At 35.4% G+C, this 245,000-nt stretch overlaps 6 protein-coding genes across 13 annotated transcripts in view; 3 read left to right on the forward strand and 3 right to left on the reverse strand.

Moving 5' to 3' along the window:
• Positions 1-58,324: 58,324 nt before the first annotated feature.
• Positions 58,325-108,912, reverse strand: LOC149772671 (uncharacterized). The gene is made up of 6 exons (XM_089947502.1): positions 108,488-108,912; positions 100,548-101,467; positions 100,068-100,133; positions 99,412-99,453; positions 95,897-98,778; positions 58,325-62,941 (listed from the first exon to the last, which is right to left on the reverse strand). Exons 2-6 carry the CDS (start codon positions 101,254-101,256, stop codon positions 61,106-61,108), a joined length of 5,535 nt encoding a protein of 1,844 aa, XP_089803628.1. The 5' UTR covers positions 101,257-101,467; positions 108,488-108,912; the 3' UTR covers positions 58,325-61,105.
• Positions 62,941-87,548, reverse strand: LOC149772672 (uncharacterized). 5 transcript variants are annotated; one of them, XM_089947503.1, is made up of 8 exons: positions 87,462-87,535; positions 83,542-83,765; positions 72,967-73,048; positions 66,754-66,882; positions 65,710-66,465; positions 65,254-65,319; positions 64,784-64,825; positions 62,941-64,005 (listed from the first exon to the last, which is right to left on the reverse strand). In XM_089947503.1, the coding sequence occupies exons 5-8, from the start codon at positions 66,461-66,463 to the stop codon at positions 62,942-62,944; spliced, it is 1,926 nt and encodes a 641-aa protein (XP_089803629.1). In that variant the 5' UTR covers positions 66,464-66,465; positions 66,754-66,882; positions 72,967-73,048; positions 83,542-83,765; positions 87,462-87,535; the 3' UTR covers position 62,941. The 5 variants fall into 5 exon arrangements, with proteins under 5 accessions (XP_089803629.1, XP_089803630.1, XP_089803631.1 ...); XM_089947504.1 differs by lacking the exon at positions 87,462-87,535 and adding an exon at positions 85,440-85,486; XM_089947505.1 differs by lacking the exon at positions 72,967-73,048.
• A 4,284-nt stretch (positions 108,913-113,196) lies between the features above and the next one.
• LOC149772673 (uncharacterized protein C19orf47-like) lies at positions 113,197-114,644 on the forward strand. The gene has a single exon (XM_089947508.1). It carries the CDS (start codon positions 113,197-113,199, stop codon positions 114,346-114,348), a length of 1,152 nt encoding a protein of 383 aa, XP_089803634.1. The 3' UTR covers positions 114,349-114,644.
• An 8,065-nt stretch (positions 114,645-122,709) lies between these two features.
• LOC149772674 (uncharacterized) lies at positions 122,710-156,727 on the forward strand. Its single transcript, XM_089947509.1, has 5 exons — positions 122,710-123,203; positions 127,332-127,520; positions 137,774-137,994; positions 144,337-144,444; positions 146,612-156,727. The coding sequence occupies exons 2-5, from the start codon at positions 127,337-127,339 to the stop codon at positions 148,994-148,996; spliced, it is 2,898 nt and encodes a 965-aa protein (XP_089803635.1). The 5' UTR covers positions 122,710-123,203; positions 127,332-127,336; the 3' UTR covers positions 148,997-156,727.
• Positions 156,728-164,900: 8,173 nt separating this feature from the next.
• LOC149772675 (alpha-ketoglutarate dehydrogenase component 4-like) lies at positions 164,901-191,919 on the reverse strand. 3 transcript variants are annotated; one of them, XM_089947512.1, is made up of 5 exons: positions 191,800-191,919; positions 179,283-179,334; positions 174,623-174,813; positions 170,126-170,197; positions 164,901-166,007 (listed from the first exon to the last, which is right to left on the reverse strand). In XM_089947512.1, exons 1-5 carry the CDS (start codon positions 191,824-191,826, stop codon positions 165,990-165,992), a joined length of 360 nt encoding a protein of 119 aa, XP_089803638.1. In that variant the 5' UTR covers positions 191,827-191,919; the 3' UTR covers positions 164,901-165,989. The 3 variants fall into 3 exon arrangements, with proteins under 3 accessions (XP_089803638.1, XP_089803637.1, XP_089803636.1); XM_089947511.1 differs by having other exon boundaries at positions 179,277-179,334; XM_089947510.1 differs by lacking the exon at positions 191,800-191,919 and having other exon boundaries at positions 170,126-170,202; positions 179,277-179,367.
• A 13,079-nt stretch (positions 191,920-204,998) lies between these two features.
• Positions 204,999-245,000, forward strand: part of LOC149772676 (katanin p60 ATPase-containing subunit A-like 2) — a 107,269-nt gene continuing 67,267 nt past the window's right edge. For both annotated transcript variants that reach the window (XM_089947499.1, XM_089947501.1), the window contains exons 1-3: positions 204,999-205,097; positions 226,336-226,406; positions 232,565-232,731. In XM_089947499.1, the coding sequence (XP_089803625.1) occupies positions 205,044-205,097; positions 226,336-226,406; positions 232,565-232,731 (292 nt within the window). In that variant the 5' untranslated portion in view covers positions 204,999-205,043. The remainder of the gene's footprint in view (positions 205,098-226,335; positions 226,407-232,564; positions 232,732-245,000) is intronic.

Here is a 245,000-nt window from a genome sequence, read left to right on the forward strand (position 1 = left end):
TTATTATTATTATTATTATTATTATTATTCAATAGATTTCAAAAGATGGCATTAAGGCACATTGGTTGTTTTTCTTTGCCACGTATTACAATTATCTGAGATTTTGATTTAGTACTCGACTATGGAGCAGCAACATCCGAGTAGAGTATGTCAAATGATCGACATCTCCATCAAACGACGAATGATTGTGGCAATAAAAGTGACCAGTGTACCCGACAGATTACAACACGGCTAAGAGCCTTCAGGTATACAAAAGTCCATAGGACTAACTGAATCTGCGTATTGCCACGTAAAGGATTTGTATTATCGTGTACTTCTCAATGTCACCATAATCCTTGGAATAGTATACGGTCGTTATGAAGAAAAATATTTTCTAACTTTAATGTTCATTAAAATGGGGCTTTATACAAGTCGTCATCTGATAGCGAGAAATCAATTCAATGAAATTGTTGTTATTATTATTATTATTATTGAGGAAATGCGCTTTACCTTATAGTGTTTTGAGTATATTGTTTCACGACTGTCTGTACAATTTGTTGCATTCTTTCAAATATTCCTGACCGCTCCGGTTGCCTTGTGGTTAGAGTGTCCGCCTCAGATGCGGGAGGTCGCGGGACGTTCGCGGAGTCATGCCAAAGACTTTATAAAAAAAAATGGTATTTACAGGTGCCTGGCTTGGCGCTCAGCATCTATTTTTCTATATATTAGTGTTATGACTGGTGTCAGGATAATGGTACTGGGTGCTACATGTCTGCGGCATGATGCCCCAGTGCTAGGCATCACTAGAAACTGTCACACTAAAAATTGTTAAGCCTGAGTTAAAAATCCAAATCACACACACACAGAGAAATATTACTCAATCATGCCTGTTGAACTCGTTAAAAAGAAAAACGCGATATACGATACTTGCCAGTATATTCCTTTCGTTTCGTTTTATTTATTTTCAAAATACCACTTTGAATTGAATTTATGAAGCGTTTGCAAAACTTATTCCACCAGCAAAATCGCACTTTGCAAAATAGCTTAAACAGCTGACATATTACAAAAATCCTTGCGATGAATAGGTAGACTACACACAACTGACTAATTCTTTTCGAACATCTTATATACAATGCATATGTTATTTATGCTTTGGAGATATCCTAACATATATTATTTCATCATCAGCTGATGTAAAAAGTCAGAAACAACTCTGTTCTGAAAGGAAGCCGATTGTCCACAAAATAAAGCAAAAGTATCAAAGATATATAGTCATTTAAACATGCACTGAGCGACTGAAAACTTATTCTTAATTTGTTCCTTTTCATCGACGTTTGTAGTAGTATTCTCTTTTATATATTTAATTACTGACTTGCATCCCGAGATGCACTTCGTCTGCACTATACGATACTTATTTGGTTCTCGTTATCGTCTCTTGAATGTCTCATAAAATCAAAATTTATATCAGACATTTCTCTGGATTCGCTCAGAAATATATGAAACATTTATTTCTGCACTGATTACCTTCCAGTGGTCGTTTTTAAAGGGCTACATCATGAAAATGTAAGCTTTCACGACGTGTGATTGTATTATTAAATCAGTTTTCTTACCAATACCCAACACTAAAATTCCGGTAGAAGTAATATTTATTCCGTATTTTTATCAAAAAACATATCTGCAGCTATTACGTTTTGCAAATTTGATCACTGATTAAAAGCTTTTATTAATTTTCAAAGATGGAACAATTGCGTGCATGTAGTGCTACCAAATCTGTTTGCAAATTGTACTGTCTGAAAAGATGAATAAACTGATGAAACTGACTAACAAAGAAAAGTAATACCCATGAAAGCATTTTAATTTATTTTCAACATCAATATATCTTCAAGATGTTTAAAAAGGTGCGTAATAGATTCTTATAGCTCAATGATTGCTTTCTTATGTGTTTTTAATTGTTGAAAATACCATGGCCGTGTCTTTGATGTAGCGCTAAATGCTTTGTCATTACTCGCTCTACGTGAGGAAGTATAGCTTGGCATTTACTTCTATATGTACTGTTCCTAAATCCTGCCGTCACTTTCTTATCGCATGTAAATTATCAAAATGCATGTTTGTTTTTTTATTTTCTCGTAAACCACAAAATAATTTTTAACCATTGAATAATTATCTGCCTTTCCTAGTTGGGCTTGTTTAAGGTGGATATGCTTATATGAAAGCGGTTCGGAAAGCCTTCCGCAATCTAGATATTTCAGTATGTAAATGGCTGAGTACCTTACTTCAATAAACAGGCTTTTGAACTGAGATAAGCTAGTTAAATATAAATCGTCCATTCTTTCAGTAAAAAAAGTAACTCTAATCAATGGTTGTACAGCAAGTACACGTAGCCATATCCTACACAATAGTTCTAGATGTATTTATAACGTGTCCGTATAGACAGATTCTACCAAATAGAAATCGTCACCCAGACAGATTTCGGTATCTTCGAACCATTATTTGCTTCTCCGTTTCTTTTACTTACCAGGGAAATGGCAAGTACTTCTTGTAATATGTGATAACGATTCCGGAGGCGGCCGACCTTAATTTGTCTTGGTACAGACATTTCTCTAATGACAACTAGGTCTGGCATTCCACAACAATTGCAATATTGGTTCAGCAAATATGAAAACATAACTGCAGAGCAATTAAGTAATTTCTTATCGAAAGTAGGCAAGAGATTTTCAAGACAGCATGCTGCTGGTTCCATTAACATCTAAGCTTAGGCTAGCGATAAAAACTACATATTTATCATGAATAGTTCGTGATATTAACAGAGATCTCATGTGATTGCACAAAACACAAATATTTAAAAAATTCGATATTGCGAGCCAGCGTACACCTTAGCGTACTGTAATATGTAGGATCATCATGTAGTAAATATATATATATATATATATATATATATATATATATATATATATATATATATATATAAGAATGAATGCAAAATGAAATCTTAACTCGAAGAATTACTTTCAAATGCACATATTTGAGTATGCACATTTACGAAGAGTTACATGCAAAATTACGACTATTTTCCAAACATTTACGGTGTGATAGGAGAAACGGTAGTGGTGCGCTGTGGCAACTGAGGAGGCTCGCTAGTGTCCCATGAAGTTGTTAAATACCAGTTTGGATAATAAACAAAATACTCGTACTTTTATACACCTCCCAACATTCTAAACCTCTCGTACATGTAAGAAGGAAAATAATTTAATTGTCAAAAATTATATATTTTATTAAAATAATTTAACTTTTCTGCGTGTGTACAGATTTCCGTCATTGGACAACATTACAGTGTTTGTGTATTAGAGAGATACCAAGATAATTCCAAGCTAAACATCACAAGGGTTGGCAAGAAACAATGGATAAGTGCGCATGTCCATTCTCATGGCATGCATACATATGATGCGATCAACTATCTCTCTTTTTATATAGTGCTCAAGACTCGTGTCTAAAGACACTTATACGTTTTCGAGAATAATATGAAACAAAATTGTATTAACGAAGACGGAAAAGATAGCAAAAATCCTTAAGCATGAATTATAATTTATCACCACCAGCCAGCACCTACTGAAGATGCTTTCAAACTTAAAGTGACACTATTCAGTCCTTTGATATCTAAAAAGAAAACATTGTCCCAATTTTCTTCTTTCCAAACTATTGGAGAATTAAACGATTTATCCAGATAAATTAGTATGCCGTCAAAATTTATTTGCATTCAGTCTAATATGATATGCATAATAATAAGGCTCAATCAGTCTATTGATCTTTATTTATTAATGCATTCTAAATCTGATGGATAAATAATGGGCTTTATCGGTGGACAAATTATTCTTTAAGGTCTTAATTAAAATTTGGTTCCTGTTAAAAACGAATGGTCTGTACTTTGTCTCTAAGAGTTAAATATAATCATACATAATAAATAACAGCCATAGAGTGAAATGTTAGACAGTTCTGGATTCGCTCTATATATTTTTAAAAGCCATGCAGTACCGGAAACGTCTATTGCAAAATGACAAACAATCCGAAGAAAAAAACGGTAACCGCCCTGACGTAATACCCAAATGCTGAACAAATGCGGAGGAAATAAATGTCACAAGTTAGTAGTGAAGTTCATTATTATTAATATCTTTATCTACCTATATGTTTATCTAACACTAGCTGGCAGATGAATGCATTTGTGTTTAGATAAACTATTTCATATACCTTGCGTAATTTATGCAGCATAGATAATATCCTGCAACTATTTTTGCAAGTTTAAGTTGTTCTAGGTGCTCGATATCTGGTGCGTTTTGATGCACGAGTTGCATACGCCAGGCTTAGCACGAACTTTGCATATAAAGAGCTAAGTTGTACAACAAAGCATTTCGTGCTGCAGAATTGCAAGAGGTAGAAACTCTACAGACTATGTTTACATTTATTTTTAAATAGTGTAGAGATAAACAATGAGCAAACTACTAGTATACGTTCACATTTATTGATGTTTTTTATCTTGCAGTTTTAATACATTAACAGCATAAATCTGGAATCCTTAATGATGATAGTTTGAATCTCTAAAAGGTATCGTTGCACGTGTATCACGTGGAATATTTCATACCTCGGTCTAACTCAGATGGATTGCAATATATTTTGTACGTATCACTAATATTTATAGTGAGTTAACGTCACTCACTTATGTAATTAATGTCACGGATTTTACGAACTTGTAATACATTATTCATATAACAATGTAACAATAGTTATCGACAAGTCAGCACCTAGTTAAACTTAATAGTTTATTCGTAGGTAGCTTACTAGCTTGGTTGTCTGGGTACCAAGATGTCGCCTGTGTAAACCTGGACATTGTCGTTGTTGTACTAGAGAAGCAAGACATATTATTCAGTCCTGTGTGGGTAACTAGAAGTGTGTTTCATTCCTGTGTGAATGCTGGTGTAAATCCTGTGTGAGCAGATATATTTCAATCCTGTGTGGGCAAACATTTGTTCCCTGTATTGGTACACGTACTTTTCTTGTATTGGTTTGCAAAGTTTAGTCCTATGAGGACCAGCATTGTTCTCTGTATGTGAAAATACATCTGTCATGTGTAGACAACCATTGCAAGACCGTCCTATGTAGACATGTTATATTCCCAATGTGCGCAAAGACTAGGATTTGGGGCAAGTTAAACTCTTATAAATAAAGAACACTTTGACATATTTTCTTGGAACACAGCTATGTGAATTCATACATACTTTGCTATAGACTAAATAATATTCTACATAACATATGTTTGTCTGCAGTTGTTTACTGCCCTCGTACACATTGTGAGTGTATGAGTTAGATTTTTAACGTAGCTTTAACAATTGTAGACATATCTCTGCAATGTCTGCAGTGTGACAGTTTATTGTGATGTCAGATATTGGGGCATTATGTCGCAGACATGGAGTATCATGTCCCACGTAGTCACATTAACCGACACCAGAACGACTATTTCTAACACTAACCTCTGAATGTTGAGCGTCAAGCCCTCCTCCTACACAAGCGCATATTGTAAAGTTTATTAATCAAATGTGATATTTTTGTGGCAGCAATGGGATAGGCTACATCACCTGATAGCGTACGAGTAGAGAAGCACTAACTCCATCTAAGATTGCATGCAACCTAGTACTTTTCTTTGCACATTGTGATAGCACATGTACAGATATGGATACTGATAAGCTCGTAGAAATAGGACGAATTTGTGTTTGGAGGGCAAAGATTTAATACCATTTGAAGAAAAGAAAAGGGAAGAAGCACTGAAGATGCAAGATGCTGAGCGATTGGTAAGGGAAGCGAAAAAATAGGCAGAAAGAGAAATAGGGGAAGAAAACGAGAAGCAGAGAATAGCTAACGATAGAGCTCGTGAACGAGATTTTAATGTCTTTGCAGGCAGAATTTGAGTTAGGTATGGAGGAGATTAAACCACAACACAAATTACTAAAGAATTTGAGATTGAAAGAATCAAGAAAGTCGAACTTGGTAGTGGCGATGGTAATTCTAGATCAAGTTATGATAACGCTAAAATTCCTAGATTAGCTCCTTCGACGAAAAAGATGATCTCGATGCATATATTAAAAGATTTGAGAGATTTGCTGAAAATGCTCGATGATCGCTTAATAATGCGCCGTTAGTCTTCGTACTTCACTGAAAGGCAATGCACTAGAAGTTTATTCCCGTCTGTCTTTTACTTGCACAAATAATTACCATACCCTAAAAGATATACTCATTCAAAAGTTCAAGTTAACTGAACAAGGGCATGGATAAAAATTTCGACCCTGTAGAGCTGAATCCCGGGAACTCAATTTGTAGCCAGATTGGCAAATTATCCTAAGAGATGGATGCAAGCGGCAAAGGGCAAGAATACCCTTCATGGTTTCACATACCTAATGCGAGAGAGCAATTTAGTTTAGTATCAGATATAAATGTCCTTGTTCCTCAAGGAAAAAACCAATACCAATTAAAGAAATGTCACTCTTAGCAGAACAATTACAGGAGGCTCGTGGCAATTTTCAGGTAAATAGATAAAATATCTCTATTAGAGATAATCAGGGTAATAGAAATAAATTTCATAATCTAGTTCTAAAAGCGACCGGTGGTAGTTTTTTTTTTAAATACAAAATAACAGAAATGCTACAAGTGTTGTTGCGATGGTAATATTTTAAGAAACTGTGCTGGTCAAATCAAAGAAAATTCAGAACCACGAGCCGCAGCTTTAACTGCATTTGATAAATCCAATAGCAAAGAATGTGATCTAATAAAAGTTTAGTTCGTCTGCAACGTCTGTAGGATATTTTGTGTCAGAGAAAGCAATATTATGAAATTTAAAAATTGTTGCATAACTGGTTCCAATGTACACTTTCATTGTGGTCACAAATTACCCTTCATGAGTGCTGCTTGAAGAAAGATGGCATTCCACATAAATGTGTAGCTGGAATGCCATTAGTAGATGGTTTGTTGCCAGAAAAAAAGTCAAGGTTTTGCGAGACAATGAAATATTCACGTACATGCTGGCAATCATGGTGTCAGGATAATGTGACTTGGTGGGACATGATGATACATGTCTGCGGCATGATGCCCCGTTGCTAGACATCACTATAAACTGCGACACTGCAAACCTCGTAGCGATATTACTGAAAAGTGTTTAAAGCTACGTTACAAATCCAAATCACACACACACATACATTGCATCATATGGTAGTTCCTAAGATTATCATTGTTGTTTTCTGACTTTTCCTAAAGATTTGCTAACCGATGAAGACCACAACTTAGATTCCGTATCAAGAAGCAAAAAGGTCGAAACAGATTTTTTGAAATGGTTTATTGAGTTCAGCATCTTGGTCGACTGGATCCAAAAAGGGAACCCGTGTGTCAGGGATTGACTAAGATAAATGCGACATACTTTCAACGAGCAGTGGGAATCGGACGTTCGACTAGCTTAAGCGTCGTTTGCTCTCATTGAGTTTTTGCCATAATAAACATGTCAAAGTGTTGCAATTGCAAAGGTTTCAGTTACCTTTTATCATGGAATCAAAACAATAAACTGTATGATATTTTACATTGTTGGCTTCATCTTGACTGATAATGCGATAAAGTAGCTTATAGAGATGTACAAAGGGACAACCTTTAGTGCCATCTATTTATTTCTCTCCCGTAAATTTTATCCCGGTCATTTCAATGTCTCTTTAATGCGACTAGTGACCGTAGCAATAAAGATTCCAGTAAGAACTACAAAAAAAAAAAAAAGTAGTAATTTTAGGCGAGTGAGTGAGCAGTGATCAAAACTAATTAATTATTTAAATGAAAAATTGGTGGCTGTAAATAGATGATTATTTTATTTACGCCTGGTTGTCCTTTTTTAAGTCCGCTAGGTTTAAGCCGCTTGCTCTCAGTGTTCTAAGGCATGGCATCCATTAAGATCCGTTGTCTTTCCTGCATAAGGCCAAGGCTTATGAGGTTCTGTTTATTGTTCTGCTGATAGGCTCTGTTATTTGTTCTTCTGTTAGGCTCTGTTCTTTGTTCTACTGATAGGCTCTGCTATTTGTTCTACAGATCTGGGTATGTGCTGTTTGCTGTTAGGCTCAACTTATAAGCGAGTATTGACGTTAGTATTTTCCCCAAAATGTTTTATACTGCTTCGGTGTGCAGGTGTTACAATTCTACCAAGTTGATTTTACCAAGCTATCGTTTCAAGGTTCTGGCACCGTACCTGGTGTAATACCTAGTCTTCCTTCACAAGATTTATAAATTCGGGCATTGCATGACCATTTTCTATCTAAAAGCGGCATTTGACCATAAGAAAGACATTTGAATTAGGCATACAAAGACCATTTTTATACAAAAGGGCACTTGTCTATGGCACATAGAGTCTATAAAACATCAATGTGCATGCCGTTTCTAATGTTTCGTAAATTACATGTATATTTATTCATTTCCATACGATTATACAAGTTAAACTCTGTGTATACCAGCCTTTCTTAAATCTTAAAGCAAGTAAATAAACTAACTTTGCTTTTAATAGTTAGAGGTATTCAAACGTGACCTTTGTGAACAGGTTTCTCATTAGACATTTTTCCGTTGTGATAAATTTCATTATATTCAAGCCTTAAATGGTTTCTTTTTTTTTTACTAATGAAGGAAACGACCAGTGCATTAAAGGGTAATATTTATTCCCGAGGCAACTGGCCCTAAATGACCTTACTAAATTAATTACTAAAATAACATCTAAATCAAACATTTACTTTCCTCGAGCACTGGGAACAGTGACAAGAGTGCATAAAGTTTAAAGAAATCACCGCAAAGGCTGATTTTATTTTTAATGTATATAATGCAGAACTAATGTGTGAGATATTTCCAATTGCATATCAGTGTATCTTGGATTTATGTCAAAGCTGAGGGTAAGGCGAAAGGCTATAGTTATCACGAATACGGTGTTTTCATATTGCTACAAATCGCATGTAATATTACGAAACGTTGATGGTAAACACACAAAATCAAATATCGCTGGAGTGTGTCCAGGTTATAGTACGAGTCGTCATGGCGTATGATCACATGTTAGGAGTTACTTCCTCTTTATATATGTATAGTTTTGTTTCATCGCTTCTACCATCAGTATATATATATATATATATATATATATATATATATATATATATATATATATATATATATATATATATATATATATATATATAACCTGGTGAAGAAATGAATATAGCTTATATTAAGATTTCGAACAATTACTCAAGAAGGGGATTCAATATGCTATGATTTTATATGCGTTAACGATGATATGAACGTAAAATAATTTTTTGGATTCTCAACTCCTTGTAATTTATTTCGGGTAACTGACAACTGGCATTTATTTCTTTTCATTTTGGAAAATTAACCATTTGAATATCGGAGTATAGAGTTTACATGCAAAATCAAAATAAATGATATCATTCAATGACGTTGATAAAATTAGGAACTCAAAATAACGAGGTGCAAGTGTATAGGGAAAAAAGAAAGGCGCAGTTAATACAACAACCTGTAATAATTTCACAAATTAAAGAAAGCAAAATGCTTTAACTTTAATAAAATTGTAATTAAAATAACTGAAGGAAAATTGTTTTGTATGTACAAATGTTTAACCTCACTGAACAACTGCCAAATATTTTCGTATTATAGACATAACAAAATAATGAAAGGCACATAAGGACACCGAGTAAGGCGGCCTTTCCGCCCTAATGACTAACAGTAACGTCTGACGTTATCGATTTCTTGATGACCGCTCAGCATCACTATCCATTTGATTAAATTCAAACATACGTGTCTGAATACATTTGTCCGATTTCGTTAATTTCACGACATTAATATGTTGTTACCAAAGACACGAAGGCAAGAAACGTTCTTGGACTTGAGCTAACAATTGACCTATCGCCAGTTGTCAATCATTCTGCTCGATTGACCAATCAGCGAGCGCTATTATACACACCTCCAGGCACTGTTTACGTCCGTCATTTTCCTCCGACAAGCTGCTTCTGTCGATATCGACTCGGGCTATTGTATGTATTTACAAATTTCGCAATGGTTCGGAGAAGTCGTCCACTTCGCCTGGAGAAGTCGCCCCAAGGATCATATACAGTAATTCTGAGATATAGCCACATGGTTAAGGTTTTATTTATTGTTGTTTTTCTTCAACTTAATAACTTATTAAATTTATAAAATTTGCAATTTTTCAACTTTTCCATTTGATCAACTCCGCTTCTGTATTTAACGAAAAATAAGTGTTATCTGTCCCTTTTCAAATCATTAGATGCATTTTAATAATATTTGTAGAGATAGTGTTATCAATATTTTTTATTACATTTACATCTAAAAATGAAACATGCGTACTAGATGCAGTATAAGTAAATTTAATCGTCGGGTGAAAATGATTTAGGCGATCAAGCATTTTTTCCAGTTCTTCAGTTGAAAGCTTCCAGATCATTAATATGTCATCTAAAAATCTGAACCAAAGAGATGGATTAAACTTTTCGTTTTGAATAAAATCCTTTTCTAATTCACCCATGAAAAGGAAGAGTATATATGAACTATATTAATACCCATTATATGTATGTAATTCGTATTATTAAATTGAAAATAATTATGTTCCAAGATAAGTTTTTATTATTTTACAAATATCTTCGCTAGATAGTGTGCTATTATTAGTATTGTTATCAAGAAAATATTTGCACGCTTCAATACCATCTGCATGCGGAATGTTGGTATATATAGTGATGTTACACCTAATGATACCACGATTTAAATTATCAGATTGATGTGGAACAGACTTCGACTTTTTAATGAAAGTAGTTGTATCTTTAATGTATGAAGGAAGTGATTTCATTAAAGGTTGTAAAACACTATCAATATATTTGGATAGGTTTTCAGTATATGAATTACAACCTGATATAATGGGTCATCCTGGAAAATTTAAAGTTAAATTATGGTCAGGATTTTTATGAGTTTTTGGTAATATGTAGAATTGAGGTGTACGTATGTTAAGAGGGAAAGTATCAAATTCTTCACATACGGAATTATTATTTTTGAGGTGTACGTATGTTAAGAGGGAAAGTATCAAATTCCTCACATACGGAATTATTATTTTTAGCGATCTCATTAATGCATGTTGAAATTTTTTATTTAATTTCTAATTGACGTTCAACTTCTTTAACATAATCATCTTGATTCACAATAATAACAGTGTTTGACTTATCATCCTTTTTAATCACTATATTGTCGTCATTCAATAGATTATATACAGGCTTAATTTCGTCCTTATAAATATTACCATGATATTGCTTAAATTTAGTGAATATCTCTTTTGTGATCGCGTATATATATATATATATATATATATATATATATATATATATATATATATATATATATATATATATATATATATATATATATATATATATATATATATATATATATATACACATACATATGAATCACGCAAAAGATGACTTAATTGTGTTATAAAAAGGTTATTTGGGTGACAAGTTTTGGGGCGACTTCTCCAAATACGTGGGGGCGAGTTCTCCGCATACCTACGTAACTTAGAGAAGTGCAAGCGATGGATAAATGCTCTCGCTTTCTGTCTCTGTCTCAATGTTGTTTCATATGGCAAATATTGCTCACCAATATTATCTGGTATATCTTTTAATGTTATCACGCCCACCATTTTCACATAATGTTTGTCGGAGGTTAAGACGTTGTCAAGTCACGTGTTCGGTAGGCGGAGCGATCTACCTTCTGGCGTAAGGTCAATTTACCGTCACCATCCAACACCTATTAAACAGGCTTTGAACAATGCCAGACAATAATCAGTTCTTTTGAACATAAACGGAAAGTAATGCCGTGATTTTTTTTCCAAATTAAAAAAACAAAACAATTTCCTTTACATTGTTGTATTAATGATAGGTGCAATTTGAGTGTTGGAAGAATACAGCTTGACCTAACTCAAGATGTGCATCACTTCAAAGATTGTTAAATCCACTTGGTAAATGTAACTTCCTAGACTTAAGAGGTACATTTGAAAGTAAAATGTAGTCCATACTATTTATTATTGTTAATTTTTATTATATTTTATAATTGCAATTTCAGAATCTGTATATGTCTATTGAGTATACTTCGGACTAGTTCAACTTCATTAGAATATATATATGTCTACTGAGTGGACTTCGGACTAGTTCAAATTCATTAGAATCTATATATGTCTATTGAGCGTACTTCGGACTAGTTCAACTTCATTATAATCTATATATGTCTACTGAGTGGACTTGGACTAGTTCAAATTCATTAGAATCTATATATGTATACTGAGTGGACTAGAGCATTTGGATCAGCTGTCTGCTTTAGGCAGGTCGTTTTTCGCTAACAACACGTATCAAGAGAGTATAGTTATCTACATGAAAGCTACGTAGAGGCAATGCCAAAATTCTTTCAACTGTGCTTTATGCAAATGCACACAACCTCATCTTGTACATCTCCCTTTTTAGATGCATGTAATAAGTACAGAGTGACACTATAAGGACCAAACATATGTTACTATTTGAATGATTTAATTCTGGGTGTGTAGATGAAACATTTCAGTCGCAAACATTATTAGAGCAAAATATTTCTTGCACAGAATAGTATTCATTAGTACCAAAGTCTCTCCCCCCATTTGGAGTACCATGCAGCGAAAAGCTGGCCATTCTCACAATGTACATTCGATTTTGCTCAAGGTAATATTCATTCAATATTGCTCTATAAACCGGGAACATATAACTTGCCAAAACTATCCGAGTGGTGATTTTACAGTTTTAAATGAAGGGAACAGGTCAAGTTCACAGGGATCAAAGGACAAAAAGGTAACAAGTTTACAAATTCTTTTTCAGCAGTATATTAAAGCATAGGAATCTGCTTTGTCATCATCATTTATAAATAAAATAAAAGCAAAAATGTTTTGTTTTCGTTCCCTTAATTCGACAGTTTTTAAATTAAAGTTGATTATTTTTATATGTTGTAAGACTTTTCATTTTCCCACAATTAAAGACTTTTCACACACAATACTGCCACAGAGCATATTGTTCAAGCAAGAATAAAATCTGTATAATCGGATTATTGTTATAAATAATATCAATATTAATGTATCATTTTATTGAGAGAAAAATAATACATTTTAATATGAACAAGAGAAAATCCATTACATAAAGGTTCATATTTGTCCTAACTTTCCACTCGACGGTTTTATACTTTCCAGTTGATTTTGAAAGACAAAGAGTTTCCCCGAGTTCCTATCATAAGTATTTTAACAGAACTTGTCATTACCTTTACTATAATGATGGATGGATGTTAACGGAAGATAAAACTTGGTCACACTCCAGTTGCGCCTCTCCCAAAAGACTAATAGCTCCACTTGGTCATTTTATTTTTCTGCACTTAAGAGTAAATTGATGGAAAAAAAATTGGTACATAACTCCTTTTAGTTTTATAGTAATTTATTATTCATTTATTGCATTTTCAACAGCAAATATTGTCTACTCTTGGAAAGCTGTTTTTTTTTCTTCTATTGAATACTAAAGTTAATGTACCGTAGACCATTTCAAGTTTATTTTCAGAGCACACCACAGCAACTGTCTGATTTAACCTGCATATCATATTATGTATATCTAATTTGTATTGTGTTCTTAGCCTTTATCCATGATTTAGGATAGAGTTTTAGTGTGTACCTATTTTTTATTGTTTGTAAATTAGGAATATAATGTTTAATTGATTATGATCCTAGAAGGCTCTGGAAGAGAACTTGTTTACGGTTTGTTGCAAGATGTTTGATGGTTAAGCTGAATTGAATTTTTCTTCTTCAGAGAATGATATTGCGAAATAGCTCCAGTGGACAATTATATCAAAGATGTTTTATGAACATATTTTCCGTTCCTATTTTTATATAAGCCTGGAATCGTTTATTGTTGTGTTCATATATAATTTGAGAGGAATCATTTACTTAAATTATTCATTGCAATTACAACGTGCATGGACTTAAATAACATTTTTGGGTCTTTGTGAATTCATTCAAAGACATTCTGGATTTTATCATTGGGATAGATCAACACTGTTAGCACATCAGCCTATTCAAGACGATTGTGTAAGGAGGCCTACGATCTGCCTATTGAATAGGATTTGCTAAGCCTGAGTCACCCGAATCATATTGCAAACAATATGTCATTTGACGCAGTTAAGTTGTCTCTCATGATTTGCAACTGAAATTACAGTGAACACACGTACTCTCTCTCTCTCTCTCTCTCTCTCTCTCTCACACACACACACACACACACACACACACACACACACACACACGCACACAAACACACAAAGATCGGGTACATTTCAATTGTCGATTGACCTGACAGCGGCAGCACAGATATAATGCAAGTGCTATTTACACCCTACCAGAAAATGGCGAACCCCCTGGGTTGGAAACGGAGAAATGAAAGGCTGAATTTTCCTAAACGGCTTGCTCAAATGTGCTCATATTCTAAAAACAAAAAGGTTACCTCTTTTAGCTTAGTACATATGACGTCAACTGGGACACAATGGAGATGCTTAACAAAATTAGAATAAAGCATGTTTGACATAACATTTTCTGGCTGTTACTAAGTTTTCTGTAGTTGTTAAGAGATTTGGGAGACTACGAATTGTATAGGTCTATATATAGTCTATGTGCATGGATCAGTGGTTTCTGTCATATTTCATTTCACACAGCATTGAGAATTTTATCCTCTCTGTAGCAGTAATTGTTTAGGTCAGCGTCATTAAAAGTCTCATACAGTATATAACTTGTTTCACACGAAGTATTTAATACTGGTTACGTACCTTTAGCTACATTTCATGATGCTGCCCTGAAAATGTATTGAGCTAGGCCTGCAGTTAGGATAAAATTGGCCAGGCTGTGTGGAACGAACTAGCATAATACCAAAAAGCTCGACATCGTATGCGTGTGTGTCTTTGTCTCTCTCGAAATGTTTGCGTATGGTGTGTTCTCAAAGATGGATTTACCTGAAGTTACTATATCTGTGTTATATATTTGTTGTTGTTGTTTGATTTTAGAACAACTACGTCAGGCACAGCAGAAGACAACAAGGGTTTCTTTTCTTAAAAGTAGTTCTGAGAATGAAAACAAATCATGGAAATTATCAATGTTACGTTCTTCATTCAAGAACTGTATTCAATAGACATTGATAGCATTATAACCAAATAATGTAAACAGCCATCTTGTCAATCGCTTGGTGCAGTGGTAGCAAGTCAACCTCTCAAGCGAGATAACCACGTTTGAATCCGATACTGAACCTTTTTCTTCAATATTTCCAGGTATGCGCTTCTTACCTTGAATTAGGAAAGGGAATTATGTTACAAGTTGTACCGATTATACTCATAAAACGAGCCCAACTGCAAACTGCACAGACCTAGATCTGCTGTCACATAATGAGAAGGCAAATCTTGACCTGTGCGCAGTTTGTTAGGAGTAATCAGCTCATTAAAACAACATAGACCCTGATATGCAGGAGCATTATGCTACTGCAGATCAGGGTCTGATTTATTTAATTTGATTCGACTTATAAGCGAGTAAAGACGGTGTTTTGTCGAAATTGCTCAAAGCACGGCAGAACATACACGTTTAATAGCTGTCATTAAGAAATATGTTACTTCAATCTGTAATTTACGTTAGATAGCCAACACCCATGAGTATTAAATAAAAAGAAAATTTGCTTGTTCCAAGTGAATAATGATATGTATTAGCTCGTGAGTGGAAAACTCCCACTCGATGAGATACATCCATTATGCAATCGATACAAGCAAACAACCTCTATATATATTGTTGGTAAATAGATTTACGATATAGCATTAGAATTAAAATAATTAATACAATCATGTAACGGTTCAATCTAAAAATCTTAGCAATTTATCTTCGTTCTTAAGATTGCTTCAGTTGCTCTTCATTACAATTGGAGTTACTTTCGGGGCTTGACTGTGTTGTTAGATTCGAGTATTTATTATATTCAAACAGTTCAAGTTCCAGCTGCGATCCAACTGCGATCTCTGGCGTCCTTTTGCAGTCACAGTAATCACACATTCTCACCCCATTAGGACTCTTCCAACTTTGTGATTTTTTTCATACTAAAGATAAATAAAAATAGCGTGGCATTGTTAAATTCCGTTTTTTATGTTTAACACTTTTTATCGACATTTCGTAAAATATTTTTTATGAAGCACATAGTCACACAAAACTGGGCTACTGTTACATACTAGTATTTCAATGCAGATAAAAATGTTTCTGACATTGAATGATTCATCGATTGATTGATTGATTGAATGAATGATTTATACCACATACATTTAAAAAAACATGGCTTTTGAAGTGTTGGTATAAAGCAACTTGATATACTAATAGTATTGATTTTTCAAATTGTGATTTGCCCATGGCGTATGAATACGCATAATGATCACGTTTATATACATATATATTATACTCTCTAAACATGGATATGAATTTCTTCGAATATTACATTTAAAAAGGAGAAAATAACAAGAAAACTATTTTCGTGTAAAATATTTTTATAGAAACTAACATTTTTATACCGAAAACAACAACCATACTCAATCCAGGAAATAAATATTGTTGAATCCCACCCTGCGTCGTCTGCTGTCATCTCTGTCAACACTGTTGTTTCCAGTCTCTCCCTCTGACAAAAATCAAACACTGCAACTCTGTGGGAAAAAGAAAATAATGACATCAGATAAAGAGCAAGATGATGAAGCAACATTTAATCTACTAAATTGTGAGTTAATTGGAGAGTTTAATACAGACATGGCTGAGACAATTGTAAATGAAAATGATCAATGTGTTAGGGAACACAGAATTGTACACGATGAGCCTGATGATATACTGAAATTTATAGAAAGTAAGCAGAATGCAAACACTTTTTAAAAAGACACTTTTTGCTGCTAGGCTAGTGACAGAATTCTTGCAGTAAAAATATGAATTCAGAAATTTACAAAAGATACATCCATCTCAATTGGATCAGCACATGGCTGGTTTTATACTCAGTGTTGGGGGAAAAAATGGATCTGAGCTTGAAACGAACAGCTTAAGAAGCATCATCAGCTCCATTGATCGCCACCATAAAATCAAGAAATATGCAAGTACAATCATGACAGGAACAGACACAACTTTGCATCAACAAAGGAAGCTCTTCGGGCTAAGCAAAAAGATTTACAATCTAAAGGAAAAGGAAATAAAACTTAATCGGAGTCAACCGATCATAGACGAAGAAATAAATGCCTTGTAATGCAAAACACTAATGGGGATGGAAACACCTGAAGCCATTGTTAACACATTGTGGTTTAACAACTCTGTGCATTTTGGTTTGAGGGGAGTGACTGAACATTACAATCTGAAATGGGTGGGGGTTTACACTACAGGAAGTTTTGGATGGCCTCGAGTATCTTGAACTCATTGAAAGGCAGACAAAAACAAAAACAGTAGACAATGTCAAGGATATCAGGGATATTAAACCTAAAACGTATGAAAACAAAAGCGACAAAGAGAGAGATCCATTTGCTATCTACAAACGGTATGCTGGGCTAAGACCAACAGACTTTTGTCAACGTGAAGATCCTTTCTTTATTGCGCCCAACAGTATGCCAATCTCAAAATGGTTTAGGAAACAAGCCGTTGGAATGAACAAACTTGGAAGCATCATCAAACAAATGAAAGAAAAGGCAAATATTACAGGAAGAAGGAAATTAACAAACACTAGTAGCAGAAAGTACCTAATTCAGAAGTTAAGAGACAAAAAAACATTCCCTCAACTGATATCATACAAATTTCAGGCCACACAAATGTACAGTCTATAAACAGCTACTCAAACATTAGTGACAAACAACAACAGACCTACTCCAATAACCTGAGCAACACCGGCCACCCAAGTAATGATGCTGTCAACCCCCATTCCCACAACAAAGAAATTTCAAACTGCACAGCAACAGACTAGTATATAAAGTTCCCAAACGTGTAATATTCAACAGAATCAGATTATCAGCAACCCCTACTACGGATCAAACATGATCGTACAAAATGTTTGTTATGAACCTCCCGCAAAACGTGAACGAGATCCCTATTGAAAGTGACACTGACAGTCAGTAGGAATAGGGAAATAGGGACAGAAACGATATCAATCAAATGTACTTAATTACAGCTTGTTCCTTCATTATTTTTTATGTTTCTGGCTCGAATCGTACTGTTGCTATAGATGCAAATGGCCGCCATGTTACTGTTCATGACAATGAACACTGCAAATTCGATTATGTGTGCACATTATTAAAAACATTTTGAATATTAACTATCAAGCTTGTGTTTTCATTTCAATTTAATAATTCTAAAGGAAACATATAGCAATTAATATGAATGAAGTGTACAGGAAATATTGAATCACTACATAACTTTTTGTTTGAGCGTAAAGATATGCAAGGGGATGTGAAGATTTCACTCCCCTAAAGTGCACTGTTTATGGCCGTCAGTTTTATCTCACATATATAATGAAAACTTGTATGTGGTATAAATAAAATATATGTATAGTATGTACACTGTATCAATGATATACCACTCGTTGTATACATTTTTCATTGATACAGCGTATATACTATATATATATATATATATATATATATATATATATATATATATACACACACACACATATATATATATATATATATATATATATATATATATATATATATATATATATATATATATATATATATATATATATTCAAATGTGTGTGTGTGCCATTTTCTATATTTATATTTTAGGAAATTTTCCAATACCTCATATCATAATGAGAACTAACTAGTGATCCTTAATACTTCCTCCTTTGCCCTAAATTTGGTGTAATTATCCAATTCACAACCATGGAGCGCAGTGATTTTAAAGACTAAATTTCATATTGAATACTGGATCTTTAAGCAGGAAATAATACATGATAAACTGATTGCAAAATTTTTTTGGAGGGTCTAGTTTACATATACATCCCCCTCTCCTAAAATGGACAGAAATGCAACACCGAAATAGTATTATACTGAGAAGCAACTTTTGTAATTTCATTTACAACGACTTGCATATCAACGTATCATTTTTAATGGTTTTGTTATATGTGATAGGTTGCTGTTTACAACCAAAAATCATATCTTAGGTTGCGTGCGTAAACGATACGTCGTGCTTAGTTTGTACCACTTTTTCTCTTTTCTCTGTCTCCATTTCATATCTATATCTCTCACATGTTAATGTTTTAATACATACATACATGCATACGCACGCACGCGCACACACATATACGTACGTACGTACATGCATACACATACACGCACACACACACATACGCACGCACGCGCACACATACGTACGTACGTACATACACACATACATACGCACGCACGTGCACACATATACGTACGTACATACATACATGCATACGCACGCACGCGCACGCACATACGTACGTACGTACATACATACACACATACATACATACATACATACATGCTTGATCGCTTTTTATTTTATTTCACTTACCAACTTGTTTATTGCTTGTTCATTTCCTCCATTCTTTTCTTACTTGCATATTTTCTCATTTACTTATTCTCTTTCGAGAAATTTATATTTTGACTTGAAGACTAAAATAGAGCACTTAACGGCTACGGAATTTTACATTTCACGCCGACTTCATCACGTTTAAAAATCAAATTTGATGAATGCGCCTAAAACCTACATTATGTCAGAGTAAATTCGTGTCCATATCGGATCAAAATTTTATGGAAGATTCAGCTTCTATTTTGCTTTTGTATTTGCTTCCTGATAAGTTCCTGGATGGCTGGGTGGATGGATGAATAGATGGCCAGACAGACAGATAAATAGATAGACAGATAGATATTAAAGGAATACAAACTGACAGTATGAAAATAAATATTTGGAACTGCAGAGTTCGATTCTCCACCTCATTTTATGTACCGTGATTTATGCTGAAGGCAACAAATCTTCCACTATTTTTGCAAAGTAAATAAGATTTTTTTTTCAAGAAATGCATTAGCTCGTTCCTCATCTTCTGTAATTGTTGATCATTACAGAAGTAGAAGTGCGGGCATTGATGGGAGATGCATCATTTTTTAACAATTTAAAATGGTCCCGTGGATTGTTTACTTCTCGTTCTTTCTGAGTAAAGACAAGTTTAAAAGCTATATATCTGCATAATTTTAGCATAGATGAACCGATATATATATATATATATATATATATATATATATATATATATATATATATATATATATATATATATATATCGTGTTCAATATAGTGTAAATAAATTTTCAAACATTCTCATTTTATGAATCACACTATATTACTTCAATGTGCTTTACGTTCATGAGTTCTGTCCCATTATTAATCCGAACGTTTTTCATCGACATTTCAAACAAACATTATTAGTATTATTATTATTATTATTATTCAATAGATTTCAAAAAAAAAAAGATGGCATTAAGGCACATTGGTTGTTTTTCTTTGCCAAGTATTACAATTATCTCAGATTTTGATTTAGTACTCGACTATGGAGCAGCAACATCCGAGTAGAGTATGTCAAATGATCGACATCTCCATCAAACGGCGAATGATTGTGGCAATAAAGGTGACCAGTGTACCCGGCAGATTACAACACGGCTAAGAGCCTGCAGGTATACAAAAGTCAATAGGACTAACTGAATCTGCGTATTACCATGTAAAGGATTTTTATTATCGTGTACTTCTCAATATGTCACCATAACCCTTGGAATAGTATACGGTCGTTATGAAGAAAAATATTTTCTAACTTTAATGTTCATGAAAATGGAGTTTTATACAGGTCATCATCTGATAGCGAGAAATCAATTCAATGAAATTGTTGTTATTATTATTAACTTATTATTATTATTATTATTATTACTGAGGAAATGCGCTTTACCTTATAGTGTTTTGAGTATATTGTTTCACGACTGTCTGTACAATTTGTTGCATTCTTTCAAATATTCCTGACCGCTCCGGTTGCCTTGTGGTTAGAGTGTCCGCCTCAGATGCGGGAGGTTGCGGGAGGTTCGCGTAGTCATGCCAAAGATTTCATAAAAAAATGGTATTAACAAGTGCCTGGCTTGGCGCTCAGCATCTGTCTTTCTTTATATTAGTCTAATGACTGGTGTCAGGATAATGGTACTGGGTGCTACATGTCTGCGGCATGATACCCCAGTGCTAGGCATCACTAGAAACTGTCACACTAAAAATTGTTAAAGCCGAGTTAAAAATCCAAATCACACACACACACACACAAATATTACTCCATCATGCCTGTTGAACTCGTTAAAAAAAAAACGCGATATACGATACTTGCCAGTATATTCCTTTCGTTTCGTTTAATTTATTTTCAAAATACCACTTTGAATTGAATTTATGAGCGTTTGCGAAACTTATTCCACCAGCAAATTCGCACTTTGCAAAATAGCTTAAACAGCTGACATATTACAAAAATCCTTGCGTTGATTGCGATGAATAGGTAGACTACACACAACTAATTCTTTTCGAACATCGTATATACAATGTATGCATTATCTATGCCTTGGAGATATCCTAACACATATTATTTCACCATCAGCTGATGCAGAAAGTCAGAATCAACTCTGTTCTGAAAGGAAAGCCGGTTTTCCACAAAATAAAGCAAAAGTATCAAAGATATATAGTCATTTAAACATGCACTGAGCGACTGAAAACTTATTCTTAATTTGTTCCTTTTCATCGACGTTTGTAGTAGTATTCTCTTTTATATATTTAATTACTGACTTGCATCCTGAGAGGTACTTCGTCTGCACTATACGATACTTATTTGGTTCTCGTTATCGTCTCTTGAATGTCTCATAAAATCAAAATTTATATCAGACATTTCTCTGGATTCGCTCAGAAATATATGAAAGTTTTTTGCTGCACTGATTAGCTTCCAGTGGTCGTTTTTTAAGGACTACATCATGAAAATGTAAACTTTCACGACGTGTGATTGTATTATTAAATCAGTTTTCTTACCATTACCTAACACTAAAATTCCGGTAGAAGTAATATTTATTGCGTACTTTTATCACGAAACATATATCTGCAGCTATTACGTTTTGCAAATTTGAAAACTGATTAAAAGCTTTTATTAATTTTCAAAGATGGAATAATTATGGGCATGTAGTGCTACCAAACCTGTTTGCAAATTGTACTGTGTCCGAAAAGATGAATAAACTGATGAAACTGACTAACAAAGAAAAGTAATACCCATTAAAACATTTTAATTTATTTTCAACATCAATATATCTTCAAGATGTTTAAAAAGGTGCGTAACAGATTCTTATAGCTCAATGATTGCGTTCTTATGTGTTTTTAATTGTTGAAAATACCATGGCCGTGTCTTTAATGTAGCGCTAAATGCTTTGTCATTACTCGCTCTACGTGAGGAAGTATAACTTGGCATTTACTTCTATATGTACTGTTCCTAAATCCTGCCGTTACTTTCTTGTCGCATGTAAATTATCAAAATGCATGTTTTTTTTTTATTTTCTCGTAAACCACAAAATAATTTTTAACCATTGAATAATTATCTGCCTTTCCTAGTTGGGCTTGTTTAAGGTGGATATGATTGTATGAAAGCGGGTCGGAAAGCCTTCCGCAATCTAGATATTTCAGTATGTAAATGGCTGAGTACCTTACTTCAATAAACAGGCTTTTGAACTGATATAGGCTGGTTAAATATAAATCGTCCATTCTTTCAGTAAAAAAGTAACTCTAATCAATGGTTGTAAAGCAAGTACACGTAGCCATATCCTACACAACAGTTCTAGATGTATTATTTATAACGTGTCCGTATAGACGGATTCTGCCAAATAGAGATCGTCACCCAGACAGATTTCGGTATCTTCGAACCATTATTTGCTTCTCCGTTTCTTTTACTTGTCAGGGAAATGGCAAGTACTTCTTGTAATATGTGATAATGATTCCGGAGGCGGCCGACCTTAATTTGTCTTGGTACAGACATTTCTCTAATGACAACTAGGTCTGGCATTCCACAACAATTGCAATATTGGTTCAGCAAATATGAAAACATAACTGCAGAGCAATTAAGTAATTTCTTATCGAAAGTAGGCAAGAGATTTTCTAGAGAACATGCTGGTGGTTGCATTAACATCTAAGCTTAGGCTAGCGATAAAAACTACATATTTATCATGAATAGTTCGTGATATTAATAGAGATCTCATGTGATTGCACAAAACACAAATATTTAAAAAATTCGATATTACCAGCCAGCGTACACTTTAGCGTACTGTAATATGCAGGATAATCATGTAGTAAATTTCTATGAGTGGAAATGAAGGAGAATATATATATATATATATATATATATATATATATATATATATATATATATATATATATATATATATATATATATATATATGTATGTATGTATGTATATGTGTATATATATATATATATATATATATATATATATATATATATATATATATATATATATATATATATATATATATATATATAAGAATGAATGCAAAATGAAATCTTAACTCGAAGAATTACTTTCAAATGCACATATTTGAGTATGCACATTTACGAAGAGTTACATGCAAAATTACGACTATTTTCCAAACATTTACGGTGTGATAGGAGAAACGGTAGTGGTGCGCTGTGGCAACTGAGGAGGCTCGTAAATGTCCCATGAAGTTGTTAAATACCAGTTTGGATAATAAACAAAATACTCGTACTTTTATACGCCTCCCAACATTCTAAAACTCTCATACATGTAAGAAGGAAAAATTATTTAATTGTCAAAAATTATATATTTTATTAAAATAACTTAACTTTTTTGCGTGTGTACAGATTTCCGTCATTGGACAACATTACAGTGTTTGTGTATTAGAGAGATACCAAGATAATTCCAAGCTAAACATCACAAGGGTTGGCAAGAAACAATGGATAAGTGCGCATGTCCATTCTCATGGCACGCATACATATGATGCGATCAACTCTCTTTTTATATATTGCTCAAGACTCGTGTCTAAAGACACTTATACGATTTCGAAAATAATATGAAACAAAACTGTATTAACGAAGACGGAAAAGATAGCAAAAATCCTTAAGCATGAATTATAATTTATCACCACCAGCCAACACCTATTGAAGATGCTTTCGAACTTAAAGTGACACTATTCAGTCCTTTGATATCTAAAAAGAAAACATTGTCCCAATTTTCTTCTTTCCAAACTATTAGATAATTAAACGATTTATCCAGATAAATTAGTAAGCCGTCAAAATTTATTTGCATTCAATCTAATAGGATATGCATAATAATAAGGCTCAATCAGTCTATTGATCTTTATTTACTAATGCATTCTAAATCTGATGGATAAATAATGGGCTTTATCGGTGGACAAATTATTATTAAAGGTTTTAATTAAAATTTTGTTCCTGGAGAAAAACTTTTAAGAGACATGCAGTACCGAAAACTTCTATTGCAAAATGACAAACAATCCGAAGAAAAAACGGTACCGCCCTGACGTTGTAATACCTAAATGCTGAACAAATACGGAGTAAAAGTATCACAAGTTAGTAGTGAAGTTAATTATTGTTAATATCTTTATATACCTATATGTTCATCTAACAATGTAGCTGGCAGATGAATGCATTTGTGTTTAGATATACTATTTCATATACCTTGCGTAATTTATGCAACATAGATAATATCCTGCAACTATTTTTGCAAGTTAAAGTTGTTCTAGGTGCTCGAAATCTGGTGCGATTTGATGCACGGGTTGCATACGCCAGGCTTAGCACGAAATTTGCATATAAAGAGCTAAATTGTACAATAAAGCATTTCGTGCTGCAGAATTGCAAGAGGTAGAAACTCTATAGACTATGTTTACATTTATTTTTAAATAGTGTAGAGATAAACAATGAGCAAACTACTAGTATACGTTCACATTTATTGATGTTTTATATCTTGCAATTTTAATACATTAACAGCATAAATCTGGAATCCTTACTGATGATAGTTTGAATCTCTAAAAAGGTATCGTTGCACGTGTATCACGTGGAATATTTCATACCTCGGTCTAACTCAGATGGATTGCAATATATTTTGTACGTATCACTAATATTTATAGTGAGTTAACGTCACTCATTTATGTAATTAATGTCACGGATTTTACGAACTTGTAATACATTATTCACATAACAATTTAATTAATGTTATGAAGTAATGTAACAATAGTTATCGACAAGTCAGCACCTAGTTAAACTTAATAGTTTATTCGTAGGTAGCTTACTAGCTTGGTTGTCTGGGTACCAAGATGTCGCCTCTATAAACCTTGACAGTGTCGTTGTTGTACTACACCAGAGAAGCAAGACATATTATTCAGTCCTGTGTGGATAACTAGATGTGTGTTTCATTCCTGTGTTAATGCTGATGTAAATCCTGTGTGAGCAGATATATTTCAATCCTGTGTGGGCAAACATTTGCTCCCTGTGTTGGTACACGTACTTTTCTTGTACGAGTTTGCAAAGTTTAGTCCTATGAGGACCAACATTGTTCTCTGTGTGTGAAAATACATCTGTTATGTGTAGACAACCATTGCAAGACCGTCCTATGTAGACATGTTATATTCCCAATGTGCGCAAAGACTAGAATTTGGGACAAGTTATACTCTTATAAATAAAGAACACTTTGACATTTTTTTTTAAACACAGCTATGTGAATTAATACATACTTTGCTGTAGATTAAATACTATTCTTCATAACATATGTTTGCCTGCAGTTGTTTACTGCCCTCGTACACATTGTGAGTGTGTGCGTTAGATTTTTAACGTAGCTTTAACAATTGTAGACATATCCCTGCAATGTCTGCAGTGTGACAGTTTATTGTGATGTCTGATATTGGGGCACTATGTCGCAGACATGTAATATCATGTCCCACGTAGTCACATTATCCCGACACCAGAACCTCTTAATGTTGAGCGTCAAGTGCTCCTCGTACACAAGCGCATATCGTAAAGTTTATTAATCAAATGTGATATTTTTGTGGCAGCAGTGGGATAGGCCACATCACCTTATAGCGTACGAGTAGAGAAGCACTAACTCCATCTAAGATTGCATACAACCTAGTACTTTTCTTTGCACATTGTGATAGTACATGTACAGATATGGATACTGATAAGCTCGTAGAAATAGGACGAGTTTGTGTTTGAAGTGCAAAGATTTAATACCATTTGAAGAAAATAAAAGGGAAGAAGCACTGAAGATGCAAGATGCTGAATGACTCATAGGGAAGCGAAAAAATAGGGGAAGAAAACGAGAAGCAGTAATAGCTAACGATATAGCTCGTGAACGAGATTTTAATGTCTTTGCAGGCAGAATTTTAGTTAAGTAGGGAGGAGACTAAACCACAACACAAATTACTAAAGAATCAGAGATTGAAAGAATCAAGTCGAACTTGGTAGTGGCGATGGTAATTCTAGATCAAGTTCTGTAAATGCTAGAATTCCTAGATTAGCTCTTTTGACGAAAAAGATGATCTCGATGCATATATTAAAAGATTTGAGAGATTTGCTGAAAATGCTCGATGATCGCTTAATAAAGCGCCATTAGTCTTAGTACTTCACTGAAACGCAATGCACTAGAAGTTTATTCCCGTCTTTCTTTTACTTGCGCAAATAATTACCATACCCTAAAAGATATACTCATTCAAAAGTTCAAGTTAACTGAAGAAGGGCATGGATAAAAATTTCGACCCTGTAGAGCTGAATCCCGGGAACTCAATTTGTAGCCAGATTGGCAAATTATCCTAAGAGATGGATGAAGTGGCAAAGGGCAAGAATACCTTTGAAGGTTTCACATACCTAATGCGAGAGAGCAATTTAGTTTAGTATCAGAGATAAATGTCCTTGTTCCTCAAGGAAAGAAACAATACCAATTAAAGAGATGGCACTCTTAGCAGAACAATTACAGGAGGCTCGTGGCAATTTTCAGGCAAATAGATAAAATATCTCTATTAGAGATAATCAGGGTAATAGAAATAAATTTCATAATCCAGTTCTAAAAGCGACCGATGGTAGTTTTTTATATACAAAATAACAGAAATGCTACAAGTGTTGTTGCGATAGTAATACTTTAAGAAAATGTCCTGGTCAAATCAGAGAAAATTCAGAACCACGAGCCGCAGCTTTAACTGCATTTGATAAATCCAATAGCAAAGAATATGATCTAATACAAGTTTAGTTCGTCTGCAACGTATGTAGGATATTTTGTGTGCGAGAAAGTAAAATTATGAAATTTAAAAACTGTTGCATAACTTGTTCCAATGTACACTTTCATTGTAGTCACACATTACCCTTCATGAGTGCTGCTTGAAGAAAGATGGCATTCCACAAAAATGTGTAGCTAGAATGCCATTAGTAGATGGTTTGTTGCCAGAAAAAAATCAAGGTTTTACGAAACAATGAAATATTCACGTACATGCTGGCAATCATGGCGTCAGGATAATGTGATTTGGTGGGACATGATGATACATATCTGCGGCATGATGCCCCAGTGATAGACATCACTATAAACTGCCAGACTGCAAACCTCGTAGCGATATTACTGAAAAGTGTTTAAAGCTACGTTACAAATCCAAATTACACATACACACACCCACACACTTTCATTGCATCATATGGTAGTTCCTAAGATTATCATTGTTGTTTTCTGACTTTTCCTAAAGATTTGCTAACCGATGAAGACCACAACTTAGATTCCGTATCAAGAAGCAAAAAGGTCGAAACAGATTTTTTGAAATGGTTTATTGAGTTCAGCATCTTGGTCGACTGGATCCAAAAAGGAAACCCGTGTGTCGGGGATTGACTAAGATAAATGCGACAAACTTTCAACGAGCAGTGGGAATCGGACGTTCGACTAGCTTAAGCGTCTTTTGCTCTCATTGAGTTTTTGCTATAATAAACATGTCAAAGTGTTGCAGTTGCAAAGGTTTCAGTTACCTTTTATCATGGAATCAAAACAATAAACTGTATGATATTTTACATTGTTGGCTTCGTCTTGACTGATGATGCGGTAAAGTAGCTGATATTGCTTTACAAAGGAGAAGCTTTAGCGCCATCTATTTATTTCTCTCCCGTAAATTTTATCCCGGTCATTTCAATGTCTCTTTAATGCGAGTAGTGACCGTAGCAATAAAGATTCCAGTAAGAACTACAAGGCGAGTGAGTGAGCAGTGATCAAAACTAATTAATTATTTAAATGAAAAATTGGTGGCTGTAAATAGATGATTATTTTATTTACGCCTGGTTGTCCTTTTTTAAGTCCGCTAGGTTTAAGCCGCTTGCTCTCAGTGTTCTAAGGCATGGCATCCATTAAGATCCGTTGTCTTTCCTGCATAAGGCCAAGACTTATGAGGTTCTGTTATTTGTTCAACTGATAGGCTCTGTTATTTGTTCTTCCATTAGGCTCTGTTCTTTGTTCTACTGATAGGCTCTGCTATTTGTTCTACAGATCTGGGTATGTGCTGTTTGCTGTTAGGCTCAACTTATAAGCGAGTATTGACGTTAGTATTTTCCCCAAAATGTTTTATACTGCCTCGGTGTGCAGGTGTTACAGTCCTTCCAAGTTGATTTTACCAAGCTATCGTTTCATGGTTCTGGCACCGTACCTGGTGTAATACCTAGTCTTCCTTCACAAGATTTATAAATTCGGGCATTGCATGACCATTTTCTATCTAAAAGCGGCATTTGTCCATAAGAAAGACATTTGAATTAGGCATACAAAGACCATTTTTACACAAAAGGGCACTTGTCTATGGCATATAGAGTCTAAAAAACATCAATGTGCATGCCGTTTCTAATGTTTCGTAAATTACATGTATATTTATTCATTTCCATACGATTATACAAGTTAAACTCTGTGTATACCAGCCTTTCTTAAATCTTAAAGCAAGTAAATAAACTAACTTTGCTTTTAATAGTTAGAGGTATTCAAACGTGACCTTTGTGAACAGGTTTCACGTTAGACATTTTTCCGTTGTGATAGATTTCATTATATTCAAGCCTTAAATGGTTTCTTTTTCTTTTACTAATGAAGGAAACGACCAGTGCATTAAAAGGTAATATTTATTCCCGAGGCAACTGGCCCTAAATGACCTTACTAAATTAATTGCTAAAATAACATCTAAATCAAACATTTACTTTCCTCGAGCATTGGGAACAGTGACAAGAGTGCATAAAGTGTAAAGAAATCACCGCAAAGGCTGATTTTATTTTTAATGTATATAATGCAGGAACTAATGTGTGAGATATTTCCAATTGCATATCAGTGTATCTTGGATTTATGTCAAAGCTGAGGGTAAGGCGAAAGGCTATAGTTATCACGAATACGGTGTTTTCATATTACTCCAAATCGCATGTGATATCACAAAACGTGGATTGTAAACACATAAAATCAAATATCGCTGGAGTGTGTCCAGGTTATAGTACGAGTCGTCATGGCGTATGATCACATGTTAGGAGTTACTTCCTCCTTATATATGTATAGTTTTGCTTCATCGCTTCTACCATCAATATATATATATATATATATATATATATATATATATATATATATATATATATATATATATATATATATATATATATATATATATATATATATATATATATATAACCTGGTGAAGAAATGAATATAGCTTATATTAAGATTTCGAACAATTGCTCAAGAAGGGGATTCAATATGTTATGATTTTAAATGCGTTAACGATGATATGACGGTAAAATAATGATTTTTTTGGTTCTCAACATTTATTTCTTTTCATTTTGGAAAATTAACCATTTGAATATCGGAGTATAGACTTTACATGCAAAATCAAAATAAATGATATCATTCAATGACGTTGATAAAATTAGGAACTCAAAATAACGAGGTGCAAGTGTATAGGGAAAAAGAAAGGCACGGTTAATACAACAACCTGTAATAATTTCACAAATTAAAGAAAGCAAAATGCTTTAACTTTAATAAAATTGTAATTAAAACAACTGAAGGAAAATTGTTTTGTATGTACAAATGTTTAACCTCACTGGACAACTGCCAAATATTTTCGTATTGTAGACATAACAAAATAATGAAAGGCACATAAGGACACTGAGTAAGGCGGCCTTTCCGCCCTAATGACTAACAGTAACGTCTGACGTTATCGATTTCTTGATGACCGCTCAGCATCACTATCCATTTGATTAAATTCAAACATACGCGTCTGAATACATTTGTACGATTTCGTTAATTTCACGACATTAATATGTTGTTACCAAAGACACGAAGGCAAGAAACGTTCCTGGACTCGAGTTAACAATTTACCATCCAACAGCTATTAAACAGGCTTTGAACAATGCCAAACAATAATCAGTTCTTTTGAATATAAATGGAAAGTAATGCCGCGATTTTTTTCCAAATTAAAAAAACAAAACAATTTCCGTTACATTGTTGTACTACTGATAGGTGCAATTTGAGTGTTGGAAGAATACAGGTTGACCTAACTTAAGATGTGCATCACTACAAAGACTGCTAAATCCACTTGGTAAATGTAACTTCCTAAACTTAAGAGGTAAATTTGAAAGCAAAATGTAGTCCATGCTATTTATTATTGTTAATTTTTATTATATTTTATAATTGCACTTTCAGAATCTGTATATGTCTATTGAGTGTACTTCGGACTAGTTCAACTTAACTGAGACGATTGGTCTGAGATGACTAGACTGAGATAAGAAAAGTAAGGTTAGCAAAACAGCTTGATTTCTCTGTCGCGTGGGTCAGAAATCAACTTCTTCACAGCTAGATCTTCGCGCACTTGAAGAATATTGACTACTGGTCAAAATGACTGCTTTGATAATTGAAAATAGTCATATTTTATAATACTAGTGTCATCTTCATCAAAAGATTTATAGAATTTCTTTTCCTAACAAATTAGCAAATCCTCGTGTGTGTGTGTGTGTGTGTGTGTGTGTGTTATGAATATATGATGCTTCTTCCCCTGACAAAGAGCTCATTTAGCTCGAAACTTTCGAGAACTGTTAAGTATTTGCAATTGTTGTGTCAATAGACCTAATTCTTATTTTTTACTTATTTATATTTTGTTTGGTGACGTAGAACGAAATTGTGCTTTAAGCCTTGATATTGATAGAATGAATCGTAAAGAAATATATACATGCAAATATCGAAGTCTATGTAGGTGTTGTTGGAATGCAATTACGGTTATGGTTTTTGTTTTGATTTTGTTGTTTTATTATTTTTTTTTATTTTTGTTGTTTTATTTTTTTCCACGGGTCTGTTTAAATAATACATATGAAAAAGCAAATTATAAGTATTTTATTTCTCAAATGTCTGTATATATTTACAAATGAAAATATTCAATTGACCATATATGATCTGAGAATATACAAATTTAGTTGTAAAGTGGCAAGACTACATTGTCTGACTAAGAAATACACAAATTTAGTTATCAAGCGTATTTAAAAATTTAGATATGCTACAAATCTGTTATAGGGAATTTATTTCAGTACAATTAATTTTCTGAAAGGATCAATAAAATAAAAGTTACCGAAACGTTACGAATCAGTCGCGCATACTATTCATTTTATATTGACTGCATGACACCATACATTTCCAGTCGGTAAGATGTTTCCTTCCAATGTGCAAATCGGTAACACTTCTCCATTGTCAATTATTTGACGGGGCTGATCAGTCACGTCGAATCACCCAGACGTCTAATCGTTAAGCTATATTAATTGAAAGAAGAACAGCTGGCGATAGGATTTGGAAATCAAAGTAAATTTCAAGTTGATATTTTAGGAACTATTTCTCGGTTTTATTTTAACTAGTATTATTTGGAAAAACAAAATATAGAAGACCATTAATCCTCCTGAGTATCAGTACCTATTTAGCAAAAGCGCGTGCGCGTCACGTTAACAATTCCTTTCATGAAGTTTCAACAACAGTAATCATGTCATTTTTTATTTGTGTATAGCAATCTTTCAATTAGGACCCACGCCTTAAATGGAAGTTGGAGAGGTGCTTTCGGTGTAATTTCGTCGGAAATGGATAATCAATAGATTCGAAAGCAAAAATAACATGTCGCTTCACTGCATAGATGTTGTTAAGACAGTGTTACAAATTACAATACCTTTACATGATATTTATTTTAATTTTTGTTTCAGAAAAATAGACCTTATGGTACCATTTCATTACACAGCTACATGTAGGCAAGCTTGCTCTAAAACCATGGAAGGATCGAACTTGCATTTCATAATTAAAACGCAAAGTCCACATAAATCCTGGTTGATAGATTCTTGCATGTACTACCAAACAGTGACACTTCGGTGAAGTGAGTTCGAATGCTGTCACTATATTCTGCAGTTGTAATACCTCTTGCTTAATTCTACTGTTTCATTTCCATGATGTCATGGCACTACATTGATATGATGCTATCTTTGATAGTTGTTTTGTTACGGAGTACTTTGAATTTTGCTAAACGATTTTGTATTACACAGAGATATAAATCCTTCTATCCAGATGGCATTCAGATATACTTTGAACCGGGATGTATCATTAATATTGAACACACTGACCTTGAAGTACTTGTGAAAGGGTTATTAAAAGCAACACATACCTCATACACTATCCATCACACTAGCCATCAAGCGCCGAAGAATACTGTCTGTAACTGCATTATTCTCCACTCCGCGTACTTGACTTTTGTCTATGCCCTAACTATTCGTGACTCTGACATAGCACTAATAACGCTTCGTGTGAACTGGCCTAGGTAACAATCTCTTGTATAAGGAACATTTCATACCGTGCGTAGATGCAATACTCTGCAATCGAGTTATTGAATACTACTAATATCTCGACTTACTTTTATTATTTCTAGGATTATACCTTTATTTTCTTACATGTATTCTCATCTTTTATTTGTAATATGCATACAGTAGAACTTCCTGATATGAATCTTCTCTTCAAATCCCTTTCACCCTGATTTCATTTTCAGTACGTGTGACTTGCACATGGTATTTCAATCTCGCAACAATTAAAACATGTTTACGATTGAAAAGATTTGTTATAACAGTTTCAAATTTGTATCAGTTGCTGGTGAAGAAGATGACAGATAACACTGACGAGAAAAAGAAAAAGACTACGTGGAAAAGAGAAGGTGGCCATACTTATTTGTCTTGCAAGTAATGCTTTGTTTTCCATCATGACAATATAATGGAGGAAGAGGAGGCGAATACGATTTCTAAGTCTTCTAAACTGTTAAGTATATTTGATTTAATTATATCTGATTTAATATATATTTATTTCAATGTAATTGTTTGTCAGTTTTTATTTTGACCTTGACTGTTCGTTTTATGAACACCAGGTGTTGATCTAAATCCTAACCTTGATTCAAAATTTGTAGCGACCACGTAAACAAGTTCTATTTTTATTTTAAATTGATTGGTTGTTGTCGAGGTCATGATGGGATTACGTGTTTAATTTTTTTTTTATTTCTTAGAGTAAAATGATTGGTTTTCGTCAGGGCCACTCTGGGTGGAAGTGATCTTTAACAAGTACATAATTTCTACGAGCTTCCAGAACATGATCACGTGACCCCCTGTATACGTTTTAGAAGACGGTATAACCTTTGTTTTGGAGAATTATTCTCAGTTGAAGTAGAAGTTGGGCTGTTACACTGGAAGTTGTATGTTGTGCTGTTTGGAGTTATTTCAGATTCTTTGGATTCATAAGGATTAATACTTTTTTCCTGGAAAATACATGCGATCATGTGAGATTCTTAATCAAAGACAGTTCTTATAAGAAATTTATTTAGATCTCCATAACCGTAGTGATAATTCTTGTTTCTACAAGGAACTGTAGACTTCAAAAATACAGGTTACAGCATACGCAATCGTCTTCCATCATGATTCTTCGTCGGGACTCGAACTTGAAATCAGTAGAAAAATTTGTTATTAGGACTATAAAAATTTTATTCTTGGATTATTTTTGGATTTGATTCTATAAAACCGTAACTTCATTTTTTTTCTTCATTTTTACAGAATTTTTCCAGGGAAATAAATTATTATATTTTTTCAAAGCTTGTTGTTTTCACTCTTTCTTGTGTAACTGTTTATTCGAGCCTAAACACGTGACATAAGAAATTGGGGAGCTCGTCCTAAGGATAATTTTGAATTTTTGATAGAATGTTTCAGAAAACTTTGTTTTTTGAAATTTGAATTCCCGTGTTTTGGAAATCTTAGTGAAATTGGCAAGATTTTTCTAAAATATCATCAAAAGTGGAAATCTTTATTTAAAATCCTACCCAAGAACAATTAGGTCTTTTGAAAAAAGACGAATTCATTCAACTTACAGAAAATACGATCTTTTTGAGGTAACAGGAAATAAGAAATAGTTTGGTTCAGTATCTGGTAGAAAAGAATGTTTTTGATAAAAGTTCTTTGGTTTCCATCAGTAAATTTATATTAGACTCTGACTTTAAGTGAAGGAATTAGAAGTAAAAAACAAGATGGAATTAGAGTTGAGGAAGCTGGAGCTTCAGAAAGAAGAAAGAGAAAAACAAATGCATTTACAAGCAGAAGAAAAAGAGACAGAAAGACAAATACAATTACAAGAAAAACAAATGCAGTTACAATATGAGAAAGAAGAGAGAGAGATAGGAAAGAGAGAAAGAAAAACAGATGCAAATGCAGTTAGATAAGGAAGAAGGAGAGAAAGAAAGACAAATGCAGTTACAAAAGAACAAATCCAGTTACAGAAAGAGCAAATGCATTTACAGTTGGAGAAAGAGAAGCAAGAGAGGGAATATCAATGTAGAATGAAAGAAATGGAACTGGCAAGTGATCATTGAATTCACTTATTACAAGGTATCATTGAATTCAATTATTACAATGTGTACTCACTGGTAAAGCTAGTGATATTTACCGTTCACTGTCAGTTCACCAAAGTGGTGACTATGATACGGTCACATAATGCATCGTAAGGGGTTATGAGTTAGTCCCTGAAGCTTATCGGCAAAAATTCAGAAACTACAGAAAATAAGCTGGACAAATTCATGTCGAATTTGCTAGAGAAAAAGAGCAGTTATTTGATAGATGGTGCTTAGCCAAGAAAGTTGAACAAAATTATGAAAGTCTTCAACAACTTATATTACTTGAAGAGTTCACAAACTGTGTACATAGTGCCATTAAGTCTTATATTGACGAGCATCAGATTGAAAACCTTGGAAAATGCTGCTTGTGCTGCTGATAAGTATTCTTTAACTCATAAAGTTCCTTTTGTAAATAAGACTTCTACTCAACAGTCTTCTGGCAGAGAAGTATTTCAGCCTAATGGAAGCCCTTCTAAAACTCAAACTGGCACAACCTCTAAAAATCAAACTTATGTGTACTGATTATAGGAAGGTGAATAGTGTGACAAAAACAGATTCATTCCCATTACGAAGAATCGATGACTGTATAGATAAGATCGGGAATGCCAAGTATGTCACCAAATTTGACCTTCTGAAAGAATTTTGGAAAATTCCACCAACGGAATTTGGAAAGGAAATTTTGGCATTCGTGACTCCAGATGGACTTTACCAAAATAAAGTAATGCCTTTTGGGATGAAAGGGTCGCCAAGTTCATTTCAACGTCTCATGAATATGATTACGTCTGGTCTAGGCAATTGTGATGCTTACATCGATGATGTCATCATCTACAACGACACCGGGAAAGAACAGTTAGCAACAATTCGAAAACTCTTTAACAAACTCACAGATGCGTGTTTGACAATTAATTTATCGAAAAGTTAGCTTTGCCGTGTTAGTGTTACTTTTCTAGGATACATCGTGGGATATGGATAAGTTAAACCAATAGATGATAAGGTCAAGGTTATCTCTCAATTTCCCGTGCCTGTAAATAAAAAGCAACTGAATCGATTTTGGGGTATGGCCGGATACTATTGAAAATTTTGTTCCAATTTTTCTATAATTGCTGAACCCCTGACAAATGTGTTGAGTAAGAAAAACAAGTTCCGATGGACTGAAAAATGTCGAGAGGCTTTTGACAAGTTGAAAGCCATACTTAAAAGCACGCCAGTTCTTACAGATACAAATTTCAGCCAATCATTTAAACTGTCTGTTGATGCAAGTGATGTTGAGGTTGGAGCAGTTTTGATTCAAGAAGATGAAAATAGTATTGATCACCCAGTGTGCTATATTTCTAAGAAATTAAAAAAGCACCAAAGAAATTATTCAACGATCGAGAAGGGATGTTTGGCTTTGATATTGGCTCTACAACATTTTGAAGTTTACCCACGTTCAGCTCCTTCTTCGATTATTGTATTTAGTGACCACAACCCCCTTACTTTCATCGGCAAGATGAAAAATAAAACTCAGAGACTACTAAAGTGGAGTTTGTTTTTACATGAATATAATCATGACATCAGGCACACCAAGGGAAAAGATACTTTAATAGCAGACGCACTTTCTCGTGTATAACAATGTATTATTTCTTGCACACTGTGTGTAATTTACATGAGTTCGTTTAACCTCATGTATAATTAGTCTGTGGTAAAAAGAAAGCTTTATGTCTAAATCTTTCTTTTTCTTAATGTTGGAAGTGTTATGTATATTTGATTTAGTTTTATCTGATTTAATAAATATTCATTTCAATTTAATTGTTTGTCAGGTTTTTTTCATTACATGATATTGTAATGTAAATTTATTCACTAGAGATGATACTTTTTTAGAATATAATTTAACCTTGACTGTTAATTTATAAACAACGGGTGTTGATCTAAATCCTGACCTTGATTCAAAATTTGTAGCAACCACGTAATCAAGTTCTATTTTTATTTTAAAATAATTGGTTGTTGTCGAGGTCATGATGGGACTATGTGTTTAAGATGTAAACAGTTATTTTTTATTTTTATTTCTTAGAGTAAAATGATTGGTTTTCGTTAGGGCCATACTGGGTGGACGTGATCTTTAACAAGTATATACTTTCTACGAGCTTCCAGAACATGATCAAGTGACCCCTGTGTACGTTTTAGAAGACATCTTTGTTTTGGAGCATTATTCTCAGTAGAAGTAGTAGTTGGGCTGTTTCACTGAAAGTTGTATGTTGTAGCTGTTTGGAGTTATTTCAAATAACTTGGAATGGAGTTATTTCAAATTCTTTGTATTCAACAGAATTAATTCTTTTTTCCTGGAAAATGCATGTGATCATGTGAGATTCTTAATCAAAGGCAGTTCTTATAAGAAATTTATTTAGATCTCCAAATCCGGAGTGATAATTCTTGTTTCTACGCATAGGAAACGGGGAGCAGGCCTCGATAATAATTTTTCTAATACGTAACCTGTTCGACTGGGTTCAATCGGCGTTTGAATTTTAGCGGACACTAGACAAACTGTTTAAAGTTACTCAACTTATTTCTTTCATGCAGCCAAACATTCAACGTCGGTGGACATCTGTTTTATTAAACACGTTATTATTATTAATCCCTTATGGTTTCTGCGTGGATGGAATATAGGCCGTTCTATAGAATTCGGAGAAAGGGCGTCAAGCGTTCGTACGCAGGTGGGTGGTGTAAAAAAAAGTACGCATGTGTACAGGAGGGGGAGGGGTCAAGGTTTGCAAGATTTTTGCGTACGTACTAATCGGAAAACCCCTTAGTCCGTATTTATATGACATTCTCTTGAGTATAAACGTAGACATTATAAGGCTGTTCTAAGTGCAGACCATCAGGGCCAGCCACACGAGGTAGCAACAACTGGACATATAAGAACCTGACCCATTGACCTGACCCACATACAGTTAAAGGTATGTGGTGGTCCTAACCCCAGACCATAACTTATTAATCATGAAAAAGCGAAAAAGTAACTCAGATCATCATTACATGCATCATACATTATGTACTAAATCCAGATTAAAACAACGATAGTTCCACTCCTTGGATATAACTGGGTATAATCTGTATGAGTAGTTAAGTGGGGTACATTAGTGACAATGGGAATTAGCATTACAGAGACCCCTGGGTCAGATTAGCGACAAGGGAAATTTAACATGGTGAAAAATCGTGGGTCAGATTAGCGACAAGGGAAATTAACATGGAGAAAAATCGTGGGTCACTCTAGCGACAAAGGGAATTTAACATGGAACTATAGTGTGGGTCTGTCTAGCGACAAGGGGAAATTAACATGGGGAATAGAGTTTGGGCTTTTGGGATTTTTTTAAAAAAATTTTAAATTTAAATTTAAATTTAAATTTAAATTTTAAAAAAGGGTAGGCAATGGAAAGGCTATCTCTTTTCGAGAAATATGGCTGGCCCTGAAAAGGGCCTTTGGGTTTTCTTCTTCTTCTGCTTCTAATTTCTTCTTTTTCTCCACCAAGTTCTTATTTTATCTCCAACACTCTTTCTCTTCTTCTCTTTCTTTTTCTCCTGCTCTTCTTTCTTCTTCTTCTCTTCCTCCTCTTCTTTCTTCCTCTTCTCATTTTCTTCTTCTTTTTCAATCTTTTCGTTCCATTTGCTTATTCTTATTCTTTCCTCTTCATCCTCCTTCTCCTCCTTTATCTCTTTCATGACACCACTAATCTTGTCCTTTACCTTTTTTAAGTTATTAATTTCCATCTTTACACGATGGGGACTATAGGAATAATGGTCTTCAACCAGTCTTATTAACATCTGCTCCATCATTCCTAAGTTGTCTAAAACGTCTTGTAATGTTTGTATTTTGTCCATTTGGTTAGAAGCCATCTTCTTTTTTTATTCTTTGCAGAATGGTTTGAACGACGAATACTGTGGTTTCTTATACTTAAAGCGCGTACGTGAAGGAAAACATCCCCCTAAAACGTAAAATTGATCTTACCTAGATCATGACCAAACAACGCGCGAACGTGAAGGAAAACATCCCCCTACTTTTTCATTTCATATAATAAAACCCAAACTATACTTTCTCATTTCATATAATAAAAACCCAAACTATACTCTCCACATACGCTAAGAAACAATAAACAAAATCCATAATCTACTATCCACACAATCTTACGTGAGCGCTTACAAAACCCAAACTATACTCTTCACATACGCTAAGAACAATAAACAAATCCATAATCTACTATTCACACAATCGTACGTGAGCGGGTACAAACACAAACACACAAACACAAACACACAAACACAAACACACCAACACATACGCTAAGAAACAATAAACAAATCCATAATCTACTATCCACACAATCGTACGTGAGCGGGTACAAACACAAACACACAAACACAAACACATACGCTAAGAAACAATAAACAAATCCATAATCTACTATCCACACAATCGTACGTGAGCGGGTACAAACACAAACACACAAACACAAACACACAAACACATACCCTCACACTATCTTAAAAAAGAGTTAGTGTTTATATTCACACTACTCTACCTACACATTGGCAAATTGATGGTTATTTCTTTTCTAGAGTATTGGGTAGCCCTGAAAAGGGCTGTTTTTTTTGGAACTTCATGGACACCTGGTTAATGGTGGCACCTTCCAGGCCTGGCGCCACATACACATCTTATCCCCCAGTTACTTTTTACTTTTTTGGGGGAGAGAGCAGAGGCAGGATATGTCGCTTCAGAATCCCAATTTTCGCTCTCTGGGATTCTGAAATTTATTCTTCTTCTCTTCTTTTCCTTCTCCTCCTCCTCTTCTTTGTTTCTTCTCTCCTCCTCTTTGTATCTTCTTTCCTCTTCTTCTTTATATCTTCTCTCCTCCTCTTCTTTTTTTCTTCTTTCCTCCTCCTCTCTTATCCTTCCCTCCTCCACAATGGCTTCCGCGGCCAGTTCATTCAACAGGCGCCTGGCATATTCCAGATGCACATGAAGTTCCAACAGTTTAGACAGTCTCGTGTTCATTTTTGGTGTTGATCAATCAACAAGGGTAGCTAGACTGCCCAGCGAGTTTCAATTTATAGTGAAAGCGCGGACGTGAAGGAAAACATCCCCCTAAAAAAAACATAAAATTGATGTTACCTACATCATGACCAAAAACAACAACGCGCGGACCTAAAAGAAACACTCACTCACTTTTTTATGCTACCCATCACTATTTTAAAATTTTTTATAAATCACTTCATTAGACTATCCACATACGCAAAGCAATCCAATCTAACTCCAAATATACACCTCAAACACCAAAAAAACATGATTTTAATCTACTATTCATACCAACTTACTTAAGCACTTACTAACACACAAACACATACCCTCACATTTTTTAAAAAAGAGTTAGTGTTTATTTTCACACTACTCTACCTACACACATTGGCAAATCGATCGTTATTTCTTTTCTAGAGTATTGGGGTAGCCCTGAAAAGGGCTGTTTTTTTGTTTGCTATGGCATTCTTTTTTTAGTTTCTAAGAATGCGATGTCCTCTGAGGATAGACTTTCTGGCGATAGGTCTGCTTCTTCGGAAAGAAAAGAAGAACTCTTTGGTGTCGATACGGCAATCGACAAAGCCTCTGTCAGGTTCATGTTGCTGCTGCTGCTGCTCTTGTTGTTGTTGTTGCTGCTGTCTCTGAAGTCTGTACTTCTCTGTCCATTCTTCTTTTTCCCTGTTCATTTCTTCTCTGAAGAGCTCTTCTATCAGGTCTTCAGTGATTTTTAACATTCTCACATTCTCTATTTCTTCTGGCTTCGGTATCAGACTGTGTCTGACCCTATGCAAATTCACGTAGGCTTCGTTGAGTTTAGCTAGTTTGGAGCACATCTTCTTAGGAGGATGAGTCGACAATGGATGGTTAGACTGGAAACAACCCGGTTCTTAAAGTTAAAGCGCGGACGTGAAGGAAAACATCCCCCACGCGGCTTTTGAGTCGCAACGTTTAGTGAGTGTCATGAGAGGGATAGTAAGAAATGAAAGAGCATCAATCCAACATTCTTATAGCTAAACAAAAGACAAAGGCATTTTTTTCAAAACACAACATTTTTTATTCAAAAATCACTTAACACTAAACAACAACTCTAACATTTTTAACAATAATCCAACAATATAACATCAAACAATTTTTTTCAAAACACAACATTTTTTAATTCAAAAATCACTTAACACTAAACAACAAGAACTCTAACATTTTTTAACAATAATCCAACACTAAAAGTTTCTCCACTAGGTAAAGAGGGATAACAGTCTTCCATGGTTTCTAGTAATCTAGGATGACTTCTCTCAAACTGTTGATTTCTATGGTATTATCGAATTCTGCATACAGGATGACGTTCACCGTTTCATCAGGGTCTCGGTCTTTAAACTGAATTTCCACACGAATCTGGCCGGATTTTATAGGGTGGAAATGTCCCTCGTCGCTGCCTTGGTCTGGAGTGAAATCGAAAGCCCACAAAGCGTAGCCTCCTGCATAATCCTCGTACGTAATACCGTGACTGGTATTGGTTCCTAACTGGCCGGTGGCTTCGTACAGGGACAAGTACGATCTCAAGTAATTCTTCTTGGTAAAGTCAGGTTCGAAAGGTCGGGTACACAAGGTCTTGCCATCGCGACTGACTTCGATCTTGGACACGCCAAAGTGTTGAAAGTAGAAAGGATTTTTTTCGGCAGCTCCGTTGAAGGCTGTATTCTCGACGATACCAACGATCAAACGTTTGGGTAACTGTCCTTGGAACAGATGATCTTCGATCATGGATCGCTGTCCCTTGGGAATGGTGAAGGTTTTCACTTCCACGCGTCGTATGGGATACTTGGCGGTCGTTCTACTCAACGTCTGACTGATGTCGTTTCCCACTTTAGGTAACACTTCCACACGGCGTACGTAGAGTCTGGCTTCTAGGATTTTGGTTTTGTAACCGTCACTATCAGCCATCAAATGGAAAGCGGCACTGCTACGATTCAGTCTCAGGCGGACATCCACCCCGTTCAGCAAATACTTTTCTTGCAACCACATGTCCAAATGCAAACGATCCATCAGTTCTAAACTTGTGTCGGCTCCTGTGATTCTCTTTCTTCGTTCTACAAATCCATCATTGTTGTCTTTCTTTTCATCAGTTTCCAATATTTCAAACTTGGTAGGTTCGTCAGCTTCCCATACCACACAGGCATTGAGATGAGTGTTCTTGGCATCTATTCCGTACGTCAAGAGATTTTCCAGGTAGGCACGATAAGGGTAAGTATCCATGCTGCTACTGACCAGTTTGTTATTCAAGTACAAGTCCACTCCACTGAACAAGGAATGCATGAAATTGTTGACGGGAGCTACTGCTTCATCGTCTATAGCACCTCCAGTCTTATCTAGAATTTTGACTTTCAGGTACAAGTAACTGCTATTCAGATCGATGTAATCTTCGGGCTGTCCTTTGATTTCAAACTCGATGGGAGCGGAATCGGTCAGTGAGGAGACGGGCAAACAGATCCAGTTCCGTCTTGGAACAAGCTTAAGATTCTCAGTGCATCATTTTTTTTGTCTCTTTTCTCAATAATCGAAAACGTCTAAGTCTCGAACGGTTCTTCTTTTCTTGGCCTTTCTCGCTTGAAGTCTGGTGAAAGGGTGTTTTCTTCGTCGTCTCTTTCTGCCTTGTCCTTGCTGAATGCCTGACTCGGTAGCGTGCAGGGCATTTATAGGTGTTTCTCGTTGGCCTAAAATGTCTTTGCCCGTTTGCAGCAAGACATTTTTGCCTGCCCTCATGAAGGCTTCTTTAGGGTTTTGTTTGTCGATGATGACATTTTGGAGAAATTCTTTGCCTTGCGTCAGTGCCGCATCTTTCAAGGCGTGCAATCCGCGTGTCACCATCGGTTTCAACACCGGGGCCACCGAACGAAAGGCCGATTTTAACATGTCTCCTAAACCGTGTCCTCGCTGTCGAGCAACCCCTCGGTACACTGGATATATGACTTACTTACGAGTCGTGAGAGAACCGTTTTCGAAAATGGAGTTTCACCGTGACTTTTCCTTTGGTGAATGGAATATTTTGTCCCAGATCTCCTTTTATAGCAATGTTGACCGTGTCCAAATACGACTTACTGACAGGCAAATAGTGAGGATGGACAAATTCGCGGTGGACGTGGTAAGTGTTTCCACCTTCCTCGTCAGCGTTCGTGGCATAATCCACTTTGAAAGGAATGACACGCAGTAACGGTACGGAGGTGTGTCCCACCACGTTGTACTCCACCACATCGGAATACACGAACATCAAATTCAGTCCATGGTTCAGTTCTACCGGGGCACGAAATAACTTGCTAAAAGACTCGTTGTCGTAAACGATGGGTAATTCGTTTTTCTTGAGCATGGCCTTTCTCATGTCCATGTCTCCGCCCAACATGTCAAACAATTCAGGACAAAATAAAATGGACACGATTTTACTTCGTTCAAATTTCATCAAGAAGCGACGAGCTGCTTTGTGGTACTCCATGGTGACATTTTTGTTGACATGCTCCAAAGCTTTCAGAAACACGACATTAAACCTGGAGGTTATGGTGCTGACCAAATGTTGACCACTAAAATAATAGCCTGGGGGAATGAACAAGTGATAGGTGGTGTACTTTTGTGTACGGGTTTTCTTGTCATATTTGACATTGCTATCCATCCACTGTTGCATTTGCTCGTCATGAACTTCCACATCAAAAAAATTTTGATTGGGAAGGACATTGAGGACTTGGGTCGGGTGAATCATTTCTACTAAAGCCACTTCCCAATGGGCTTCGTGATCTAACTGGATGGCCTGAGGTAATTTGGCCGTGTAACAGCACAACGTGTTCTTGGGAAACACCTCCATGGAACTGTCACTGGGTAAAGTTAAGTAAAATTGGTTTTGGTGACTCATAATTCCAGAGTTCTGTGGCTGTCCGAGGGGATATTACTGGACGTCAGAGGCGTGTCTCCGTCTAAAATGGGGTTCTGGTTGTGATTGAAGTGGTGACTGGCACTGGCACTGGCACTGGACACAAGGTTCCCGGGGTTCCCGTTCGAGGTGAATTTCAGGGAGGGATTAGGAAGCAGGTAACCGATGCAACTGCTCAATAAAATGGTCCACAATTGTTTGTCTCCTTGTTGCAAACTCAAATTGGCGATGGCTGCCCCGATGACACAATACACCACGAAGATTTGGCAGAAAAAGACGATTTGCGTTTTAGGCACACGTTCTCCACACCACACCCACAAGGGTTGTTTTTGTAAATCTTGCACAGAAGAACTAGGGGAAGGAGGAGTGGTCGACGTAGCTGCGTCTGCTGTGTGAAAAGGCATGATGGTCACTTCTTTTTATAGTCGATGACTTGCGAAGCGTCGATCCAAGAATCAAAACTGGGTGGATATCCTTTCCAACGTACTTTGACTTCTTTGACACGTCGTTTGCCCACTTTACGGGTTCTGCGTTCGAGAATGCTTTCGATGTCGTACACGTCGTCTTCTTTTTTGGTCACACGTTGTAACTCGGGCAAATAAAACGTTCCTTTGAGCACTTCTCCGTTCATGTCTTCCAATTTATAGACGGCAGGATGACGGCCATGCACTCGTCCAGTCACGCGAAACAATTCGGTCGTCCAGTTAGGTAAGTAACCTTTGTCGAAAGTGCGTTTGGTTTTGCCAATGCGCACCCAATCTCCTACGGCCAACTCTCCACTTTTCTTGGGGACAGCCCTCGTCGGGGACGTACCAAACAGGCGCTCAAACACCAACACTTCGTTCTCGGGAGTCACGTCTTGCGGGGCACGTCCGATGCTTCGATGGTAAGATTGGTTGTACGCTTGCACCAGGTGCGGTAAGATGTCGATGTACTTCAGAGTGTGGTGATGCGTAAAATATTTCCACATGCGTTCTTTCAAAGTGCGTTGAAAACGTTCCACGATGCTGGCTTTGGTTTCGGGATTCTCGGTGGTAAAAAAATGAATGTCACGTTTCTTTAATTCTTTTTGGAAAGCTTGGTTCAGAAATTCGGTGCCTTTGTCCGTTTGCCATCGAAGAGGGTGACGACCGCTTTGTTTCAACACTCGTTGCAGGGCTCGCACTAACTCGCTGCTCGATTTGGAAGTCAAGGGCACGACCCAGGCAAATTTGGAAAAGACGTCGATGACACAAAACAAATATTTGTAGCCACGATTGTAGGTGGCCAAATGAGAGACATCGGCTAAATCGGCTTGCCATTGATGATCGATGCCTTCCACCCGGGTGCGACTTCTGGCAAACTTGCGTCGAATGGGTTTGTGTAAAGTGTAGGTAGCTTGTTCTTGTAACCATCGTTGCACTTGAGATAAACGGAGACTTTTCAGTCGAGTTTTGGCAGCACGATACAATTTTTGAACTCCTGCGTAACCTGCAGGATGCGAGGGATCGTAGTAAATGCTGGCTAAGACTTTTTCCATTTTTTTTTGTGTTGGTTGGTGTGTTAATAAGACACCCACTCTTGGAGGATGCTACTCTTTTTCTCTTGGGGTATTTTCTTGGATTGCAATGCTTTGCGTGTGCGGCCAGCAATAGGCGTCGAAGAGGAGAAGGATGTCTGAGCGGGGGATATCGGTTCTTGTTTCACTTCTGTCTTCACTTCTGTCTTGACTTTCTTTTTCTCTTGTGAGGAAGAAGGGGTGGCCATCATCTTTTTAATCCATCCAATTCTGGAGGTAGGTGGTGTTGTTAACTTGCGTACTTTTTCTGGTGGAGTTTGAAACCCTTCCTCTTCTTCTCCTTTTTCTGTCTTGGTCACGGGTACTGGTGGTACTGGTACTGGTACTGGTACTGGTGATGGTGCTGGACTTTTCATCAAGGTCTTAAAATCTTTCAGAGTGGGTAGAGCTGTTTCGTCTAAAGCTTTCTGGTGAAAGAGTTGCAGTCGTTGCAAGAGTTGACCGTACTTTTGCGATTTTTCTGTTTCGGACAAATCTTGGCGATCCATCAAGGACTGCAATTCGTGTTGTAACTGGGACATCTCGCTCAAATGGGGATTGGGAGGTAAATGCGGGGTGCGTTGTTCTTGCCACCGATGGTATTCCATCCATCGTTTGTAAGGCACTAAAGCTAGTTTTCGTCCTTCCATGGGGTTGTCAGGGGTCGATTCTGAGATCTTGGAACTTCCGAGGCCTTTTTATCTTGCTCCCACCAGTCCTCCCAACATGGTTCCCAAGACTCCTTTCAGTATGGGGCCTAACAAGAGAGGTAAAATACCTCCACGTTGCACTAACATCTTCTTTTTTTGACGAATGGGAATTTTCTTTCGAACCATTTGGCGAAGAACGTGACGATGTTTGCTTAAGCATTGTTTCTGGTGTTTGGACAAAGGGATCGTGCCTTTCAAAACGTTCAAACAACATTCGCACACGGTATCGATGACCTCTTTGGAGGCCGTTTGAATGAGTTTTTTTCGTAGGGGTGGAGAAGCTTTGGACAGGACAGATAACATGTCCCCATGTTTGGCTAAACGTGGTGGCAGTCCTTTCCTTTTCTTTCCTTGGGGTTTTCTGGAGGGTGACATCTTTGAGTCTTCAGAAGCACCGAAAAAACACTGATACCCGACTTGGTCACAGGCCTTTTTTATACTGGAACGCGTCGCCACTGATTGTCTTTACGTCGTATCAGTTTGAGGACAGGCATGACACGTCGTGCAGGGGTACGTAACGGACTAAATCGAGCCAGTTCTTGCTTGGACAAATCCAGTAAACTTTGTAACATGCCCGATCTTTCTTTAACTTTGATTTTGGGAGAAGGTACTTTGTGAGCAGCAGCCACTGCCACTAAATTGGAAGGTCCTGCCACTGGGGAAGTTCTTTTGGGGGTCATCAACGGAGAAGTTCTTGGTGTGATCAACGTCTCCAAGTACTCTTCAGTTCTGGGTGTCATTAACGGAGAAGTGGACAAACGTGAAGCTGCCGGAGACGCAGTCACCGCCGTGGCAGGTCGTGGTTTGCGAGTGTAAGGTTGCGTCCTGGCCGAAGTGCCTCTCTTGCGACTAGTTTTCTGTGGACTTTTCTTTTTCTGGGGGCTTCTTTTCTTTTTCCGGGGTGGTGGTGGTGTCTGGTCAGAGGAGGGTCCTGCCACTGGAGAAGTTCTCCTTGGGGACCTGGTCTTTTTCTTCTTGGGGCTTCGTTGGACTTTTGTCTTGGGTATAACTTTGGGGGCATTAGGATCCCATCTTAAGAGTGAGCGAATGATGACCCCTCCTAGAGTACCGCTCCCTCCAGGTTTCAAAATGATTTGTTTTTTGGTTTGAGTGTCGATGCGGGGATCGGCCAGTTGGACCAAAGCGACTTTGTTTCGATCGAAAAAGCGTTTGGTTTGATGAGGAATCTGAATGATTCCTTGGAGTAATTGACGTGCCGTCACCGTGAACCATCGTAAGACTTCTTTGAGACTAGCTTCTAAGACACGAGCTCGTGTTTGTGGATCTTTTTCTCGACTGATGCCATACAAGGCACGAATCAATTTGACGGGAAGATGCGACTGAAGGGACGTCATGTTCGCACTGAGAGTGAGACAGACGAAAAAGGGTCTGAGGTTTTTATAGATTTTTTATGGGGAGTGAAATGAAGTCGAGGACGGAGACGTGTACAGGACAGGCCCTCCGTCTTGGCACCAGTGGTGAAACAAGTGGGTACGAAATCGCAAATCCTCGGGAGTCGTAGGTTTCAAATCGACGAGTAAATAGTCGTGTGGAGTTTGAGTGGCATCGTCGTACGCCTGAGTCAGCCAAGGCGTTCCTAACTGTTTGGCTAAGACTTGCACTTGCGATTTATCTCGAGGGCTTTTAAACAAGACCACGTAATGCGCATTGAGACTGATGGTGCGATGGGCTTTACTTTGTTGAAACAAATTTTGGGTGATGTAAACGACACTGGCATTACGGTGATGCCCTTTGCGCGTGAACCACAGTTTAATTTCTTCTTCGTCTTCTCCTAACATGTCGTCGAAAATGACCAAATGGGTTAGACGGGAGTCAGAGACGATGCCGTCGTCTTCTTTAGGAATGCCTTCCACAAACACGATGGAATCGCCTTGACTTTCTCGCAAGAGGCTGTACGCCGATTGCCACTCTTTGTAACACCACACGATTTGTTGAGGGGGTCGATCGATCAAATGATGTTTATGTTCGATCAAACGTTTGACGAATTCGGTTTTGCCCGAACCGCTAGGTCCAGCAATGAGCATGTTAAAGGGATGGCGAAGATACAAAGCCTCCCAACTGGCACGATCTAAGTGTTCGTCGATGACTTTGACAGTAGAGGAAGAGGGAGCAGAGACAGCAGAGGTAGCCATGGTGTGAGAAATGTCACTTGTGACACGAAAAACAAACAAGACAAGAGTTTATACACTTTTTCAGAACACGTTTATTGAATGTTTCAAACATGAATACGAAAGACAAAAATACATAAAAGCCAAAGGCTTAAGTACAAGAATAAAAGGCACATGATAACCATGAACGTGGAATAAACACAAGTGTCTGTACAACATGTTTTGGGTAAAGTTCTAACCAGTTCTATAGTAGGGGGTAAGGTCACACAAGTGTCCTCCCGAAAGGGTCTTTCAGGCCTGTCCACGACAGTCCTGTCCTGGGTGACGGGTTCTTCTGGCACCGTCACTAACACAGGTTGAAAAGTAACTTTTTTCCTTGAATAACTCTCGTGCATACTGGGCCACCTCTTGTGTCCAAGCCTCAAAACCCTGGTCTCGGTGATGTCCAACATTTGACTCCTAACCAATCTGGTTTCTTCTTCGTCAACGACATGGTAAGTTACTTCAATGAACAATGAACTATCGATCTTGCCTAGGGTTCCTTTTCATATACAGACCAATACCGACGTGACCGTACGGTAAGGTGAAGTGATTGGGAAGTCGCACTCGCTTCTGGTATACAATTTGAAAGACTTTTTCCAAGGGTCGACTGACGATGTGGTGAGTGGGTAAACGTACAATCTTGTTCGGTTGATAGGTGGTCACTTTAAAGTTTCCATCCTCTCCCGATTGCAAGGCTTCTTTCAATACCCCAAAGTTGACCACTCGACTGGTACGATGATTCAGAGTCAGTCCTTTCACTTTGCACGTCGTGTGCACTTCTCCTTGTTTGTCCCGGTATTCGTAGCCGTAATTTTTGGGACCACCACTGACGAAACTTAGAATCTTGTCGTCGGGATGCTCGTCTGTCCAGGCTCCTAAACGGTCTCCTTCGATGTCAGGGTGCTGTTGAATCGGGTGATGGATGTAAATGCAACTGTCCGTGTCAAAGTACAGGACGCGTTCTTCTAACAGTTCTAAAGCTTCGTACAATTTTAAGCGAGCATGAGCTGTCACGTAAGCCGCAATGATGACATTTCCAAAAGGGTCGTCTTGTACAAAGTCCAGATCTTCTTCGTAATTGACCAAGATCAAATCCTCTCGAACGACGTCCACTTGTTTCATGTATTTGGTTTTGTCGTGAATCATCTGGAAGTAGCGGGAAGGGTCTGTCAAATATTCCGTCTTGGGTAAACACGGTCGTTGTGCCATTTTACCCCACAAGCAATTTAACATCACTTTGGCAAACGATCGCCTGCCTTCGTTTTTTTCGATGTGGTCTAAAGAGATGCCTTCTTGTGCATAGTATTTCTCTTTGAATTGTATTTGGTGTTCGGGAGTGTGACACCAGGAAGGATAGCCGCTGGCTTCTTGTTTCAGTTTCAAAAAGGCATCCACGTAGTCGGCGAAAATGCCTTTCTCAGTAGGGTCACCCTTGTGGTACTGTTGTGTCTTGGGAAAGTGGCAAATTTCGTACACTTCTAACAGTTGGTATCCCATGTCCAGAGCTTTGAACAATTCCACGCTGACCCAGGTTCCCGTCAAGGCACGTTCTTCCTGGCTGTGATGGCAAGGTTGGTCCTGGTTGCACGTTTCGGCACAAGTACGGCACAAGGGAAACATCAGTTTGCCTTGACAATGGTGAGGTAAGACGGGATGGTAGAGGTTCGTGGGAGGCAAAACTTTACACTTGATCAAGCCTTCGTATTGTCGAATGTTGACCAGGTCGATGTGTTCCGTCAACAATTGCGGGTGCCCTACAGGAAAGCGACAATATTTGCACACGTAGGGATACAGTGAACACACGTCCAAGTATTTGATTTCTTCTCCTTTCTCTTCGTCGGCTTGGTACAGCAAACAGGTGGCATTGGTCCTTCCTCCGTACAAACTATCCCTCGGGTTCAGCGGGTCCATGAACTGGTAACTTTCCACGAGGCGTTTAAACTCGGGATCGGTTTTCAAACGGTGATCGTACTCGTGTTCCCACATTTCCACCACTTGGTATCCTTGCTGTTCTAACTTTAGGCGTCGCTGACAAGTGTCCTGGTACAAGTCTTCCATGGTTCGTTGCAAAAACTGATTTTTAGTGTCACGGTCAGGGTAGCAGACGGGACATCCGTGAAATAAGCAACCGTTAAACTCGTACACGATCTTGGGGTTTTCTAAGTCCCAGCCATCGACCGAATACGTTCCGATGGTCTTTTCGCCTCCTCCGTTGCGGGCATGCTGAATCCATTTGTCTTCCTTGTCGCACAAGTAATGTAACCAACGTAGGGCTTTGACCGAGTATTGACGCTTGACATAGTGGGTCGTTTGAGGACTGATGACAGCCACGGTGTTTTCAGGCATGAATCGTTGGCGGTACACTAAGGAACACGCTTTGGCAATGGTGCAAGATTCTTTGAAAGGATCGACCCCTCCGTGTTCCATGAACAGTTCTCGAAATTTTCCACAGCAACGCCGTAAAATGTCCACGTCGGAACGACAATACTTTAACATTTCTTCCTGAAAGTCGAAGGGGTCAGAGGCATGAGCCTGGTACCAAGCGTAGAAAGCTTCTCGTTGTTCGGTACGCATGTTGTCGGGGTCGTAATAGTGAGCCTCAGGCAAATGGGGTAGAACGGCATGTTGATTGGCTTCCGTATTGAAAAAGTGTGGAAAGTACCCTTTAGCCATTTCTGTCATTCCAAACGTTTTAGGCATTCGACTCAAAGGCATGGCTAAGTAACTCATCGAATCTTTAAACTGTACTTGTCCCACTTGCATGAAAATGATTTTGGCTCCGTTCAAAGTCACTTTAGGACGTTCGGTGCCATGTTCCGTATGGTACCTCAAAAGAAACTGTCCATCGTATCCGGAGAAATTGTGAGCCATCACCGTGGCATGACGATGACAATCTCCGTAACGTTCGATGTCCTCTTGGCTCCACGTCTTGTCGATGGGGTTTAAGACCCATCGGGTAAAATCGGCTAACGTGTTTGGTCCTCGAAAGATTTTTTCACGTCCTCCAGGAATCTTGCTGCAGTGAGGGCAATGACTGAAGATAGGTTCTTGAATGCACTTCTCGCACGCTCGATGAGCCACGCAGAAATTAGGAATGTGAATGCCGGTCTCTTGCATGCATTCGAAATCGAAAAAGATGAAATTGCCTTTCTTCTTGTGACCATCCTCTTCCTCTGGTGGGGGTTGGTATTTTTGCACGTAGCATTGGTGTTCCAAGTCCACGATGTGGTGACAAATGTGACATTTTTTCTTTCCTCGACATACGTGTGCCTTGGCATTATTGGTAAGTATGCCTTGTCCACAGGTAGGGCACAATCTCAGGAGTTGACAAGCACATTTCTTCTGTGAACCTTGTGTTTTCAAATGTTGTTGGTAACAGGTAGGACTGACAAACGTGCGCAAACAAGTCGAACAAGGCACTGGTCCTTCGCTCAGACAGGGTGGAGAGGCCAAACATCCTGGGCATTTCATTCCACAATGCTTGTATTGCTCTCGATTGTTATAACCATAGTCACATTTCTCACAATAATAACTGTATCCCAGGAATCCAGTGATACTGGTAATGGTATCGAAATGGTCATCGTGATGATAGACATGAATGTATTTTCCGTCCTTAAAATCTTGGCCTCGAAACAACAGAGTTCCACGCATTTCTTGAGGGTGCACTTTCAAGGTGTAGCGTGGAGCTAGGGCATCTTGCAATTTTTGCATCTCAGGAATGCCACAGGGTGTGTCTTTGGACAGTCCGGCTTGTTGCAACAGGAGTTCTGCTTCATTTCGTTGTTTGGCTCGATCGCATCGTTGAATAGTTTTCCAGGTTCTTTTCCATTCTACCGTGTCGTTCTTGTTGGCATAGGTTCGTCCCACCACGACGGCACGGGCTAAACACATCTGGTCTTGAGGGTTGTTAATTCGGACGAGACTCTTTTTGGTGTTGCGAAGGTCGTCCACCAATAACATCTTTTTGCATCCAGTTCCTTGAGGAGGAGAGACGTGGGCCATTTTCAGTGTGGCTTTACCATCGGTGATGTCAAACTGGTCATTAGATTGTTGCACCTGTTGTATCTTGTCCATGACTTTGGAAGGGGTCAGTTCTGCGGGTCTGCTAAACTCGATCCAAACAGGGGATTTCAAACCGTCGTGATCTATGGATAGTGTCAAGCGATCGTCTTCTTTGGCTTGACATTGTCGCTTGAATGCGGTGAGCAAAGAATCCCACATCTCGGTGATAAACCCTTCTGCTTTCTCCAAGGGTACGTCGGCCTTGAAATCTTTAAACTTCACCGTGTAGGTGTAAGCCGTGGTTCTAAATTTTCTAGAGGAGCGCTTTTCCGTCTCTCGAATGGAATAGTACTTTTCAGGGTTGACTAAGGGTGGTGAACTTGGTTTAGAGGGTTCGGAATCTGGTTCACTCATGTCCTCTTCAAAATCACTGGCATGAATTTGTGCCAAGATTTCAGCCCTGGTACGAGGCGATAGATCACGTTTCTGCCTCTTACTTTCTTCTTCTTCTTTCTTCTCGAATCAATGGGATCGTTTCATCTTGAGTGCAAAACGTCAAATGACTCAAGTTTAAACAGCATAGACTAATTTATAGTCTTGGCAAACCAGCGTATATAAAAAGGGTGTGTGTCTTGTCCTTTCACTATTCATTTCACTCTCAAGCTGAGCACAACAATGGAAGAGACTACCCAGATGGAACGTTTCGTCAGAGCTTTGCGAGGGGTCATTAGAAAATTCTCTTCAGACCAGCCGACGGACTACTCTCCTTCCTTTCGAGATAAAAGTCAAGATACTTGCTATATCTGTCAGAAGAAAGGGCATTGGTCTTCAGAGTGTCCAGACCGTCAAAAAAGAAAAAAAACAGGGGCTTAAAAAGACAAAAGTCAAGATACCTGTTATTATTGTCAAGAAAAAGGACATTGGTCTCCAGATTGCCCAAAAAAGAAACAAGAGGAGTCAGAAGAAAAGAAGGATTCTTCAGAAGAAGAGAGGGATTCTTCGGAAGAAGAGAGGGATTCTTCGAAAGAAGAGAGGGATTCTTCAGAAGAAGAAGAGGAAGAAAGAAGACAATTCTATTTACAAGAAGCAAAGAAACAGGAGAAGAAAAGAAGAAGGGAAGAAAATGAGGAAAAAACGGTGAAGAAATTAAAAAAACAGAGAGACTAAACAAGGAGAAAGAAGAAGTCAATGAACTTTTAATTAAAGTGTTCTGTGGTGAATTGTGAATTGGATTGTAAAAAAATGGATAAAAGAATACATGAATGATATAAGGTAAGTGTCTTTGAGTTCTGATTTTAAAATAAGAAGCTACACTCACGCACTCATACACAGACACGTACTATAAGGTAAAATGGGTGGGGTTTATTCTTGAGTTATTGGCAAATTGAAATTGTATTTCTTTTCGAGAAATGTGGGTGGCCCTGAAAAGGGCCTTTTTATTTTGGTGTAGGGGTGAGTTTAACCAATAAACTTTAACTGCCTTAAGCCTTTGCCACGGCCAAGGCCTACTTCTGATGATTGGGTTGAAATCACTAAGGGTGGTACGACAGGCTTAGTCACAGGGTTGGCGTGTTTAGCTCGGGAAGGTCGTATTCTCTTCGGTCGTGATAAAGAAGTCTGATACATTTGTTTCAGACTTCTTAACTCCGCTAAAATGTCCAACAGTACCGTAGCCGTTTGATTTTCACCCTCTTGTTTCTTTGCTGCTACTTCTTCTTGCTGTTGTTGCTGTTGTTTTTTTCTTACCTCTTCTTGTTGCTGTTGCTGTTGCTGTAGGAGAAAAGCTTGTTCCGCTTCCTTTTGTCGTTGCATAAATTTCTCCAATTCTTCTTTCTGTCTCTGTCTAAAATTCTCCACTTGCGGTAATGAAGAAGGTAACGAAGGTTCCGGAACAAATTCTTGCGAGGTAAGAAAATCCACAAAATCCCAATGTACCTCTTCTGAAAGTAAGTCCGGGTTCCCTTGGGCAGTCTCCCCTGCTGGTGCACCCCAATGGATCGTTTTCTGAGTTTCCGTCATGTTGAATCACTGTCGCATAGATTGACTGCACACAAGCGCTAACGAATCTATATAGACCACGTGACGTCACAGACTGCTCTCTTCGGATTGGATGCGAGCTGACTGAATTTTGTAACGCGTGTTCGGATTGGTAAATGAATTCAATCCGTTTCAATCCTTCCTGTACCTATAAATAAGCGCAGTTCACTGCATTGATTCACTTGTTCTCGTCGCTTCAAGATGTGGACCGATGTGCAATCTTCTACGCTTGTGTCTTCCATGATGTTCCGGACGGACATGCTCATGTATGTCCGAGCCAAGTGGACCGTTGTCCACAGGACAAACACCAGCCTGTGGATACGTAGGATCTACGTTGAAAGACAAGGATGCCTGAAAAGAGTGCTGATTTACGGACCAACAGTGAGACGTAGCCTAAGGACAAGAAGAAGACCAATGCGGTACCATTTATGTTAATGAATACATTAACATAAACCCAAAGGCCCTTTTCAGGGCCAGCCATATTTCTCGAAAAGAGATAGCCTTTCCATTGCCTACCCTTTTTTAAAATTTAAATTTAAATTTAAAAAATTTTTAAAAAATCCCAAAAGCCCAAACTCTATTCCCCATGTTAATTTCCCCTTGTCGCTAGACAGACCCACACTATAGTTCCATGTTAAATTCCCTTTGTCGCTAGAGTGACCCACGATTTTTCTCCATGTTAATTTCCCTTGTCGCTAATCTGACCCACGATTTTTCACCATGTTAAATTTCCCTTGTCGCTAATCTGACCCAGGGGTCTCTGTAATGCTAATTCCCATTGTCGCTAATGTACCCCACTTAACTACTTGTATGGTACATCAATCTCATTATAACCCCTTCTTTCCGACCATACTAATTGTTTCTCACAATAACCATAGGCACAGAGTTGTTCAAAAAGTATTTATATTCTTTATACAAGAGACCATAACCACACGAAAATCATTTTGTCATCGTTAAAATCACATTTCACTTTTCGACCAAGAGGAAACCTTCCACCCACCTACCTCAAAAAATTAAATAATGTGCCGTCCTCATAATTGTTAAATAGTCATACACGGTCGATCGATTTGTCGTACAATATTTTAATTCAATGATCATTATGAGTCCCTCTGGCGGTGGAGGTGGGGGCGGGGGGTGGGGGGCAGAGGCATTTGTCACAGGCCTAAACCCATAAGGGCCTTGAAATGCGTTTTTTTTTAAATACACGATTCTGAAAATAATAAATATTTATTCATTGTTTACTTCTTTGTCTTTTAAATCTTTATGCAGTAAATTATATGGGCTTGCTTTTGAATTTCCAAATTTCGTTAGAACTTTTGCCTAGGGGCCTCAAACTCACAAAGTGGCCCTGGTCTTTCTTAACCTCGGAAATCAACACCACAGCAAGCATAGTGGGGGGCGGGAAAGTCTGTTGTCAAAAGCGGACGTAGATGTAAACAACACTGTTGCTGTTCGATATATGTTGTCTCAAGACGATTTACACTGACTACCATATATACGAATGGGATAGTCATCTTACATATAAACACCCACATTTGTTTTTCTGTGTCACTGTTGCCAAACAAGAAGCTGCGGGTTCGAACTCACAGTGCCATCCCAATTGTTTCTATTACTTTGCATTTTTATGGTCAATGTTTCTTTTTAAATCGCTATTCCCTGTTTTTTATTTTACCTTTTCTTTAATTTTTATCTTGACACTTTCTTTTACCACTCCGTTTCAAGATGAACAATGGCTAGTAATCAGATTAAATTCATTTGTGCTTTATGTAAAAACGATAAAAAAAATCAATAATAATGGGCTAAATTTGATTTTCTACAAGAGAAATTCCCCGTTCTTAGTACATGTTGATACGCAAGTATTCTGACACCAGTCTTGTTATAGGCAAATTTTATAACTACGAGGGTTTGATTTAATCACATTGCTCTGACATTGTCCATACTGTAAGAAATTAAACTTCCCCAAGACCGAACTTAAACTAATGGGAACGTTTGTTTATGAACGAGTTTGTCACGCACAGAGCCTTTTCTTTGTGTGGGGGATACACTTTCCCACCAAAATTCAGAACTATCAGAAGCTTAAAAGAGACCAGCTTTTGGGTCTTTTGTAGGGTGGCGAGCGTGGTGCCCTCGAAGAAATTGAGTTATTCCTTAGTTGCCTAACTAACAAACAGAGACAGACAGACAGACAGAGAAAGAGAGCATTAACTCTTCTTTCGCAACAAATATGTGTTTACTTCTCTATTTCTCTCTCAACTATCACATTATAAAGGAAATAGCTTGGAGAGAGAGTTGTTGTTGTTGTTGGGTTTAATGCCATTTTTCAGCACAAAATCGGCTATACATGGCGGCCAGTATGACTGGTGGAGGAAGAACCCGGGAAGAAGCACCGACCCACAATAAGCTTTCTCACGTACCCACGTTAGTAGCCGAGCCTGATACTCGAATCCAAGCAGACAAAGGTGAGATGGCAGTGATCCGGAACGGAGAGAGAGAAAGAGAGAGAGAGAGAGAGAGAGAGAGTGTGTGTGTGTGTGTGTGTTGGGGCAAGGTTAGAGAAATAAAAAGATCAACCTCTACTTAAAGAACCTTCATTATGGCAGTAACAGGAACCGTATGTGACTTAACAGCTTATTAAGCAATATCTGATTTTAATACATGAACCCTCTGCATTATCGTATTTTGTTTTCTTTGGTTTAGGTTTTACATATTTTGCATAGCTAGTTTCAAAAGTAGGCCAAGTAACATGCAAAGCTAGTTGTATTTATTTATTTATTTATTTATTTATTTATTTATTTATTTATTTATTTATTTATTTGTAGTTCCTTAAAATGTTTTTGCATGAAGTTACATAAAACTTATAAATAAAAGAATGTCTACTCTAATAAAGTCGTGTTCGAAAGTTGTTGATCCAGTCTTGTCATTGAATTCGTAATGCATATGAACTTTAAACAAAAATAAATTATTAATCCAATTTAAAATAAAGATTGCAAAATGAAATCAAAACATCTCAAAACTTTTTAAAAATCTCATGAAAATTTAATCCATTAACAATCTTCACGAGCTTCAGCAATGTTCACAAAAATGTGATATAACTAATGTTATCAATTACTACTTGAATTACTATATAACAAAATAAATTCAATATTTGCCTAGAAAGAATAATTGTCTGAAAGGAAATTTGACTGGCCTTAGCAATGTGTTCATCAATTTAAATTACCAAGTGCTTAAATATCAGAATCATGCAATTTTAAAAGCTTGCATGTTCTTCAAATTCCACTGGGAAAAAAAATCTTTCTTTTAAATTCTGACATATACACAAATAGCCAAAGAATAAACTATGGTCGTTTATTGACCACCAAAATCTTAAAAATTCACACTGTCCATGCCTATTTTAACTTAAACAATGGTATAAAATCATGGACATAGATATGTAAGGACAGACGTTGTCTAATCTACCATCAAAGGCCAAATGCCAAAGACCACTATTTTGATGGGTTCATCAACAGGAGTTTTGTCCTGACATAAACGATTTATGCCATCCAATATGTTGGCGAAACAGCTGACTTTAGAAAAAGAATGAACAATTAAAAAATCCATAACATGGCAAACATAAAACTCACCAACCATTTTATTTCACATTAGCCGGACACTCTGCCCAAGGATTCCCTTGACATTCTGTGCACTCACACAAGTCAAAGATGGGCTGGTATGCAAGTGGCCATAAAGAGAAGGAATAGATGCTGTAGATGGAAACGCGTAGCGAATTTAGCTTAAATGAATAACTCTAGTCACAATGTCAAATAGGTTTATTTCCTTCGTATTTAACTACCTAACGGCTTTCGCCTGATGTGAATGATTTGAAATCGTTACATTAGATAGTTCAACTCGAAGGACCACAGCTGTCCACGACTGCATCAAGTATCTAAACGCGAGTACAGATTCAACCCTAATGTCGGAACCATTTTTTTCTTCCTGAAACCTCAACATTTGATTGAATCGATTTGTTTTCTAAATTATTCATTATAGCCCAGAGTTGGTTTTAAACCTGACTTTCTTCAGGTGTCATAAATAGATTTTTAATTGAATACGTTCATGTAAATGTCAACTTCGTCAAAACCTACGTTATCGAGAAATAACCAATAACAACAACTTTTTAATAAGCGTAAGTTTGATTGCTTATGTTCTCATTCTGCACCTTTACACAATATTAACAAAAGTGACACTAATGTACATAATTGAGTATCATACTGGCAATAGCGTAATGGAAGAAAATGACGTAGTAAATAACGCAATTGAGCATTGGAAGGAAAGCTATCGTTGCCACCACATAACGAGTATATATCTGGGCATCCCACACAGTATATATTTATATGATACGGGTTAATTCTGCTTCAAATTAGCCCATATTCTTTTGGTGTTTTTGTTGGTTTGTAACGGAACATCTAACACATCGCAGCGGTCCAGGTACACGAAGCAATCCAAGCTGGTCCGTATCTTTTAGTCTACTATTATGCATGTCCGACTGCGAGGCAGATGAAACGGGTTCTATTCCCTACCTCAAAGGCTTGACTTTCCATCCCCTCTGTGATCTTACACTTAGTGTTAGAAACATGCAAAACCAACAAGTTTTGTCAAACTAAACAAATAATTTAATGTTCAAAGTAATAAAATGAAAACGTAAGAGGAACTTACAGTATTATGAATTAACTACAAAAAAATCATAAAAGGAAGTTCCGTCCAAAATAATCGAATGTTCCGAATGAATTTCATATCCTCGAATGTACTGGTCTGACAACAGCCGATCAAATCGCACAATTCCTAATTTTAATTGCACACGACGCTCTTGTCCGTTATCATTGCCCTTCAATGTTTGTTGCGATATATTCCGAATTTGGCATTAAGAACAAAATTGTATTGTGTCTACCGGGCTTACCTTGACATATATCTTTGATAGATTGAAGTTCTCACCGGAAATAATGATCTCAGTAACTAACCACATTAAATGTTCATATGATGTATCACAATGGCATTACTCACAACTCCTTTGAATAATTCACGATAGTCCCAAATTAATATTTAGTCCAATTAGCATTTTTTTATTCCAATGAATAATCCAAATAAACATTTCTTGTCATATAATATCTAAACAAAACATTAAATAGTCTAAAGATTTACATATGAAATAAGAATAAGAAATACACCTTCATAAGTCAATTACCACTATATGTCGAATATACTCCACGTGATAGATTTTGCTACTCATTCTAACGTTTCACAACACCTGTTTACATATGTATGTATGTATGTATGTATGTATGTATGTATATATGTGTGTGTGTGTGTGTGTGTGTGTGTGTGTGTGTGTGTGTGTGTGTGCCCGTGTACAAAATTAGCTATGTAAACTCTTCCTTTTATATAATCGCCACAATTTATAGTCTTAATCAATAATTACACAAAATATAAATACAGTCATGTACAAAGAGTATCAAAAAAATATACATAACACTGTAACAGCAGACAACGATTATAGTGTAACTATACAGATATCCTCGGAGTGAGGAAATAATTGTTGTCAAAGATTTTCAATTTTTCAATAAACAAGACCAAAAGTTTGGCAAAGTTGAGAAAAACAGCTGAAATTATTTTGTACAAGTCCGCCATTAAGACTTTTGCAACATGAAAAAAGATTTTTTTACAAAATGTTACCGTGAATATATATATATATATATATATATATATATATATATATATATATATATATATATATATATATATATATATATATATATATATATATATTCTCTGTCGCCCAATATTTTGTTCCTCATCAAAGTCTCGTTCTACAAGTGAAACCAGAATGGGAAATGTCTGTCTCGTGTTATTATATAATTGGGACTATTGTAATGCGAATGCAACCAGTTCATGCTTTTCGTTTACTTGGCTAAATCTAAGCGTTAAAAAAGTTTATGTTCCCGATTTTTCTTGGCTGGTAAGTATATGCCATTTATGGTTCGATCTAATCACACAATTCCTGATTTTAATTGCTCAAGACGCTCTTATTATTTTTCATTGCCGTTCAAGTTTTGTTGCGATATATTCCAAATTTGGCATTAAGAATAAAATTGTATTGTGTCTACCGTGCTTGCCTTGACATACGTCATTGATAGATTGACATTCTCACCGGAAACAACGATCTCGATAACTAACCATATGAAATGTTCATAACTGTGAATATACAAGCACTGTGCCAAGAAAAGCTCCAAATTTCTTTACCATAATCCATAGTTATGGCGTCTAAATTACTATGTCGCAATACATTTATATGCAAACGTAGAAGAAGAGCATACATGAGAATAATCGATGCTGACTGTTATCTGAATTAAACATGAAAATTATAAGCGAGTTTTCTTCGTATGTGTAAAGATTAAGAGATCTCTGAGAATATATATATATATATATAAATGGGCGTTACATGCACGACAATTATATCAATGTGAACAAGCTGTATAAACTGTATCAATGTTCTGGTCCTTGTATAAAAATAGCTTGTGTCAATAGCATGGAGAACTCTACGACTGATTTAATTCGATGTCCTCCTTGTACTTTTCAAATACCTTCAGAATATCGCCATCCTTTTCTTTGTTTTCTTTGGCAATTTCAAATGGCGAAATTCCATCTTTGTTTTTCAAGCTCATTACGGAGCTATCTTTCGCCAGGAGCATATCAGCGATACCTGCATTCTTGAATAGGTGAAGCGGTGTATCAAGATTATCAGTTTGACTCCTCGGATCAGCATGAAACTGCAGCAGAAATTTCATAATAAGTTTATCACCGAGTTCCGAGGCGATGTGGAGTGCGGTTCTTCCACTTCTGTCTCGTAAATTTATTTGCGTGCTGTTATGCTGACACAGCTTGTCCACTACACGTGCATGACGTCTGTCTGTTGCAATGTGCAGGGGAGTGAAGCCATATTTCGTTTCTTTGCAGTTAACGTCAACATTTTCTTTAAGAAGGTATTCAACAACTTCTTGGTGTCCAAACCGTGCTGCAAGGTACAATGGAGACCTGCCATACAGGTCTGGAAGGTCAGCATTGACGCCCGACTGAATTAAGGACCTCACTACATCTACACGGCCTCTTCTCGCAGCGTAATGGATAGGGGTTAAGCCTTTCATATCCTTCTTTCGTCGATGCTTCAAAGATCTGGATTCTGATTGATCTGCATTTTGTTTTATCAACATCACAACTATATCTTCGTGACCGTACATGGAAGCGTAATGCATGGCCGAATGGCCCTTCTTATCTTTTGCCATGGGATCTGTACCTTTTTCAAGAAGGATCTCTGTTATTTTTCCTAATCCCATCTCTGAGGATATGTGCAAAGGTGTTTTGTCCAGTCGTCCACTGCTCAGGTTAATATCACAACCCTTTTCTATAAGTTTCTTTGCAATTTCTTCGTGTTTGAACATCAGTGCAAAATGCAAAGGTGTCACACAATTCTTGTTCTTCATATCAATCTGGAGATCTGCCTCAAGCAAAGCATCAACAACTCGTGCCTGACCAAACCGGCAGGCTACGTGAAGGCAAGAATTATGTATTTTTCTTGTCGGCATCTTATTCATATCAGCGCCTTCGGCAATCAAGAATAGAGCGATATCTTCGTGTTTATGAAGTATTGCTAGATACAAGGGAGTTTCATTGTTTGGAGGTGACTCGGTATCGATGTTCGCACCTTTTGTAACGAAAAGCTTCACAAGATCGAGGAAACCCCCTTGGGAAGCCAACGCAAGACATTTGTCATATATAGTGCTCTCCTGATCAGTATCTGTTCTTCGGAAGAGGTCCTCAACAATCTCCTTATTTCCTGCAATTGTTGCTCTGATGAAAGCGTCACTTGTAATTGCTACACCCTCTTGTATGAGCAATTCGTAGAGTGGGAATAAACCAAGTCTGCATGCTGCAGAAAACATAGACTGTTTCTGTTCTTGCACCCATCGTTTGTCATTAATTTGATCCAAAAGCCTCTTTTCCAAAATTCTTCTCACGAATTCAGTTTTAGGAGTATTTTGCTCGAGTGCCTCCTTGAGAAACGAAGATTTTGTGAAGCCCCATGCAACCCCATGTCTTCTACCTATGAGTTCCTGGAGTTCTTTAGTTTCTGTCCCAATCAATTTCTCAAAGAAGAAGTCAATGAAGTTTGGCTCCTCAAAAGCTGAATGATGAACAGCCACAAATTCATCATTCGAGTCTTTCAATGACTTGAGCAGCTTCTGAAACAGGTCATCATAATGCTGTTTTTCAATTGGAATCTTTAAGCTTTCCCGATAATCCATGATGGAAGTTTCTTTGTTTGCATTGCTCTCCTTTATAGTGCAAGTATTATTCACTAGAAATTGCATGCTCCCTTATCGTATTGCAGCATCTGGTTTTATTTTCATGAGGACTCTCCCAAAGGCTTCCTCAATAACTTCATGGGAAAATGTATAGCTTTCAGACTGCCATGAAGTTGCTTTATGTTGTGTCAGGTAAATCCCATTTAGCTTCTCAAATTGTTTATCAATGGAAAAGACACTGGGCAGATAGATCTTTAAGTTGTCAGCAATGTCATCCAGAATTTCTTTGCCAACGTCTGATAAAGTCAATCTTCCTCGGAGCTTAACCTTTTTAGCAAACAAACCTAATTCCGGTTCTTCAGCGGTGTAGGTCATTTTCCAAATGGTTGTTAAAGCTATGAACATGGGCTTGTTTGCATCTTTTATCCACAATTCTTTGATTCCGGCTTCCAGTGCCTCGAGAGGTCTTGTAAAAAAATCTGATTTCTGCCTCAAGTAGATAATGTCAGAAGCAAATATCTGGCAGCACAAAGGAAACCCAAATGGGCTAGTGAACTCCAAACAACATTTTGTCACTTCATCTTTATTCAGAGTAATAACTTCTTCTGAGTCTTTGTTCTTGGCCAATTGCTTTAATAATATGTTGGTCTTCTCTTCTTGTTGTAGTTTTTCAGACGATATCAAAATAAATCCGTCTTTGTCGAAGAAATCTTCTTCATCCAATAACCATCTACATTCTCTTAAAATGAGTTCTCTGCTAGTACAGACAAAACTAACCTTATCATTTTTCCATTTTTTAAAATCATCGAAGTAATGTCTCCACAGGCCGCTAAGATAGTTATCATAAGTAACAGTGCCAAATATATTATCAACCATAATAATGTTCACATGTTCTGGGGTTACATACTTGGCATCGGCAGGATTATTCAAAATTAAACATGTTTTCCGCCTCTTTTCCATTTCAAGAAGTAACATGTAACCAGCTGTTGTCTTACCCTCACCTGGATTGCCAGATAAAAAGACTGTATACCCTCGATTCTTATTCAATAGAATGTCTTTTGCTTGATTAAAATCTTTTGTTGGGTGGAAATATTCTCTTTCTGATTCTAAGAGCTTAAGCTTGTCTCTGGTCTTGTCTGGAAATGGATATGTAAAGGACACAATCTTTAACCATGTACACAATTGTATACAAATGCTCAAACAGGTATCGATCTATATTGTACTCAAATCCATCTATAAATGCATTGTTCTTCTGAATAAAATAAGTTTTCACAAGCATAGATTTGCAAGATAAAGACCTCCGAGTCCATTAATAAAACTATTGAAGAAATATTAGTATTTCCTATGGACTTATCTAGTGTTCTAAATCAATCCATGTTGTTTGCCTTTATTATGAGAAAGAAATTTTATGTACACCCCAAATACAAAAACCTAAGCATATTTGTTAAACCGCGGTGCGGTGACCTCATTAGAGACATACGTCGTCGAAGATTATCCTTTTCGCATATTCCGATCCCACTTATTTGGCATTTTCTTTCTGAATATCCGGACCTAACAGATTATCAAGCTTTAAGAAGAATATTTTATTTTAAGATTACCAGGAACAGATAAAGTATATTAATGTACCCGAGAAGAATCATATGTAATAATTACAAGAGTTTCAACATCAATTTGGAAAATACATTTTACGGTGATGATGTGTGACAATACAATGAATACCATTAAGTATGAGAAGTAATGCCATTTCAATGGAAATATTCTTCAATTTCTGATATCCTGACGTCAGCGTCCCTCTCTTTCTGAACATAATGAGCCAGTGCTACGCAAGTGTCAAACGAAGCGTAAAAGCTATTTCCATACAACTGTTTTGCAATGGACTAGTATGCATCTCTTAAGACTCGTGAAAGCACTTACCAAGCAAGATCTTCAAAGTCGCATTTGGTTCTCGCTCAGCATCTGAAATAAGAATACGATTTTAACTTAAACCGTATATAATAGAGGCTCGACATCGATTGTTGGTAAATCCGAGGCACGTTTCCTTTAATGAAGAGCCTAAACGTCGCTGCAATCTAGCCAGTTTTTCTGTGGGAAGTTTCTGACTACAATCGGATATTTATACTTTTTTACGATTTGGATAGGAGAACGAATTCCATAGTAACGTATTGTGTTAAAATATAAGCTTCTAGCATAGTGATATAAAGAACCTAACTTTGCAACTTTGAAACGAATCAAGTATTTATATATAACACCGGTACTGGTGTAAACCAAATATGACAATGATCTCATTCCTATCTTTCATTCTTTACTTGATGTTTGTATTGGCTGCAAAAATGGAAGAAACTATATATTTTTGTTCCAATCATATTATAAAATTTTGTATTTACCTTTCTTTTTTTTCTTGACATCTTTTGCAAGATCGTCTACTTTTCTCTCGGTTTTAACCAGTCTGCCTGTCGCAAACATATGAAACTATAGCCCACAGTTTGTTACAATGATTTGTACCGAAAAATAATAGAAGTAATCTTTGAAATGTTTTGGAAAGTATTACAAATTTATAGTCAGGCTTTTTCAAATATAAAATATCATGCTAGGTACAATGTCTACAGTCTATATATGTGTGTGTGTGTGTGTGTGTGTGTGTGTGTGTGTGTGTGTGTATTTATGTGTCTGTCTTAATGTCATCAACCTGTAAACGTTCGGTATCCTAATAAATATTCGGAGCAAGCTGTCGAAATAGTTTAACAAAAAAGCTTACACTACTCCATGTTCATAATATGCATTTTAAGATAAAACTTGACATACAAATTCTCTCTCTCATACAAACAAACAAAAAAACATACTTTTAACGTTTTCTGTCTCTTCTAAAGTCATTTCTACCAATTTCTTTACTTTGTCTGCCTCTCGTCTGGCTTCCATAGCTATATTTCTTGTTTGGGAATGACACTCCTTTTGGTTTTCAAAGTCTTTCATATAATCCTCTGCTAAGTGGGATGACATTGCATCCTTTAGTATGATTTCCATTTCACTCTCGAAAGGTGTCTTTAAACGATTTAAACGAATGTCAAACCGCTTTACTACGGCTAGCATATCAGCCCAAATCTGATTAAATTCACCATTCGAAAGAGATGCTCTTGTCACATGACCAAAGACCTGGTTTCTCCTTAATCGAATTCTTTCAATGTCATCCCCTTCATTTTTGTTCTTTTCTTCTGGATAGACCTCTGCTCCCCAATTGTTACACGGTCGCTGAATTTTTTTCTCCTCCATGGGTAAATTTCTTAGCAGCATATACAATAAAGTAATGTCAAAATCCTCATTTGAGACTTCTTTTCCATCAGATCTGCATATTTTCATGTACTGGTCCTCTCTCATCTTGCCAGCTGTCTCAAGCTTCTGTCTGTTTTGACGCACTTTATTTGGAAGTTCTTCAGGAAGAATTCTTTTAGTCAAAGTTTCCCACAGTACATCTCGGAGCAACTCCACAAAAAGACGGCTCAGCTTTGCAAAATTCTGACTCTCCGGTGTTGATACATACTTGCTAGACGTTGCTCTCTCCATCATCAGTTTTTGAGATTCAGTTACATCTGACTCCATTGCTTATAAAACAAAAAGATTTATCATTTTGAACCATATGAAGCAAGATTATAAAACTAAGCTTTTAAACTGATTAGATACTTTATGCTAACAGACGACGTGTCGTGCCCTTTAAGAACTATTTCTGTTGTTTACGGTGCTTCTGCATTCCTTATTAAACTCCAAGATAATGAAAATCTACTACTCCTATCTTGAAAATAAAATATAATCAAATTATTCAAACATCAACTGAAAACATGACTAAACCAACTTGTATGACCTACATAACAGAAGTAAGAGTGAGAACTTACCTAAACGATAACAGTCTTTGGAAATCAGTATATGCAGTCCGGAACTACATTCTGGTGGGTGCGCTAATTAACAGAGAAACCGAAATCCGTCGAGGAATAGTATCAAGCTAATGATCGCCATATTAATGTCTGCAAAAGAGAAAATGAGGGATGTTTCAACTGAACAGTGTCAGTGCCGGATTAACCATTAAGCATACTAAGCACGTGTTGTTAGGGTACCAGCCCAAAAGGGGCACCAGAAAAAAATTCAAATTAATTGCTGATGATTACATTGAATGAATTATGTATGACTATTTCGATCTGTATGAACGAGTATTTTGATTTGGAATGATGACAACACTGGTATTTCCCCATCTTTTTGGATTTTAATATTTTTTGGTATTTTGTTTTTTAGCTTCAAATTTTGCAGGAGTGGGGGAACCATAATATGTTCAGTACTTAGGACCATGGAAGGCATAAATCCGGCACTAAATAGTGTGAATCAATCAATCAATCAATCAATCAATCAAGGAAGGATGGAATGAACTGTGGCAATATAGGACAAAAAGAGGCTCTTCCATGTCTTATTGCAATTTGTATCGATTTCCATCTGATTCCCTTCAGATGCCAATTGTGTACCTCCGCTGTTGATGAACATATAGATATTGTTGAACAAAATCCCTGTGGTTACGGAACGGCATCAAAGTTTTGTGCTCAAATAGTGTTTGTATCATTCAATTTTTCTTTTCTTTTGATGTTAATTGGTCACAAACGATTTGACTAATAAAAAGCGTTTTCCTGTCGTATTGCTCCAGATCCGTTCGATTATTTGTTTGTGTAAGGATCCCTGGTTGTTGAATGTGAGATAATTGCTATGATTCAATGTATGTACGCCTGACATACCCTACGGGGCTATTTCCTGGCGATGGGAAATTCAAAGTTCATTTATCATCCTTTTAACAATAGTGTGTTTTACTTTGACTATGACAGTAATGCACAACGATGAGACAAAAACAACGGGACAAAATGTCTGCATTATACGTGAAAGATTACAAGATACGGATTATTTTAAATTTCTGAGCATACAAGAAGTAATCTCCAAACACTCATTTTCTTTTCAGGCATAAAACTGCCTGATAGCACCACACCACAATTTAACAGAATGCTTGCAATGTTTATTCTCTCATTGTCTTTTCTTAATTTTTATCTCATGTCGAAATAAATCAGATGCTGTCGTAACTATGACAACATAACCTTAATTGCATTGCAGTACCAGTGCGGAGCCGTAGTCCTTTCTGTACCTACCCGAATCTACGTAGATTCGTTCTGAAATCTGTCCTTGAATTCAGATACTCATATTGTAAAATTTCAAATTCTTGGTTTTTACCTTTTTGGAACTTACTTGTACTTGGCACCATAGAGCCATTATGTGCTGATGTGCCGTCAACAATTGTTATACCTATCTACAGGCATACATACATACATACATACATACATACGATCTCATTCTTAATTTTAGAAGCACATTAAAAACCCATTTCCTTTACGATTATAGTAAGTTGTAAGGATTTGTCTTCCAAGGGTTTTGTGCAATTTTTAGTTTATACATTTTTGGAATTTCACTTTTATTTGGTACCAGATATCCAATAATTTGCTGAGATGGCATTAAATGCAACACACATAATCTCAATCTTAATTTTGAATGGGCGTTATCTTATCTTATATAATACATATCATCTAAAACAAAAACAAAAATTGGACGGTCGTATATTGACATTGCTGTCATAACATGTTGTAATACCGTTTATTTTAATCAGAAAATAGGTCATATTTTGGCAAGTAAAATGCAAGAGTGTTTTTCCAAATCAAATTACATGATTTACCAAAATGTAAATAGTTTAAATTTAACCGTTTTCTGCCTTTTTAAGCATATATTTAAGATATTAGTTTTCATTTTGGTCTATTTTCTTTACTTTTTATGTTTATGATTGTTATTTGATTGTTATTTGACTAATAAACAAGATGGCCGCTATCGCTTAACCGGCTTGAAGCAGCTGTTCCGTTTTTTATTGCCGTTTTCATGATATTTCTGCTTGTTGCCTGTTTTCATCTTCGTTATTGTGTTCATTATGTATTGGCTGTTAAATTCGTATGTGTTTCCTCATCTCCTTGTTTTGGAAATGAGAGCAATTAGACTTTTTCTCAGCTGTCTTGCTCCACTGTTTTTGAACAAACCGCCATCACGTGATACTCGCCAGTCAACCCGTTTATGCTACGATGGACCCTCATTAATTGTTTTAAATGTTCACTCCTTGGCTCTCCACACTACATTGTGCTCTAGACTAAACGAACTGGGACTACATTCATCATTACCTAAATGTAAACAGAAGCGAAAAAAGAAACGTTGTTTCAAAGCTGGCCGGGGTAGAACAGGAAGAAGAATTCCATTTATCTCCCTTATTTCGGCTCAACAATTTAAAAAACAAATCGACCGTTAATTTAGATAACCTAATTCAAATCCCTATTAATTCGTCAACCTTTGTGTCAACTATCCAGGAGATACCTCTGCGTATTGCATTATTCAATGCCCAGTCAGTAGGACCACCTGAAAAGCGCACAGAAATAGTTAATTTTATCAACGACCAAAATATTGACCTGTTTTCCCTGACAGAAACATGGCTAAAAACATCAGGCAATGAGCCCAAGTGTGCGGATCTAACACCCACTGGTTACTACATCAAGTCGTTTCCCCGTAATTCTCGCGGAGGTGGAATTGCTGTCATCACAAAGAACACCATGATAAAACGTCTTAACCACACCACAACATTCAACTTCGAACTAGTCCAAACCACACTCACACTGGAGCAAAGGTCAGTCCATTTTTTCTGCCTATACCGAACTCCTCCTAGTAGAAAAAACAAGCTGGCTGACTCTCTCTTTTTGAAGCAGTTTCCGAATCTCCTGGACTATGGAAATTCGATAGGTGGTATCCTGGTTATTCTTGGAGATTTCAACTTTCACTTTGACTGTCCCGGAAACCCAAATACATCAAAACTCATAGATTCCATTAATGTTTTCAACCTGAAACAGTCAGTTAACCAACCCACCCATAAACACGGTCACATTTTAGACTGGATTCTTCATAGACCTAATGATAACATTCTACGGTCCTCCCTGGTATCCCATGACCTTGCATCAGATCACCTCTGAATTATATGCCATCTTGACGAATCAGTCCCTAACCCTCCACCTTTATCTGCTACTAAGAGAAACCTCCGTATGATAAATAGAACCAAATTATGCATGAATGACATGTAACAAGCTGCAGATGAATGATGATAAAACTGAAGCCATTCTGATCACAACACAAAGACTTTCTCATTCACATCATTTACCTCAAACAATAAATATCAGCAACACCAACATTAAATTCACACAATCAGTACGAAACCTAGGTGTTACTCTGGACAGTACTCTCACATTGCACCAACATGTTATGAACATATGCAAGGCTGCATCTTTTGAGCTGAGACGCATCAGCTCCATTCGCAAATATCTTTCAGTTGATGCCACTAAAACACTTGTGTGTTCATTAGTACTTTCAAGACTGGACTATTGTAACTCAATTCTGTCTGGTTCATCTCAATATCTGCTCCAGAAACTTGAAAAAGTTCAAAACACAGCTGCTCGGATCACACTTAGAGTACCACGATCAGAGCACACGTCCCCGCTGATATGTACCCTATACTGGCTATCCATTCGATCTATGTGCTACGTTTCACTGTCGGACACATGTCCAACATACCTATCCGACCTCACCCATGTGTACACACCAGCAAGATAATTACGCTCCTCTTCTGACAATCGTATACTCATTATTCCCACTATGAAAACAAAGTCATATGGACAGCGTTCTTTTGCATACCAGGGCCCAGCAACGTGGAATGAATTGCCCACTGAATTTAGACACAAAGACACAGCGATCACATTCAAGAGAGCTCTCAAAACTCACTTATTTCGACTGCAAGAACAAACTTAAAGACCTAATAATGTTTCCTACCTTAAATATTCTCAGCATGTTTTTTAATGTTTTCTAATTTCATGGTGTTTGTTTTTGTAATCATATCATTATATGTTTTTTTTATCTTATAGGTGTTGTCTAATGTTGTTAAGCGCTTAGAGCTTCTAAAGATTAGGCGCTATACAAAGTCCTCATTATTATTATTATTATTATTATTATTATTATTATTATTTATTGTGTCGTCTGCCTTGAATAAAAGTGATCAGTAGATCTCGATAGGACTTGGCCACTTAGTGTAGCCTGGTTCCCTGCTTCGTATGCGGAGTGCAACGCAGGGAGCATACGAAGCAGGGAACCAGACTACATAGTGACACCTTCTGCTTTGTCAAGTTTCGTATTCTCTATGATGTTCGCAAGAAGAAGAAATATCTCTGAAAGACCCAGTGTATTTGAAAGATTTTTATTGGCTACATAATATGCACTGAAATGTAAATGACGACATTCTCTATTCGCTTTCGAAAATGACGCCTTCCTCTGCAAAGTCACTGGAAGCCTTGTATTTCCTTCATTGTTTGTTTTCAGTGTGAACAGCGCCCTCGTTAGTCTACACACAAGATGTGGAGTTTAAATGCCTCAGCTACTGTTCGAGCTTCATCTCATACGGGTCCTTCTATACGGGTGATTCAAATAAATCGAACTAAGTACTAGACAATGTATAAATCTTACTTGCGAAAGAACGCAGCTTATTGAATATTGGCATTAGCAGTTACGGCTGCGTTGATAAGACTGATGAGGAGCAAGGTGAGCCGAAACGCCCATTTTCCTATGCTACTGACATCAACGCTTCTTACGCAATTCATATTACTTTATCTGGTCATATAATGAAATGCATGATTGACTTTCCTTACTGCGGGGGTTCTCACTTTTAACTCAGAAAGGTTGGAACTGGTGACCATAGTACGGCAACTGGATACTTTAACATGATTTTAAATGACCTTTACCTTGTCTCTGGCTTGAAGGAAGGGCTGAGGTGAGTTTTCAGGAAAATCATACTTTTTCAACATGTACAGTATTATATCAATTCCTCAGAATTGTTGAAGATTGTGAAACTTTGTCGTCTCGGATGCTGCAGGCGTGGGTTCGATCCCTAGCCGAGTCATACCAAAGACTTAAAAAATAGTACTAACAGCTGCCTCGCTTGGAGTTCAGCATTAAGAGGTTAGTCTTAGGACTGGTCGGCCTGGTGTCAGAATAATGTGACTGGGTGGGACATCATGCTACATATCTGCGGCATTTGCGCCAGTGCTAGACATCACAATAAACTGTCACGCTGGAGACATCGTAGCGATATGACTAAAAAGTGATAAAGCTACGTTGAAAATCTAAATCACACACACAAACAGACACACACACACAGAGAAACTTTAGGTGGAAACTCAGCTCTTGGCGTGAATTTAAAATGGCCTTGAAGTTGATAAAGGATATGGGCGATGCATGGAGATGAAAACAAACTGCTTACTGAGTATACAGACAAAATTACAAGTACATAGTTTTGCTACTACATACAAGAAAAACGCTGACTGAAACTTGAGTCAGTATTTTCCAATGACCTTGATCTTGTCTCACCGGTAGGGTTTTGGGCGTAAATAAAGATGATCGATCAATTTTTATTAATTATACGGTCCAAGTGTAACAGTTATCTAACCATATGTTTGTGTCGTATGTTCGATGCGTAAAATTTTGATCGAAAGCTCAACCATGGCCTCCACTACAGCTAGAATGTGTAATGTCTATACCTATCCTTGACTAGATTCACGACAACTCAAGCACATGATATAACATCTTGCTAAAGTCTTAATACAAGTTGTTTAGAACAAATGAGGTCTGCACTAAGAGCTATTGCTATATTTAACTTTGGTTTAGTTCTTACGCTATTACGAGATAGCATGAATATTTAAGACGGTAAATACGGTTCAAGTGAGGACGGATAAGCTGACAAGAAGTAATTCTATTCCAGTGTGCTAGAGGTGTTAGCCATGGAGAGCAAGTTAGTTTCCAGCACATGTACCCCAACCCCTCAAATCAATCTATACCACCAACTCCCACCTCTAGTCACTTACTGAAGTCCCATTTTGTATTATATCACTAGACTAATGAGAGAGAGAGAGAGAGAGAGAGAGAGAGAGAGAGAGAGAGAGAACGCGTCAACATACATATATTCTTAACTGTTTATGTTGATAGGTAATACACAATGAGAGCACTCAGCCACTTCAAAGGTGGCTTTTTCTCTCGATTCTGGAATAAAATGTATGTAGATTTTGGTAGAAAAAATAAATGTATCAATTACAACTTCTCATGATATGCTTCCATTACAACTTCTCGTGATATGTAAAAACATCAGTCTCGCTCCTGACGTCACAGCAAACAAACGTATTTTTTAGCTCTGATATTTTTGCAAATTTTATTGAAGTTACTTCGCAAATGAATACAGTTCTGTTATCGAATATTACACCATGTTACCGAGAGAGAATTGTGTAAGGTTTTTGTGACGATCGATTGTTTCAATATCCTTTAAATATATTCAGAATTACATAGAATGACAAACTATCATATGTAAACTAACGTTGTTTATTTTAGTGACGTAATTCCCATAACGTCAAGTTTGAAAACTATCTCTCAGTTTGCTTGATTTGTTTACTTTGTAAAACCGGCTTGGTGTATAATTTTAAAAGTTCTACTGAGTGCGGCCATCACCATCACCAATTAACATAGAAGAAAGGAACAGGAAAACAAGAGCAAAGAAATAATACTATAAAGAGGAAACGATTAGCAACCCGCCAAGCCGTGAACAAAGGAACTCTCAAACAAAGGAACGATATGAACACGTAACAGAAAACAAAGGAACAAAGGAGAGACTTGGAGCTGAGGAGCAGACTGGGCGTTAGGACAAAAACAAAAGATAAGTCATCATTAAATGCTAGACGCAGTTTAAGTAGAAGAATGCAAACTAGGTCTAAACAAATGGCTCTATTTAATCCAAACACGCAAACACACAAGCCACCAAACAACCCTATCAACAAATCAGTAAAAATAATGGATGTATCACAACTCCAAACAGCACCAATAAAGCATGACAGGTCAGTTGTTTTTGTATAACCTTTGTATTGTATTGAATTGTATTGTGTTTTGTTTCCCCTTTGTGGGGAAATAAATACTTAGTTTTTTCTTGCTATATTTTTTTACATTCATTTTGGACCTAAATCTATCTTTGTGAACTCGGGACCCTGAGCGACACAAACATCTGAATTGACAATCTAGTGTTAAAAATATTGTGCACAAAATTAGTTAACATTGACCGCCTGGTTTCTTTCGAACCAATGAAAAAGTATACTAACTTCTAACAATAGTGGTGTGAGACCTCATTGTGCAACAACAATTAAAATCTGAGTAATATTTAAAAGATAAAATGGATCAGGAAAACATGGTCCTTGGCATAATAGGCATCTCAAGCAAACCCAGTGGGTCAAAACTGAGCGACTACTTTCAAACAAAAGTGGAAAACAGAGTTTTATTGGCTTACCACCCCCACCCCCCGGCTGCCAAACTATTAACTTTGGAAATACAACCAATGCTCCCAAGCAAGGGGAGATTTTAAATGCCCTGAACACAATGAGAGTAGATATTGGAAAGATCGATGGTTTGCAGAACGGAGGATACAATAAATATGTATTGTATCCTAAGGAATACAAAGTACCATTGCTCACATGGAAAACTATTGAGGTAAAAGGACTGACAGCAGGAGTCGAGACAACTCCGCCATTTAGCAGACAAATTGAAGAGAAGATGATGGAAGTCTTTGTATCAGGATTAGATTACCGCTGGAAATCGACACAGAAGAAATAAAGAAGAAGATAGCAAGGAAATTGGGAACTAAGGTCAAAGCACACAGATTGGGAACCATGTGGGGCTTCGGACCCATAAAGTCCGGGGTGAGAATACTCATATCGCCAAAAAAGGAAGCACGGAAAATACCTACCTACTTCTATGTTATGGGGTTTAGATTGAAATCTTGGTACAGAGGGTGCGAAATGGATAGACCATGCCCCAAATGTAAATCAGTCGGATATAATCGGAACCAATGCAACGCCCAACCTACAGTACAAAAAGAACCCACATACGCGAGTAAAGCAGCAACACCAACACCAATAGTGCAAAAACAACAAGAGAGTGAAGCACAAATAATAGAACTAATAGCACAGACCAGAAAAAAGAATGAAATAACAAGCCCCTGTAGAGAAACTGAACAAAGGGAAATAACCAGTCCAACAGAACAAGTACAAGAAAACACAGAATGGGCAAACATACTGAGCACAAATAAGACTAGCGCCCAAGCCACCCTCAATAAGGGGCAAATTACCCTAAAAAAAATAGGTTTGCACTCCTGCAGAAGGAAGAAAACTCACTACAGGAAGAGAAAGAAACGGAAGACAAATTAGAGATCTCTGAAATGACCCTGATAACGTCAACACCAATCCACCAATTGATAGAGAGGAAAAGGAAAGTACTATCAGGCTCAAGTTCATCACAGGATGGAGTGTTAGAGGAAATAAGAACTGACACTCCAGAAACAGCGCATAACAAAAATGAGAAGAAACTCTTAAGAAATGTAACACAAAAGAAAAAGAAAGCAGAATGGAGAAATGAAACAGATAAACAAACAGATACGCATAACAGAAGCGACAGCGATAGCGAAAATGATAGTGAAATAGAAGATGAAGACAGCGACGAGAACAACGAAACTGGGACAGAGATTGAAAGTGACGTGGACGGAACGCAACAAACGGGAAACACAAGGGAAACGATAACAGACATGGAGACAGTAAGCATTATAGATGTCACAAATGAGACAGACGAAAACCTGACAGATACTCCACAAAACAGCACAATGGAAGGGGGGGGGGGGGGCGGGCCAAGCGCCCCAAAAAATAAAATAAACTAAACTAAATTGAAATAAATCATTAAACATAAACACAATCTTAGGAATAAAAAAATTTATGAAACATAAGTCAATTCTTCATGCAACCATAAAAGCGGCTACTTGGGATGAACAAAAATGGAGGGAACAAACTTCCGTGTTTTGTCAATTAATGTAAATGGGATTAATAAAGAAAAAAATTCTAAAAATATATAACGAAAACCTAAACTTAGATATCTTGCTTTTTCAAGAAACACACAACGGATTTACAAAAGAACTTATATCATTATGTGAGGAAAAATTAAACGGAATTTTAATAACAAATAATTTTACTGGTAACGACTTGAGATGGTGAGTGGCAACTTTGATAAAAGAATAAAAAAGGGACAAAATGGGAAAGAAAAGTGGAGGGACTATTTTTTACAGGGCGATTATTGCATATAATAATAGAGGAAGCACATTTTGTCAATGTTTATATGCCAGCAAACAAATATAAAAAACAAGAATTCATAGAAAAACTATCTAAATATCTCAAAAATATACTACAGAGAATGTAATTCTAGGGGGACATTTTAATTGGGTGGGGGACTTAATAGACAGGACAGGAAATTTAACAACCAACGATTTAAGATTCAAACCAGAAAAAGAATTTTTTTTAATAAACACAAATTTATAGATACTTATAGAAGATTAAGCATGATAAGACGGGAATTCACATATGAATATAAAACAAATAAAGGAAGCAGACTGGATAAATTTATGTGTACAAACTTCGATACAAAGATTTACAAAGAGGCAGGAATAGTAAATTTTAAAGTATCAGATCATAAAATAATATATTTAGAAATAAAGATAAAACATAGAAGCAAGTGGGGTAGTGGGACATGGAAATTAAATAATAAATTATTGGAAGACTCAGAATTCATCAAAGAAATAAAAGAAGAAACAACAAAAAATTCGTAGAGAAAGGAAACATAGACATCATTCAAGAATGGGACAAACTAAAAAATACCTTCAAAAAAAAGCAATAAAATATTCAAAAATTAGATTAACTAAACAAAAAATGGAGAAAGAGGCAATAGAAAGACAAATGAAAAAAGAGAATACACCAGAGCTGGAAAAATACTAAAAAATAAAATAAGAATAATATTGGAGGAAGAACAAAAAAGTAAGGAAATAAAAGCCGGAAAATTCAGTACAATCTATGAAAAGGCAGCGGGTCTCTACAGAAGGGAAGAACTCAGAAGAGGGGGAGATAAATGTATAGAAAGCCTAAAAATTAGAAATGGGAAAATAACAGAGAAAAAAGAAATTTTGGAACATGTAAAAAATTTATTTACAAACTTATATAAATCTCAGGAAATAGAAGATAAAATAATAGACAAGTATTTACAAGATGTAGAATGCGAAGTGATCTCATCAGAACACAAAGGCTTGTGTGATGATCTCATCTCAACAGAGGAAATAATGAACACTATAAAAATGCAAACTAAAGGAAAATCCCCAGGTGGAGATGGAATCACAGCGGAATTTTATTCTAAATTCTGCAGCGAGTTGTCGCCCATCTTAGAATGGTTGTTTAACAATATCCTATTAAGAAACGACACCATGACAAAAACTATGAGGGAAGGGATTATTAAATTAATATATAAGAGGAAGGGAGATAGAGAGGATCTAAAAAAAACTGGAGGCCCATCTCCCTCCTAAACACAGACTACAAAATTTTAAGTAACCTATTAGCAGAAAGAATAAAAAAGGAAATGGGAACAATAATAAATATAAACCAAACATGTGGTGCTAAAGGGAGGGATATACAGAACAACATATTAAGTATAAAAACAATAATAGACTACATAAATGAAAGTGGGTCAAAAGGTGCTATGGTACTTTTTGACCAGGAGAAAGCTTTTGATAGATTGGAACATAACTATATACAAAAAGTATTAGAAAAAGTTGGTTTTGGAATAAATTTTCAAAAATGGACTAAAATCCTGTACAATAAAATAACTTCAAGAGTACAGGTTAATGGAGCCAGAACAGAGCAATTTGACATTAAAAGATCAGTTAGGCTGGGATGCCCACTATCGATGATATCATACGTAATAGCAATATAAATTCTTAGCAAGAAAATAAGACTGAACAGGAAAATAGAAGGTATTAAAGTTCCAAACATAAAGGAGGAAATAAAAATGCTACAACACGCTGACGATTGCATAAACCGTATAAAAGACCCAGAATCCTTCATACATCTAGTAAAGGAATTTGAAGAATTTGGCAAAGCATCAAGGTCGAAAATAAACCAGGAAAAAAAATGAAATTCTTAAAATAGGAAACTGGCAGGGCAAACACTTTGGTTTACCTGCCCAATTAATTAAAGAAAAAGTCAAAGCATTAGGAATTTACTTCCGGAAAGGAGAAGAAAATGAAAATTATAAGAAAATGATGGGAAAAATAAATGAAAATATAAATATCTGGGCGTTGACGCCAGATTGCCTCCTGGAACGGGCCCAAGTTGCCAAAACATACATGTATGCAAATGTAAACTTCATATTAAAATCCATTGATAATCCAATAATAGAATATATAAGGGATTTTAAAACACATTACATAAAAAAGAAACATTTTACAAATCGAGGGAAGGGGCGGGGGGGGGGGGGGGGCTAGCAATACCGAACCCGACAATAATTAAATACGCGAACATATTAAACAGATTTTAAAAATTATCGGCAGAACCAAAATCACCATGGGAGGGAATATACATATATTGGTTTGGTTTTTTTTTAAGAAACAGAAAAGACATATACCAGAATAATAAGTTAGTTAAAAAACTGGAAGTAACAAGATAATTTAGGGGTATAAAAGAATTCTTACAAAAATATAGGGATATCAAAGAGCTGTGGGAGATGGATGAGAAATTAACTTTCAAATGGCTAAGGGACACAATCATTAGCAAACAAAACAACAAAGTAGAACAGGAAAACTTGTATGTAAATTGGGAAAGGGCTTGGGGAAATTGGATGAAATTAGGTTCGCTTAAAATACAAAGCCTCTGCTTCAAATACATGCATAATGCGTGGTTGACAGGAGAGGTTGCAGTGCGACGGCATATGATCAGAGAACCGCCGAAATATCCACTGTGTAAAAGAGCATTTTTTAGCAAAAAACATACAGTGATACAATGTGAAGAAAGGACAGCAAAAAGAATAAAGTTAATTAGTGAAATATGTAAGAGGGAAAAATAAAAATACCAAAACATATTATATTTGGATGGTAACTTTGACAAAAAAAAACACTCTATGCAGTAAAAGAATACATAATAGATACAATGAAAGCCTGTGGACAGGTAATAGTCATAGGAAAATTAAACGAGTAACACTTCTATAGAGTAACACTTTTACAGAGACAAAAGAGAGGGACAGCTATGATACTAACCCAAAAGGATAGTACCCGAAAGGGACATAGCCTTTCTTGTTTATTTTTTTTTTCTTTTTTTTTTCTTTTTTTCTCTTCTTCCAAATAATAATTTATCTTGCGGATTCATTTGGCTCAAATAAAAACTGAAAAGGCGGCCCAACTCGAGCGGGGAGAAATACAGAGGAATAAAAAGAGTATGGATCCCAACTCGAGGCCTGCCGACCTAATATATTTTAACAAAGAAATTATAACGAAGAACGACACATATTAGCACACACATAAAACACAAGGCCTTATTTTTAAAAAAAAAATTAATGTAAATATATCATAATTATATTTTCCTCAAAGAAATAAGACAACTGGGTAAAATTTGAAATAGATGGCTATCCCAAAAAATATATCGTATAGCATACAAACAATATATAGAGGATATTTGCTTGAAACGAGTGAATAACAGATATGTTTCATCGAGTGGGTGAAAAACTCAGTATTTTGACGAGTGGCGTAGCCACGAGTGAAAATACTAGAGTTTTTCACCCACGAGATGAAATATATCTGTTATTCACTCGTTTCAAGCAAATATTCTTTTTATTTTATGCTCACATACGTTGGCTACCTAAAGTTTGTGACACAGTGAATGAGAAGATTTCTTATGGTACTGTCAGCTGTTTACCGTACATGTTCTGCTGTGCTATGTGTACATGCGCACAAAATTAGTTCCATATCAGATTGATAAAAATTAACTGATATTTCCAGAATAACAAACTACAAGTTTCAAGGATAACAGACAGGAATTATTAATCTGCTAATTATTAATTATTAATTTGCTAAGGTGCAAAACCAAAGGAAGGTAAGTATGTTCTGACCCCAAAAAGTAGTTCCTGTAGTGAAAAAATATTGTTATTTTTTCACTGCAGTGAAATATCAATAATATTTTAATTAGAAAATCAAGTAATTCACTGCTTAGCCTAAAATAAAGCATTATACACATATAGCACACACGGGATGTAGAGGACCTCTAGCCAAGGTCAATTAGAAAACCAGGGATTACATTTTGAATACGGTGAATAAAACCGATTCGGAAAATCAAACCTGTAGAAAACACTAGGGCTCTAAAAAATAGTCCGACAAAATTTACTCTAAACAAATTTTCTAAAGAATACAAACAACATATCAGGGGGCAAACATACGCACATAAAATAACTTGACAATGGAACTGTAGAGGAATCTTTAAAAACCTATCAGAACTGCAGAACAAACTGAATAATACGGCCGTAAAACCAGACGTAATCTGCCTACAGGAAACCCTCATAACACAAGAACACAAACGCCTGCCCAAACTACAAGGCTATACCCAGGGAATCTTTAAAAAAAGACCCAAGGGGCAGAAAGGGGGTGGACTAGCAATTTATTTTGGATAGATACACTAATCTACTATGAAATATTAGAAGTACCCCCTAACCTAAACTAATGATAAATATAGGAACCACAAACAAACTGCTAAAATTAATCTATGGCAAACCTTTTGCTCTAAACTGAGTCTAAAATTAAACTTAAAACAAATATGGGACAAGATAAAAGCCATAAAGGGGAAAGCAACTACCTCAGCCCCAAAAATTAAAAATGCCATAACAAGTAAAGATAAGGCAGACCTCCTAGCGAAGCATTTTTTGAACATGAGTAGCAACAATAACCACACCAGAAACTTTCAAGAACACAAAAAACTAATAGAGGAAACCCAACCTCAAATGTTTCAAGACCAAGGAACAAAAGAATCTCACCTAAACAGATACATCACAGTACATGAATGGGAGATAGCCCTACGATCCAAAAACGAAACATTCCCTGGTAAGGATCAGTTAGGTTACATTATCTATATAAAAAAACTACCTATCAATATAACAATAGCCATAATTAAACTCTTTAATAGGATATGGGATAAAGGCCACCTACCCACCAAATGAAAACAGGCCATAGTAATACCAATCCCCAAGATAGGTAAAGATCCCAACAACATAAATTCGTACCGACCCATCTCCATTACCAACAATATTTGCAAAATAATGGAGACAATACTCGCAAATAGGTTAAAACACCACTTAGAAACCAATAACCTACTCTCCATAAATCAATGTGGCTTTCGGAACAAACTGTCCACCACTGACCAACTTCTCAGATTGGAAACAGACATCAAACTCGCTTTTAACGCACATAGGAAAACCGGTCGCAACCTCACAGCGGTTTTTCTAGACCTAGAAAAAGCGTTCGACCTAGTATGGACCAATGGACTAATGGCCTAATTAAACCAATTTGGAATAAATGGACGCTTGTTCAACTGGATTGGCGATTTCCTCACAGGCCGGAAAATTACCACAAGAATAGGCAACACCCATTCGGAAGAATTTTCACTTGAAAATGGAACAGCGCAAGGCAGTGTAATAAGTCCCCTACTATTTAACCTAATGGTAAACGACCTTGACCTCAATGCAACCTCCACACAAATAAACTTGTCACAATTTGCAGATGATAGTGGCATATAGAGGAATGGAAATCCTGTCAATAAAACAATAGTTAAAGAAATCCAGCAAAGCCCAGAAAACATAGGGAGATGGGCGGACAAATGGGGTTTCAAAATATCTCATGAAAAAACTGTGGCAATCATATTCACCCCCAAACGAAATAACAACCTAGTCCATCGAAACTTCTATATACAAAATCAATTAGTCAAATACGATACAGTAGTAAAATTCCTAGGAATGTTCTTTGACAACCACCTCACATGGAAACAGCACATTGAACAACTCACCCAGAATTGTAATAAAGATCTAAATTTACTCAGGAACGTCACAAGGACTGACTGGGGATCCAACCAGGAAACCCTCCTCACGATACATAAAACCCTAATTAGGTCAAAACTGAATTACGGTTGCCAAGCTTATAACTCGGCTAAGCAACCTGTACTACAAAAACCTGACACTATCCAGAGAAAAGCCTTATTATTATGCCCAGGAACACTGCCCTGAACATCACTAGAAAAACTACAAACACTAACAGGAGAACTACCCTTAAAATTACGTAGGCAAGAACTGGTCCTCCGATCCTCCATTCAATTAGATACCCACCCAGACAACCATCCCACCAAAATAGCTATAAACAAGTGGAAAGTTGTCTTCAAACCCCAAATCATACCCAACACACCAAGTGGCAAAGTAATCCTTGAAATAAGAGAAAAGATACCTCTACTAAAAAAACAGGTAACAAACAATACAGACCAGAACAAATCACCATGGTTACAAAAACCACCAAGGATTAACAATGAAGCTACCAAATTAGGCAATAAAGAAGGACAAGAAAACTTACTAAAACCTGTACTGGTAAACGAAATCAACCAAAAATACCCGGACTATATTAAAATATATACCGAAAAATCAAAAACAAACAACCCACCAAGAACAGCAACAGCAATAGTCATCCCTGAATTCAATATACAAACGGGATCCAGATTACCTGACTATTGCTCCATTTACACCACTGAATTCTGGGCTAGACTTGAATCACTACAATGGATCAAAGACAACCAAATACCTAAAGCAGTCATTATAAGCGATTCCCTAAGGGTTATCAAATCGATCCAAAATCGCAATACACACTCTAGGGAACAATTCCTCGACAGAGCATGCCAATTAATCGACGATATCACCACAGCACATCAATTAGTCGAGCTCATGTGGATACCGTCGCACACTGGAATCTCTGGCAACGAAACAGCAGACAAAGTTGCACAAACCAGACTAGGAGATCAAAACTCTATCAAGCTTAACTATAGCTCTACAGAAGCACTAAGCTTTGCACAAACATATATAGACCAAAAATGGCAAGATTTGTGGAACTCTTCCATAAAAGATAAAAAGTACCATGAAACCCAAAAAACCGTAGATAGGAACCTACAGCTACCTAAGGGTACCTATTTAGAAAAGAAAACCGTAAACATGATAATAACTGGAAAAACTAAACTAGCAAGCAGTTTTGGAAGGTTTATAGGACCCAGACCAGCAAACATTAACTGCTTTAACTGCCACACCAACGAAGATCTACACCACGTATTCAATATATGCCCAAAATATCAACCCGCTAGGAAAATATTTATCAGAAACCAAAAAGAGATTGGATCACCACACACATACCCAGAGTTACTTATGGACTCCAATAAAAAATAAACAATCAGCATATAAAATATAAATAAGTTCATAGACTCAGCAGGGCTAAGGAACAAAATATAATTACTATCCCCACAAAATCAAAAGACCCAAATACTAGCTAAATAAATTTAGAAGGCCCACATAAAAACCCATAACATATCATTCAATTTTATAAAAATATTAATAAATAATTCACTTACGAAGCACCTATCAAAAACTAAGGAAACCACAAAATCGGATGTCCTAGATGTCCTTAACGAACCGAGTAATCGGCTAGGACTCCGGTCCTTGATGTCCTTAACGAACCGTGTAATCGGCTAGGACTCCGGTCCTTGATGTCCTTAACGAACCGTGTAATCGGCTAGGACTCCGGTCCTTGATGTCCTTAACGAACCGTGTAATCGGCTAGGACTCCGGTCTCTTGCTAAATAAAGTATAAATAACATTCAATCTCTAAAAACATTAATAAATACATAACTTAAAGAGGCAATATCTAAAAACCTATAAATAATATAACGTAGGAAGCACACCCTAAACACCTCAACTAGTAATACCATAATAACCTTGAAAATCTCTCTTCATACATGATTTCTACTAACAGCCAATATAAACAGCATAGAACACCCCCCTTTTTTTAGAACATTTTAAGAAAAAAAAAAAAAAAAACAACAACAGGTAAATGCAACAAGAAACCAGCGATGTGAAGCAACCAGGACCGTTCCCGAGCTCTCCTTCCCACTAGTGACAGCCAACCATTCAACTGTAAGGGACCTTTATGGACCCATAGATTAAGGCCAAACTATCAGGGTTCCTTGAACCCATAAAAGCCTGGGGGAGGTGGCACCATTCCCTTCCCCAGGAACAACTAGCAGGCTGCGGTGCAATCAGAAAAAAGTTGCACATGCACAATTGTGCGGACGCCACTATAATTAAACTCAACAACAACAACAAATGTAAAAACAGACTTCTGGTCCTTTGTCTGTAACTTAGACACAAGCTCTTGGCTAGGTGACTATTATTTATTACACTCGCAAGCATCTTAATAACATTTCAAGTACCCTGCATTCTTCGATGTAACACTGCGTTTGTGTCAGTTCTAGAAAGCGTCGTGTCATGGTAAATCTCTACCCATTATCAACCGCTCCGGTGGCCTAGTGGTTAGAGCGTCCGCCTCGGATGCGGGAGGTCGTGGATTCGATCCCCGGTCGAGTCATACCAAAGACTTACAAAAATGGTACAAACAGTTGCCTCGCTTGGCACTCAGCATTAAGAGGTTAGTGTTAGGACTGGCGGGCCTGGTATCAGGATAATGTGACTGGGTAGGATATCATGCTACATGTCTGCGGCATGATGCCCCAGTGCTAAACATCACTATAAACTGTCACACTGCAGACATCGAAGCGATATGACTGAAAAATTGTTAAAGCTACGTTAAAAATCCAAACCACACACACACACACTCTACCCATGATCTCTCATGCATAATGCACGGATGTGTAGGGGATGACCATAGGAGAGGGATGACGAATACAACGGATACATTGTGTTGTTTAGCTCAAATATACATATAAGACTATTTCATTTTAAAAAATATAAATTTTCAAAGATCTATAAATGTTACTTTACCCATAAATCACTTTTATGTTATAGTCTCAGAAAGGAAATCGCATTTTCTACATGACCATTTGCGCTACGATTTCGCTTGATTAATGGTCATCTCTGAAAAAAATATGTATGACAGGTAACATACATGTATGTACACATCTTGAATCTTGTGAATAATTTATCAGACATGATATTGAATTTTCTCAACACCAAAAAAGTGTCATATCTTTAAATCGTTTCGGAAAATAAAATAAAAACAGATGATAGACAGAAACAGGTCGAATCGGTTTCATGCATACATACATGATTGCACACACACACACGCATGCATGCACGCACGCACGCACGCACGCACACACACACACACACACACACACACACATACATACATACATACATAGTTTTTGTTATATTTTATACTGAGACAATGGAGATGTTTTATTGAAAGACTGGTGAAATCAAGTGGTTATTATGAGTGTTAAATTGAATCTACCTGTGAACCTGCAAGGGTACGTCGCACGGGCAAGAACCTGTTGGAGTCTGTAAATTAAGACGATGCAACGTATCTCTAAACTACTATTAAAGACAAAGCGAAATATTAATAACATAATTACTTTGCTTACTTACTACAATGAATAATAATAATAATAATAATAATAATAATAATAATAATGCTATGGTTTTCCATTGCGAAACTCCACGCTTTTAATTCGAGTTCCCCCTGGGGCTCCGGCTGTCTGAGTGCTCTATGGTTCTCGCCTTTGCCCATATCTCACCTTTGCCTGCGTGGGTTCATAGTCTGGGCTCGGCGAACGTGGGTATGTGAGAAAGCTTCCCAATAGCTTCCCGTGAGTGGGTGCTTCTTTCCTGGGTCTTGCTGGGTTTTTCCTCCACCAAATATAATGCCCCCCTCCCGTGTATGGACGTGTGCTGAAACATGGTGTTTACCCACAAAACTAAACATTCATGTTCCCTCCAACCCCACCCACCCCATCTGAACCTTGACGCATTAGTCATAACTGACTGATCTTTGATTTAGAACGTGTGCGGCCATTCGGTTTAATGTTCGCACTGTGCACAAATGAATTACTCGTCAATGGGGCAGAGACGGTCTCGACTTTTCTGAAGGCTCCTAGTGGTCATGGGTGTATTAGCCATGACACACAATCTGTTAACCAAGAACAACAAAACAGACATATTCCGAAAACAACCAAATTTACATATCCTAACTCCAACTTGTGTTAAAGTATTGCAACTTTGCATATACAAAGCAAGTGTAAAATGTGAACGTGTGCAAATGTTTTGTCTGTCAACAGAAGAATAGTTGTTTGAAATGGAAGTACGAACTTTGACAATACTAGCTTGCTAAACTGAAACTATATATAACCTGTCTATTCTATGCGGGATCACTGTCATTCATAGTCTGATCCTATGGAAACGGGATATGCAGACGATATGGGAAGCCATTGGGACTATGTTTAGACACCTTTCGCGATTTCTATGTTCGATTACACAAATTCAAGGTAACCAACAAGAAGATAATTTTCAATCAAGTGATCTTTGTATTGCGTGTAAACCAGCCTCTCCTTTATCCATAACAGAGTTCTCAATAACGCAGAATCTAAACTTCCATTTAACGTAAGCAAATGTTCTGACTAGGTGGCAAAAACATTGTATGCACAGAAGGGAAAATCTTTTTATATACAGCTTACTCTCCTCGAAACGTACGATTACATTTGCATTTGATTTTACGATTTGATCTCTCTCTCTCTCTTTCTAGGTTGCGTTTTATCGCCTCAAAAACTTAAATCGCTGCTATATCGAATACGTGCTCGAAAGAGCTATCTCGAATACATGAGCGAGAGAGAGAGAGAGAGAGACGCTAAATGTTTTTATGCTACGTCTATGTTGGTCTTCCAGCTAATTAGCTTACGCGTATGGGAAGTTCGATTTGCGTAACGGAGAACTCGATAGCGCGTAATAAGGACCTAAATATCACACATTTGAGAGATTATATGAGTTAGCTTAGTCAAGCATCAATATTGAGAAACATTTGCCCGTTATGGCCTCGATTGCCTGCTACAGAGTCATTTGCTATTGAGAAACATTTTCCCGTTATCGACTCGATGGCCTGTTATAGTCATTTGCTAACCCGAGTTTTACACACGGTCTCACTCGGGTACTTCAATGTCCGGATAGAGATTTATACTGTTCCCCGATCACTTCAAACTAACTTTTATGATATAAAAGTTGTTCAAGTTATCGAATTTAATTTAAAGTTAATCACTATTAACTTTTTTTGAATAAACAGACTGACAGAGCTTTATAAAATGGCACCAGTTCCTTCTTTCTCGGAAATGATGTACTTTCATTTTGGATAAGCCACCATGCAAATTTTACTTTGAAATAAACATACCACTACAACTGACAGAACAGGAATGCTATTCGGTGAAAAAAGATAACAAAGAAGAAAAAAGGGATTTTTTATCAAACAAAGCAAAAAGGTAAAAGTTACCTTGTAGTTATCCCGGATACATCCCAATATGTTGCACTGTTATGTTACCCAGGTGCTATTGGCCTGCCGAGCACAGTTGTCTCCCGCTTCATTTTCAGCACAGAACAAAACAGACCTTATCATTTGGAATCACTCTAATACTATCATCTTATCATTCATGCGGCAAGAGCTATTCTATTTTGTCTGTAATTCATAATTAAATCTGATATATTTAATATTTATCTTCTTTATTTTTTAACGGAGCTTAACTTGAATTTACACTACCTGATAACAACGTTTATGTATGATCCGATATATGGTCGAGTAATTAAGAAGTAGGTATCGGCTTCGTTCTCCTATTAAGACATGCTTAATTTGATTTTAAGAAAGAAAAAAAAAGATTGTAGATAGAGAGATTATTTATAAGTTTTTAAAATTGTATACCAAGGTTTCAACTATTGCAAATACGTTAACTGAAGAAAAAACAATTACAAAAGTTTCGGGGTCAACATGGGTCAAAATGACCGACACATAAATCTCAGCCTATGAGAACAACCTGATTATGGATAGTTTCCTGTTATAAATAACTGGATTCTTCCTCTCTAAATTCTGTTGTTTTTAGTTTTAAAAATATCAATTCCTTTATCATCATTGCAGTTAATTTCGTTAGCATCAGGTATGACGACAACAATAACAACATTAGCAAAAGCAACAATAACACCAGTAATAATAGTAAAGATAAGAAGAAGAAGAAGAAATACAATTTTGTACTAAAATCAATAAATTATTATTATTATTATTATTATTATTATTATTATTATCATCGTCACCATCATCATCTTAATTTCTTTAAACAAGTTATCTCAACATTATTTTGAACTGCTGCCCATTAATTACTATTAATAAACTTCAAAACTGTTATCAAAATGTTTCCTACTTTCAGAGAATGAGCATTTGAGAAGAAAAAAAGCCACACGAAATAAGTCACAATATTTAAATTCAGAAAAACAATAAAAGAAATCTTTTATACATAATATAAATAGTATTCAAGAGTTTTGTACAGAAAACTGCCATTAAACATAATTGTATTTTCCATCGAAATCAATATGAATCATTTAAATTAAAATAAAAAATACAGAATGTGCCATCTTCTCTAAGAAAATGTTGTAATCGCAGGAGGAAGACTGTCAGTGTGGACAGAATAATTAATATTTACACTAAATTTTAACTCGGAAATACGTCGATGGAGTTATACAATTTAAAGAGGGAAACTCACTATGACTTTACCGTCAGCTGAAACATTTGCAAAATATTGTTAGACTGCACAGTCTTGTTGATAATAGGAATGAACGTTGACTTCATGTATTATGTTATTGCTTAATACGTTTATTTTTGTCCCGGGAATATTTCGACTCAGGTCACAATTATTACTTCCGTTTCAGTCCCCAAACTGTAGTCCCAGTCTAATTTTAGAGTCTTTTTTCCTCTCATTTTTGATGGTGATACAAGAGTTGATTTAGGCATTCTTGGTATTGATTCAAAAAGTATTGTTCATTCTTTAGAACTTGAGCATTATGGTTCGGCTGTCTATGTGTATTTCGGCTACCGTACACCTTGAGTACTGAGGCATTGATGATGATACGAAGTTAAATCTGTGACCCACTGCACTGTGGTTTGTTTGCAATCCGGCCTCTCAAAAAGAAATGCCTGATAACCAATGACAAGAAATTCACTGTTAGTTCATATTTGAAGGTATTTCAGATTAGCACACGATCTATTAGGATTTGGACACAGTGGAAAGTTCCGTATTAAGAATTAAATGTTAAGACCATATATACAAATAATTGTTTTCTGATGTGAGAAGGGTTTATAAGGGAAGCCTGAATGTCACTAACGATTCACTTCGGTATATTGGCGACAGATACAGTGCTTTTTCCTTTCGATACAACGTGTAAAATATTTATGTTCGGTAGGATATTTAGCTCACTATAGTTATTAAGGCTAATAACGTTCTTGTGTCTGAACATTTACACTCTGGATTGGGGGTATCTGTAAGATTATCAACAAGATGTTTCCTACACAATTAGCAACAACAAAAACATGAATTAAACATTAGACTATGAAACTATATTTTATTATATAAATTTATGAAATTGGCAAGATAGGTTTCCTGTAGTCAAAACATACAAAGAATTCTAACAATGTGAGAATATTCGAGTGCATGTGAAATTTGTGTCTGTTGCTACGATAGCAGAAGGGGGTATAATATTTTGTTGTTGTCCCTAACCCATTTCTGGACAATAGCATAACAATAACAAAACAATAATAAAGCTGAAAGTCATAGATCTTTATCCACTTGACCATGGACAAAAACATTTTTAGTACAAGTTGGCAAAAACCACTTGTGGTAGACAAACAAAATTTAAACTTGGTAGGCATGCTGATATATAGGTATTCACATGACCCGGTTAGTTTTGGAGGCCAATAGTGTACTTTTTCCTGTTTTATAGTACATGTTTGAACAATTTGGCCTTGTACTATTTTCTTCTAAAACCCTGTATGCACCAGTATGCAAACAAAAAAAAAACAAAAAAAAAAAAAAAAAAAAAAAAAAAAAACCATTTGCGGTGATGAGATAATTAATTCCAGGAGCATCTCTTTAATAACATGGTTTTTCATTGGTGGGACAAGCATCATTAATAGCTGCAAAGATGTTGCTATCTGGGACCACCATTTCTAATATCTAATTCTGCTTCAAAGATGTGATCTGGTGCCTTTGGTTTGCTGCCCTTTCCGATGGATTTCAGCACCTGTTGCTTACATACAGTTTCTCTGGCTTTGGAAAATTGTAAATCTTTTATAATTAAAAAGTGATAACTGTTCTCCATCAAATTCCTCTCAAGAGATAAAGAAATGAGCGTATATTTTTGGATCATAATCTAAATCAACATTTTTCCTCACATAATTTTAACTCACACTCAGAAGGGAAGCTAAAATATGGTTGCAGAGTTCCAATCATGGTATGCAATCAGGGAGTCTAAGATCACCTCCTGATTTCAAGTACCTTTCTGTTTTCCACTTGGTCTTGACATTTTTGCTGGGGCCATGAGTGGCCGAGTGGTCTAAAGCGCTCACCGTTACGGATCACTGCCATCTCACTTCTGTCTGCGTGGGTTCAATCAATCAATTAAAGGATTTAAGTCGCCTACGCAACTAGTGCTTTCGCGACTGGTTAAATCTCGACGGTCGAGATTTTTAATTGATCTGGACTGTAGGAATGGAGCCACTACAGTCCCGCTTTTATGTGCGAATGTCGCACTTTTTAATGCATGAACATGTCCGGCCGAGGAAAGGAGACAAGGGGCCCGCGGGACTCAAGTCCAGTTGTACTAGTGGACAGAAATCTATTCCAATGGTGTGTAAGTCACTCGTGTAATTTTCCTAATCCTTTGAGTTGTGTAATTTCATTACTATTTTTAATGAAAGTTGGAATTTGGTGTACATGGTGTACTTTTGATTTTCCGAAATGCTGACAATCAGCTGGGTGTCAGGCACCCTATACATGTTTGGGTCACGCTGTGGTTACTTTCGGTTTTCGTTTTGTTGGTGGTATACAAAGGATTGAGTTAGGGTTGTGTGTATAGAGCTTGTATCGAAAGAGGTCTTCAACAGCCGAAGGAAGAACCTCATATAAATTGGCAATTTTAAAGTCGATGTCCGTTTTCTTTTTTACTCCTTCTGTGGGTTCGAGTCTCTGATTCGGCTAATGTGGTCATGTGAGAAAGCTTGCCAGTAGCTTCTCGTGGGTCGGTGGTTCTTTCCGGGGTTTTCCCCTGGTTCTTCCTCCACCATTTATACTGTCCGCCATGTACAACCTATCTTGTGCTGAAAATGGCGTTAAACTCTACAAGAACAACACCAACATTTGAGCTGATTTATACACTGTTCAACCAGTCTGGAGTCACCTTTTGAAACCTGCTACTTTAGACGTATGCCATCTTCGAACAACTTAAAATCACTAACGCACCTGGATATATTCATTGTATCACTCTTCAAACTCTGGATCAAAAGTATAGCAGGTGAGTGTATGACAAATTATCAATTTTATATGGATGAATACGAGTCATAGTGTTTACAATGTTTAAATTTTTTTCTGGTAAAAGTAAATATTTCAAAAAAGTAGTTCGTAGGTTTGGGGAAAAACATCGTTCCAAAGTTGCTATCGCTAAACTGAAGATATCGATTTTCTCCTTTCGATACATTTAAAAATCTCATTATGAAATATCTAATATTCCTTCCCTAAACCACGATTTCCCGATACTGACGAAAATAGCATTGTTAGAAAATTGATACCCGTAGAAAATGAATATACTGAATTATTGTGGTGACAGGCTGCGCACCACATTGTTAAATAGCCATATTTTAGTACATTAGTTACAGTTTAAATTATTTGATAAAGTACAATACCATATTTTCACATACAAATGCAGTGTTTATGATAAATTAATTTCGTTTTCCTACGTAAGGCTTAATAATAAAGGAATACACCAAAAGAAACAAATTGAATTTGTTATGCATTTCAGAATAAATACACAACGGTAGAATAATCAATACACAATAACAATATTAATGAGCACATAACACAGCCCAGCGACCTTTGAATTTCGTCGCGCGCTCGACATTAGTTTTTATTCAACCTCTTTTTGGTCTACTTAAGCTTAAAACTTACAGTTCTTTTTTGAAAACAAAAGTTTGCAGCTGTTCTGGAATGGATAAAATTTTGTTTGTCTGTTCATCCAACTCAGTTCTGCGTTTCTGCTCATGATGGACTGGATTTATTGGGTAAACTAAGAGTAGTAAGAAGAATGTGATTTCAGTTGGAAATATTGTCGAAAAGTATAGAACAATTTCGGAGTGTATCCGGTTTTCTATGACATAGGTGATGTCATTCGGATTTGCAGAACTAAGAAAGTACATTTTGAGGAAATTCAGTATGCATAAATGTAAGTATATTTCTTACCATTCTTATTACCAGCTAAAGAAAACATATGTGTATGCCCTGCCACTTGCATATTCGCTGTAGAAGGTACCCTAGCTATAACCTGCATTATATAGTGTATGTCTTCTATCGATAACCTAACACTGTATCAAAATAGTTAAACGGGGAAAATTGCAAAGCAGCTGCTATGTAACAGTCCATTTAGCCAGCGGAAATATTACTTTTTCGTCGTCTTGGCTTATTGGCTCTGAGGTTCTTAGTTTTCTACCAAAACTTTCAGTTGCATTTTTTTCTCTCGAATTTATTGTTTCGACTGACTGGTAAAATAGTACGTCCCTTATAGATATGCGGTAGCCCATGGCCTCAATAAGCTTTACTATGCTATTTTATATACTCCAGAGACCACTGGTCATAGTCTGAAAAGTTCCATTTACACAAATTTACCAACATTGCTCCTAATTAACTGTTTTAATGATCAGAATGGTATTTTCAATTCTGCGTTTCTCTCGTTTGTTGTGAACATTGTAAATATCATGTTCAGCCGTTTGCTTGTTTGAAAGTTTCATTTGTGACTCAGTAAACTCGCCCGCATCGTTCATTTTATCATCCCTACTTTTAAATAGGCGAAACAGCTTTATTAGTTCAGCCACAAACAAATCTAATAAGCTAAAACCTAGAGCGTCTACTACATGAGCGTACATGGTTTGTTTGCAAAGTCGTTCTTAATATACTATACTATTTTAGACGCACGTGTTGTGCAGTATAAAGGTGCTACGTATCGAAAGGTACTGCACGATTCTGACAATGTAAAGTTAACTTAGAAAAAATGAGCATTTAATAATATCTTAAAATCATTTTGTGGTACGCTAGTTGTATCAAACCATTTCAAACACACGCTATTTATATTAAATCGTTCGAAAGAAAACTAAATATATCAATCCGTTTTTTATCAGGCTAGTTGTGTCAAACTTTTTAACGGCAATCTAGTCACACATAACCGTCTAGTAGCAAGATACTTCATCCGACCATATTACAGAGGGCTAGTTAGATCAACTGTGTTATAGATGGCTAGTTAGATCAACTGTATTATAGCAGGCTAGTTATATCAATCAACCGTATTATAGCAGGCTAGTTATATCAATCAACCGTATTACAGCAGGCTAGTTATATCAATCAACCGTATTATAGCAGGCTAGTTATATCAACCGTATTATAGCAGGCTAGTTTACGTCAAACCGTAGTCTGGCACTCTAGTTGTATGAAGCCATATTATAGCAGGCTAGTTATGTTAAACCGTATTATCGCAAGCTAGTTATATCAAACCATAGTTTGGCACTCTAGTTACATGAAACCGTATTATAGCAGGCTAGTTATATCAAACTGTAGATTGGCACTCTAGTTATATGAAACCTTAATATGGCAAGTTATTTCTAACTATTTTATGGCATGCTAGTTATATCAAACCGTTGTATGGCAAGCTAACCATAATGCCGCTGATGTGTGAATATAACATATTAACATTCATTTGACGAATTATATTTACAGATATTGAGAAATATTTAAAGTATCCAGGACAAATTCAATCGATTATTACAAGAAAGTAAATATTACCTTAAACACCATTTATTCCCTTAAGAAACAAAAGTAATATGACTACGTAAAAGTAAACATTTCCTTTACTAAGCGTCAATCTATCTACTGTCACAAAAATATAACAAGATTTTCCACGTATCAATAATGGTAAATTCCATTGTCATTACTTATGATCCGCAAAAACAGTCACTGAAATATATACATACATACATATGCACATATAGTCACATAAATAACTGCAGCCATGTTATAATGGAAGTGACTTAATGACACTTTAAAGTGAGAACAAAAAAAGACATAATCTTTACAGAGGTAAAATAAAATACTATAAAAGTAAAGATATTCGTGGGTGCTAAGTATTTTAGTTTGAGAGCGAACGGATGATTTCATGGGATGATATTCTCAATCCAAAATACCTGTTTTTACAGGTGAATATTTTTCTTGAATAATCACTACCTAAGAACAACAATTAAACCCTCAGCGAACTGTCTGATCTTACAGCAGAAGAGTCAAGAAATCAAAGATTATACAACGAATCCAGGTTGTTTCCTGATATATTTACGTATCCTAAAAGTTAATCTAGGGCTACGGGCGATTTCAAGCGTCAAATTATTTTTAAAAGAATTCCAAACGTTATCCAGTCAATAAAAACAAATTATCATTATCCAGCATAAAATAACAAAAAGACTGGTCATAGTCTTCTCAACTGCTGAACTGGTGAGCTAATCAATTTGCAGTCTGACTATTATTATGTCATAAGAATATTTTACAGGTGAATACAGTGAAATAAATTAGAAAATCATCAATTACGCAGATATCTTTACTATTCATCCCACTCATGCCAAATTTTGCAGCAACACACACACACACACATTAACATATCAAAAATACATAAACTACATTTTCTTCCATAATTTATACACTTAATTAATCACTAATAATAATTCATTGCAAGAAGAAGAAAAAACATATTCGTCGGAAGAAATTTTTCTAATTCCTCTGGAAAATGTCCACTAATCCAACAAATAAATCTAAAATGTTCGATTCAAAGAATGACTACCAACTACATGCATACATACATGCCTGCATGCATCCATACATGCATTCACACACACACACACACACACACAGAGACGATGTCAAACCCAAAAGACAGACGAGGCGCTATTCGCATGGTCTCTTGAGAATGAACCGCCTATGATGATTATATCCTATTAATTATATTATATTATATTATATTATATTATATTATATTATATTATATTATCCTTATTGCCCCTTCCATTATTATTACAATATTCTAAACTTGGCACACAATGGCACTATGTCATTGTCTACTGTACTATACTTGACACATATATTTCGTGGACTGAAGTTCTCTTCTCAGCGAAAATAACGAATTGATATTGAAAAAATGAAATGTACACGATTTCTGAATATACTAGGTATATGCCCCACCATCACCAAAATCTCTCAAAATGATTGGTCCTAATCTTAAGTTATCAGACCTAAAAAAAAATGTGTTTTTCCAGATTTACACGATGATATTGTCCAGTTAATGAACTTTTTTCAAAACATGGCGTTGTTGACATGAAACCAACAAAAAAATAGCGTCCATGAATATAGTCCATCAAGCCCGTCGGTGACTTCTGCGTGATAAATATGATCGAATGGTAATTCCTTCTACTTGCTAGTGTTATGTATACAGATAAGTACAGATATATGCACAGATACAAACATGTTTTTATCGAACAGCAACGATATCACTAATAACGATAAAGCTGTACAAATTGTATCCAAAATGTGCTCTGGCTCGCATGGAAACCTCTGTTCATAGCGCGTGTCAATAGCATAAAAAACTCTAGGACTGATCTACTTCCATCCCCACATTATACTTTTCAAATTCCTTCAGAACATTACCACCCATTTTTTGGGCAATTTCAAATGGCGAAATTCCATCTTTGTTTTTCAAATTCATTAATGAGCTATCTTTATCCAGAAGCATTTCAGCGACACCAGCATTCTTGAACGTGTGAAGAGGTGTATCATGATTTTCGGTTCGACACCTCGGGTCAGCCTGAAACTTGAGCAAAATCTTTATAATAAGTTTATCACCGTGTGCTGAGGCGATGTGGAGAGCAGTTCTTCCGCTTCTGTCTGGTAAATTTACTTGCGTCCCGTTATGTTGACAGAGCTTGTCCACTATACCTGCATACCGTCTGTCTGTTGCAATATGCAAAGGAGTGAAGCCATATTTCTTTTCTTTGAAATTAACGTCGATATTTTCATTTAGAAGTTCGCTAACAACTTCTTGATGTCCAAACCGTGCTGCAAGGTACAATGGAGACCTGCCATACAGGTCTGGAAGGTCAGCATTGACGCCCGACTGAATTAAGGACCTCACTACATCTACACGGCCTCTTCTCGCAGCGTAATGGATAGGGGTTAAGCCTTTCATATCCTTCTTTCGTCGATGCTTCAAAGATCTGGATTCTGATTGATCTGCATTTTGTTTTATCAACATCACAACTATATCTTTGTGACCGTACATGGAAGCGTAATGCATGGCCGAATGGCCCTTCTTATCTTTTGCCATGGGATCTGCACCTTTTTCAAGAAGGATCTCTGTTATTTTTCCTAATCCCATCTCTGAGGATATGTGCAAAGGTGTTTTGTCCAGTCGTCCACTGCTCAGGTTAATATCACAACCCTTTTCTATAAGTTTCTTTGCAATTTCTTCGTGTTTGAACATCAATGCAAAATGTAAAGGTGTCACACAATTCTTGTTCTTCATATCAATCTGAAGATCTGCCTCTAGCAAAGCATCAACAACTCGTGCCTGACCAAACTGGCAGGCTACGTGAAGGCAAGAATTATGTATTTTTCTTGTCGGGATCTTATTCACATCAGCGCCTTCGACAATCAAGAATAGAGCGATATCTTCGTGTTTATGAAATATTGCTAGATACAAGGGAGTTTCCTTGTTTGGAGGAGACTCGGTATCAATGTTCGCGCCTTTTTTAATGAAAAGCTTCACAAGATCAAGGAAACCCCCTTGGGAAGCCAACGCAAGACATTTGTCGTATATAGTGCTCTCCTGATCAGTATCTGTTCTTCGGAAGAGGTCCTCAACAATCTCCTTATTTCCTGCAATTGTTGCTCTGATGAAAGCGTCACTTGTAATTGCTACACCCTCTTGTATCAGCAATTCGTAGAGCGGGAACAAACCAAGTCTACATGCCGCAGAAAACATGGCTTGTTTCTGTTCTTGTACCCATCTTTTGTCATCAATTTGATCCAAAAACTTTTTTTCCAAAATTCTTCTCACTAATTCAATTTTAGGAGCATTTTGCTCGAGTGCCTCCTTGAGAAATGAGGTTTTTGTGAAGCCCCATGCAACCCCACGTCTTCTAACTATGAGTTCCTGGAGTTCATTTATTCCTGTCTCGTTTAATTTCTTAAAGAAGAAGTCAAGGAAGTTTGAATCATTGAATGCTGAATGATGAACGGCCACAAATTCATCACCCAAGTCCTTTAATGACACCATCAGTCGCTGGTACAGATCATCATAATGCTCTTTTTCAATCGGAATTTTTGAGCTTTCTCGATAATCCACAGAGTCTGTTTCTGTGTCTTCATTGTTCCATTTTAAAGTACATGTATTGTTCACTAGAAATTCCATGCTTCCATACTGTATTGCAGCATCTGGTTTTATTTCTGTGAGGACTCTCCCAAAGGCTTCCTCAATAACTTCATGAGAGAACGTGTAACCTCCAGATTGCCATGAAGTTGGTTTGTGATGTGTCAAATAAACCCCATTTAACTTCTCAAACAGTTCATCGATTGAAAAGGTATGGCACATATAGATGTTCAAATGTGCAGCAACGTCCTCCATCATTTCTTTGCCAAAGTTTGATAAAGACAACCTTCCCCGGAGATGAACCTTTCGAGCAAGCAAACCTAAATCCAATTCTTCCACTTTGTAACTAGACTTCCAAACGGCTGCTAAAGCTACAAACATGTTAACGTTTGTCTTCCACAATTCTTTGATTCCCGCTTCCAGTGCCTCGAGAGGCCTTGTAAAAAAAATTGACTTCTGTCTCAGATAGACAATGTCAGAAGCAAATATCTGGCAGCACAGAGGAAACCCAAATGGGCTAGTGAATTCCAAACAGCATTTTGTCTGTTCATCTTTCTTTAGAGGAAACTCTTCTTTTAATTCTTTGTTCTTGGCTAATTGCTTTATTAATATTTTTGTCTTCTCTTCTTGCTTTAGGTTTTCAGATGATAGCAAAATAAATCCGTCTTTGTCGAATAAATCCTCTTTATCCAGAAACCATTTGCATTCTCGATAAATCAGTTCTCGGCTAGTAAAAACAAAACTAACTTTATCCTTTTTCCATTTTTTAAAGTCATCAAAATATCGTCTCCACCGGCCGCTAAGATCATCATCATACGTAACAGATCCAAATATGTTGTCAACCATAATAATGTCCACATGTTCAGGGAATACGAACTTGGCATCTGCAGGATCATTCAAAATTAAGCATGTTTTCCCCTTTCTCTGCATTTCAAAAAGCAACATGTGACCAGCTGTTGTCTTACCCTCACCTGGGTTCCCGGACAAAAAGACTGTATATCCTCGATTCTTGTTCAGTAGAAAGTCTTTTGCATGATTAAAGTCTTTCGTTGGGTGGAAGTATTCTCTTTCTGGTTTTAATTCTTCAATTTTACCTTTGGTCTTGTCTGCAAATAGGTATAGTTTTTAGAAGGATGCTTAGCTGTGTGTATAATCGTATACAGATGCTCAATTTGATATCGATACATAAAATATACAAACCAAAGTAAACGTTATTGTCTTTTGAAATAATAACAGTTTAAACTGATTTGATGTTGGATTTTACAAGCATCAGTTTTCAAGATAATGGTATCCATTTCAGTGCTACGGAGTCTATAATTAGCACCTCTGTATAATCACGATCATAAAGTAGCTAAAACAGCTAAGATTGATCTATCGAAGTTCTTCAAGAATTTTCCAGATATCTAAATTCAATCCATACTCTTTACCTTTCTAAAGAACACAACAATTGAACAAACGTAATATCTACAAATAGACTAGTTTCAATATCTTGTTTTTGGAAAATACATTTTACGGAAATGATGTGTGACAATACACTGAATACTATAAATCATTGGACATAATGTCATTTTACTGAAAAAATTCATCCAATTTCTGATATCATGGCCTCTGCTTCCCAACATATTTTACCATTGGTTAGCCAATGTTTTGTAATTGTCAAATGGAGCGTACAAACTATTTATATAAAAATAATTTGCATTTTAATTACATGAATCTCTCAGAAGGCGTGACATACGTACCTAACATGACTTTCAAGGTTTCGTTCGGTTCTCGCCCAGCATCTAAAATAAAGATAACAACACGCATATGAAACCTATGTAACTGAAGTTCAATATCGTTTACATGTAAACGTTAGGCATTTGTTTCTTTCCCCAGTCATATTCTAACCAAAAAATATTTTCCATTTTGGGGAGCAGCTTAGAGTCACAAGAATCTGGTCAACTTAATTAGCAGATTAGTTTCTGACCACAGTCAGATTTCTCTATTTTTTTATTATTTACATGGGGGAAAAACTGCATCGTAAATTGCATTGTACTGTATTGTTTATTTTGTTGAACTACACCTTTCTAGAACAGTAAAAGACACTGAACATAATTTTACAGCTTCAAATACATACATACATACATACATACATACATACATACATACATACATACATACATACATACATACATTCATACATACATACATAGATACATACATACATACATACATACAGACATACATCCACACAATACCAGTATTTATATACTTCAAGTATGACAATAATCTTATTACTAACAATGTACAGAAAACACGATTTTCTGAAAATATCTTTATATTTTCTTTGCATTTGGTGCAAAAATCAAAGAAACTACATATGTGTCCCCCTCATACTGTGTAATTCTCAAGTTACCTTTTCTTTTCTCCTTGACATCTTTTGTAAGTTCGTCTACTTTTCTATCGGTTTCAGCCAGTTTGCCTGTCACAAAATCATGAGACTATAGCATACAAATTTTACCATGATTTTACCAAATCAAAAATCCAACTAAAACAACTCCTATTTGTATCCAAGCTTTTGTCCCCGAAGAAATATCGTGTTCGATACAAATCATAATGATAATGCAACTAATTACAGTAGTGATCAAAGGAGTTTTTACAAACAGATAATAACTTACCGTACTAATATCATCTATATGCTCTTGAAGTTAGATTAAATATTGAAATATTCGGAAATTAGTTTAAGCAATCGATAGAATTATTTCCGCAAAATGAAAGGTTTTATTTAGATTTCTCCACCCATGAAGCTTAAGAAAATTAATGTGCAAAAATGCGTTTCAACGTCAAAAACTCTATATACATGTATTATCTTCCCTCCCCTTCAAACTAAGCATACTTTTAACATTTTCTGTCTCTTCTAAGCTCCTTTCCGCCAGTTTCTTGACTTCCTCTGCCTCTCGTTTGGCTTCCAGAGCTATATCTCTTGTCTGGGAATCATACTCCTTTTGCTGTTGAAAGTCTCTCATATAATCCTCTGCTAAGTCTGAAGGCATTTCGTCCTTAAGTATGACTTCCATTTCACTCTCGAATGTTGTATTTAAACGAATGTCAAATCGCTTTACCACGGCCAACATATCTGCCCAAATCTGATCAAATGCATCCTTTGACAGGGACGCTTTTCCCACGTGACCAAACACCTGATTTCTTCCTAAACGAATTCTTTCAATGTCATCTCCTTCAGTTAAATGCTTTTTATCAGGATAGGTCTCGCATCCCCATTGTTTGGAAGGTCGCTGAATTTTCTTCTCCTCCATGGGTAAATTTCTTAGAAGAATATACAGTAAAGTAATATCAAAATCCACATTTGAGACTACTCCTCCACCAGGTTTGCATATTCTCTTGTACTGGTCCTCTCTCATCCTGCCGAATGTCTCGAGCTTCTGCTTGTGTATGCGCACTTTATCTGGAAGCTCTTCAGGAAGAATTCGTTTAGTCAATGTTTCCCACAACACATCTCTGAGCAAATCCACGAAAAGGCGGCTTAACTTTGCAAAGTTCCGACTTTCTGGTGTTGATGCATACCTGCTTGACATTGTACTTGCCATCTTCTATTGTTGAGCGTCGGTATCTTCTGAAGGTAATGGTTACATAATAGACATTCAGGTTTGCCCAATACGAATGGGGTTTTCCATCAACAAAATATGTTTTTGAAATCAAGTATTTGCAGCCAGAAACTCTTTCAGAAAGGTGCGCTATTCAACTGAGGGACTGGACTCCCTCGGCGAGTAAATCAAGCGCAAACGATCTTACTTATGTCTGCAAAAGATAATGAAACATGTTTTAATTTCATTTCGTGAATACATATATCTTTGTGTGTGTATGTGTGTGTGTGTGTGTGTGTGTGTGTGTGTGTGTGGATCGATGGAGATGTGGATGAATGAATGATCAATCATTAAATAGGGAATGAATTAAAGCAATATACCAAAACAGCAGGTGCCTCGGCGTTGTTTTGTGTGTGTGTGTGTGTGTGTGTGCAAGTTATGCCGATATCCATATAATTTCCTTAAAATGCGGAATGTCTGCCTTAGCTGTGAATGAAAGTAATGATATTGTTTAACAAAATATGTAATCACCCTGTACTGGCACTCGAGTTTTGGATGGCATCAGCTCTTTGTGCTGGAACAGTATTGACCAATAAGAAAACGTTTTCTTGTATTTATCTGGGTACCATCGGTTCATCCGTATGTGTAATGATGTATGGTTGTTGAATGTGAAATAATTGTCAAAATAGTAATTGAAAGTATGCATGTCAGACGGGGCGTCCAAAGAAGGGGGGGGGGGGCCGGCACACATGTAGTAGTCAGCTATTTATGTTTTACGGATGAAAGCCAAAAGATGTTTATAGGTGAAATCGGGGTGGGGCACATGTGCCCCCTTCCCTTTCCCCTATGTGCGTGCGCACATGATGCCAGATATACATTATGGGGATATCTTCTTGAGTATGCATGCCATATATGCCTTTTAGAGATATTTGCTGGAGGTCGTAAACTGAACGGTTCCATTATCATCCTTCACGAAACTTCCTTCAGTTTCCTAGCCTAAGACAGTAATGCTCAAAACTGCTATGTGTATAAAAAAAATAATGTGGAAAACGTCCCGCATCAAAACGTCGTGTCTCATGAGAGATCACACTGTACCGATGATTTTAAAGATTTGAGTATATAAGAAGTATTTTCCAAGTAATTATAGAAATAAATCAGATGTAATATAGTTGACTATGCAACTTACCCTTAATTGCTTAGTAGTGCCAGTACGGAACCCCGTTTCATAAGTTTCTTACCGGAATCTCTCAAAATTACGTTAGTCCTTTTTTTTAAATGGGTCCCTTGAATTCAGATAATCAGTTTTAAAAAATTAATTCAAATTTTTAATTATTCAAAGTACATATTGTTTTTTATTTTTATTTTCCAATACTCCTCCCAGTTTTTTTACTTATTGTGTTGTTGTTTCTTTGCATGCATTATTATATATGTCGCATAAACGATTGACTTTTCATCTGAAACATAACGTGTGCCAGCCCTCCTTCCTAAATATAACCGTGTTCTAGCATGACTTTAATGTTAATTTCATGCATTACATCTTTTCTTATGGGCAATTGTTAGGAACATTTCCGAAACCCTGCCTCTTGTATCTTTAGACTATTCGTATTAATAAATGAATTGTGCATTACAACGTAAATCACTTGACATTTGCTACAAGTTTTTCATGAAAGCATGCATTTCCTCTGCAGTAGTACCTGACCATGGAATGCAAGCCTCGTTTCCTTAAATGTTTGAGTTTAGTGTTGATAGTGCACTTCTTTTGGGAGATACATCTTTAGTTGACAACATAAAATGTCAAGTTTAAAACTTCACACTGCATCAGCTACTGTTCAAGCTTGACCTCTTGCAGGTTCTTGCATTCAAATGATTGGAACACATGAAATTCGAACTGGATACTAGAAAATAATCGCGTCTGATATGAACAAGAACAGTGTTAATTGAACATAAGACGACAATGACATATGAGCAGAGTTCTGCCTGCGCTGAGAAGACCCGACACAATTCGTCTTACATGATTCATATTCCTGCAGCCTGGTCAGTATATATCATATAATTAATTAAATGGATGAGTGACTTTCCTTACAACGGAAGGTTTCCTAGCCTTGCAACGGAGAGTTTCATTACAGCGAAGGCTTTGCTTACAACGGAGGGTTTATTTACAACAAAAGGTTTCCTTACAACGGATGCTTTCCTTGCAACGGAGGATTTCACTTTAAATGCAAAACAAATGAAATGGTGAACCAGTGACTCGTGGGTGATTATTTGTTTCTAAATTTAGTGTCACCCACCCCTGGACACCATATCTTTTATTACGCCACTAGACTAAAGTAATGGAGAGAATGAGAGCGAGAGATAAAGAGAGAAACATAAAGAGTAGAATCAGCATGCACGTATATTTTTTGTTTATTTATGTTGCAAGGCAATGTACATTGAGTGCAATGAGGTACTTCAAAACGTTTTTCCCTCTCAACTTGGGAATAAATTTGATGCAGATTTTAATAAATAAAATGCACATATACATTAAACCCTTGTCGCACGTCTTAAACAGTTAAGAATTATCCATCGTAAAACTTATCTTTTAAACAACAGTTGAAGTCCACTGCGTCCTTCACCGCAACTTTAGATAACTCAAATACGTAGATATCATTAGCTAGCTCTACATACTAACCTCTAAAAAAAAAAAACACACACACACACAGTCCGATTGGGTTTGCGACGGATGTCTGCAAGAGATTCTTACCTGATTACACTGTTTTAATTTCATCTCGATTCAGATGCAATATTTCGGGGACACAAAACGACTTTCAGAGTGTTGGTGCAAACAATTACCGTACATTTAAATCTTTTAAAGTTGTTTAAACTAAAATTCATTAGCAGAATACGTTTCTTCTGTTGAAAGACACATCTTTATTATTTATCATGAAGAGTAAATTTAGAGGCAGAGAGAGAGAGAGAGAGAGAGAGAAAGAGGGTGGAGATCGCTGATAAAATAATTTATGCGGGTGAGTAGCAGTTGGTGTTTGCGTGGACATCTACAGTTTTCCAACACATGACCCGAATTTGCCACACGTATAGGCAATGTACAAATTCCCATACCTACGACCCGAATTTGCCACACTTATATCTGAAAGACCTACTATACTCACGCTGCATTCGAATACCTTTGTACAAAGCATTCTATTATTGATCGAATATGTACATTGATTACATGTTCTCCCATATGCACCTGTTTAGTGACGTGTGCAAACAAACATGTAAATCTATTAACTCCTGCAAAATGTCATCATGCGGAAGGATTTGGACACGTACGTATATTTGACTTCCATATAGTTTTTTTTATATCATGTAAATGAAATCTGCGCATTTGCAAATTTCTGAAAATGGATGCCTTGCAAAACCTGCACAAGTACTTTTAGTTATTCATGGTTACATTTAGCCTTGTAGCTAATTTCGATTTTATTGGTTATCTCTTTACATTTGGCTATTCAGCCATACAAGCAGATCTGGTGTACATTTATGCATTTGCGCCTTTAGGTCGGTTCTGTAATATGGTGTTATGGTACATCCCTAACTAACATTCATACTGCAAGCCTATGGAAAGAATCTTTCAAATTATGAATGAGAGGGATCACGAACGCAGATGGCAAAGTGGGTTCTTTAACTGAAATGGACTTATCCGATTTGTTAAAAAAAAATCTGATACGTAAAATTATCAGGCAAAATAAAATATATAAATGGTATTAACTCATTAACTTTTCTTTCGTCATCTTCATTAAAAAGAAAAGAACATACTCTGCAATCAAACTTTACATCATTTCGCGTGTGTGTGTGTGTGTGTGTGTGTGTGTGTGTGTGTGTGATTTGGATAACCAAGCTTTAACAATTTTCAGTCATATCGCTACAATGTCTGCAGTGTGGCAGTTTACAGTTATGCCTAGCACTGGGGTATCATGCCGCAGACATGTAGCATCATGTCCCACCCAGTCACATTATCCTGATACCAGGCCGACCAGTCCTAACACTAACCTCTTAATTCTGAGCGCCTAGTGAGGCAGCTGTATGTACCATCTTTATAAGTCTTTGGTATGACTCGGTCGGGGTTCAAACCCACGACCTCCCGCATCCGAGGCGGACACTCTAACCACTAGATCACTGGAGAGGTAACACCTCATCTGAAACAGTATGCATTCTGGTTATACACATGTATATAGAACATCTCGACTTTCATGAATAACATATCAAATACCTTATTAATTTATCCAACCACCAAACTGAAACTCAAATCTTTCCATTTAAATTCTTTTCAGAAAAAAAAGCAAGAGAGATGAAATAAACATGTCAAGTCACATTTGTTTGAGACAGAGATGGTCCTTCTTAATAGGATGTGTCACTGGGTCCGCATTCTGGACCATCTCATACATAATCTGAATAGTCCCTTTTCACTATTATATCAACCATGGTTGACACAATGTGCGAGAAATTTTTGCGGCCGTGAGGCGTAGGTTTGGGTATGGAATCATCTTGTCTTGTGGAGTTTAACTCCATTTCTCAGGTATAAGTTGGCTATGGAATCGTCTTGTCATGTGGGTTTAATACATTTTACGGAAAGACTGGCGAAACATAGAAGGTATTCCGAGTATCTAAGTTAATCTTCCTGTGAGACTGCACTGGTACGTGATTGTATCAGAATGAATCCGCGTGACTGTAAAATACGCCAATGGCACGTGTTTCTAAACTGCTGCTAACGAAACTGGAATTTTTTAACATAATTCCTTCTCTTCCCGACTACTAATACTATCATACTATTGACAATTATTATTATTATTATTATTATTATTAATACTATTATTATTAATTAAATTATTATTATTATTTAAATTTTTTAACATATTATTATTATTATAATTATTATTATTATTATTATTATTATTATTATTATTATTATCATTTTTATTATCAATACTATTATTAATTAAATTATTATTATTATTAATTAAATTATTATTATTAATACTGTCATTATTAATTAAATTATTATTATTATTATTTAAATTTTTTAACATAATTCCTTCTCTTCCCGACTACTAATACTATCATACTATTAACAATTATTATTATTATTATTATTATTATTATTATTATTATTATTATTCACGCCACTTCTATGCCTCACCATAACAAATCATCATTATTATTATTATTATTAATACTATTATTATTAATTAAATTATTATTATTATTATTTAAATTATTATTATTATTATTACTATTATTATTATTATTATTCATGCTACTTCAATGGCAAATCCCAACGCTTTGTATTCAAATATCACACCCTTTCCTACCCTCTCCGCATGGTAACGCATTTGTCAAAACAGAATCAGTTACAAATAATGTGTCCTCCTGCTTTTGCTGTTACTTTAAGAATTAAAAAAAATTAAATGTGAATGTAATTAGGATACAGTCGACTTTCCATTATTATTATTATTATTATTGAAGATGGCATTTATCAATCGTGGATCTTTTTATATATTACTATTATTATTGACGATGATACATATATAAAATCTACGTTGTATCAAACAACAACGATAAGAAAACAAAGATATATACCGAGAAGAAGAAACAAAAACACATAATTTATCCTGCCACAGGCCTTTGGGAACGTATTGCTAAGATATAAATTAAAACGAATGTAAATATGCCCATGCGCAAAAGTTGTGCTTGTTATTTGATCTACAACTTTTCTGTTAGACTGAAGCTATCGACTTTTCAGGACACACGGTACTAATGATATGGAAAAATGGGAACCATCCTGGAATCCGGGAAATGGGTGAACATAAAATAGAGTATATATGGGTTTGGCTGACCAGGTTTGGTTAATAATATAAGTTGTGTTTAATGAAAAAGAATCTTTTTGAATCGTATGCTAGTTGCAAGTGAGAAAAAAAAATAGAGACATTGATTTATCGACTCCTTGATGCGAAACTGAAAGCATGTTTCAAACACATGCAGGTCCAGAAAATTCCGCAGCTCGTATCCTTTCCTCAATACAGAAGCTGACATCTAGCTTTCATCTATACTAATAGGTTTGATCATGAGCACTCAAAAATTTTAAGTTATTGAAATTTTAACATCATGGTGTTTGCATAGGTTTACTATGAGAACTGAATTAGGACTCGCGGTTCAATGCGAGAACACTGCCATAGTTTGTTCCTGCTGAGTGAACAATCATGTTGTATATGGCAAACCGCTGGCGCTATACATGCAAATGTTACTCGCTCTTGAGTTTTGATTAAACAAAATCCAGACAACCTACTAGAAGATAATTTAAGCAAATGATCTCTGTAATGCCTGTAAATAAATCCTCTCCTTTACCGCAAAAGCATTTTCCATAACGCAAAAATCAAAATTTCCATTTGGTGTAATCGAACTACCTGGTTAGGTGGCAAATATTGTTTATTGCACAGGGAAGAGTATTCCCAAGTTCTCTCTTCGAATCCTTATGATTTACATTTACATTTGTATTTTCAGTTGGCTCTGTCTAGGTAGCATATTATAGCCTCACAAACGTGAACAACTGCTATCTTATATACGTGCATAACAGAAATAATGCAAATTGTTTTCTACGTTAATGTCTCTGTCGCACTTCTAGTCAATTCGATTACGATTATGCAAGTTCTATTTTGAGCAATGGAGGACTCGATTGCGCGTAATATGGGTCTAAATTTCGCGCATTTTACTTATCATATAATTGAAAATGTCTTCCGATTGATCTCAGAGTTTGCATAATCAAGCAAATATATTGAGAAGAATTTCCCCGTTTTGACCCCAATGGCCTGCTATAGATGTATTTGCTGACCTGAATATAAGACACGTCTGTCTCGTTGCTGTGTGAATAGAGCTTAATACTGTTCCCCATATACTTTAGTTTCAACTTAACGATTAAATATTCTACAGGTCATACAATTTGCTTTTGTAGTTAATCATATTTTACAAGAGAAACAGACCAACAGAGCTTTGAAAAAAAACGTCATCAGATTCTTCTTTCTGGGAACTGACGTAGTTTCGTTTTAGGTAAGTTACCGTGCAAATGTTGTCGATTCACCGCCATATAAATATTAGGGTACACAGAAATGAACATGCATCTTTGTCGGTGAAGGAAGATACAGCACGAAAAAATGAAGGGGATTTATACAATTTTATAAAGAAAAGGCACACAAGTAAAAGTTACCTCGTTGTCAGCCCGGCTGGTTATATCCCAATCTGTTCCACTGTTGTGCTAACTAGGTAATATATCAGACTGCCGAGCTCGGTTGTCTCCCGCTTTGATGTCTGCACAGAACAAGCCGGGCCTTATCATTTGTAAGGGTGCAAGGGACAATTTGTATGCACAAATTTAATGTTGCATACACCTGCCTAATACAAAAATTCATAACAAATAAAATACATGAGTGATGTCAAAAAGATCCATATTTTTGGATAGGTATGATAAAGCAACACATAAGATTATCATTCACTTGATCTGAGAAGTCAGTGGGAATTCATATAATAAAACATTATTCACCCCACCCCCAAAAGTTATACATGCAATTTTCATGTCCGAAGGCCATTTTTGAGAACATGTGATGCTCACAGTGCAAACACAAGCCCTTTCCGTGAGTGGTCATTTTGAAAAACGATGAGTACATAATAGCTTGATGCCATACAAAATAGTTGTCATCCAGGTAGTTTTTGAGATATACTACTGTATGCCATGAACCGACAGTCTACTGCTCTGCTATAAGTGGCTAGCTCCGCTTCCTAGCCGACTATTTGTATTTCACTGGCTACATACTGTGCATTGACTACATAAGGTGAACATTCCTCACATCAGTTTCAAGAATAACGCAAGCCGAAAAGACCATATATATATATATATATATATATATATATATATATATATATATATATATATATATATATATATATATATATATATATATATATATAATAAAGACAGAAATCGAGAATTGTAAATATACACCAGACAGAACGGAAAAGTGCTATCCCTGGATTCCTATAGAAGAATGCTTGATAACAGAAGGCAGAATTAATATTTTAGTACAAATAATATTATCATACAGGTTAGAGAATTTTTAGTTCGTACTCTACGGAATCGAACCCAGGTCCGCGGGTAAACGGCACCCATCGCCTTGCCTGCACACTCGAGTCCATATTCCCTCACGACTAAGACCACATCACCAACAAATGTTGTTACTCAGTTGGTGTTATATGCATATGTGGTAGTTTTCTGGGAAGATAATGAATTCTTTGGTTTGTAGATGGTGGAATGAAGAGCCATTCTGAATATAATTGGAGCAATCGTCCGCATGAAGAAGGGTTTTAAATTCCTTCTCGAAGTTCGGAATCTTAATTCCTTCTATATTTTCATTATTTGCAATGTTTTTATTTAGTGCTTCAAGCGACATCACATATAGGAGCATTTACAGTGGACATCCCCCGTCTCACCGATCTCTCCACAGGAATATCTCCCGTCAGCGCCCCATTAACGGTAACTCTCTTGGCCCTGCATTCTTCAGTACTGATAACATTTTTTTGTCTGCTCCTCCTTTCGAGGGAAACTGTCCTTACGTTTATTTCCACTTTATTTTCTTGATCCCCTTTAGGGGAGAGCTTTTGCATGACACGGGCAACATGCTCGTCTGCTGTCCATTGTAACTTAATGAATCCTGAGACTTCCCTCTCAGTTGGGGTACACGGTGTCGATCGCGTCCTTTTTCTTTTTATTTGTGTTTTGGAGGTCGAGGTCTGTGGCTCCCCCATTTTCTTTGCCCCTTTCTTTTTTTCTTTTTTTTTCTCTCTGTTTTTGGATGGGACCCACACCCATCCCTTCTGAGAGATTTTCCGTTTTGTGTGCGTTGTTAACCCCTTCGCTTTCGTTTACAGTGTTTCATGAAGCGAAACTGGGTCCCACAATTTCGTAGCGCTCGGGTGACCTAGTGATAGAGCTTCCGCCTCGGATGCAGGAGGTCGCGGGTTCGAACCCCGGCCAGGTCATACCAAAGACTTTTAAAAATGGTAATAACAACTGCCTCGCTTGGCACTCAGCATTAAGAGGTTAGTGTTAGGACTGGTCGGCCTGGTGTCAGGATAATGTGACTGGGTGGGATGTGTTCTCTACTAATATTCTTTCTTCTTCATTTCCTGCTTTTGTAGTTTTCTAGCCTTCTTAGTTGTTTCTTTTTTTCTGCAGAGTTATTTTGTTCGTAGTTCTGCCAGTTGCTGTAGTCTGAGCTAGGGGGTTGATCCCCCACCACAGCTTCTATTTGGGCTTCTGGGATTTCTTGTTGATGTTCCAGATTATGCTGTGTATTACCGGTTTCGTCCACCGGTTCTGAAACCTTTCGTAGTTATTTTCTATGTTTTTGTCAGATTTAAGGACTTATGACGCATAGGTCTTTATTGCTTGGAATTAGTACATTCTCTGGGTAAATGTCCTACTTTCCCACATCTGTTGCAGGTTCTACTATACTGGCACCCATTGTACCATGTTTGTACAATGAACCCCATGACATATAGGAATGGGGGCAATTTTTGGCGCCCCCATCACTCATGTGGAGGATACGAACTCCAGTGAGTACAGAAGGATAGCCCCAGAATGTTGCCCTTTTGTCCCTCATGAGTTTAATTCCATACTTTTCTCCAGCTTAAAGTTCATTTTGGACGTATGGATCTCAAGGGGGAGACCTGAACAATGTACTTCAGCGTATCTCTCTTCTAAAATCCTTGTAATGGGTGGCGGGGCCCCAATTTTGATTTCCCCACCCCAATTTCCATTGAGTATCCATTCGCGAAAATGTAAATATATCCCTCTACCACTATTTTGTAGCCCTTTGATGCCATTTACCCTAGGCCCTTTGGCTATCATGTACTGCAGTACCTCAGCCCGTCTAGGCCGATCCATCTCCGGAATTTCTGAGAGCTCAAGGACCTGTGATCCTTCCTCTATATAGGTACGGGTGGTACACAACAATCACAACAATTCAAATTTAAATAAAAGAAATAAAATTTTACAAAATGTAATTAAAGTCAAATTAGTATAGAAAATAAATAACTTGCACAGATTTCCAGAATTATCCTAGAATAATAAAAAAGAAAAAATGTATCTGGCAATCACTGAATGCCTCTGTGTATATTCCGTGTGTAAACTATGTTCACTCCGAGCGCTGTGCACGTCCAATTACAATAACGGGCACTTACAGAAATAACAGTAGCCCCTTCCCAGCACAAAGAGCTGGTTAGAAGTTGGAAGTGACACCCTGTGTTTCTAAATTTGTTTGGTATATGTATCCTTGTCCGCCCGGTCGTGTTTGGAATGTTTGGGTACATAAATAAGAAAATAATTCCCTAACCCTTCCCTGCTACAAACGTAGGATAGTACTCTCCTTTCTTTTGACCTTGAATCTAAGACCTGGTTTCCTCTCCCTTTCCCTATAGTGATGTTGAATGAGATAGTACCTTTGCCAAAGTCAAGAGAATTTGTCCTTGTGTGGTGTAAGTTATGAATGCTTAGTTGTATTGCATCGTTGTTTGTAAGGACAAGCATAATCTAAGTCGTATATAGGCCAATAAATCAGCCCTTCACCCGTCATGATGTTGATTTTAAGGTCATGTCGTCCAACAGTCTCAAGACATATTTGTTGGGGTGGGGGTGATTTATCGGACTAAGTCTTAACATCTGCGTTGTTTCCCCATTATTCCTGTATTTAAAAAAAAAAGATTTTTGGAAAATTATATTTTAAGCCAAAATGTAGAATATAATTTTAAAAAATGAAGTGTTTATATGCATTTTCCTTGTTCCATGAGTGCGTGTGAGAGTGCTTTTTATAATTAATGTATTATGCCTTAACATAGATGTATGTCAGATTTTTTCTTAGAGAGTTTAGGATATGTTGTCTCAGTCTAGTGTTCGAGGCAATGTCGACAATAATTCTTCAGTTTTGGAGTATTTTTAATCTCACATCTCTGATACTTTAATGTAAGGCTTAACATGAAAAAAAAATTATTTGTTTTTCTGAGATCTGGAGTAAACAAAGTGCATAAATATTTAATTTGTGAATTTAAATAACTTGATAGTTTACATTCAAGTATTATTATTATTATTAGTGTTGTTGTTCTTGTTATTGGTGTTCTTATTGGTGTTGTTATTCAAAGGTACTATTTATTGGTACATTTTATGCAGCGATACGAACCCCCCTGTGGTCCAAAATGTAAGTGCAACTTGTACTCTAACAGCAACATTAACCTCATTATCAAATGACATGTCCATCAAAAATATAAGAACTTGATGAAGACTTTGTATGATGGATGGATGGATTGATTGTGATCCTACTCATGAGCAAAGCACTACTATATTCTATTATCAATTAATAGCTCTGAAAATAAACAGTAAATTCTTTTTCTAATTATGACATCATCGTCACAATCACTACACAAGTTTGCGATGTTCTTTACACGCTAATTGAATATACCTTGAGCTTTGCCTTGACGCCTGTTTGAGGGTCAGATTTAGCAGATGAGATCAAAATTAGCGAGGCTACCAATTAGGAAATGATGCCGATAGGGTATTGTAATCGAACATGTAAAGCACGCTAATGTATACCTTACTGTGTAACGATAGGAAATGACAGGTGTTTGCTCATGGAAGTTTCTCAACCAATGACACCTTTTGTTCTCACCGACAGAAGTGTCAGAACTTTTAATTCAAAGTAACAATTGGCATGAGCAAAGATCAAACCAACTGTCCCCCTAACTACAGGAAGTGTACATTCACTTATTGATAATGGGTAATCGTATATATAAGGGGAATGGAGATGTCATTCTACTTGCAAAGAAAACAACACAGCATACTGATTGGTAATTCATTGAACTGACAGAAATATGGCGTCTCCAACAACTTCAGATATGTCCTACTGGATAAAATTCTTCAGGGATGCGGACATTCCAGCAGGAGATGCAGCTAATTATGCAGTCATCTTCTCAGATAATAGAATATCTCGTGACATGTTAATGGATCTGAACAAGGATTATTTGAATGATATGGATATCACGATTTTGGGGGATGTTATATCCATACTTAAACATGCAAAATCTGTCTATACGCAGGAGTCCCGTGACAAGGCCCCCAGAAATGTGTCCAGTAAAAACAGTCCAGCCCCTAGGAAAAACACGGTTGCCAGTAGGATTGTGGCGCGCATAATAGGATCTGATCCTGCAGCTTCCCCACTAAATCAGCCACCAGCACCAAAGATCTCCAAGGAACTGTCGGCTAGGTTAGGAATCTCCAAGACAGAAATGAAGACAAGCACAGTTGTCCATCATTCCACTATGCCTAGAACTGAAGTTCCTGTACCCAAAAAGAGAAAGGTACTACCTGAGTATGAGGGTCCTTACAAGATCACAACATCATCAGGAACACCTGCAAAAACTAAAATTATACTGGAACAGAAGAGAAAACAAGATGGAACAAAGACCTCTGTATTTGATCGTCTGAGATTAGAGACCCAAAGTTCTGAGCCCACAATCACAGTAACAGGGTTAAGTAAAGTCTCAATGGCTTCAGCAACATCGGTGTTTAGTCGTCTTGGAAAGACACCTGTCAAGAGAGCAGCAACATCCATAGTGATTCTAGATGATGATGGTGACATTGATGATGAATTTGATGACAAAAAAGATGACAAGCCGTTAGAGTATGCTGGAGTACTAAAAAATGCCACAAGATTGGCAAAAGTAAGTGCTGCTATGAAAGTTCTTACTGAAAAGGAAAAAAAGGAGTTGGAGGAGCCACCAACTTTATTTCGCACGCATGGTATCCTGGCTCCTCATGCTAAAATAGAACCTATAAATGTGAAAGCAAGACTGGGACATAAAGTGGATAATAAACTTGCAGCTGATTCCAGCAGTTCTTCTTTCACTGTAACTTTTAACCAGGAGCAGAAAGGTGAAAAGAGTCGATTAGGACTTCATAAACGCCTTCCTGGGAACACTCCTGACAGTAAAGGCGTGTTTCGTCGACTTGGAAAACAGACTTGATGAAGACAGAATTGCCTTAAGTGTATCTGTGTGAAGAGGACATTAAGACTGCAGAAAATTCTAACTGAGCAGTTCTAAAATTAAAGGCATATTTCATCAACTTGGAAAGCAGACTTTATGAAGACTGAATAACTTGAGGTGATTTTTTCGGTAGAATTTTAAATCTACACTGCCATTAATGACAATGACCTGAAGAATAGAACTCAATAATCTACTTGAGGTTTAACAATGAAGTTTGTAAAATACCTCTTGCTCAATGTTTATAGACATGTATTCTATATAAATCCAGATGTGTATTAAAAACTAAAATTAAATTTGGAAGCATAATGCTGAGTTTATTGATTTTGTTTACATATGACAGAACTATTTATATTTTAAAACCACGGCTGCCAGTTCAAATTGATAAATTTTTTTAAACATAAATTCATTGGATTGAAACTAAATATTGTGAATATTTAAATACAGATTACACACCTTTACAAGTGGAGGACTATGGTACGTATTCTAAATATTCAAAACATTTCGGAATTCGTTTAAATGTCGAACATTGATAAATTTATGACTTTGTACTGATATAACCTCCTCTAAATGATTCCGATTCCTTAAATGTTGCGTCCTTATCAGATAAATCACAAGTATAGGTCACATTTCTTAACTTTCGTGGCCGATACAATTTTCACAGTTCTTATTTCTCTATTAATTCATATGTTAGTGGAGTGTATATCTTCTTCCCTTGGTAACACACTTATGTAAAGTAAATATTTTCAGACTTTCCAGACATCCATCCCAAACATTTTTGGTTGTCATTATAAATTTTCAATATATTAATTGCCAAGCTAAACTAATTTCTTTGACACGCTTTTTCTTATATAAAGAAATTCTTACTCTTCTCTGAAATTTAAGATGAATAGATATACTGTTCAAGGCGATGACCAATTTACAAATGTCATTCATTTTTAATTCACCTCAAGGAATATCTTATATTCATATTTCCCTTTTTAAATTTTATTTCTCTTTGAGGTCCAAATTTATTAAACAAATGATTTATTTTGGTATCTTATGACATAAGTTAATGTTTTAAAACTGGATTGGTTTTAATACTATTTGCCGTCCTATAAATAACATGTTCTTTATATTCTGTATATTCTGTTACTTGTTCTGTCATTTGCATTATATCTTCTACATAAACATTGACTTTTTGCCCAGTAATATAAACTATTGCGCACTGTAATTTTTATCTATAATAAAAGCTTTGAGCAGTAATTTAAATTTTCTTCTCGTGTCTAACAATCCAAACAAATTCATTTAACATTCTGTCATGTACAACTGCCATCCTTCCAATCCAAGAAATGTGTAAGCGCAGGTAAATAGAAGTAATCATGAGTAAAGGGAGAAAACTCTTTTTGTATTGTACATTGAGATTGAGGTATTGTAGATGTACTTTCATAAATATAGCGTCTTCCTGATTTTTAATAAAAAGTACACTTAATTTCACTTCAAATCAACTCAGTACTACAACGTTACTAATCTTGAAAAATCGTGTTATTACTGGTGGTGACAGTTTGTCCTTTGAAAATATTTAATCTTGCTAAATATTCATAACTAATTAGACAAATAAATTCGTACATCTATCGATAATTGTTGCCATGTGTTTAACGTTTTTAAAAGAAAAAAGCAAATTATTTTGTAATGGTATTTGCTAGGTACTTGTTTTACCCCAAACTATTTCCCGAAACACTGGTCTGGATGAGGATGGGGGATCGTTTGAAATATATTTCATTCTGTTCAGAAACTTTATTCATGTAGACTAAGTACAAATACAAATGTTACTCATGTATACAGCAATAACATCATCGGTAGTTATAGCATTCAAACATTTTTGATTCGTTATACATATTCACGGATTATGGACGTTTCGCCCCATGGACGTTTCGGCCCAGGACGTTTCGCCCCACTTCAATGGACATTTCGCCCCACTTCAATGGACATTTCGCCCCACATGGTACATGGACGTTTCGCCCCATGGACGTTTCGGTCCATGGACGTTTCGCCCCACATCATTGGAAATATCGGACATTTATAGAAATTCACAAGCATTACACCATTATCTTCATTTTACTTTAGGGGCCTGCCGTTATGATTTAATTTCATGCCCCATAATCCCATCACTCTCATCCATTTCAATTACATTCAGCGTGCCGTTATATCAGACAATATTTTCCTTTTTTTTTTTTCTTCATTTATGTAATAAGATCTATCGTTAAACTTTTTTTAAATGTTGAACTTTACTCATTTTTTTTCAAGCTCGGGTTAATTAACTTTTTATCTCTTGCCATTTATTGGCATTGTTACTTTGAATTTTGTAAAACTAGCTATAAATCGGGTCCTAATTACTCGACTGAATTGCTGACAGAAACAGTCCAAATTAATGTATTTCATTTCTATAGCCCGATCGTTATACATTACATCTTTTCAAAGCTGTGCACAGAATAGCCCGACATATCGCGAGCAATAAAAAGACAGGAGGAGGGGCGAGGAATGTTAATTGTAATTAACAATAACATATAAAAATGGTTTCAGAGATTTATAAGTAGTAAATGGGGGCACCCTAGCGACAATGGGAATTAGCATTACAAGACCCCTTGGGCAACTCTAGCGACAATGGAAAATTAACATGGAGAAAAATCGTGGGTCAGATTAGCGTCAAGGGAAATTAACATGGAGAAAAATCGTGGGTCACTCTAGCGACAAGGGGAATTTAACATGGAACTATAGTGTGGGTCTGTCTAGGGACAAGGGGAATTGAACATGGGGAATAGAGTTTGGGCTTGTCTAGGGACAATGGGAATTGAACATGGGGAATAGAGTTTGGGTCTGTCTAGAGACAATGGGAATTTAACATGGGGAATAGATCGTGGGACTGTCTAGGGACAATGGGAAGTTTAACATTACGGAAACCCCTGGGGGATATAGCCTCAAGGGAATTTAACATATGGATATTGAACATGGTGGATCTGTATAGCGTCAAGGGGAATTGAACATGGTGGGACTGTCTAGGGACAATGATGGTAGAGGGTCAAACACAACAGAGACAGAAACATACATACACTAGTACAAGCGTGGGATTTATATATAAAGCATTACGAAGACCTGAAATCTTGCTGGGGTGTTCAAAAATTTGCATAATTGTAATGATGCTATAAATAGCTATAATCAAGGAAATGCTCAACGACAAAATGGATGTGACTAAAAGTAACGTTAAAATGACGAAATTGTCCCAGAATTTAAAGGAAAATAAACATATCCCCGAAAATTAAGTTACAATGGTTTAGACTAAAATGGATAAAATTAGTAACTACTTACAATATCAACTTCTGTGACGATCGTGGTTAAACTTCCCATTGTCCCTAGACAGTCCCACGATCTATTCCCCATGTTAAATTCCCATTGTCTCTAGACAGACCCAAACTCTATTCCCCATGTTCTATTCCCATTGTCCCTAGACAAGCCCAAACTCTATTCCCCATGTTCAATTCCCCTTGTCCCTAGACAGACCCACACTATAGTTCCATGTTAAATTCCCCTTGTCGCTAGAGTGACCCACGATTTTTCTCCATGTTAATTTCCCTTGACGCTAATCTGACCCACGATTTTTCTCCATGTTAATTTTCCATTGTCGCTAGAGTTGCCCAAGGGGTCTTGTAATGCTAATTCCCATTGTCGCTAGGGTGCCCCCATTTACTACTTTTATATTTTTGAAATATGAAGCATGTATTTGCATTTTTAAATAAAAACACATCACTAATCAAAATTACATCTCATGACAAGGTATAGGTGTCAAATTATGATGTGCAAAAGTATACTTCTAAACAGCAACTATCTATGATTTCTTTTTTAATGCATGAAGTTACCTGGATGTAATTAAGTCATATTAACACTTGCTGGGAGCAATAGTGAACGCCAGAACATTTGTTTTCTTTATGGCACCAGACAGATACACCCCTACTTATAAAAAAAAAATAAAGTTGTTTTATATGTGTATGTTTTCCCCAAAGGTATGAGATTTGTTTGCTTTATAAAAGATTTCTGAACAAAAAAATTCAAAATTTTGTCGGGGTATTTATGTATTTCCCTAGTGTAATATATAGGGTTGTTAATCCTAGTCCGGTTTTTATTTTAAATTTAGTTTAGAATTTGGGTGAATAAATAGTGTATTATATTTAAACGACAAATAAACCATATTGTTTTGTATGATTGATGATGTGTGTCGTTTCTCGCATTACCATTATACTGAGACAGGCTGTACTCGAGTGAGGGTTCATACTTTATTTAATGTGGGGCGAAACGTCCATGGGCCGAAACGTCCATGGGGCGAAACGTCCATGTACCATGTGGGGCGAAATGTCCATTGAAGTGGGGCGAAATGTCCATTGAAGTGGGGCGAAATGTCTTGGGCCGAAACATCCATGGGGCGAAACGTCCAGGTACCCATATTCACATTTAGGTCTCCCAACCAGACTAACGGAGACATCGGTTTTGTACTGTCCTTCCATACGTCTGGCAATGGATCTAAAAACCTATTAAGGTTTACAAGATCGAACTCGATATTTACATACCTCAGAGTTGGTGCTGGCTATAAAATACTTGTCGCCAAATAAATTGCCAACCTCAATACTTTGTCGCCAATTTTCAACACATGTCGCCATTTTCATAATAGAGTTCTATCCTTTTATCTCAACATCCTTGGGGACCAAGGTAATATTGTCGACGTAACCGGGTGAAAGGAAAATGGAAATTTTGATTAAATGTAGATAACTAGTCGGAAATACACTTGTACATTGATGACTTACGTTTGCATAGTACAGTCCGCAATGTGTTAAACAATGTACATGTATATGAAAAATCCATCGATTCGGGAATTAGATCACAGGTTAGAAAATTCATGTATCAGTCAAATACATATATGATAGTCCTCGTTTGATCTATATCCCATTGTGATCAAACACGTTTCAGAAGAAACTTCACTCAGATATTCATGATCATAGTGGCACGTGGTTGTTTGCATGCTACATGTGCATGTACTTAAATAGGCCTAGATTTTGGTCAGCCAGAGACAAGTACCATGATTCCGAGGCTACCAAAGGAATGGGGCTATTTATGGGGAAATGAAAACGTGAACAAATGAAAAAGTTTAACAAACACTTTTGCGAGATGTCCCACCGTTATTTAACTTCATGATCAGATATATATTCTTTTAAAATATTGGAACTTTAATTTTGGTTTTTACGCCGCCATTCGTAAAGATCTTAAAGATGAACTGTTTTGCTGCAAACAGGAAACTTTCATGACATAACAAATATGTTCAAATCACTATTAAAAATGATACAATGCTTTCATTTCAGTTTGTTGCTGACTTTCTTTGATCAAAGGTCTTTGGCTTGCTTTGATGCAGGTGCATATGTTATTGAAGGCGCCGCTGGAGACCATTTTTGAAGGACCAAACAAATACCAGTTTGTTATCGTTAAGGCAACATCAAAGAAGTGTAGAAACATTGAGACAACGATTTTCGTTTGCTTAGTATATATACAGAACGATTGGTGCTTTAAATATAATCAGTTTTCTTTTAAGTTTCAACAAAGCTAATTTTTCTGGTACGTTTTTCTAAAAGATAAAAATATTGCCGTCGTCTGGCCGATTATTGTTGTTCCTTTTCCTGCCTTCAATATAAAACAGTCATGCTACCCGACTAGCTACAATCGACCACCTCGGTCGATTGTAGCTAGTCGGGTAGCACGACTATTTTGGTTATCTTACAAAATCATAAAATAAACAACACCAACACGTAGAATGTGTGACCGGTTTCGCTTTAATGCTTCATCAGACTGAATTCAAACTGAATTCAATATCATTGCTTACGTCATTAAATATGTTGTTTCTAAGTGATCAATGAAATAAACAATATGACATAAACAAGATGACGTCATAGCTTACATTGTTAACGTAATTATCTTATACTTTAACGAATAATTTACATGGAGATGTGCATACACAACAAAGATTAATGATATCTTAATACATAAAAATATATAAAACTGGATCTTAAAGATACATATATCTCTACTGATAACTATATATAAAATTTATTAATAAATAGAGATAAACAGTTTTAGTTATAATTGTATTATGTATAATGCACACTATTTAGAGGTATAGAAAATAAATATATAGAAAAGATAAAAGAAAAATAATAAAATAGAAAAGAGAAAGAAAAAAAAACAATTAATTAATAAAATAAAACAAAACTATAAAGATAAATATATATATATATATATATATATATATATATATATATATATATATATATATATATATATATATATATATATATAATGTTTTGAACTGTTAAAGAAGTTATCAAACTCAATTTATATAATAAAAAATATGGTGTGCATAACGCTTACTATCAAGTATTTTATAAATAATTAATCATATTATATCGAAAATTTATTTACAAATTCGGTTATCTTACGGCATACAGTAGTACTAAGGTCAGTCATCAGCATAAGCACATTATGATATAACGAGGCCATGCTAGGGTGGTTTGTCAAAATGAACAAAGGATTTGTTATGTAACAAATTGATTCCAGTACAATTTTATGTCCAAGTTTGCAGCTTCCTGTCATGGTGCCTTTGAATTTCTCCACTCTAAACCCAAGACTATATATACAATTTTTAACACCTAAATATGTTGTCGCCCAAAAACTCGCCAGATGATATATTTTGTTGCCAATAAGAAGAAAAATAAGCAATTTGCGATATTGGCGAAGCGCGATCCCTGTACCTTGACTGGATCTCAATACATTATCTAATTATATTGAATGGCCTTGTTTAAAAACATTTTTACACGTTGTTTTTCGTTTTGGTCTCGGACATTTTTGCAAAATCCCTGCAACTAGGAAAAGCTCACTTAAGGCCGACTAATGAAATTTGATAGATATATTAATACATGTGCTAATATATAACGCCATTTTAGAATATATTCAATATTTCATGTATTTTAAATCTTCAGTATCGACATTTCTTTTTCTTTTTAATAACCTTGCATGCAAGATTAAGTTGATAAGCTGATTATATTTTACAAGCCACCACAGCATTTTGTTCCATTTTTAATTTTTGGAAAAGAAATATTGGTTAACTTTACATTCAAAACTGTTGTGCCAAACCAGGTATGATACTTAGATATGAGTAGATTCTAAGACTACGTTTGGTTCTGGCAACTTTAGGGCTGGGATATTTTTTTTTAAAATCAGTCTGTTATGATTCTTAACCAAAAATAACTTCGAGTAGACAAATTAAATTTTGTAACAATGTTTATAATGATATTCATGACTTGAATAGACTTTCAGTTCATGTGAACAATTTTGTTCCGTTTTTAAACAATTTGTCAGTCAACCTGGGGATTTCAATCCCTCCACCCTCCTCCAAACAAAATTATTTTCTCAATTCACTCAAAACCACTTGATGTTGAAAAATGTATTTATTATGCATTTTTTTATGCTTAATAGTTATAGCCCGTTCTACGGCGGAAGTGATACATTTTGAAGACAACTATTTTTTTTTAAAGTATTTAAAAAAAATTAACAAAATTAAAAATATGGATAAGAGAGTTTAAAAGAAAGTTTGAACATAAAAATACAAAAAGTATTTTATACTTTTTTTAATTGGATGCCACAGCGAGTTTCGAACTCGCGACAAATGCATGATGAGCAGCCGGGACACAGATAAATGTGGATGTTTATGTATAAGATAAGGAATACTTCATTAGATTTTCATGTTATTATAGCAGTTTCTTTAATGTTGTAAATGCTCTATGTTGTAAGTTTTGTTGTTTGTCTTTTTTGTTTGTTGTTGTTGTTTTTCTTTTCTTTTTTGTTGTTTTCTTCGTATATAGACGTTTCTTGGACTGATGCAGCCCCCTCCCCACACAAATGGCAACTAACAGAATAGCGCCCCCTCCTCCCCCCGCAACGATATAACTATTTATTTTTTTCAATCACTTTTCATTAATAAAATTGTACTAAAACACCATATGATCGCAAAGTTTTCTGTTACATCTGCAAAACAGCAAAACAAATTTCATCAGCACGTAGCGGCCATGGTGCTGAATGATCGCAAAATATAGTGCCTACCGCCCTTTTATTTCAGGAAAAGTCATTTTAATTAATTTTCATTAAAAAATTATTTTAAAAAAACACAAAAAAAACCCCAAAAAACCCCCAAACAATATCAACAACAGGGGACCAGTCAACCTATTTTGTGAGAAAATTGTTAACCAGACTATTGAGTTGAATTGGGTTCCACGGATCTTTTCCACATCCTACATATGTTGGGAATTAACTATGTGGGCAGTATGTGATGTCAGTTTCAGTTTTTGCAAAAGTTTCTGCCTGGTCGGCGCAGGACCCTCATAAAAACTCAAATTAATTCGTTGATAGAGTAATTACTGACCAATTCATTTTGTTGAAATAACATCGTGTCAGCTGAGAATTGAACACAACTGAGACATGTCGCCATATACAGTACAGCTAAAGTGTTCAACTTTTACATCAGTGAAAATTCGCCGTAATTGACAGTTGTATTTGATTATACGTTTGTAAACATTTATACAGAATTTTTATAACGGAGTTCAGGAGGGAACGGGACGCTAACGCTACGAGCTTAGGAGCTCAGAATCTCAAGAGTTTCTCGGATTCTGCATCCACGACGTTCGGTGTCTATATTCCGAGTCTGAATGCATACAGAACAGGGCCAGTTATGGCATAAATTTGCACCGGAAGAGAGAGCCAATGAGAAAGTTAGTAGTATTATTCAAGAGCTATCTTGAAGCTTTCCATTGATTGCGTGCACACAACACTCACATAATTCCAGTCCACAGTTGTTTTTACGAAGATTTTTTTTTTGCATTGTTTTCTTCTACATTGCTGAACTACAGAACATCTACTATTAATTGATACTAGTTTTTCTTCAGTGTTTATACTTTCAAAATTTGGAGAAGATTTGGCTTTAATCAGGCGTTTTTGTCTTAATGGCTTTAAAAATATATTTGGTGAGAGAGCCGGCAATAACTTCTCGACTAATTTATAGCAATATGTCAAACGAATCTGACTATACCTTTCAGGGAGTATTGGTAGACCCAGGTCAGTTACCATTTTGATGATGCATCATGCTTTTACAGTTTTGTAGTTATCAGATATAAATCTTGCTGCCAGGTGTTGAACATTCTCGTGTATATCAATATCCTTAATCTAGTATGGATCACAGGCAACACAACCATACTCTAACACGGATCTGACTAGTGCTAGATATGCAGTACATCTACATGGCTGCAGACAGTGTCTGAGGTTTCTTTTTAGAAATGCTAGTGTAGTGTTTGCTTTCTTGGTCAATTTAATAATATGCGATTCCCACTTGAAGTCCTCAGTTAGTTAGTCCAAGATAAGGGTTTTCACCTACATGTTGTAGCATGTGGTTATTTAAGGTGTAGAAGTAGACGATTTTGATATTTTACTGGTCATACACATGAGGTAGCATTTAGTGGCATTGAAAGTCATACCAAAATCAGATACCCATTTTTCAAGGGCTGTGAGCATTCTGGAGGGTATGGTGGTCACTCTGGTTTTGAATTGATCTGTAAAGGAGACAGTCATCTGCAAAGAGCCTGACCTGAGATTTCACAGTCTGGAAGGCCATTAATGTGGCAAAGGAAAAGGAGTTGTCTTAGCACAGTTCCCTGAGAGACACCTACCCCCCCAAGGCAGTTAGTAGTCCCACACACTTTTACTGACTTAAAAACTATAAATCCACCATATTAGTACATTTTTATAATTTCAGACCTGATTCATGTCAGGGATCCCAAAAAGTAACATGGACATTTTGATGTTAACGATTTTTAATAGGTGTAGTAACAGGAGATGCTGATTCTTCTTAGTTTCACAAATAAAGGTCACCCAAGATAAATAAAAAATCATTATTGATAATTCTTAATTTTTAAATGTAGGTTTTAATTTAAATTGTTACGATGGAAGGGTTCGCAATTTTTAATTACCTAAATACCCTTTCAACTTCAAAATTTGCTCTGGATTTCTGGGTACTTTTCATTTCAAAGTGATGGTATGAGTACATATTCTTTAACTCTTTATAAAACAAGATTGTGTATGTGTCATTAGGATTCTTATCGTAGCTTTAAAAAATTTTCAGTCATCGTTACGATGTCTGCAGTGTGGCAGTTTATAGTGATGTCTAGCACTGGAGCATCATGCCACAGACATATAGCATGATGTCCCACCCAGTTACATTATCCTGATACCAGGATGACCAGTCCTAACACTAACCTCTTAATGCTGAGTGCCTAGCGAGGCAGCTGTTAGTACCATTTTTATAAGTCTTTGGTAAGACTCAGCTGGGGTTCGAACCCACAACCTACTGCATCCAAGGCAGATGCTTTAACCACTAGGCCACCAGATTACTGGGTATTTTTTATTTCAAAGTGATGGTATGAGTACATATTCTTTAACTCTTTAAAAATCAGTACACCCTCCTTTAATAATTCACAAACTCGCATATAATGAGGAGTCGGGCATGGATGCTACTTTTTCTTCTTGAAAATAACAAACAGATTGATCCCTACTTCTTGAATGTGATGAAAATAACCATCAAAATTGATAATTGAAACCTTGATATATAACTTGTTTCATGGTCAAAAATGGTAGTGGCCAGAAATTTAGAAACACAAATGTACAAATTTAATAAGAAATCTCTTGATTTTCTTGCAAAATTAATTTTCTCAATACACAGTAAATCACAATAAGCAAAAAAAAAAAATAGGTTACTGAAAGTGTGAGTAATGTCTACTGGTGGCAATACTGTAAGAAATAACTGTCAATTAAATAAGCCTTGTCAAATGAAATTCATGTTTCACTTTTATCATTTAATTTGTTTTTAGTGATTATGCTTGTTACCAAAAAGTGATCAATCAGTAGTTTATCATACGCCTTAGTAAATTTGATCAGCAAAGTAACAAATTAACAAATGCATAAAAGGATTAGTTTCACAGATAGAGTTTGTTAAAGAGGAGTGAGTTTCAAAGTTTAAAGTGAACTTAAAAATTCCAAAATTGGCTCTCTAAGACATCGTTTTAATGATGAGCAGAAACTTGCTGTAACTTAGTGTAATCACAGAATCAGTATTTGTAACTACAATAACAATTGAATAAAACCCAGTTTCAGCAATTTTGTTTCTCAAAATAAATTTCACTCCTTTTTTAAATAAAGCTTGTTTTTTTTAAAAAAAATCTACAGTAAAATTTGAATGCATCAACATTTTTATCCAAAATTCCATAATGTAATGCACGATCTTCTTGCTGGTACAAATGTGTTTGAAACCACTTGTACAGTCCTACCCATTTATGTCGATATCCTTGGGCCCGAGGAAATATTGTCAGCATAGGCGGATGTTGAGATAAGTGTTTGGGGGGGGGGGGGCTGAAGAAAGATACAAGTTAAATTCGTCAGTAAGGGGTGACCTGTTGTCAGTGAATAGCATTTACACTTTGAGAAAACAAACAATGGAAATTATGAGTACATGAAGACAAAACCAGTGTGAAATACACTTGTATATTGACAAATTACATTTTGGTTACCTTTGTGTAATAAAATCCACAATAAAAATATTGCATCGGTCAAATCCTGATATGAAAAACATTCACTACAATATTCAGTGTTGGTATTAGCACATGGTTGCATAATGATGTTTTAAATGAACTTTCTGATATATTGAAAGTAAAGCTAATTGTTGCAAAAAGTGAAGAACTAAATATCTAACAAAAGTTGCAACTGTGTGGTATGAGCAAAATACAACAATTACAATGACACCTGCCATTGCAGACACCTTCATAGCAAGGACATCTAGCCCTGTAGTGACACAATATTGGATCACAAAAATGAAATCCAGAAAAATCAGAATCAAAAATTATATGTGGAGTCCCTCCTTCTCAACAGTTTGGCAAGTATATAAAAAATAGTAGACAATCACAATACATGTATTTGTTATTACCTCTGTATCTGAGAAATGTTATAGAAAATGGGAAGTCTTGTTACTATGGGATCTGCTCATAAAGGTAAACATGTTTCATCCTTTTAATTGGATATATTGCCTACGCGTATAAGGTGGCTCTTTTGACTTTTCTGAACAGGTTAATCTGTAATAACAAGCATACAAATAGATATTACTCTGGAGCATTGATGTTGCATTAATCAAATATATTAACAGCTACCTCACTAGGTACTCAGCATTAAGAGGTTAGTGTTAGGACAGGTTGGGCTAGTATCAGGATAATGGGACTGGGTGGGACATAATGCTATGTGTCAGTGACATGATGCCCCAGTGCTTGACATCACTATAAACTGTCACACTGCAGACATTATGCGATATGACTGAAAGATTGTTAAAGCTCTTTTAAATATCCAAATCATACACACACACACCAAATATATTTAGTAGCAGTGACCCACAGGTGTTTATGTTAGATTTTATTTGTGCGATCGATCAACTTTTCTCATTAAATTATCACCATTAGCATCAGAGTTTTTCAAGAAAAAGAGTGAAAATTGATGTAAGGCATCAGTGCATTCATTATTGGATGTTATACACCTCCCAATATAGCTTGTAATATTGAAGTTAGAAGTTTTGAGATACAGGTCTATGATTGGAGTGGTTTGGACAGGTGTCCAGTGGTTTAAGAGTTTTGATTTAGCTCATTTGGATACTGCTTGTGTGGATACTGAATTGAAGTTACAACCCCTTATTATGCATATTGGTGCTACAGTTAGTGACGTGAATGTATATCGCTACACCAAAAAGAATGCACAGCACTGTTCAGTGTAAACTCAGAATCTGATGAAATTATTTTTCTAACATTTTTCAGATATAATGCAGTGTGTTCAAGTAAAGATTGAACTCGGCCACAGGGCAAGCCTGAGAGCCAAACCAACGAAGGAGGGGTTTACACATGACTGGACGGTATATGTCCGAGCACCAGAAGGTTTCAACATAGCTCACTTTGTGGAGAAGGTGGTGTTTCATCTGCATGATACCTTTGTTAATCCTCGTAGAGGTTTGTATTCATCAAACAATCTAAAAATTTACATTATTTTTTTCGTTTTACATCGTATGGAGAATCCCAGTGGCTTCAGACCTGCCAACCCTTACAACTTAACCATAAGTCTTACGAAAATGACCCTTAAAATACAGACTTAATGAATATCAGCAAAATTTATGGAAATGTGATTCTTATGTTATGTGTTTAGGCTCGAATAAACAGTAACAAAAGAAAGTGAAAACAACAAGCTTTGAAATATATAATATTTCCCTGGAAAAATACTGTAAAAATAAAAAAAATAACTTAAGTTTCAAGAAGCAAATCCAAAAATAATTCAGGAATAATCCACGAATACAATTTTAGAAGTCATAATAAAATGTTCTAATGAATTCAAGTTCAAGTCCAGATGAAGAATCCAAGATGGAAGGCAATGACGTATGTTCTAACCAGTACTGTGTTGAAGTCTACAATTCCTTGTAGAAACAAGAAATATCACTCCGGTTTTGGGTTTTTGGAAATTTTTATGAAATGTCTTTGTTCAAGAATTCTGTATGAGCACAAAATATTTCCAGAGAAATGAAGTAATCCTTTTAGAACCTAAATAATCTGAAGAAAATTAACATTAACCCTTTACCTCATAGAGCATAGTGACAAAGTGCAGCTCGCTATACATAGAACACAGGTTACCTAGTCGACCGCATACGCATAGCTTGCCTGTGAACTATTAAGCAATGTAGTGTATGTTACGTTTAACAGCAATTTTAACCATTTTACATTTTTGGTACACATCTATTACATGTGGAACAATTTAAGAGTAAAGTCCGATTGTTATAGCTGTGTAATTATTTATCACGGAAGAATTTGTTATGTGCTTTAAAATCTGGAGAGAATTCGTTCACCATCATGTCAGTGAGGCCGTGTGACCAACCGTAGAGCTGCCATTTCTCATACTCGAAATTTACAAGTTTTTCATCTGTGTCTACATCACTAAGTCATCTAAATTTGATAATTTATAAAAACTAATTGCAGCCTATATCAATATCAGAGCCTTTACCTAGGTTATTGAATTTTTCATAGTTGTGATTCTAATCATGAAAACTTCGTAAGTACTGAATGAAATCCGCGACAGCCATTTTGGAGAGTGGAGATTACGACCCAGTTACTTTAAATAGCAGATATCGACCAGTACATAAACAGTGACCACGTGATCTGACGTAATTGTCATTCACAGAAATGAATGTAGTATCTAATAAGGGGTTTTCCCCGAAGGTGGCGCTACGAAAACCGGCTTAAAATGGCTGATGTTTACAGCAGACGTCAAAAGGCACTTCTATGGGACTTTTGTAGAAGCGTCAAAAGTCGCTTCGATGCGACTTTTGTAGAGGCGTCCAAAGACGGTTGTATGAGGTAATGGGTTAACTCAAAAACTGGCTACAAGAGAAGAAAACGACTTGACATCAAGCGTGTTTAAGCCCAGACTTTCACTATTTCTCTCAAACGATGGTTTAAAACTTGAATTTTATCCCCACTTGGTCATGTTTACATGTAAAAAATCATGTAGCCCCTGCATGTCCTTGATTAGAACCAATCATTTTACTCCAAGAATAAAAGTTGTTTACTTCACTAAAAACTATTTACAAGTCTAGGGCCACATATTTAATGCAGCCTTGATCTCACTCTTGTAAGTCCCACAATCAAAATAAATTTAAAAAATAGCTTGTTCACGTGGCTGATACTAATTTTGAAATAAGGTTGAGAACCAGGTCAGCCATATGTGTTTATTAAAATGAATAGTCACAGTCAAACTATTTTCTGGGAAAAGTTCCTAATAAACAGAACTTCATTATTTTGACATATAATGAAATAAAAAAAAATGGAAAGATTTTAAAACTTACAAACAATTAAATCAGATACAGAAATTAAATCATATGTACATAACTGTGATTTTTGCAGTAAAATCCTGATACTGGTTTGTCGATGTTTGATTTAGACATGGGTTCATATTAAAACTTGTGGAGTAGGTCAGGAACCATATTAACTTTACAGGATTTCATAGGTCAGGAACCATATTAACTTTACAGGATTTCATTTAAACCTTTACCTCATGCAAGTGTCTTTTGACGCCTCTACTCCATTTGCATGGAAGTGCCTTTTGACGCCTGCTGTAAACATCAGCCATTTTAAGCGGGTCTTCATAGCGCCATATTCGGGGAAAACACCCTATTAGATACTGCATTCATTTCTGCGAATGACAATTACATCAGATCATGTGGTCACTGTTTATGCTCTGGTCGAAATCTGCTATTTAAAGTAACTGGGTCGTAATCTCCACTCTCCAAAATGGAGGTCGCAGATTTCATTCAGTAATTACGAAGTTTTCATGATTAGAATCACAACTATGAAAGCTTCAATAACTTAAGTAAAGGCTCTGATATTGATATAGGCAGCAATTAGTTTTTATAAATTATCAAATTCAGATGACTTAGTGATGTAGATGCAGACAAAAAACTTGAAAATTTAGAGTATGAGAAATGGCAGCTATGGTTGGCCATGCGGCTTCACTGACTTGATGGTGAACGAGTTCTCTCAAGATTTTAAAGCACATAAAAAATTCTTCCGTGAAAAATAATTACACAGCTATAACAATCGGACTTTACTCTTAAATTTTAACACACATAATAGATGTGTACCAAAAATGTAAAATGGTTAAAATTGCTGTTAAACGTAATGTACACTACATTGCTTAACAGTTAACAGGCAGGCCTATGCATATGGAGTCGAATAGGTAACAGGTGTTCTATTTATAGTGCACTGCACTGGGTAACTTTGCTCTACGAGGTAAAGGGTTAAATTGCACTTATTTTTTCATGCAAAATGTGTGCATGATGAAATTGTAGATTATTAAGTTTTCAATAAATGGCATCCAACAAATGATACATATTCAAGACCAAAGAGAAAATAAGGGTCTCAGAAGTGTCAGTAGTAAGTACAGAAGAGTCAATAAGGAATATTCAGATTCTTGGAGGGGAGCAGAAAGTGCAACAATCATGTTTATTGGACATGTTTTGATTTTAGTGTCCCATGGTGGGAGATATAAATACCATCATGATCTGAAATTTTTAAAACTTCCAAGCATTACAACCTGTTGAGAAATAGCAAGAAGCCATTGAGCTCCATAGGGTTTGGAACTTGAGTTTGTGAAACTGAACTCGAGGTAATTACGGTCTAAGAGTACAAACTTTTAAACTGAACATAATGTTTACTGTCACTGCTAAATATAACTTTTGAATCTATGAAATGCTTGTTTTCCAGCTTTGCAATAGTGTGTGTGTGTGTGTGTAATTTGGATTTTTAATGTAGCTTTAACAATTTTTCAGTTATATTGCTACGATGTCGGCATTGTGACAGTTTATAGTGATGTCTAGCACTGGAGCATTATAACTCAGACATGTAGCATGATGTCCCACTCAGTCACATTATCCTGACACCAGGCTGACCAGTCCTAAGACTAACCTCTTAATGTTGAGCGCCAAGCGAGGCAACTGTTAGTACCATTTTTGTAAGTCTTTGATATGACTAAGCCGGGGATCGAACCCACAACCTCCTGCATCCAAGGCGGACGCTCTAACCATTAGGCCACCGGAGTGGTCACAATAGCAGTACATGATTTTCGTTATGCCTTACTGAAAACTGGTCGAGCTTAAGTGAAAATAATGACTGCCTTACTAAGAAGGTCTTATTACTGCTTGAACTGGTAGTCAACAAGGATCAGTTTACAGTGGGATGGGCAAAGGACAAATTTTTTGTGACTGTCCTGGTGATGATGAAATGAATCAAGATCTCATTCCTGTCTGTGTCAAGTCTGAAATAAACATACATTTTGATGTCATTTGTATATCATACAGTTCATGTCAGTTAGTCATTGTGGTGTGATGGTGTTGTTATGCCCTCACTGTGGTAGGTGTGTTACGGTTGGGGTGGGGTGCTCCCAATATTTTATTTAAATTATTGTAGAAGTCCCACCTAGGCTCAATTTTGGTTGGAAGTTAAATTAGTGAAAGATAGATGTAAAGCTCCGAGCCCCCAGTCAGCAATACCGATGGTTAAATGATTGCATATACAAAAGAGTGAGATTCAACGAATAGCAGTTTAATAATGATTCAATAGTCAAGTGCTTCAAATTTCCCAAGTACTCTCCTTCCGCTTAACCCAGTGATAGTCTATTGCATCATTAGATTAGTAATGTGAGATAGATTTCCACCTGTCCTTATATTCTACTCATCTGTGTATTCTCTCCTATTCCTCCAAATCCTTCTCCTCTTCCTCCCAACTTTCTCCAAATTCCTTATCCTCCTTGACTTCTCTATACACCTCCTTCTCCACTTTCTCCTCCTCAGCTCCTTTTCCTCCTCCTCCTTGACTCTTTCCACTGACTATACTTGTCAACTCTGACTGCTCTGCTACTCACTTCCGTCTCCCCTTTTTGAGACTCGGGTCTTAACTGAACCAGAAAATCTGTACCCCCAAAAACTTCCTTACAAAGCTTTGTCTTTCTTTAGAGTCTCCTAAGTTTTACTGCCAAATTATGAGTGACTTTCTCAGAGTAACCCTTTATTGCTCAGCAATCATTCTAGGTGAGACTAAATTTTTCTCTTGCTAGTTAGAAGTTATAATTCTGATTGAAATTGTTATCACAATTCTGATTGGGTGTAGCTTTGGCCCGATCCAATCAAACTTAGCTGACAACTTCCTTCTCACTGTCTGTCCACCTGTGGATGGACTTAGAACACGCACCGTTTCCCATGCGGGTTCCTCTGATCTAAGGACTAATCTGTAACACATAGGTGGGAAGTCGCTCGATCTAATGCCTGTGCCAATTCAAGATGCCAGATCTTCTCTCTGGTCATGGTAACCTTGCATAAGAGATTAACTCTATCCTGCGGCAATGTTTAGACATTATACCTTAGTTTATACATGACTTTCGAACTGGGGCTGAGCAAACATGAGTCATTTCCAAAACTGTCATGGTTCATTTAAATTGCCTGTTTTTCATAATTTTCACACACCTGATTATTTCCATATGAATGGATTAGTTTCTCATATTTATTTTTTAACTGTTATTTATTTTTGTTCAGCATAACACCAGTGGGATCTTTATCCCATAATTTTTAACAATATCAATGAAATGTTCAAAGGATGCTGAGATTGTGTGATAACAAATCCAGCAAAGAACCAATCTTAATGTTCAATATTGAATGTTAAAATCAGTGTATGAATGCTGTAGTCATTAATTGGGTGAAGAATTAATGGGGTAGAATTTTTTATTGAAATGCAAACAAAGTAGGTTTGGAACAATCACTCCTTGCAAGGTCTGTAACAATAACATTGCATAGCTATAACAGTCAGTGTTTTATCTACACATGCATCATGCGTCAGATATGCAAACTTTTCCGATTTGATGCACAGAAATTGTCACCGGTATGTAAATTGACACACTTCACTGTCGTTTCTTTGATTAACACAAAACAAAGGTTTGGTCTAATTTAATGGCTAGGTCACAACTCTGCATATTGAATCTGGTTTTCTTCAAATTGCTGCAACATCTACAGATTTTCAGTCGTCGTTTTCACAATAAATATTTTGGGAAGTTTTTTCTTTCTTCATTTTTCTATAAAAATTACATGACTTTCATTTATATGTTCAATATGTTTTCCTACAGCAACACTAGAAATGGTTTATTGTTGATATCACGTGACTGCATGACCCTTGATGTCATTGACATGTAGGTTGCGAAAGTTGTGTAGCCACATGACTAGGAATGCAAATGGCCAGATCCAGGTCAAATTTCAGCAACAATGTACTTTAGTCTTGTCTGTCAGTGGATTAAATACATAACGAATGCTATGATCACAATTTCGGAGAAAATAAATCATATTCCTATCAATTTCATGCAGGTATATCTCAATGTATGGTTGTTCAAGTTTGCTGGGCCAGCTAGTAAGTGGCTACCCCATGCTGACACCAAATGGTGTTGGCAAATTCCAACTTTTTGATAGGGAATGGACTCTGACCCTACACCCCACCATAACCGTCCAAATATAAAAAAGGGGGTGGCAAGGGTCAGAGGAAACTCGGACTACATTGTTTCAGTATACCGTCAGCATTTGACTGAAAATGGCATCAAAGGCAAAAATAAATTAAAATAGATCTGAAACAAATGAAATTATCTTTCAGACCCCATTTACGACTGACAAATGATAACAGTAATGTTATCGAACCAGTGGAGCCATCATCATCCAAAGATGAGGTAACGGTTACTCGTAAGATTAAACATCATTTTGTGCACGTGGCCGAGTGGTCTAAAGCGTTCTCCGTTACGGATCACTGCCATCTCACCTCTGTCTGCGCGGTTCGAGTCTCAGATTCAGCCAATGTAGGTATGTGAGAAAGCATGCCAGTAGCTTCTCGTGGGTCGGTGGTTCTTTCTGGGGTTTTCCCAGGTTCTTCCTCCACCATTAATACTGGCCGCCATATATAGCCTACCATGTGCTGAAAAATGGCGTTAAACCCCACAACAACAACAACAACAACAACATTTTGTGCACCAGTGGTTGAAAACATACAGCTGGTTACATTTTCAAAAAGAAGTCAAGTCGATTCTTGGTCCAGAACAGGATCTTAACCACCTTTAGGAATAGGTTTTGGATTGAGAAGCAAAGAAATCTGATGCTTATCAAGATTGATGGGGAAGACAGAATTACCTTGTTTTGAGGAAATTTTAAAGAAATGGAATAAAACAGAAGAGATAAGAATCTTTGAACTTAAAAACATGAAAGATTTGTTAAACTGTGAACAGTTTACTGAGTCAGAGTTACATTCAGAAGACTTCCTCATTGAAAACATTGCATGATGTGTGGGATACGCTCTTCTCTGCCTGCTAGTCAGATTAATACATTCTAGTCACTGCTACCTAGTGTAATGTTTTCTTGTGTAAAAATATTTAGAAAACATGCCTTGGCTTTAGTTACATTATATAACTAATATTTTTGTCATGTAATTAAACGATATAATTGTCATTGGCTTGAATAAGACTCATAGGTTTGGATTTTGATTCACTGTTTTTTGCATTACATGAAGCCATTTGTAGATAAAACACTGAACAATAGGTAAAATTATACTGTATTCTTTGGTGAGTTCATTAATAAAGCTATATTGTAGAGTAATAAGTAATCTGAAATCTGATTGGCATAATCTACAACAGCACCAGATGCTGAAACACGTAGTCTTTTGCTCCACTGGTCACAGTCGAATCATCAGTGGCTTTTGAGCAGAAATTTTCTTATTATGTCTATTGGATCTAAATGAAAATGTTGCTGATCCAACATTCAATATGGCCACCACAGCAGCCATCTTAAAAATTGTATTATTCCTGGATGGAATACTATATTGGCATGGGCTTTAAAGCAGAGGATATCTTAAACGAAAATGCTGCTGATCTGATATCCAAAATGGCCAACATGGCAACAATCTTGAAAATTATGTTATCAAGACTCCCCATAGATTGATGGTCGTATCTGCATGGAATTGTGACAAAAAGACTTCTTATGATTGTCTACTTGTTCTTAATGATAACGGTGCTGATCTGATGTCTGATATGGCCACCATGGCAGCTGTCTTGAAAATCTTGTTGCATCTGCACACTCTAAACAGAAATTCATATCAGACATGGGATATTCAGCACAAGACTTCGTATGATATATTGTTCATCGTAAATTATAAGGACATCAATCTAAAATCCAGTATGGCCACCATCTTGTGTATCTTCTTGTTGCTACTTCTCCAGAATGGAATGCCAGATCAACATGGAGATTTCAGAAAAGACTTGTGATATCGAGTTGCTCCAAAATAAAAATGGTGTTTATTTTACATCCAGTATAGCTGCCATGATATACTATTTTGAAAGTCTTCTTTTCACTGCTGCTTCTGAATGGATAATCTCTAGCTGGTCCCTAATGAAAATAGTGCTGAAAATAGTGCTGATTAAGTCCAATATGGTCACCACAGTGGCCAATTTTAAAATATTTTTGTCACTCAAAGAGATTAGAGTTGGTTTTAACACACAGCAAGTAAAATGAAGAAACAGTCTTATCTTGGATTTCTTGTGAATATCAGTCCAGCTTTGGACTCTTGTTACATGTTTAAAATGGTTAGAATGAGCAGTCACCTTTTTGTAATTAGTGTAATTAGTTTTCTCCATTAATTCATTATCATATACACCAGCATGTGGAGAATATTTTTGGTTCTATCACAACTAACATTTCCATAGTTTACAGATACTACTAGCGTTCTCGTGTAATTATAATGTCAGATTGTCATGATATTCAATAAAGTAAAATGATGCACTCACACAGACAGCTACTCAATATTTGGTTATATTCGCATAATCCATTGTACAAAATTATCTGACATTAATCATGTTCAGTGAATGAATTTTAAAATATGTTGACTTGATGATTAATTACTCATGGGATGCTGATGATATTAAGTAACTGGATCATTACTCATGGGATGCTGATGATTGTGATATATAACCCATTACTCATGGGATTTTGATATTTATGATATTTTGTAACTGAATCATTACTCATGAGATATTGATATTTATGATATGTAATTGGATCATTACTCATTCGATGTTGGTGTTTTGGTGATTATGTAATTGGATGATCACTCATGGGATACTGTTATTTATGATATATAACTGGATCATTACTCATGGAATACTGATATTTATGATTAGTAATTGGATTATTACTCATGGGATACTGATGTTTTGGTGATTTTGTAATTGGATCTTTACTCATGGAATACTGGTTGTAATATTATGTAACTGGATCATTACTCATGGAATACTGATTGTGATATTATGTAATTGGATCATTACTCATGGGATACTGATGTTTTAGTGATTATGTAATTGGATCATTACTCATGGAATACTGGTTGTGATATGTAACTGGATCATTACTCATGGAATACTGATGTTTGTGATATTATGTAATTGGATCATTACTCATGGAATACTGGTTGTGATATTATGTAACTGGATCATTACTCATGGGATACTATAATTGTGATATTATATAAGTGGATCATTACTCATGGGATACTATAATTGTGATATATAAGTGGATCATTACTCCTGGGATACTGATATTTATGATACTATGTAACTGGATCATTATTCATAGGATACTTATATTTATGATGTTATGTGATTGCTGTAAATCATACATTTAATGTTAAATAAATCTTTCAGTGGAAATAGTAGGGTTCCCATGCCCAGTCTTGAAATTAAAGTATCATTTTTATATGCCCATATTTTAGTTATTGCATGGTTCCTTTTCTGGCACATAATGCTATAATAATTGGAAATGTTTTGTTGAAACTTTGTGTAAGTATACATCCTATCTAGCCATTGAAGTTCTGTGAACTGTAACCATGTTTTGATTATATCTTTTGAACAAATCAAGATTTTTAATGAAATTTTAGCCAAGTATGCATCATGTGTAAACAGTATGTGGCACGCTGTAATTATGCCCCCTGCATAAACATCAAGGTCGTAGTGAGGGAAAATGTAATTCTGCGAACATTTTTAAGATATTTTAATAAAGCTTTAGCCAGTTATTTTCACAGACAGGCAACATGTTACAAACTGTGGTCACACCGCCTGCCTGAATGGAAAATATAAATCAGTGACCTCCATCCATGTGTAGGTATAGCTGTTAAACCAATGAATGCATTTTAATAAATCTTGAGCTGTTTTTTCATTTTTCATTTGCCTCGACTTGACAGTGTCTTGCATATTCAGTGATTTTCCCTGCCTCAAGGTCAGGGCAAAAAAAAGGATAATGCAAGGGCAACTTTTTTTACCCCTAAACCCTACATATATTCAGATGAAACTCTGGCCAGGTCTGTACCTTAGATTACTAGTGTCAAGTCATAGCTGTCAGAGTCATTGGTATGGGAATGGTCACAAGACGGGCATATCATGTGCCATTTGTGGTATTATTGTTTGAGAACCTGCAAAGTTTGCGCCAATAAAAATAAAAGAATAAGAAAATATCATTTTTTGTGTTTGATAAGCAGATCTGATTTTGAATCCAGTAATAAAAACTGCAGAAATTTCTCTACAAAAGTGCAAAAGCACTCAAATTTTTCAGATGTAGTTTAACCCTAACTGTAGTTTTTCATTCAATCTTTTCCAGTGGTGAAGGAACCTCCTTACCATGTGTCTGAGGTGGGATATGCTGGCTTTGGTCTGCCGATTGAGATCTACTTTAAAAACAAGGAGGAGCCACGGAAGATCAAGTTCAACTATGATCTCTTTCTGCAGATGCATGAGCCAGTTAATCATGTTCGGTGTGAAAAATTGACCTTCCAAAACCCAACAGATGAATTTAAGAAAAAGCTTATCAAAGCTGGAGGGGTATGTAAGAATAAGTTGACCTGTAATTATTTTTCTTTTGATGCTGGAGAAGAATATTCATGTGCTGATAAGAAGAATATCTCTCAAATTGATATGTGCTTTGTCTGTAATACTGGTTATTTCCTGCAAGGTTGACATGGTCATTAAGGATCACTGAAAGTCATTCAGAAAGAACACCTCATTTCAAGACCTTGAAAGTCCTTGATTTTATTTCACTTAGGTTATTGAAAGTCTTTGAATTTGAGAGATTTTGCTTAAATATAAAATATGATGGAAAATTTTGATGTTGAGTAATTTATTTTACATTGATCTAGTTTGATTTTTTCATCATCTGCTAACTATCTGTTAGTATCATAAGCCACAGGAAGTAATCAGTCATTGTGCATAGTGTCCCTTTCACATGATGTAATTAACATGTGCACTCTAATACTTCATATGTTTTTGCCATGCAAGGATGGTTTGTCAGCAGCAGTCTTTTTAACAAGTGATCATTGCAAAATAACTGGGACCATTCCAGTGGCCAAGTGGTTAGAGCATCTGCCTTGGATGTGGCAGGTCGCTGGTTTGAACCCCGGCCAAGTCATACCAGAGACGTATAAAAATGGTATTAATGGCTGCCTTGCTAGGTGCTCAGCATTAAGAGGTTAGTCTTAGGACTTGATGGCCTGGTGTCAGGATAATGTAGTTGGGTGGGACATCATGCTATATGTCTGTGGCATGATGCCCCAGTGCTAGACATCACTATAAACTGCCACACTTCAGACGTCATAGCAATATGACTGATAGATTGTGAAAGCTACATTAAAAATCCAAAACACATGTGCACAAAATAACTGGAAAGTTCACATTCATGAATAGCTGGCTGCAAGGCACAGGCATTACTAAGTAGCTGAGGCAACTTTGAAACCTAGAGCACTTTGCGCAGTCTGCAAGAAAAACATTGATACTGCTGGAATAGACATTGCGTCCTGAAGTAGCCATACAAAAGGAAAGAATCATTTGGAAATAATAATGAAAACAAATGAGTCTGCTGTTACAATGTCAACCTTCATATGGTCAGTGCAAATTTCATTTAACAATGCTGTCATCTGCATCATAAAAGTCAGTATCAAATTTGTCAGTGGCTTTCACAAATTCAATGACCAAGAGTGGTGTCCTTGTTTGGGTGGCATGTTGCAAGCAATTGCAGTCTAATGAACAGGTGATATCAAACCCATAAATAGTCCATCAGTATCAGCACAGGTTTGGGGATATCTTTTTAAAGGGTAATGTGCAGGGGTATAAAAAACATAGTATTTAATATTTTGGTCCAGTCGCAATAGATTTATTATCATTTTCCTTTCATTTTTCCAGACCTGCCAACCCTTATGATTATGACTTAAGTCTTGTATTAATTGATAATTAATAATTAAAATAAGGAATTAAAGTATAAATTGTGGAAATACGATTGTTTTTTGCTAAAACCTAGATACTAGCTTGTCTGTGTTTAATTAGATTATGAGGAATTAGTCATGGAACCAGACTAACTTTACCAGAATACCTCAGATGCTTTGGACTTTGTGTATTTTGTGATGCCAAACATCTGCATGATTGATCAAGCTGTTGCTTATTGTTTTAAAAATAGCATCCAACAAGTAACATGCCAGGACAAAAGGGGCAATAAAGCCCTGAAAAAGTTTTATAAAAGTTTTAATAGTGCAGAAGAATAAAAGGGAATATTCAAATTCTTGGTGAAGAAAGCAGGAAGGGCAACATTTACATTTAGTGGACATCATGTGTTTATTTGATTATGTCACATGGCAGGAAAGATGTTTGCTGTCTCCATGGCCCACATGAAGTCTAATTTATTTTTTAGGGATTACATCAAGTTTAGAGATATAAAGTAGAGTTTGTCAAACTGTCCTGGAGGTAGTTGAAATAAACTTTACAAACTTTGAGTTGAATACAATGTCTGCTGTCACTGTTTTGAATCACATGTCTTTTGGAATGTATGACTGTTTTCCAGCTTGACAATAGAAGCGAATGATTTGTGTTACACCTTGCTGAAAACTGTATTAACTTACTGAAAAATCTGACTGCCTTACTGAGAGGGTCTTGTTAGGGTTGGCAGGTCTGTATTTCATTACTTTTATTGACATCTTGATTTATTTTATTTTTTATTCTTGTATTTGAATTAGTGACTATAAGTTCCATATATACTCGCATATAACACAAATAATTTAGCAAAAAATAAAGGTTTGGAAGAAGGGGGGTCGGCTTATCTGCGGGCCAGTGTCTAAACTTTACATTTTATAGGTCTTTTTGTTGACTACTGTAACAGCTGTAAATTTTGGGACACGAAACAATCATTTTTTCCATGTCCTAAGACATAGGCATGTAAAAAAAGAGTAACTTTTGGTGACCCGACAATTATTAAACTGTTATAAAGTACTATAATTGATTTTGTTATTATTTTGCACGTGCATATTTTCTGATTTCTCTAACACGAAGTTAAATGAAGGTAAATACAGACTTCATAATTTGCGGGCCGGTTGAGTTTACCAGGGAGACCATGTTGAACTGTAATGTACAGTACTTACACAGTGTAAAGCATCACTTAAATCCTTACTTATTCCCAAACATATTAGATGCAGATTTTGCTTTATTCATTGTTTCGACCAAATTGCATTCTTCCAGATAACATTTCAGCTAGTCCTTAATAGCCGTTTCATTTAAGTTGAATCACGCACTCACGAGTTACTTATTTTCAGTGATATAAACGATCCTACAAATTGAGGAAATATTTTTCAAAAGGTACGCATATTTAATTGTACAAGGCACATAAACATCGTAATTTACATGTTCACGAATAGGAAGGCTAAAATTCTCATAGTTCAACTAAGATCAACATCAGTCAATTTTAGTTTTGTGTTTTAGCTGAACAAACATCATAACTTTCCACACAGTGGAAAGCTTGATGTTTTGGCATCTCCTATGTTGATAGTCGGTGAATTTATTTCATTTTACGACAACAGTACAGGCCAGTTAATCATTAAAACCCTGAAACTGGCTTGTGATAAGAGGGAATTTTGACCGGTAACTATACAAGTTCATTGATGTGTAATTACCTTTTATTCCTTAATATTAGCATTGATTAACGGAGTTTTGTAAAATGGGGTCAAAGGCATACCTATGAACTTTTCAAAAGCCAAGTAGGGAGACTAAATAAAAAAAGAGAGATTCGGACCTAAAATCTAAAGGTTTTTCATGGCATTTTTAAAGCCTTGTTTTCACAAAATATTGATCGATCTTCCTGGTCCAATATGCATGAAATTTGCAAAAAGACTCGCCATTTCTCCTTGTGACATGCCTAAATTTTCCCCAGAATGTGCCCTGCTTTCATATTCTGGTCAGCTGTACAATAGCTGAAGATTATTCTTAAATAAACAAGCAAGAAAGCCAGCGAGACTAATTAAAAGTTAATCCTTATCCATGCAGCTATTTTGTGAAAACGATTGGCCATCTGCCGTAATTCAAAGAAACTATGTTCTACACTATTGTGTGTTACACTAGCACCAGCAATTGTTTGGCAAATATAGGGTTCCCAATTTTGTTGAACTAAAGGTACTAAAATAGCCATCATCGTGGTAACATACATGTGGCAACTATTTTCCCCACTTGGTATATTTTGACCTTATTCCATTATTGTCAACTCATAAAGCATTTAGTATTGTTTATTATAAAACATGTATTTTGAATTAGATTTTTGAGGACACATTTGCTGCTAGGTATGTATATTCATTCCTTTTACTTTAACGATAGTAATTATCGTTGGTATATACGGTATAAAAATGCCAGGTGTTCACTCTTGAAGTTTCTTCCGTGGGAATGGTGCTATAACAGATGGAGTTAAAGCATTCATAGTGATCATTCTTGGGATTGAAATTAATTGTGGACGTTTTTATTGTTGTGGTTTACTTTTTTGTTCTGGTTTATTTATTTTTGTATTTTTGTATTAATGTAGAGGTGAAATAAATCAATTTACATGAATAATGTTTAATCTTAACATTCTGTTTAGTGAAGAAGAGAATTTTTTATAGTAAAGTAATTATTTTGTCACAACAGTAATTCACAGGTGATACAACAGAACATGTAGAACTTTTCTTGTTTAAAAGAAATGAAAATCAAAGACATAATGTAATAATCGTGAGTTCTCTGCAAAAATCAGAAGATATTATGAAATAGGGAGGTAGGCATGGTGTGACCCAAAACATTGGTAGTTTTTTTTTCCTCCCAGCGTGAAAGTTGACAGGTATGATGTAAGGTCACTTACTCCAAAGCAAACTACAATTCAGCTTTTACGGTATTAGCATCAAACCGTATTGTTTGTTCATTGTGTTGTCATACTGGGATTACATTTTAATGAGTTAGGTATTTACAATTTCAAAGCAAAGTCAAAACGTATCTACCAGTGCACTCATATAAAATGTCCAATGCAATAATGCATAAACAAACAATAATTGAGTCAAAAGAGAGAGGTAGTGTTGCCGAGTGGTCTCAAGTGCTCTCTGTTATGGATCACTGCCGTCTCATCTCTGTCTGCGTGGTTCGAGTCTAGGATTCAGCCAATGTGGGTATGTGAGAAAGCTTACCAGTAGCTTCTCGTGGGTTGGTGGTTCTTTCCGGGGTTTTCCCAGGTTCTTCCTCCACCATTAATACTGGCCAACATGCATAGCCTATTGTGTGCTGAAAAATGGCGTTAAACCCAACAACAACCACGGAGGTAGTGTTGCAGCAACTCGCGATTGCTAAATTCTTGTCATCATTCGATCAAATTATACACAAGTCTAAATTAGGCAGAAACAATAAGAAAACAGAAAATTAAATAAATTACTTTTCAAACAAGTTTATACCATTTCTTTTTAATAATCATGAACGCAACCTCAAGATAAGTATACATGTATTTTTTTAAAAATATAACTTTGCCTAAATAAATGCATTTAGAACTTACCTTGTGCATCTTGAGATCACTCGGAGTTGTAGGTCGGCTTATACGCGGGTCATGCACTTTTTAGTGTTTATACCTGTTCAGTTTGGAGGTCAGCTTATACGCAAACAGGCTATATACGGTAGTGTGCTAAATACTAATAGTACTTGAAAACTGAAAACTGGTCATTAAAAAGTCATTGAAAAGTCTCAGAATTTAAGTTCTCCTAATCCATATTAACCCTATCCTAAGAATTGCTGTTTTATGTCAGAATCCAAAAACATCAGTCTAGATATAATTAGTACATGATCATTAGAGAAATGCAAGCTACCAGAGAGTGCTAATGCATCTAAAAAAAATTGTAGCTTTTCACATGGTTCACATACAGTAACCAAAACAATATGCTAGTAATTCCTTTTTTATGCATATCTTTATATTCTATAAATAACTTATAAAAATGGATGCGGGAGGTTGCAGGTTTCGAACCCCAGCCAAGTCATACCAAAAACTTCTAAAAATGGTACTAGCAGCTGTCTCTCTTAACACTCAGCATTAAGAGGTTAGTGTTAGGACTGATTGGCCTGGTGTCAGGACAATGTGACTAGATGGGACTTAATGCCACATGTCTGCAGCATGATGACCCAGTACTAGACATTGCTGTTAACAGCCTTACTGCAGACATCGTAGTGATGTTACTAAAATTGTTAAGGCTACATTAAAAATCCAAAAACACGTGCACATGTATTCAATAGATATATGAAAATAACTGTTGAATTTGGACCACTTTTAAGTAAAATAGCTAAACAAAATGAATAATTTTTTTCATAGCCAAATATGATGTCATATTTCAGTTATTTTGTTTTTTTTTTTTTTTTTTTTTTTGCTTTTGTGTGATCAGATTAACTACGGTGCTTGTTTGAAAATTTGTACTTCTTTTACCAAAAAATCGGCCCATTTTGTGAACTACCTTCTGAGCATTTAATGTGACTATATATTTATATAAAATTACTTGGATGAGTTGTAAAAGTCACAGGCATGAATATAATTGTGCAACAAAGCTGATAATTAATGAGCAAAATAGTATCCATTCATTTTTTTGTTGATTTGCGTACATTTCAAATGATGGTGGACACAGACTCGTGTGGTTTAAACTGTAGAGGTCCAACATGGTTTTGTATTAAAGGTTGTTAAAATAAAAATATTTCTACATCAGTTGCTGTTTTAAATTTAAAAGTAATATAACTGTATGCCTGAAGTTTGAACCTGAAATTTAAAGATGTCCTGTTTCTTTCTTGCTTAAGGATAATGTTGTTCACAAATTAGAGACCAGATTAAACAGAATACTTGTTATTACTTTTGTTGATTTTCCATTGCAGGTGCTTGTGCTTCCCCCTGGAGAAGCCCAGTTTGCAGACTTATTTGGGCCACCTATAAAAACTGAGTCTCCTAAGAAACAGAAGCAGCCTTCCACAATCTCTTCAAAGGTATGGGGAATTTGTTACAAACTTGCTTTTAGCAGTCCTGGGTTTTATTGCCATTTCCAGATGTGCAAAAAGAAGTTACCAGTCCAAAGTCTGTGATTTTTTCTGGTCGTCCAGTTCTTTTTTTCTGACCAGATAAGACATAACTGAACTATCAGGGCAAGAGTGTAAAAAAATTTAAAAGCAGAGTTGCCACTGGACAATCAGACTTAAAAATTGGGTCTCCCAACAAAATCATGTGGTTTGTCTGTATCACTGTTAAATTTAAATTGATTGCTCAGCACAAAATCAAATGCTGCTGCCTAACATCCAATCAAATTGTTCATTTCATTTGTTAATAAAATGATGTCAAAAAATATATGATTTGACCAATTCCAACAATTTTTAACAAATATGATTCAGTCTTATAAATATTTTGGAATACAAAGGAATCTCTAACGATGATTGATTCGGGTACTACAGCTATGTATTTTTTGTATCTGCCTCGCTAGATGATCAGCATTAAGAGGTTAGTGTTAGGACTGGTCAGCCTGGTGTCAAAATAATGTGACTGGGTGAGACATAATGGTACATGTCTGTCCATAATGCCCCAGTGCTAGACATCACTATGAACTGCCACACTGCCGTCATTGTAGTGATGCGACTGAAATTTTTTTAAAACTACATTAGAAATCCAGATCATACATTCACGCACACACACTCTATTTTTTGCATGTGTTTTGCATTTTTTGTATACATTGTGTATTGTAGTACTATTTGTTTAAAATGTATATCTTCATTAGAATTTTAGTTTATCTCTCAGTGCAGACTAATGTATGTTGCAAGTTACCAGATCCATTCTCTAAAGTTGCATTTTCTTTCTTTGCATTATTTCCCATCCTTTATCTACAGCACAGAAAAAAATGTTTTTAAAAATAAACAATAAGAAAATGAAAAGTTTATATTAACACAGAATAAGTATTAATTCTTGTAGTTTATTTACTTGAAAAATTGAAATCATTTCTCTGTAAAAAATACTCATATCATTGCTTTTAAAAAATTGGGGACATAATATTTGTTTCCATCTATCTATCTATTGACCCTTTCCTTTCTGCAAAATAACTTTGAGTTCTTAGATATATATAATGAAACTTTTTGTTCATAGGTATCATTCTTATACTAGATAGGGAGTAATGCCTTCAGGGTCATTGCTTAGGCAACATCTTTATACCAGATAGGGAGTAGTGCCTTCAGGGTCATTGCTTAGGTATCATTCTTATACCAGATAGGGAGTAGTGCCTTCAGGGTCATTGCTTAGGCATCATCTTTAGGAAATGTTCATGTACCAGATAGGGAGTAATGCCTTCAGGGTCATTGCTTAATATTTAAAGTTTCCATAGGATTTTCCCTTTAGCTAGATACATTTTTAAGCAATTTGTAATGAATGACTGATGCTCAGTATATGTATGTATGGTATGTGTATGTATGATCAGTAGAAGGCATGCTGATTACTGCAGTTATTCTAATATAAGCTCTCTTTCAGTAATCCCCCCCCCCACTTCTTCCACAAAAAATTCCTACCTTGTCAAGGATTATAGATCCGTATATATCTATTATAGTATGTCCAAATAATCGAAATAGTACATGAGTAATTCATTGACTGTTAGAAATATAAAAACAACTTAATTTACAAAGGTTTTCAGTCCAACAGTGATATATGGCAATCAATGCAAACTCCCCCCCCACTTTGAAAATTGTGCTGCCCCAGGGATGTCTATTAGAATAGCTACAGTATATAAACCAGTAATATAAACATTAGTATCCTTGTGCAATTTCTTTTCTGTCTCAATCATTTTAATTTATATACTTTTTATGGAATGTTAGCATCTTTTATCATTTATATTGTTTTGTGTAAATGTTAACATTGATTTAGAAGAGTTAATCCCACTCACCCCTCACAGACAGACACAAGTTGAAACTTTTTATCTCTGCATTTTTAAAACTTAAGATTTAATTAGCCCCCCCCCCCCCCGCCAACCTTATCAGTTTTTTGTTCTTGCATAGACCATGTTTGTAGCAATGAGATTGTACTGTATCAGTTAAATTTAATAAATAATATGCAGTATAAATTAGGATGTATTTATAATCCATTTGAAAGGTGTTTTAAATTGTCTTTCATTTTATTTACCAGGAGAAAGTGTCAAAACAAATGCTGAATTTTTCTGGAGATGAAAAGCCTAGCAGTAGTGGCAAAGACATCAGCGCATCATTGAAATCCTCAGCTAAACAAGAAAAGATGGACAACATCAGCAAAGACCCTGATACTGCTTCTACATCCTCCTCCTCCTCTTCTTCCTCCACCTCCAAAGAAAAGGTTCGGAAAACCCAAAGTTCAAGGGAAAAGCACTCATCTAAAGATTCCAAAGATTCAAATAGTTCGTCCAAAAAGGTGCCTAATCCATCTCCTTTGCCTTCCCAAAAGAGGTCATCTGATTCTCCTATACCCAGTGAAAACAACCAAAAGAAGGCCAGACGAAGTTCTTCTGTGTCATCTGAGAGGGTCAGGAGTGAAGATAAGCAGAGGTCTGAAGAAAAAGCAAAAAAAGATAAAGTTGTAAATCACAAGAGCAGTGAGAATAAGGATGAATCACAAAGTAAATCAAAGGATGGAAAAGATAGTCACAAAACGGATACCAGCAAACAAAAGTCAAGCAAATCTAGTAAGGAAAAAAAGAAAGAATCTAAATCAAAGGACGATAGAGTCTCAAAATTTGATGAAAAAAAAGAGGTCAGGGATGACAAAAAAGAGTTCAAGGATGACAAAAAAGAGCTCAAGGATGACAAAAAAGAGTTCAAGGATGACAAAAAAGAGTTCAAGGATGATAAAAAAGAGCTCAAGGATGATAAAAAAGAGCTCAAAAAAGATGTCAAGGATGACAAAAAAGAGGTCAAAGATGACAAAAAAGTAAAAAATGACAAAAAAGAGGCAAAGGATGGCAAAAAAGAGGTAAAGGATGGCATAAAGGATTGCAAAAAAGAGGTAAAGGATGGCAAAAAAGACGTAAAGGATGGCAAAAAAGAGGTAAAAAATGACAAAAAAGAGGTAAAAAATGACAGAAAAGATGTAAAGAATGACAAAAAGGATGTCAAGGATGACAGAAAAGAACTTAAGGATGTCAAGGATGACAGAAAAGAATTTAAGGAGGTCAAGGATGACAAAAAAGAATTTAAGGAGGTCAGGGATGACAAAAAAGAATTTAAAGAGGTCAAGGATGACAAAAAGGAAGTTAAGGAGGTCAAGGATGACAAAAAAGAGGTCAAGGCTGAAAAATCAAGTAGTTCGTCTGAAAGCAGAAAACAAGATGATAAACGCAAAGTGGAGATTAAATTAAACACTGACAAAGAAGAGAAGTCTTCTAAACGTGAGCATTCGTCATCAAAGTCATCATCTAAAGGAGAAAATGATAAGAAGGAGAAATCTTCAAATAGAAACATGAAGTCTGAAATTACAACAGATGCAAAGAAATCTAAATCAGAACACAGAAAGAGATCTGGTTCCCCTGTATCAGCATTGGATGGTTCAGTGGCCAAAAAGCGGCGAGACAGTGTGAAGCATTTGTCAAAAGTTACCTCAATGGAACTGAAAGAGGATCTTTCCCTCTCAAGTGACAGTTCATCACAGTCAGATGATGACTTTCTTGGGGAAAGTAGTGGAAGTGACTCAGATATGGATCTTGATATTAGTCCAACTTCCAGTACCAGCAAAACTTCTAACCAGATTTCTTCCAAGAGTGCTCTGAAGACATTGATGGATGAATTGGAGGACAATTCTGCAGATGATGAAGATGACATTACAGACACTGTTGATGTCTTTTCACAGCAGAAATCAGCTAAAAATTCACCATTGGTTGAGTCGGGTAAGGCAAGTCCTGCACTTTCATGCAAAAGTAATTCAGAGAAATCGTACAAAGCTGTTTCTGAAAATTCATCAACAATTAAAAAGCCTACCACTCCAAAAGATAGCCAAGAAAAGTCTTCCACCAAAAGTGTCTCCGAGAAAAAATTGGAGTCTTCAAATATTAGTGACACCAGAAATAAGACACAAAATGGTATTCAGCCACCAACAAAAGCACCAAGTCCGGTCACAAAAACCAAAAATGATGAAAATAAGAATTCAAAGGAAAAGTCAGCAAGTAAAATTGACAGCATCTATGATGTGAAAAGCCAAACTAAGACTGTTGTAAAAGATCTTGCAGTGAAAAAAAAAACAAGTGAAGAAAGGAGCAAAGACACAAAGGATGCTTATAAAGAGGAGGATAGTACTCATAATGTTGTTACAGAGGACATCAGTAGTTCAGAGCAAGCTCCTAATGGAGAAGAATTGAGCAAGCTAACAGAACTCCAAAAGACACTGATGGGTTTAAGGGATCTTTCCGTTTTAGAGAAAGTGGTTAGACTCATCCAGTCAACGGGGCAGTTTGACCTTCAAGAGAAGTCATTTGACTTCGATCTTTGTGCTTTGGACTTAAATGTAATTAGTCAGCTGCAAAGTTTTGTTGCTACCAAAACACAGTAAGGTTAATTTGTCTTGCATTACTGCTGCTAGAAGTAGGTCACAGTATATATATGTTGTGTTCGAACCATGCATTTGTGCTACTGCCATGACATTAGCTTTTAGAGAAAAGATGTCTCATATTACTTCACCTTCTTTAAATATTACTTTGAGCTGTTCCATTTAAACACACAAGGTACCCAGGGAAGGCAGTTTAAAAAATATATATACCAAGGTACTTTGAGTGCATACTAAAATTTTAAATTGCATCTACGGGTGGGTAACCCACTTTAAAAGTGCCTTCCTTGGATCCCAAGTATTTTTTAATGAAACAGCTCTTAGCAAAAATTGGAAATGCCATCACTAAGGGACACGAAATAAAATATACTTGTCCCTTGCCAAGTGAAATATGTTCCTTGGTTGAAGAAGCTGATTCCTCCACCTTTGAATGGGAGGAGAAATTAGCTGGATAGCTCAGTGTTTGGGTACAGAATAGTGAAACAGAATGCCTATTTGATTCTTTAAGTCAAACAGAATGCCTATTTGCATCTTCAAACAGAATGTTTGTTTGCATCTTTAATAGTCAAACAGAATGCCTATTTGCATCTTTAACAAATAGAATGCCTATTTGCATCTTTAACAGTCAAACAGAATGCTTATTTGCATCTTTGATAGTCAAACCGAATGCCTATTTGCATCTTCAAACATAATGCCTGTTTGCATCTTTGATAGTCAAACAGAATGCTTATTTGCATCTTTAATAGTCAAACAGAATGCCTGTTTGCATCTTTAATAGTCAAACATAATGCCTGTTTGTATCTTTAATAGTCAAATAGAATGCCTGTTTGCATCTTCAGATATATTTATTATATCTGAACCAGGTTAACCACATTTGGCACAGAGTATCCTTGCAAAACTTACCTTTTAACTTTGTAAAATATCATGCCAATCTGCTTTCAAATATGGCAAATGTTTTTAAAAATTGAAAACATTTAAAAAACTTCTTTGGAAACACTGCTCAACATAATTTGACTAAATTTCACTAAAGCATCCAGACATGAAGACCTCCCAAAATTTTACAAATAAGTATTTTAAAATATGGCCACTGTTACTAAAACTAGAAAAACCTTTAAATGATGGAATTTTCCAAAACCATTCCACAGAATTGTACCAGATTTGAAAGAATGCATCTTGGCATGAAGACAATGTTTATTTTTACAAACGATCTATTTTCAGTATATTTCCACTATTTAGAAACAGAAAAACCTTTAAATGACTTCTTTTCCAAAACCGCTCAACAGAATTTGACCAGATTTGACAGCATCTTGACATGAAAACTTTTTATATTTTTGCAAATGATTTATTTTCAAAATATTTCCACTGTTACTGAGAACAGAAACACCTTTAAATTACTTCTTCAGTCCCACACAACATAATTTTACCCCATTTGACTGAAATCGTCCTGGCTTGAATTCCTTTAAAAGTTTTACAGATGATTCCAATCCAGCATCAGGTATGGATGCTTTTAATGAAAAAGAAAAATCTTTAAACAGTTTATCTAAACCTTTAAATAGAATTTTGATACACTTGAATAAAGTGTCATGGCAAAAATGCCAATCCTCAATCCAATATGGCAACCATTACTAAAAATAACAATTTCTTCTCAAACAGCTTAATAGAATTGGACCAAATTCAACAAAAAGTGTCATGGCATAAATGATTTTCAATTTTATAGTAATGATGTCAATCTGCCGTCAAGTTTAGGCATTGTTACTGTAAATAGAAAAATGAAAAGCTTTAAAAGAAAAAGTCTTTAAAAGACGTAAAAAATAAAGCCAATCAGGTATCTCTTAAAAAACAGAAAAACCTTGGCACAACTTCTTCAGGACTGTATTTCAGACTTGAGTAAATGATGCCAGTATACCATCAGATACAGCCACTATTACAAAAGATGTCAAAACCTTTAATTGACTTCTCAAAAACTTATTGTCAGTATTCAACCAATTTTGACTCTGCAGTTTGGCATAACAACTGGTTTAATTTGTACCAGAGAGCTGAAGTTTGCTATGACTGACGTAACACACATCTCAAAAACTGCTGAACAGAATTTGACAGAAGAGTCTCCTGGCACAAAGGCCATTTTAGTTTGCACAAATCATCCAATCTGCCATCATATTTGGTCACATTTCTAGATTTCTGGCTACCCCCTCCCAAAAAAATGTTTTTAAGATAACTTATAACATAACACTCAACATAATTTGACCATGTTTCACAAATCACCATGGTATGAAGACCTTTTAATATTGTACAAAATGATGCTGTTCCAGTATTATGTATGGCCATATTTGTACTGATAATAGAATCAACTTTAAAACTTTTCTATTTTAAAAAAAAATGGTGAATAGAATTTGATCAGATATTTCAAGTTTTCAGCTGAGCTGTTGTTAAACATGGCTGCCATTACTAACCCAGATTGCTTGACTGATTGCTTTTGGATCTAGCTTTTAGGTTGATGAAAGGCAGATGAGTGATCTCAGTCCCACTTGGATCCATTATGGAGGTTAGCTATATGGACAATTTTCCACAAGTTATTAACAATGGGGTGGGTTGAGGGTTCAAGATTGTTTTTATTTTTTAAGGCATAACTCTATTTATTTATAATGTATGTGTAAGATTACAAAGTTGGCTTTAATGATAGTTTTTGCTTTTATTTTATTCAGCTTCCAGAATGTACGTTATGAGAAAGGAGCAGTGTTTATGTTTCATCTGGGCATAAAAATGACAAAGAGTGGCAGATGAAAGTGCTCGTTAATATTGTTAATGTTGCTGGTTACAGACCGGAGAAGCTTATGGGATCGCCTGTGGTCCATATCCAGCTGTCTGATGATCCAAGTTTGTTATCACTACTTCTAAACGATGATGGAAGATTGACATGAAACTTTACACACACATTTATCCCAAGGTCTAGTTTATGTAAACATTGCTGATCAGACATCCAAAATCTTTTTATTGCTACTCCTTGTGAATGGAGAATTACATCAGCATGGGGTTTTCAACTAAAGACTTCTTATGGTGTCTGGTTGATCTTTAAAAAAAAAGTGTATAGATCTGATATAAAATATTGCCACCACAGCGGCCATTGAAAATTTTATAACTACTTCTTCAAAATTGAAAGCTATATCAATATTGAATTTTCACCAGCCTTATGCTGTCTAATTGGCACTAAATGAGCATGGTGCCGATCAGACATCCAGTATGGCCACCGTGGCAGCCATCTTGAAAATCTTGTTATTGCTACTCCTTAATGGAATATCATTTTCTTTTCACAGTAAGATTAATTATGATATCTAGTCAGTCCTGAATATAAATGGTGCAAATCTGACCTCAGATAATAGCCACAATGACAACCATTTTGAAAATCTCATGGCAATGCCTCCTAAAATGGAAGGTATATCAATGTGAGCTATTTACACAATGAAGGCTTCTTGTAATATATAATGTACAATATATGCTGAATGAAAAGAATGCTGATCTTACATCCAATATAGCCACCATGGTGACTGTTCTGAAAATCTTGTTATCACTATGTCTCCAAATTTGATGGTTATATTGACATTGAGTTTTCACCAGAGGACTTTTACTTGTTTGTAAATGAAAATTAAATTGTGCCCAGCAGACATCCAGTATGACTGCCACAATGAATATGTTGAAATCTTGCCACAAATTCTTCGGAAAGGTTTGTTATATTGGTATGGGGGTTTTGTTCTAATGGTGTCTAGCTTGTCATCAATGAAAGTGGTGCTGATCTCAGATGCAGCATGGATGGTGCGATGGCCAATTTAAAAAACTTTATCACCAAGAATATTAGAGTTGGTTTCAGCACTCATCACTTCAAAAGAAGAAATGGTCTCTTAAGTTCTCAGATGTTCTTTTCAGACAGTAGAGCGTCAGTCCTCCCTCTGAGGGTCTATTGTGACAGTCATTGTTGTAGATAATGTTGCTAAAATCAGTTCTGTCACCTTTGAGTTTTCCCATTGTATGTACAGTAAAACATCAATTATTTAAATGCTTATCATCCACTCACACAGACTACTGTATATACTCACTTATAAGTCGAGTCAAACTGCACACAACGAAGATCCTGAAATGCCATAGCATATTGTATCTGCCAGTTACGGTCCATGTTATTTGTTCTACTGATGACTACTAACAAATTGCACAGAGATAGATCTGCCAGCATATTATGAAATGGCAGATCTGTATCTATACAGTTTGCAGTTGGTCTTTGTCATATAAATGGGTATATACAGTACTATTGTGCCCCCCACCCCCAATTTTAATTTATTGCATCTTATACATTTCAGTAAATGAAACTAAATTGTCAGTTAGAGTAGCAACATAAATCAGAAGAAAAAGGATAAAATCTTGTACATTTATAATTACAATGGTATTATGAATAGGTAAATTAATTTTGAGAAGGAAAAAAAATGTTATTAGGAAAGAGGTAGGCATGAGACAAAGAAAAAATGTATTATTCATTCTAATTATCACCGAGTGTTGCTATGTTAATGTGTAAGCCAACATACTGAAATCCAAAGCTAATGAAGGGTGATTAAGAACTCGTTATTCTCTGATCAAGGGAATTCTGAAGTTCAAGCCTACATAATGGCGACCTAATGGTTGATGGAAGTTAACGTCACATTAATCCACATCAGCTGAGTTTACCTTTATCGGCACCCACTTGTACACCTTGGTCATGAATTTAGGAATTTAGTTGAATTATCTTAATATTTTGCATTGTTTGTTCATTTTCTGCTCTTAAGCATGTCAGATATCTATGAATGTTTGCCTAAGTACTTAAACATATACAAATATTGCAATTTAATCCAGATGATTTCATCTACAGCTCTACTTTTGTGAGCAAAATTCATTCATTGGGACATTAGGTTATCCAGATGAAATCCATACTCCCCGATCGGTCAGGATAATTAATGTTGTAATGTGCTTTAAATCTTAAATAAAGCAGTTTTGTTGAAAATTGAACTACTACAAGAAGCAAATAGTGAATCTCCTCCAGGGAATTTGGTCTGATCTGATATTTTAATATAATACAGTGAAACCACTGTATGAATACAAATTAAGAGGTTTATGTCATAAATCATTTAAATTATGAAATGCATTTTTTAAATTGCCCTTAATGACCTTATCTGGAATAGTTGGCTAAGGCAGGTTTCTGTGTAAAAAAGAATATGGGGAGTGTAGAGACACTGGTTTGTTTTTCCACACACTCTTCCATTTAAGTCAATATTTTATTGAACAATTTTGCAGAATAATAGTGAAGTTTATTGACTATTTTGAGTAGCTGTTTGCGAGTGGAACCAACATAGAACAGAAGGGCTTATAGGATGGTCAATCATCCATCTGTCTGTTAGCTCAAGGTTGTTATCGCCACTGCTCGTAAACTACATGGAGGTTTGCTCTGGAACTTTACACACTTTCATCCCATGGTCTAGTTGGTGCTAAATGAAAATGGTGCCGTTTGAACATACACAGTTGCCACCACAGTGGCTGTCTTGAAAATCTACTACTCCTCCAGTATGGATGGACATAACAACGTTGGGTTTTCATTAGAAGATTTCTTATGATGTCTAGTTGGTCCTAAATGAAAATAGTACCAGCTGACCTCCACTATGGCCACCATCTTGAAACATGGGATTTTATCTAAAAGACTTATCCACCCTTAATTCAAGATGGCCACCATCTTGAAAATCTTGTTAACAACTCTATTTACATTAGTCATTTTGATTTAGGTTTTATCACCAGAAGACTTTAAACGAGAACGGTGATGATCTGATGTCCACTCAGCAGCCATCTTAAAAATCTTGTTATTGATACTCATGATGAATGGAAAGTCATGTCTTGAAATATTATTACTTTTAATCCTCTGTAAATGCATGGATAGGTCAACAAGGGGTTTTCACCATTTGACCTTTTTATGACACCTAGTTGGTTCTAAATCAAAATAGTGTATGTCATACATCTAATATGGCTGCCACAGCGACTCTTAAAAATTGTGTTGTCACTACTCTTCCTGATTGGATTTTTTATTATGATGGGATTTTCACCATATCCTAAAAGAAAATGATGCCAGTCATAAATCCAATATGACTGCCATAATTGTTTTAAAAATCGTGTTGTCACTACTCTCCGGAATAGATGATCTTTATGACATGGTTTTTCACTAAAATACTTGTACTGATGTCTGTTTTGTCCATTTTTGAAAATGGTGCCAAGCTGACAGTCAATATATGTACCACAGCAGCTAATTTGAAAATCTTGTCACTGAAGAATATCTTTTTGTTTCAACACTTGACACTTAAAACGGAGATACGATTTTATCTTGAATTCCTGGAAATTCTTTGAGCCCAGTAGAGCATCAGTCTTTTTGAAGGACTCTTGTTTGGACTTTTTCTTACAGACAAGAAATGACATTGTAAAAGTTGTAAAAGGTTGAGGAGCCTCGAGTTCATAATTTTCAATAGAATATAAGGATCAAGTTAATTTTATTGAAAAGTATGAAAGTTCAGGACCTGAGGAGTACTTCATTTGGGAGACATTTCACTGTGTATTACATTTTAAAATGCAGCTTTTGGACAAAATTGCATAAATTTAAAAAAGGAAATATTTTGGCATCAAAGTTATCATTGGCAAATGATCTCAGTTAATTACATTTTTGAATGACATCAGTGAATAATATTTATGAAAACTGGTGGTTGGTTCATAATTTGGAGACCTTAATATTGATTTTTGTTACTGGGATTTTTCCAGAGCCAGGTTATCTTGCAGGTATATGCTGTCAACAAAAATATAGTGCTTTGCAGTTGAGCATTCATATGATCAGGTCACATAGACTTTAATGACTTCAATCTACAGCCAGGTATAATATAGTTTTTATGTTAGGTTACTAAGGTTCATGACATTAATATTCTGAACAGGTAAACCACATATTAGGAATTGTTTACCTGATCAATGTTATGCAAACATATTTATTGACAGAATAACTCTTTAAGGATCCCTTTGTTGTCTATTATGAGGACAACTTTATACTAGCTGTAGCAGTTACCTCCCATGGTCCAAAACTACCCTGCCAAACAATTGATGAATCAGAATTAATCAAAATCTAGTCTTCTTTTGGAAGATAATTTCCATTAATAAATAAACAATTCAGTGTCATATTTTGATCAAAATTTTATTGTGCCTTTATCCTTTTTTAGCTGGGTTTGTCAGCCATTTTGTTTTACCCTGTGTCTATTGCCAATCATCATGTAATAAACTTAACCCTTCTTTTAAGTTACATGATATTGTTATGACCGTATTGGGAGTTCTTTAGTCCAACTAGAATAATTTTGAAGAAAAACTCAGGAAATATGTTCTGTTGATTACAAATTCCTGGAATTTTGTTTACAAGATAATAATAATGACTTCAGTCCGCTATGCTTATGTTCGAAGAGAAAAATATTTTGTGAGCTGTTTCTCGTCATCCAACCTTTGGTTCATAATAATTGTTGCTTTACTGAGTGTGACATAAAGTTAAGTTTGTTGTATTATTAGCACATTTACTATGTAGATTATGATTAAAGAATATGACAATTTCTGTTAAGTAAACTATTTACATTGCCCATGGCAACATGTATTAATAAAATTAAACATTATATGAATTATAAACTTTTTCAAAATACATTTATGCAAACTGTGTATTCTTTTTGTTTTTATTTTAGAATCTGATATAAAAGTGCCAACAGAGTTAATTCCAGATGATTACCACAATGTTATATAATTAAAAAGAGCAAAAGTTGCATCTAATTGGAATGTAAACTGATACCACTGAATAGATTTTTAAAAATGCTTATTTTGCTAACCAGTATCAAAAGCAAGTCCAATATTATGTCATTTATAGCATCTTTGACTTTGGTATATACTCACTTAGAACACGAGTCCAGCTGAAAACTGCTCACACCTAGATCAACCATTGCATAATGTGCATTCCGATCTGGTCTGTGCAGTTTGTTAGGAATAATCAGTAGAACAAGTAACATAGATCCTGATTCGTTGGCACATTATGCAATGGTCAATTTTAGTATGTTGTTTGCAGATGACTTCAACTTGTAAGCAAGTGCATTGGGTATATTGTAAATTGTTTCGTGAGAAAGAAATTATGCCATGATGTTTTTCTAGTCATGTGCTGTTTAATGATCTTCTGTTCTTTCAGTTAGTAATTAGTATGACCAGCAAGAGAAATAATATCAGTTCAAGAAATTATGCACACCGGTTATTTTCTAGTAAAAAAAATATGCCAATTAGAAAACATGCATTTAATCACTGTTTCTGTAAATTGTGCAGTCAGTTGTTGCCTAGTACAAACATTAGAAATAAATTTGGATATGAGTCCACTGTATGACCATAGTAAAAATGGATAATGTAGACAGGTGGGAAGGCGAAGTATGCATGTGTGGTATCTATTCATTTAAAATTGTGCATCTTTTAAAGCCCCAATTACTCCGTTTATCATAAATTTCATGATTCTTCCAATCAAACTAAAGTTTGGACAGAATGAAAGGATTTGTTAAAAAAGCTATCCAACATAAACTGTCCTTTGAAATAATCAAGATGTTAGGTTTAAAGAACATTCAAAAGTTCAGTTTAGAGTTAAGAGGTGCCACCCTTTAATCCAGAAAAAGAATTGGCGCATAATTCTGTTCTTTTCAGGAGTGCTTCAAAAGTAGTGATGCAACACATTTGACATATTACATTAATGAATAATCTAATAACATTTGCACATGGTGCACATACTGATTTGAGAGGGAAAAAGGATGCATTACATAAATATAAGACTTAAGTGAATGCTGGTGATCAGCATGGGTTCTGAAATGCTTTGAAGGGTGGACTTGGGCTGAAGACAATCTGACAGCATGGTGTTTGCTTAAGTTTACAACAGTGACATCAACATCAGATTTAATTCATACATGTGAAAAAATGGCATGGTTGCTCAGTTCAATGGAGAAATTACATGACTTTTAATGTGATGAAATGTCAGTATTATCTGGTGTTAATGGAACCCAATGATGTTTAGGGCCAATCTCTTTCAAGATTCAGTATTATTCAGATGATTTGGCACATTGAACGTTTTGCATGTAACGGCGGCATTAAGGCTTTAATCTGAATAGTGACCTGTGGTTACAATTTATTAGGACTGAAATCTTGTTTAGGATAAAGAACATGGCACCATACGTACAAATTACACAATTGGAAAAGAATGCAGAATATCAATGGTAACAGTCTGCTTAAAATCAAGACCTCCAATATGATGCAGAGTCATATTCATTTGAACTTTAAAGTCAACTATTAGATTCATTTAAAAAATAGACAAGACAATAAGATTCCGGAATGCAACACTTTATTGTACTGGTTAATAATAAAAAATGGACCAGGAATTTTAAAGGCTAGCAAAACATGAACCTTTATTGATGCTTGTCAGATCTACTTATTAAATGTAGATTTCAGTTTTAAAAAGATTGTCATAGGTAGCAACTGTAAGTAAAAAAAAAAATTTTTTATCATTGCAAGGCAAATAAAATGTAACCATCTAGGTGAATTCAGAAACTGCAGATTGCTTTTTCTGTACCAGTGTATAGTTTTTATGACCTTTGGATTTTTTTACTCTTTCGTTTGATATTATTAATATAAAGATAAGTATTAAAATTCCATGGCAGGTTTCAGTACATCATAAATATAGTTTTATTACTCTTCACAAATTATTACAGTAACATGTATGTAAGGAAAACAATTAGCTACAAGCAGCAATTAACATCTGAGAGAAATGTTCTAAAAATATTGCTTTAATAAGCACATAATATGGACATGGGATGAGTACTTATATGAAAGGACACATACCTTGGCTCCATCCATGGTCTGATTCATTAGGGCTGTTCCTTATTAAAATACATGATGCATGCTGTTCCTTATTAAAATACATGATGCGTAGGGAAGGCACTTTTTAAAAGTATGACATTACATTCATTGCTTAAAGAGTTCATATGGAAATTATGCTAAATTCAAAGTTGTGTGCATTCCCTTGGTCCAAAGTATATTTTACTGGAACAGCCCTTATATTAACATGCAAAAACACCTAAAACTGTATGACTGGTGCCATTTGATTGCAGCATTTCTACGTTGATTACATTTCCCAATTTCATTAGCATTAGGAAATAAATTGTGCGTCTCAAATCCATTCAACTTTGTTGTCAATATAGAATATAGACCATGGGAAGAAATGTTTTCACGTTAACTCCATTTCCTTCCTAGGTGGCTTCACATATACTGGATGTTTACCATTCTGAAGTTAGACACCTGAATGCTGTACACTAAAAGCAAGACTCTTAACTTGTTAGACATTTCATGTGCACTCAAAGACTGATGCACATTTCTTCACTGGATTAGGATATAGTTATTAAGTTGCCATCAAAATGTGACCTAAGTGACTTTTTGTAAACAACCCAATACACATATGCAAGCATTTAACATCACAAAAGGAACCCAAATTGAAATACTACCATGACTTATAGGTGTGACAGTCAATAAAAGTACCAATAAAGCTTTGGTTTTGTTTTCAACATTATTTAAATGCCCATTTCCATTAATTATAATTGATTACCATTGACATCTATTTTCCTTAAAAGGTTCTGCTTTGTTTATGTTCAGCAATGACTTTTCCAAATCTTGCAAAACTGACCACAAAAAGGACACAGTAATTCCTAATCATTTTCTTCATAAAATAGGAAATGCTAACTTTCTGCACACGAGTCATAGCTTGATACCAGGTAAAGAATAAATTACCTTTATTATAGATTGGGTCAAAAAAAATACTTGTAAAGGTGTCATTCATATTACACAAAATCATTGAAGTTCTAATTGTAGCCGAGTATTGATAACTGGACAATTGAAAATCAGTAATTTCAGATTGCACTTGGAAAAGGTATCATTTTATTAAATGAAGTCATCCGACTTGAGATGTCAATTTAACAGCCCCAATCATAGCTCTGCAATTAATAGTGGGAGTTTGATAATTTACTGATAATTATCCATTAATACCAAAATAAATAAAATGAATAAAAATTAAGAGGAAAATAATTTCTGTGGAGAGAACACAAGATTAGAATGCCAGTCTAACACTGCAATACCATCATTATGTTACTGTTGTATTCTGCCTTTTTCATTTCTTTAGTTGTTAGCTTCAGTTATATTTGTGTGATGCTGAGACTGCAAACACTTACTCATTTAGCTGCCTACCTTAATCCTTATCATTCTCGATTTGTTCCCACCTTAACTTTGCTTTATGTGGCTTGGTTTAGTTTAGTTTTACAACCTTTCCACATTGTGGTTAATTCAAAATAATGAAATTCACTTTTGGATGCATCTCTTATCCTTCAGCACGTTTTTCACGACAACTCACAGCCTATCTCTTCTTGTTGTGCCAAAACCCAAGATTTATTTTTCTTTAATATGAATATAAAGATATTAATATACATGTAGCTAAGAACTTCTTTGCCAATAATGGAAGTTTAATATTGATGACAGACATGCTTGCAAAAGGAATGTTTAACCGAAAGACATATGAACAGAACATGCATGCTGCTAATTTATTCAGGCCTTTATTTTCTAAATAGTGCCTGTGTACAAAACTTACTCATCAAATTTTCAGCATTGTTTAAACAGCTTTTAGGGTAAAAATTGCATGTATTGTGAAAATATGTGCAGATATTTTTTTTTAATTTGTCTTCAGCAGTCATATCATCACCCCTCTCTTTCTTTCTCCTGCAACGAATTTGCCGATTTAATAGGCAACACTTTTATTTGAGGTTTAGCAGATAAAGAAATTACAAACATGATATTCATTTTTCAGTGATGTTAAGACAGCAAGGACGTACACCAACTGCTATGCCACCGACAACACACCTCCTTTTCATCATGTCATCAGAAATCAATCTATAACAACTTCACACTTGAAAGTGGTAGAAAAATATGATGCTTAGCAGAATATGACCAATAATGTGTTCCAAGTGACATCAAAACCAACCAAAAACAGAAAAAATGTAATGGGGGGGGGTAGAATACGTCTTTTCCCCATATAAGCACACAACTGCACATACAAAAGGGTTAGGGTATATTTTTTAACCATTTTTTTCTTTCTTTCTACAAACACAATTACTCAAGCAAAATGGATGTCAGATGTATTTTGTTTCATATAAATGCACAAGATCACATTTACTAGGGTGGGGTATTATATTATTTTCATACATGTCAATATTTTTCATACAAGAACACAATCACAAAACACATTATATAAACATCATAAATGGCAATAATAAGATTTTTTTTCCCTGGATATGTTCTTGAACAGGACTGCTGGCTTGGTCTTGAGAAGGGTCAGGATGGGCTCTGCAGCATAGGCAACTGTTACACCACCTCTCTACTCCAAGCGCCTAACAAGACTCAACCATGCTACTTCTGCTTGGCATCAGGTGTGACTCCTCAACCCAGTACAGGAGGTGCTACACATGCTTCAAATGTATTAAGGAAGTATATGCCTATCAAGGATACTCATTTTCACTGGTCTACAATGGATAGTAATACAGGAGAAAAACCTCACTTTGGCACATTAACCACCACAGCATATTTGTATCTGCCTCTGATGATCGGTGCATGTCTTGTTCAATCAGTCTGGCTGCATCTCTTATCTCCCATTCAAAAAAGTGATGGCATGTGTTGAAAAATAGCATTTCTATCAACAACGAAAGAGTTAAGTGTATTACACTACAGTACAATAGCATTTGTATAATCATCGATGTCATGATTCTATCTTGAACAGTAACTGAAAAATGATCCTTGAACAAAAAATTTAACCCAAGTCAGTGAAACATAAAATATGGGCTGTAATGACCTACTTCTGAAACGAGGGAGTAGTGCTCATCAAGCTGTGTCACCTTCACCAAGCCTCATGATTTTAGTTTGGAAAATATGTACACAGCATGCAAAAAACCCATGTGGTCATGAGCTAAATGCAAATTCAAACAAAAGCCAATAATGTGTGTGTGCCTGTTGATTTGGATTTTTAATGTAGCTTTAAAGGTTTCAGTTATATTGCTACAATGTCTGCAGTGTGGCAGTTTATAGTGATGTCCAGCACTGGGGCATCATGTGCAGACATGTAAATGATGTCCCACCCAGTTACATTATCCTGACACCAAGCCCACCAGTCCTAAAACTAATCTCTTAATGCTGAGCTCCAAGCGAGGCAGCTGCTACTACCATTTTTATAAGTCTTTGTTATGATTTGGCCTGGGTCTGAACCTGCATCCGAGGCAGATGCTCCAACTATTCTGGTACTCACTGAGATGCATCCTCTCAGTGAGTTTCATGATTACAAATTAGGAAAGAAAAAACTGATCATCAGCTAAAGGCAAAAGCCAAAACTCAGAAAGTAAAATGTTCAATGTCACACAGTACTCAAGTTGTAATTGTGTGGTGCTAACAGAGATGCAAACAATCATCTAATTTGATGATGCTAGCATGAATAGAGCTTCAAAAAGTAAACTTACAACATAAAATTTTATCCAGCGTCAATAAAGTATTAAATATGGGTCACTGTGACCTATTTTTGTGCTGACCATCTAAGCCCCATTCCCAAGGGGCTGGTGCTATGAAACCCATTATTCGTCTTTGATAAAGCCACAATTTTAAGTCATGCCCACATCTCAATTTTCAAATTTTTTTTTCTTGTGCAGAACCGCAGTTGTAAAGGCATACAAAGTTATATCTTATGAAATGTTCTCAAATACAAATCTTATTAATTCAAATGTGCCTCATAAACTATTACTGAATTTACATGGAACCTGTCTAGCATTGCGTTAAGACTAATATTATGTACATGCTGAGTGACATTATGTAATAAACTTCACATTAAGAAAAATATGTTATGATCAATTTACAATATATAATACTGGCAGCGATTTTATGAATCATCTAATTTAGAATAAGATATAAAACAACGAGGAATGGAAGCTCAACAAAGATGCCATACATGATCCATCCAATACACAAATGAGGTTCTTGCCATCTGTGCTTGGTGACAGGCTGGTTGGTTGTAACAGTGTTCACTCGGAACACAATTAAGAATTTGTACGTTTCCTATTTTAAATTAATTTTTAAATTATTTTGTTGTAAATTAAGATTTATATTTTTCCTTATATCAGAACCAAAAATAAACATGTCACCTCTATTCTGAATTTAACTGTCATGATATATAGTGGTGAATATCAAGTTAGTGAAAAGATCTTTTACTGCCTTCAATTTAATCTTGATTTTCAGTTCTAAGTAAATGAAATCAATTTTTGAACTACAGTAAGGGCTGTTCCAGTAAAACACCTGGGGCCCAGGAAAGGCACTTTTAATATGAACTCTATGAAATTAAAGTACCCAGGCATACATTATTTAAATACTTTCATACCTATAGATTTTGTTCGTTCAAGCATACCCCTCTCTGGATACCATGTATGTCTAAATGGAACAGCCCTAAGTAGCAATGCATTTTTCAATGTACCAAAAGCATATAAATGTATTATTTGTATTGTGGTTCGTTTATTATTTGGGCACTTTTTTCATGGTTTTTAGAAGAAAAAAAGTTAATTTTCATGGGTATTTAAATTCCTTGATTTACTTCTGTCAAGGTTTGCATATTTTACTGGTATTTTATTTCATGGACCCAAAATACAAAATGTGAAAGAACAAAAATATGCCAACAGCATATTGCTTGGCTTCAAAAGGTTAAAGCAGTATTATGGTTATTATGAGCACAAATCAAATACCTGTAAAAATCAATATCTAACACCCTTCTTTTTATCCATGGGCTCAACACCAAATGGACCTAACACAGCCAAGATATACAAAGCCAAGCAGTAACTGGAACATATCTATATGATCTTTTACTTAAAGTACTGTCCATATGTTGTACCACTATTATGTTTCAACAATCTTGTTATATAGAGTGTCATCATTCCAGAAGTAAACCAAACACATGAACAACTGCCCCTTGCTCAGTGCAGTAAGCAGGCTGTGGCAAGCTTTGACGTAAGTGGAAGAGAGTGGCTAAAATAAAATGTGGCAGAGATCAGTCCTAATTATCCTTGGCTTTGACAAAGTTGGAATAGTGTAATTATACATTTTTGGGGACTATTTACAGGATAAACGAGTGTACTGGAAGACTTTATGACATTACATTTTTGGGGGTTTTGTTGAGAACTCAATGAAGTGAAAGAATGAGTTTTCATTTTTACATATATTGTGTAATTAATACTTGTGCTTCAAGCAAGAGTTCCAGTATTTTACAATCTTGCTCTTACTTTGAATTAAAAAATTCACGAATAAATGAAATGTGCTTTCAAGAGGATTTAAATTTTAACATGAAAATCTGCTATTCATAATTATAAGTAAAAAATATTTGCATTTACCAAGTATGCATTTTACAGAGATGGATCACCACCATGGTTAAATTTAAATCGATGAGAACTAGAAAGAATAAAGTGCAATTTTGTCATTACAGTATCTGTGCTTTCAACAACAGTTTCACTTGAATGAAGACTAAATATAAAATCTAATTTGTGTAGATTATTTCATTATTCTTTCTTTTTAGTAATACCAGTACTTAAATACTCTATTTTTTCACTATCCTTTCTGATTTCATCTCACATATCAATTTAATGTTTTGAATGGAAAGACATGTACTCGATACTGCATACATACATGTACATTAAAACAATATATGCTGCTTTTTAATTTTACTTTTTAAAATGGATTCAAATAAAACAGACACATATAAAGAATAATATTTTATTACAGTAATGAAGTTAATTATCAAATAGTTGACCTTTATCAATAGCTGGAAATGTGTCAGTAAGAGAATGAGGGTGGAGTTGGACTTTCTGCATCACATGTGGCTCTTTTGAAGGGGGGGGGGCTTTAATTTTATGGTCTTAAGCAAAGACAAAATCCAGAAAAATTGGAACTCAACAAAAATTAGTGAAACTACAATATCTTGCACAGACTTTTTGTAATATGTCTAACAAAATTGCATGGTGTAAATAATCTATTCAAATTAAAATTTCATCTTTAACATCTTGCTTTTCCCAAAAATGTTGCTCAAATGCCCAAATAAATTACACCAATGCAATATCACATCTTTTGCTAAAATAAGAATGCCTTTATTTCTTATGCTGATGATGAAATATTGGAGTAGTCTGGTTCAGAAAGTAAGTATCAAGAATGATATTCTCTGGCCCCTTTAACAAATCCACATGATTTCATAATACATTGAGAACCTCCTTTGCATAACAAATATATCTGATGTGCAAGGTATAGAGTTTCCATTTCCCCAATATAACATTCTCAATTACAGCTAAACCTGTATGTTTGGATGCTGCAAAGGTACTAACATGTTTTCATAAAAAGAAACTTTGTTGGTTTTGTTCTAATCTCTTTCTGTCATTAACTGTGGATTAAAAAAATGTCATTTTGATTACAAATTACAAAAATATAATATCCTCTGGATGACCGTCATGCACTAATTAAAGAATTCTGATGAAAGTGTTTAATTACTGGCCCTTCTTTCAGTGTGATGCTTCCAAAAATCAGAAAAAGATAGGAAATCACTACTTGAAAATTAAAATTAGTGGAGAATCATATTTATTATCAACGACATCAAATAAATATCCATGAATATCCATCATTGATGAACAATAAAGGTCTCAGAGACATGCAGAAGTTATTTAAATAAATCCAAACTACCATATTCATTCCAACAATTCAGTAAAGTCTATCACATTTCCAAATATTCAACCAATACTACTGTATAAATCACATAATAAAAGAATTAAACATTTTGGTGAGATTTAGGGTCTTCAAAACATCATTCTGGTCCTCCTCTCTGAAATAACAATAATAATAATAATATTAATAATAATAATAATAATAATAATAACAATAATAATAATAAAAGCAATGATAATCCCCCCATCTTTAAAACATGGACTTTACCTATTTTACTACATTCTGAAAAACAAATTCTTTATACAAATTATTTCCAAAGATAAAGGCATCATTATCATGCCAAGTCTCTTGCTTAGAATCAAACTTGACTATGACAGTGATATAAACCTATTTACCAAATTGTATCACAACTAGATGAGATGGTCAGACAATCAGATGCAAAATAATCTGAATAATGTACATCTTGCTAATAAGAGAACCTCCCAAAGATGATATAGTTTATCTACCAAACTCGAAAGTAGCAATAAGCTCAGCCAATCTGACACTAGATTACCTCATAAATATCCATAATCAAACTCATCCAACATCTTGATGATACAAACCTTTTTATTTTTCAAATTGCCAAGTCTGATCAAAATTATATGCTGTTATGACCCTAGATTCTGAAACTATGTAACAAGAAGGAGCAAAAATAACAAGTTTTGGTAATTATATGAATTCCTAAAATTCTAAAAAAGTTCTATCGATTCCAAAATTTCAGAGAAATCCAAATAAGTTTTAAAGGTATTTCAGATGATAGCCTGTATTGAAATGATATATCAAAAATACAGAACAATCACTCTTATATTTCCAAAATTTCTTTAAATGAATTTATGATAATTCCAATACAGCTATTAATCCAAAAGTCTTTGAATTCACAGTAATTCGGTACAGCTATTTATATACCCAAATAGTCTTTAAATGAATGTTTGAACATTCCAATTCCAACAAATGATTATATAAATTAACTAAACATCCTTTCTCTTCAAGACCACTAATACTATTAATTTCATGTAATAATTCTAAACATGCCACAGCGAGAATGCAATTCCAGACTTTTAATTAATCATTTTCTTGGTATTTCAAAACCACTTTACAGTAAACAAGATCAGCTGTTTCAATTCTGGCTAATCACAAATTAGATTAGACTGGCCTTTCACATCATTCACATCACAACTCATGTCCTTGTCGGGTCACATGTTTATGTGCACTTATAGTTCAACTTGACCTTGGAATTCACGAATTAATCAACTTACAATTCTGATACATGATGTCCTACAGTACAAACTAGGATCATAGGATTTTAGCATTTAAAATGTTATTAACTAAATGACCCCTATAAAAAGTATTATTATAAAAATAATACATATAATATAGATATACATAACAACATAAAAATAGAGTCTCTCGACTGTTTAAAAAAGCTGTGCCATTCAGATGCAAGATCAGCTCACAAATATGCATAAATCTTGGTCATAAAAACAACCTCAATGGATATCATGATGATATAAGTATATTTACAATGTTTGATTAAAAACACTACCAGAATAGTTGCTATAGTATTGACCAGTTAAGCCCATCAAAAGCAAAACAGCCCCTCGTTAGTATGCATGGATCTCATTCATTATCAAACTTTTTGAAGACCATGAAGACTGAAGGAGATATTCCAAACTTAACTAAAACCAGAAATATGGCTTTTAGAGGCAGCAACAAGCTCAACAAAGTGATTGCAAGACCATCTTATTAATATGTGAATCTCACATGGCCTATACTCAAAATTTATCAAAACTAGATCAGAAATATGGCCTCCATATTGGTAACAATCTCAGCCAATCAGATGCAAGATCACCTCATATTATCGAACTTGTCCAAAATCTAGGTGATTTAAGACCATATTCCAAGTCTGATGAAAACTGGGTTGGAAACATGGTCTCCAGATTGTCATCAGGCTCACAGTCAGTGATATGCAAAATCACCCCATATATTATCAAACTTGTCCAAAATCTTATTGATTTAAGACCATATTCCAAGTTTGATCAAAATCGGGTCAGAAACAGAGTGTCCACAGGCTCAGCCAAACATATGCAACATCACCTCACTTAGTGGGATCTCACTCATTATCAAACACAAAACTGAATCTTCATGACAAAGAAACCCATATTTCAAGTTGGATAAAACCGGATCTGAAATGTGGCCTCCACATTGCAAGCAATTTTGACTGAGGCATAATAGACAACACCAGATAGATGCAAAGCCAAAGCAGAAGCTCACCTGACCTTACAGCCAGGTGTCCTGAAATAGAGTAATACAGGAATCTTTCCCCAAAAATATAGGAATATATGAACTCAAAATCTTTGCATGTGTGTTTCTATCAATTATTATAATGGAATGACAAAAAAAACCAATTCCTAATAAAAACTTCTGGTACAGTGTTCGGTGTGCTAACTACAAATATTTATAATTAGCAAACCTTCCTATACCACTTTTTGGCAATTTGATATCTTTACTTTCCATCACTACTTTGCTTTTTATGTTAATAATATATGATTCAACTAATTATACATAAGAAAAAATATAAAGGAAAAAAACTCATTGTATTTTCTTGCTCAAATGTACAAGCTCTCTACAACCTAAGATGAAAACTACAATTCAAAATAAAAGAACAGGGCATTTATTACAGTGCATAAGTCCTTTTACCTTTTAACTCTTATATTTGTATTAATCAATAAATTTCCATTCTAAGTTTTTTAACTTTAAATAATTCATTATGAAGCAAGTTTTGATTCTTGAACTCAAATTCTGTTCATTTGGTAAACTCTATGGAAAAATATTTATCTACAAATTCTCAGTGTCTGTTTTTGTTGAAACAAAAGCTCCTTTCCATTTTTATATCAGACAGATTAAGGGAAGTAACTTAAATATTAACTCCCCTCATTCCAATATGTTTACCAGTTTAAGCTTGGGTGAAACCTGTAACAGGATACTTGCATTTGCAGAGAAGGATTGCAGTTATTGATAGTAATGTGATCAGGGAAGCATTTTCATAATTCTGTCAATACACTACCCAATCAAATTAACTTTAGGGATATAGGTTATATCAGAAGGAAATGCTTGAGTATCCAACACCCTGCTCAAGCAAGATGACTGCTCTACTTTCAGGAATGACTTCTCCTAATGTGAATGTGTGTGTGTGTTTAATTTGGATTTTTAACGTAGCTTTAACAATTTTTAAGTCATATCACTACGATGTCTGCAGTGTGGCAGTTTATAGTGATGCCTAGCACTGGAGCATCATGCTGCAGACGTGTAGCATAATGTCCCACCCAGTCACATTACCCTGACACCCGGCCAACCAGTCCTAACACTAACCTCTTAATGCTGAACGCCACACAAGGCAGCTGTAGGTACCATTTTCATAAGTCTTTGGTATGACTTGGCCGGGGATTGAACACACAACCTCCCACATCCAAGGCAGATGCTCTAACCACTTAGGCCACCGGAGCAGTCCTCCTAATGTGAAGGTAGCACAGCCAGAGATTATTTATTTAGAATATCCATGGAAGATCCCTGTGGGATTCTGCACCTAATTATTTTGCCTTACTTGTATAATATTTCTGGGCAAATGCAGAAAGTGTAATGTCATGATAAGGAATGAGGTTGTGCTGTTATAAACAGGGCATGATAACGGTTTAGGCAGCTACCAGTAGCCTGAGAAGACTCAGCTCTTTTATTTGCAAGTCTAATAATGGCATATAAATAGGAATTAGAGAAAGCAGACAGAGCAAGCCAGCCAAATGACTCCACTATGTATCGGACTGAGGCATTACATTTTGAAAGCCTTTTCATGGAAATCACATTTCATTAGTCAAAATCTTTTAGAGCTGTACCTGATCCTGTGAGAGTGCAGCATATGCCAATCAAATAACTCACTTCAGTCAAGTGGCCAGTGGAGTTAAGTCTTGGTTTCCCACTGTAACCAAATGGAATAGCCTTTGACAGCCATTGTAGACATTCTCTAGGTGCCCAATATAGCATCTGAGAGCATGCATCAGGTCCTTCAGCCTCGCCTTACTTGACAGATCGATCAAGCTGAATGAATGAATAGTTTTTGTCTCATTTCCTATAGATGGTAACCTGTTTTCTGATACAAAGCCAGCTGCATTTTTAGTAATTCATCATTTACCCCAAAACTTAAATATTCATCTCTCCCTCTTCCTGCTCAACTCTGATCTCTACCTTTCCCACAATTTTTTCAAATATTACACAGCACAAGTCCCATCTCGGTGTTGTATGTTGTGATGTAACCATCTGTACTGCAAAAGACAAGATTCTAAAACTTTGTATCAAACTTTGGTTTCTTCTTTGGCAGTTCATCTAAACCAGAATCTGATATCAGTTTAAAATTATCACATATTTAAATGTGTTTGGTGAGAAACACTTCATCCCTCACTTTCTTCATTCTACCATTCACTTTGCACATTAGTGCCAGCACTGACTTGACATTAAGAAATCAGAAAAGAGCATCAACTGCAAAACCCCTATAGGAAAACACATTTTTCTCTTACAAATAATCAGTAGGATTTCCAAATACAGTGGAACCCTGCTATAACATGATAATTGGGGTCCAAAAAATTGGACTGAGTTAATATCGGGGTCATGTTAATGCTGGGTTTTACAGTATTTTACTTTTTTCAGAGAACAACTCATTGGCACATATACATGTATTCCTGTCTAATGTATATGATGAACAGGGTATCAACACTGTTTACTATTGTGCCAGCGTGGCATGCAGTTCATCTATAATGCATGTAATTCCATTGAAAAATTGCACACAGATTTACAATATTCAATAATTTTTTCCCCAGATCATTGTGTCTGAATTCAATGTCTAATATACAGCATGAACAGAGTATCAACACCGTTTACTTGCCGTCTGATATCGTACCATCGTGGCTTGCAATTAATCCATAATATATGTAATTCCATTGCAAAAACTGCATACATATTTGAACTATTCAATAATTTTGTCACACATCATTATGTGTCTCAATTCAATGGGAAAAATTAACAGCAAAATTAGGTTAAGAAAGATGAATCACATTTACGGTTCATTACATTCCAGGGTCTATGAACGGTGTCTGTACAAATTTCATACTGCTACATTTTCTCATATGTGTTTCCGTGTACATTTATCCATTGCAAATTTCCAATAATTAAATATTTTTTTAAAAAATAGGAAGCTAATATCGACTTCATAAACAAACACCATACCCATGTAAAACCAGAGAACTAAGTGCATTAGGCCTGCAATGGTCACGGGTCACTTTTATAATTTTTTAAACCTGAATGCTTGTACAATTTCATACCCTTTCAATTTCCAGCTAATAAAGCAAGCATTATTTACTGGTCAACTGATTGCGTCTAATAACACCGCCAAGCTCAGCAAACATGTTGTAAGCTTTCGTTTTTTGATATTTATTAAATTGTGAAAATCTTTTATCAACCACCGCATTGTCTGCTGCTTGGTTGTGTATGCAGTTAAATAAGAAACTCATGTCGACTATTGTTTGAGCAACGACTGTATACAGAATTAATTGAAGACAATCACAAAGACGACTTACTGGCTTTACTCATGGATCAGTAATAAGTAACATTTCTGATAATGTTTATTTTGGCATAACACTTCAAGAACCTGGTGAAATTGTTAAATTTCAGAAGCCAAGCCACAATCATATTATATTCGAATTCATACACGAACTCTTCCCCAAAATGATAATAAACATTTTACACACTATTTCTCATGCTTTAAAAAAGGTATTTTTCTGGGAACAAGAAAAATACACATACATGTATTTAAAATTTCAGAAACCATGCCACGATCACATTATATTTGAATTCAAACACGATCTCTTCCCCAAAATGATTTTTTTAAAAATTGCACACAGTGCAGAGAACAAATTGCGTTCGTGAAAATGCTTTTCCATAACGATAAAGTATTTTTATTAAAAAAATAGGAAATTAATAACAAGTTCATAAGCACATGTTATATCTGATGCATCAATAAATTTATATATAGAGAGTTTCAAAGAGACTTCCATTTACAGGGATATCCATTTTTTTTCTTCTTCAAAATCAACTGTGCAGGCATAAGTGTTTTGGGAAAACTGACTCATAATGACAACATATTTTGATTGTCCACTGTTCTTCTTCATTAACTTATTTAAGTTTAAATTGTCCACACATTACATTATTAATTACTATTTTCTTGATTATGCTGTGCCATGTGTGTATGATTTTATGTGTAATTACTGGGTACATGATTATGTAGTATAATGTTATGTGTTTTATGTGTTATTACTAGGTACATGATTATGTAGTGTAATGTGTTTATGTTTTTATGACTGTTCCGGTGGCCAAGTGGTTAGAGCATCCGATCTGAAGTGGGAGGATGAGGGTTCAAATCCCTGGCCGAGTCATACCAAAGACTTACAAAAATGGTACTAACAGCTGCCTCGCTAGGCACTCAGCATTAAGAGGTTAGTGTTAGGAGTGGTCGGCCTGGTGTCAGGATAATGTGACTGGGTGGGACATCGTGCTACATGTCTGCAGAATGATGCCCCAGGGCTAGACATCACTATAAACTGCCACACTGCAGACTTTGCAGCAATATAACTGAAAAATTGTTAAAGCTACGCTAAAAATCCTAAGCACACACACGCTTTTATGTGTAATTACTAGGTACATGATTATGTAGTGTAATGTGCTTATGTTTTATGTGTAATTACTAGGTACATGATTATGTAGTGTAATGCATTTATGTTTTTTATTTGTAATTACTAGGTACATGATTATGTAGTGTAATGTGTTTATGTTTTATGTGTAATTACTAGGTACATGATTATGTAGTGTAATGCACTTATGTTTTTTATTTGTAATTACTAGGTACATGATTATGTAGTGTAATGCATTTTTGTTTTTTATTTGTAATTACTAGGTACATGATTATGTAGTGTAATGTGTTTATGTTTTATGTGTAATTACTAGGTACATGATTATGTAGTGTAACGCACTTACGTTTTTTATTTGTAATTACTAGGTACATGATTATGCAGTGTAATGCACTTATGTTTTTTATTTGTAATTACTAGGTACATGATTATGTAGTGTAATGTGTTTTTGTTTTTTTATGTGTAATTACTAGGTACAGTCAAGCAATTTCTGTTTTCACAAGGACTATGCCAGTGTTTATTTTACAATTTTGTCACCTGTTTGTAAATATCAATAGTGAATTTTTATTGCTCAAATTATCCAAAATAAAATAAAGTTTTTTATGTTTATTGTATTATGCCAGGCAGCCAACATCACTACTATCCCTCATTGGCATACAACATCTGAACTTCTAACATGAAACTTCATTTTGAGAATGCATAACTAGGAATACAAAAAAAACAATTTCATCATCTGTACCATATATACTCACTTATAAATAAAGTCCAACTTTCAACTGCACAGACCCGGATCTGCCACTGCATAATGCACCAGCAGATATGTGTCAATGCCGTTAGTAAGGAGTAATCGGTAGAACAAACAACACAGACCATGATCTGCCTGGCTAGTGTATTATGTGAATTTCAAAGCTGATCAGCGTCTATCTTGTTTGTAGTTGGATTTGACTTATAAGTGAGTTTACTGGTATATGGTAATAAATCTGCTTTAATATACTTGTTGAAATAGATAATACACTATACAAGGCCTGTAAACATGCTGCTGCTGCTGCTGCTAAGATGTCATATTTGTATACATTATATTATAATTAGGTAACTGTTCACACCACCTCCAGACTTTGAATTTCTCAGAAAACCAAACCATAAATTACTTCAGTTAAATAAGAAAAATGGGTTTTAGTATGTTAATGAAATGAGGTTAAAAAACAACCAGTGACAAAGGAGATTTCAAATTTGAGGATTCAATCTCTTGCTACTATGAATGTATCAACTGATTATTGATCTGGCTTATTGCCTACAATTTCAACAAAAAAAAAAAAAACAACCCAGGACTCACATGATAAATACTCAGCTGACTCGACAGTACACTAATAGTAGTACTGTTAGGGCAGGAAGTGATGGTCCTGAAGAGAATAGTACCAGGACAAGGTGGAGCATCAATCTTGCAAAAGATATAAGGACAATCTGTTTTTGAAAATATGCAATTACCTAGGACTAAACTAAGCTCTTGCTCCTGGGTACATGTCTAACATAAACATCTACTTGTCTGGGGCATTGATTTATCCAATTTGTACAGCCCTTATTTAAACTCAAATGGTATGCAGAAGAAGCATTTTATTAAAAAATATTAAGTATGTTACACTGCTTACCATACAAAAACTGCACCAAGATAACTACTAAAATTGTCAAGTGCCTTCCCTGGATCCAGTGCATGTTTTACTGGAAAAGCTCTCTGGTTTGGTTTGGTTTGATTTGGTGCTTCACGGTACAGCAACACAAGTAGGTTATTTCATGCCAAGGCAACTGGAGTAAAGTCCATTGCCCTAGGACACATCACGGCAGCTGATGGAAAAGTTTTGGAAAAGAACTAGAAATGTGTTCATGGAACACCGATGTTCCACCACACATACTGAAAATCTATTGAAACCCAAAAAGTAGCCAAGCTGTGAGGGAAGGACAAATGGATGGCAAAATAACTCTTGATTTGGTGGGCAATGAAAAAGTTCACCTCAATATATGCCATTTCTTCAGGTGATATTGGCTTTCTGTGGTATCTTGCTGGTAATGCGTCATAGTCTATACCAGACCCCTTGGCCGCTGCGGCTATAGACTTTGATGTTAAGAGCTGTGACGTGCTACTGGAAGTGGATTCCACTGATACTCTCACTGGTGTCACTGCTGACTGGACAAATGTCTTGGCTGAAAAAACAAAAACAATGTATTATTACATCACACAATCCAATGTCTGTCAGTGATACTGACTGACTAAATTGAGAATAATGACAATTTCTTTTCCTAATACACTGTAATTCTATACTGTAATTATAAATTCCACTCCCCTAATTTTATAGAGAAAAGAGGGGGCCCCAAGTGGCTGAGTGGTCTAAAGCACTCTCCATTACGGATCACTGCAATTTCACCCCTGTCTGCGTGGGTTCGAGTCTAGGATTCAGCCAATGTGGGTATGTGAGAAAGCTTGCCAGTAGCTTCTCGTGGGTTGGTGGTTCTTCCTGAGGTTTTCCCAGGTTCTTCCTCCACCATTAATACTGGCCGCCATGCATAGCCTATCATGTGCTGAAATATGGCATTAAACCCCACAACAACATCAGAGAAAAAGAGTTCCACATGTCCTTTCATGGGTATAGCTTTTAAATACCCTGTGCATGTATGTCAACTACACTCTTGATATTATTTGTAAATGTCAGACATTAGTTGTTTCAGTTATTTCAGCTACGGTTCGATTCCATTTTGACAGCACAACATGTTCCAACTTCCAAAAAAACATTCACAACCAGTATTCAAAAATACAACCCGACTGGAAGCCTGAAACCAGCAATTTTCAGAAGAGATCATGAAATTTCTTACAACACCAGCAAGATGTTTCAATAGTTACTGGCCCAATGTCCAGCTGGTTCCAAAAGTTAATTCTGAACACTGAAATTCTTGGAACAAACGAGGACTGAGGTATAGAATCTTAAGGAACCACCCAATTTGATTTGAAGATTACAACTGCAAATGGCATTTTGCTTTTGTAGGTTTTAAGGACAAGTTTAATACAATACTGGCAATATCATGCCAAAGAAATCAGAGCCAAGTGCCTCTTCCAAGGGCTCACCAAGGACGCCAACATGGGCTAGCATGGGCAGATATAGAACTCACAACCCTTAGATTTATGAGTCTGATGCTTTAACAACTGATACTGATAATTTTTAGCTGCACATCATGTACATCAACAATAAATGGTTATATCTTGCAAAGGCAATCTGAATAAAGTGTCTAGTCTGGAGACACATCATGGCAGAGATCCCAGCCAGCTCTGGGCAGCATTCAATCAGACAGCTGTCTGGTCAGCATTTCTCATTCATATCATATCTGTATGTGCTTTTTAAAAATAGTACATGATTAAAAGAAAGTGTTTGCTCTTTTATGCTGGGTTTCAATTACCACTGAAAAATCTATGTAAGATTTCAAAATTCTGGTGTTTTATTATTGCCTTGTTTTTTGGGAAGATATATTAAAGCTCCCTCCCCATCTAAATATGATCACTCCGACGGCCTAGTGGTTAGAGCGTCTGCCTCGGATGTGGTAGGTCGTGGGTTTGATCCCTGGCCGAGTCATAACAAAGACTTTAAAAAATGGTACTAACATTTGCCTCGCTTGGCACTCAGCATCAAGAGGTTAGTGTTAGGACTGGTCAGCCTGGTGTCAGGATACTGTGACTGGGTGGGACATCATGCCATATGTCTGTGGCATGATGCCCCAGCGCTAGACATCGCTATAAACTGTCACAATGCAGACATCGTAGTGATATGACTGAAAAATTGTTAAAGCTACGTTAAAAATCCAGATCACACACACACTCACACCATCTAAATATATGAGGGATTTACATCACATGAAGTATTCCAGTGAATAACCCATGTCAATACAACATCCTGTTCAAGAGAAATAGCTATAACAATTTTCAACATGGCTGCCATTGTGGCTATACTGGAAGTCAGATCGGTACCATTTTTATCTATAAGTATTTTAGTTTATATATTATTGATTCTGCATGTGAATATTTTCTGATTTCTCCTAGATGAAATATAATAAAGGTAAATAAAAAATTCAAACTGACAGGTTGCTTGGACTTTACAAGAAAACCTGTATTACAGTGTACAGTACTTACACAGTGCATAATATGCTTTGTATCACATATTCTTGTTTATTCATAAAAATATTAGATACATATTTTGCTTTATTTTCTTATGTCACTTGTTTAGGCTTGAATAAACAGAAACACAAGAAAGAGTGAAAACAAGCTTTGAAAAATACAATAATTTATTTCCCTGCAAAAATCTGTTAAAAATGAAAAAAATATGAACTTACGGTTTTATAGAATCAAATCCAAAAATAATCTGAGAATAATCCAAGAATAAAATTTTAGTAGTCCTAATAACAAAATGTTCTACTGATTTCACGTTCAAATCCCAATGAAGAATCCAAGATGGAAGACGATGATGTATGCTACAATCTGTAGTGCTGAAGTCTACAGTTCCTTGCAGAAATAAAAATTATCACTCCGGTTTCTGATAGCTGAATACATTTTTATGAAAAAACTGTCCTTGTTCCACAATATTACATGAGCACACATATTTTCCAGAAAACTAATGGAATTAATCCTTTTGAATCCAAGTAATCTGAAATCATTCCAAACCAAGTAATCTGAAATAACTCCAAACAGCACAACATACAACTAACAGTTTAACAGCCCAGCTTCTACTGAGATTAATTCTCCAAAACATGGGTAATATGGAATATCTAAAACATAAACAAGGGTCACGTGATCATCTTCTGGAAGTTTATAGAAGTAAATACTTGTTACAGATCATGTGTTTACCCAGTGTGACCATGACAAAAACCAATCACTCTAAGAAATAAAAAATTGTTTATATCTTAAAGACAAGGTCTCATCATGACCTTGGAAACAACCAATCATTTTAAAATAAAATAGAACTTGTTTACGAAGGTTGCTACAAATTCTGAAACAAGGTCAGGATTTAGATCAACACCTGGTGTTTAAAAACTAACAGTCAAGGTCAAACTATAAGTCAGAAATTGTAATTACTGGTGACTGCTAAAAATTGCAATGCAATAATGCATAAACTGACAATAGTAAACTAAAACAAATATAGGAAATAAATAATGCTGAAATGGTTACAACATTGTTCTAATATTCAATGCTTGTCAATGCCTGATGAAATTATACACATTTGAAATAGGCAGAAATGATAAGAAAACAGAGGACAATTTAAGATATCTTTTCATTTTTCAAACAAATTATATTTATTTATAACATTTCCATCTAATAATTCATAATAGTCCCTTAACAACTGCAAAGTATTTTTTCAAGTAATGTTAAAATAAATAAAACTTACAGATCAGTAGAATAACAATTCTAAGGTGTCACATAACTTACAGTAGATGAAATTATTGCTATAATTTTGTATCCCAATTTTGACGGGTCATAAAAAATTATTTTAAAGAATAATTAAGGGTGTCCCAAGATTTTTACCTATCTTTATGGTAGCCACCTTACCATCAGCAAATGCCATGTCTTCTGTAAGAGAATATGAACAATCTAACCACTTTACCCATACCATCAGCAAATGCCATGTTTTCTGTAAGAGTATATGAACAATCTAACCACTTTACCCATACCATCAGCAAATGCCATGTTTGGAAAAAGTGTAAGTACAATTCAAGTAATCACCTTATCTTTTCCAACAGCAAATGCCATGTTTTCTATAAAAGTGTAAGTACAATTCATGTAATCACTTTACCTGTACCATCAGCAAAAGCTTTGATTTCTGTAAAAGTATAAGTACAATTCAAGTAACCAGCTTATCCTCACCAACAGTAAATGCCATCATGTTTCCTGTAAAAGTATAAGTACAATTCAAGTAATCACCCTACCTGTACCATCAGCAATTACTATGTTTTCTGTAAAAGTGTAAGTACAATTCAAGTAACCAGCTTACCCTTACTAACAGCAAATGCTATGTTGTCTGTAAATATGGAAGTATAATTCAAGTAATCACCTTACCCATACCATCAGCAATTACTACTTTGTCATTAAACATGTAAGTACAATTCGAGTAACCAGCTTACCCTTACCATCGGCAACTGCTACTTTGTAAATGTGTAAGTACAATTCAAGTAATCACCTTGCCCATACCACCAGCAATTACTACTTTGTCATTAAAAGTGTAAGTACAATTCAAGTAACCAGCTTACCCTTACCAACAGCAAATGCTATGTTGTCTGTAAATATGGAAGTATAATTCAAGTAATCACCTTACCCATACCATCAGCAATTGCTACTTTGTCTGTAAACATCTAAGTACAATTCAAGTAACCAGCTTATCCTTACCATCAGCAACTGTACTGCTACTTTGTAAACACAATTCAAGTAATCACCATACCTGTACCATCAGCAGTTGCTACTTTGTCTGCAAAAGTGTAAATACAATTCAAGTGACCAGCTTACCCTTACCAACAGCAAATGCTATATTGTCTGTAAATATGGAAGTATAATTCAAGTAATCACCTTACCCATACCACCAGCAATTACTACTTTGTCATTAAACGTGTAAGTACAATTCAAGTAACCAGCTTACCCTTACCATCAGCCTTTCGGGTTGGAAACTTGATCTGAGGTATATGAGGCTTCACTGTCTGGAAAAAAGAGAACATCAAACAAATACAGAGGACATGAAGCATAAAGATCAACTGTTTGACTGATTGGTGTTTAACTGTACATGAACACATGAAAGGTTGTATATTTCTGCAGCAATGGGGCTAAAGTGTCTAGCCAAGAGACAAAAGCAACAGTTCAAGTAACCAACTCACCCTTACCAACAACAATTGCTATGTTGTCTGTAAATATGGAAGTATAAATCCCAGCCTGTTCAAGGAAAAATTTAAACTGCATTCTTCTAGACACAAGTTCAATCATGGTTGAAATTACTTCAGTATTACATTGTCCCCAATATAATACAATCCTCAGGATCACACGTATGTGGTTTAGTTTTATATTTAATATAACGAGGTTGACTTGCTTATTATATGGCATCTTCATAGCTCCCATAAACAGTGTTATTGTGAGGGAATACTTACTGCCCACTGTAGCATACATTTAGAACACAGAGAAATATGGTTATGGAGCACCGTGTATCCCTGTCTACTATACATTTTTATCCACGATAATGTCATTGCTACAGAAAATGTGACATAAGCCTCTTTATCTCGTATAAAAACAGAATCCGTTTATTTTTTGTTTTTAAATTGTCAGTGTTAAGGTCAGCAAAGTCATGGATGTATATAAACATCATGGAAAACAAAAAAAACCTTTTCTTTTCTTTATTTTATTGAACATAGCAACAAATACTTTTACAGGGTCAATTGTGGGATTCATGCCAACAGTTCAAGAACTGTACCTAAAACATTGGAAAGTATAAAAACAGTAAATTATACATGTATTTGCAAGCTCTAACATTATTTCTTTGCAAAATCCCTCCTACACTGAGAAAATTTCCCTATTTTCTAATACTTGGAAGAAATTTCACCCCTAAATTTTCATTTGTAGAAAAGACCCTTATTTGCTGAGTTACAGATAATTTTTTGTCAAATGAGCAAAGTATTCAATAATTTAAAATTAATTGAGTAACTAGTAATGATCCAACAGTATCTGTATACTTTTTAACTCGTTGTACTTATAAAAAAAACTTGTTTACTATTCTCAGCAAACCTTTTCATTGGGTCTAGATGGGCACATATTACTTTTAATATTTTAAACTGTATTAAGCGCTTTGAGAATGTATCTATCACACAAAAACTAACTGTACTCTGAGTGTGCTTTGTGTTTGCTTCATACAGGACTTTTTGTGTTTGCTTCATATAGGACTTTTTGTGCTTGCTTCATACAGGACTTTTTGTGTTTGCTTCATATAGGACTTTGCATTTTTGTACTCTAACAGATAAGGTTTCAACCTTTATCAAAATTTTAAACCTGTATGTGGAATACAATAACCAAAACAATGCCCTTGAATCCAACTGATTTATAATGCAACCTTTCCCAATCTGTTAAGATGGGCTACTTATACGAACAACACTAAAAATATGCAGGCCATACTGTACTTCACTCAACTTGCAATTCCTTCATTTTCTGTATGTCACATTATGACAGGATTCCATTTGTAAAACACAACTTTGCTGAATTTATCTGACCGTTTAGGTAAAACCTCGTTTGGATCATCATGACATTGTTTCATACTTCCACATATATGAATATGTACTCGAGAAAAAATGATAATGCAGCAGCCAGATATACTGCCTGGACATGCACAAAGGATGCCTTCCTAAAATCTACAATTAAAAAAAAACTCTGCAGTGGATTACAAACCTGAAATGTTTCTATAAAATAAAATTTTACTCATGACAGGTTGTGTAATTTAAAGAACTTTTCATCAGCATTATCTGTATAAGCTAACATATATACTTGCTTATAAGAAGAGTCCAACAGCAAACAGCAATAACCCAGATCTGCAATCGCATAATGCACCATTAGATCTGGGTCTGTGCAGCTTGTTAGGACTAATCAGTAAAATAAACAACACAGACCCTTATCTGCAAGCACATCATGCAAAGGGAAATCTGGACCTTTGTTGTTTTGCAGTTTGACTTGACATGTACATGTGTCATGCCTGGTACATCCAAATCTGGTATAATTTGACTTTGCCCTTGCAATGCCACAACTAAGTGAAATTATTCCATACTTTCAAAAAAGAATTCTACCAGACAAGCATTACTGAACAGTCCTCTTAAGCAGAGGAAATATTTGATTTACGGGTAATCTGAAAGGGTATTTACTGTGACACTGACAGCCACATGCCTCTTCCTTTGCAGCGTTACTTATTTTATAAAGTAAACTAATCCCTTTATATGTGTAAACATGACAGCCTTACTACATAACTAATAAAAACTATACAACAAAATGAATTCTTTTCTTCACTGTTTAGTATATGCAACCCTTGATCCTGTATAATCCTCTACTGTATGCCGTATTGCTTTGCAATATGTCAATTAGTTGGACTATGTGATAAAATAAGCAGGGAGCTATCAGGCTCTGCCACTGAAGTGCCATGTAACATGACAGTTCCATCTTTTGCCATGAAAAATGAAAAAGTCAAGAATAAAAAGGTATTGGTATAAAATCAAATCTTATTTCAACAGAGCTGAATAAAAGAGTTTGTAGTGTTATGTATATTTAATTTGTATTGTGTGATTGACCTTTGTCCATAAGTGAGGGAAGGGTTTGGGCCAACGTGCCTAATATCAAGTAGGGTAAGCATGTTTACTTAAGTTTTTACTTCCAGATTTAGCCTTGATAATGGCCCCATAAGATTCCAGAAATGAATTTTGTTTGATGGAAATTTCCATCAAGATGACACTCATCCTGTTCCTCTAATTGTATCGAAGTATTTTATATAAGGGAGAAGTAAGCAGAAATTTATTATTCCTATCTTAACATCAGTCTTTAGAGGAATCAATTTTAGTTGTGTTTCAGTTAAAGGTCACTGGCCACCAATTCTGTACAAACGTATGATATTATTATAGTCATAAAAAAACGAATTTTTATGTATGCACACCATAAAAATGTTTAATTAGACTTAACAATCCATTTTTTAAATGAAAAAATTATTCAACAATCTCCATAAATCGGATGGATATTTATCCCTTCTAATCAACATAGCCATTCAAGTGTTTAATTTCTCCACATAAATATCCATGTGATATCTCTTACAATCCTGCATTTGCACAGCAAATATGGTGCACTATTTTGCATATGGATGTAACCAAAAGTGATGATGGGACGAAAGGGTTCTATTGTTTTTCCAAAAGACTCTGTTTACCAGAAAAAAATTGGATTGAAGCTGCAGGATCAAATAGGGTGGGGATGGGAAAGTTGTACCATTTATGCCGGATTATAGTCAATTTGGCCCAAAGTAAATTCAGCCCAAGACAATTCGTCCCAACTTGGTCCAAAATTAAGAAAATTTGTCCCAACTCAAAAGACAATTCAGCCCAACTTAACAATAGTTTTAACAAGTTCTTTTTCTTCAAACAACAAGTTGTTTTTGTTGTGGGGTTTAATGCCCTTTTTCAGTACACAATAGGCTATACATTGCGGCCAATATTAATGGTGGAAGAAGAACCCAGGAAACCCCAGAAAGAACCACCGACCCATGAGAAATTACTGGCAAGCTTTCTCACATACCCACATTGGCCGAATCCAAGACTCAAACCCACGCAGACAGAGGTGAGATGGCAGTGATCCATAACGGAGAGTGCTTTAGACCACTCGGCCACTCGAGGCCCATCAAACAACAAGTAGATACTATGTAAGTTATAATATATATAAGAAGGAAAAAATGTTTTTGACAATTTGTAAAGGATGTAAAACAGAATAGGTTTTAGGAACAAACTGAATAAATTTAGACAAACTAAACTATCTTGATGTTTTTTAAAAGAAAATAATCATGCTTTGTAAGGTTGTTGTTGTTGTTCTAGGGTTTAACGCCATTTTTCAGCACAAGATAAGCTATATATGGCGGCCAGTATAACTGGTGGAGGAAGAACCCTGGAAAACCCAGGGAAGAACCACGACCCACGAGAAGCTATTGGCAGGCTTTCCCACGTACCCACACTAGCCGAGCCTTGGACTCAAACCCACGCAGACAGAGGTGAGATAGCAGTGATCCAGAACGGTGAGCGCTTTAGACCACTCGGCCACTCGGGGCCCCGCTTCGTAAGGTACATATATATATGAGAGAAAACAAACTGACATATCTTGCTCATTCTAATTAAAATATTTATATACATTAATTTTTTTTTTTTTTTAAAAATATGTGCATCTGCACAATGACATTCCATTTAAGTCTTCCACTCAAAGTATCAATATTGATTTATAAAACAATAATATTTAACAGATAATATTCTACAGAATACATTTTTCTAAGAGTAGCGTACATAAGATATTATAACAAATATATTTAATTTTAGGCTTCAGGTTGTAACACTGCTGCATATAATACACACTCGATTACACATGAGACTGTGTGTATGTGATTTGGATTTTTAATGTAGCTTTAACAATTTTTTAGTCATATCGCTATGATGTCTACAGTGTGACAGTTTACAGTGATGTCTAGCACTGGGGCATCATGCTGCAGACATGCAGCATGATGTCCCACCCAGTCACATTATCCCGACACCAGGCCGACCAGTCCTAACACTAACCTCTTAATGCTGAGCGCCAAGCGAGGCAGCTGTTAGTACCGTTTTTCTAAGTCTTACACAGAAGAGAGAAGAAAAATGCTCAGCATTTTGTCATTGAATGTTTAGTTGCTGCAGTATGAAGCTCTTACCAGGTAATTTTATTGTTTGTTTTTAGTTTTAAGTTGATGCCTTAGTGTGTGTGCACATAAACCGAAAGCTTGTCATTACTAGTCAATATCGTCAATCATAATTGCTCCATTATTCCATACAAATAAGAAAAGAACTAATTTTATGTTTGAGTTTGTGCCCACCCCGCTGCACAATAAAATAGATAAACAAAACACTTATTTGAAAATAACATTGCACTGTTATCATTTATTCCTTCTTTTTTCAACATGCCAAATTTGCTAAAGAAAGAATATATCTGTCTTAATAGGAATTTTGAAAATAAATTAAAACAATGAAACAGTTTTGAAAGCGACACAATCTAGTGTGTCGTGCATGCACATCGATATAAGGCTGAACAGTAAATAATTTTTCAATATTTTCATCTAAAAGTTCCCAATCCATAGTTTACATTTTGTTATTTTTTGACAAGAAGCATGTACTTCATCTTGGGGGGATAAATGTACATCATTTCTGGTTGGCATCTTCTATAGGTGGGAAATCATAGCTAAGGGGAAGTAACAGCACTGTATACTTCTATTTTAAGTAATTAAATTATTACTTCTTTCACTTAATAATTTTTTTATTCTTTTTGTGCGAGTATAAATATGTTGGAGTATGGCCAGTGACCTTTAAGAGAGGATTTTATTTAAATTATTCATTGGAATGATAAAGTGCTCTTGAGTTTCACACTAAATCACAATTTTGGGATTATTGTTAATTTGTTCAAGGACTTTTTGAGTTATATCATTGTGATACATCAAGACTGTTAGCACATCAACACTATTCAAGGCTACTGACATATCAGCATATTCAAAATTGAAATTCATCTTGAACACCATGACATTCATTTGGAATACTCTAAACGTTTGGACTTGTGATTGAACTTTTAGGGCTACTCGGGATTTAATTCAAAATACTGTAAATTCTTTTTAAATTTTCACTTTGTTTTCCATGGAAATAAATTATTTCTTGAATTTTTTACTAAACTTGTTCTTATTTACTCTTTTCTGTTATTTAGTTTAAGACGATAGCATTGTAACAGTAGGAACAAAATGATCCACGATTTGAATTTTAAGAGTCCCTCGAAGTAACATATACTCTACTGGATGGAAAGAATTTCCAGGAATTCAAAATAAAAAAATTTCTTCCTTCTAAACTGTTGAGTGTTGAAACCATCTGATTTTCTTCAGCAATAACAAAATTTTCAAATTAGCTGCTGTGGTATACATACTGGATGTCAGTTTCAATTAGGACAAAGTAAACATTATTAGTCTCTTAGTGAAAAAGTCTTTTAGTGAAAACTCCTATGTCAAAATGATCATCTATTCAGAGGGAACAGTGACAAGACTTTTACGACAGTCTTCGTGACAGCCATATTGGTTGCATGACTGGTGCCATTTTCATTTATGACCAGCTAGGTATCATACGAATACTACTGGCATACATGTGACAATAACAGGATTTCAAACCAACAGATGTTTGATAAGCAGACTGGTTTCTAAACCAGTAGATGTTTTATGGGCATAAATTGTATGTGTTTTAAGGGGACTGAAAACAAAACAAGTATATTTTTAATGTATTCTCTTCGTACTAAAAGAAGCAAGTTTCCAACAAGAATCTGAATCTGATAAAAACTGTTACAATAATAATTAATCAATATCAATAAGTATACTGTCAATTAATAAAAAAGGAAGAGTTTTTTATCTTATCGTTCACTGCAAATATTTTTTGTATAAAATCCAATAGCATTTTTAGTGTCCATCACAAGATCACAGTTAATGGTGACCAATGATGACATTCATTATGATTATATAGCTTCACACTTAATTGGCTGTCAATAGTTCTCTGGTCCAGATTTTTTGGAATCACTTTATATTTTGCAAAGAATGGAGAATGTCCTCTCTGTATCAGCATTAGAATGTGGCACTGACAGGGCAGCTCAGTTGCCAAAGAAGTTCTAACTTCAGCTTTTTTGGTGCTGATTTTGTAAGGTTTCTGACTGCTTTCCAATACTCCCTCATGTTATGTTGACCTCATGAAGCAAGTCCCTGACCTAGACTTAGAAGTATTCCTCGGCCACATCCTCAAGGGCTTCTTTCTCTTTCTGTCTAGGATCCATAAATCTGTTGGCAAGTTTCACCACACTAAGTACCAAAACAAATTAAGATTCATTTAGACTTGAAATAAACAATGAAAAACTATATCATGTATTTATGCTTTATGAATAATTTATCCCAACTTTATAATCAAATGTCCTGTAATATATTTTAAATGATGTATTTTATCTAGGGCATGAAAACTTCAAATAGTTTATGAAATACAAAAGATCCATGACTTTGAAACACTGAGAAAACTCTCGACTTTTCCTAATTGTCCACAAACACTTAAACTGATATTCAAGCATTGTTGAACTTCCAATATTTCTTAGCAGGTGGTTTCTTAGCATTGAGAGAAAGCATGTGTTTCAGCATTTGACATGAACTTCACAAAAACAGTAAGAACTGTCCTTAAATATTCCTATCAAAACATGTTTAATAATACAATAACACAAGACCAAAAATCAAAATACTTACTCCAGTGTGTCTGCAGATATCATTTTTTATGGTCGGTCTCACCATTTTGTCTCCTCTGTCTTAAGGTAAGTAGTTTTTCATCAAAGGCTCAGAAGACATCACGGACCACCTTTGTTCCCTTTAATACTTAAAACATCTCAGAAAACATCTTGCAATTGGACTAGACTCCCCAAACTACAACATAATTAACTGCTGGCTGTGTACACACATCAGCAGTTCTTCAACAATTCTAATCTTATTATTCTGCCACAAATCATCGCATCAGTCACTTTCCTGGTGGAACATTTCCTTTCCCCGGTAGATTGGTTCAGGCTGGTTTCTTCAATGTATTGGTAGAACTGGTAGAACACAAAGCAACACCATGTTTGGGTTGTTTCACTACAATTTTTTTTTAAATGAACAAAAACGTATTTACAGTAGACAGTCTTTAAAATGGTATATTTTGCCTACCTGGTACAATCATATGCATGCTATTGGTGAAAACCCCATGTTGATACAGCCATCTATTTGGAGAGTAGTGTAGATAATAATATTTTCATGATATGACTTTCCATTCTGGAGCAGGACCAATATCATGACTTCAAGATGACTGGCAATGGCTATAGAGGATCTCAGATAAGCCCCATTTTCATTTAAGATGACTGGCAATGGCTATAGAGGATCTAAGATAAGCCCCATTTTCATTTAAGATGACTGGCAATGGCTATAGAGGATCTCAGATAAACCCCATTTTCATTTAAGATGACTGGCAATGGCTATAGAGGATCTCAGATAAGTCCCATTTTCATTTAAGACCAAACCAGACACCATAACTAGTCTTCTGGTGAAAACTCCATCTCTGTTCAAGAGGAGTCGTGATAACAAGATTTTAAGATGGCTGACATGTTGACCATATTGGATGTTGGATTGGCACCATTTTTATTTAGGACCAGCTAAATAAGATAAAAAGTCTTTTAGTTAAAAACTCCATCTTTGTGTGGCAATTCATTCAAAAGTAATGATAACAAAATTTTCCAGATGGCTGACATATAGGCCCTATTGTACATCAGATCAGTACCATTTTTATTTAAAACCAACCAGACATTTTATAAAATTCTTCTATTGAAACTCCCATGTTGATATGACCATCCATGCTGATGATAAGATTTTTGAGATGGTTGAATGATGCAATAAAAAAGTGCCATCTGAAGGACATGCTGTCTAACTTGTACAGTATTTAAATTATCAGATTAAGATTCTTAGCATATAATCATGGTCTCAGATAAAATTAGCAGGTTTGGTCTTTTTTAAAACTCAAATCATTTTTTTCTCTAAACAACTTCACCAATCAAAGAAGTTAGTATCTTGAGAAGTCTACTAAACTTGGATAAAAGAGACCATTTATGAAATGTACAATCTGTACTCACAAGACAAGTCCAACTGCAAAACAACATACTCAGTTCCGTTGTTGCACAATGTGATGGAAGGTCAGGGTCTATGTTATTCACTCTCCCAATTATCCCTCACAAACTGCACATACTTTGATCTGCTGGCATGTTATAAGATGGAAGATCTGGGACTCTGCAGTTTGCAGTTGGTCTCGATTTAAAATAAAGTACATATGATAGGTTCTTATTTAAAAGTATTTGCTTGTTTATAGTATATCATCACATAAGCCAAACATTTTTTTAAAAATGAAGTAATTTTTTGCACTTTGAGGCAAGAGAAATAAAATTTCAAATTAGGCTTTTTTCAGCTTTGATTATTATGTCTGCAGATGCTGATGGCACTGAATATTCAGAAATCTCTGTGTAATATATAAATGTCATACTCCTACAATAGCCAACATTTTCAGTGTTTAGAACTTGCCATTTTCAAAATGATATTCTGATTGGCTACTTGTTTCAGATGAACAATTTTGAATATATGAGCTCATTTGCCCAAAACTAACCAAAAATAAGGTGAAACAACTGCTATAATTTTATTCTTTAAAAAACATAGAGAAAATCAATTTTTGTCCCAATTTTAAAGTAGCATATTTAAAAATATGTAAATTTGTCTCGATTAATGTGCCAACTTTGGTTGAGATATCATTACAAATTAAAATTCATTTGGATATGGTACCATGTTTTGACAAAGAAAGAATTAATTGCAATAAATGTATTATGCCAACATCACTAAAAAAAATCAAAGAAAAAAGTATACTTTTTACTAAAATAAATATTTTTATTCATCTATGTAACAGTATTCCATATACGAATATTTTTTCTTCAGTTATCTTTTAGATAAGAAAATGATTGTTTCATGCTACCATATCACAGGCATTTGTTTCTATGGATAAACCAGGCACATTTATAATAACACCCTCTGATTAAAATCAGATATCCAGTCCTACAAGGAGATCAGGCAGACAGCAATAAAAGTTCATGATCTGGTGTTCTTTGGAATTCCCAGTCCACTTATTTTTAGTAGCTTATCATATAAAGCATTGCAAATTCATGCTAGGGAGAGCAATTATATGATCCAAATGACATATGTCAAATTCAGAAGCTTGAAAGTTGTGAACCACAAGGTCAACAGACCTCATTTTGGTATCCATCAGATCTCCATGTAGGACTGAAGAGATCTGATTTCACTCAGACTGCCTGCTCCCAATTGTTATATTTAATTTGTATTGTGTGACTGATCTTTGTCTATAATTGTGGGTACTAGTCTGGGCCTACATAAGGTCCTTATCTGGTAAATAACATACAGTATGATCCTGTGACAGCAGGCTCCATTATAACACAAATTCAGATATAACATGATCGTGGCATGGCTCCTGAAATTTCATACACATGTATATTTCTTCAGTACAAAAAATAAAGTGTAAAAAGTTTACTATCATTTTGGGGAAGAAATTGCCTATGAATTCTAATATAACATAATCATAACATGGATTCTAACAAAAATTAACAATATTTTTCTCATACAAAAAAAAAGATTCTCACAAATATGAAAAATAACATAAAAGTTTATTCAGGGATCAGACTGGGCTTTGGCATCATCGCAAATTGCGATATATTTTTTTCCTTATTGGTGACAAAAATATACCATCTGCCTTTTTTGTGACAACATTGCTGGCTGTTTAAACCTGTCTATACAGTCTTGGGTTTGGAGTGGAGAAATTCAAAGGCACCATGAAAGGAAACCACAAACTTGGATATAAGAAGGACTGGATCCTTTGTTCATGTAGATAAACCGTTTTAACAGTGTATTCTTGTATTATAATCCACTTATGCTGACATCTACCCTGAGTACTGAAAGCTATGATACACTCAAAAAGTCATGCCACAGGACTAGCTACAATCGACCTACCTTCGATGGCAGGGATAGGAATGACTCTAATCAACCAAATGATAGCTAAAAATATTTAATGTACTGAAACGTCAAAGAAAACTGATTACCTTTGAAGCATTGATTGTTCTGTATAAATACTAAGCAAATGAAAAAAAATTCAATCTCAATGTACTACAATTATTTGATGTTGATTCCACAATAAGAAATGGGCATTTGTTTGGTCTTTCAAAGCTGTTCTTTAATGGTTACTTTAATAACACATGTGCACTTCATCAAAGCAAGACAGCTTCAATAAAAACAAAGCACCTATCATCAAAGGAAATTAGCACCAAACTTAAATAACAGCAATGGAATCTAATGGATTGTTGTATTTTCCAATATGACTGGGAGACATTCACTGTGCCATTTAAAGTTTCCTTTCTGCAGGAAAAACATTTATGCTAACAAATGCTACCAACAGCAGCATCAAAACACAAATTAATTTCCAATCTTTTGAACTATAGATATCTGAAATTACTGTGATTTCTTTCAAGTACATTTTGGTTTATATCATTGTGATACATTCAGATTGTTGGCACATTAGCACATCTGAAGCTACTGGCACATCAGCACATTCAAGATTATAATTTTATTAAGAAAACCACTGGAATTCATTTGGAACACTCTTTATATATGGACTTGTGATATAACTTTTGGGTCTATTTGGGATTTAATTAACAATAATCTAAGTTCCTTTTAAATTTTCATTTTGTATTCAAGGAAATAAATTATTTGTTGAATTTTACAGAACATGTTGGGTTTTGCATTTTCTTTTACTTAATTTCAGACCATATGGTTCACAATCTGACCTGTTAATAATTCCATGTTAGTTTTATTATATCCTCTGAGCATTTTGGCACTCATAACTTAACCACAGTATATGAGATATTACAAATCTTTCCCTTGTTTAGGATTTAAGTGCCTTACTGATATTTAATTTTTAATGACAACTTTTACTCAGAGTTTCTCTATTGTCTTGTCTACCTGGAGCCAGCGTGAAGGCTTACACTTCCAGTCTACCTTGGTGTGAATGTTACTACTAGTGCGTATTTACTGCAGGGTAGAAACTGGTAGAATGTGATACTTCCATCTGGTGGATTCTAATAGAATGGGTTTGTGACCATTATGATGAAAATAAAGGTTAATTCGCCGGATTAAATTCATACGATGGTCGTCCGAGAGTTATGTGTTCCTACGTTACTGTCTTTTGAGTGTATATGTGTAGTTTTTCAGTGATCTTGCATTTTTGAAGCGATTTAAAGACGTGTGAGAAAAGACTAATCGAGCGGATGTTTGTGTCACGCTTGCAGTCCTTGTGTTCGTTTATAGTACCGATAAGGTGATTTCGTGTTGTCAGAGATTTCATCGTACTTCATTGATAAAACGTCAGACTCCTGTGGCCACTGTATGCTTATTGCCAGGCTCGGCTAAGATGTAGTTATTGGTACAGGTGATTGAAAGGGCTAGCTGAAGGAAACAAAAAAAGTTCCTGTTATATTGTAACAGGTCAGGCACCCAGCCCTCGATTCATAGACGGAAACTCCTAATTTTCTTTGTAACGAGCCTCTGTGTATTTATGAACTGGTCTGCCAATACTTGTGATTTCGTTTTAAGTGTTTGTATGAAGCAATCAAGCAATTAGTGTTATCCGACGTCTGCGAGATTCCGTTTAACCTTGATATTCGCTTCTGCATTTTTATTCAAAACTATCTGACCTAAAACTGCAACCAATGTCATCGGTTCAGCATGGTAGCAACAAACTCACCCTTACAACTCGGGCTGCTGTGGCCATTGCGACAGACAACTGAAGGTGAAAGAAGAGTTACACAAGGGGACATAACTCTATTGTCTCTACTCCATCATGACACCAATCTGTCATACTTAAAGGTGGATAATGGGGGCGATGGTCCAATTTGATTGTAGATATGTCACTGTCAATGAAAATGACACTGTCATGAACTTAAGGGTGTGATATAATATGTAAAATATACAGAAAAGAAAAACGTTATATATTTAGACATAAAGTCCAAAACAAAATTATTTAATACACCACCCGCCGCGGCCCACCACATTCTGTACATAGTCTTTAGTCGGGAAATGGATGTGGGTTGGGAAGAGACAATATAAAAACAGGGAGCACGTCTAGTATAATCGGTATCAGATTTAGGTGGAATGGCAGGTGACCTTCACCCCCACTCCCCAGTCATGCCCACCCTACACCCGCCGGTTGCCGGTGATATCATTACACGTGTTGAAATAAACCATATACAGGTCCAAACCGTGTAATATGTAGCCTAACAGTGTGTATTTGTACATCTATTTCCTAATTACCCCCCCCCAAAAAAAAAAAGCCTTAATCTGATCTGAACTGCATAACAACCAGTTCCATAACATAAACTTCATTTTGTGTATATTTATTATCTACAGGACGGTAGCAGAAAATTTCACGTGAACTTTTTTGAAGTATACAAAACCTGTATATAGTACACTTGCTTAATTCAATTTTACATGTGGAGAAAAAAGCTTCGATAAACTCTGAATATCGCCTCCCACATGTAAGAGAAAACTAAACATTTTTTTATGTTTAATTTTTAAGAAAAACAAAAAAGTTTACAAAAAATCTTGGCGGCAAAGTATAACCTCTTGTATGTTATTTCTATGAATATAACTATGCATGCATCACAATATTTTCGGGAGAATGAAAATTTCGCAAATTAAAGGAGGAAACTGAATTTATTCAATAAAAGGAGGAGGTATATGCAGCAGTATATTCGTATTAGAGAAAGATTGATTTTGATAAAACGTTATGCTTCAAATTTAGTACACTTATTTCATTCTATGAATTTAACGGACTTACGTTAGCACTATTTACATTATTTGAATGTGCGGTTTTGTTAATGGCTTGATGTTTAGCTACTCTAAATGTTTCAGTGTGTTGCGTGGAACATTTGTAATATAATATGTGAGTAGCAATGTGAGATGATATGTAAAGAACAGGAATTTGTAAGGATTTGCAGGGATACGGGGAATTGTAATGTTAAAAATGTCCATAAGCTGGACATGAGGGTTGTTTATAGGGAAACAGGAACAGCACAGAACAAAGAAACATAATTGTTACCTCAGTAATAAAATCACATGAACATATAGATCAAAAGACATGTCACAGACGTTTACAATAGGTTATATACTAATACCTCATACAATAACACAGAGTGAACGACAGAATATCGGATCACCTACCGTTTACAACAGCACTTGCGACATGTATGTTGAAAGAAAATATGAAGACGTGTGGATTAAATGAAACTGAGCAAGTATAAAACTGACGTATATGCATTATTGAATTTCATCTTATATAGATAAGAGTAATAAACTGATAACTGCTTCAGATAGATAAATTCCAAAGTTTGAATTCAGGTCGCATTTGAAATCATATTGAAAGAAAACTGGCTTTGATAAGTTACATAAAGAAATGAGAAAAACGCGCCGGGAATGGGTCAAGTTAGAGGGACAGAGTGCAACAGCAACAAAAAATACAAGGAGGTGAAAAGAGAACTGCGAAAGAAACACCGGCTAGAGAAAAATGTATATAACGAGCACTATTTTGAAGAAATAGGAAAGAGTGCAGAACTGGGAATAGAGGAATTCTACATAGTCGTACTGGGAAGTATCAAATATAAATCAGATTATGGTAATATTGTATTCCGCAGAGTAGAATCAAATAATTCGGATGAAAGTGGCAGTTTAAGGAAACTGTATTTTTCTGAATTAAGTGATACAACAGACGAGGAAAGATAGTGACTGTGAGAAAATGAAGATGTACAAACAAAGCAAATAAGAGACTGATGACATAAAATGTAATGCCATATCAAAGTGGAAGAGGTATTGCAATACATAAAATCTCCAAATAAAAAAAAAAAATTACCAGGTGTTGAGTGCATGTCCAACGAACATTTCAAGCATGGCTGAAAGTAATTATTCAGACGTTTAACTGCCCTTTTTAAGGATATGATCCAGTTTGAGTATTTGCCTAATGTATATAGATGTTGGATGATTCGACCGATATACAGACAAAATGGTAAAGATAAAATGGATCCGGTCAGTGGAGTACTGTGGATAAATGGCGGCCGGGACCAGTGGCGTAAATGGCGCCCAGGGCGACGATGATGGCGCAAAGGGCCAAAATACGAGGCCCGGATGACCGAATCCGGGGACTGGTTCTGTCGAGGGGGCTAGTGCCCCTCCCACCAATCTATGGAGTTTGGGGAAGCGTAGCCTTTTACTGCCATTGGTTGGCTTTTCCTGGCATCTAAATTCTGTTATTAACACAAGACAATCAAGAACTATTTTGTGCATGTCTCTCATTTCCACTTTAGGCCCCTTAATTTCACTTCAAAGGTAATTACCGTTAAGCATGTACAGAAACCATAAATTTGAACAAAATCGGGTTATTTATGGACTGTATATTTACAAAACTATCACCCCCCCCCCATACCCCTTCCCATAAATCTCACTACTAGTAGTTGTCTGACGGATTCGATGATAGACGTCTTTTTTGTGATGGTTTGTGCCCAGGCGATAGTATTTATCGATGTCTGGATTCCTCCCACTCGCTGTGATGTGAAAGAGGATAAACAGGGTGTTGGGGGCGCCGATGGATAAAGTAGCAGTGTGTTCATGAAGCACATGCTGGAAGCATATATGAGTTTGCAAATTCTTGTTATAAGGGTGCGTTATGTAATGCGTGGAAAGGTCAGGATTCAAGAGTAAAAAATTTACAAGCACACTGGGACGCTTTTAGCAGACTATACTACTTCCTTATGTTCTCCGCTGAATGGATTACAGATGCTTGTGAATACAGCTTATCAGTATGCACAGAAGTAAATTTGGGATGCCACTGAGAATTTCGAACTCGCGACCAGTGGTTTGGCAGGAGGACATAAAGCACGAAAGACACCCACTCACACACTCCTATTCCCCCCACACGCGCACACACACACTACCATTCACACTCACCCACATACACTCCCACTCACTGCCTCACCCCCACTCCACCCCCACACTCAATCCCACTCACGCACTCACATTCACACTCACTCACTCACATTCACACTCACTCCCCCCACTCCCACACCCACTCCTACTTCCTATCTCTCTCTCATCCCTCTATCCCCTACCCCTCCCGCATGACCCCCCCCATCCCTCCGGCACTCTCCCTCTCTCGAACTCTCTATATCGCGTGCACACTCTCTCACTCCCTCTCTCGCGCGCACCCTCGCGCACTTTCACTCTCTCCCTCTTTCGCGCACTCTCTTGCACTCTCACTCACACACACTCTCTCTCTCTCTCTCGCACTCTCTTTCACGCAATTTTTCACTCTCTCTCTCTCTCTCGTGCACTCTCTCACTCACTCACTCTCTCTCTCTCTCTCGCGAACTCTCTCACTCTCTCCAGCACTCTCTCACATACTCTCTCTCTCTCCCCTCACTCCCTCTTGCACTCTCTCAGTCTGTCTCTCGCACTCTCACTTACTCTCTCACTCTCGCGCACTCTCTCACTCTCTCTCTATCTCCCTAGCGCACTTTATCTCTCTTTAGCGCATACTCTCTCGCGATCTCTCACTTTCTCAGTCACTCTCCCTCACTCACCCTCGCGCACTCTCTTTCTCACTCTCTTTCGCGCGCACTCTCTCACTCTCTCTCTCTTTCTCTCTCTCTCTCTCTCTCTCTCTCTTGCACTCTCTCACTTTCCCTTACACTCTTTCAGTCACTCTCTCGCGCACACTGTCTCACTCGCTCTCATTCTTTCTCGCACTCTCACTCTCTCTCGCGCGTACTCTCTCTCTCTCTCTCGTCGACTTTGTCGCTCACTCTTTCTCTCTCGTGCGCACTCTCTTACTCACTCTCTCTCGCGCGCGCATTCTCACTCACTGTCTCCCTCTCGCGCACTCTCTCTCTCTCTCTCTCTCGCGCTATTACTCTATCTCGCGCGTGCACTCTCACTCTCTTTCTCTCTCTCTCTCTATCGCACTCTCGCAGACACACAGTCTCTCGCCCTCTCTCTCTCGCTCTCTCGCGCACTTTCTTTCTCTCTCTCGCGCGCGTACCCTTTATCTCTCACACACTCTCTTTCTCGCGTGCGCAACCTTTCACTCTTTCTCGCGTACTCTCACTCTCTCTCTCTCTCTCTCGCACTCTCTCTCTCTCTCTCTCTCTCTCTCTCTCTCTCTCTCTCTCTCGTGAGTACTCTCTCACTCTCTCCCTCGCGTGCATTCTATCTTTCGCGTTCACTCTCTTTCTCTCTCGCACACACTCTCTCTCTCTCTCTCTCGCACTCTCTTTCTCTCTCGCACTCTCTCCCTCTTGCGCGCACTCTCACACTCACTCTCGCGAGCACTCTCACTCTCTCGCGCTCTCTATCTCGTGCACTCTCTCGCCCGCTCACTCTCTCACTCTTTAACGCGCATTCTTACTATTTTTTCGCGCGCGCACTCTCTCACTCTCTCTCTTGCGCGCGCACTCTCTCACTTTTTCGCGTGCACTCTCTTTCTCGTGCACGCACTCTCACTCTCTATCTCGCGCTCATTCACTCTCTCTATCTCGCGCGCGCACACTCTCGCGCGAGCACTCTCTCACGCTCCCGCGCGCACACTCTCTCACTCTCTCGCACGAGCACTTTCTCTCTCTCTCTCTCTCTCTCATAGTCGCGCACTCTACGAGTCTCTCTCTCTCTCTCTCTCTCCCACGCTCGCTCTTTCTCGCTCTCGCTCACTCCCTCCGCTTCTTGTTTCATTTATACAAAATCTTTAATATTAATAGCTATCAAAGGTATTATCAAACTTTGTACAGTTTTACATTTATTTTCACTTTCATTATCTAAACCATAAAAAAAATTATTCACATGCCAATATGCATATATTTCTTGCAAAGTCTTAAACTAAAATCACATATTTAGAATGGTGTTACTGAATATACTCATATCCATAATATGTGACATTATTTCATATACAACTTTCATGGCTCTGTCTTAAATCTAAAGGGATTCAATTTTTTTTGTCCATGCTGTAGTTTTTAAGATGTTTAGTATATTAGAAAGAATGTATGTATAGTGATGCAGATACTGTTTTGCATACTATGTTCTATATAATTTTTCAAGGTCATGGTAAGAATACTTCTGTTGTCATGTAATATGATGACACGACTATTTATGCATCATTACACCAATCTAAAATCGAGAAAATTTATGTTAAAGATATATTTGTCCAGCCTTAGGTTAACATTTGCTTGTCCATCCCATAACTCAACACCGCTAACCAAGCTTCCGATATGATAATCCTATGTACACTTTGGCAGATCGAACATATATATTAGTGCTTTGTCCTAGCGACATCTATTGGATTTCATGAGTAGCCTCCCTTAGTAAGTAATGCCAGCTAACCATTTAACAGGGTGATTGTACATCTGCCGACAATGGTGGAGGCAATTTACTTAAAAAAGATATTTTGTAACTTTAAAACCGAATGTATGACTACATACCAGGGGGAAGCCATTACATGTGTATTTGAATGAAAGGTATTTGTATAAACACATACCAGCAGTGAAAATTTGGTTATGTATCAGTCCATTCAAGTCGTGTGCTTCCCCTTATTTCGATCGTGTAGGAAATTCGCAGACCCGAACAACATATATATCTGCTCGATACGCCAAGGTGTCGATAGGGGTTATCATATCGGAACCTTGGCTAGCGAAAATACTCATAACTGTGACAACTGCATAGTTCATGAAACTTTGTCAATATATATATATATATATATATATATATATATATATATATATATATATATATATATATATATAATGACTATAGTGTGTCATTAGGTTAATTTCACAGCAAGCCAAGGGATTCTATATCTTTATAATTTCGTGCTTTTTGTACATTTCCTGGAGGATAACTTTTAAACTACTGAAGATATTTTAATGAAGCTTGAATTAGAGATACGATAGCCATGACTTCAGATTCAAGGTTAAGGCTACATTCATGGAAAATCTAAATCATTGATCTCTCCCCATATGCAGGTATATCATTTCGACCATTCAAGCCATTTTCATGCCACTTTAACCTGCTATATATATGGACTTGATAGTGTCTCGTGCAATAACATTCATACCCTCTGCCCCTATGAAAAAGGTTAAAAAAAACAAGGGCATGTATCCTTATATTTACTTTTGGGGGGTGGGTGGAGGGTAAAATATTTCATTCCCCTGTTCCCCTTCTGAAAATTAATTGGGTAGCCCTATAGATTAATACAACCAGGAGAAAAATCTACAAACCCTGTTTAATCTGCAAATTACTAATATATTTTTATTTTATTTTAACTTTGTTTAGTGTTAGCCGATTAAGCCATACTTTTTTCTTTAAAGTATATTTCATTAACCCCTATTTAATTCATTTCGTTTCTTGAAAAGTAGTGAAGAGATACGACCTGTTCAAAACAGTTCCCTATACACTTTCAGGTCAATAAGCTGGCGGTATATGGGATTTATTTAGTCTATCCGTGTGTGTTGGTTCATTTGTCTTCCGATGCTGAAACTCCTATACAGTTTCAGCTATTAACGTTAAACTTTCACTACGGTGAACATGTGATTAGTATGTGTTTAACATACAGAGAAACAGATGGAGAGCTCATCGTTTTGTTTTTGTTTTATTTTAAAGAGAGAGAGAGAGAGAGATGGAGGGAGAGAGAGATTATTACGTAAACTTTCACACAGTAACCCCAAGATCCCATTAAACGGAAAATTATTTGCTTTACCCACTGCTCTAAAAGTGCGTATACAAAATGTCTGACTTCAAGGAGAATACATTAAAAATATTAGAACTCTTTCCTCCCATCGGCGACATCAGTGGATAATTTTTTTATATCATCCCATAAATTAATGGGAAAGCATAAATATCCACTCTCACATGGTTTGCACCTTTCTTTGTTGACCAGTGTATCACGTGACCATATTAAACGTCAAAGCTGTTATTTTTTAGGCAGGAAATGTCCTATATACGTCGATTTTCAAACTTTCTAGATAGAGCACAAATCTAATTTCAACATTTTCGACATTTCGAATCTATCAAACAACGAAAACAAACTAACGATTTTGAAAATGTGTGCAATAGTGCTCCTTTATAAGGAACAATATTATTATATGTTTTTGTGTTATTCTTTCCATAACATCAACATAAAATGACAATCGGAAATATTTTAAACCATTTTTAAACAGCCAATATAAATGCTAATCGAGTGAGCATACAAAACACATAACCAGACTATCTTCACAGTGTTCGTTTTTTCAAACTATAGTGGTGACGGATGGGTAATCTACACTTTACAACACCATGCTTCGGGGTTTCGTTTAAAACTGAATATAAATCGTAAGCACTTCGTCTATGTTTTCAAGAACCTAAATTGCATGTTTAGTATCAGCTGATTAACTATTTATACTATGTGTTATTAAAATAATGTAATCTAGGTACGTGTCTTCTAGAATTAACCGATCGGTGGCCTAGTAGTTAGAGCGTCCGCCTCGGATGCGGGAGTTCGTGGGTTCGATCCCCGGCCGAGTCATACCAAAGACTTATAAAAATGGTACTAACAGCTGCCTCGCTTGGCGCTCAGCATTAAGAGGTCAGTGTTAGGACTGGTCAGCCTTGTGTCAGGATAATGTGACTGGGTGGGACATCATGCTACATGTCTGCGGCATGATGCCCCAGTGCTAGACATCACTATAAACTGCCACATTGCAGACATCGTAGCGATATGACTGAAAAATTGTTAAAGCTACGTTAAAAATCCAAATCACATGACATGACATCACACATCTGCTTGAATTAATTATAGTGTATTGTTTCTGTTGTGCTCTTTTTGAACCATATGACCAAATTACGCAACGGGATAAGGTGTAAGTAAAACTCCGTACGAACATCGAGCTCGTGCCTTAGGGATTATCTACCGTTAAGATCACTACACAGTCTATTTGTACCATATGACCTCAGACGAGCACAGCAGAAATCATATATATGTATTGTGGTTAATTCTACATGCGCACATCGACTGCATTCTTGTAATTGTAAATATGTAACAATATTTAATTAACTATCACTAGAACAATGTTTTTTTTTTTAAATTGTAGTTTCTAAAACTTCATTAAATGGACAAGTCCAAAACTTTGCAACCGCTAAAAATATGCACAAGAGCACATACACAAACGTCCTCGTATTATAGTGGTCAAATATTTAAACCAGGTTCATTGATGTTACGGATGGATAACCTCGACTTTACAACTACATGAAAGCCTTTAATTCGAACCTGAATGTTAATTGTTTCTACATTGTCAGTATTTGATGACGTGTCCAAGACTAAAAAAGCGAGCTAAATTGCTGGTTGTTATGGCAGCTAACTTTTTTTTGACTATTTGTAATGACAGTAATGTAATCAACGTACTCATAGCAGTTAGAATTAATTATGATGTGTAGTTTATTCCCTTAATTTAATTAATTTAAGTCATGTGGCCAAAACACGTGGCCTAGAGACCAAAATGGGTGCATAAACCGTAGTAACAACCGAACACGAACTACAAGATTTATATTTAATTGCTACTTTTTCACTCTCCCAATTAATCTGCACTCTAATCATTAATCTTAAAGAAAAAGAATACATTTCTAAATAATCCTAAACAGTGCTGTAGAAGTCAACTATACGTGTTGAGATCGACTTACTCTAAAAGACTAGTTGTCGAGAAGAGTTTCGGGTCGCAGGTTAATCATCAGCAATCTGTGGAGCGGAGCGCTATACACCCCGAACGACTCGCCGTTTATGCATTTTGTTTTAAACCCTAGATGGCGATATATAATATTGTCACTCTTGCAACAGATCAATATCTACATGTGTATATAGTGCCCGCAAACAATTACAGTAAAATTATAAATTAAACAATCAATTATGTCTAATACAAATGACATGTCTACGGGATGTCCTAAATGATTATTCGAGGTACGTACTCCATGTGTGTGTGTGGTTTGGATTTATAACGTAGCTTTAACAATTTTTTCAGTCATATCGCTACGAATTCTGCATTGTGGCAGTTTATAGTGATGTCTTGCAAGGTGGCATCATGCCGCAGACATGTAGCATGATGTCCAACTCAGTCACATTATCCTGACATCAGGCCGACCAGTCCTAACACTAACCTCTTAATGCTGAGCGCCAAGCGAGGCATCTGTTAGTACCATTTTTTGTAAGTCTTTGGTATGACTCGGCCGGGGTTCGACCCCACGACCTCCTGTATCCGAGGCGGACGCTCTAACCACTAGGCCACCGGAGCGTACTCCATGCCAAAGAGTGTATCATTAGGCGCACAATGTGGACACAGCTCACTGGAATTAACTTATGAAAATCGTGTACACTTTTGTACAAATTGAATGGAGAAGCATTTCGTCCCTTAATAGAAGTCACAGTAGTTCTCTATTGAGAGAAGGTGGGGGCATGCATTGATAACACTTGAATGGCGAGTTACCATATAATCTTTACAGCTTTCAAAATGCCAACGATATAAAAAAATTAACTTGAATGTTTTAAAGATTTTCTTGGAAATAAGAATCATCACAAATACCAAACAAATTAAAACTCCACCTATTTTCAAGACCTCGATACTAAAATCTCTATTCCCTAAAAAAATATAGCAAATCCATATCCGTATTACAGTCTCGTTATGCGTATAGCGATATTTTGGATAATCTGGTTTGGATAAAAGGGACATTACTGTTTAGTAATTTACTGAGGTACTCACCCCAGCAAACTAAGATGCACCATTGTCTATAGAGGAAAAAAACAACTACATGGGATTCATTATAACCCCCCTTAACTGCAAACTAAAAGGTTATAATAGTAGGTGACAATTTTAGAACTAGAATACATTAAAATAGTGTGTGTGTGTGTGTGTGTGTGTGTGTGTACTAGAAATAGGGAGAATGCATATGAGTAATTGTAAAAAATAAGTGATAATAATAATAATAATAATAATAATAATAAATAATAATAATAATAACAATAATACTAATAAATGTAATGAATCATAGCGAATATTCGACTAATAAATTTATGTTTACATGTCGTTAAATAAAAATTATATAAAACTAAAAGGTTCAACTTCCCAATAAGGCAGAAAAGAGCAAACTTTTGCCACAATTAAACTGAAAGAGAACAAAATGGGTTAAACGAAAACAACAAGAACAATGAGGGCGTTTCTTTTCCTTCATACATACAGATAACTGCGCACTGAAGCTATATTCCACAAACCAAAGAGGGTGGGATAAAATAGTATAACAGTAATAGGAAAATAAACTTTAGGACTCACGGTACTAATTCCACTCCAATAGTAAACATATGGAAACACTATCATATTCAAAATTCAATAACTTAAAATTTCTGGTTGCTGATGATGAGACCTATAATTCTCCATGTACATCTAACCTTGGTGCAAGCTTATGTGTGGAGAACACCATATGAGCCGCGGCATTTTGTTTATCTACATGTGCATGAAACACATGTTATTGATTCTGCACCAAATGAATCAGGTACTACTTTCGTTATTGAGTACTCCTGAGTCAAGCCTGCAAAAACACTAAAATTGCATCAGTAGAAATTTGTCTATATTTAAAAAAAAAAATTACAGATAGGATAAGCTCTCAAGTGATATTTTTACTAAAATTTGAAATTTCATTATTAACCAATTATGGACCACCAAACTCGTAAATGCTCTATTATTTGTTCACCTATTTTTAGACTGGTTCACACTTCTTCTGTATAATTAGTACCGTAGCATTAACGCTAATCTAGGGTATAGATGAACAGCCTGACATGCAAGCAGACGCCCAAGTGATCGAATGTCGGGCTTCGCTTAGGCGGGATACATAAATGACGACGACGACGACGACGACGACTAAAAGATTGTCTTTAAACAGTGTACACACACGTTCTATTCTAAGAAATCAAAAGTAATGAACTAATTAAATGCTTCCGTTTTCATCACAAGTTCCACCAATATGATTGGTCAGGCCCTTTTAAATTTCTTTTGGTTATACATGTATGAACTGAGAACAAAAAATTTGATTTGGCAGCGCTCACTGATACTGTTTTTTAAAAGACCATTCATATAGATTGAGATACAAAAATAAATAAATTGAAAGCTGATGTTTGTTTAAAACGACTAAGATGCAGTGTAACGAAATTTGGAAACTGTAACTCAGGTGAGAAAGAGTGGGGGGGGGGGTAGAGACCTGACATTTCAATACTATCATCCGATATTTCAACAAGCGGACTACAGCTTAAGTTGTTAAAGAAAAAAAATACAACAACAAACAAAAAAGCAACCAAAAAAAAACAACATTTATCATGGTCGATTATCTAAGCGGTACCGAAAATGTGGACATCTGGCATGTATAGATAATATGTTTTCATGTTTTGTATGACATTGTGACCTAAACACATTCTCTTCATCCCCAACTGCAATTTAAATAATTATTTTATGCCTTGAAGCATTTAAAAGGTGAAAGGCCATTAAGATCTTGCTTAAGTGTGATTATGAGCCAACATTCGTGCATATTATTTGACGTGACCTTGTGTCTGTTCGGTTGAGCCCGTTGCCACATTATGGACCGAATTCCAGTCAATGTTTCATCCACAAGAAGATTATGTTATCATTGGTATAGACAGATTCTGTATAATAAGCGAAACCAGTGCATACTACTGAGATAAATTTGCTTCTGGCTGACTGAGCTTGTTGTCTAGAAGAAGAGATTTCAATTCTCGTCCATTTTCTATCAAAGTTGGAAAATGGGTGTATATCATCTGGATCATGGATGCCTTCAGTTATGAACAAGAAACTGTGCATATCATTTATAAAATTATCTTTAAAAATATCCTTTATCAGTGTATGATAAAATAGGTTAAATCAACATGATATAACGCGTGAGAGATAGTTTAACTCGCAATACTTTATAAGCCTCCTAGTGAAATGTTTGATTATTAAATTATGCATGCCAGGTAACCGTTAACAAGCCAACCTTTGTCTCGTGCTCTGTGTATAACGCTTGTTTTGTGTTGTCTTTGCCGACTGGGATGTGGCAAAACCTTATCAATTTATAGGTTTAAAACAGCAATTTAACATGAGCACTAATGAGCTTTTTACCGGCATTACATAAAACAAATAAGGCATTACATAAAATAAATAAGGCATTACATAAAAGAAATAAAGCATTACATAAAACAAATAAAGCATCACAACAAGTATCAGTAGCAAGACATGCACACTTAAGTAATCTTGTCTCATGCAAAAGGATATAATATGTGAAAAATACCGATACCCCAAGTTATAAGCTGTAATTAGACTTTAATTTGTTTAATAAAATAATCTTCTTTCGAGAAGACTTAATTACTTGTCACCATTCTTAGATGGCTGCCTTGATTGAATGAGCTTTGTCTAACAATAGTGTATAATGACGAAAATGTATACAAAACATGTATTAATGCTAAAGGCTTTCTTAATTTAAAATAGATTTAGTAACTTAAATCAACAACCATAATAATACAAATATTCTTTAGAACGATTCCTGCAAATAGCATTGATGAAAAACACACAAGAAACTTTGCGTGTAGAGTACCGTGTAATCGTTCTTTTCGCTTGCTCTGGAACTGCCTTTGATCATAATAACGTAGACGATTCTTCAGACATATTTTTTCTTACCGCATTAATTATGGATTTAATTATATTTCGTTAGCTTTTTATATTGTAATCAAAGTAATTAAGATAAATAGATGATATAAAAGATCATCACATAAAATATTTTACAATTCACGTTCGAGCGTTATTCTGCGTTGATAGACAAATCCGCCATGATTGTATATCCTCGCGACCAAACAATCATCATGTCGGTGACCAGTTGAACCTGAGAGCAACTACAAAAATGACAGAGTTGAGTTATCAGGCAATTCGCTCAGCAAATCAAGCGAGAGAGGCGGTAAGGAAATTAAACGATTGATTGTTTTTTTGTTTTTTTTTTTAACTTGCACTTAAAGACAAATTCTTAGTCTCTACGTTTAAGAAGGTGCCCGATTTTCACTCTCACCATTGTGACCATGGACCTATTGAAGCTATTCTCGCCGTGTATCAGTTATTGCCATAGCTTTATGGTCAGAATCTTGTAGATGAGTGCGAATGCTTTCCTTATTATAGTAAAAGTAACCCAGAAAACGATCTTTTTAAAGGGAATGTGCAATAAGTAAAAATTGGCGTGATATTTGCAGTATGGCGACAATTTTTTTTAGAGTATGTCCATGTGATCATGTAGGCGCATTTATTTATCTTAAATTAAATATTAATTGTTGTTATAAAATCATGCTAATATAGTTTAATTACTGTGTATTCAGTCCTGATTATTGTTGAATGCTCTTCCCGTAACTGTTATAAAGAAATTTCAGATGGAAATTATTGATCGTTACAGGCTACACCCATATATACTTTTTACCTTGGCGACCAAGTGGTTACTAGAAATATGTTCAAAATCCGAAATACACACTTAAATATACACCGAAATGCACAGTTATTTACATATTTTGGTTGCATTTATTGGTTTACACCCAATTAATATATTTGTAATTATTTTAAAAATTATTATTATAATATAAATTATAAGCAAAGCAAAACTTTGATTTAAGTGATTTTACTTTTACCAATTTCTGGTGCAATCCATGTAATGACATCACTCAGTTGTAGTTGATTTTACTCGCATGGATAGGTATGATAAATCATGAATCGGTCAGAACTTAAAATATAAGTGAGATTACGATTGTGAGAATCCAGAATGTAAATTTACATATTTTCAGTGGAAATATCAGAAACTTGCATGTTTTAAAGTTAATAAAGACATTACAGATTTACAAAATTAGGTAAAAGCTGTCCAGTCAAGTATGACTGAGTGACATCATTACTTGAATGGATCTGTAATTCGAAAAATGCAAATAATTCCTGTAAAAATCACAAAAAATAAAATTTATTGTTATTTTTAACATTTTTCAGGCACATAAAAATCATAATACATTTATGTTCCTAGTATTATCGTACAAAATATGCGTATTTTGATGTGTATTCAGTTTTTGAGTGTACTTTGGTGTTTTCAGTAACCCGTAGTCTTGTACTATACTAGGTAAAGAAAAGAGCACATCAGGTCTAATTGTCACAATAAAGGATACTTCGAATATTTGTTTACATGCATAGTTTTCATTGTGACATTACAGAGCATGACATTCAGTCCTGTTTGTACTGGATCACACCTTTAGATGACCTGATCCAAAAATGTCCACATATTTTAACATTGAATTTTGCTGTATGTGTTTCTTGGGGCATGTAAAGAATGTCCTTGCAAAGGAATATGGATGTATGAGGATGTGAATAAAGTGAATAATCACCATTTAATCATATGTGTAATTAAATTCTAAAAAAATGACACCTGTTACTGAAATAGTACTGAATGCATGCATGACCTATGTTACTTTCATGATAGGCCTACACTGTATATGTTATATTACTAACATTTATGTTTAGAAACCATGCCAAGAAAGCTCCAGTATACTTACTGTTTAATTTTTGTCAAGTTGTGTAAGTAAATAATGTGTGAGGCAATCCTCACAGTGAATGATTTTGTAATTTACAATTAGCATTTCTGCCAAAGTGTTGTTTATTCCATTATGACTTCTGATGGGATGCACTCTAAAGAGATCATGCTATTTCTGCAACAGTTGAGAAATACAGTGACGGTGTGTATTATGGTGTCAATGTAAACAAATATTACAACATGTGGGAAATGTTCTGTAAAGGCAGCACATTTAGTAAAAAAAAGTTAAAATTTGAATTAAGAAATTTCATTAAGATCTTTGCATGCCTGCGTTACAGTAGATCCATTAAATAATTCTTATGTTTCATTACATGACACAATTCTGGTAAACATAAACTGTATCTCTAAAAACCAACTTTTATGATTTGAAGGGATAACAGGGTTCATTAGCTTACCTTTATACATAAAGGCCAACCATTATGCTTTTGGCATAATCATAAGCTTTGTTAACCAAATTATGTTTTACGCTTGATTGTATATGGATTCTGCTTTTCTGGTACATTACAAAAATAAAGCAATCAAAAGTTGTGTTTGTCACTGATATTATGATCTTAATTCCACTCATAAAAATGTGAGAATATTCCAAAAAGAAAGACTGCTGCATGAAATTAGTGTAAGAGCTAATTTGTCCATCATAATCTACATATACTTTCCAAATTCTTTATTGCAACTGTATATAATCCTTTTCCTAGAAAAAAAGATGGGTTTCTTTAATTTGAAACTTTACCTTGCAGATTCATTGTATTGATAATCAAGTTGGGTAGTGGACCAGTCCAGATATTAAATGAAACAGGCTTTTATTCTTTGACTTGTGTATGAAAATTCTTAGAGCAGATGGGGTTTAAGCTTAAAAACATGTCCCATCAGAAAAGGGACAAATCAATATCACTTTACAAATTTGTAAAGTCAGATATGAGAGTGATGCAATACAGCATTTTGATAGAGCATTTCTTTATGTTCATTGCAGAAGTTTTGGACTACCATCATTCTGCAAAATGTAGACACAGACTAGTTAAAAGAATGTGGAATATAAATAGTTTTTCATTGTTTTGTGTTTTTGTATTCTGGTTCTAATCCACATAGATGTTGCCCATTTTTGCCAAATGTTTTGACCTGCAGATCCAGGTTAAAATTAAATATACATTTTACTGTAATTATGGCATGTTATATATTAACTGCAATGTTGTAGACTCACTGAAGTATAGGTAGTAATATTGCTACTATAATGTTTCGATTTCACCTTTTATGGTCAGATTATTATTTTGCCACTTATCAAGAATTATGCTTATACCACTTTCATAGCTGGAATGTACGTTTATATTATGAATCTAAGAACCCTTACAGAAACAAAACTCATGAGTTTGACAGTAGAGCTTTAATGTGTCCCCAGAAGTTGGATAACAATTTTGATTGAATAGCTTTAGTCATGGGAGCAAATCCTCTTATACTGTTCAAATTATGAAGCAGATGACTTATTAACATTGTACGTGGCATAATTTCTTGAATGAAAGGTAAAAGAAATGTGATTGGAATTGGATATGGTATGAATAGTATTAAATCATTTACTTATATCTATACTTGTAAGGAAATGCTCAGATACCATGGTTACATATGCATACTGCAATAATAGGACATGTCAGTGTATGCTGTGAGGAATTGTCTCTGCCAGTACAATTGTTTTACACTTTAAAACATCACCCCTAATAGTTATGATTGAGTGAGTTGGTTGACATCTAACCATAAGACGCAATTCCACATTGTTCTGTTTTAACCATTTCAATGGGAGAACTGGAGGTGAGTTTTCAAGAATATCATTCAACAGCCCATATGGACACTGTTGTATAACTTAGCTTCTTTATGTATAGATGAATTGACTCTTTATCTCTCACTATGGGATTCCAAGTGGTCCAAAGCACTCACTGCTTCAGATCATTGCCATCTCACCTCTGTCTGCATGGGTTTGAGTCTTGGTTTCGGCCAATGTGGGTATGTGAGAAAACTTGCCAGTAGCTTCTTGTGGGTCAGTGGTTCTTTCCAGGGTTTTCCCAGGTTCTTCCTCTACAATTTATATTGGGTGCCATGTGTAGTCTATCTTGTGCTGAAAATGGCATTGAACTCAACATCAGCAATAACAATCTCTCACTACAAATAATGTTCTTTATGCATTCAAGAACTACAAAGGTCAAAGGTCAAAGGTAAAACTCTCAGTTTTGAAGGAATTTTTGACAACTACCCTATATACTGACTTGAAAGATGAGTCCAGCTTCAGACTGCTCAGAACCAGACCTGCCATCACACAAAGCACTGGTAGATCTGAGTCTGTTCAGTTTGTTAGGAGTAATCAGTAGAAGAAGCAAGATAGACCCTGATCTGCAGGCACATTATGCTATGGCAGATCAGGATCTTTGTTGTTTGCAATTTGACTCAACTTATAAGCGAATATATACTGAGAAATGTTTATGCTTACAGTAAATTGAGATGGACCTTTTTAGTTTTGGGTACTTCATTAATTTTAATGATGAAGTGGAATTAACATGTTATGGAGCTCAACAGACTGCTCTGGTGGCCTAGTGGTTAGAGTGTCCTTCTCTGATGTGGGAGACTGCAGGTTCAAACCCCAGCTAAGTCATACCAAAGACTTATAAAAGTGGTACTAACAGCTGCCTCACTAGACACTCAGCATTAAGATGTTAGTATTAGGACTGGTTGGACTAGTGTCAGGATAATGTGACTGGGTGGTACATGATGCTACATGTCTGCAGCATGATGCCTCAGTCATAGACATCACTATAAACTGTTACACTAAAGACGTGTATCGATATGATTGAGAAATTGTTAAAGTTATGTCAGACATCTAAATCACAGACAAACACACACACACACATTTTTTGGGATTGTTTCCCTGTCTATTAGTAAATATGCATAAAAATAATTTGATTGTTTCAAATATTTTAATTTTGAAACCAATATTCCCATTTCAAAGCAAACACAATCATATATCCATTTCTAATCCAATGACTTAGCTAGTGTTAATCCTGGACCATGAATTTGGATTCCCAATTAATTTTGTTTCCCAAATACGTACCTCTTGGAAATCTGGACTAGCTCATCAGCCACATTAGAGATGCTTAATGTGTCTGTTTTTTTAAATTATGGATGCATAATATAGCAGTGATTCCCTGCAGAATTTTATTTTTAGTGTGAGGGTAATAACAAGGTACCATCACAAATTGTTTTTAGAGACATGTGTTACAGTAAAACCTGTCTTGTGAGACCACTGCTATGAAAGACCACCTGTCTAGAGAGACCAGGTTCTCCTTGCACAGATTTATTGGTTATATAGTGTTATGATATGTCATGAGAGACCACCTGTCTTGAGACACCATTAATTTTTGGCAGAAGGGGTGGTCTTTCAAGACAGGTTCTACTGAGTTATTTTTTGGAGAAAAAGTATAAAAGAAAGTACATATTTGCATAGTATTCTTTATTTACCTAATTTATATAACACTTTTTTTAATTAGTCCTTCAATGTAAATAACAGGTATTATTCTTTTGCACATAGCTCTATATTGTCATTTTAAGATCAGAGTCCTTCAGGGAAAGTCCAGCAGACTCTGTGATAGCTTGTTCCTCAATGCTCTCATGATCCTGTTCATGGTTTAAAATGACCTTTTGCTGCCTGGAAAATCAGAACAAAACATTGGATTAGATGGGTATATTAAAAATAATTAATTTAACTATGTTGATTTATGGTTATAGTTTAACTAGGTTACATTTCTCTCCAAGTACATTTTATTCTGGTTATGTCTTGACTTTTCCAGGGGATTATAGAAGATTTCATATTTTGATATTTATTTACATCGTAATAATAATAATAATAATAATGAGGACTTTGTATGGCGCCTAATCTTTAGAAGCTCTAAGCGCTTTACAACATTAGACAACACCTATAAGATTAAAAACATATATAATGATATGATTACAAACACAAACACCATGAAATTAGAAAACAAAGAAAAAACATGCTGAGAATATTTAAGGTAGGAAACATTATTAGGTCTTTATGTTGTTGTTGTTGTTGTTGTAGGGTTTAATGCCATTTTTCAGCACAAAATAGGCTATACATGGTGGCCAGTATTAATGGCAGAGGAAGAACCCAGCAAGACCCCAGAAAGAACCACCGACCCACGAGAAGCTACTGGCAAGCTTTCTCACATACCCACATTGGCAGAATCCGAGACTCGAACCCACACAGACAGAGGTGAGATGGCAGTGATCCGTAACGGAGAGCGCTTTAGACCACTCGGCCACTCGGGGCCCCTATATTAGGTCTTTAAGTTTGTTCTTGCAGTCAAAATAAGTGAGTTTTGAGAGCACTCTTGAATGTGATCACTAAGTCTTTGTGTCTAAGTTCAGTGGGCAATTCATTCCATGTTGCTGGGCCCTGGTATGCAAAAGAACGCTGTCCATATGACAGGAAAACTAAAACAATGACAGTCTCAAATATGTACAAAAAAATAATAGGATTGGTAACATACCTTGTTGGTGTTATCATACCCCTCCTCCCAAAAAAACAGAACATGGTTAAATTCTGAAAACAAAAGAAGAAAACAATATTAAGGGACGAGGATCATTTACTATCACAGTAGGAAAGATGGGAAGTGAAACGACTGTACCTTATGACAATCGATGTTGGGGAACTGAAGTAAAAACTTGCCTTTTAAGCAGATTTGTGCACAACTGTATGTAAAACAATAAATGCATTAGCAAACTTTTTGAGTTGAAGCTGAATTTAAAAAAACAAACCAACAAAAATAAACTTTGCTAGAAAATTATTTACATTAAATGTTAATCATTTAAGATTGCTTCCACCATTTAATCAAACAAAAATAAAAAATTTATAACGAGGAAATTGGACATAAAATACCTCATGATTACCTTGAACATACCAGTAGATTATTGTCAGATTTATAAAGATGGTTGATTTATTAAAAAAATACATTTATTATTCAAAATTTAAAAAAAATTGATTTAGAAATTATTGATTTATTAATGCTCTACTATGTTACATTGCTGTGAAGAAGACGTATACCAGATGTATATAACCACACCACTTTTAACATGTGATTGTATCTAGGCTCTGCTATCACAGTTCATTTTACTTAAAATTAATCGGGCTGTACTTGTTGATAATCCATTTCACAGATGTGACCAGTTTTATTATTCCTTTTAATTTGTTACTTCAGTCTTTATTCATTAAAAAGCCCCATGTGAACATTGAACCTGCCCTATGCAAGCATATAAAAGGATTAATTTTAACAAAGGTCATTGTGCATAAACTTTTTAATTTCAGTGTTTCAATGAACATGAAGTGCAGACCACCACCAGGAATTTATTTTCTTGATTGTGAGAGCCATACAAAATGGAGGTGGGGGGGGCATAGTTCCAAATTTTGTAATTATTTTGCCTGGTTATGGTTACCAAGTTGTTAATTTTATAGAAAAAAATGGAAGGGTTAAGGTGAATCTATAGAAGAAAGAAAAAATCTTTACATTCTTATATAAAAGAAATCAGTTATATGTCTGCCGTACATGTGGACTAATTTTTATCTGTTGAATATGTCTCATTAATTCACAGAATAATCTAGCTAGAATTTACTGTACCTAAATAATCATTTTAATAAGGCTGCAAGTAGAAAATGGTTTTCAGACTTTCTTTGATAAAGATCTTTAGTTAACTATTGAACACATACCAGCCAGTATATTTGTTGCTGTGTACACACTATTTAACAAGCCAAATAAATTTTAGCCATAGTACTTAACTGACTTTGTTGTATGTATCATTAATCTCTTAATAGTTGAGTGGAACAGTTTGCAATATGTTTACTGCAAGCTGTCGGGGGTTTAGTCCATTGTAACCATATTGTTCGCTGTACCCATATACCACATATTCTGGCTTATAAGTGAAGTAAAACTGCAAATAATGGAGATCCTGATCTGCAATAACAGCCAGCAGATCAGGGTCTATGTTGTTTGGTCTACTAATTACTCCTAATAGCATAGACCCAGATCTGACAGTGCATTATGCAGTGGCAGATATGGGTCTGTGCAGTTTGCCATTGGACTTATATTATAAGTGAGGATATATCGTATTTAACAAGCCAATTTTTTTAGGTGTAGTACTTGTGTGTGTTCTGGATTTTTAACGTAGCTTTTAATATTTTTCAATCTTATAGTTATGATGTCTGCATTGTGGCAGTTTATGTTGATGTCTATGACTGGGATATCATGCCACAGACATGTAGCAACATGTCCCACCCAGTCGCATTATTTTGACACCAGGCCATCCAGTCCTAGCACTAACCTCTTAGTGCTGAGTGCCAAGCGAGGCAGCTGCAAGTACCATTTTTATAGGTCTTTGGTATGACTCGGTTGGGATATGAACCCACAACCTTCCACATTCGAGGCGGATGCTCTAACCACTAGGCCACCAGAGCAATAGCTGTAGTACTTAACTAACTTTGTTTGCATTATTAGTCTCTTAATATTATACTGGTACAATTTGCAACATATTTATTGCAAGCTGTCGGGTTTAGTCTATTGTGAACCACACTGTTTTCTGAATCCATATCTTGGCTTGTAAGTCGAGTCAAACTGCAAACTACAAAGTTCATGATCTGCCATTGCAAAATGCGCCTGCAGATCAGGGTCAGTGTTGTTTGTTCTACTCATTACCCATAAACAAACTGCACAGAACAAGATCTGCCAGCACAGCAGATCTGGGTTTGTGCAGTTTGTGGTTGAACTTGATTAATAAAATGTTTGCTTTCAGTCAACATGTTATGGTGTCAGTATTTCAGAATATATGTTGATACTTTTAAAAGTTTAATTAATGCTGTAAGCTTGTCTTGAAATAAGTAATTATCATTAATGTTAAAATACAACATTAGTAAAGTTTTAACTTGCCATAAAACATTAATGATTATGAGAAACCACCTATCATAAACCCCTATTTTTCAAGGTCACTTAAAGCTCAAATATACTGGTACTTGAAATTAACCTATATTTACCAGAGATCTATAAAATATTTTACTGCATATTTTATTCTCTTGTTTGGAACTAATTGGTTTTTATAAATTTCTACAAGACATTTTATAAACTCCATGCATCTCAGCTTGTGATATCAAACAGAATCTTGATCATCAAGCTGTTTATCATACCTTTGAGAAATTATGAAGATGCTGAGTGTCCTAGATTAGGTAGTGTTAAGCTTTATTAGTGTGAATTCAGTCAAATTTTGTGAATATAAATTTTCATGATTGTGCCACAAATTGACATTTTCATTTGGACTTAAATTTTTAGATTGTGGAAAGCATCTGTTTGTTTCCATAGAAGAATCATAGTTCAGTTTTCATCATTAAATTTGTGGTTTTTAGCAACCAGGAAGTTTGTACCTCACAAAATATGCTGGTAATGAATTCCCAGCATACTTGGTTGTATTTTAGATGTATGTTCCAACTCCAAATTCTGAATCAATATTTTAGACTTGGTAAAATTTTAGTGAAGTTTTAGAAACTATTAAAGATAGATTGTTTGTTCTAGTGAACATTTATGAAATAGTTTTACCACTTTGTAACTGAAATAATGTAATCTAGGTACTATCAGCAGTTACAATTCATTTTATGTAAAAGTCCATCATGTTTCTTCTTTTTTGTAGTCACAGAGAGACATTTGTCCATGTGTTACACTTGTACATTCCTTTTTTTGTCCATTTGTCTTTTTCTTTTTCTGACTTTATTAATTCTAAGAAGACATCTTATGATTTTAGTACAAAATATGAAATATAAACATTTGAAAATAAATGCTGTAAATAATAACCAGTGCATATCAATGCAAATCATAATACAAGCATGCCATATTGTAATGTATCACAATAAATATTTTCTTGGTGGTACTCACCTCTATTATACTGACATGTTACAACAAGGCTGTCACAGTAGTGCATTAGAACATAAAATATAGTATATTTAATTATGTGCATTAGAACAAAAAAAAATATATTTAATTATGTGTACTAGAACACAAAAATCATATATTTAATTATGTGTATTAGAACACCAAAAATAGTATATTTAATTATGTGTATTGGAACACAAAAATAGTATATTTAATTATGTATTCTAGAACAAAAAATAGTATATTTAATTATGTGTATTAGAACTCAAAAATAGTATAATTAATTATGTGTATTAGAACACAAAAAATAGTGTATTTAATTATGTGTATTAGAACACCAAAAATAGTATATTTAATTATGTGTATTAGAACACCAAAAATAGTATATTAGTATATTTAATTATGTGTATTGGAACACAAAAATAGTATATTTAATTATGTGTATTAGAATACAAAAATAGTATATTTAATTATGTTTCAGAACAAAAAATAGTATATTTAATTATGTGTATTAGAACACAAAAATAGTATAGTTAATTATGTGTATTAGAACTCAAAAATAGTTTAATTAATTATGTGTATTAGAACACAAAAAATAGTGTATTTAATTATGTGTATTAGAACTCAAAAATAGTATAATTAATTATGTGTTTTAGAACACAAAAATGGTATATGTAGTTATGTGTATTAGAACACAAAAAATAGTATATTTAATTATGTGTATTAGAACACAAACATAGCTATTTCATTATGTGTATTAGAACACAAACATAGTGTATTTAATTATGTGTATTTGAACACAAAAATAGTATATTTAATTATCTGTATTAGTACACAAAAATAGTGTATTTAATTATGTGTATTTGAACACAAAAATAGTGTATTTAATTATGTGAAATCAAGAACTTAAGTGAAGTTTTTAAGAAGTAATGATCAAACAAACTTTAATGACATCCATGATTATATCCACATCACAAGAGAGTATGCAGTATACAGGGTAGCTTTATAATGAAGGTTACTGTAATCTAAAGACACAGCAAACCCGGATCTATCTTTGTGAAGACAGGTGGGAAAGAAGGCCTTATCAATGAACTTAGTGCCATTGAAAATGTCCTTTCTAAGGCTTGCTAAAAGCCACACAAATGATTACCCCACCCCAATGAATTCAAGTGTGATTTCCCTTAAAATTTATATTCTTGAGATTTTAACAGTTGGTGAAGATCAGTTTTAAGTAAATACATTATTGAAGAATGACCAACATAGTCAGTTATATGTAGTAACCAAAATTTAACATACATTCATCTTGAATGTGCTGTTAGTGCCTGAGGTTTTGTTTTCTAATTGAAAGAACTGTCCATGCAATTTTGATAATGAATGTCCAGGGCTAAATTTCATCCAAATTTGAAAAGAATGAATCATGATGACCACAGAAAAAAATATGGCTGGACTGATTGCGGTCTGTCATATTCCATAATTAGTCCGAGTCAGCTGTCAAAACAGCGATGACATAATGTTATAACTATTATGATAGCTGACTCATGTGACTAGGTCTTGTACTACTGCAACCAATGATGGCACTATACCTCAATTTCCATGATGTACTGAAAAAGTTATTTTGATTATTACAAAGGTTAATCGCAAGGATACTGATGTCGTTGTTTTTTCCATTTATATTACTGGTTAGGTGCTGTATCTAGCCAATGACACTGACAGAATGCATTTATATCACATGACTGTGATCATTTATCAGTACAGTGGCATGACTGACTCGGCACACTTGTGAATACATCTGCATAACTGAAAAATCATAATACCATGTTTTAAAGTTCTAGAATGTATCCCACCTGCTTCCCTCCCTTTCATCCCAATAATAGTTTGTATACCATATATCAGAAAATTGCATGACTACAACCCTGCCAGTGCTCTAGCAAGGAATTGCTTATAGAATAATACAAAAGAGGGCAACCTTTAGCAAAAATTACACTGTTTTATATTATTGTAGTCGAAGGAAGAGGCACTGTTTGGTACATAGTTGCATTTTAGTTTTAGATATTAAGTTTTTGATAAGATAGGATTTGATTCAGCAAATTAAATGTAGAATACCATCTTTTGGAAATCAGAAACGTATCAAAGCACACTCATAATTATATCTAAAGATAAATAAGCAGAAAAAAAGTGAAATAAATTGAAAACGACACAGTTTGAGCAAAGTACTTCAGAGATCTGGATATAGACAGAAGTGTTTGGTGGGGCAGAAGGACAGGCCAGAAAGCACTGATGGCAGAGTTGGAGATGGGAGAGGTGGCACCTCTCAGTTTCTTTTTAGCTGGAACACTGTCAGCAATGCTTGTTTAAGTGTTTACAGAAATACACTTGAATAAAAAATTAAGAAGTTACTGCCGTGGTCTTTGTTTTAATCCAGTTCAATTCATAGAAATTGTGTTCTGTAAAATTGAAAAATCTTTGCAGATTGAAAACACTTATCCTGTAGTGCATTCCAGGTAAAATACAACTTATTTTCCATTTGATTTTTTTAATGAAATATAGGTGAAATAAAACCTTTCATTTATTAATTTTGGATATTTAATAATGTCATGTGTTATAGCAGACGAAACCTAAATTTATCCAAGAATGACATCAAAATATGTCGAGTACAACTGCGCACAGTATAGATCCTGATCAGCAGTAGCATAATGCACCTGCAGATTAGGGTCAGTGTTATTTGTTCTACTGATTACTTCAAACCAACTGCATAGATCCAGATCTGCTGTCAAATGATGCACTGGCAGATCTAGGTCTATGTAGGTTGCTGTTGCAGTCATCTTATAAGCGAGTATATAAGGTGTATGGAGGGAGACGACATGCTTCACTAATTATGCAAATTCATAATACATGTAGTTGTAAGTTTTTAAGATTATTTCCATAAATGTGTACAAAAATGTTACTTTGTATCATTTTACATTTATGCATTTTTATTTTCCCTTCTCATTTCTTCCATTAAACATACAAGTCAACAGAGTGTTGTAGATCAGATTTTTATTCTTTATATTTCTCAAGAAATTTGGTGTCTTTTGTTTTTAATGTTCTTGTACATGAAGAAAATTACAAATTGTCATTTTGAATTATCTGTCAGTAACATAAAGAATTATTTGACCTTGACATTGTTTAATACTTACTAATGTACATAGCAGAGGTTGGTCACATGATTGCTTTGCAATACTCGTCTTTATTTATTTTGTCAAGTTTCTATATCAGAAAAAAAAAACAATATGCACATGCAAAGAGACTTATGACACATAATGTTATGCCATTTTAACATTACATGTGGACTTCTGATGTAAAGTGATTAAAGGAATAGCTGGAAATATCATTGGTATGATTCATCCTAAACTTGGCCATTGTATATCCAGATTTAGAATTCAGCTGAACCAAAGTAATCAGAAAATCAGTTGAGTGGTGGTCAGTTCAGGACCAACTCTGATTTTGGACAAATGCTCCAAAACATACTCCTGATTATCCAAGTTACATTCTGCAAATTTGACACATGTAGGTGTAATCAGTTTTGTATCTATGATCATCATTTTATTATCATAAGAAAGCTTGTCATCATCCATTGTTTTATGTTGTGTCCATTAAACGGATATTGCATGCTATCAACATGAGGGACACTTTTGTTTAACTTCTAGAAACATGCATGTAGCATTTACATTCATTATTCTTTTTTTTTACCTCAACAGAAAAAAATTACCATTTAACTTTTCATGGAGATAAGAATTAATTTCAAATAGCTATGTATTTAGTTAACCTTCGATCTATCTGAAATCACACATACTCAATAAAACTTTCCTTGCTAAAATCAATATCCATCATCAAACTATGATCTGCATATGTACCTTGATGATACAATTGGCAGTCTCATTCATTGGTCTCTAACTAATCTCGGTTTTAAAGTTGTTAATAACCTTAACATTTGGAAGAATTCTTCAGGGTTTATTCTAGTCTGCACACTTGTGCCATTGACCCTCTTTTACAACCTTTGGCACACAAAAGTTCACTCTGTCACTTCCATAGGGTGCATAAAAAAGACAGAAGTAAGTAAACATTAACCATAAATACAGTTTAAATTAGAATGAATGCAGTCCATCTCAAGCTTACTTAACAGAGTCCATCCCAAGCTTACTGAATCAAGTCCATCCCAAACTTACTGAAATGTAGTGCATCCATGCTTACTGAATTGAGTGCATCCAAGCTTGCTGAATAGAGTCCATTCCAACATTACTGAATCGAGTGCATCCAAGCTACTGACTATTGTGCATCCTTGTTTACCGAATAGAGTCCATCCCAAGCTTACTGAATCGAGTCCATCCCAAGCTTACTGAATCGAGTCCATCCCAAGCTTACTGAATTGAGTCCATCCCAAGCTTACTGAATAGAGTCCATTCCAACCTTACTGAATCGAGTGCATCCAAGCTACTGATTATTGTGCTTCCTTGTTTACCGAATTGAGTCCATCCCACGCTTTTTGAATCGAGTCCATACCAAGCTTACTGAATAGAGTCCATTCCAACCTTACTGAATCAAGTGCATCCAAGCTATTGATTATTGTGCATCCTTGTTTACCGAATAGAGTCCATCCCAAGCTTTTTGAATCAAGTCCATCCCAAGCTTACTGATTTGGTCCATCCCAAGCTTACTGAATCAAGTCCATCCCAAGCTTACTGAATCAAGTCCATCCCAAGCTTACTGTATCAAGTACATCCCAGGCTTACTGAATCGAGTACATCCCAAGCTTACTGAATCGAAGTCCATCCCAAGCTTACTGATTTGGTTCCATCCCAAGCTTACTGAATCGACTTCATCCCAAGCTTACTTATTTGATTCCATCCCAAGCTTACTGAATTGAGTACATCCCAAGCTTACTGATTTGATTTCATCCCAAGCTTACTGAATCGACTACATCCCAAGCTTACTGAATCAAGTACATCCCATGCTTACTGAATCGACTCCATCCCAAGCTTACCAAATCAAGTGCATCCCAAGCTTACTGAATATAGTCCATCCCAAGCTTACTCAATAGAGTCCATCCCAGGCTTACTGAATCTAGTCCATCCAAAGCTTGCTGAATAGAGTCCATCCTATGTTTACTGAATCAAGTCCATCTCATATTACTGAATAAAGTCCTTCCAGAGCTTACTGAATCAAATCCATGCCAAGTTCACTGAATCAAGTCCATCCCCAGCTTGCTGAATAGAGTGCACTCATTGCCAAAGAAGCATAAGCATACAGTGCTGAAAAAGCATATTTATTTATTTGATAAATTAATAAATCAATGACCTGAGTGTCTGTGATAATATGTGTTGAAATGTTTTCTATAAACAAGAAACATATGGGTATTTGTGACCATTTTTTTCTAAATATCCCCACATTGAAGCTTTTTCTGGAATGAACACTGATTCTTCTTTCCATAAAATCCTTCAGAACTTATCAACTTGAATATATTTCTTAATTAAAAAAACTTTGATGGAGAATTAAGGTAACGTTTTTTAAATAAAGTATATTCAGTCTATAGATTTTTATCCCACCTTTTTTTGTTCTCATTTGTTCACTAAGTGGCATGCTGATTAACAAAGTTAAGACTACATTTTAGAACTCTTAAATGGCAAGATTGATCTTAATCCTTCCTAAAGATAAACCTATAGTTACTGTTTACAGATAGTGAAATTAAATATCCATTGATGATGCAACAAGACATTTGGGAATTTATGTTCTGTGAGTACTTTATTCAAACTTGTTAACATTAATTTTGTTTGCCTTTTAAACTTTTCAGGCATAGACCAGAGATATATACATTTATATATGGGTAAATTCTGTTTGTGACCATTAGTTTTTTGGCAGGATTATAAAATTAATCTGACTTCTTGATTATTGATGTCTATCTAGAATTCCATCTGTCCATCAACAATGGTGCAGTGTTTCCATAAGCGATGTAGATTATGAGCCCAAAACACACTTGGTGACAATACTGGGGGTCAAATTATATATTTTTTTAAAAAGTACATCAATGGAGAGTGTGCATCAGATTTTTGGGACAGTGTCTCTGACCCACAAATGTGTGTAAACGGAAACACTGTGAAGTCAGGATTTTCGTTTGTTATTTTCTGAAACACTATTGCTTGGTGAACCACATGAGTTACCATCTAAATGTTTCATGAAGAATACAAGTATACTAGCATGCCTGCATTATCAATATTTCAGGGTTTTTAATCCAGCCAAATAGCCATTGGTGGTTTTCTTGTTGTAGAATTAATTTTGTGATTTACTTGAGTCTTTTCTTTGTATCTTTATCTTGTGTGTCTGATGTAAATAAATTGGCTACAGTTTTTAAGTAATTTTTCTGGTATTTTGTAGTGCTGGGTAACATTTACATCATGAAAGTTGGGTTTTAATATTAATTTTTACTTTTCTGTTTTTAACTTTTATGTAATATTTTCCTCCATACTCTTGTTCTTTAGAAAATTATGTTCACCTTTTCTTCATTTTGATGTGTTATGCTTGCATGCAGCAATCATGTTGGATTTAAATTGGGTGTCCTCGTAGCATATTAGTTCCAGAGTGGTGGTCATTCCATTACCTTTATATGCTTCTCTACTTTGATTTACCTAGAGTACAGGCACTTAGATCCAGCTATAATAACCACTGCAAGGGTTGTTTTTGTTGATCTTGAAACTCAGTTTTAAATGAAGATTCAGATCCTCCCCCTCCACCACAAACACGTACATACACACCTTACTTTGGGCTTGAAACTAATTTCTTGATTCAGATTGAGCTAATTATTGCACCCAACCGTCTTGTCAACTCGACTGATACTGATTATATAAAGCTAAAATTTCTGTACTGTTGTCATGGCTGCAGCTGATGCACAGTCTGTGCATTTTATACATATTTTTCGTTCTAAATATACACTTAAGATTTACTGAGACTTTTGGATTTCCTATGAAATATGCCTAGAGAGGATTAAATGGCGGAAGAAATATTTAACCCATAACTCTACAGGTGATTTGGCTCTACAAATTGCATCATGTATTTGGGATTAAATAGCAGCGATTATTTTTTATATAAATAGATTTTACCTGTCATGTGCTGTTTTTTTATATATATAAAGATTTGGTTTTTTGCCGATAAATGTAGATCATTTTATTCCTAAAGAATTTATGAACCTTTTGTTGAGTAACAAAAACTTAGTACAAATGATGATTTTCCTGCATGCTAATGGTGCTAATTATTAATTTGAATGGACGGTATTAACTGAAATAAAAACTTTATAAATATAAGGTGCTTATCCTGATTGAAAATTAACAACTGCAGAATGCATAATTAATGCTGTTGTATTTTGGCATTTTGAAATAATTTCTAATTTGTGGATTTACTTGATTTGAAGTGACAAAATTTGGTTTGATATTAATTGGGTTTTGACCTTTGACCCATGTATCAGCTAATATAGAATTAATAATGTTTAAGTGCTATGGTTAATCATGTTACCATTTTCAATGTTAATTTTCAAATACTATTGATTTTGTCTTGCATGTAATTTAATATTTCATAAACATGATCAGTTCAATAGAGACATCGTAATTTCCTCATAGTAATTTGGTTCAGAATATATATATATATATATATATATATATATATATATATATATATATATATATAATGTTCTACATTGTGACTATTGGCTACTAAAAGTGCAGTTAAGCAAAGAGCGGTAAAACTTACTTAAATAAATGTAATTTATTTTTCTTTAACCTTTTTTTCTATATTTATCCACATTCCATTCTTTCAAAAACAGAGATAGTAGAACCTGATTAGTAAGTATGTAGTGTTTTATGGCACTGCAACACTTGTTAGGTTAAATCATGCCGAGGAAGTAGAATAGAATGCATTGTCCAAGGACACCACGATAGAATGCAGTGGTGAGACTCCAACCCAAATCCTTTGGTCATGAGTCTAACTCCTGAACCATTAAGATACCATGGTTCTTCCACTGGTTAATAATGGTAAAGCATGATATTCATTTGTAATAACTTTGGTATAAAAAAATTTGATGTACAAAAAAATAATTTTAGATGCATCTGTGCAACGATACTATTTTGGGGTAGTGAAAATTTATAACTATATTTGACTGTAAGCACCAAATACTTTCAATATGAATATATTAGCATCCTTAAATTCCAATGACATCTTCGTGACATAAAGTGTTAGTATGTAGTTGGTTCTTTGATTGGTTTGTTAATAGCACTATTAATACATTATTGGCTATATAATGTAGAGGAAATGGTAGCTAAGTGTCTTTCTCAAGGGCTCACTAAGGCAGCGGACTGGGTTCAAGGTACGTGTAACAAACCTACGACCCTTGGATTATGAGCCTAATGTATTATTTACTGACCTTCCATGATGTCCTTTAACATGTAGGTGATAGTACAAAGTATTGTCACAGATACAGCTTCCTTGTGCTTGCAGGTGTGTTCTTGAACATGTTTTCAAGGGATTCATGCTGATTTTTAAAAAATTACACCAGAACATCAACAGATTGCATGAATATCACACAACATATTTTCAAACCCAACATTTTTTCATTTAATTCCTATTGTGTTCGTAAAATTCCAACTGTTTTATAAGTGGAAGGGTGACTTTCTTACAGAGTTGTTCAGTTCTAGAATACACCCTGCTTGCTAAAATTTTTAATTACCAATATCCAAGTTTTAAAGCAGTTTTGTCATACTTTAAGATCAATATTGTTTTAAACTCTAAATATGTACACCAAACAAGGTAGAATATTAGGAAAATGACTGTAACCTTCCTCACAAAAGTTATTAATGGCTTGCTCAGCTTAGGAAAATGACTGTAACCTTCCTCACAAAAGTTATTAATGGCTTGCTCAGCTTAAGGCATATTTACTTGGTATAATTTAATTAATTAGTTTATTTATTTATTTATTTGCCTTATCTATGCAATCTCATAAGAGCTGATATTTTGCATCTTTCTTAATTTATATTGCTACATTTTTGTTTCTTGATTAATTTCCTTTATTAAAAAATCTTCAAATTTAAAAAATGTAAACACAAAAAACAGTTCATTGAAGTTTTTGATCATGTGACCAGCCTCTTATTTGCAGTTTTTGACCATACAGTATTGATAGACAGACAAACAGCCAGACAGACACAAAATCTGACACAAACATTCAAAATGAGTATGCACCCGGCTGACAAGCACATGAAGAAAACAAGCTTGGAAGTAAGTGTTCTGAGTTAAGACTGAACTTGACCATTTTGATGTGTTGTGTTTTCTCAAATGTTTTATGCTAAAGAATTTTTATTCCTTGTCTAACAGATGTCTTGTTTTGAACATAGTAACATGTCTGATGCTTGATCATTGCAATTGCATATGCTCATAGTGAGACGTTGGGATCACTTTTGTAAATGGCAAATGTAAGTGGCAAAATTTATCTTTCTGCATAGACCATACAATTACTGACTTTTTACAATAATAACAAGGAACAGTAGAAACTAGGAAAAGTAGTCATGGTTGCTTTAGAGTGGCTAACGTGATTTACCTCCCCTTACATTTAAACATTTTGATTTATTCATTTGTAATAAAGTGAGCAGATGAACAGAAATGTTGAGACTGAGTCAGTGATGATCTTATCTATATTTAGATTAAAAATCAAGAGCTATGTACATATTGTTTAGTTTTAATCCTGTTACATTCATGTTTCAGGCTGTCTTTTAAAATTCTCTCAATGAACATACAGAACTGTATACAGTTCACTGTTTAAACCACAGGCTTTTCAAAATTTTACAGAAACATAGAATTGAATCAAGAGCTTGAACCATCTAGACTGGTTACATAATTATAATTATGTATAGGAATAAATGTTTAGTTTATTTAGATTTACTTTCTTGTGTATGGGTGAGATAAAGTATATTCTTATATAAAAGTCGAGTCAAGCTACAAAATGACAAAGACCCTGATCTGCTTTAGTATCATGTGCCTGCAGATATGGATCTATGTTGTTTGTTCTATTGATTACTCCTTATAAAGTTCACAGACTTAGATATGCTAGCACATTATGCAATGTGAGATCTGGGTCTTTGCATTTTCCAGTTGGATGCATCTTATATGGAAGTTTATAGAGTACTTTCAGGGAAAGAATTTATTGTAAATAAACTACATTCATTAGTTCTGTATAAGCGTCTGGTGGTCTAGTGGATAGAGCATCCGCTTCGGATGCAGAACGTCGCAGGTTTGAACCCCAGCCGAGTCATACCAAATACTTATAAAAATGGTAGCAGCTGCCTTGCTAGGTGCTCAGCATTAAGAGGTTAGTGTTAGGCCCTGTAGGCCCGGTGTTAGAATAATATGACTGAGTGTGACATGATGTTACATGTCTGCAGCTTGATGCCCCAGTGCTAGACATCACTATAAGCTGTCACACTGCAGACATTGTAGTGATATGACTGAAACCTGTTAAAGCTTCATTAAAAATTCAAATCACACACACACACACACTGTATAAGCAGACAAGGCATGGTATTCAAATTGTAGAACTTTACTTAACGTTTGTCTTATAGTCAAGCTTGTATTGGATGAAATTTATGTCTAACTTAGATTTTACAATCACATATTAACTTATTAATATAAAGAGCTGTAAATGAAATGAGTCCATGTTATCTGAGCGCTTGGACTTTGTATAACACAGCCTTATGCTTTGCTATTATGATAGTTGACTGAAAGTTTTCTTAATTTTCCATATAAAGTTAAAAAAAGAGACCTGGTGTGTATTCACTGTAACACTTCTGTCCCATTGTATATTTAAATAGTTCATAATATATATATATTACCCAAATTTACCTATTCAAGAAAATTCTATGATTTTTCCCCCACTCATTTGATTCACATTATTTACATTTAAATGTTGATCATATGAATACCAAATTCAGAGTGAAGCTGAGTTAATATGATATGAAACTGATGACCCTTTGTCATTTATTAGGGTTACTATAGCAATTTAAGAATTGTTTTACCTGTATGCTACATGCATTCTTCCAAAACCATTAAGAGATTATCACCATAAAACTTAACACTGAGATTCATCCTGAAGTTTTTAGAGTCCTAAGTGAAATTAATGCAATTCGTCCATTTTGAAAATCATATAAAAACTGTTTCTCAGAACAGTACCTCATATTGATGTAATTTACACAATAGGAAATGTATGGTTGTGTAGAATGGAAATGTCTTCGCTTTCTTCGATATCTAACTTCAACAGTATAACAACCATCTTGAAAATCATGTTTTAGCTTCTAAGTTAAATGTTATAAATGTCTTGTCAATAATGTAAATAAACTACATTGCAGACGTTGAAAAGTTTCTTGTGAAGTGTCGGAATTAAGCAAAGTGAATATCCCTAGACCTTACTTCTTTTAGAAGTGGGATATTTCAAACATTATGCAGGAATTCATTTATCCTGTTCACACTGTTTCTAATGGAGCTAAACCCTACAACAACAACAACATTAATTCTCAAATATCTTGTCAGCGGTCACATTAATATATTCTGATGAACTGTAATTTCAGGATGAAGTACGCACTGACTCCAGGAAGAAGAATTTGCTGATTCTGGTATTAAACTATTTGTCAGAGGAAGGGTAAGTAAATAGCTAACTATGTATATTTTATTTTGATATTGATATTTCTGTTGATATACAACAGTCCCACATTTCAATGTAACACTTATTATGTTATAAGGCATTTGATGGTAATGTATCTCATTTCATTATTTAGTCCTGAAATTATACGTATACTGGTAAAACCTGTTATAACGCGATGCTTGGGGTCCAGAGAATAACATCATGATATAAGTGGGCTCGCGTTAACAAAGTTTTCTAAAGACTTCCCCATAGAAAATGTGCATTGAAATTTCAGTGTCATCATTTTTAACTAACCTCTTGATGATGTATTGCTGGTTCTGGAAAATTTCAGAAGTTAAGGCAACAAAAAAAATAGTCCTGAGATTAAAAATCTGCAGGGGATAGGAATAATTGGCTTTTCCGAGAGCATGTATTGTAGGATGTTAAAAGGAGAGGTCATCTTAAATTAAAAAATGGGAGCCATGCTAACATGACATTATAAGTGGAATTGAACTATAACGAATCACGTTATAATGGGTTTTACATGTACTTTATTATAAGGCAGTCTTACTGTGATGGAGTATACTGTATGGCTACCATGGCCAGTGCTATAATGAGGGAGTACTGTTGTTTGATTGGTCGTTATGCATTCAGATTGTGTCCATACATCTATCCATCCGTCAGTTGGTAAATTTTCATGATTACGTGCGTGAACTCTGTATACGGCAAGTAAAAGAAGATGACCAGAATTAATATTATACGTGACAAGGACAATGTAGATGATAATTATTTGTTTCATATTCTGGATGCAGTGTCAGAAAGGATGGAGGATGGGTCAAAAGCAGAAACAAAGATGAAATATTGTGATGACTTCAATCTCTTATTCAGCTTAAACTGAGTTTAACAGATGAAATTAGGATCATATATTTTATATAAAATTTGTAAAAGGAGTTCAATAATTTTCATAAGGTTTGAAGTGTAATACAGTTATATCACCTGAAATTGCCAGTTACATGCATGTATCATGTGATGAAGATCATTGATCTTATTCAACAAATACCCATAGTTTTGTAGTAGTATCTTTGCCTGCTGTTAAAACTCGCAACATTTGCCTTATTCTGGCTATTATATTGTTATATACGACATGATTTATGTCTTATATTGAAAATGTGTGATGGGTTGATGAAATATAATACCGTATATACTTGCTTATAAGTCAAGTCCATCTGCAAACTGCACATACCCAGATTTGCTGGTGCGTAATGGTAGATCTGGGTTTGTGCAGTTTATTAGGAGTAATCCTTGGAACAAACAACATCAACCCTGAACATCGGGCATATTATGCAACAGTAAGGATCTTTGTTGTTTGCAGTTTGACTTGACTTACAAGCGAGTACATATGGTAGCAGTAACTTCTTGCAATAAAGAAAATGATATCACATCTATGAATGGCAATACACAGATATCACATTCTGCTGTTGTAATTGTCATCAACAATTTTAGGTTCTGTATGAAAGACATGCACATTAATATGTTCTGCATCAGTTACAGTACTGTATTTAGCTGAAGCTTTTTTTTGATATTACATTTAATGATCATGCTTGGATATTTATTGAAGTATAAATTACACCCATTTATTTTTAGAATAAATAAAGACTTTATATTCATTTTGTTAATGATTTGCTAAAATTTACCTTGTGATAAATACCCATACATGATATTTATTCCTTATAATTCCAATGTTACTCCTTGCAGTCATCAAATTGGCAGATTCCATCAACAAATTTTTTGCATGGTAGTACTTTGGTTTCTTTCATGATTCTCTTTGCTGAATGCAGTCCCCAGAATTTACCATCTTAGTATCATAAAATTATGACTGTTTACACATGTCAGATAATGCAGTCCATTCATATTAAAAAAATGGATTTTTTTTTAATTACATCAGAAAGGTTCTTTCAGCTACTCTGTGGTTGGCAGATGCTTTTTATGAGGAATCTTTTATACAGCAAGTTACACTTTCTTGGAGTTTTGATACAGGTTTAAATGCCATTTAAGAGTTGAAAATTATGTGCCCTTCAGTGGAGGGAGACTGGTTGATTTTATACTGTCCATCCATCTGCTTGACGTACTGCTTCATGTGCATTAGTAGTAATGTCAATCAAAAGATGACATTTGTCATCACAGATGGTTTCCAAGATATTGCACACACAAGTAAACATGCACAAAATACCAACTAATGACCTGGAAGTCTGCGTAAGATAATAAATAAAAATTAAGTTATGATGTTTGGTCCACCAATACTAGACATGTCTTTGTCAGGTAATAATTTCTTCTAGGCACATAGTATTTCTCATTGACTCTAAAAGTCCCACTAAAATTTAATTTCCTTCTACTTTCCAATATTTTTCCTTCTGTTAAGTACCATTGTCACAAGTGGCAATACTTGTCATGAGAGGGAAGGGGCAGGGGACAAATGTTTTTGCTTTAATAAAGTAAGTTCTTATATTAAAATTCCTGCTTCATGATGCTTGGAATCACATTTGTCATCAGCCCATCTATGTGTACATTTACACTTCTTGTAATCACCAAAACCCTGCAACCCATACAGATAACTGAATGTCATTAAGTAAATTTATTATCTATGATGCATAGATGTGCCTCTTAAAGGTTTCATTATTTCAAGGCCAATTATTACGGAGTTATTACCCTTTTCTCAATCAATTTTACATCCAGCTATGGTAGATTTTGTAAGCAGCACAGTACATATGTACCATTACAAGTATCCTAATGCACTATCTCCTAAACTTAGATGTTACTTGTTATATTTTGTATCATCAACTTTATTTTGAACAGAGTTATGGCCCTTAACATACAACTTCAAATCTTCAAATGGAATGTTGCTTGTAACTGTCACAGCCCAAGAAGTATTCAACATATTCGTTTGTGATTTGATATGAACATTGTCACACAGGTTTAGGTTTGACTTTTTATTTTTATTTTATTCTTCTCAGCTCCATTTTGGACGGAGTTATAGCTCAAGGCAATTAACTTCATATCTTCACATTGGATCTTGCTTTTATCTGATTATTTAAAGAACCATTCAGATTATCATTTTGCTTTTTATGGGTTTTGGTTTAATTTATTCTGTTTTGGAGAGATTTATGCCCCATGACTAGTATATTCTGGTCTTCACATGGAAACTTGGAAGGAAACGTACAGTCAGCATAGCTCAAGAACTGTTCAACATATGTGGATGGATTTGTCAAAAGTTTTGTCTTTTAGACCTACTGTAGATGTACATTTTATGAGTTTTGTCTCATTCACACCGTCTTAGACTGAGTTATGGCTCTTGTCAATCAATTATATATCCTTACATGAGATTTTGCTGATAGTCAAAATAGCTGAAGAATCATTCAGCGTATTCTGATTCAGTTTGGTATAAACGCTGTTTCTTACACCTATGTGTCTCATATACATTATTTTGGATCAAGTTAATGCTCGGGTCAGTCAGTTTCATATCATTACCTTTACGAAGAATGTTGGATTTCAATCTTTCCACAGTATGAAGTCATGGCCATTGAATGTCCATCTCCTCATGATTTTGGTTTCCAGAAACAAGTTCATCTATTCAAGGTTCTAAGGAGCAAATTCTTGAGACCAGGGCCCATTGTAATACACCCATCACTTATATCTTATTTTAGTTCACAGGTGCAAGGCTAGGTGAGCTTTAGTATGGTCCATTATCTTTCATGAGTGGTCAGTCATCTTTCGTCATCTGTTCACAGTTGCTATTGACGACTTCTAAAAAAACATGTAACAAAATTTGACATAAAAATGTACAGGCATGAAGCCCTTTACAAACTGTTCACATAATACTGGTCCACCTTTAGATTTGGCCACTGTAATTAAAAACAGAAACCTTTGACTGACTTCTTGTCAAAAACTGCAGAACAGAATTTGACCAAATTTACGATACCATCCTGGCAAGAACGTCCTTAATATTTATCAATTGGTGCTGATCTACCATCAAATACAGCTGCCACTACTAAAAATATAAACAACCTTTAAAGAACTTATTCTCTAAAACCTTTGAGTAGAATTTGACCAAATTTGATGAAAATCATCCTGGTATGAAGGTCTCACAATTTGTTCAAATGATTCTGTTACATCGTGAAACATGGCTGCCATTATTAAACAACTTGACAGCAAGAAAAAAAAGAAAACAGAAAAAAAAGGCTGAACAGAATTGGACAAAATTTGAAACAAGGCCTGGCATTAAGGTTTTTCAAATTTGTTAAATGACATAAATCCACCATCAGAAATACTTCTTGGCCTATGTTACAAAAGTACTCATATGAGTTCAACGAAATTTGACAAACAATTCTGGCATGAAAGACTCTAGCATTTTATTAAATGGTGCCAATTTATCATTAAATATGGCCATCATTGCTAAATATAGAAAATGCTTTGAATGACTTGTAAAGAATTACAACAGAATTTGGCTAAATTTTAGAGAAAGGATTTTAGTCTGAAAGCATTTTCAAGATTATACATTACTAGTGATGCCATATTGCCGTTAAATGTGGCTTCTGCTACTAAAATGGAAAACTTGTAATAATTTCATCCAAAATGCCACTGAACAGAATTTGACAACATTTGACACAAAGCATCCTAGCTTAAGGCTGATCATATACATGTGAATGATGCTGGTCCACCATGAAATATGATAGAAAAACATTTACACAGCTTTACTTTGTCAAAAAAAATATGTTTAACAGAATTTGACTAGCTCTGCCAGAAAGTATCTTGGTACAGAGGCATTTCAATATTTGACAGATGATATTTATGTGCCATCCAATATGGCTGAATGTTTGAAAACTGGAGAAACCTTGAAATAATTGTTCGGATCACATTTGAAATCAATGATATTGGAAGAATTTTCTTCTAAATGCATCCTAGTGATCTAGATCTTTTGACCAGCCACTGTGATATGCCTTTCAGCCAGGTGTCAGGTCTGTCATGAGCCTCTTGTTTTTATTTTGCATGCAGTGATGGATCTTGATTTGGTGATGTCTGTCCAAGTTTATCACAGTTGCACAAAAACTGCTTATTGTAAGCATATCATATTTGGGTGGCATATTTGTATGCATATTTAGATGACTTGATTTAGATATTCAGGCCATTACTGTACATCAATTTTTCAATTTTTGGATGCATATTTAAATTTTTGGGACTGTCTGAGAGCTTTTAGATGAAAACCTTGTCAGCACGATTCAGCAGAAACACTTGAGTTACACCAGTGAAATCTGGTATGCATGTTTTTATTGCATCTATTAACAACTTTCTCAGATTTATAGCTATTTTGCAAAAGTTTTCAATTTTGTTTGACTTTTTCAATTTATGTTTTGGAATGAAAAGTACATATTTTACAAACAAAAATCTAGTTATTACATTTGGCAGTTTTCTGGTACCATAATTTTTCTAATCTTGTCTACATTCTCGTTCCATATTTTATGGTATGTAGCATAACTTATGTCTGTCAGTTATATCCCATCCCTTCATGTCCATTGATCTGTTGCAAATTTCCTTTCTGCACATTAACATTTGAAGAAATTCATGAATTGAAATCAAATTTGTTATTCAAACTTATTAAAATGTGCTTGGGTGTAAATATGTATGTATGTTATAAATTCTTTCTCATCTCGGCTATTACACTTATTGGTAGAGATGGACAGGTATCCATCCCAACCACCCAGACCTGGCTGGGTTGTGCACTACCAGGAAATGCCCAACCCAGCCAGGTTTTAACATAAAAATTCGATTTTGCCAGGTTGTGTTTCTCCCATCCTTGCCCCAGCAATAAAATGCAAAAAAAACCCCCAACAGTTTGTGATTAACAAAAATGGAGGTGAGAGAGATTGGTGGGGAAACTGGACAAAATGGAAGTGGAGAAACACAGCTGTATAAAAACTTAACCAGCTGGGTCTTTTCCTGCCAGTACCGGGTGAAATTTCCCTTCTCATTAATTCCTACCTATTGGTTTAACAGACTATTATTACTTTTGATTTTATTGTATATTTTTCTGACTTTCTAAGAAAACACGCACACAAATCAATTGATAGTCCATGTAAGATTCGGTAATGAGGTTGTACTAGATTTTATTTCTGGAATTTCAGGTATCTAGATTCAGCCCAGTCCCTTGCCAGGGAAACAAATATCGATGTCAACAAGTTTGAAGTATGCGACAACATTGATCTGGAGACCATTTTAATGGAATATGAGTCCTACTACTTTGTCAAGTTTGCCAAGTACCCCAAGATCACAAAAAAACTCACACAGAGCGGTAAGTTTTCCATCATTGTTGTGTTACATACTACACTGACAAGTCAGAGAAGTCTGATGTCTAACATAAGAGAATGATATCTTGTGCTCAAAGTCTTTCAATTGGTTGTTTGGTTGGTTGGTTTTAATGGCACTTTGAGCATATCATGCCATAGAAATGGGAGCTAAGTGCCTTTCCCAAGGATATGCTGAAACAGTAGACTAAGGCAGGTCTGGGTGCTGGTTATCTAACCTGTGATCTTTGTATTATGAGTCTGACTTACTAACAGCTGAACTACCATGGCATGTCAACATCTTTATATGTCACCATTAAGTGTGAACTGTGTCATTATTTCTTAACTCTTAAGGATCTGGTTTGGAAGTCGTAAAAGTTTAAACACTTAGTCTTGAAATTTACTCAAAACTTTGAGGTCAGACACCCCTAGTCTGATTCAAAATAAAATCTTCCAGCTTTGCATTCACTAGTAATTATTTTTAATTCTTACGATGTATCACGATCTGACAACATACCATTGTGGGTCATGTTTTTATGATCTTAACAGAACCAATGCATACAGAATTTTAAACACAATTAGATGAATGAAGTTACACCTGTATCGGATAATTTGGTTCTGCTTCAGAAATGGCAACCACTGTGAATAATAATAATAATAATAACAATAATAATAATAAAACTTTATTTTCATAGGGTACAAATTATTTAGCTAAATATAGGCCAGTATCCCATGAGGTCCTCAGGAGCATACAAAATTCTCAAACTAGTTTATATTTATTTCATACTTTTCATTGTTTTGCTTCAACCTTTTTTGTAAAAAAGTTAGGTATTATTATTTTTTATTATTGTTGTTGTTATTATTATTATTATTACAGCTTTTCCCCACTAAAGGCACCTTATTAGAACACTTTTCCTGTTATAAAGCAGGTATCATCATGGATCCCATTTTGCTATGTACATGAAGTAGTAAAATTTACATATGTAATGGATTGGAAATTTTTAAAGCTGTGTTAAAAATCCAAATCGCTCTCTCTCTCTCTCTCTCTCTCACACACACACACACACACACACGCATACACACAAACACACACACATGTATAATGTACTTCATTATAAGCTGGCCTTTCTATATTATAAGGCGGTATACTCTATTGATTCTATGGACAAGATTATAACAAGGGAGTGCTGTATTATTTATAAAGATATTTTGCTATTTTTATTATTATTATTATTATTATTAGTAGTAGTAGTAGTAGTAGTAATAGTATTGAAATATAGCCTGCTTTACCCATTTACATTGATTCTGTGTTTGGCCTAATGTTAAGCAATATACAGTATATCCAAAATGCCAATTTAAAGAAGATTCTAATAGGACAAAACTGTTAATTTTAACATTTCAGCGAGACATTCCAACAGTAAGTATAGGACTAAAATTCAACATGGAGTTTGGCTAGATCATGATTCTGGAGGGTTTTTTTATGCTTGAGGATTATTTTTATGGAGTCTACACTTGTAGTCTGGAGTTAAAGGGACACATATACTGAACTAGATGATGCACTTAGATGGAACTTTTATTGTAAAGGTCACACTGCTGAGTTCAGAAATAAGGAGATTCAGGTGTACTAAATTGACCATATTCAGTTATGAACGATTTATATAAGAAAATAAATTTATTTATAATGATCATATTTAGTACTCCAGTCTGTTTATTGTCTCTCACCTCTTTAGGATGGTGTGGTGCATTGTATTTGTGTTTCCTTGTAATTGTCTGTCTGTGTTCATTCATTTGTCCATCCCTCAGACATGTGTTCTTTTTCACAGTGTGACTTTAAATTCCAGTTTGAGATAAATTGATGAAAATTGGCACTCTTTCATCTTATTGTCAAAATGGTTTCTTGCATGCCACATTTATTTTCCATTTTATGTTGATGAAATAGCTGTTATTTCATGAATTGTATGTTATACCTTATTATGTGTCATTTTGTGTTATACCTAATTATGTGCCCATTTTTATAGTTCTTGACATATCCAAAAATTAAGTTTGACTGCATCTTTATGTTTGATTTGTATTGATAAATGTGTTCCCCTCATATAAGACAACCCTTCTGCAGCAGAACATAGCCTATTAAAAGGGGTGGTTTCTGATGTGGGTGGGGTGGGGTGGGGTGAGAACAAAATGCTTAAAATATACTAGATTGGTATCAGGCAAGGTGTCCTTATAAATGAGGGCAGCATCTCTTGAGACAGGCCTTTATGAGGAGGACCACTTTATATGTAATATTTTGATTTGTTACAGTTCTTCTATTTTACACTTAAATTATATATTTTCACCCCTGAGGATAGGGATGGGATGCATATGTCAAACCTTCATGAACATAAACTCTGCCTCAGGTAAACCAAAATACTGTATGTCCTTTCATATAAGTCAAGTCAAACTGCAAAATGCCTTAGACCCTGATCTGTAGTTGCATAATGTGCAGGCAGATCAGGATCTGTGTTGTTCTACTGACTGCTCCCTAACAAATTGCATAGACCCAGCTCTGTCAATACATTATGCAACAAGAGACATTGGTCTGTGCAATTTGCAGGTGGATTCAACTTATAAGTGAATATATGTGCTATAATGTTGAAATGCTTTTTGTAGTCTCATTTTTAATTGTCTTGTGTCATTTTCTGCCATTTTGTCTGTCCATCCCTTAGCCAGGTGGGCACTTACCAATAGGGATAATATTTATAAACCCATTGTCTAAAGTTTACTACATTTTCAGTCTCTACACTAGGAGACATGTCCATAAAGGACAAAGATTTTTGATTCCTTGATTGTCCTCTATGGACAGGTATTAATGTATATAGTCACGCGGAAAACAAACAGTTAGAATTTTGCAGCATCTCTTGGACACTTCTTTTAAAGAGTTACACTGGCATCCTATCATTCTTGTCAGCGACCAGTTCTTGTATCAGGATATATTTTGAAATTTTAATTAATTCATTGTTTTCTGAGCCTTTAGTTTTTTTCAAAGTAAATTTAAAGAGCACAGTTCAATATCAACTTGGAGGCACATGCTGAATATGTATGTGCACAATAGGAGATCAATAAGATAAAGGACAGTTATTTTATTACTTGTTTATGAGACGGACAGATAGAAACATACATGCATTTAATACTGAATCAGTGACCATTTATTCCACGGACAGCAGTGACTTTTGAGATCCACCAGCTATGGAATATTGGGCTGTTGCTGAAATCACCTACAATGTCAATTCTAGATCAGTAGTGCTCAATAAGTAGATAATTTTATCAGTATAGAATTAAATACATTCATCTCTAGATCAGTGTTGCACATTGACTTGATTATAACTTTAATGTCATAGGAAATGCATACTCATTGCTAGATCAGTGTTGCACATTGACATGATTGTAACTTTAATGTCATAGGAAATGCATACTCATTGGTAGATCAGTGGTGCATCTTGACATGATTACAACTTTCAAATGTGGGAGGAAATGCACTGATTTCTTGATCAGTGATGAACATTGACATGATTGTAATGTCAGTGTCATAGGAAATGCATACTCATTGCTAGATCATTGTTGCACATTGAGATGATTGTAACTTTAATGTCATAGGAAATGCATACTCATTGCTAGATCAGTGGTGCATCTTGACACGATTACAACTTTCAAATGTGGGAGGAAATGCACTTATTTCTAAATCAGTGGTACATCTTGACATGATTACAACTTTCAAATGTGGGAGGAAATAAACTGATTTCTGGATCAGTGGTGCATCTTGACATGATTACTACTTTCAAATGTGGGAGGAAATGCACTGATTTCTAGATCAGTGGTGCATCTTGACATGATTACAACTTTCAAATGTGGGAGGAAATCTGCTGATTTCTAGATCAGTGGTGCATCTTGACATGATTACAACTTTCAAATGTGGTAGGAAATACACTGATTTCTAGATCAGTGGTGCATCTTGACATGAATACAACTTTCAAATGTGGGAGGAAATGTGCTGATTTCTAGATCAGTGGTGCATTTTGATGTGATTAAAACTTTCAAATGTGGGAGGAAATGCACTGATTTCTAGATCAGTGGTGCATCTTGACATGATTACAACTTTCAAATGTGGGAGGAAATGCACTGATTTCTAGATCAGTGGTGCATCTTGACATGATTACAACTTTCAAATGTGGGAGAAAATGCACTGATTTCTAGATCGGTGGTGCATCTTGACATGATTACAACTTTCAAATGTGGGAGGAAATGCACAGATTTCTAGATCAGTGGTGCATCTTGACATGATTACAACTTTCAAATGTGGGAGGAAATGCACTGATTTCTAGATCAGTGGTGCATCTTGACATGATTACAACTTTCAAATGTGGAAGGAAATGCACTGATTTCTAGATCAGTGGTGCATTTTGATATGACTACAACTTTCAAATGTGGGAGGAAATGCACTGATTTCTAGATCAGTGATGCACATTGATCTGATTATAGCTATCAGATGTTGAAGGAAATGCACTCATTGATATAAAACAAAAAAGTGAATATATTAGAGTGCAACAAAGGTGTATGATGAGAACTATTCCATTGAATTAGGACTTTGGCTCTATTGAAGCTATTTTTAAATCAACCCCAGATATTTGCAATAAAACATTTTTTGTAGTAGTTTGTTTTAAATAAAGAAGGAAATTAATTCGAACCTTGAATTAATGAAAATGCTCAGAAAACTGATCTCAAAAAGCAAAATAATGTTCGTATTATTGATGAGAACTGGTCAGATGCCAAGAATTCACTTTTAGATTGATTAATAATGTTCACATAGCTTCTCCAGCCTCTTGAGGACATTTATTATCATATTAATAGCACACATTAGAAATTCGTATATAAGCTTTCTAATGCAAATTGCCTAATTTAGATTTTTGCTGTTCTCATCCTCAGATTATTGAGATTCATAGCCCATTTTTGACTTTTGTTTACAACCTACACCTAATTTGACCGTCTGACCATTCAGTCTTTTTTACAGATTGCCATAAAACTTTGTAAATATTATGGTCATCACCTGAAGATACACCTATGAAAAAATCACTTTGCCCCTGCAGTTTGTGTTATTGCCCTGTTTTTGTTGCCTAATGAAGTGTTTGACACAGTCTGGTTAATGCAGATAGTCCCACAATTATTGATGGAATTCCATGAAGCTTAGTAAATATTGCCATGGTACCAAAGATTTGAAATTAAAACTTCTTATTGTTTGCTCAAAAACTCTGTACTGCTATACCAAATAAAAAGTGCTAATAATTTAAGTGTGGGCTTTATGATATTAAAGTCTTTTATTTAAGCAAAGGAAAAGTACAATGTGGTAGCAGATCATTGTCTATGTTGTTTGTTCTACTGTTATAGTGTTTACTTCTAACAAACTACATAGACTCAGTTCTGACAGTGCATTATGCGGTGGCAGAAATGGGTCAGTACAGTTTGCAGTTGGACTCAATTTGCAAGTATATACTGTTCCTTTTCAAAGTTTTATTAATCAATTTAAATTTAACCTGATTCTGAAAGATGTCTTTCTAAAAAAGGCAACATTTTCTAGTCCTCGAGTGTTGTTTGTAGATATTATTCATTGAAAATTGTTTCTTCAGCAGTTTGAATATACTTTTCAAAATGCAACGGTCACTGAGAAAAATTCATGTGTGTGTGTCTGTTTATGTATGTGAAGCCTCTTAAACAATATCTCCAGATGACCCACTGGCACTTGATCATATTGCTGTTTAGATGCCATGATTTTGTTGTCAAGAATTTTAAGTGTTCTCATTAAAATAATTCAAAAGTTATGAATGTTCTGTTATATCATTTTGTAATTTTCAACAATTATTGCAACACAGACAAACGAATGAAAGCATGTGCTTTAAAAATTAAATTTAGGAATGAAATTTTACAGCACAGTTGTTGATTGTGTCAAATAACCAACAAAACTATTTTCTGAAATGATTTGCTTGTTCGTCTTGATGAATGTTAAACATATTGAGCATGAAAGTTTCAAACACTGGTCAAATATAAATGTCCAGTTATGTCAGTTTTTTGTTTTAACTAAAGCTAGCATGATACTTTAGAAGTCTGGATTGACCAATCACGTGCAAAAAAATCAGGCAAATCATTGCTTAGACAGGACTCAACACTGAGTTTACCGCTGTGAAATGTTTTAAAACTTGAACTCTACAGATGCAGTTATATTTGAAAGGTTTAGTTGGAACAAAAAACATTATTAAAACTTGACATGCATATTAGCATCAGGGTGAGTAAGAATATAAGTCCACCCTCAAACACTGAAGAGGAAATATATGTACTGAATTTTGCCCTCTTGATGATGCAGAGCTTGGGTCTATGACAGCTGACTGCATTATGTGGTATTGCGAGAGTAATAAATATATTTTATCAGGAATGGGAGGGGGTGGGTCAAGTTTTAGGAAGGAAACAAATATAATACTAAGCTTCATGAGATATTTGTCTCAGCCAGAGTTGTATACAGAATATATAGGGAAGGACATTATAACAAGGGAGATCTGTATTGTGGAACAGTCTTGAACTCCTGTTTAAAATGTTTAAATCCCAAGAATTTTGGACACACATGGTGTGATCACTTTAATGATGAACAGAGACTGATAGTAATGGAAGCTGTGGTTTCTAATAAGGCCGTCTTGCATTATAGGTCTTGTTAATTCAGTTTATAATCACTATCAGAGATTTGTCTTGTTGTATTGAAAAGTCATAGACCAGAAGAGCTCAAGGTATGCCTGCATGTTGTCCATCATTGTCTGTCCGTCCATCCTTGAGCACAGGTTTGTTATCACTCTGAAACTACATGGATCGATAAGACACTCTATACATACATTCATCCGATAGTCTAATTTGTCTGTATGAAAATGGTACCACCCAGACATCCAGACAAAGAGAAAATCTTATTTCAACTCCTGAATGGATGTCATGATGGGGTTGTCACTTAAAGACTTTTTATAATGTCTTGTTGGACCTAAATGAATAAAGCTTCACTCTGACATCCATTATGGCTGCCACAACAACATTCTTCAAAATTGGAATGGAAAGACATATTGTCATGGTGTTTTCACTAGAAGACTTCTTGGGTTTAAATAAAGATAATGCCACATGGACATATAATGGCCACCATGGTGGCAGTCTTGACAGTCTAGTATTTACTCCTCCTCCTGAATGGAAGGTCATATCAACATGGGGTTTTAATTGGTCCTAAATAAAAACAGTACTTTTCTAATTTCCAACATGGCCACCACAGCAGCCATCTTGAAAATATTATCATAAATCCTAAACAGAAAGTCATATCAACATAAGAGTTGTCACCAAAAGAATTCTTAAAATGTGCCACAATGACATCAATTATAACCATCATGGCAGACATCCAGTATAACCAGCATGGCAGCCATCTTGAAAATCTTGTTGTCACCACTCCTTCTAATTTGATAAATCAATTTCGACATAGGGTTTTCACCAGAAGAGTTCTTATGATGTCTAGTTGGTTTTCAATGACAGTGATGCATCCTTACAGATCTTGTTATCTTTCCAAGTAGATGGCCACAATAACATTGGTGTTTTCACCCAAAGACTTATGCGATACCTAGTACCATCGGTCTGAAAGGAATCGGATGTCAACTTTACATCCAGTATAGCTGCCCAATGTCCATCTTGAATATCTTGTTGTCTCTTCTTTGCTTGAATAGATGGGTCATTTCGACCAATGTCTAGTTGGTCCTCAATGAAAATCGTGCTGATCTGACATCCAATATATCCTTGAAAGAAGCTAATCTGGAAATCTTATTTACCACTAAAGAATATCAGAGATGTTTCCAACACTCGTCATTTTAATGGAAAAAAAATGTCTTATTTGAATTCCTGGAAATCCTGTTTGACCACAAAATTGTCATTCTCTTCTAGGGACTCTTGTTTATTTTTCAATTTTTAAACATCAGTTATAAAATAAAGGAGACTTTTATGAAAGCAAATGTAAATAATGTTGGTGGGCCTTTCAGCATATCACATGATCATACATGGGCGCTGCATTACAGTACAAAAAGCTTGGCTTTTGATGATCCTATATCAAGGTTGATTTGTTTACAAAATTACAAAAATGATTGTCATGAGTTTTTATTTTCATGTCATGTTATCTAACGTAGACCGTGACAATAGTTTTTGCCCTGTGGAAGGAAAAAGTCTTCCTAGTACATCAACTGTCAAACTGTTGTCTCAGTAATCACGTGTAGTCATTTTAGGTTCAGATTAGTGTTCAGTTAAGTGTGCCAGCCTTTTTCTGCAAGCTTGATGCTCAAATATATGAAGATGAGATTTATTTTATCAGAATTCTGCACTTTATATTTAAGTAGAAAGTAATCACAAATTAATTTAATAGATCTTGTAGTTTAATTATTCCTTTATCTAATTGGCAGGTTTCACAGGTAGATTGTTATAGTTACACCCAGGATAATCTTAAGTTCTGTAGGTAAAGGGTGATGGGTCAGAATACCACTGTCATCAGAACACACGAAAAATAAGCATTGCAAAAAGGAAAGAGCGGAAAAATAAAACCTTCTAAATTTTTTAATTTAATTTAGGTAATTGAAATCTTTTAATGTGTTGTCTTGCAATAATTATGACTCTGCTTGATGAGGGAGATGAAGCATATAGTAATCATGTTTGTAAATTTATCAGTCCATCAGCAATTTGGTTTCCACATGATAACTTTATTGGGAATCATTTAGTATGTGGCTTTGTATTGATGAGATCTCAAAAAAAGGATTACCCCTTTCTATGTCATTATTTACAGGAGTTATGGCCCCTGTTTTCATGTGTTCCAAAGTTCTGTTTCTGCGACTTACCTTTACCAAGGATTGTTGGATTTCAACCAAATTTGGTATTGATGCAAACTTGAAAGAGATCAATTTCCAGCATTCTGTGGCATCATTTACAAGAGTTACGTCATCTGATCGCCTGGCCTTCTGTCATAGAAAATTTGCATTCAAGGTTTAGGTTAAAGAATTTTAGTTTTATTCTTATTTCCTTTTCTTCATTCATCCAATGACATGCTTGATCCATTTTTTCGTCTTGACAAACTCTTCATAAATAGGAAAAATCAAGACAATTCATTTTTATCACACTTGCAAATTGCTTTGAACTGGGAATCAAGGTCATAGTCCTAGATAATTTGTTTTGAGGTTTTGGTTTACAGTTTTTCATTTGCCGATATTTCCTAAACCTGTTGATGGATTTTGTTCATACTAGGGATGACTCATTATGATGCTTAGACCATTCCTTCAGCATCACGTGCATTCACCACTATTAATTCGTGGTCAAGACCACAGAAATAAAATTTTGTGTTACGGTGTTGGTTAAAGTTTTTTAATTTGCTTATATTTCCTAAACCTCTTGATAGATTTTCTTCATGATTTGGATGAGTCATTTGAAGCTACGACAATTCATTCTGGGACATACTTGCTAAATATATTCATCCTGATGTCAAGGTCACATTTTACAACAATGTTTTTTAATTTTAAGTATGACATGCAGTCTCCAACCTTCATGTTTGGCTCACATTGTTAGTTAGTGAATTTATTTTATGTTCTTGGGCATCATGTCACTTAATTTAATGACTTTGAAGCTTGTTATCTTTAAGAAAAAATATATAAAACCTTAAGTCACATTTCGATGTGACCATAATTGCATGTTGTGAAGTAGGTTAATAAAAAATGGCTTTTTGCAAGATATATACAGCTGTACTTTAGTAATAAATATTAGTTATGACAGTTTGATTTAAACTAAATATTTATTGCTTAGTCATTAGATCTTTCTGTCAGTACTGCAATTTTGTTCTGATGATCGTGGAGGGAAATTGACCTAAGGCGTGAAATTTTAAGCTTTACCTAAATGACATACATGGGAAAATTTCTACATTAAATTTGTGTGAATACACAGTTTTGGAACATTCTGCATGTTGAATTTATAATTCTGACACCTGGTGATACAGATTGTTTTACTCCCATAATTTCTCGGAGATAAAATTTGTTTGCAAAACCTCAAAAGTTACAAGAAAAGCACAAATTTCCCCATATATGGCAATTAGAAGCACTATGTTTTATTGCATATTCACCCATGTACTAAATGTTTGCAGTGCATTATTATTATCATGCAATCCACGTGTTTTATGCTTACAAATTTTTTTTTCTTCACATTAATTATGAACCTCAGTTCTGAGTTACAAAGATTGAATTGCCACCACATCTTTTGTGAATTGCTCAGCTTCTTGCACTCCGTCTCATTGTCACAACCAAAACTCCAGCTTACTACCAAATTTATAACTATTCATTATTTGTTTTGTTTTGTTTTAATTGATGATTAATTTTGGTTGATAATGAATTTTCATTTGAAGTAAAAAAACATATATACACTCAGGGTTTTATATCACATCTGTTAACCCCATGTATATATTTTTAGCATGACAGGTTATAGTCTAGAAAAGCTTATGGAATGGTCTGTTGTTCATCATTTGATATCTCTCCTTCGTTTAGCACACACTTGTTATTGCTACTCATCCTGAACTACTACAGTTGCCATCCAGAAAATCTTGTCATTGTTTATCTCCCCTGAACAGAAAGCCATATCAGCATGGGGTTTTACCAGAAGACAGCTTGTGGTATATAGTTGGTCTTAAATGAAAATTGTACTAATCTGAAATCCATTATGGCCACCTTAGTGGCCATCTTGAAAATCTTGTAGCTACTCCTTCTAGATGGAAGGTTATATTGACATTGGGTTTTCACCAGAAGAGTTTTTTTTTATATATATATCTAGTATGTGATGTATGTAAATGGTGCCAGTTGAGTATGGCAGCATCTTGAAAATTGCTACTCCTCCTAAATGGAAAGTCATATAGACTTCGGCTCTTTGACCAGTAGGTTAATTATGACATTTAGTTGGTCCTGAATAGAAATGGCGCTAATCTGACTGCATATATAGCAGCTGCAATGAATATATTGAAAATCTTATCACTAATGATATTGGGTGCAAAAAGCTAAAAGTTCAACTGGAACCAAACTTTGTGGATTCTTGCACTTGTGCTTGTGATGAAGAAATGGCATTTTGATTTTGGAATCAAATTGTCTAATTTTAGGGTCACTGTAACTGAAAGAAGAAAAAAAAGTTTCTGTCCAACATTTTTTTAGTTCTACATCATGGACCTTGACTAAACATTGTTGATGATTTGTACTTGGGTTAAGAAAAAGGCCTGTTGATTTGTTGGTCAGAATGTTAAATGTCAAGGTCACAGGCATCAGGTATTAAAATGGTTTGTCCACAAAAACTTTGATTCTGAACTATTTTCCTTAACAAAAGTTTATGGATGGCTTTCTCTTTGTGAAACACAGAAGTGTTTTGGTTTTGGGGTCAAAAGGTCACTTTGACATAAAGGACAAAAATGTTTTTCACATAATAGCTTTTGTTCTGGATCATGAACCTTGACCAAAGTTTGTGGATGATATGTACTATAGGCAAAGTAGAGAATCATTTATTTTAGGATCAGAAGTTCAAAGATCAAGGACATTGTAACAGACTTAAATGGGTTTTGCTCACTAATGTTTGATCTCAAGTAAATTTCATAACCAAACATTCTGGATGGCCTCCACTTAGCTGCTTATGGTAAGAAAGAAACCTATATATTTTGGGGGTCTAATGGTCTAAGGTCAAGGTCATAGTAAGTCTAATAAGAAGATAATGGTATCTGCATAGTAGGTTTATATTTCAAGATTACATATCTGGATCAAAGTCAATGGTCAACCAGGGCCTTGGGTGGCAAAGTGGTCTAGGGCACTTGCCTTTACAGATATCTCACACATTTCACTTCTGTCCATGCAAGTTTGATTCTTGGCACAACTGACATGGATATGTTAGAAAGTTTCCCGCTAGCTTCACATGGGCCAGTGATTCTTCCTGGGGTCTTCCCAAAGTATTCATCAATTAAATATACTGGCCACAATGTATAGCTTGTTATGTGTTGATAAATGGCATTAAATTCCCCAGAACAAAGCAAACAAACAAGCGATTATCAAACATGCCCTGCATAAGTTTATACATAGAGGATTGTCAAACATTTGGTGGGCATATAATATACCATTCTCAGTAATCATGTTGACCTTTGAGAAGCAATATATTATCATTACAGTAATAGTATATAATAATTCACTTTTGT

Source organism: Sinohyriopsis cumingii, unplaced genomic scaffold, assembly GCF_028554795.1.
Source record: "Sinohyriopsis cumingii isolate HCF-2022 unplaced genomic scaffold, ASM2855479v2 utg001292l, whole genome shotgun sequence".
Taxonomy (NCBI): Eukaryota; Metazoa; Mollusca; class Bivalvia; order Unionida; family Unionidae; genus Sinohyriopsis; species Sinohyriopsis cumingii.

Coding starts and splice junctions, on each gene's coding strand:
- LOC149772674 (XM_089947509.1), top strand. CDS start 127,337: ATGCAGTGTGTTCAAGTAAAGATTGAACTCGGCCACAGGGCAAGCCTG. Junction 127,521..137,773: donor CTTTGTTAATCCTCGTAGAG/GTTTGTATTCAT, acceptor AATCTTTTCCAG/TGGTGAAGGAACCTCCTTAC. Junction 137,995..144,336: donor AGCTTATCAAAGCTGGAGGG/GTATGTAAGAAT, acceptor TTTCCATTGCAG/GTGCTTGTGCTTCCCCCTGG.
- LOC149772673 (XM_089947508.1), top strand. CDS start 113,197: ATGGCGTCTCCAACAACTTCAGATATGTCCTACTGGATAAAATTCTTC.
- LOC149772672 (XM_089947506.1), bottom strand. CDS start 66,463: ATGGAGTCAGATGTAACTGAATCTCAAAAACTGATGATGGAGAGAGCA. Junction 64,826..65,253: donor TGTCAAGAAAAAAAAGAAAG/GTAAATACAAAA, acceptor TTCTTATTTCAG/ATGCTGAGCGAGAACCAAAT. Junction 64,006..64,783: donor GACTTTGAAGATCTTGCTTG/GTAAGTGCTTTC, acceptor ATCCATTTCCAG/ACAAGACCAGAGACAAGCTT.
- LOC149772671 (XM_089947502.1), bottom strand. CDS start 101,256: ATGGCAAGTACAATGTCAAGCAGGTATGCATCAACACCAGAAAGTCGG. Junction 98,779..99,411: donor AACCTTGAAAGTCATGTTAG/GTACGTATGTCA, acceptor ACCTATTTGCAG/ACAAGACCAAAGGTAAAATT. Junction 62,942..95,896: donor GGATGGAAGTAGATCAGTCC/TAGAGTTTTTTA, acceptor GCAATACGATAA/GGGAGCATGCAATTTCTAGT.
- LOC149772675 (XM_089947511.1), bottom strand. CDS start 191,826: ATGGCCACAGCAGCCCGAGTTGTAAGG. Junction 179,335..191,799: donor CAGCAGCCCGAGTTGTAAGG/GTGAGTTTGTTG, acceptor TCTTTTTTCCAG/ACAGTGAAGCCTCATATACC. Junction 170,198..174,622: donor AAGAAATGGCATATATTGAG/GTGAACTTTTTC, acceptor TTTGCAGTACAG/ATGGTTACATCACAACATAC.